We start from the raw sequence: 287,720 nt of genomic DNA on the forward strand, positions 1-287,720 counted from the left end.
CTACTTGAAAAAAACCAGTGTTTATGGATTTAGCTACGAAATTTTGGGTTTTACAGACATGAATCTTAACTACGATTTCCTGCCAAAATATTACGCGGACTTGTTTAATTTTTGGCACACAATTCCCATAAAATTGAAAAAACCTCAGAAACTTAACCAAATTTTAACATTACCAATACTATATAACCCTTTTTTTAAATTGGATTTTTACCACCCAAAGTGGAAAACCCCTGGTTATCGATTAATTCGAGATATTTTTGATATTAACACTATGAATTTTAAAAACCCCTTTATTGATAAAGGTCTAAGGGCCTCAACTGAACGTTCATTGAGTAACCAATACAAAAAAATAAAAATATTATAGAAAGATAATTTGAAATAGAAAATTATCCAAATGATTTAAATGGTGACGCAAATAGTTTAATTCCAAACTTAGAAATACTTATTTTAAACACTCTAACGCCCCTAAATAGAGTCTCAAAATCTCAATTTAATGAATATTTAATGCCAAAATCTCAAAATATACTAACCAAAATTTTTAAAACATTCACTCAAATAAACAAAATTACTCCTCGTTTAAACGCCGTTTGGCACCCAGCTCTGTTCCCTAAAGAAAACAATATTTTATGGAGAACGGTTATGGGAAACATAACCACTCCAATCTTGGCAAAAAAACTTTTTAATGTTAGTGATTGTTGTCCCTTTTGTGAAAAAGAACTTGGCGATATCCCCCATATATACTTTAATTGTGAAATTACACAAATATTTTTAAAAGAATTGGAAAATTTTGTTTCAAAATTTAATTTAAATTTTACTTTGTCAAGAAAACTATATTGGTTCCATGTTGATGAAAATGTTTTAAATTTTAAGGTCACTTTAATTTTAGTTTTAATTTCCAAATTAGCAATATATTTTAGTTATCACACACGAATGAATGTTAAAGATGTAGATGCCCTAGAAATGTTAAAATCTTATTTTAATAAGAAATTACTACTATGCTGTTTAACAGAGTATGAATTTTACAAAAAAAATGAGAAACTAAATTTTAATCAACTGCTAAATGTGGGAATTTGCAGCTTGGATGGAAAGAAAGTTGTAATCAAAATGCGATTGTAAATTGTTACCGAATTTTAATTCGTGCTTTGTAAACTTTGTTGGAAAATAAACGCTAGACTCTTGGTTTAGTCTAGCTTAAAAAAAAAACTAAATAAATAAATAAATAACTAAATAAATAACTAAATAAATAACTAAATAAATAACTAAATAAATAAATTAAAAACTAAATAAATAAATAACTAAATAAATAACTAAATAAATAACTAAATAAATAACTAAATAAATAAATTAAAAACTAAATAAATAAATAACTAAATAAAATAAAAACTAAATAAATAAATAACTAAATAAATAAATTAAAAACTAAATAAATAAATTAAAAACTAAATAAATAAATTAAAAACTAAATAAATAAATTAAAAACTAAATAAATAAATTAAAAACTAAATAAATAAATAACTAAATAAATAAATAAATAACTAAATAAATAAATAAATTGCGTCTGATATTGATTTTGGAAATGATTGGGAGTTGAAAAAGGCGTATCCAATTTGATTCAAAAATTATATCAAAAATTGGGCAGATAAAAATTGGACTTGGATCCAAAATAACAATACAGAAATGCGTTAAATTTAATCCAATTAAGATAAACGAAATTCAACTTTATTCCCATTGGATATCAGGAGTAAATCATAATTGGAGTTTTCAATTGCCGTGGTAGTGTGGAAACCGTTTCCAGTTTTCATTAGTACAAAATCATCTAGTAATCCAAAGACGTTTTTCAAAGAGAATATCTTAGTATAATAATAATAATAATAGTAATAATCAGCTAGACTAATACCCAAGACACCACCTTATTCTCAAGTCATCTAGCGACTTTTAATGCCTTTAACTCAGGTGGTTCATTCGCTTAGGAGGGTGGTGGAATATAGTAACTTAATTTAACCTAATCTAACCTAATACTGAGAAAAACTAGGCCAATGTCAGCACATTGCCGTCTAAGCATTTTATCAGTAACCTTTAAATTTAAGTAACAAACCATCGTACAGCCTAGCTCCCTCTTTATTTACATATTTATCAATTTTAACGCTTATCCTGTTTCTAAATTTTTAAACAGTCAAAAATATTTATATTTTTGAAGTTCTACGAACTACACTCCAAAACTATCTTAGCATATTTAAAAAATTAATATCTGATGTACAATATTTCAATATCAATTCCAATAATTAAAATACTTAACTAAATTATAATTACTAAAACTATTTCCATATTTTCTGCCTTATATTAATTGATTTTGTAACCATGAGTCTATAATTACGTTTCATAAAAGTGCCAGTTAATAATTTTATCTATGTGTGAAGTCCCGTATAATTAACATCATATCCAAAAAGCTAAGCGTCTCGAGCGACAAAAATACGCAACTTAAAAATACGTCTCAGTGAAAATTGAACGGAATACCGGGAATATTGATAATTATTATCTTAGGTCCTAACATATAAGAAACGCCATTCAAAGTTAATTAACAAGATTAACGTTGTAAGTATTTCGGTGGAAGGCGAATTAGGGAGGGGTGGCACTGGAGAGGTCTTAATGTAAAATGGAGACTCGCGGGCCCTTAATAGTTTTAAAACAAAGCGAACAGAAGAGGGGGGCCCGGCCCGATTGGTTTCGTTTCGAATGTACGAGAAAAGAGAGAAACGTGAGCGGAAAATGAGAATAGAGGTCGGAGTCGGCCTCTGGGGAGTAAAAGGGAAAGGTCGATCCGCGGCGTGGAAGGCGTACTTATCGGTGATTGAAGGAAGCTCAAGATGAAATAGCCAGCAGTGAAAGACGGAGAAGAATGTCGGAGGATGGAGATGGAAGCGGCCGACGGAAAGCATCGCCGCTTTTCGTATTAAGTCTTCGAGAATGCGAAGCCGTATTCATCAAGGTCCCGGGCTGGGCCCATCTCATTCCCTTCTATTTCTGTTTTAGCGCACCCTGCGCGATAATAGAGGCTGTTACCCGGGCCTCGATCTCGTTCCTACAAAACTCGGGGAATAGATTTCGTCCTTCGAAGACGGTTGTTAATCTCGGAGTCCCTTTCGCTAGAAATCCCCAGCCAACCTGACGGGACTTCCAACTAAGCCGCTTTATTACCTCAACCTACACCCTCCGTCCCTAATGCCCCAGCGCCGCCACCGCCCAAAAAGACAATTCCGTTCTATTGCCCGACTAGATCGGCCGAGAAGTCGAAACCAAATTTTACACCTTGTAATGGAAACTTTTCGAGAAACGTCAATGCTTTTAAATTAACAATAAATTGAAGGACGAAAAGCCTAATTCTTGTAAATTTAAATAATTTAAAATACAGGATTCCTCGTAACTTTTAAACTTTAAGTTATAATTACAATAAAACATTAGATCTGATATAATAAATAATTCGAAATCCCGCGTCAAATATCTCGAAATGACAATACGCGATAAAAACTAGGATTTGTTACAAAGTTTCTCGGGAACGTGGGTAAGTGCGAACGGGCTTTTTTTGGGGTAGGGCGTACTATTTTTAAGGGTCTCGGGGTACGTGGCCGTTCGCCCCTCCGCAGTTAAACGAAAGGCCAAGCCGAAAGAATTTTACAACACTTTCGGGGATCGGTGTTATGGCGTTATGGCGGTACCCAAGGCCGCTCGTTCGGCCAGTGGCTGTTAGGGGGGGGGGGCACAGGGGGCGTACCAGTAGGGGGCATATGGCCGCGGACTGATACGGGTCCGAAGAGGCCTCCGAAGGAATCTCTCGTAACTCGGCCGAGTTATGGACCTACTCTCAACGTTTTCTTTGGTTCCCGCACCTCTCTCTCGATGTGAGTGGGAGTTTCTTTATGGGCCCCGAAACGTGAACTGCTCCTAAAGAGTTCCGCCAAATTGGACGCCGGCCTGATTTACGACCGGAATCAAAGCCTCGATAAAGAAACCCCCCTCGCCGTCATCAAAGAGACGAGAATTTAGTTTCAAGTTTGTCTAATTGCTTCAAAAAGATAGAGTGAGGTACCACCATTTCAACATCGATACAATTAGTATAGCCCTCAAAATTATTATTGGATTAAGGAATAAAAATATTAAAATTATCAGAAATTGATAGCCTATTATTGTTCATGGGAAAATCGTATACAGGGCGTTTCAAAGGTTATGCAAATTGTCTTTATGGTGCCTTGGGTAGAGATCGGCGTTTGAATAAGAAATAATCCAATTATTTATTTTTATTCATAACCGAAAAATATCAGAAAAACATAATAATTTTTGCATTAAGGTTTGGGTTCGTGTGATAGGTAAAAAAGGACTTTGTAAACAAATCGAGGTAACCAGCGTAAAAAGTAAATTTAAGCAGTATTTAAAGTCCCTGCTGCTTGGTTTTGCGCTGGTTGCAACCTACTTCCATTGGCTAGTAGGCCACACTTTGAAGCTCTCTGGCGCTCTTTTACTCATCGTAGGAAAATGTGGAAAAAACAGGCGTACTTCTCAACTCACCCCCTACAACTCCTTCAAATGTTTGCATAACCTTTTGAAACACCCGGTATAGAGTGTTGTCGTCTGATACGATTTTGAAAACTTGTAACGTCACAGCTGTAGTGTTAATAGTGGCCGCCATGACAGTTACCGTTTTTTATCAATAGGCAATTACATTGGTGACGTCGCAGGGTTTCAGACGACAACACCCGGTATAAAGTAATTTTAAAGATAATTTTTGGAGATAAGACTAAAATTACAGTTTTTAGGGTAAAATCTATCGAAATATACGATTTTTTTCGGTACAATTTCCGGAAACTAGTGAAATTCATACGATTGAATTGGATATCTTAATTTTGTTTCACGTGTATCAGAGAGTTAAATGATTACTAGAATGAACATGCTGACTGAATTCAATTTTTTACGTTGGTGCTAGAAGACTTGGTCCGCTAATGTCATTTTTTTGTACAACCTAAAATAATTAAATTTTGATTCTGATTCTGATGTTTGGTGGACTTTAGTCAATAGGTCAATTTGGTGGTTCGCGTGATCAATTATTCATAAGTCGCGTGTTTCCATCGCTAGCGGCGCTTATCGGGTGTGACGTTAATTTTACGTTACTCCACACGTACTTAGCCGTAATAGCTGTTTCTATTAAATAAAATGAACAAATTGTAAAAATAAAAATAAGAGCGTTTTAGCTCGTTATATTTGCACGTGCGCTCGTGATTCGTGAGCTTGTACAACGGTAAAAGTAAGATACTGTGATGTCACAGCTCTTACCTCGACTAACTGACACATGGTACATATTTACAGACTATTAGAAAATCAGTATTTAAAATAAAAAGAGACTTAAAACGGTTTTAAAATTCACAATATATTTATTAAAAAACCGTTTTAAGTCTCTTTTCATTTAGTTTTTCACAATGTGCTTCTCTTCACTTCAGTATTTAAAACCTTCAATTAGCGCCATCTAGGGGAACTAAAAGCGTTAAAATCGAGCCCTGAATGGCGTCGCTCTAAATATATAAGCATTTTGCGAAACGGTCTGTCACTGATTATTTCGACTGACACGCTTATGAAACATAATCACAGAGGCAATCAAGAGGTTACAGGATAGACCTAGGTGTTTGTAAAATATTTAGTTACACCAAATTTTCGATCAAATATTGAAAATGTTCGCGAATATTCGTTTTTTTTCTGATCAAATAGTCAAATATTCGAAAAGGTCGGTTGAAAGTATTTGGTATTTCGAATGGTTTGCAAAACTGGACGAATAAAAATATACAAAATTATCAGTTTTATAATATATTACAGGATAGGCCTAGTGTCTAATAGTGTAAAATATTTGTCTACACCAAATAATTCGATCGAATATCCAATAGAATATTGAAAAGGTTCACAAATATTCGAAAAGAACGGTAGAAAATATTTGTTATTTTGTGTTCCAAAACTGGACGAATAAAATTGTAAAAAGTTATCAATAACAATTTGATTTTCACGTTTTCATTGTCTTAACAAACAGCTACCTATACCAACATAAGTAACATAATAAGCTAATTTTCTTACCGGACATTGACACACTTGGACTGAGTAGTATATTATCCTCTTTGGTAGTAATGTATTTCGTTCTGGGCATATTTAACCAGTAGAGGGCTCTAAACCTGGATTACGTATTAACTCTGAAAATCAGTTCGGTGATAATTTTTGTTAATTGTCATGCTTATTTATCTCAATAAAACCAGTAATAAAACTAAAAAATGGCAACTGTTTGTTTTGCCCCGGTGGAGATTGGGGCCAATTTCGATCGTTATTTAAGCGTACAAGACAATGGAAGAAGTTGGAAGTAACGCAGCTGTAGTAAAATTTCCGAAATAAAATTATTAAACGAATGACATTAAAATGTGTTCTAAGGTAAAGGATACGCAATTAACAATGGTTATCGAGACTGTCCATCGATGCCTATGCCGTTCAGAGTTAAACAAATGATGGTCATATTTCATATCAAAAACTGCCGTTGATAAAAATGAAAGCGCACCAAAACGAAATCACCGGATTTGACATTTTGTCATTAACAGGTGTTTTGCATAGCCATACCGATGATGATAATAGCATCTCTGCCGCAAAAAAGAGACCCAGTACCCCCCCCCCCTCTCGTCACCCCCGGAATAATTATTCATCCCCCCGTTTAGTAAATCCTAGCAAATGAAATATAAATATATGGCTTCATTGTCTTTCAGGGGAGGGGGGGGGGGTCTAACAGGGAGGAAAGGCCTCAGGCTCCATTTCATCCGTTTCAAAATGTCCCGAAGTTCTGTCATAAACATCTCACTTTTCTGACAAAGGTTGGCATTTTCCCCAGTACGGACGCGTCAACGCCATCTGGTGGTAACGTTTATCCCGGACGAAAACTTGTCGGATAACTAAGTTTTGACGAATGAAAGGTGAGCGTATTTTATTTGTACGTTCGCAAATTAATGCCCCCCCCCCCCATTGCCCTCTGTATAATCCGAGTTTCAACACCACCCGCCCTCTGGCGTGATAAAATTGCGAGTCATATTGGGATGAGTATATATTTAAAAAATAATATCTTAGTATATGAGATAATGGAGTCTAAAAACAGTGGATGTTAGATGGGCTATTTTTAATCGATTAAATGATTACTTTTACGCGGGATAAGGGCGTCAAAAATCGAAGGTGTCGACGGGCCTTTATTTCGAACAATTAATCAGAGCGAAACAAAAAGGCCGAAAGCTAGCTGTCAAAATCAGCCTCAGTCAACGTCGCTTTGTTTTCGAGCCTAACTGAGCCTAGAGGTGTCCAGCCTAATGCGGGTATTTGGAGGGGACTATTTTTCGTCATGCCGTTAATCAAACTATGGAAGTTTCTCTATAATAACTTAAAAGATTGTATTCAAATAATGGAAAAACTGTTTTGCTTGTTTCGGCTTGGAATTCCAAGTTCTCCATTTAAAGTTATAGAAGTTCATACGAACCAGCGATGGACTGTAAGACAATGAAATTTGAAAAACGTGAAAAGGTATATAAGTCCAATAAACGGGGGAAAAAGGCTAAAACCTAGATAAATTGGGGAACATTACAAAACGTTAACCGAAACTCTGACCAAAAGACCTTCGAGTACTAAACTCGGACCAATAGACCTTCTAGCATAAAATAAAGACGCGAATCTCGTACCAAATAGGCCTTCGAGTACTAAACTCGTATCATAGGCTCTCAAGCATAAAATAAAGACGTGAAACTCGAACCAATAGGACTTTGAGTACTAAACTCGGACCATAGGCCTTCAAGCATAAAACAAAGACGCGAAACTCGGACAAAATAGGCCTTCGAGAACTAAACTTGGACCAATAAACCTTCGAGAACTAAACTTGGACCAATAGGCCTTCGAGAACTAAACTTGGACCAATAGGCCTTCGAGCATAAAACAAAGACGCGAAACTCGGACCAAATAGGCCTTCGAGTACTAAACTCGGAATATTAGGCTTTCGAGCATAAAATAAAGACGCGAAACTCGGACCAAATAGGCCTTCGAATACTAAACTTGGACCAATAGGCCTTCGAGTACTAAACTCGGACCAATAGGCCTTCAAGTACTAAACTCGGACCAATAGACCTTCTAGCATAAAATAAAGACGCGAAACTCGGACCAAATAGGCCTTCGAATACTAAACTTGGACCAATAGGCCTTCGAGTACTAAACTCGGACCAATAGGCCTTCAAGTACTAAACTCGGACCAATAGACCTTCAAGCATAAAATAAAGACGCGAAACTCGGATGAAATAGGCCTTCGATTACTAAACTCGGAATATTAGGCCTTCGAGCATAAAATAAAGACGAGAAAAACCGGACCAAATAGGCATTCGAGTACTAAACTCGGACCAATAGACCTTCTAGCATAAAAAAAGACGCGAATCTCGTACCAAATAGGCCTTCGAGTACTAAACTTGGACCAATGGGCCTTCTAACATAAAATAAAGACGCGAAACTCGGACCAATAGGCCTTCGAGCATAAAATAAAGACTCCAGACTTTCGTTAAACGTTTTGTAATTTTTTCAATTATATCCAGGTTTTAGCTTTATTGCCCAGTTTATTGATGGACATTTATACCTTTTCACGTTTTCAAATCTCCATCTAGTAGGTTGGCTCTAGTAGTTTTTGTATCGAAAATGCGTTAGCAATTACCAGCATGCATAGACTAACTTTGCTTTGTTTTGTAATTCTGACAAGTATTTTATATATATATATATATATAAATATACTAAAATTATTCAGTCAAACCAAGAATATATTTATTTGAACTTAGGGAAAATGACTAGGTTGAGACGATATTCAACGTGGCTCCCCCCTCTATTCTTCCTAAGTATAATTAAATACATACCTAATTGTGATAAAATAATTTAACAATTGGGTGATGACGCTCTCAGCTCTCATGTACGAGAGAATAATCCTGACTTTAATATTAACGCTTTGTGGTAGTTTAATTATAATAATAATAATCAGCTAAGCTAATTCCCAAGGCACCACCTTAGGCCCAAGGCATCAAGCGACTTTTAAAGCCAATAATTCAGGTGGCCGGGTTACAATGCGTAGGAGGGTGGTGGTAAGCCCTTCATGCCCCGCGAGCCAACAGCTCACTACACTAACTATTACCGTTAACCTCGACAAGTTTTTATGGAAGGGGAAACCCAAAGAACTCGGGGGAAAACCCCTTTAACCAGTGGGGAGAGAACTTGCAAACTCAACGCGGAAGGAGTTATTCCCACTAAGGTACCCACGACATAATCATTGGTGGATGGGGACCCAACAGGTAATGGGGTCTAGGACATTTCGGCGATGGCTTTACCGGTAGTGCCGAAAATTAAAATAGAGGTTTTGGCCTATTTTTGGGTTTTAATAAAAACGTTTGGAAAAATTGTTCAACTTCGATGTTACAAGCAGACCCTCTTAGACAATTGTTAAGATTGGCAATATGTTAAGTAAAAATAAATAAATAAATAGACATCTATAAAAAAAAATTATACTCACAATTTTGCTGATGTCAAAGTTCTTACAGCAATGTTCGTCAAGGAGGCAAGACAGTTGAGGAGGAAGTTATGGAAATAAGTATTTCATGACGCATAGCTCTAACCTGTCAATGTAGGGCCTATGTTTTCATGATTTGCTAAATTTGATACTAGCCAGTAGAATACAATAGGCAATTTTGTAAAATAAAGTTTAAGTTGGTTTAAGGGGGTTTCCCCTTCCATAAAAACTTGTCGAGGTTAACGGTAATAGTGAGTGTAGGGAGCTGTTAGCTCGCGTGGCATGTATGGCTTGCTACCACCCTCCTACGCATTGTAACCCGGCCACCTGTTTTAAGGCATAATAAGTCGCTAGATGACTTGGGCCTAAGGTGGTGCCTTGGGTATTAGCCTAGCTGATTATTATTATTAAGTGTTCTTATTATCTTTGTATTGAATATTCCACCAAGGGTTATCAATAAATAACAAAAAGGAATAAAGCAAACCATATTTTACTGAACGGATTGCGGTACTTGAGTACATAGGCACGAATGCACGTACCTAAGTATCCTATTCAATAAAATAAATTTGTATCAAATCCTTTATATCCACTTCCCTTTGAAACAGCATACGTCATTCTTACCCAGGACCATCTCTTTTCAGATGATTTCAACTGCACACTTAATGGACTACGGAATCATTTCAAAATTTCAACCCAAATTTTAAAGTCAGGGCCCCACTCGAATCTTAAATTTTTTTATAGGAAAAATTGGATTATATTTCTAAAAATATAGGACTTAATAGGACTATTTTTACAAAATTATAGGATTTTATAGGACTATATATGCTATTTAATTTACTAACTTTATGCATTTAAAAAACAAAATCTATATTTAGATAAATAAATCTTTGTTTTCACTTAAAAAATAGAAACTATTTAACCATTTTATCACAAAAATATACCATGTTAACAATAACAAAAGTATAGACTAGAATGACTTTGTATAGGAATTTATCCTATAGCTAAATCTAGCAGTTTAACTGACAAGGAGAGTACCCGAGGTGTTTATTGCAGATTTTGTTCAAAGTCGGGCGTAATGTAGACCTATATGAGATATGAAATTTCCCAAAAGGAGACGTTGCACTACCTATTCGATTTGCCATGGCAAACCGAAAATGTATTTGACCACTTAACACAAGAAAATCTCCGATTAAAAAAGCATGGGATTTTCTCGGTTTCACAGGGTCCTAGCTACGAAATTTTTTGAAAATATTTGAAAATCACGAAATGGGTAATTTGGACCACTTAAGGTAAATTTCATCAAGTTTGGGTAAATTGGAACATTTTTTAGGTAAAATTGTTACCATTTTTGGGTAAAATAAGTCGTCAAAAACATTTTTGGTTTCCATGGCAAATCGAATGGGTAGTGCAACGTCTCCTTTTGGGAAATTTCATATCTCATATAGGTCTACATGACGCGCGATTTTGAACAAAATCGGCCATAAACACCTCGGGTACTCTCCTTGTGAGTGGCGGGATTTGAAATGAGCAAAATATCAAAATTATAAGATTTTATAGGACTTTTTAGGGGTTTTGCTAAAAATATAGGATGTTATAGGACATTTATGAAAATATAGGATTTTATAGGAATTATAGGACCTCTGGGGGCCCTGTAAAGTAGTTAACACGTTAAGATGGTCTTATACAATTTTATACTACAGCAGGATTAGCGATGGTGAAATAGTTAGCGTTAGTATCGTCCAAATACAATTTTTCCCAGCGTAATATTATTGATAATTAGCTAGGCTAATATCTAAGGCATCTAGCGACTTATAATGGTTTTATCCCAAGTGGCCAGGTTTAATTGCGTAGGAGGGTGGTGGCATGCCCTTCACCCCACGCGGGCCAACAGCTCCCTACACTCACTATTACGGTTAACCTGTTAAATGTTTATGGAATAACCCCTGTAACCGGTAACTTGCAATCACGATTGGAATTGCTAAATAACTAGTTAGTTATTGAGTTTTGATTATCGTGTGACTATAACACATACCTGTTAACAGAATTCCGATCACTTATCGGATTCAAATTCCCCGACTAACTAATTTACAGATATTTGACGACAAAATTTGGCTAATATTAACCTAAATTTATGAACATTTTCCCGTTAAAAACCTAAATTAAATTCCCTGGCTTATTTATTAGTTCTTAAAGTTATCCGATTTTTCCCTGTCTTTTACACCCATTATCAAATGCTCTGACTTAAAGGGAATATAACCTCAGGTTTTAGGTGTGGAACACCAAACTTCGACCATTTCCCGCTCCCTCCTATGACTTTAGATATTTTTGGCGCTGTTTAGTGACTTCCCGCCAAAATTTCTTACATAAAAAAGCATAAAAAACGACTTGTGGTTATATTCCCTTTTTTCCTGGTTCTAAGGCAACCCTGTGTTAAGAACTAGTTATTTTGTTAAATTGGACTATTTTGTGATCGCTGTAACAAAGCCGATCCATATACTATATGATAATAAATAAACAACGATAAAATATGTTGAATCCTACTTCATAATTCAAAAACGGCACTCAATTTCAATTTGGCATTTATCCACTTACGTCGTTAGTTCACACCACGAAGGATATCCAGGACGCAAAATTCCCTGATGCAACATCAAAACGTGCTCAAGGGTAACTGGGTCAACCATAACCGGGTCAAAATGCTTCTGTTAAGCCTCGGAAAGCTTGCAAAATTAGAAAATTCTAACATAAACGTCCGTAGGTTCAGCATACGTTAGCCAAACCTAATTGACAATTAAATAATATAATTTCTCAATTTATACGTAACATCTAAGATTTACCTTATTAATAAGCATTGTTGACAATTAGTCAAATAATTTAGTGAGTTTCTGATATTAGAGCAATTGGGTCTCCAAAAACCCTTGGATGCTTTTCCGCATCACACCCAAACGACCACGTAAAATATCGCCTCCAATCGTAGCTGCAACACGCAATATTTTAACAGGGTTGCCACAAAATATTCAGATTAAAATTCCCTGATCATTTTAAGAAATTTTCCCAGACTTTTTAAGACCAAAATTTTTATTTTACATTTTACTTTTATCAGAAGTTAATAAATTTAAATGGACTTATATTTCTGTAAAAATATTATTGCAATGTTGAAAAAATTACCTAAACTTTCAAGGAAATAAATGATAATCAAACAATTTGTTTAGAGTAAAAGTAACTGTCGAAAAGTGTCAAGAGAAAATCGTATTGAAATTCTTGAAATTCCGACCCATTTTTTAAAATTCCCTGGCAACACTGTTTAATTTTGTCACCCGACGACAAGCTCTGGCGATTTCTCAGTTTAAAAAGAGGATAAAAATACCCGTAATAGACGTAATTTAGGTGCCTACCTTTTCATATTTTAACTTTTTCAATCAAAAAGATGTTTGTTATAATTTACGATTAAAATTTTGTCCCTAAGCCTCGAAAAAAAATAAAAACCACAAAACCTTATCAATAATAACCAACTGCGCTTTCAACAGTCTTGCTGTGCCATTTACGAAGTTTTGAGCAGTTAATTTTTATTGCCCCGAAGACCTACTTCGAAATCGCAAAAAAAAGGCAAAAAATTGGCGCCCAGAAATTGGCCTATGTATTTACAAAATGACACTTTTTCAGAGAAGAAAAATTTAATTAATTTTATGTATGAAATTCTCGTGATATATTTATATATATAATAAATAACAATGTACAACTCTTGATTTTTTCTTTGTAATTTTTTTTCTTAGGGTCCAGTTCCTTATGGTTATTTTTTTGACACTCTTTCATCAAAACACTTTTTTGTACATTCTTTATTTCAATTTTGGATCGGGCCATAGGGAAGGGGAAAGTTGATGAGGGGTTATTTTGATAAGTTCAAAAAACGTTTCAAATAAAAACGTAGCTTTCTAAAAAAAAAGGGTCAACAGTCTTTAAACAAAAACCTGATTGGTACACATGCACATATTCATTTTCCAGTTTTCCTTTTTGGAATACAAAGAAAACACCGATTGTTCTTTTATTTTATTTTTCAAATTACCAGTTTTTACCACAATTTTATTAACTTTTTTTATTTTAATGTTCACATTTTTCTCTTCATTTTTTATATATATAAAAATCGGTATCATATTTTTTGAAGGATGTAAACAGAATTAATGACGGTGAGGGGTTTTTGTTTTGTATTATTATCGTGTTTAAAACATTATTTACAAACTTTGAAAAATGAGACGATCTATAAGTTTTGGTTAATAAATTGGATCCCAAAATGTTTTCATTTTTTATTTAAATTCGCGAGTCAAACCTGAGTTAATTTCTTTTTTTTATATTTACCTGATTATTTTTGGTGGAAGTACATAATACCAGAAATTACGTATATTATAATAACCCTTCGAAATAACCTTAATACTGATGAAATTTGCTAAGAAAATTCCTCGATTCCGGAAAGAACCTAATTCTATTATAAAAAGGCCACCATTTTTTTATTGTTTTGTTTTTAAATAAGAGACAAACGTATCGTAGGTAATTACATCGTCAACGCTACCAACCCAAAACGATACAAAATTCAAGGCTGAAATTATCGAGGTAGAATTACGCATTTTGTATTGATAGAATTTCAAAGTCGTCAAATTGTTTACTGTGGACCTACATTTCAGCAGTTGAATAATCATATGTGACCGAGTTAATAAAAATTAAATTAAATATTATAATCTCAATAGCAGAGAGAAAAACAGATCTTTTAACTTCCAAATTGCGTTATTCTTTTATTTGAACTTCTAATATCGGGTAAAATAATAAGTAAAATCATCCCGTTTTATATAAGAACGTTTTGGCCTCGCATACTGTCCATCATAAAACATTTTTTTATATAATTACATTTTGTAATAACAACTTTACAATTAATTTTTTGTTAAACTTTAGACCACCCCTTTTTTCCAACTCCATCACGCTAAATTTTTATCTTATTATTTATTTATTTATTTTCAAGATACTAATTATGTCTTTTGGAATGTATTAAAAGGATATGTTTCGAGTCCTTGATATACCATCTCTCACTTCAAAAACAAAACTTAAAAGACTTAAAAACAACGCTTTTTCTTAAAAAAAAAAACAGAAAACAATAATAAAAAAAACTGTAGTTTACTTTGTTTTACCGCGAGAGAGATCAGATCCAACTATAGGAAATACTTTGTCCAATTTGTGGGTATCTCGGCGAGCGCGTCCCGTATTCTTTGATTTAGCGCGACGCGCGTCCTCCGTCGACAGTTTCCCGAACTAATTGCCGCGCTCGCGGGTTTCAAACGTATTTGCTGGACAATTGCTTAGCCAGTTCCGTGTACTTGAGGAATTTCGAATGAGTGCTCTCGTCGTTAATGGACGAGGGCAAAGGTTGCGAGGCGTTGGTGGTCGAGTGGACCTGTCCGTCTTTGGAATCGGTGCCATTCCGGGAGCGGTCGTGGTTCCCGGAAGCGGCGTCCGTCGCGGCGGAAGAAGCGCTGGCCGAACTGGCGGCCGAAGTCGCGATCGCCCCCGAGGAACCCGCCTCTTTGACGAAATGCATCTTGCTCAAATGGTGGCGGTAAGCGCCTTTGGAGATGAAGTGAGTTTCGCAGAAAGCGCACTTCATGAGCGAGTCCGAATTCGCCGCCACGTCATTGCACGCCCAACTGAAGGCCAGAATGGAGCCGGGGCCCGCCGAGTTGTGTTGAATCGCGGCGGGGGGCCTGGACAAGTGAGCGTCCGTTTTGTCCAAGAGTTTCTGCAGCTCTCTGAGCGGATGGTCGGCGCCCAGTTGGTCCGTCGAGGAAGCGGCCGCCCCGGACTCCGAGCTTTTCTTCTTGCGCGACGCGTTCGAAGACTGGTAATTCTTTCGATGATGGTGATGGTGTCTGGAAGATTTCTTCTTCTTCGCGGTTCCCACCGAAGACTTGACCAATTCCAGAGGCTGCTCTTCGGCCGACGAGGCCGGTCTGAGACTAGCGTCGCTGTCACTTACCGGAGAAGTTCTGATTCTCGTCACGTCTTCGAAACTGGACACGCTGCTGGAGCGACTGGGCCGTTCCAGGTGGGCCGAAGCCTTGGCGGGCGGCGGCCCGGGGGTGGAGATGGGAGGGGGCGAGTTGACGGACTTCGAAGGCGAGAGGGTGGCGCGCGCGGGCGAAAGCTCCCCGCCCGCTTCTTCATCTTCGATGTCCGTTTCTTGGTCGTTAGCGTTAGCGTTCGTGTGTTCCGACGATCCTCGCGTTGTCGACTTGGGTGACCTGTAAGACCTGGCTTATTAGCTACAAAAACATTGCTAGGTTAACCAAGCCATCGACAGAATCGCGCCCAAAAGCGAAAGAAGAGCAAAATCTGACCTGGTCGACGGTTCTTCCTCTTTGAAGGTGGACAGATGGCCCGGGTTGTCGGCTTTAGGCGTTTGTTGAGTGACCGAGGACACCGACGGCGACGGGCTCAGCGGAGGACCGGAGTGCGGCGACGGGGGAGGGCTACCTCCGCTGGTCGAGCCGGTCATGCTGGAGTGGGTCCGATGAGGCGACAGGGTCAGAGATCGAGCCGGCGACAGCGTGTTCATCAAACTAACTGGGGTAGAGCCTCGACTGGTCTCGCTGCCGCAGCCGGCCATGACGTGATTGAAATTCTCGTAATGGTGGTGAGAGTGGTGTTTCCTGTCCTCGTAGATGCCTCTTCCGGACATGACTGAGTCTTGGGGATCTCCGCAGTTGATTCTCAGTGGCGAAGTGGATTTTGCTCGACCACCATCGGAACTATAAATATTACATTATGAATACATTTTTCGGTTATTTCAGTCCGAACATTTCTATAAGGAAAACAATACTCTTATGGGGCGTAGGTGTCTTAGTTATTTAAGCATTACAGTTTAATAATAATAATAAGCTAGGCTAACACCCAAGGGACCACCTAAGGCCTAAGTTATCAAGCGATTTTAAAGCCATTAATTCAGGTGGCCGGGTTACAATGCGTAGGAGGGTGGTGGCGAGCCAACAGCTCCCTACAGTCACTATTACCGTTAACCGCAACAAGTTTTTGTGGAAAAGGAAACCGAAGAGCTCAGTGGTAAACCCCTTAAACCAGTGGGGAGAGAACTTGCAAACTCAACGCGGAAGGAGTTGTTCCGAGCTTTCACCCAGTGCCACAAGCTGGGATCCAACCCGGCTCCTCTTAATGCGAGGCGAAAATGCTAACCAAGTCTATAAACTAAGACCGTGATAATTTTCAACAAAAATAACCAAAAACATTGTTCGTACTAGCCAAACTGGATATGACTTCATACAAAAAGTCAAGAAACGTGTTATTTCTATGGCGGATGAATACTAGTTTCCCGCTAGAGTTGAAGCCGACTATCGCAGGTACATACGAACTTATAGGGGGTCTGCCGTGATTAAAAAGAATTCAATGAATTTAAGTCGTAAAATTCGTGATATCTTTAAAATTAATTGTTTTTTCAATAATTCAGTTTTATTTATGATGTAAATAATTATTAGTTCAATTTGTATTTAAGAATAACAATTTTATCTCGTAATGCAATATTGGGCCAAGGCTTGACTGAACTGACTTTTTAGTTGTGTATGAAGTCATATCCACATTCGGTACTAGCAATTAAAGTATAAATTTAAGTACAAGCGGTCTTTACCTGGGTGTCATTTTCCCAGGTGAACTAGCCGGATGCCACGGCGGGTAAACTTCTTCGTCGATTCCCAAACGTTGTAAGATGCCGGTATTGGCAACGCCACGTCTGCCCTTGTGCTCGAAGCTCTTCTCGATCAAGCGTTCGATGGCGTTGAGGACCGAGCTGGACTCGGCGCTATCACAGCTGTTGTCCGTCGCTCCTTTGTCCGCTTTCGAGTCCTCGCCCGGAGAAACGGTTCTGAGCCCATCTTTGAGCTGCGTCTTCGACGGAGGCGTCTTCTTGGAGTCTGGCGAAGACGACTTGGGAGCTCCGCCCAACAAGGAGGTAGTCAGGAGGGGGGACGCGGATTCGTCGGGCGGTTCCGTCTTGACTTTGGCGGCCAGGAGATTCGCTTGATGGTTTCTCTGTCCGCTGCATTTCTTAATATGACGCACGAAATCTTTGGCATCAACTTTCTCGGCGCATTCTTCGCACGTTATTTTCCCGTCGACCGCCGGTTCGACCTTGACCCCGGCCAAAGCGGCGGCGGAGGATCCGTGCGAAGATCTTGAAGATCCTTGTCCAGCGCCGGAAGCGTTGGTCAGATCGGCGGGCGCGGCGTGGTTTTGACTGGCGCCGCTGCCACTGGCTCCTTGTTGCTTGTTCATCTCCATCCGCTCCAGCTCCAGCAGTTTCCGCACGGGCAAGGACTTTTTCCGGCGCTCTCTCGTCTGCCTGCGCCGCCCGCCGCCTTCGCTGATCGACCTGAGGATGTGTTCCTTGTAATGGGAATTCTTCACCATGTGGTAACTCAGTTCCTTGAGGCTCCCGAACGCCTGGTCGCAAACTTTACACGTCAGGACCGCGTTGACCTGAGACTGGGCGGCCACCTTGTCTTCGGGAGTCCTCCACGAGATTATTTGTTCCTGACTGATAATGTTCGTGTAATGTTGCGTCACGCGCATGTGCGTCGTCATATCGGCCAGCGTCTTGAACGACTGCCCGCACCACATGCATTTCAATATCTGCCGCGTTTGTTCGGCCCCTTTGCCCAACCAAACGTCCTGGCCACGCACCAACTTCCGGGGCAAAGGCATCGACTCTTTGACCCCTTGCTGGGAGTTGCCCGAGCCACCGCCGCCGCCCGAAGAAGAAGAGGCCATCGAAGACGACTGAGTCTTGGCGGAAACCGAACCGGAAGCGTGCGACACCGACGGTCCGGAACCGGAAGCGGAAGAATGAGCCGTCGGAGTGCTCTGAGACGATCCCGCCGACGGAACCGGCGACCGGGGAAGGCAAGAGGGAATCGCCGCCTGGATTCCAGCCGCTTTGCCGCAATTGGGAGACTTCTTCATGTGGAGAGTCATTTCCGCCAAGCTCATGCAAGGCTCTTGGCAAAAGACGCAGGTGAACACCGCTTTCGACTGCTCGCTGCTTTTGCTCATCCACTGAGTCTGCCAGGGGTTCTGGCGGCCCGGTTTCGAAGAAGAGCCACCCCGTTCGCCCGGGGACAGCCCCGCGTTCGCCGCCGCTTGCGCCAGTTGCGCCACGGAAGAAGAGTGACCCCTGCTGGGCGCGCTTTGGTTGTTGCGACTCCCGCCGAACACCGAATGCTGACCGGAGAAAGACTTCGAAGAAGACGAACTAGAAGAACGGTGGTGACCTTTGCTAACCTTGACGCCGTTCCACGAGCCGCTTAAAGGGGCGTTCATCGCTTGGGATTCGGCTTTGGGGTTCAACCCCGAATAGCCAGTCTTTGGCGGCGCGTAGTTCCACGGACTGGGGGCCTGTTTGGCCACCGGAGAAGGACAGTCTAGCTTCGACACTTTGGTCGGACGTCCGTGAGGGTCTAAGGCGGATTCTTTGCGTCTTCGAGGAACGGAGAGATCCAAGGGGGAGTCGCCGGTCGGACCGTCCGCGTGCGGCGCCGGGGAGGAGTCCGATTCCTGACTGCTAACTGAGGTCCTGGTCGAAGACTTGGACTTCATGCTGAAATCGAGCGGCGCTTCGTCGGTAGCGGCCGTTGGCGAGGCGCATGGCCCGGGAGATGAAAGATTTTTGGGAGAGATTGGATTCGACACCTGCGGAAAAACCACCGTAAGAATACCATTGGAAATCTCTTCCAACCGAGGGGCTGATCACTCCACGTAATCGGTGTACAGAGCCGTACCTTTGACTGTACTAATGGGATTACGCCATTGGCAGTGCTAATCTAAGCGTAATCCGGTGTACAGACTTTCTAAGAGTGGTTAGCCCCTCGCTTCCAACCCAGTGTACCGAGGTGGAAAATGCCAAGTGGACAATAGTGTGGACAATAGTGTGGAAAAAAGTGGAAAATACCGGCTTGGACAAAAGTGAATATAGTGACTAATCTGGCCAAAAGTAGCCAAAAACATTTTTACCACAGAAAATTATAAAATAATAAAAAACATTTCAGATTTGGGCTACTTAAGGCCAATATATACGCATATTAATGGTCAGATTCTGATTAACATTAGAATAGTCTGTTAATATTTTTGGAATAATTAACTAACATTGTAAGTTCAGTGTAAACCAAGACATTTTTACAATAAACTTCTTAAAAATTTAATTCCAATTACTTTTTTAAGTTTTGAAATTTCTCTTTATTAGCCATTATTTGCCACATTTGGTCAATTTTCCACTATTTGCCAAGAAAGGTGGCTTTTTAGGAACACTGTTTCAAGTCTGAATAAAAGCTAAATTAATGAATGGTAATCGACCTACCCTTAAGGGAGACGGCGAATGTCGCTCCATGGCGGCGAGCATTTCGGAGGCCACGTGAACGGAGCGTTGCAGCAGCAGCTCCTCCGGGATGGCCTTGTGCACGACCATGGGGGAAGGAGTCAGCCGGTTGGGGGCCACGGGCGACACGGGAACGGCGATGGCGGGCGGAGGTGGCGCCGGACTGCTGGCCACCGCTTCTTCCTCCTCATCCGCCGCTACCATCCGCCGAGGAGGATACTCCGAATCTTCGTTCTAATTACAAAGTCCACCATTAATTCGACTTCCCTAAATTTCCGTTTTCAAAGTTTAAGGAGACCCTAAGTAATAATAAGAACTTAAGTCGATGGGTAAGATATTTGCCAAAGCGATTTCGGAAATCAGAAACTGATAGGCTGATTTCAGAGCCTAATTTTCGTGTTGATTGTTAGTTGATTGAGGTTTTTGGAACTGCTTTTCGTCCAAATTTCAGGATATAAAGATTTATAAAATCATTTACCTCTAGAGTGTACGGGATTTGTAAGACCCCTCGACTTAAATTTAAATACAAACTACTTTTACTAAGTACAAAAAAGTTATTTCCGTTCTGGGTATCAATCCGCTACAGAATCCGCGCCATTTTATTCCAATACTAGACGCCGAAACTACCAAGTAAGTTTGAATATTATAAAATAGTTGTTTCCGTTTAATTCTCTACAGAATCCGCGCCATTTTATTCCAATACTAATACCCTACCCGCAGAGCCACACGGCGGAAGACGCCGAAACTATCAAGTAAGTTTGAATATTGTTTCCGTTTAATTCTCTACAGAATTTGCGCCATTTTATAACAAAACAATGGCTTATTATAATAAAATAACGTTTCATATATATGCTATTGGTTAAAATTAGGCACAATAAAACAATGGCTTATTATAATAAAATAACGTTTCATATATATGCTATTGGTTAAAATTAGGGAAATAGGAGATTTTTCAGGCTAGAAATATGGTGAAATAGGAACCAAATAGGGGCCATTTTAATAAAAAAAATTAGATCTTCATTTAAACTTAATTTATCCAAAAAATATTTTTAAAATAAGATATTTCTAAAACTGACTTAGGTTTTAACTTTTAAATAAATTTTATCACAAAAATTAAATGGTTCAACTTTACGACAGGCTCATTATGAATTATACGGAATACTTCCATTTAGCCGAGCTCGTGGCGCCACCTAATGTAGAAACTTATAGCTATAAACGTGAATCGATAAAATTCTGGTTCAATATTTGACGCCGATGGTACTTTTCACCAAATTTACTAGAAAAAGGGTGATTTAGGGAGCAAATTCCGATTTCAAGGTGGTTTAGGGACCTCGAAAAACAGTAGGGTCTTTTATATATTTAAGGGACATGGTGCGAGCCCTGAACAACTCAGCTTCCCCATGGCAAAACCTTATAACAAACAAATTTTTGAAAAAATTAATTTTTACGCATAAGTATTACTAAGGCATGTACAAAAGTACTGTAAACGTTTCAGGTAAATAGTGAAATATTTATGACTTAAAAAATGGTTTTGGATTTTATAATTTTCGCATTAAGAACCACGGTTAAAATCTTATAACTTAGGTTTTGAAAAAGTCAAATATCTCAAAATTACGATCGTGTTGGTTAAAAGGTTTTGCCAGAGGACAGCCGAACTAATTTAAATTACAAACACAAAACCAAATTGGGTACTTGCATTCTTATCAAGTACTTCGACGAATTTATTGCTGACCGAGAGAGGCGGTGGAAGAGCCGAAGGTGAAGATGGAACGTCCAACTTGGGCGTCGAAGGCGATGTCTTGGGTGAAGGCGTCGGCGGAGAGTCGGGGCCGGCCAAACCGTCGTTCGAGCGCTCGGTGTCGTTGGTCAGCAAGGAAGGCCCTTCACTCGACAAGGCCATCTCTTCATCCTTGCTGGCCATGTCGCCGCCATCTTCCCCTGCAAAATAAACAGAACGAACGTGTTACTCCAAAAACGCAAAACGGAAACCGATACATAATGAAAAAAAAACCGCGTCGCGTTCCTAGAATTAATTAATCACTCATAAAAATCGACTTAATGCGCACGTGAGGAAGCTCGTAAAAACAGCTTGGCCGGATTATTTATTTCACACGACGTATTCCCCCCCGGCGACGTATCTCTCTATATAGAAACGAGTCAATACCCTTTTGACAACTCGCTACTAATGAGGACGAAAAAACCCAGTGAACTTCATCCGTCGATTCCACAAACGGGTCTAAAAAGCCAACGACGCCATCAAAATCAAATCCATAATCTAAAGTTGCCCACGTCCGACAGAAGAGATAAGGGGAAAACGAGTTATCAAGGGGATTTAATTGAAGAATTAATTTAAACGCGTTGCCGCGTGATTTCTTAACAGTTCCGAGGGGACTATCATAAATATTCTATCTATAATAAAAGAGTCGCGTTGTAAGTGGGCTTTTTCCTAAAAGGACCAAATTGATGATGCATCGTTTCCGGACGACGATCCGCCTTTGGTTTTTGTGTCCTCCGGATTTGCCCATCGGGATAGAAAAATGTGCCCCCATACCCTCTCTTCCCTTCTTGTTCAATCTTTTCATTCGACGCGTCGCTTTTATAAAAAAAAAAATGTAGATAACGTGCTCCGGTCACAAACCGATAAATAAAATCGCGATCGCCTTTATATGGAAGAGAAAAAATTGTCTCCAAGAACCGGAATTCGCCATTCCGGTAAAAATCACTCACTCATTGAGGGTAATCAACCTATCAATAGTGTATCTAAGCGGTGTAAAGGGTGGTGGGAATCGCGTTGCGCCACTTCCTGACAATTTTAACTATTTCCGTTTGATACTTTGATTAATTCGATATCCGAGTCGCGCGTATTCGTTTCGATGGGAAACTTCAAAACTGTCTTTTAAATCACGCCTTATTAGAATTTTGTTTTTGACTTAAATGTTTAACGATCGACGTAAATCTTAAAGTGGAACTTTATTTTCTACATTGAATTCTTGTTTACAGTCTACCTTTTGGGTTGCCATAGTTTTTTCAGATTGAAATTCCCGACTTGTACATGTTTTCACTGACCATTTCTTGAGATTTTGCCTGACTTATGCCCAATTTTGGATATTTTTAAATAGATATTTTACTTAATGTTTTCTATTTTCAAATAAAAATAATACCCCGACTTTTAAACTAGTTTTAAAAATACCCCGACTTTTAAACTAGTTTTAAAAATACCCCGACTTTTAAACTAGTTTTAAAAATACCCCGACTTTTAAACTAGTTTTAAAAATAACCCGACTTTTAAACTAGTTTTAAAAATAACCCGACTTTTAAACTAGTTTTAAAAATACCCCGACTTTTAAACTAGTTTTAAAAATACCCCGACTTTTGAACTAGTTTTAAGAATTCCCCGACTTTTAAACTAGTTTTAAGAATTCCCCGACTTTTAAACTAGTTTTAAGAATTCCCCGACTTTTAAACTAGTTTTAAGAATTCCCCGACTTTTAAACTAGTTTTAAGAATTCCCCGACTTTTAAACTAGTTTTAAAAATTCCCCAACTTTTAAACTAGTTTTAAAAATTCGTTGTCAGTTTTATTTTTAAATATATACCGAATTATTTACAATTTTTTTTAGTAAAGAATACAAACTCTACTTAAATGTTATTAGAAAATTAATTACTAATGTCAAGTAGTTAGTATTTTTTTAAAGAATTAACCAAAACAATTAACGTTAAAAATAGTATTCCCGAAACAAAGATTTGACACGAGTCAAATACTTGGAAGCTAGACGAGCGTTGAGAATAAAGGAACAAATCAAGCTGGCGTGTCCGTATGGTTTCGTCGAAAGTTGCGTTTGGCCACGGCACATTTAGCAGCGGGGAGAGCTGTGGTACCGACGCAGACGCCCCCAAAATATCCTTGAAAATAATTCCCACCGTTGCGAAAATTCCCCCCGAAGTCGTTACCAAATTCGGTCCGGATCACAAGCTTTCTCCGAAATTTTATTTTCTTTCTCCCAAACCTCGACAGATCCGTTCGGATCAAAACATCGACTCAAAATCATGTTCATTCTATTTTTTTATAACTGGTTAAAATATTCGAAATAATCATAGGTAAGTCAAGGTTTTCTATAACGTTTTATAAATATCAGCTAAGCTAGGCTAGGCTGGCTAGGCTAATATACCAAGTAAACTAGCGACATTTAATGCCCTTAATTTCTTTAGAGTTACTAATTACGTTTCTATAGAATTTCCCAATTACGTTTCTATAGAATTTACCAATTATTTTTCTATAGAATTTCCCATTACATTTCTATAGAATTTCCCAATTACATTTCTATAGAATTTCCCAATTACATTTCTATAAAATTTCCCAATTACATTTCTATAAAATTTCCCAATTACATTTCTATAAAATTTCCCAATTACATTTCTATAAAATTTCCCAATTACATTTCTATAAAATTTCCCAATTACATTTCTATAAAATTTCCCAATTACGTTTCTATAGAATTCCCCAATTACATTTCTACAGAATTTCTAAGGGCAATCTCTCCATTTATTAAATTAAAACATTTTTAACACGGTGAATTTGTAACGTTCGAGGTGACAACGAAAACTGAGGTTAGGTCCAATAGTTTTTTTAGACCTTTTCTAAAATATTTTAAGCGCGTTAAAATAAAAGACGAAATGACAATGGCGGCATCCGAGTGAAAGAAGTGGGAAAGTGTCTATAGAGTAAGAGGAGGCACTACCTAAAAGAGAGGAGAGTCAATTACACGGCTGTTTATAGGGGGCATTTTTTCCGGGCAACAGCGGGGAGTATTTGCAGAAAGAGACGCTCAAGGAGGTCATGAGAAACGGGACGAACGTTTAACGAAGAAACACCGCGTAGAAAATGCTTATAAATTACAACAGGTTGCGGCGTTCATTCATCATCGCTTGACACGCCGCCATGCCGTTAAATTCGACGCACTCCAAAGCCCCACCATCGACGTCTCTTACCGAGGGGTCACCACCGCGGAGTCCCTCGAAAACCAAATACCGAAACGATCTCCGCAACATTATCTATAAATAGACTACTTTGTCCCATATTCCCGACTGTCTTATTCGAATGGGCGCTATTTGACTGGAAGGTCTCGTCGAGGTCACGCGAATACAAATCAATCAACTACAAAATAATATTTTCTACGAATGTATTTATCATTTCAGGGATTTTATATAAATTGTAAAATACAAATAAATTCTAATTCGAAGATAAGCCAAAATGGTTCGATTTTTAGTCACAAATTCCACTAAAGGGAGGAGTTAAAATTACAAAACGCGAATACCCTCCGGTGATTCAGTGAGCAATCTTACGACATTAGTAGCGGACGACGGACTTAAATCACTCCCAAAACAATAGCTACTTATCAATCCGGTAGCATTCCATTAGCATTATCGGCGTTGAAAACGAAGCCTATAAACAATCGTCGATTAAAGCGAGCCTTTTAAACGACGCGTCTGTTTGGTGAAAAGTCGCCAAGGTATTATTAACACGGCGAAAATGATTCGGGAAAGAGGGCCGCTACGCGATTTCCTGAATAAAGCGAATGGACAATCGCCTTCAACACGCGGCCACCCCGGATTTCGGACGTGCCCGAGATGAAACGAAGGAGATAGCGCGGCCAAAGGGAGCCGGTGCCCGAATAAATCATCAAACAGTAATAAACGAAATCCCCCCTCTCTCCTCTCGGAATACAATCGGAGCTGGCCGTCGAGGGATCCGGGGGGAGAGAGAGTTTTCTCCAAAATTTCGTTTCGGCGAAGCGCGGCTGGAAAAGGAGTTGGCACATCGAAAGAACGAAAAAGAATGGAAACATTAAATCATAATTAAAAGCGAGTCAGGGAAATGAGATTTGGAGACGGCGGGACAGGTAATATTCGGCTGCCAACGACGGAGGATGCGGCCCAGGAAGAAGGGGCCACGAGGATCGCGAGAGGCAGAGAGAAGGATGGATGCTAGGAGATGGCCGTATAATACGCGGGCTTCTTTTAGCGGGGTGACAGCTTTTTCCGGGCTATTGTGTTGTTTCTAATTAGTGGCCCTTCCAATTGCCAGGGCCCGACGAGCGTTTCAACGCGGGGACAGGCCGACGTCCCCCAACGGGCCGCCGAGACGCCTGTCACCTTCCTCTCCGTCAACGACGGGCCCTACCCCCTCCGCGACGCCTTATTTCGAGTTCCGAGCCGGTCGCGTCGCCGACAAACTTCACCGTCGTCTAAATCCTCAAACTCTGGGAGCCTATATAATAGTTTTAAGGCAAACAGAGTTAAGATAGAATATAATACAAAGGTTGCGGCAAAAGACGGCGTCGAGCCTCTTTCGTTCTCGCTAGCAGTTACCTTTTAATCTCATCACTCGACACGCGGACCTCTCTCTTGATAAGTAAATTAAGCGTCGGGGATAGGCGGCCCGTCAGCGACCCCTCGCGGCGCCTACAGGCCCGAATCACTCCTACTTCTCCGGCGAGGCTTTAAAGATTTTAAAAGCTTACATCGGCGGAAAGAGCGCCGTATCCTCTTCTCCATTCATCGAGAATATATTCCTTATTATCTCTCTCTACTCAGAGTCCGCTCGACATTGATAGGAAGGACTTTAAATATATATATTTTAAAGGAGAGCCTGACTTTTAATTCCCCGTCTGCCATCGCCTTCCAATCGCTCCTTTTTGATCTGCTCTCCCAAAGTTTATACGGAATAAATTAACTGGATGAAATATTCAACCTTATTTAAGAGAACGACGATATATTTAATATTGGGGAGATTATGAAATAGCGATTAAAATGGGACGGGGGGTAAGGCTCGCGTGAAGATTAAGGGTGGAAAACCCCTTTTATTAATAATAACGCTTACCAGGGTGGCCAAGCGACCCCCCCCCTCCCCCTCCTTCGACCTATCTACGGAATAATTCTTAATTGATAAAATTTTCAATGGATTTAAAACTTATCCAGAACCTTCCCGGCAGCGCATTAATTATGAATGCGCCTGGAATTTGCGCGAAAAGTATTGGTCGACGCCATTCAAACGCGGTATTGGCGAAAGACTGGCTTCTGTTATCAATATTTAGCGGAGTTTAAATATTCTTGTTTATATTAGAGATTTTTAAGACTTTTATCACGGTTTACGGAGATAATTCCGGAATACTTTTGGGATCATGCGGTACACCAATTGCATTCCTGCAAATTTTCGCTTTGAAAAATTTCGCAATCTTTCGAGATTTTCGGGCTATTGGGAATCCCAAATCGAAAGTTTCCTTAATTTTGATTTTACAAATTACTAACCGTTGGAAATTTACAGAAAATGTTGAAGGTAAATGTCGTCTATTTCAATTCTAAAATTGTCTATTACCATCGAAGCTAGTACCATAAATGAGAACCTATAGCAACGACCACTTGAACAAATTAAACCATTTTCACGAAAACAGCAAAAAGAGCATTTCTTATTAAAACAAATGATCAAATCAATTTTAAATTAGAATACAATATAATTCGAGACTAAAATTTCATGTAAGTTTAACAATTACTTACAAATAATAAATAATTTTTAAACTTTAATTATAATTTAGTCATAAATTATCCTGTCCCAATAAAACCAATACTTTTATAGAAATTAAAAGTTTCCGATTACAAGATACAGGGTCTGATTTAAATCAAGTAATTAAAAAAATTATTTATGTATCAATGTATTTATTAAAATGTACGGAAGTAGGTTCTTAAGAAATTTCAATTCAGATAACATGTAATTAAATTTCATTATTAATTAATAATTCAATTTAATGAAGGTTAATTAAAACTATAGAATACGTTATCGCTGAGCAGTCAAATTATTTATAAATTTGTCCAGATAAACAGGCATGAAACTTTATAAAAATCAAAAACCCTGACAATATAATATCTAGACCAGCGGTTCCCAATTTTTTTTGCTATGGAACCCTAAATTATCCACCCCAACTCATTTTTATTAATTATCTTAAAAGACTCTTGACACAAACAAAGACGGCCGCGCTGCGAATTCTCGGAACCCCTGTGACCCTTCCACGGAACACCAGGGTTCCGCCGAACCTTTTAGGAACCGCTGATCTAGACATCAAATCCAACCACAACCAATGCATTTTTGAAATAAAATCCAACCTGAAATCATTTCTAACGATTACATTAAAAGTTAAATTTGGCAGATGTTTAGACAAGGTGACAAAGTGCTTTCGTTAACTTAAAAATACCAAAACCAAAATAAGAACGAAAAGGAATGCAACTACCTGTGAAAGTAAACAAACGCGCGACGTCTCAAATGTCTTAAAGTGGTGGTTATAAGAAAGAATGAATTCGTCAAACACGGGTCGTATCCGCGACACTTACAATTTGTGAAATGGCGAAAACGGATTCACTCGTCCCAAACAAAATGGGTTCAAGCAAGGTGAATATTCGTGAACAATAGAGTGGGCGTGTCCGAGAAGGACTGCCAAGCGGATGAGCTCCAGTTGTCCGCGACTGTCAAAATCACTCAAACCGAAAAATGAGAACGCGAGGGGGCGCGTGGAAAAAAAACACGAAGTATGAGCGCGTTCAATTATTCTCTTCCTTCAAATGATACGCAAAAAAAAGCCGCGGCAACCAGGGAGGGTGACATTTTACGTTCTGCTTGTTGGGCAGGTAGAATGAAGGGCGAACAATAGAGTCGTAATCGATACGCGCCAACCCTAAATCAGACTCTACCTGTACCCTATTATTAAAGTTACGAATGGAAAAATAGAGAAAACCCGATGTAATTACTGGAACGAATTTCTACGTATAGATAAGTCGCGGGTTAAAAGGACGGACGTATTTACCAATTTATATAAACCCTCGTTAAGTTATTTCCACCCTTAAGTGGGCGTCGGGATCGTTAAATGCCGGGTACGGTGATGACATCTAGTTGAAATAGGCGGAACTAAAATTTACACTCAAACTCATCATTTCTATACGTGGCACAATATCAGTCAAATTATTTTACATACAAGCTAGGGCCTACGAAAATCGGTCCATTTCTACACGCAGGCGGATAAAAGTAACGCAATTTTTAGAAAGAGATTTGGAATTTGCACAAGGCATTGCTTTTCAAAAACAAGAGGACGTCAATGAATGGTAATTAATCAAATAAAGAGTAGTATCGCTCTGTAGCTTTGGGCTATGGCCGCCATTTTGAGGGCAGTTTTTATCTATAGGAAAAAACATGGGTGACGTCGACATACGTCACGCCGATATTACTTTATAGAGCCTAGAATGTTTCAATAACCTTTTTAGGTTACTGAGAACGTAGGAGTGTACCTTTCGGGGACACTGGCGTGATCTACCCACCCATAAGTTTATCTTCGACCGGAAATACCTCATGTTCTCAATTGTATAACGCCATCTAGTATCGGTTGGAAGAAGGTTTCCTTTTATTTTTCAAAGAAATTAGTATAATTAGATACTAAAAAAAAAGTTAATTTAGTTCGTTTAAAATTAAATAAAATTGAATTAATTTAATTTACCACAGATCGTAGACCATCAACTACTGTTTGGTCAAGAATATCATTTAAAAAGTTGCCGACAGATTGGGTGATTGCTCGTAGCGTCGTAGCTAAGCCCCGCCTTGAAACGGCCGCCATGACATAAGTTTCACGCCACACGATACTGCGAAATAATAACCTGGCCGCCATGGGCGTCTTATTGTCATGGCCGACCTATACGCGTTACCATGGCCAAGAACACAAGCCATCTACGAATACCGTTACTGTTCCTCTAAAGGGGGTCCCCCTCGTATGTTCTTAGTAACTTAAATACGTTCGCTAGCTTAAATCAAAACCGTGGACACAAATTGGTGGGTTTGTTGATTTAGTTTGTTCAAACTTTAATAAAACTGAATTAACTTAATTTAATATAGATGCAGTGGCGTAGCTGAGAACTCAGAGGCCCTCCCGCAAAAATCTCTATGAGGCCCCCCTTTTAATTTTTTATGGTTAGCCCCCCCCCCCCCTCCCGAAGCTCGAGGCCCCCCCGCACCGCGGGCCCTGCGGACCATCAGCTACGCCACTGTATAGATGGTAGACCATCGACTACTGTTTGGTCAAGAATAACATTTAAAAAACAAGTTCCCGACAGATACCGTTACCGTTTCTCAAAAGGGGGTCCCCTCTCGTACGTTCTCAGCAACTTAAATACGTTCCCGAGCTTAAATCAAAACCGTGAACGCAAATCGGTGGGTTGGTATTTTTTCCAGAGAATATATATAGGTGAGTATTTATCAAGACTACGGATAGGTGGCGTGGGAGAGTGTGGGGTAAGAACGTGATCATGGCGGCGATGTCTATCAATCAACGGGCGATTATTCACGGCTTTCAGGCGCTCGCCCATCCAGAATGCGCTCTTCGGTCGCTTCTCCATTATTTGAACTGGGCGATCGCAAACAATGCTCAGCGAGAGGGCTTTCAAACGCTTCCTTCGCGGCTCTGGGTAACTCCCTTGGCAAAGCGACTAAAACAAATTTCACACCGTAGCCTGTTTACGTTGGCAACTGAGAGAAACTAGTATTCACCGTAGCTGTCAAACCATTAAATTTATCCATTTGAAAATTAATCTCTAGCAACCTCCAAATCAAACACTGGGAGTATGGTGGTTTGGGGGAGTAAAAAAAACTACCTTAATTTCATTTACAGAAACCGTCTGTTTAAATTTGGTTTCGTGACTTGGTCTGGTCGTGTTAATTGAATACTTTAGTATAAATTGCTTTTAAACAGTTTGTTGGAATCTTAAGAAGCAAATAACTCAATTGATATTTATTTTTCTATTATATTGGAAATAAATATTTGACGCTAATAGTGAGTGTAGGGAGTTATTGGCTCGCGTGGCATGAAGGGTTTGTCACCACCCTCCTACTCATTATAAGCCGGCCACCTGTCACGACTTGGGCTTAAGGTGGTGCCTTGGGTGCCTAGCTAGCCGATTACTATAGTTTAAGATTGAATTCCCAGAATTATTTACTAATTATTTTTAGTGATTTTTCCTGACTTGTTATGGCCAAAATTAATTTAACAATTTTAAACTTTTTATTTTATAATTTTTTATATTTCGGAGTTCGTGAATTTACTACAAATTTTTTTTTAATATAAAGCGTAAACAATTATTAAATGTTTATTAAATTTTAGTCATGAAATATCCTATTTTCTTCTTACAAAGGAAAGGTTGTGTTGTAGCTACAAACCACAGAATGTTCAAGGAATTTGATATAATCTATAGATCTGTGATATATTATGTTATTATTATTATTTATAATTGCCTTAATAAAATTTTAAATATAAATTTAAATTCCCAGACATTTTGGGCCTATTTTAAAAATTCCTGACCCGTAAAATTCACATAATTAAATCTAAAATGTCCATATTAATGTCGTATAAAACTAGCGCGTTAAAAATAATAAAAATTGCATCAAAGGCCACAAATGTTCCCAATTTAAAATCAGAAGCGTTCTATAAATAGTTTCCTTTTTGGGAATTTAAACTCTATAGTTCTTCGCGAGGAAAGGCGGGAAAAAGAAACGACCTCGCCATATCGTTAATCAAACGTTTCATACAATATAATAGAACCTTAATAAAATCACAGCCCCTCCAAGCGGCCAGTATTCGATAGTAAATTATCTTTCAAAAAGCTTTCAAAATAACAAACGAAATACAGCTCACGAACTAATCCGATAAAATCTTTTCCACAAAAACAGATCCTTTCATAAAACGGCCCAGGGCAGCGCGGATCCGGACATTTTAAAAATGTGGGAAATATTTAAAACTTAACACGAATAAAATAAATCATTTTGTACTCGAAAGAAAAATGCAACGAAAAAAAAATAACAATTTTCGTGATTTTCTTAATCTTACGAAAACGTTAAGAAGAAAGTTCGCGGTCGCCGGTGACGTCACGGGGGCGCTGACGAGGGTGTTCGGATGGGCGCGTGCTGGGGACGCCCACGCGCGCCGACGTCACGAGGCTTAAGCGAGGCAACACCTCTTTCCCCGCGATTGATCATTTAAACGTCGGCACGTGACTGTTGCATTCGGCTCCAAATTGTTCCCGCTAACGAAGGGGGCAACGGGAAGGGCGATCTTGAAATAAACGAGGATGTAGGTTTTAAATCATTATGCTTCGTTTATAACAAGGTTGTAATTGTTGCAAAATTGAGGGTTGCAACCTTTTTTTACAACCCCGTTGCTGCATTCTTTACGGCATTATGAGGTTTTAAGGCGGGATAAAACGATTGGTTTTGCAGTATTGTATCAATTTGTTAAATTTCACGTAATACGCGTTTAAAAACGTGGTTAAGTTATTCTAGGTTAATTAATTCAACTTAATGAGTTTAAAAACGTAGTTAAGTTATTCTAGGTAAATTAATTTAACGCAATATGCGTTTAAAAACGTGGTTAAGTAATTGTAGGTTAAGTCAAATTATTTTATATAAATTAACTTAACGTAATATGCGTTTAAAAACGGGGTTAAGTAAAGTTATTTTAGGCAAATTAATTTAACGTAATATGCGTTTAAAAACGGGGTTAAGTAAAGTTATTTTAGGCAAATTAATTTAACGTAATATGCGTTTAAAAACGTGGTTAAGTAAAGTTATTCTAGGTTAAGTAAAGTTATTCTAGGTTAAGTAAAGTTATTCTAGGTTAAGTAAAGTTATTCTAGGTTAAGTAAAGTTATTCTAGGTTAAGTAAAGTTATTCTAGGTTAAGTAAAGTTATTCTAGGTTAAGTAAAGTTATTCTAGGTTAAGTAAAGTTATTCTAGGTTAAGTAAAGTTATTCTAGGTTAAGTAAAGTTATTCTAGGTTAAGTAAAGTTATTCTAGGTTAAGTAAAGTTATTCTAGGTTAAGTAAAGTTATTCTAGGTTAAGTAAAGTTATTCTAGGTTAAGTAAAGTTATTCTAAGTTAAGTAAAGTTATTCTAAGTTAAGTAAAGTTATTCTAAGTTAAGTAAAGTTATTCTAGGTTAAGTAAAGTTATTCTAGGTTAAGTAAAGTTATTCTAGGTTAAGTAAAGTTATTCTAGGTTAAGTAAAGTTATTCTAGGTTAAGTAAAGTTATTCTAGGTTAAGTAAAGTTATTCTAGGTTAAGTAAAGTTATTCTAGGTTAAGTAAAGTTATTCTAGGTTAAGTAAAGTTATTCTAGGTTAAGTAAAGTTATTCTAGGTTAAGTAAAGTTATTCTAGGTTAAGTAAAGTTATTCTAGGTTAAGTAAAGTTATTCTAGGTTAAGTAAAGTTATTCTAGGTTAAGTAAAGTTATTCTAGGTTAAGTAAAGTTATTCTAGGTTAAGTAAAGTTATTCTACGTTAAGTAAAGTTATTCTACGTTAAGTAAAGTTATTCTACGTTAAGTAAAGTTATTCTACGTTAAGTAAAGTTATTCTACGTTAAGTAAAGTTATTCTACGTTAAGTAAAGTTATTCTACGTTAAGTAAAGTTATTCTACGTTAAGTAAAGTTATTCTACGTTAAGTAAAGTTATTCTAGGTTAAGTAAAGTTATTCTAGGTTAAGTAAAGTTATTCGACGTTAAGTAAAGTTATTCTAGGTAAATTAATTTAAAGTAATATGAGTTTAAAAACCCGATTAAGCTGGTCTAGGTAAATTAGTTAATTCTTATAATTGATATAAAACAAAATTTAAAACTATGTCATTTTAAGAAAAGTATTTTCTACGTGTTAATATACTGAATGGTTTAATTGATTTAAAGGATGAAGCATTCAATTCAACATTTTCAATAGATAATCAATTTTTCGAAAATACACAAATAACCCAAATAAAACGTTTCATTTCGAAAACGTTAAATTATGTTAATTTTGGCCCAAAAAAAAGTGCTAATTCTAATCAATATCATCAAATAATTTGTTTGACATGACAATAGTCTAATACGAATAAAACCATCCGGTACTCAAACTTTCGCGCGTACAAATCAAACCCGTACGTCGCTTAACCTCGCTTAAAATAGCCCATTACGGCACAAATCAATCGAATTAATTTCTCTACGTACGCGGACCCGTACGGAAATGGGTCTATAAAAAAATCAAAAAGAAAAATATTGGAGAAGTCGCGTTCGAACTTAGGTATGAAAGAATAAATTCATTTCCATTGTTAAAAGTATCGGTAAATCAATAAAATCCGTTCAAAGATAAAGAAACGACGGGGTATATGAGAACGGAGACTTAACTAGCCCCCCCCCCCTCTGCGTATTCATTCCTCATTTCAATCCGTTTCCCATCCCCCCCTCTTTCCCAGGATTCTATTGAAAAAGGGGGAGCCTTTCACCGTTTCACGGCACGACAAGCGCAGATTGGAAGAAGAGCAAATGAAAAGGACGTCGTCATTACGATATCCTCCGTCCCCCCTACCCCCTGTAGCAGCCAGCGAAGCAGCGATTAACCGTTAAAAGAAAAAAAAAATCCGCTCGATCGAGACGCGCGAGCGTTGCCGGCGTCTTATCCAATCACCCACTCTGTCCGTCCGTTAATCGTTTAACTATTCTATCATTTTCCACGCTTCAAAAACCGACATCGTTCCACGGATGAAAGCGAAAAAAAAAACCCCAGCGCACGGACTATATAGCGACGGCCTGTGATTGGACGGACGGCTGCAGCGAAGGAAATCGAACGGGTGGGGGCTAGATGGCGCTCACAATAGAACGGCCGATGAAAAATGATGGCGGTCCTAATGAGCGAACCGGACGTGATGGATGTCCGGGAAAGCATTCTAATACGTCACCACGATACCCCCTCTCTGGCGGTACCCGTGCTATAATATTCTTCCTTCCTGCGTCGAAAGATGGCGTTGCTGAAGGGTTTAAAAATGGAGGAGAACGCCGCCAAACTGACAGCTTCGCCGATTTTTTTTAGCGCGAGAGAAAACTTTCAAATGAAATACATTAATCTCGAGGTTTTTTATTTATTCTACAAAAGAACTTTTCCCCCCTCTCGTCGAATTGAATATATAGAAGAATGGTTTTAATAGAGACGGTTATACGCTTTTTATTTTATTTTTTCGAAATAAATGATATTTAACTATTATGAAAGACTATGTTCGAAAGAGAGAGAAATAAGAAAAGAATGAAACAAAGTTTTGCCATTCAAATGTCCAAATGAGATTGATAACGAAATGTTTTATATACGTGATAGGGATTGCAAATGACGATGAAATTAAAACGTTGGAATTTTTTAAACACCCCTTCCAGCCGCTATCGCCATCTGGATGCCGGAAATGGAACTCGCGAATGGCTAGGTAATTTTTACTAGCGTCATAAATTCGTTAAATAAATTATTTTAATTAATTCGGACAATAAAAATAAAGCTAGTCTAAAAATTCCCCTGGGTAAATTTTCTAAAATGAATACTTAAATGAGAATATGAGAATGACTTATTTGTAACGTAACAAGCGCCAATCCCCTTTAGTTTCAGTTAAGCATTGGTGGCAAAAATTATTAAATTCGTTGATCCACCAGAAATACGGGTAAGTATTATCAAGAATGTATTTATTTATACCTAGGGAGAATGTCTATGTCGAGACGGTTTTTAGCCTTTCTCTCAATCCACCCGTTGGTCCCCCCAGTACGCTCCTCCGCTTAAAATAAAACGAATAGCCCCGGTATTTCATTGGCTGCTTAAAATTTACGTCACCTAACGCGATGGTAATCAAACGCCGGTGACGTTTTGTCTTTCCCCCCGCGCGAGACGGGGGAAAGGCGTTCAACGTGCCCGGCGATTGTCGCAACAATCATTCTTCCTAAATATAAATAAATACATTCTTGGTATTATCCAAATTTAATAAGTCCAACTAACGGGATAAAAATGAAGTTCTTCCGAGCAAGAAATGAATATTACGAGTAACGCGGTCAAGAGGGGGACTGACCCTAGGTTAAAGTCTAATTTCGGCGTAATCGCGAAGCCCTTAGCGGTCGGAATTCCGGTCAGAATAAGAAGTAAAAAGGCGAAGAGAGCATTTAAGGGGCTGTTACGCCAACCCGAGTGAGAGAGAGAGAGCGCTAGGGAGTGAGCTGGTGGGAAAAGTAGAGAGCGCGCGTATGGTGGGAAAGCGGCGGTGGAGGGGCTGGAGGATCGAGAAATGGTGATCCATCATCATTTGACGATGGCCAACAATGGGAAGCAGTCGCTCGCTCCATCAAGCCAAGCACATGTTGGAGCAGCCAAAGCTCAACGCGACTCTTAAAGCCTATAAACGACCAAACATATCGGCCTACAAATTCAACTTGGCTTAGAGAGAGGGGGGCGGGGAAGAGAGGGGTCGCTTTCCTCCTTAACGGTGCCGCCCCCCACGGTGTTCCTACCCCCCTCGCGTCTCTCGAGCTTCTCGCGGGATCCGGCGCGAAGGGATCTTCCGAGAGAGATTTAACCAGGGAGATCGAGTTATTTAATAGCTAAGCTTTCGTTCTCTCTCTCGTTCGCTATAATAGTTAATTCTCAAAGCGACGAAGATCGAGAGAGCGTCTAGTTCCGCCTCAAAATCCCATATACCGGCTCGCTGTGTACCGCGAGTTTAAGAGGACGATTTGTCAAGTTCGAAGGTTTCGATCGACGGAGTTTAACCACCATCTGCGTGGCGCTAATTTATACACTTTCCTTTAATAATCATTCGGATTAGTTGGCGGTACCTGCTCAAACAAAATCAGTAGTATTAATTATGGCGATTAAACTTACATAACCCACCAACTAATTTTTGTTTTAATATTAGACTTATTAGAAATTATAGGAAGCAGATCCATGTAGTTATTACAACAAATTTTAATTTTAATGTATAATTTTAATTTATTACTAAATAAATTTTTAATTTTAACGTATTTTAATAATTTTAATTTTATCGTATTATAATAATTTTAATTTTAACGTATTATAATAATTTTAATTTTAACGTATTATAATAATTTTAATTTTTAACTATAATAATTTTAATTTTAACGTATTACAATAAATTTTAATTAACTATTACAATAAATTTTTAATTTTAACGCAATTACAATAAATTTTTAATTTTAACGCAATTACAATAAATTTTTAATTTTAACGCAATTACAATAAATTTTTAATTTAACGCAATTACAATAAATTTTTAATTTAACGCAATTACAATAATTTTTTTAATTTAACGCAATTACAATAATTTTTTTAATTTAACGCAATTACAATAATTTTTTTAATTTAACGCAATTACAATAAATAAATTTTAACGCAATTACAATAAATAAATTTTAACGCAATTACAATAAATAAATTTTAACGCAATTACAATAAATACATTTTAACGCAATTACAATAAATACATTTTAACGCAATTACAATAAATACATTTTAACGCAATTACAATAAATACATTTTAACGCAATTACAATAAATAAATTTTAATTTTAACGCAATTACAATAAAAACAATTTCATTTTCACGTATTATAATTTTTATTTTATTTTAACGCAATTATTTTTTTACCTTATATAAATTTACTATTTGAATGATGCATAATGAAGAGAGATCAACGCACGTAGATTGAATTTATAATCGTTATTTCATTACGTCACGAAAACAAAGTAATTAACTAAGACCCTCGAATGACGAATAACAGGAAAATCGGAACCATCTCTAATTTCCTCAAATACATTAAAGAAATATCAAATACGTTCGAAACTAAATTCTTTAACCGATAAATATTTTAAGGACAGTAATTCTCTCACGTTCCCGAAGACTAATAACAGGGGGAGGGAAGGAGGGGGTTAGAAACGGGAACTAATTTCGTAAGAAAACTCCTAAATTACGGTCGTAGCAAAATATCAGAAGAAATTTCCTCGCCGAGTGTGAGAGGAATCAAAATTTACGAGTTCCGTCGTAATTTCTCCAAAACGTCAGTCAATCCCACCCAAGTTTACCTTTTCACTCCTCTGCCTGAGAGTTTCTCGTATAATTCGCAATGGCGCTGCTACAATCGTAAATTCGGAGTTCGTGTCCGGGGGGGTCGAAGCGGCTAAATAAAATACTGGAGAGTAGAAGCGGATACTTCTGGCCTTTGAAGTAAGCAATAACTTTGATCAGCGCGTACATAGTGGGAGGGAGGACTCGGCAGACAGCGCCTGGAGAGGCGGGCCCGCGGGTACATTCTACGCCCTTAATGGGCAGCGGAAGGTATCAACCGCGCCCGTTCGCCGATGACGTATCTGCCGAGAGGACATCTGGCAGGCCCGATATTTTGGGTCCTAACATAAAGGGGACATTCACCTGGAGACGGCGCTCGCTCTTAATCGTCATCGCCGCAATCACACACCGATCGCTCCCCTCACGAGCGCTTCTTTTTCCATACATTTCTGCGAATGTAAATCCCCCTTGGCTTAAAAAAAGCGCGGTAAATCACCAGACCTTTTCTTTAAATATTCATAGCGGATGCTACACTCAAGTGCTAACTTATAAGAAGACCTTTTCCCATCTAGTAATGGGGACATTTAGAGTCGTTTCGGGACGAATAGGTGACATTTTTAAGCGATAATGCCCGGGAATTTAGACTGGTTTTTTCTCTTTAACAATCTCAGGGCCCCTACTCAAATCGTGATATTTTTATAGGAAAAATAGGATTTTATTTTAAAAAATAGGGGTTTATAGGACTATATATTCCATTTAATTTATTAACTTAATGTATTTAAAAACCAAATCTATATTTAATGCAATAAAGCTTTGATTTTCACTAAAAAATAGAAACTATTTAACCATTTTATCACAAAACTATCCTAGTAGCTCACCATGTTAACAATAATAAAAGTATAGACAAGAATGACTTTGTATACGAATTTATCCTGTAACTAAATCCAGAAATTTCACTAAGTGGCGGGATTTGAAATGGGTCAAATATCAAAATTATAGGATTTTATAGGACTTTTTGGGGATTTTGCTAAAAATATAGGATTTTATAGGACTTTTTGGGGATTTTGCTAAAAATATAGGATGTTATAGGATTTTTGGGGATTTTGGTGACCACTTGAATTAATGGCTTTAAAAGTCGCTTGATGACTTGGGCCTAAGGTGGTGCCTTGGGTATTAGCCTAGCTTATTATAATTTTTGTTATATAGGATGTAATAAGAAATTTTAGAAAATATAGAGTCCTGATTTGTTAGGACTCTTTCGAAAATATAGGATGTTATAGGACTCTTTCGAAAATATAGGATGTTATAGGACTCTTTCGAAAATATAGGATGTTATAGGACTCTTTCGAAAATATAGGATGTTATAGGACTCTTTCGAAAATATAGGATGTTATAGGACTCTTTCGAAAATATAGGATGTTATAGGACTCTTTCGAAAATATAGGATGTTATAGGACTCTTTCGAAAATATAGGATGTTATAGGACTCTTTCGAAAATATAGGATGTTATAGGACTCTTTCGAAAATATAGGATGTTATAAGACTCTTTCGAAAATATAGGATGTTATAAGACTCTTTCGAAAATATAGGATGTTATAAGACTCTTTCGAAAATATAGGATGTTATAAGACTCTTTCGAAAATATAGGATGTTATAAGACTCTTTCGAAAATATAGGATGTTATAAGACTCTTTCGAAAATATAGGATGTTATAGGACTCTTTCGAAAATATAGGATGTTATAGGACTCTTTCGAAAATATAGGATTTTATAGGACTCTTTCGAAAATATAGGATTTTATAGGACTCTTTCGAAAATATAGGATTTTATAGGACTCTTTCGAAAATATAGGATTTTATAGGACTCTTTCGAAAATATAGGATTTTATAGGACTCTTTCGAAAATATAGGATTTTATAGGACTCTTTCGAAAATATAGGATTTTATAGGACTCTTTCGAAAATATAGGATTTTATAGGACTCTTTCGAAAATATAGGATTTTATAGGACTCTTTCGAAAATATAGGATTTTATAGGACTCTTTCGAAAATATAGGATTTTATAGGACTCTTTCGAAAATATAGGATTTTATAGGACTCTTTCGAAAATATAGGATTTTATAGGACTCTTTCGAAAATATAGGATTTTATAGGACTCTTTCGAAAATATAGGATTTTATAGGACTCTTTCGAAAATATAGGATTTTATAGGACTCTTTCGAAAATATAGGATTTTATAGGACTCTTTCGAAAATATAGGATTTTATAGGACTCTTTCGAAAATATAGGATTTTATAGGACTCTTTCGAAAATATAGGATTTTATAGGACTCTTTCGAAAATATAGGATTTTATAGGACTCTTTCGAAAATATAGGATTTTATAGGACTCTTTCGAAAATATAGGATTTTATAGGACTCTTTCGAAAATATAGGATTTTATAGGACTCTTTCGAAAATATAGGATTTTATAGGACTCTTTCGAAAATATAGGATTTTATAGGACTCTTTCGAAAATATAGGATTTTATAGGACTCTTTCGAAAATATAGGATTTTATAGGACTCTTTCGAAAATATAGGATTTTATAGTAACTCTGGGGGCGCCGCAATCTGGATTTCATTGTCACAATGTAGACATTACCTTTAATTCCAATATTGACGTGATCACGATTGTGGAGAACAGACATTAGTGGCTTTAAACGCGAATACCCAAATTGCAATATAAAGCATTTATTATCTCCAAAATTTAATAATTTAAACCGCAAACGAGATAAAACAACCGCAAATTAAGCTCCCAAATACGCGTTGGACAAATGAAAGCCATCATCATCATTATTATTGGACGTTTTCCCCAAACTTCAATCTAAATCAATTGATATTTTGACAAATATTTAAAGCGCGTGGCGAAACGTCTTCGGCGCGCGCTCGTCAAACACGACTACTCGACGGTTTTGGAGAAATTGGAGCCCTCACGCTCGTCATTATTCGCGAATTTCGGGCCCGAAAAGCGCGTCCCGTTCCATCAGGAATCGAGCCAATCTACGGCGGGATTTGATGGACGCCAGAGATAGTGGGGAAAGCGCCTACCAAATTTAGACGCGCTTAAGCAAATACTCAATCATCTCGTAATGAATCAAGTTTCGCGAATAACTATCGCGTCACCGAGCTCGGGATGACGAAGACCGTACCCTTCTAGCGGTGTTGGGCATTTTCTACCAAGAGCCGCTCAGCTCACTCAACGCTCGCACTCGCTAGTCTAATAATTGCTCACGCTCACTCCCTTTTGAGCGCTGAAATTGGCGCTACTCTCCTTTCCCTCTTTTTTGAGCGGTAAAATTGGCGCTCCTCTCTTTTCGATCTTTCTGGGCGGTAAAATCGGCACTCTTTATTTGAGCGGTAAAATAAGCTCTTCTCATTTCGGCTCTTTTTTGAGCGCTGAAATTGGCAATCCTCATTTCGTCATGCTTTAACCATTTAGATAGCCTAATAGCCCATTAAAAACTAAATTTTATGGCGAAAACCGCATAAAAAAATATTGAGTGGTTAATTTTTAATAAAATAAAGAAATTTCGGGAAATCGAAAAGCGGGCGTCCGCCGCGACACCTGCTGAGAAGTCGGTGAGACAGAAAAACAACGTAAAAGCGCGCTCTGCTGAAGACGCGTTCCAGTTATAAGAGACCTAAGCCTAAAATTGCGCGATTTTAAAAGTTAGGATAGTTCGCAAATAGCTCATACGGGGTTAGGGGCGCTGTACGTCTTGTTAATCTTTTGATACGGAAATAAGGCCATATTTGGAAAAGCTTGGCCGTTCCCCTTTAATAAAAGAAAATACCGCCCAATTTCGCTCAAAATAACCAAAGCGCTCACAAGGAGAGGAGCGATGCCCATCACTACCTTCTAGTTAGAAATTAGCGGCAATTGGAAATGAACGCGGTATAAGGAATGGCCTACTATGAATAGAAGCGTCACGGACACTTGTTTACCAGACGAGCTCTACCGCGAATCGTATTTATTTTGTAAATTTATTCGCCGCACGTAGCGTCAGATAAACTCCGGGGCTGGAAAAGCGGGTTTCCAATATGCTAATTCGCGTCAGATACGAGAGTGACAGAATTGAATTTATCGTGGCTATTGTTTCGGGGAGAAATATCAGCCCGGGTCCCTTCCTCCCGCTCTCGGACCACTGCCGGATGTGTCAATCAAACAACAACCATTTTCCCACGAAAAATATATCGAGCCTTCGCGCACTCCGCATCTCAGTCTATTGAATTGATATCAAAAAGGGTGGAAAATTGCGTCCCAATAATACAATGACAGACAAATGAAATTAACTCGGCGCTCGGTAATAGACGGGTTACGATGAAATTGCCAGAAAATGAAATAAATGTGACTGACGCCGGTTTTTTTTTAAGATAATTTTGACGTTTCGGTAAGGGGCTTTTTGAATGGGGTTAGTTTTATAATTGGGTGTATGAAATTTGTCAGTTTCTAGGTAAATTTCGTAACGACAAGTGAGCAGGTGCGCTAGCTTCTATCAACTACAAATTTCTTCGCTTTTATTCCAAGAACCAAAATTTGATGTAATTGAGTTTCAATGCGATAAAGTCAGATGCGTTAACTTTAATAAAATCAGGGTTGGCAATTTTTTGATTTTTTTTTTAAATAAATCAAATAAATCGGATTTTTATTGATTTTTATTAAAATTTCAAAGTTTTATATATTAGTACCATAATTTTACCTAAAACAAATGTTTTAATTTTTAAAGACTTAATCTATATATATGTATAATGAATTTATTAAATTTAAGCTAATAATCATATAGAAGTTTTTATTTTTTAAAACCTATTTTGGTACTTTACAAAATAAATTCGGCGGAATCTCCACTCACAGGTAGAATCCAATGCAACATTAGGAGGAAAGTAGAAGAAAGGTTATATTTAAACCTAAATTAGAGCAATTGGCAAGCTTTTTCTTTTTCAAAAATACTATATAAAAATTGATTTAAATCAGCGAACCCTGTATAAAATATTAATTTGCCGAATTTTTCCAAGAATCAAAAGTGTGTGTTACAATGTGACAAAATGAGATGCGCTAACTTTTATAAAATATTAATTTTCCGAATTTTTCCAAGAATCAAAATTGTGTATTACAAAGCGATAAAATCAGATGCGTTAACTTTTATAAAAGATTCATTTTCCGAATTTTTCCAAGAATCAAAACTGTGTGTTACAATGCAATGACATTTACCTATAGTTCTTGTAACCCAAATACGTATTAAATTATTTAAATACTAATAAATATTAATAAAGGAAATATCAAACAAACGTTAAATATTGGAAATAAATTCGAAACGCATGATAACGTCAATTTCGTAATAACCAAAAACGAACAATAAATTAATCCTATTGCAAAAATCTGCTTTTAAAATTAAGAACAACACGTGTCAAGAGGTAAAAAAGCATCGGGGATGACACGTGAATGACACTTTGCCGCACGAGCTTCGAATAGCCTGTCACCGCGATTCTCGGTAAGCGCGGAGCTCAGCGCCTAGTACGAGTATACTATGACGCCGGATTCGTTGCCATTCCGAATTTATCAACTTCAACAGTCAGCGCGACATAAAGCGGAAGAGAGATGATAAAAAGGCATTTCAAAAGGCGCGCCTGCGCATTGAACTTCGGGACGACGAACGTAACAAGGGGGGATGTAAAGCCCCCCCTCTAGTGTCATCTTCCTATTATCAGAGAAATCCCCGGATTACAACATTGACATGAAAGGAGAAAACAGGATTTCAACATTGTCAAACTCGTAACTTTCATGTTTTCTATATAAACGTGACAGGGCTGAGTTCCTTAGGGGGAGAGGACGCTATAGAATAAATCATGCGATGACCAAATAGAGCAACGAAAGGCGGCTGGGTGGGGTACAGTCTATGCTGTCATTAGTCGTCTTATATGGAAGATTATAATTATCGACGACGGTCTGTTTAGGCGTGTTGATGTTGTTATTAATTTAGTATTACTGCCTGAAGGAAATAATTGCAGTTTCTAGCTCCGCGATGATGCGTCTTATAAATGCGGACGAATAATTCCAAGGAAATTGCCTAATTTGAATAAAATAGTCATTGCATGGGTGACTTGAAAGGGGGTAAAAAAGAGAAAACACGGCTCGATTCAAGGTTAATGATAAAACTGCCTTTTACCAATTTTTCAATTACGCAGCCGGCTGTTTCGATTAGTCACACAACCCGTATCCATTTACGAAAACACAAACCCACTCGATTCCCCGAAACCACTCGGACAACTGATATTGACTTTTGATATTGGAATTCAAGCATGGTACCAGGACCAATTGTCAGCGTTAAGGTTGCCTAGCATGGTCGTATCATCATCATTAAAAATTGGGTTTGTCTGATTTAAATCAAATGTCTTATTCATTATTTTGAATTTTTTTTAAACTCCTTGAGTTAATCACTTATTCAGCGTAACGAGGTGGAAAAATCCAGGTGCAATGATATCGACGTTGAAAATATTGACTATGTATAATTTTGACGATTATTGTAGTAAAAAATATCAGAAAGATGATTCAGAGCGAAATAATAAATACATTTAATAATGACGATTAATTTAATTTTTAGTTTACATTTCCCAATCGCGTAAATTATAAATCAAATTACCAAACAAAAGATGCGATAAAAATGTTTAAAAATCAATAAAATTCCTTAAAATAAAAACGTATTTAATTAAAATAATTTTTTAGACTTTACAAGGTTGCCACAAAATTTAAAGATTCAAATTCTCTGACCATTTTAAAAGATTTTCCCTAACTTTTTCAGGCCAAAATTTTGTTTTACATTTTACTTTTATCAGAAGTTAACAAATTTAAAGGGACTTATTTCAGTAAAAAGTTTTTGCACTGTTGAAAAAATCAGCAAAATTTTCAAGGAAATAATTGATAATCATAGATTTTGTTATATATCTAGAGTAAAATTACCTTCAAAAAGTGTCAAGATAAACTTGAATTCCTAGAATTTTTACTAATTCTTAAAATTCCCTGACCTTCCCCTGACTTTTTAGGCCCATTTTTAAATTCCCCGAGTTTTCCCTCATTTCCCGTCAACCTTGATTTATAAAAAAAAAGTCAGCAAACCTGCTACAAAGCATTTACGAAGAAAAGGACTTACCAACTTCGCAAACACGATATAAAAACATTTGTATAAACACCATTATGTTAAATATAAAAATAGCAAAACCTTCTACGTCTCGCAATGTCAAAACCCTTAATTCATTTATCACAACAGCCGATTGATATGAATAGAAATAGGGGGTAACATAGTCTACGTTACGCGTGAGTATATAAAACCAGCTAAATAAATTACGAATCACTCACTAATACCACGTCAACCAACCCGTATAATAGATCACGGAATTTGAACGATGGCTTCGAAAAAAACCCGACTATCTCCATTTCGAATGTCAGTCAAATGGAAAACCAAAGCTTCGATTCAAATATGATTTGATCCATACACGCTAAATAAAAATATACCCCCCCCCCCTCCCCGCGTCCCATTGAGATGAGCGGTTTTCATTATTATCACGTTAGGCCCAATAGCTAGACGATTTTGACTGAGAGCTTAGAAAAGTTTCAGACAAAAGTTTGTTCAGTGATAACGTTCGCGTAACAAGCTGCCGCCGCAATTCCGAAAAGCCAAGCCGCCGTTTCTTCACTCGATAGTTCGGGTAATAGATGGACAGCGTTCATCGTACCCTCACCCCGCTTTCCGACGGAGCTGTAAGGTGGGACGAGGGTTTTTCGATTTCTGAGTGACGCGTGCCTCCAGGAATATCAGGATGTTAGCGTTATTAATTTAAATAGAAGAGAAATTGTAAGAAAGGAACTCGAGGCCTCCCCAAAAATGACTGACTGCTATCATTATTATATTTTACGAGTTATAAAACTAGAGAAGTATAGCTAAAAATAAATAGATATATTGGAATGTCACTCCAATTCGAGTGAAAAAATATTATCCGCAAAATCCGGTGATCTTTGCATTGTTTGCAATAAAGTTTGAATGGAGATTCTTTTTTAGGGTTATGGAGGTTTTAGCAACGAGGGAGGTCTCAATTGTGAGATTTCCTGTTTAAATTTAATTGGCATGCCCCGTGAGCAGGTATAAAAGAAAACGAGAGACGATAAAATTGCGGATCATATCTGGTTGAATTGAAATGTCAATTTTAAATTATAAAAAAATAAACCAGACTATGAAGGATTGGCTTTGCTCAAACCAGATCATATAATTCTCTGCAAGCGCGGGATTCTTTTGTTTATTTTATAGTCCGTATTAGTGCTCGGCATTCGATTAATTTTTATCCATGAATAAAATAAGCTCGGCTATATTTAAATAATATTTATTTAAATAACCAATAGTTGAATAAAAATGGTAAAATGTTTAAATAATCGCGAGTGAATAAGCCTATTATTTAAATAAAACAAACAATTATTTAAATAAATACCACTTTTATTCAAATAAATGCTTGGTTGCGTAAAAAACATAATAAGTTAAAATGATATTATTTTTCCCAACGTTTTTTAAATAAATCGGAAAATTTGTGGATATTGAATAAAAAATTACGAGCACCAGCCACCAGTCCGGATAATGCCAATTATATATATTTTTTTAACTTTACTTTCATTCGCACCATTTAAGAAACTTTTTCTCACGTGACTGGTATTCAAATTAAGCGAGTCAACCAGGGTGAAAGTTCCATTTTCACGTTCGCTGATTAGCTTAATTATTCCCCGCAAACTTTGACCTCTAATAGCCTAGACCACAGATGGTAATTTACTATTTGGGGCTGCGTAACAGACACAGCTTGGATTAATAATAGTAGTTCCTACCTGGATATATCACTTGAAGAAAACCTGACCAGCAAATGGCTTTTGCGATAGTAGCGCCGCTTCGGCGAAGTTAACGGAGAATTTCCGAAACTCCCGTAACACGTAGCCTTCTACAAGGCAGAACCCGTAACAAACACTTTGCAAACGCACGCGGTAAGCTATAGTGATATATCCAGGTAGGAACTACTATTATTTATCCAAGGACACAGTACTTCGGTAGATCAAATCACGTTAAAAATTTAACTAAAATAGTTTCACTTTTACAATGACCAAGGGTGACCTAAAACCGTAAAATCTAAACATAACTTTCAGCATGGAGATAGCTGTACATTTGAGGAGAGAAGCATACTACCTCTGTTTGCTGGCGAAAAAACGGCCAAATTAGATTGGTGGCTATAAATACGAGCAAAAACTCGTTCAAGTCTCAAATTTGAAAATAAGTAATATAAATTCAATAGTTAGTGGCTTATAATGATTTATATAGTCATTGGCGAAACAGACTATCATTGAAGAGCTTGGCGTTGTAAGAATATGAAGTGTCATACTTATTCTTATGTTACTTATGCTGTTAGTGTACAGGGAAAATCCTACATTTAATAAAGCAATGCCTATAAAGCTAATATTCAAATTAGCGTGTATTTTAAAAATAATAAGAAAAACGTTTCGCGCTTTGGACTCGGCGAAAGAGTAAAGAAATGAAATGAATAAAAAGCAATGTATGCAAAGCAGTTGTGTCAGGTGTGATAATGCTCAACCTCCGGAAAGAGCTCCCTCTCTCCGGCTTCCCCGCACAGCTCGAGGGGGGGGGGGGGAGCAGGTCGCGCGCTCGCAACGCCCCGCCAAGATTGCATTCAATTTAGGCTCTCCTGACCAGAAACCTTTTTTATTTGGGCTGGACCTTAATTGGGTTGTTGAGCCCCCTTCAACAGCTGCCTCCGCTATTTCTGACGCGCCTGCTTTCGGGGTGAAGGTCAAAACGGCGGAAACGGTACTCCTTTCCTCGCCTTCCAATTCAGTGTCGGGTTAGCGGGGGAAACCAGCTACCTTCGTAGCCTCATAATACCATAGAGGAGACATAATTAGTCTAGACAGGAGCGGCTCCTAGCGGGCTCGCCGCTAACTAGTAACGGGGAGGTAGAGACGGTGGTAAAAAGTCGTTGGTTACGAAATAAAGGGTTTAGAACCCCAGTTCATGATATAAACCTAGTTACGCTAAAAAGCCGCCGTATGAAATTATAATTTTGACTTGATTGAGTTAAGTTTTAATTCGAGCTAAGGTAAGCGTTTATTAATGACAGAAGCGTATAAGATACTTCTTACGCTATAAGTATTGAATGTCCCAAAGACGTTTCAGATGATAAAAACAACAGTGATTTAATAAATCTATTACATACGGAAAATATGGTTTATTAATTAATACATATTTATTTATTTATTAATTTATAACAAGGATTTACATTCTATTTGAATTTATAAAATAGTAAAAATAACCTTTCGTTAGATTGAGTAATTGGCGCCAACTGGAATCGAAGGTATATTTAATTTTAAATTAATCTAATTTACCATAATCTCCTGTTACTATTTATATCACGAAAAAGGTCAATATGGTTTATGAATTAATACATATATAATTGACAATTAGAATCGATGTAAATTTTAATTTAATTTACCATAATCCTATTTAATTTACCCCAATCCTATTTAATTTACCCCAATCCTATTTAATTTACCCCAATCCTATTTAATTTACCCCAATCCTATTTAATTTACCCCAATCCTATTTAATTTACCCCAATCCTATTTAATTTACCCCAATCCTATTTAATTTACCCCAATCCTATTTAATTTACCCCCAATCCTATTTAATTTACCCCAATCCTATTTAATTTACCCCAATCCTATTTAATTTACCCCAATCCTATTTAATTTACCCCAATCCTATTTAATTTACCATAATCTTCTGTTACTACTTATATTATTAAAACAGGCCAAAACACACGTAGTACACGCGTTCTACGCCCATAAACTTCATCGACGTGTTTTCGGCTGCTAAAAACGCGTGCAACACAAAACAAAGATAAGAGCTTAAAATAACCCCCACGAGATGGCACCGACGTCAGGGGCGCGCGCGCGTACCTTAACAATAGGAAATTCCGGTAAAACAAGACGAAAGGTTAATAAACGGGATCACCAAAAGCGGAGCCCAAAAAAAAGCAATCAAGAAGTTAGTTCCCACGCATTTCTATCGATATATTTAGAGCCCAAAACGGTCTCTTTAAACATTGACTTTTCTTACATAAATGTAACGATATATAAAAGACGAAGGTAAATACGGGGAAAAATAATCTTAGCTTTATCGAGCAGCACGAGAAGCAAAAACCAGAATCTGAAGGAGCATAGAGAAGAACTTCATTTTAAAACCTAATCATTTAAGGAGACGTCAAACGGAGAGACGTAAACACGAGGAAAGCCGAGAACCCTTTAACAAAATAGAAATCTACTCAGGGAGCAACATCCCCCCTCACTTCTCTCCCCCCTCTACGGCGACGACGACGATGAGAGAGAGAAAAAATCAATTATTCGGTTACATATAAAAGTATCCCCGCTCCAGCGCGCGGGAGGATGGAGATGCGAGTAAAAATGAGAAGAGAGAAATGAGAGAAAGAGATGGAGGGAGGGAGATGCTGTAACGGTGTTGAGTGACGTCGCGGGGCGGAGTCAACGTCCATCACGTGTCACTGTCAATTGCAATCCGCGAAGCGACGAGCTTCACTCTCTCTCTCTCTTCTAACCAAAAGGTTCGCCTCCCCACTACTCCTCTTAAAAAATCTCGCCCCCCTCGCCTCCCGGGTTTCGCTTCCTCCTTTGAAGCCCCCCCCCCTCTACTAATGGCTGCTGATTGTTGGCGCGTCGAATCACCTCTAGTCCTCCCCCCCATCTTTCAGTTTCCGTTCCCCCCGGGACGTCACTCTCATTGTTTTCGTTCCGATTCCCCCCCCTCCTCAGTTTTCCCAAAACAAAATGGCCGGCGCTCTTCCCTTTTTCCACTAAGCCCCCCCCCCCGCGTGCCTTGAAGAGCTCCGATTGACTGTCAAAAGCACAAACGTCTACCGCATTTACACTTCGATCAATATTATTTTATTTTCCATTCCTCCTTACTGGATCGCTCGCTGTAGACCTGGCATTGGGATGTCTAATATACCGTAATAGAACCCTCCTGTCTATGGTTAACAGTAGTTTCGGAAGTTTGTTTGCTTGGGGTACAAATTGGAATGAAACGGTAGCTACTTACAGTAGGGCGCTTAACATATTACGGCTGGGTTGCACTTATATTTATTATTACCATAATTAATTAATTGATAATATAATATAAATAACCATAATACATTTTAAAATAATTATAATCAGCTAGGCTAATACCACCTTAGGCCCAAGTCATCTAGCGACTTTTATTTCCTCTTAAATAATAATAATAATAATAATAATAATAATAATAATCAGCTAGGCTAATACCCAAGGCACCACCTTAGGCCTAAGTCATCATGCGACTTTTGAAGCCCTTAATTCAGGTGGCCGGGTTACAATGCGTAGGAGGGTCCAATTACAATTAATTGATAATAATTGAAATTAAAAGAATAATTTTATCTTTCAAATAAAAATAATTAATTCATAATATAATTTAAATAACGATAATACATTTCCTTTCCAATAACAATTAAATAATTGATAATCTTTTAATTAGAATAATTTTATGTTTTCAATAATAATTAATTGATAATATCATTTAAATAACGATAATACATTTTATCTTTCAAATAACAATTAATTAATTGATAATATCATTTAAATAACGATAATACTTTTTACCTGTCCATTAACAAATAATCGATAATAGAAATTAAATAACGATAATAAATTTGATCTTTCCATCGATTTTAAATGACCATTTCCCGTATGATTGACCAATATTTAGGCCCCTAAAAAATTTCCCAACGTCCGAATATTTACTATAGTGAAATCACACAAAAAAGGTAACACAGTATTCTATCAAAGAATCGTGGCACGATGTAACTACTCGAGTCTTTTCTCTCGGTGTATGCGGGAAAGGTAGTACGACAGGGGAGTCATATCGATTCCTCGAAACGGAGGGGGGGGGGGGTGTTAAAAACCGAGAAGAACAGGGGGGAACACGACGAGAATAAGAGAGAGCCGAGGAGATGTTGATGGAGCGAGGGAAGAGAAAACCACCCCGGTATTCTTGTTCGCGATACTCGGCCGAGCTTTGTTTACATTGCGGGCTGGATATTTGTGTATTCGCGCGCGGGAACTGCAGCCAGCTCGCTTATCACGTTGGAAGGCAGATCTATCTATCCCAACTCGAGTCGACCCCCGGACAGAGAATCGGAAATTTATGAAGTTTCCTGAGATTCGATTGATACCAGATTTACCTACGCACACACCCACGCAGGGTTGCCATAGTTTTTCCGGATTCAGATTCCATGACAATTCCAAGTATTCCCTGGCCGTTTCCGGAGATTTTCCCTGACTTATTTTCAGCCTAAATTTCGAAATACTGTATCCATATTTTTGTAACTGTTTCCTTATTTGCTAACAAAATAAGATTCCCTGACTTTTCAGATTCATTTCGAAATTCCCCGACTTTTCAGATTCATTTCGAAATTCCCCGACTTTTCAGATTCATTTCGAAATTCCCCGACTTTTCAGATTCATTTCGAAATTCCCCGACTTTTCAGATTCATTTCGAAATTCCCCGACTTTTCAGATCATTTCGAAATTCCCCGACTTTTTAGATCATTTCGAAATTCCCCGACTTTTTAGATCATTTCGAAATTAACCGACTTTTTAGATCATTTCGAAATTAACCGACTTTTTAGATCATTTCGAAATTCCCCGACTTTTTAGATCATTTCGAAATTCCCCGACTTTTTAGATCATTTCGAAATTCCCCGACTTTTCAGATCATTTCGAAATTCCCCGACTTTTCAGATCATTTCGAAATTCCCCGACTTTTCAGATCATTTCGAAATTCCCCGACTTTTCAGATCATTTCGAAATTCCCCGACTTTTCAGATCATTTCGAAATTCCCCCACTTTTCAGATCATTAGATTCATTTTCAGGTACTATGGCAATCCTGGCAGAGACCAATCTACTCCGAATTTTTAAGAGCGGAAAACAATTAGTACAGTTAAAGCTACAAGCCAAAATGGGGTAGTTCGGAAACCTCGAGTCTATGCCACTGCTTGGGGGGAAGGTTTCGAGTCCCGTAACGTTGCGAAGTTGCCACGGGATTCTGGGACTGGCTAATTCGAAATTTAAAAGGCGTTGAAATATTAATTCGAAGAAGTCTCTCGACGAATTTGTAGTATTTAAATATTTAAATTTTATAAACCGAATTAATGAATTATAAGGCTATTAACATTGTCCGACAAAGTTTATACTTTTCAAATTGGTTAACTATTAACCTAGACTAAATGTATTAATATAATAAGAATTGCTAATCTACGCCACGAAAACCAGGTTTATATTAAAATAAAAATATTTTAGAATGAAAAAAGTCGAAATGTCTTAACACAAATAGCAAACTTAGATTATTATAAAATAATTGAGCCCGGTACTAAAAAATATATAATAGCTGTCTATCCGGGAACAGACCGGGTTGCCAGCCTTTTAGATTCAAATTCCCTGACTTCTCAAGGTTTGTCCTAACCATTTGAAGTTTTTCCAAAATATTTTAAACCAAATTTTTAAAAAAATATTTTTTTTTCAAGTAAACCTTTACTATTTGCAACTAAAAATAAATTACCCGACTGTTTCTTAAACTTCCCCGACCTTTAATTTACTATTTTTTAAACTTCCCCGACCTTTAATTACTATTTCTTTAAAGTCCCCGACCTTTAATTACTATTTCTTTAAAGTCCCCGACCTTTAATTTACTATTTCTGAAACTTCCCCGACCTTTAATTTACCATTTCTTTAACTACCCCGACCTTAAATTTACTATTTCTGAAACTTCTCCGACCTTTAATTTACCATTTCTTTAACTACCCCGACCTTTAATTTACCATTTCTTAAACTTCCCCGACCTTTAATTTACCATTTCTTAAACTTCCCCGACCTTTAATTTACCATTTCTTAAACTACACCGACCTTTAATTTACCATTTCTTTAACTACACCGACGTTTAATTTTCTATTTCTTTAAATTCCCCGACCTTTAATTTACTATTTCTGAAAATTTACCGACTTTTTATTAATATTTCTTTAAAATTCCCCGACTTTTTTTTCAATTTCTTAATATTGCCTGACTTTTTTTTACTATTTATTAAAATTCCCCCATTTTTTTACTATTTCTTAAAACGATTTTCCAAATACTGTGGCAACATTGCTAAAGAAAACATTGTAACTTATCCGAATAAAAAGAAAAGTGACCCGTGAACTTTAGCGAATCGAGGTTGAAGACCTTAAAGGAAATGAGACCAAAAAAGGAATAATTATCAACGAATACGTCGAGACGCCGAAGATCGCTGCCAAGAAAGGTCAAGGTGCAAGACGCGTCTTATTAAAGGGAAAGAAAGTACAAAAAAATCCCCCCAGTGTAATAAATTAAGTCGTTTTGGCGCCTTAAATATCGCCAAAAAAACACGCCTTTACGCAGAAGGCGAGCCACCACGACTCAAACAATTATTGTTCCGTCAAAGGTACTAGGCGGAGTAAAGTCTGCGGGGAGGAATTCAAAATACGGAGAAGGTAATTTACGGCCTTCAAATTATACATTCTTTGTTTTCAATAAATAAAACTTTTGGGATAGAGAAAGAACACCCCGAAAAAAGGTGAGAGGAGTGAGGGGGGGAAGGGGTGAGAGGAGTGAGGGGGGGAAGGGGTGAGAGGAGTGAGGGGGGGAAGGGGTGCAAAGCGGTCCCATTGTTCCCACGCTGCAGAGCCGCCGAAAATGGCCCGAGCGAGGGGCGTGTTGGGACGGGGGAAGGAGGAAGGCGGAGATAAAAATGGCCATAAACTCGACAATAAATCACCGCTACGAATCCACGTCATTCCTAATTCCCAGCCCCCTCCGGCTCGCGGCCCCTCCCAATTCGCTCGCGCACCTAGACATTTCTGCTTTTCATCATGCATCTTTCAGAGCAGATGATCTACCTCTAATCGGCAAGGGATCGTACGTCACCTTCACTCGCAAAACCCTACGTTAAATAGTACGAAATTTAATCCGGATATTGCTTACAGTAGACGTGGGAAGCTATTTTTAACAGCTGATACCATAAAGTACTACAATTTGATCTTAGCCAATCGATGACGTAGTTTTATTATTAAATGAATATAAGTAATTAATTCGCGATTTAATTATTAAGGGTAGACGTATAGAGTTATTTTTTTACAGCTGAAACGATAAAGTACTACACTTTGATCTTAGTCAAACTATGATGAAGCTAGAAGCTTAATATTAAATTAAAACAAAACGTTTTTCGACGTCATACATTTAATATAAGTAATTAAGTCGCGATTTAATTATTAAGGGTAGACGTATTGAGTTGTTTTTTTTACAGCTGAAACGATAAAGTACTACACTTTGATCTTAGTCAAACTATGATGAAGCTAGAAGCTTAATATTAAATTAAAACAAAACGTTTTTCGACGTCATACATTTAATATAAGATATTAATTCGCGATTTAATTATTAAGGGTAGACGTATAGAGTTATTTTTTTACAGCTGATACGATAAAGTACTACACTTCGATCTTAATTATATGAATCTTACTATTAAATTAAAACAAAAATTGTTCGACGTCATATATTTAATATAAGATATTATCCAAGACTTATAATCTATATTTAATTCGCCCAGTTAATTATAGAAATCCATACACAACACGTGAAAAATAAATTTAAAAGAAAACCAAATATTTCAGAGTATTTTAACCCCTTAAGCGTTATAAAATCTTGAACCTTTGGATGCCATTGATTGTAATAAACGATTTACTTTCAATGAATAAAAATATCATTTAATAGCTTACTTATAACACTTAAACCAACTAATGAGAAAAATGTATACATTTCCCGATGCAATTTTCTCAGCGTATAAAACGAACTGATTTCCCTTCAGGGTAAGGCATTCGATAGTCGCTCTTGAAGGGCTGATAAAGACACATCACCTTCTCGCGGGAGACTATTATAACGCGCGCAAGTAGGGCCAGAGAGCGGGAACAGAATGATGAAGAAGATACCGAAAGATGAAGAAAAAAGGCAAAGAGAGCGAGAGAGGAACAAAGTGGAGAAATATAACGTAGCGCCCCCTTTTTCCTTAAAAGCATTAAACTCGAGAGGAGGAGGGAGCTCGCGTGAGAGGAGTCAATTTAATTGCCAATCGCCCTTCTGCCTTTCCGCTCTTATTTCGATTCCACCCCGCTCGATACAGTGTACACGTCAAAGCTGCCAAATCGATACCATTCGAATCATACCCAATTATAGAAATTGCCTTTTTTAAACATAAATTGTAAAAAGTATTAGTAGTTTTAAGCGTATATTATAAAAAATATTAATACTTTTAAGTATATATTGTAAAAAATATTAATACTTTTAAGTATACATTGTAAAATAATATTAGTACTTTTAAGTGTACATTGTAAAATAATATTAGTACTTTTAAGTGTACATTGTAAAATAATATTAGTACTTTTAAGTGTATATTGTAAAAGATATTAGTACTAAGTGTATATTGTAAAAATTATTAGTACTAAGTTTATATTGAAAAAAAATGAAAATATTAGTACTTTTAAATTTATATTGTAGAAAATAAAATATTAGTACTTTTAAATTTATATTGTATATAAAAAATTAAAATATTAGTACTTTTAAGTGTATGTTTGTTTAGAGTTGATTTTGAAATAATTTTTAGAGATAATTTGCATAGAAGAAGGCGGGTTTCCAGCTGGGCTGTCAAACCTACACGGCTTCACAGTTTGAGTGATAAAATTTTAATAACACAACGTGCTAATAGAAACTACAGGCAATATTATAAAAATTAAATTATTATTATATTATTAAATATTCACCGTATTCCAACGTGGATTTGTTTCAAAAGAAAACGGTGGTTAAGCGCCACCCAATAAACTACATTTTACTAAAATAAAACTTATTATTTCCCCTAATTATAGTAATAAAAGAGGGCTACAAACCAAGTAATAATACAACCCCGTAATAATACGTTTCAAAATGTGACAAGTTAAATCAATAGATTTAAAACTCCCGTTACCAACTTATTATATAGATAATTTAGGTAAGCCGGCAAATTAGAAAATTATATAGAAGACGAACGAAAATTAATTTCGCCCGAAGATATTTTTAATTAAAAACGTCACCTGAATCAAAAACAGGCCCGTTTCGTAATGACACGTAAGACGGGTAGGGAAAAAACGTGTAGAGGTATAAAAATAATGATAACTAAGTGGTATAGTAGTACAGAACGACAAGCGCCGAAAAGGACAAATATTAAAAAAAGAATAAAAAACCCCGAGCGAAATAGAGGCATTTTCCATTTTAGAAAATTGTTTTTATATCGTTCACATAATAGAGAGATAAAAATGGTCGGGCGTAGGTGGATATCCCTAGGAAGGCGAGAACGACGCAGACGGTACCGAATAATCAGCGTCGCCGGAGCTGTCAAGTGGAGGGGGAGGCACGCCGGAGGCTGGTAGGACCCCGTAAGAGGAAGCCCAAAGTTTCTGACATTGGCAGAACTTGTCAAAAATGAAACCCAACAGCAGGAAAAAAGCCGCTTTGCGCTCGATAGCGCCGTCTATCGGACTCTGTCGGTGACAGGAGAGGATGAGGAGGAAGAAACGGCAACACTGACGGGCGCCGAGCCAAGATGAAAGGCGGAGCCCCATCCCGCTAAACGCAACAATTCCCTATAAAATACCGCGCGTGTATAAGGTTATAATACAGCTATCCAAGGCGTCAGAAAAGGTTTGAAGCTTCGGCTGACAGGCTAGTCTTAAAGAATAGCCCCAAGATGGACTCTTTAACGTCTTTCTCTCCGGTTGGTCGTCGGGATGTTGGCCTGTCCCCCTGTCCTTTCTACCTCTAATGCCTTGAAAGGCTTCACGCTAAATTTCTTTTCATTATAATTTTTTTTTTGTTTCGGATCAAAGAGAATTCTGACACTGATAGAAATTACGTTTCCAGCCCCGGATATTCCAACGTTAAAGGGCAACGGGGGGAGGGGAATAAGTCATTTAAATAAGATCTACGTCAAACCGGAGGGGGGGGGAGGCAGCGCGGTGACAACGTGTCACATCTGCGGCCGCTTTTAAACAACCGAATTTCTGAAGTTTCCTGAACTGGCGTATAATGTTTCGTCATATTTCATTTTTTCGACAAAGAAAGTCGAAACGAACGGAGTTTTCGTACAGCCTATAATTCACAGACGGATACTGGAATCGAAAGAGTCAAATTTTAATGATTGTGCTTATTTTGTTGCCGAAATAGACCCAATGACGCGTTTCAAATTTCGTCAAGTTATAGTTCGATTATTTTTCGTCAAGTTATAGTTCGATTATTTTTCGTCAAGTTATAATTCGATTATTTTTCGTCAAGTTATAATTCGATTATTTTTCGTCAAGTTCTAATTCGATTATTTTTCGTCAAGTTCTAATTCGATTATTTTTCGTCAAGTTCTAATTCGATTATTTTTCGTCAAGTTCTAATTCGATTATTTTTCGTCAAGTTCTAATTCGATTATTTTTCGTCAAGTTCTAATTCGATTATTTTTCGTCAAGTTCTAATTCGATTATTTTTCGTCAAGTTCTAATTCGATTATTTTTCGTCAAGTTCTAATTCGATTATTTTTCGTCAAGTTCTAATTCGATTATTTTTCGTCAAGTTCTAATTCGATTATTTTTCGTCAAGTTATAATTCGATTATTTTTCGTCAAGTTATAATTCGATTATTTTTCGTCAAGTTATAATTCGATTATTTTTCGCCAAGTTATAATTCGATTATTTTTTCTTTAAAAATTATAATTGATTTTTTTATTTATAAATTATAATTCGTTTATTTTATAAATTATAATTCGATTATTCTATAAATTATAATTCGATTATTCTATAAATTATAATTCGATTATTTTATAAATTATAATTCGATTATTTTATAAATTATAATTCGATTATTTTATAAATTATAATTCGATTATTTTATAAATTATAATTCGATTATTTTATAAATTATAATTCGATTATTTTATAAATTATAATTCGATTATTTTATAAATTATAATTCGATTATTTTATAAATTATAATTCGATTATTTTATAAATTATAATTCGATTATTTTATAAATTATAATTCGATTATTTTATAAATTATAATTCGATTATTTTATAAATTATAATTCGATTATTTTATAAATTATAATTCGATTATTTTATAAATTATAATTCGATTATTTTATAAATTATAATTCGATTATTTTATAAATTATAATTCGATTATTTTATAAATTATAATTCGATTATTTTATAAATTATACTTCGATTATTTTATAAATTATACTTCGATTATTTTATAAATTATACTTCGATTATTTTATAAATTATACTTCGATTATTTCATAAATTATACTTCGATTATTTCATAAATTATACTTCGATTATTTTATAAATTATAATTCTATAATGGTGTACGATAATATATCTTCATTACATTATTCATTCCCGTAGTGTTAGTAACCAAATTAGCTAACTACATCAAAGTGCGTGACATATTTATTAATCTATCTTATCAAACAGAACTAGCTGTAAATTTAAATTGCAAACTGGTAAGGAGTCTCCGCGCTCTAGTCATTAAGAGAGAAAAAAAAGCAATGGATGAAAAAAAAATGCGAAAGGCTAATAAAAAAAAAGCTTTGGGAAAACGTTAAAAAATTTAATATAAAGAGACATAAGCGGAGGCAAATGATAACGAGCCTGCAGCCTCCGAATATTTGCTCGCAGCTAGAGAAAGAGAATGCCATATTCTCCCGGAAGAGAGAAGATACGCTTTTCCATTGACTTAGAAGACACCGAAGTGGAAGGCCAGAATAGGGTCTAGTCTGCTCCCTTTCGACGCGCCTTTGACTTAACTGTCGATTAGCCTAGTGTAGGGAAAAAAGCCCTAGCAAATTTTCACTACGTAAAAGAAATGAAAAGAGTGGGAGGGGGCGTAAAAAAATCAATGGCGTACGCCCCATTAGCCTATCTCGGTTTTTAGTTTAGCAATTTACGATTACAAGAGTGAGCTGCTTGTTACGCTTAACAAAAGGCTGCATGATTTCTGATAGGGTAGGAAAGGGTTATTTTTTGCTGATATCGTTGATGCCGATATTTAACATTTAAATCACACCCTCACGCGTAGAAGGAAATATTTAATATTATACAATGGAAAATATTTCATGTAAATTTAAAATTTATTTCAATGTTTTTCTATTTCACACCTATAGTAAAGTGGAATTCCAAAAATAGCAAAAATATTCTACAATAAGTGTTATAAATAATAATCAGCTAGGCTAATACCCAAGGCATCACCTTTAGGTGGGGCCTAAGTCACCAAGCGACTTTTGACGCCCTTAATTCAGGTGGCCGGGTTGCAATGCGTAGGCGACGAAGATAGTCAAGTTGGATGTTAAATCTCTTATTTACAAACTTAAATTAATCGATCTACATTACAGCTAACCCATGCCAAAGGCAAGTAAAGGCGAATTTTTAAAATCACGAGTTAGAAGTAAATGCTAGTATAAATGCACGCGCTATAATCAATGCGAACTGTTAAATTTCCTATTCCATAGAAACATTCCTCGATGAGATATACCAATAAATTAATTAATTAATACCATAAGAAGTTACGTAAATAAAAACTTAAATATATCGAATATTTAAAAATAGCGTTTACTATGGTTTGTCACGGGGACAGCCGATTAGAGATATTACACATTTCAATAAATTTCAATTTAACAAAAAAATGTGAACTTGATTAAGTTGTTTTTCAAATCAAAACGGACGAGAGGGGGATAACACCCATGTGACTCCTAAAATTTTATCAATTCTCCAGATTAGATTTTTTGATTTCTAAAACGCGTAAGACTATTAAATTACCCAATCATTAAAATTTCCCCATTTTACACACGTATCGAGGGGGGGGGGGCGTGAAAAGGTTTAAAAAAAATCCGTGGGTTTCGTCACTTTGTCTAATAAATTAAAACAAGTATTCGAAGGACTGTGGGTGTTCGAAATAACTCCCCAAAATACTCCGTAATAAAGGCTCGTATTTTAGGCTTAGCGAGATAAATCCTATTAACAGCTATGTTGTAAAATAATAAATAACCATATTATGTCTAGGCGAAGGGCTCACGGCCAGACGAAATTCAGCGTAAGAATATATTAATTATAAGTGACAGGTGATGTCCTAAAGAAGCGTTGGGCGTCGACGGATATTCCCCGAAATTTACACCGATCGTAGTCACCCGTTGTAAGTCATATTACCACGAAATCAAGCCCTTCTTAAGATTCTCCAACAGCTTGATTAGCATCAATTGACGCGTGGCAACAACGACCCGGGGTGAAAACCCAATGATTAGCTAATTCGGTTGCGAAAGAGGTAAGGGTATTTTTTGTTTTCACCAAAATAACATCGATTAGGTCCGTACGTCTATCAAAGGCATAATGTTGAAACGACGTCAATAGAGAAGGGAGATTTGAAATAGGTGATATACGAGCTAAGGAATTAGGGGTTCTAAATCACAGTCAAAAAAGGGAACGTTTTATCTACGTTCCGCGTCTCTTTCTCTACCTATTCGTATCGAATAAATGTTGAAAAAATGTTTAAGGCTCGCTTGATTGGGTTCTGATGTATGGTGGCTGACATGGCAAAAATAGGACGGGAGACTATCACTACACATCAATCACCCACGACACACGATGAAATCGGGGACGTAGCCTCGACGGTTGTTTAAAAAAAACGCGTATTTTTACCCAAAAACCATAAATTTGAGAAGCCAAACTCGTACTTACATGGCGTTAGTGATTAATAAACACGTCGCAGTTTCGGTAGATCGACGGAATCGGGATGAACTTCGACCCGAAAGTTCCGCGTTTACGTAAAAGCGTGGATGACAATTGGCTAGCGGCCGAGGCTTAACGAGTACGGTATCGTTCTTGTATTTAATCCCGGACTTCGGGAGGTAAACGCAGCGCGAGGTTTCCGCCGCGACTCGTTTTCTTCGGAGATCTGGTTCGGTTCGACGCGTGCTTCGCGAAGGGAGCCGTCCTAGGACGCGGACGATCCGTTCTGATCCGGCGACCGTGTAACACTGCGCCCAGACGAACTATTTTCTCCGATTCGTCGGCGCGTAGTTCTACCCCCGCGTCGAAGGGTGAGAAGGCTCCCCGGTCCGCGACGAGCGGGGGATGAGACAGAGAGGGCAATTCGGGGAAGGAAGCCGTACACACGCGCTAAATTCAACTTGATGGACTGCCGCGTCAGGGGCGTAGTTCTTATATTCTCTCCCTTCATTGCCAATTTCGCCAAAAATGAGCGCCGCTAAATCACAAATGGACATTTTTCTATTGATGGTAACTATACGGGATTTCAAATTCCATATCCTTTTGATTATAATTTTTCAAATTTTAATTTAATAATATTAAATTTTTTTCATAAAACATTTTTCTGTAGGGCGAAGAAGTAATAAAAATAGAAATGTACAACGGCGGCGTACGTGATTTTAATTTTATTAATTAAAATTTCTTTTATAGTGTACCGGTAATCGTTGTAAATTTTTATTTTTATTACTTAGTTTACACTAGTTAAGAGTATTGTTTACGTCAGAGGGGGGAGAAGCTTATCGTCCATGAGGGCAGGGTTGCCGAGAGCGGGCCCGGGCCCCCAAGAGAGGCGTTACTATTGAAGATAGCCATACTTTTTTCGGAGAGAAACCTGGTGTAAGTACACCTCGATTGTTCAAACCCGGGCCCTTAAGCTGCACGGGCCCCGGGTATTTGTATCGGATTCCCCCCTCTCTTATCGGGCCTGCATGAGAAGGAATTGGGAGCAAATAGAGGTCGGGGATGGTTAACCTTTATTCAATAGTTAAAGCTCTCAAAATTATTCGAAAAATGTTTTGATCAAGTAATTTATATTTCTGTATTATCCGATTAATTTTTTGATACATTTTCAAAACTAATCGGAAAACGACGTTTTTTTCGATAAAAAGCTAAAAATTTCCGTATAATACATGTTTTTTAATCATTTCCCGAAATATTAACCGATAATTTTCTTTGTTTACATTTTTTTATCGAAAAAATCAATTTAAACATGGATAATGATGAACCGTCCCCGACCTCTAGGAGCAAAGCTAGCAATCGTATCAACATAGTAATTATCCCGTAGTATCAGTAAATTACTGTTAAAACTAGTAGTCATTGCAATTTTGTAATTAAATTAGATAAATAAAAGTACCAAAAAATAGTTGAAATTATGGTGAAAAACTGTGATAAATTTGGGTAAATTACTATGCAAGTTTTGAAATCGGGTAAATTACTGTACAAAGGAAAAAAAATATTTTTTCAAACTATCTTAGAATATATTTATAATGACGAAATAATATCCAAGTTAATATTTCCCTAAATTGCTTTTCCAGTTTTGGGCCAAAAATCTTGTAGACAGTTAAACGAATAAGAGCTAATAAAACACCAAATTACCAGTTGTTTCACCTCCAACTGGCTTAGTAAATCATCGTAATTTACAAAGTCGTTAAAGCGAATTTAATTCTACGGATGATGTCCCTTATCAATGTAAGGCGTCAACCGACATACTTAATAACTAATTAAGTGAGAATGCGCATTAAATACGAAAACCCTTAAATATTAAAAATAGTAAGATGGCGGCAATGTAAGTGGTTTTAAAAATCGCGAAGATTTGAGGTGGTCTCCCTTTGAGGCTCTGACATATCGAACTTGAAGCGAGCCAAAATCGTGATGGCGGCGCTGTTTAGAATGAGAGGATAGAGCGAGAGACGTGCGCGGGGGGAACACGTCCGTCCGTAGCGACATCGTACGGTGGGTGCCGTAATTAAAGCAAGATTGATTACTAGGGTCGAGCTGTTTGTTTTCGGTTCCCAACAGCTGGTAGACGCGCTCTTCGTTGCTGCTGATTATGACAGCTATTTTGGCTAAACTCCATTACGAGCCTGTTCAGCGTGTTTCATCGTTTGAACCAATACGGAAATATCAGACGACCACGATACCTACAAGCTTCGCCAGTTACCCGATACTGTGAGCTAATTTATCATATCCTAACCGACTATTACACAAGTTCGCCACTGAAATTGTCTTGAAATAACGTCGAAATTTAGGAAGCGAAATTAGAAATAAACTATAGTTCATGATGGACGGATAACGTCAAATGTACATACGCAATATTACTTAGAAATAAACTATAGTTCATTAAAGTAAATGGACGGATTCGCCCAAGTTATTTGCCGATGGACGGATTAATCCAAGTTATTTGTCGATGTACCGATTCGTCGAAGTTGTTTGTCGATGGACGGATTCGTCGAAGTTATTTGTCGATGGACGGATTCGTCGATGGACAGATTCTGACGTCGAATTTACGCAATACTACTTAGAAATAAACTATAGTTCATACAAGTAAATTGGCGGATAATCGACTAATTATTTGTTGATGGACAGATTTTAGGGTCGAATGTACCCAATATTACTTAGAAATAAACTATTCGCGACCAAAAACTACCGCTACGCCTCCTTAAGTTCGCCATAGAAACCTAGATAGGTGGGGCCAAAGCAGGCGCTATTAGTTATTCCTCATCGTTATTAGGACAATTTTACTTTATAATAATGATACTTACAATTTAATATTATTTTTGCATCGTTTGCTTATATTTTGATAATTTTGTTTAAGAAAAAACGTTCTTATGACTTCTTAATTTGTCGTTAGCAGACGCTAGATCATAAGCGCTACCTCTGAGAAGCTAGCGCCGTTACGCCACCTAGACTCGTTGTGGTCACGAATAATTCATAAAATTAAACGGATGGTCGTTGGCAAATAATTTATCACTGTATTAATTAAAAATTAACTATTGTTCATAAAATTAAAAGAACAGATATTTGTATTAGGCCTAACGGCAATTTTTTGCGTCGACTCAAAAAAAAAGTATTAGGCCTAACGGGAATTTATTGCGTCGCCGCAACAAAAAAAGAATTAGGCCTAACGAGAATTTTTTGCGTCGACGATCACCGTCACGACGTTTCTTTCCCTAGGGAAAACCAGTCTTTATCGACGGCCGTATTCTAACGTCGAACATACGATAGATTAGTTAAATATTTCGTAAATAAACTATAGTTCATTTCCAGGGTATAGAGTATACGCGTGGATTCTCTTTTAAAGTTTCAAAAATGTATTCGGAAACCTTATTTTGACGGAGCATAAATATGGGTTGGCGTAAAAACAAGGGAAAGAGAGAGATAGGAGGAGAAACGATGGACGACTGGCGCTGCCATCTGTCTGCCGACGAATTTATATCTGACAGAAATGAGTCGAAAGGCCGCTTATGAAATGGGTCGACGGGATTCTATTCCAAACGGCGAAAACAACCAAGTTCTCCCCCCCAACTATAGTCGCCGCTCATCCCTAAAACCGTACATTTCGCCCGAAGCGCAGTCAACTTCTCAACTTCAACTTAACTGTCTTTTGAGTCTCGACCCGGACTATAGGTGAAGGGTGAACGCCAGAAAAGAGGGAAGAGTAATCCCGTACCAGCCCACCTCCCTTTGAGTATCGTCTCCCAAGCATTCACCGGTGGTAAAGTGGAGGTCGTGATTTATTGTCAGTCATTTCAACGACAGTTCCGACGTCACGTGACGCCGAAATATAGAGTGGAAACCCCCATCCCATCCTCCTACACTTTCCTTCCCGCCGCCCGAGCGCGCGCGGTCGCTGGCAAGGAGAGAAAAGGCGAAATGACTGCGGATAATGGTTCGAAACGGGCGGAGGGGAGTTAAAGGATTCTTCCCCCGAGCTATTACCCGCCCTAGTGTGCGCTGGGGCGCTCCCAGTCAGTGTCCCGAGCTCCGCGAAGAGATGTGGCCTGTCACCGAAGAGACACTTTTACGCCAATCTTTCCTTCTCTCTCTTCTCCGGCCGGGTTTACTTCCGGTTTTCATTGCGCGCGCTCGCTTCTGACGTTTGGAAATATTTCGCTGACGCCGCTGTCTTCCCGCGCTTCCAAAGAGCCTCGGCCCGCGCGGCTCTTGAAAAATGACTTCGGGAAATATCGAGCCTTTATACTCTCTTTCCTTTGATTTATTACCCCCGCGAAGAATCTTAAACAACACCTAAATAAAGTCGGGGAAACATTCCGGCATATTGGGTTACCGGTATAATACGCTCATTTCGGAGAACATTCCCACATCTTGCATTTACTAAATAGCGTAAAAGCTGGTTTTCACTAAGGCGATGCTGAACGACGACGCAAAAAATTCTCGTTAGGCCTAATATTTTTTGCGTCTATTTCTCACCGTCGAGGCGTTTTTGTACTGATCATAATTAGAAATCTTATTTCCCACTACCCATGGCGGTTAGATTTCCGTGATCTACGATCAGTACCGGATTTACTGAAGGTGGGGCCCTAGGCAGATTTTGGTGGGGCCTATATAAGGAAAGCATAAAAACGCAAAACTCGCGTATCCCGAAGCTGAGCTTATGCCACGAGAATAATGATTTTTCAAATAATTAAGTAACAAGCCTGATATGTTTTTCTCTTCAACCGAATCAGTGAAAAATCCATTGATTTCATCAGTGGTGGGGGCCCATAGGCCAGTGCCTAACAGGCCTAGTCCTTAATCCGGCACTGTCTACCATTAACAACTCTAGAAAACTCGTAGGGCGAACCACCAGGTGGCTCCCAAACGCTCTAAGCTCTAGCAGTAAACTCCTTCCCGCCCAAAACAATCAGGGGTACGTCAAGTTGATAAGATTTCTTGCAAGAAATTTAAGATTTCTTGTAATCTCACAAACTTGACGGTTTTTAAAACCGGAAGTAAGAGCGATTGACGTCAGAGATCTTACAAGATTAGTAAGATCACTTTAGAGGTAGTTTTAAATAAGAATTCAAGATGGCGTCGAATGGCGGTGAATAATTTAACATGGACCTCAAAGAATAATTTATAAATTTTAAGTTCCTGCCGAAGAATTTCAGAGAATTTTGAATGGTAAATATATCTTAATTGTTCTTCGAGGCTTTTATAATATGAAAGCAACATTTCGGCGTACTATTTATGAAATAGAATTTGATCATTTTGATGACAAGGCTTAATGAATTACTTTCTACATCCATGCTCTGACACAGCCGACATTTTGTTTGGGACTTCGCGATCTTTACAACTTGACGCAAAAATCGCGAAATCTTATAATAAGAATTTTTCTCGCTCGAACGTTTTTTATAATAAGGAAAATATCTTCTCCACTTGATGTACCCCTGATCAGCCATCATCAGCGCGGCATCTCATTGGTTCCCTAAATCGTACGTTCTCCGACGCGATTTGAACGCGCGCGAGTGACGTAATTTCCTCGACTACGGGTGTCGGGGGAAATTCGGACCTGATGCCCGCGAATCGTCATAAATAAATACTTCTTGAATGCAGGTCGACATTTCGAAACTTTTTGTAACATTTGTACGTCGTCTGCTATTACGGTCAATCCCGTTAAATAAGCAGACGACGTCAATTGAAAACCAGTTTCAACGAAATATCCCTTGAACGAGGCCATTTTTACGATAAACATCTAACGAATAAATTCCATAACATTCTCTGATTCCATTAAAACATCGACATTTTATCTGGAAGGTAATTTAATAACGACTATATCAAATTACGTCCGATTATTCGGCATAATAGAATCGACTTTAAAAATGGCCACTCCAATCGGCGGGCGGGGGGGTGGGGGCGCCTCCACTCGTCAAACTCGGGCGCGCGCGCGGGAAGAAGCCCGAGGAGTCGCTGACAAACCTGTCGTCAAGCACGAGCTAAGCCTTCCCCCCCCCCCCCCCGACACAAAGGCTAAACAAAGCGACACCCCCCCCTTTCATTTTTACTTCCCTAAATCGATGCTAGAGGTCGTGGGCGGCGGCGGCGGGAGGGAAGAGAACGGCGAGGGGGGCCACCATGTTTGCCTCCCCGTCATGTCATAAAAATGACTTGTTTATCGAGACGACGCGAAATAAGCCTTTATCCCGAGCAAATGATGAAATACACCTGCCCGTCTTCTATTTACAATCAAACAGCGCCACCGAGCGGCTATATACGGCGTCAGCTTCGTGTCGAGACACAATGGTTGGCAACGCGAAACGGACGGGTGCGTAAACAATTTTGGAGGGCTTTAGATAAATTTTATGATGATTAATTTCGGGAGAGAAGGCCCATTTTTCAAAATTTGAAAACTAGTCTCCGAGAATTAATACTATACGAAACAACAAGCACGGACTAGGTTGGATTAATAACGCGGCGCTCTCTGCCGAGATAAAAGAGAACTACGAGGATAAAAAAAATTCTAGTGGGGAATTGTTTGTTCAAAAGATTTACCTCGAGCGCTCTCCGGCCCCAAAATTTGCTTAAAACATTATCCTCGCTTCGAATAATATTAATAACAATAAAAAATATTGGGACAAAAAAAAACCTCCCAAAACCGCTAGTCAAAAAGAAATATTAGTAAACTATAAAAAGCTAGAGATTAAAAGAGGTGGTTTGAACGGAAACACGACTGATTGAGGGGTATAAAAATGACAATTTCTGAAATGGAAATCCTTATTTTTTTACTAGCTTTATCAGAAAGGAAATGGACTTAGATTGACGTCTAGAGGTAAATTACAATCCGTGTCCGATTTGGGGGTACTGACGGCAATTACTCCATCCATTTCCTGTAATCTACCTTCGTCCAAATGGTAAGAAATTTTCGGCACAACGCCACCTAGGTCGGAAATCCATATGGTAACAATGGGTTATACTGTTTGTAGAGTCCAAGTGCTAACAATTACACTTTCTTTCTCATCCCCAGGATGGCGCCATTTCGTCAAACTGTCACTGCAGTGATTTATGACAGTTAAAAGCGGTTATTTACAAAAAAAATATTCCCATCTACTATCTAGGCTATTTTAAAAAAAAGCAATTTAAAGTGTGAAGGTTGCCAATTAGGACAAAATCTAGCAGAAAATGCCGAAGTAGACTTAACGACTATAGGAGATTCGCGAAAGCTTTCCTCCATCAAGCGGGGAAAAACGTGAAAGCGTTTGTCGCTTTGCACAGAGGGAACACGGAACGAACAAAAACTTCATTTCGGGCATCGCTTTCTTTATCGCACTATTGGGAATGGGGGTGTAGGAGTGCCCCCTCTTCCAAATGTTCCGAAACCCCGAGCGCCTACTTTGCGAGCGCAGGAGGTGGGGCCGCCGTTATGAGCCATCCGAGATCCGCATCATTTCAGGATGGATGGACGGGGGAGACAGAGAGAGATGGCGCCTCTGTAGTCCATCACCTTCGAGGTATTCATCTGGCCACGCGCAAACTCCGCCTCTTCTTTGGTCATTAACTCAAGAGAGAGAGTAGGGTATCATACGCCGACAGTGTTGCCAGATGGACGGCTTTCCCGCCTGATTGCGCTTCCCTTAGAAGAAGTTGGGGGAAATGATTGGGTGAATACATTTTGTTGGCCTTGTTTAGGAAGATTTTAAATAAATTCATTCTCTCTCTTAGGCTGGATAAAATTTCTCGGATTTGTTTAGAGGGATTTAGATCAATTTTTTTAATAAATTCATTCACTCTCCTAAATTATTTAAAGTAACTTAAAATGTAGTTTTTAATTATTAATAACCATGCTAATAAAATCGTTTTATCTTTCTTATTTCTAGGTAAAAAATTACAATATTTTATATATCGTTACGTTAGTTTAAAAATATTGTAACTTGGATTATATTAAAGCTAGTTACCAATTTTTTGAAGTCGATTTAAAAAAAAAGTTTTTGTTATTGATATTTTCAAATTATTCTTCTTTATAAAAATCCATACTCCATATTTTTATTATTGAGCCAAATATTTATGAACATTTTTGGCTATTTTTAATAATATAATTTCAAACGGCAATCAACCTTTTAGGCTAGTTTTATTTAAATTAGAGCTGAGAGACGTGGCTTATTTCTGGCAACTCCGCATCCGCGAGAGCAAAAGCAAAATAAAATATTCCCAATATATAATCAACTTTTAGATTAATTCGGGTTTGACAAGCGACTATGAGCGAACGTAACTTGGCGTGAAATGGATAAAAATATACCCTATCAGTCAAAAGATAATAACCGCGGTTTTAAATACGACGCTCGTTTTTATCCTCATCGTAGAAAGATGAAATTACCTTACAACTTAAGCTTTGAAAAACAAGCCTTTTATATCATACTTAAAATAATTGTTTCTCGTGAAAAGTAAAAATGCAGCGACTACAAAAATACGCGAATGTTATTGATCATTAATTCTGTTCATTCCCGGGCCATCAATTTTGTAGGTTACGACGTGAAACTATCTATCAAAAATGCTTTCATTTCTAATTGTACGATTTCAAAATTTTTGGGGGTCCTGGAAAGTTATAATTGGTGTCAATTTGGTCCGTGGGCAGGTTAGTGACTTGTTCAAACTCGGGGGATTGGTAGACCTTCATGTAACTTGAAAAATCCTAAAGGGAATTTATTCAATGGGCAACGGTTTTACTATGGCAACGAAAAATGTTTTGACAACATGTAACGGATTTTACTCTCCCACACCTATATTAAAAATTGTTACGAACATAAAATGGAAATTTACACATCGAAAATAACATGGGATTTGGACCGATTCCAAGGGTCCCCCCCCCCCCTGTGAAAGATTTTAAAAAATTGACGAAAAAAAATCAAAATTGATCACATTTTGATCAATTTGAACCAAATGGGTGAAAACGAACCGATATGGCTTAAATAGGAAAAATTTCAATTTTATGTTGTCAAAAACATTTTTCGTTGCCATGACAAAACCGTTACCTATTGAATAAATTCCCTTTAGGATTTTTCAAGTTACATGAAGGTCTACCAATCCCCCGAGTTTGAACGAAATCGGTGTGTAACACCTCGGGTCGTCTCCTTGTTAGTGTATCTGTAAGCGCTAGTTGCCAAGGCGTTATGGCGTGTGAAATAACGAAATTACTGAAATTATACCAAGATAGATTAGCGAATCAAGAGTTCATTGTTAACGTTATAGTATCAGTTACCGAGATGTCTTTATTTTCAGGTTGAAATACTACACCTGAGAGACAGCGTCGTGATCTCATTTGAAATTTAATTTTATGAAAAGGTAGACTAATTTCTAGGGATTCAGTTTTATCTTTTCGTCGAGGAGATAATCATGAAGGTATTTAAGTGGTAGAGTTTAACTAGGGTTTTCAAAGAAGGCATTTAACTAGGGCAGGGTTGCCACAAAATTTTCAGATTCAAATTCCCTGACCATTTCCAAAAATTTTATTTAACCTTTATCAGAAGTTAATAAATTTAAATAGACTTATATTTCAGTAAAAAGGTTATTGCAATGTTGAAAAAAGTAGCTAAACTTGCAAGGAAATAAATGATAATCATAGAATTTGTCATAGATCTAGAGTAAAATTACCTTCAAAAAGTGACCAGAAATTGAATTCCCTGACTTTTCCCTGATTCTTAAAAATCCCTGTCCTTTCCCTGATTCTTAAAATTCCCTGACCTTTCCCTGATTCTTAAAATTCCCTGACCTTTCTCTGATTCTTAAAATTCCCTGACCTTTCTCTGATTCTTAAAATTCCCTGACCTTTCTCTGATTCTTAAAATTCCCTGATTCTTAAAATTCCCTGATTCTTAAAATTCCTTGAGCTTTCCCTGATTCTTAAAATTCCCTGACCTTTCCCTGATTCTTAAAATTCCCTGACCTTTCCCTGATTCTTAAAATTCCTTGACCTTTCCCTGATTCTTAAAATTTCCTGACCTTTGCCTGATTCTTAAAATTCCCTGACCTTTGCCTGATTCTTAAAATTCCCTGACCTATCCCTGATTCTCAAAATTCCCTGACCTATCCCTGATTCTCAAAATTCCCTGACCTATCCCTGATTCCTAAAATTCCCTGATTCTCAAAATTTTTTAAGCTTTCCCTGATTCTTAAAATTCCTTGAGCTTTGCCTGATTCTTAAAATTCCCTGACCTATCCCTGATTCTCAAAATTCCCTGACCTATCCCCGATTCTTCAAATTCCTTGAGCTTTCCCTGATTCTTAAATTCCCTGATTCTTAAAATTCCCTGATTCTCAAAATTCCCTGATTCTCAAAATTCCCTGACCTATCCCTGATTCCTAAAATTACCTGACCGTTCCCCGATTCCTAAAATTACCTGACTCTTAAAATTCCTTGACCTTTCCCTGATTCTTAAAATTCCTTGAGCTTTCCCTGATTCTTAAAATTCCCCGACCTTTTAGGCCCATTTTTTAATTCCCCGACTTTTCCCTCTCTATAGGGTTTTCCGGGGTTTTCAGTTCCAGGATCGGAAATCTTAGGTGATCTTTCCAGAACCAGGATGCTAATAATTGAAAACTCGTTTCATATTTATAGGAAGCTTCCAAATTTGTTAAAATTGTTCAATTATAGAAATTAGGAACTTCGCGAAGCTGACAATTATGCAAAACCACAAAGCGACGCGCGGGGCATAGATGAAAAATGTCGTTCAAACGTCGTTGGTCGTTTCAAGCGTGATTCATGGGCCGTTCACTTTTATGGACGGCGACGCTAACCGAGTGAAGAGGCCCCGAAAAAAGTAGTCGCGTGAAAAGGCGGGACATCAAAATATCGCCAGTGTCGAGGCGGAAGAAAAATAGACGAGGCTGGCGGGTGGACGTTTTAAAAAATAGCGCCACCACCGAAGCCACCGCCAACTACCACCCACTTTCGGCCCGTTTAAAGGAATTACGCGCTCGGAATAAACGGCTTTTTGGCGGGCGCCCACCCTAAAAAGAGCAGCCCGTTCGTACTCGTCAGGGAAGCCATTATAAGTCTTCGAAATTTCTGGGAGCTCGAAAATTAATAGCCGTTATAATGGGCGAAAGCGGACTGCATAATTTTAAATATTTGAAAGAGACCCGGCCTTTTCTCCGCGAATGTTTAGCCCGATGAGTAATGGCGCGCGCTTCCGATAGGCAATATCACCGAAGCCGACTAGCAGGCGTCGACCTAATTTTTTACTACCCCTCTTCACCCCCCCCCCCGTAGTTCCCTCTTTACCTACGACGGCGGAATGTTTGCGAGCGCGAAAACACATAAAAAAGTTTTTGGTTTCTTTTACCAACAAGCTCCGTTTTTGTAGGGGGATGGGGTCCCACAGGCAGCGGAGGAGGCTCTCCCCTTAATCCTTCCCTCATAAATATCTAGTCAATAAATTCTCGCTTTATCCATTTATACAGATTAGTTAAATATACGGGTCGTTCAAATACATTTGGAAGTAAAATGACGCGTCAAAGACATGGCTCGCTCGGGGATTGCCAGCGACTGACTCTCTCTCTGGCGGACCAGCCGGATCTGGGAGCCGCAGTCGGTGGTATTGCTGGGGGAGGTAATATATTTGAAGAGAGATGGCGCTAGTGTCAGCCAGTCCCCTTAGCCCGGAGTATCGGATACGGCGCGGGACTAAGTACAGTCGATAGTCCGCGGATGAGAGGGAAGTGGTAGGGCGAAGTAGGAAGCCGCGAATGGCTAGCGACCGTTTATAAATCTTGAGGAACGCGGGCCCGATTTCCATCGAGGACTCCTGGGGGATCTCTCGGACGGGACGAATTTCTAGGACCTAAAATGAGTAAACTTGGCAAATCCCCGATGAGTAAAGAGATTGAAGAGACGCGCTATCCGATGTTTGATGGCTCGCAAAATGACAAGGCGAAAATCGCGGGCTCTAGTCGGAAAGGCGTCAATCCCGGGAAGCAGCGACAGTCGACGCCAAACAGTCCCCATCTCTCCACTCTCGACGTCAAAAGAGAAACTCTCTCTCGGCATCCTTCCACTTTTAGGTCCGTCAACGTTACTCCATTGGCCGGCGACAGTTTTCATAATTCATAGTCTTAAGGGGGTCGTCCCGGGAGTCGTGATTGATACCCGGCGCGGAGGACCGTCGAAAGAGACAGTGTCGTTGAACCGCGCCATCGACGTGACTCTCCGCCTCAGTCGATTCGGATATGAGGGTCTCTCTCTTCCGATTCAGGGCGGTTTCCCCCTTTTGGCCCCGATAAACTTTCCCAGGACCTTACGCGTACGTAATTAGGGCAAGCGACGTCACCTATCACGCCCTTAGCCGAGACACCCCTTTATAGAGAGACCTGAACGATTAATTTCGGAAAAAGACGTACCCTCGTAATTACCCCGCATAAGTTGCTGATAAATGGATAAAATATTAAAATTCCGAAAAGGGTTTTTACGAATTTTTTAGACCGGGTTGCCCCTTTAAGCTGGTACTATAATTACGAACCAAATTCGTATAGGAAAGACCTATTAAAATACATATCATAGTCGAAATGTCGAACGGGGCCGCGAAGGGTCCTGAAGAAACGACCCCCATCCTCGTCGAAGAACGCATCGAGCCGTGTCGCGGGTTGCCGCCACCCCCGAGGTTAGCGTGGCCGAGAGCGGACGACCCTGGCGTCAGTCGTCTTGACGGATGGACGCCGTACACGACTGACAGAGTCGAGATGGATGGACGCCGCTCTTCTCCAGAATCCCTATTCCTTCTTGACATAACTCCCCCCCCCCCCCCGCGCTTCTGGCTGGATCTTTCGTTGGCCATGGCAACTACCTTCCTTCTCTGGCGCTGCTGTCGGAGAGGACTGCTACTCAACCAGTCTTCATCCTCATTCAATCTCTCTCTCTCTCTCTCTCTCTCTCTCTCTCTCTTCTGACAGCCATACCACCATCCACCACTGCACACGCGTATACACTGCTTGGCGTCCGTCACTTTGCGCCACTTCACCAGTTGGCAGCGGGGAAGGAAGACCTACGCTACGTTTTCCGATACGATCCCGTTCGCACTATATTCAACGTCTTGACTCGTTGTCAAGGTAACCGATATTTGGTGATAAAATCGAAATAAAGACTTTATAAATGGGGATTATCTTGTATTTATACCAATAGGTGATTCTGGAATATAATATTGACAAATATATGTATAAAAGAGTGATTTTTAGGAGCGTGCTTTTGATATATTAGTAGCTTTGGCTTGCAATGAAAATAAAAAAAAATGCGCGTTCAAATACTTTAACGATACGATAAAAAGTAACCAATTCATGTGACCACCAATCTTTTTCGTCATTTTTTTCGGGATCATCTATTAGTTTCAAAATTTTGCTGGATTTTTTTGGTTATGTCATATAAAACGTTAATTGATTTAGTGGCTGTCAATTCCAAGGTATGGGACACTCGCAAATGTTTGGTAGGGGTTTTGTTAATCTTTCCATATTGAATTTGTAAATATGAAACTGATTTTGATAATTTAAAGTATTATTTTAGCGTTTATACGCTGATTTTGAGATTTTTAGGACTGATTTTCACGCAGATTATGTGATTTTCAAGATTATTTCCAGATTTTTAAGTTTCATGTTCAGTAGGGTGTACATTGTTTTTGACAACTGTAGGACCCCTCCAAGTCATTTTTTTAATTTTTTTTTTATATTATTTAAATATCTATACGTGGCCCAATCAGCCGATTCCACCCAGTTGTAGAGTCTAACATTTAACAGCGGCAAACGTGGTGCTATCTTTAGATCTTTTATTGAACTATAAATTAGCAACACTGTCGTGAATTCTAGTAACTATCTTCTGCTAAATTGTGGTTCAACAATGAATCAAGGTAGTGTTATAATGAAAATTGCATCTGCTCAGGCCTGTCAAGAGACAGGGGAAGCCTAGGAGCCCGGGTTTCCAAAAACGAGATATTCCTTTCCCGGGTTTCAAAAAACGAGGTATACTTTTCCAGGGATTCAAAAAAACGAGACAGGGTTTCAACAAACGAGATATACTTTTCCAGGGATTCAAAAAAATGAGACAGGGTTTCAACAAACGAGATATACTTTTCCAGGGATTAAAAAAACGAGATATACTTTTCCAGGGATTAAAAAAACGAGATATACTTTTCCAGGGATTAAAAAAACGAGATATACTTTTCCAGGGATTAAAAAAACGAGATATACTTTTCCAGGGATTCAAAAAACGAGACAAGGTTTCAACAAATGAGACATACTTTTCCAGGGATTCAAAAAAACGAGACAGGGTTTCAACAAACGAGATATACTTTTCCAGGGATTAAAAAAACGAGATATACTTTTCCAGGGATTCAAAAAAACGAGACAGGGTTTCAACAAACGAGATATACTTTTCCAGGGATTAAAAAAACGAGATATACTTTTCCAGGGATTAAAAAAACGAGATATACTTTTCCAGGGATTCAAAAAACGAGACAAGGTTTCAACAAACGAGACATACTTTTTCCGGGTTACTCTCCGAAAAATTCTAGCTATCTCCGATAGTAACGGCAATCGCGGGGCCCGGAATTTATATTTTACAGGGGCCCGGGCCACGACTTGCATCTGCTATGACATGAATTGAAAGGTATAGGTCGAATACGTAAAAAAGACGACGTTGCAATGCGAACGCGTCCCGGTTCGTTAAGTACCCGAGGGAAGAAAGATAAGTCAGGAATAAATCCAAATGAAAGGCGCGCAATAATAGTGAGACAGCTTGCCTACACATAAATTGTACCGGCAAAGGGGGGGATCTCAGGGTTTTTGAATACTGGCGCGCGCTTCAAAAATCCTTCATAAGTCCTCGTCTCCCCCCACTAGGCCGTCTTTCGTTCAAAACCGTCAAGACAGTCCGGAGGAGATCTTTGCGCGGTTCTCCATCAAGCTCTAACATCGCGTTGGAATAAAAAAAATAACATGGTCCAAAGAACAAAATGCCGTATAAGCTGAAACTCGACTTCTCTTCTTAATACGAAGATATTGACGCTCTTGTAAAGAATTCTCGATATAAATCCTACAAGCGATGGCCGATTTTGACGTGGCTGCAAAACATAAATTAAAGGATGCCACGGAACCATCCCTTCAATCGGAGACCCGAATAAAAGGCGTCGACTTCACCCCCCTTCCCCCTTCTAGGCTATATATCAACTAGCCTGAGTAAGGAGAAATTTTTGTGACAGATAAATAACATCATAAATTTGAGGAGAGCATGATTACAGGTAGATTTTTCACTATTCCCGCGCTGAGGAAAAAGGAGAAACATCTACTTATATATATAGCATTGATTAGACAGTTGGGTCTGATATTTATGGTTATTAGGAGAAAAGAGTACGGTTTTCGGTTACTATATTTTATATTCCCCCTTTTTTCCCAGGAACCTCGAGCATTTGGGTTTCCCTTGGTTGGCGAACTTGGCGTTGAATGGCCAATAGGCAGGCGTGAGCTATATAAGGTTAGCTCATGGTCGACTGATAAGCTTTTATACGACTCAAACTGAAGGGTTAGACATTCGTCGAAATACCGTACATTCTACGGCAGTAGTTTTCAAACAAAATACAAGGAACCCTTGAAATTTTAAGAATTAAATAATATCCAGGTAAAACCCCCAGCGTTTGAAAAACCAATTTTTTAAAACCAAAACGCGTCAAATTTCAAATATATAATTAAAAATATATATATTATTTATAATTATATTTGTTTTTAAAAAGTACTATTTATAATTATAATTTATTTATAAAAAATACTATTTATAATTATAATTTATTTATAAAAAATACTATTTATAATTATAATTTATTTATAAAAAAAATACTATTTATAATTATAATTTATTTATAAAAAAAATACTATTTATAATTATAATTTATTTATAAAAAATACTATTTATAATTATAATTTATTTATAAAAAATACTATTTATAATTATAAATTATTTATAAACTAATTATTTATAATTATAATTTATTTATAAAAAAATATTTATAATTATAATTTGTTTATAAAACATTAATTAAATTATAATTTGTTTATAAAACATTAATTAAATTATAATTTGTTTATAAAACATTAATTAAATTATAATTTGTTTATAAAACATTAATTAAATTATAATTTGTTTATAAAACATTAATTAAATTATAATTTGTTTATAAAACATTAATTAAATTATAATTTGTTTATAAAACATTAATTAAATTATAATTTGTTTATAAAACATTAATTAAATTATAATTTGTTTATAAAACATTAATTAAATTATAATTTGTTTATAAAACATTAATTAAATTATAATTTGTTTATAAAACATTAATTAAATTATAATTTGTTTATAAAACATTAATTAAATTATAATTTGTTTATAAAAAAATTATAATTATAATTTGTTTATAAAAATAAATTATAATAATATTTATAAACAAAACTGCAGAATTATCATTTATTAATCATAAAAACAGAAATAAGAAGTAGAATAGACTAGATTATAAATTTGTTATTTTGGAGTTTTTAACCTATTTATATATTTGAAATAGTCCGCGGTACACAAGTTGAAAACCACTGCTCTACAGAAACTAATAATTTATAAATCTAAATATTGACCAAAATCTTACTTAAAAATCCCGAAATGAGCATCAAAATCCCAAAATAATCTTCCCATTTTCGAAATTCAAAAAATAAATAAATGTCCACCCCTGTCGAATCAAACTTGATCGCCCCCGTGCGGAATGTGGCGAAACTAACGGCTCCTTAGAAGTTAGAACAAATAAGGAGTGATGCCGTCAAAAGGCGGATATATAAATACAGGAATATCAAAACCATAATGTCGCGCATCAACATTCGCGGTTCCTCTAGATTTAAAAAGGTTAATTGAACGCCAATCAAAATTTTAAGCGTCTAAAACCCACGGTAAACAAGTTTTGGTTTCTACGTAACCTTCGGAAGAAAAACTTACTAAAAAAATACTTGTCATATACTGTTAGAATGTTAATAAAAAATGATTTAGCTCGTTCGTGCATTCGCGTTAAACTACAGATCGAACACAATGTTCGTATTTAAAATTCCGCGGTTACTTGGAAGGACTGGGTTTGAATCAAAATGAGACACTCTAACACGTGAAGATAATAATTAAAAACTGAATGTAAACCCACCCTAAAATTATTTATTAAACGTTTAATCACGATCAACTATTTAATCTATCGCAGCTACAAAATTTAATATTTAAAATAGCTCTTGCTAATTAGTATACTCAGAACCACCACGTTTAGGATAGCGTTATAAATATTAATAGTTAGCAAATTACAATTTGATGATTTTCTATTCCTGGGATAGGAAACGGGTGCTGCTTCCTAAAAACTTTGTAAAATTTAAATAACAAGAATGTTTCCAATATTTCGTCTCCGGGGTACCCCACTATATGTGGTACTGTGTAGCAGCAATTGGATAAATGTGTATTGAAAATTTGGAAGATTGACAGATTCAAAAATTTATGTTATTATTGAAAATTTTCAAAATTTCGATTTTTTTTAAATTGTCAGTCTCGAACTTTTTAAATTGTCAGAACGACCAATTAAAAAAATTGTCAGAATCCATTTCTTTTAATTTTCAGACCAGAACTTTTAAGATTATCAGTATCTTAATTGTTTAATTATTAGTATCCGAAATTTAAAAATATCAAATATCAAATGGTCAGATCCTAATTTTTTTTAAATTGTCAAAACCAATTTTTTTTAAATCGTCAAATCGTAATTTTATTTTAAATCGTCAAATCGTAATTTAATTTTAAATCGTCAAATCGTAATTTTATTTTAAATCGTCAAATCGTAATTTTATTTTAAATCGTCAAATCGTAATTTTATTTTAAATCTTCAAATCGTAATTTTATTTTAAATCGTCAAATCGTAATTTAATTTTAAATCGTCAAATCGTAATTTAATTTTAAATCGTCCAATCGTAATTTTATTTTAAATCGTCCAATCGTAATTTTATTTTAAATAGTCAAATCGTAATTTTATTTTAAATCGTCCAATCGTAATTTTATTTTAAATAGTCAAATCGTAATTTTATTTTCAATCGTCAAATCGTAATTTTATTTTCAATCGTCCAATCGTAATTTTATTTTCAATCGTCTAATCGTAATTTTATTTTAAATTGTCAGACCCGAATTTTTAAAATGGTCAGACCCGAATTTTTTTCAAATGATGATACTCAGAAATTTTTAAAACTATCAGACTCGGCAATGTTTTAGTTATCATATTCTAATAATTTTTATTGTCAAACTAAAACAATTCTTAAAATTACGACTATGGGGGTATTTAAGGGGACAGTCCTGTACAGAATGACATCACATTACTCGTGTATCGACTAGATATCCTTGGCAAAACATCGTATATATATCATAGGCGACAATGACTGCGTAGATCAATAAAAAATGACGACGTACCTGCCATTAATTATGTAGGTCCACGTTCGTAAAAAAACAAAACCAGGCGTCAGGGGCACAATAGTCTCATTTCTCACCCCCAAACACGAAACGTGGCCGAACCGTCAAGGAGTTTCAATTCATTTTTTAAAACTAAAATTGAGCTGATAAGAAACGCATTTTCACTGACAACGGAAAAGTCAATCAAAAAATGAAACGTTAAAAACCGTGCGTGAAGGGAAAAAAACAGAATTACGTGATGTCAAATACAAAGACAATCTCATTGGAGAAGTCGCGGTAGATTTTAAATAGCTAAAAATGTTTCATTATTACTTTTACAAAAAAAGAACGTTGGATGAAATTTGGGTATTCTCCTCACGTATATTTATTGTTCGACGCGGAAACAATAATTTATCCGTCAAATTTCACCGCTATTAATCATTCTCATAATACACGTAGAAATTATTACCAACCCCCCCTGGTGGATGAAAAAAATATCTACCTCGAGCACGACTATCGATAATTTTTGACCCGGTACGGAAACAGCTTGCGTCGCTGACACGGGAGATCCCGTTTATAACGAGATATCCTACAGAAATGACCCCGAAGAGTGATTAAAATAATTTCGGACCATGACAGTATAATGAAGGCAGATATATATATATATATATAATTGTACGCGCTCCACTCGCAACCTAACTTTAATTGCTTTAGCACATAAAAATCGAAAAATAAACCTATTGTTTTTCTTTCTCTAAAGGTCGCTTTAATTATAGAGACAAATGTACAAATTTCGCAAGACGCTATTTAAAATGAAATTAATTGAACCACTATCGCCATCTATGTTCCGTGTAACGAAACTGATTATTGGCGGTAAATTTGAATTTGTAAAAGTCACGTGTTGGGTAATAGACCAATATTATAATCAAAATTAAAATAAAAGTTAGTAAGGCTTCGTATCTTTAAATATTCTGATTTAGGCGGTAAATTTGAATTTGTAAAAGTCGCGTGTTGGGTAATAGACCAACACTACAATCAAAATTAAAATGAAAGTTAGTAAGGCTTCTTTTCTTTAAATATTCTGATCATTGGCGGTAAATTTGAATTTGTAAAAGTCACGTGTTTGGTAATAGACCAAAACTATAATAAAAAAAAATAGAAAAATAAAAATGAAATAAATAGTTTATGTTTGGTTAGTAAGGTTTCGTTTCTTTAAATATAAATCATACATTATATTTTTAAATGGTGTCCTTTATTTTAAAAAGAAGGTTAGCGAGGCGTTGTAGAACGCTTTCAGGTACATTTGCGCTAAAAATACGTCTAGTCTATTTCCGGTAGTCTAATGCTCCGCCAAAAGTGTAAAGTTTAAAAAATATTTGGACGGATCTGTGGTTGCCATACTCCTTCAAATGGTGTTGGCATCACTCTCGTCAATATAAAATAACCCCCCCTCCCGAGACGAACTACGGAAAAGCATCTTACGTATATAAAAATAAAGGGTATAAAACGAGATATACGAGCGCCGGGGGGCGCTGGAATAAAACGACACTGTTGGAACTGCGCATGTCAAGCGTTGACGTACGCATTTGTCAAGCATATTTTTATGGAGTGGAACGAGAAAGACTTCCTCCCGTAGAGAATATATAGACTCCGACGTTTAGAAAAGAAAAGACAGACAAAAGGGACTTTATAGAGGTCTCCGTCAGCGTCGCTCTCCGCTTGACTCTGGGGCGGACGCTGCCATCTACCTTCCACTCGAGAGTGTAAACGTCGCCGAGTCCCGTCGAGAGGCGCTGACAACGCTACCCGATATTTGGTATAGGAATAAAGATTTATAAGAAGGGGGAAGGAACGGCAACAAACGCGGTTTGAGAGATCGGTTTTCCATCCTTACGGCGAAGCTGGAATTACAGGCGGGACGCGGCGATATCGGAGGAGGGTCGTCCTAAGCCTGGCTTCGCCTTTCGCGCTCGCTACCAAGTTAAGGCGTCGCGGTTCGTCTGGGGAGCGAATTCGCGAGGAGTTGGAATTGAGGAGATATTTCGTCGGAGGCGAATCCGCATAAACCATCGCTGGGTCCGCGGCCAGAGCCGGATGAAAAGAGTAGTTTATCCAATAGGGGGAGAAAACAGCCAGTCAGTGAAGGGGGGTGACGTATTGCCGTCTACCGAAACTTCACCGTTAAAACAAGACGGGAACAGGGCCAACACATAGTCTACTCCCTTCCGCAAACGGTGAGCAGTCAATGATGGGCACGCTCCTCTCATTTTGAGCGGTTTTTGTAATTTTGAGCGAAATTTAGGGGTGAAATATCTTTATAAAACCGAATTGAGAAAAGCGAAAATTTTACCGCTCAAAAGAGCTAAAAGAGAGGAGCAAAAATTGTACGGCTCATAAAAGAGCTAAAAGAGAGGAGCAAAAATCTTACGGCTCATAAAAGAGCTAAAATAGAGGAGCGAAAATTTTACCGGCCATAACAGAGCTAAAAGAGAGGAGAGAAAATTTTACCGCCCGAACGCGAGCGGATATCACTCGAGCGAGCACGAGCTGAGCGGTTCTTTAACAAATGTGCCCATCACTGTTCGCAGTATTGCATGTCTACTAGCAGCGTACGACATGTACGAAAACTAGGACGATGATATTCCGGTTGTGGAAGGCGGTTTTTGACGGAGCCAAATCGAGTTTTTCTTTTACCCATTTTTACAAATTCGTAAACAAATCACCGAGGTGACAGTTGCTCTTACAGTCGAGCTCCGGAACACGTTCAATCAATACTTTTTATCCCCATCTAGTGGTTTTTCTCGATAGATAAAATTTCATATATATAAATATATATATTCGTACGGGTATAATAATGTCACGGAATACGCAAGGATGACGTCAATATAAATCACCCATTTTTACGATTTTGTTTCTTCAATATCGTGCAAACTTTAGTCGCATCACGTGATAGTAAAGACGAGGGTATTTCGACCGCTTATAGTCTCTCTATGTGAAACCAGGTAACGCGATTAGTGGCAAAACGTATTTATTTATATTTATGTTGGGATGATCTGTTGATATCAGGGTCTAGTTTTCCCCACGTACGAGAGGAGGGGAATAAATTACGTCACCGGTAAGTTTTAGGGAACCAATCAGATACCGGTCTGATTTTATTTTAAGGAGCTTATTCTTCGATGCATGAAATGTGATTGTAAGCTAGGAGCAACAAAAACAAGGAGAACGCAGCTAGCCTTTAAACACGAATTTTCCCCTTCCGACGGCAGCAGGTGCTAAAGCGTCTAACCAATAAAAACTGTACGCAAGAAAATGCACGACTTTTGACGGGTTGCGTTCTCCTTGTGTGAGGTGCTGCGTTTGTTGCTCCTAGGTGTAAGCGACACAAAACATCGTCTCGACATTAGAGGGCTGATAAAAAATAGCTCAAAAACGTGTAGGAAAAACTTGTAGAAGGTGCAGGCTGTACACACAAAGGTACGTCTACATTCCTACAAGTTCCCCCTCCACGTTTTCGTGCGCTGGCTTAACCTCTCTAGTCGAAATCAATATAAATAAATACATTCTTGAATCTAGAACAAATATAAAATATTTAGTAAAAGTCCGCTAAAAAAAGTCTATGGGCAATAAATTATTGATGTTATAGGCAAATTAATCAGTGCTTTCCCCTCCCGGAGAGCCGCTGTCAGAAAGCCAACAAACGATTATTCCAGATATTTCCACCCCCCGCGACTTCCACCCCCCTCCATACCGACTCAACACAATGGGTTCCAATGACAAATTGTCAATCGCAGTTTTTTCTTATATATTATCGCGCTCTCTAGGTAGCCATTCCGGTAGGGGAGAGCTAGGTCCTATATTTTGCAAGATTTGCCAAAATCTCTCGAAACAATAGTTGCAAAATCCGGCTCGCCAATGTTAAGCCTTTTATTTATTATATCCAGTTTCTCGGTTGTACGGGGTGTCCGAATTGATAAATTTTCCGCTAATCTCGACTGCTATAGAAGTCAAAGAGGCGCTTACAGTTTAGGAACACCTTTTGATTGGTTGAAAATGTAATGACGTAATATTCTTTTTAGGTTATTGGTTCGAATTGACCTCGAGAGGGACTACTTTCGTAACAATTCATAACGCCATATTAGTTACTATACGGTTGATCTAATATGTAAAAAAAACCAACAGGGTTGCCACTATGTTTTTCGTATTCAAATGTTTAAGGCCATAATTTGATAATTTTTAACTTAATACTTTACTTTTATAAGAAGTTTATGAATTTACTGCAGCTTATATTTTAATATAAATGTTACTGTTTTAACTAAAGAGGTTTTATTGCAAAGTTTACAAAGACAGATTTTTAGATCATTTTCTTAAAAGTTTTAAGATAAATATAAATGTCTTTTACCAATATTAAATTCCCTGACCTTTCCCTAAATTTTTAGGCCCATTTTTGAATTCCCTAAATTTTAAAGCCCCTTTTTGAATTCGCAAATTTAAAGCTAGTTTTTAAATTCGCAAAATTTTAAATGTCTTTTACCAATTTTAAAATTCCCTGACCTTTCCCAGACTTTTAAAGTCTATTTTAAAATTCCCTAACCTTTCCCAGACTTTAGAGTCTATTTTTAAATTCTCGTTATTTTCAAACCGGTTTTGGAATTCGCAAAATTTTAAAGCCAATATTTAAATTGGCAAAATTTTAAAGGCCATTTTTAAATTCCCAAAATTTAAAGCCAATTTTTAAATTCGCCAAATTTTAATTGTCTTTTACCAATTTTTAAATTCGCCAAATTTTAATTGTCTTTTACCAATTTTTAAATTCGCCAAATTTTAATTGTCTTTTACCAATTTTAAAATTCCCTGACCTTCCCCAGACTTTAAGTCTATTTTTAAATTCGCAAAATTTTAAAACCCATTTTTAAATTCGCAAAATTTTAAAACCCATTTTTAAATTCGCAAAATTTTAAAACCCATTTTTAAATTCGCAAAATTTTAAAGGCCATTTTTAAATTCGCAAAATTTTAAAGCCCATATTTAAATTGGCAAAAGTTTAAATCCCATATTTAAATTGGCAAAAGTTTAAAGCCCATATTTAAATTGGCAAAAGTTTAAATCCCATTATTTATTTCAAAAAAATTTTAAAGCCATTTTTAAATTCCCAAAATTTTAAAGCCCATTTATAATTCGCCAAATTTTCCTAGGACCATGGCAAACTCGAATCAAACCATTTTGATTAAATTTCCAGTCTGGAAAAACATAACTCTACGCTTGAAGCGACGATAATGTAGCCTAAGGCGAGAACGGTGTGAAGTTTCCATTCAATAAGTGAAGGAAATGATAAATTTTTTAATTGGCCATTGTAAGTCGAGCCGCAGACAGACGTCAAACGTCACGGGAAAACAGAAGCGCCTATTTCTTCGTCCTCTATACGCTCGATATTGGCTGGTTTTGTCGCGATTAATATAATAGCGCCCGGACACTTATATAGGCGCTTGTTAATCACGGAATGAATAGACTAGCGTATAATTGCGGCCCAAGGCGAAGCGCGTCCCTGCCCACCACCGCAGACATTCCAACGATAATATCGCGCTTATAAAATGACATTAATTAAAAAATATACGGAACCGGAAACGGATAATTTATAATTTTCAAGAGCAATAAACCCTGAAAAAAAAAACTATACTTATTAGTTATTACTCGGGCTTGGAGGGATCAAAAATAATAATTATCTTCTTGTTAGTTTGAATATTTAGCGAAGACAAAGAACATTTTATTACAATATTAAAACGTTCCCAACGACGACTTTGAATTTTACTGGCTTACAGCCAATGTTCAAATTTAAAAATTCAAGTCGACTATTAGATATTGCGTGAATATTGAAGATTGAAGAGTTGCTAGAAATTTAATAAATAGTTTCAAACGACACTGCGAATCTTTATATGAAATATATTACGTTACTAATTTGAATTTTTAAATGTCACCAATTTGAATTTTTAAATGTCACCAATTTGAATTTTTAAATGTCACCAATTTAAATTTTTAAATGTCACCAATTTGAATTTTTAAATGTCACCAATTTGAATTTTTAAATGTCTCCCATTTTATTTTTTAAATGTCACCAACTTTAATTTTTAAATGTCACTAACTTTAATTTTTAAATGTCACTAACTTTAATTTTTAAATGTCACTAACTTTAATTTTTAAATGTCGTCAATTTGAATTTTAAATGTTGTCAATTTGAATTTTTGAATGTCGTCAATTTGAATTTTTAATGTCACCAATTTGAATTTTTAAATGTCACCAATTTGAATTTGAACTGTCACCAACTTAAATTTGAATTGTCACTAATTTGAATTTGAAATGCTAAATTGTTAAAGATTTATATTTTAAATGTTAATGGTTTCATTTTCAAATATAATGATTTATTTTTTATATGTTAATGATTTCATTTTCAAATATAATGATTTATTTTTTATGTGTTAATGATTTCATTTTCAAATGTTAAAAATAAAAATAAAAATTATATACGTTAAAAATTTAAATTCTAAATGATACTAATTTCAATTTCAAATGATACTTATTTCAATTAGAAATGATACACAATTCAATTCTCACACGTTAAAAATTTTGAATTTAAATATTAATAATTCCAATTTAAAAAATGTTTGATATTTAACAAACAATGCAAAAGTCGTAACAGCGAGATAAACATTTTTTTAGTACCATATTTAAAAAAAATAGTTTAAGGAAAATAAAATTATTTCCACGCTGCCATCAAAAAAACAAAGCCACGGATGGAAAGAGAGAGGTAAAATTTCAACATCAGTCCGTGTCGATACCGCGCTGTGGCGGCGCCAAATCAAACGGGAGAAGGAAGCCACCTGGACGAACGGGAGCCAAATTATCTTTCGCGGGTCGACCACACGGTGGCGTTGCTAGCCGTCCCAACACCCCCCCTTACATTATATAATATTACTCCGAGTGGGGAGCTGGAAGGGGGGCGGGGAAGGCGCATGGAATAATAATAAAAAAAGATGAGCTCGAGACGTGAGCGTGACGTAATGATGGAAGGATTCGTGGCGAATTAGGATCGAGAAGCCTCGAGATAAAAGGCATTTTTTTCTCTCTATTCTCTTTTTTATTTAAAGAAAGGTCCTATCTCTATCTATAATGTTAAATATAAAATAAAAAACAAGAGAAGCTTCCTGTGAGAAAATAAGCCGCTGGTGAAAAAGACCATTTAAAAGGACTAAGCACGAGTGCATCCAAATAGGCGTGCACAAACACTCCGAAAAAGATGTTTGGTTGAGGCCAAATACTACCCGGGGATTCTCTCGGTCATTACCGTGTCGTGTATAAAACCTTTATAGTTATTTAGTTTTTAAAGTTGTCGCGGTTTCAAATAATAGACGCTTTCCCAACTACCAACGTCACATTCTCGAGGGGATCCGAGCGACCTTACACGGATTTCAATTTCTTGGTTTTCTACTCTTTTAAGTATTTTACAAATTTTTGTTTGTCAATGGTGGAGCACGAGATAAATTTTGTATTGTAACAAATCTTAATTTTTTTTAGGAAAAATAGGATTATATTTTTAAAAATATAGGACTTTATAGGACTATATATACTATTTAATTTACTAACTTTATGCATTTAAAACTAAATCTATACACAGTGAAATATTTGATTTTCACTTAAAAAATAGAAACTATTTAACCTTTTATCAGAAAAATATACTACAAGTTAACAACAACTAAAGTATACACTAAAATGACTTTGTATATGAATTTATTCTATAGCTAAATCTAGCAATTTCACTGACAAGGAGGTGATTATCCCCGATTTTGTTCAAAGTCGGGTATAATGTACATCTCTATGTAACTTGAAAAACCTGCAAGGGAAAAGTTGCGACGGGCTTTCGTTTTGCCATGGCAACCGAAAATGTTTTGACAACATTATTTGGAATTATTTCCATTGAAAATAACATGGGAATCTGAAGGATTTTAAGGGTCCCCCAATTGACCAAATTGCATTTAAACTTGATTAAATTTAATTTTTAAAATCAATTTAAATGTATTTTTAGCGTTTTTGAAATTTTAAAAGGTTTCACAGGGGCCCTTAAAATCCTTCAGATTCCCATGTTATTTTCAATGGAAAAATTCCGAATCATGTTGTCAAAAACGTTTTCGGTCGCCATGGCAAAACGAAAGCCCGTCGCAACTTTTTCCTTGCAGGTTTTTTAAGGTACTTGGAGGTGTACACTATACCCGAGTTTGAACAAAATCGGTGATTATCCTTGTGAGTGGCGGGATTTGAAATGGGAAAAATATCAAATTATAGGATTTTAAAGGACTTTTTGGGGATTTTGCTAAAATATTGGAGCTATAGAACGTTTTTGAAAATATAGGAATTATAGAACCTCTGTGGGCCCTGTTTTAATTTCTTGTCGTCGAACTTCCCTCAAATAATATCGAAGGTAGAGCTTTAAAAATTGACGTTATTTAAGTTTTGCTCCATCCAAAATCGTTTCAAAAATAAAGTTCCAGGGGGCTCCCAGGCGTTTGCGTGGCTATGCCCTTACAAACTCCGAAAAGTTACTACACTACTGGAATAGGTGAAATTCTACGAGTGGTTTGTTCAGTCGGAATATGCGACTTCAAAACTACTCTTTATGGTAGACGTTTTGTAAATGCCTTCCCCTAAAAAATCAAAGCAACCCGGTTTTAGTATCATTTCAAATGGAAATTAGTATCATTTCAAAAGGAAATTAGTACCGTTTCAAATTGAAATTAGCATCGTTTCAAATGGAAATTAGCATCGTTTCAAATGGAAATTAGCATCGTTTCAAATGGAAATTAGCATCGTTTCAAATGGAAATTAGCATCGTTTCAAATGGAAATTAGCTTCGTTTCAAATTGAAATTAGCATCGTTTCAAATTTAAATTAGCATCGTTTCAAATGAAAATTAGTATCATTTCAAAAGGAAATTAGTACCGTTTCAAATGGAAATTAGCATCGTTTCAAATTTAAATTAGCATGGTTTCAAATTTAAATTAGCATGGTTTCAAAAGTAAATTAGTACCGTTTCAAATGGAAATTAGCATCGTTTCAAATGGAAATTAGTATCGTTTCAAATTGAAATTAGCATCGTTTCAAATGGAAATTAGTACCGTTTCAAATGGAAATTAGTACCGTTTCAAATGGAAATTAGCATCGTTTCAAATTGAAATTAGCATCGTTTCAAATTGAAATTAGCATCGTTTCAAATGGAAATTAGTATCGTTTCAAATGGAAATTAGTATCGTTTCAAATGGAAATTAGTACCGTTTCAAATAGAAATTAGAATCGTTTCAAATAGAAATTAGCATCGTTTCAAATTGAAATTAGCATCGTTTCAAATGGAAATTAGTATCGTTTCAAATGGAAATTAGTACCGTTTCAAATAGAAATTAGTACCGTTTCAAATAGAAATTAGAATCGTTTCAAATGGAAATTAGTATCGTTTCGAATTGAAAATGAAATATGAATTAATATTAACCAAATATAAAATGCATCTTGATAGCAACAGCCCCTGGTAACCAACGAATTCATAGCGGCAAAGTACAAAGCGGAATTAGAGGGTCCGGAATCAGAATGAAAACCAACGGAGGAAGGCTTATTAAATCCTGGCGTTATTAGATGTTTAACAATGGTTCGAATCACGCGCAGACGCGTATAACAGAGGGAGATAGAGAGCTAATTTCAGTTTCATGGAACCAAGGCAGGTAGTCACATATCGGCGGGGCTTGTTGAACAGGGATCAAGACCCGGCGCGTCCCCGTTGTCATAGCAATTGCCTCCCTACCTCGGCTCTCTCTTCTCTTCTCCGTCGTCGGCGCGCGCTAAAATCTCGTACTTATAATAAACCGATTCCCGGTATCAAGCGCCCTTTGAAAGGTATAGCCTTTCTATTTTATACAGAAAAGGATAATTTTCGTTCCCGCGTTGCCATATATTAGCGAGGTTAAGTTAAGCATCCGAAGTTTGAACGGGAAGATGGCGCTGACGAATTATCTCGACCAAACGTCAGCGTAGACGTTACCGTCGGGTGACTTAACCTCCGTATGGCGAGACATCAAACTTTTATTTCGCGACGTGATCTGTCCAGGCTTTTCGGTTTCCGCTCGAAATCTACCGTCGAAAGTCAAACTTAATGGAAATACCGTCGGTAACAAAGGGACGGGTATAGTTTGTAGGGGGGTGAACGGTGGCGAAATGTAAGGTAAGGCGTGATGGGATGGTCGGAGAATAGTCATTTTTAAAGCGAGGCGACCGGCGTCCACGTAATAACACTAATAAATCTTTAGCGGGGAGTTTTTGACTTTGCTCGCGAATGATTAAAATTGGCGGCGGCCTGTTCTGCTTCGCGAATCATTCTGAATTAAACAGGATGGTAAAAAAGGGGGTATTCCGTATCATCCTGACCCGAACAGGCCCGCGGCGGAATTGATTGACTTTACCGATAATTTTTCTCGCTCCGAATAATGTCATAAGAAAAATAAATTACGTTTTAAGTTTCGACTTTAACATTTTTAGGATGCGATTGACAGTTGATGGTTTTCCGTGAGAACAGCTCTTTTACGATTGTCACTGCATTTTATAAATACAATTTCATTCAATATTTTAGGAGAAAAATTATTTTTTTAAGAAAAAAACGTGTTTATTTTAGAAAAAAAGAGTATTTATTTCAGAAAAAAAATGTATTTATTGTAGAAAAAATAATTATTGTAGAAAAAATAATTATTTTAGAAGAAATAATTATTTTAGAAAAAATAATTATTTTACAAAAAATAATTATTTGAGAAAAAACCATTTTAGAAAAAAGTTATTTTAGAAAAAAAAATGCATTTATTTGAAAAAAAGTATTTATTTTTTGGAAAAAAAATTTAGGTATTGTAGAAAAAATGTATTTATTGTAGAAAAAAAAATTATTTTTTGTAAAAAAAATTATTTATTGTAGAAAAAATGTATTAGTTAATTTCAGAGTACTTTAAATAAAGTGGTTTTTTCCCTCACTCTTCGGTTTCTCCTTTCCATAAAACCTTGATGATGTACCGTTAGTGGTAATAGTGAGTGTAGGGAGCTGTTGGCTCGCGTGGCATGAAGAGCTTGCCACCACCCTCCTACGCGTTGTAGCCCGGCCACCTGAATTAAAAGCCTTAAAAGTCGCTTGATGACACTTAGCCCTAAGGTGGTGCCTGGGGTATTAGCCTAGCCTCGAGCCTAGCTGATTATTGTTATTACTAATAAGACCTTCTACGGTCTATAGGATCTGTTGAATATTTGGCATTTTAATTTTGCTTTTTAAATAAAATAATAATTTAATATAGAAATTGTTGGCACGCAACAAAATTAAATTTATCGACATTTTTGTGATGTGTTTCAAATGACAATACATGTATAATCATAATTAAATCATTTGCTTTGAGGAATTTTAACGTTATCCATGGCGTTTTGAAGTGCGGAATTAATATCATTATTATTAGCTTTAACTAAACGTAAATAACATAATGTGCTGTATTAATGACACTGAACGATATCTGTAAATGATTGATTGGTATTTAGTACGTTCCGGAACCGGAAACTAGTCACCTTTTTGTTGGCATCAACGCGGGTTAGTTCGCGTTTAGGTTTCAAATTCAAAATTCATCATTATAATCGTTATTTTCAAGAAGCCGTAAAATAGGCCATTAGCGCCAGAGAGTGGTCATTCTTTAGACACGTTATGATTTATGATGTTATTGGCGTAACACTATCATTAAGAAATTTCGTTAATTATAATTACTAACTTTGTTGTTATTACAGTTGAAAAAATACCGCCAATTTGAAAATATTTTTTTAATAAATATATTATATTGCATAAGGTAATAAGTAAAATAAGTCAAAACAACTTTATTTACGAATAAATATAATAAATAAATAGTTACATAAATAAAGTGGTTTGACTTAAATCAAAATTGTTTAAAATTACATCGAGTATGAAGTTCCGTATTTAATTGGGTCTATTAAATTTAGTAATTTTAACATTTCTAATTATAATAATAATCAGCTAGACTAATACCCAAGGCAGAACCTTAGGCCCAAGTCAGCGCTAGCTACCTACACTCACCAACTTGGAACTACTCCTTCCGCGTTGAGTTCGCAAGTTCTCTCCCCACTGGTTTAAGGGGTTTTCCTCCGAGCTCTTCGGTTTCCCCTTCCCTAAAAACTTGTAGAGGTTAACGGTAATAGTTAGTGTAGGGAGCTGATGGCTCACGTGGCTTGCAGGGCTGGCCACCACCCTCCTACGCATTGTAACCCGGCCACCTGAATTAAAGGCTTTAAAAGTTGCTCGATGACTTAGGCCTAAGGTGGTGCCTTGGGTATTAGCCTAACTGATTATTATTATTATTATTATTACGGTTAATCCCAACAAGTATTTTAACCAGGTTAAAAGGTAAACCGTTAATTACCTTAAAAACCAAAACAAAAAATCGATTTAGAATATAAAAACCAAAATAGATCTAAAATATAATCGTTTCTAAGTACTATCTTTAAAACTAGATAGCGCTAGTATCCTTAACCTTTGAGCAGCGGTACAAAAGTGAGTCATACCACGACAGTCACGAGTATTTAAATATTTCTCTCTCGAAGCGGTCACATTGGGCAAAACGCGAAATACGCATCACTTAAAATAATTCGAAACGGTAGGAAACAATGGCCGCGGTGGCAGGCGATAAGCGAGGTTAAAATACTCATTGTTTGGAAAAAGAAGTCGCATTTTCTAGCAACGAGGATCAATCATCCTAAATAAGATTTTTTCTCTCTTTCGCAGCGAGCGACAATAAATGTCGTTGGGCCTGACTTATTTCCCAACAAAGTGAGCCTCTCACCTGGTAGCGCCGTTCCAAATCGCGACAGGGTAGAGTCTGCGGATAGTCACCAGGGTGGTGGGTAATGGTTGAAGAAAGACAGGGCGGGGGGAAAAAGTCAATTTTCGCGTGATCTCGTCAATGTCACGTATATTAGACAGAAAAATAAACGAGCTTTTCGTTTTATTTCTCTCTAATTCCTTCTTTTGGCGGGACGACGCTTTTCGCATATCAATTCGAAAGTTTCGTCGAGCGACAGGATGAAAGCGTTGTTCCTTTTTTGCGCCGACAAAGGCCTAATGACGGCGGAGAATTGTGTCAATTAAACCCGCGCGCCAGTGTCAATGTTTCCCGCGCTATAAACCGGTGAACAAACACCGACCCCGACTGATTATACGTCATTCCTTTAATTTCGTTCAATGGCGGAGGAATACTAATTTTAAAGCGACATCCAGCGGAGATTGTTCGTAACTACAGTTTATTTTTTGGGTGAAATTGGCATTTAAAGATATTACGATGTATCAGAAGGATATAATATATTTATTAGAGATGAGTCTCAGAGTTGGCTTATTAAAATTAAGTGATTTTTTAAAATCATTGATTTAAGTCACATTTAATAGAGGAATACAAAATTAAAATACATTATTAATTGTATTACATAATTAATTATAATTTAAATATATTAAAGTAATTAAATTTATTTAAGATTTAATTTAATTCAAGATTAGCTAACTGGTAAAATTAAAATTATAGAGGAAAAAAGCCATTAATTGTATAAAAATCAGTAATTTCGATAAAATCAAAAAATTCCGATTTAAATAACAAAAAATATTAATTTGATTTTTATTAAAAAAAATAAAAAAAAGTATCTCTTTATACTATTTATGTTATTTCAAAATTCAAATTATTTTTAATTACTTTTGAGGGCCAAGTCTTCGCAGGATCTTTAAGCAGCATAATTTGTAAATTTTAAATCCTTATACAGCATTTCACTTAAATAATTATAATTTCATAGCATCTTCAGTATTTAAATAAATTGTGTAAGACTTTAATATTTTACAAATTCAAGCGTTAGTGTTATGGCTATTACAAAAGCCCCACTGGTACTACAATTTACGAAAATCGCGTAAAAAAGTAAATCTTCGACGACAAATTTAATATAAAAAGTTAATCTTTAAAAAAAAACTTTATATTCCTCACGGGTATATTTCGCGACATTTTTTTTAAGAAAAAAAAAATCGAAATTTAATTTTTATATAGTTTTCTCTTTAATATAAAATCTTTATTAGTTTAACAGAAAATTCAGAATCGAAGTTTATACGGTTGCTTGAAAGGATATTAAATACCGGTACGGTGATCCGCCTCAGGCCAGGAGCGCCAAAGATTAAAAAAAACACTACAGCAGCGCCATACGTGGGTATAATTCCTAACGCGTACGTCGAGAAAAAATAGGCAAATCAAAAGCCGCGGATACGTTACAAAATTTCACGAGACCGGTATCGCCTAAAGACGGGGGAGGATGAGGATGGGGATGAGGATGGAGATGGAGAGAAGCGCAGGATGAAAAAGATGGTTGCCATGGCGACCGCTATCACGAGCCAGGTCCACGGGCCAGCTGATAATGAGCCTCGGCGTGTAGATTGAGAAGATATATAGACAGCGTCTATAAATCACGCCTTTCTTTTCCCGTTCTCCCGCATCAAAGTGAGTCCGCGCGCCCCGAGCATCCCTCTCCTCCTCCGCATCCCTCCAACCTATTCCTCTCCCTTTTTATTTTATTCGTATATCGGCTTGTACGGAGCTGTTTCGGTAGATCAGAGCGCCTTCTCTCTCGTTTCGCGCGTCGGACTGTTGTCGGACAACACTGGCTTCGATATCACCCCTTTGGGAAAAGGCACACCTCCCGCCGAGCCCGGGATATCGACGAAAAACCCGCGAATAAGAGGATCGTCCATACAGACAAAAAGTGCTTCCTTCGCGATACGATCAAATCCCTACACTCTCGTGTTGATCTCATTTCTACTATACGTATAGCGGGATGTAGTGGATCATTGTAAATATATTTGCAGAATTTAAGCTATCTTTTTGGAATGTAGAATTTGAGAATAAGGAATTTAACAATCTTTTTGGAATGTAGAATTTTACAATAAGGAATTTAACCATCTTTCAGAATTTATAATTTTACAATAAGGAATTTAACAACCTTTCTTATTCTACAATTTCTAATGCAGAATTTAAGAATAAAGAATCTTAAAATGTAAACGTAGAATTTAAGAATCAAGAATCTTAAAATGTAAACGTAGAATTTAAGAATCAAGAATCTTAAAATGTAAACGTAGAATTTAAGAATAAAGAATCTTAAAATGTAAACGTAGAATTTAAGAATCAAGAATCTTAAAATGTAAACGTAGAATTTAAGAATAAAGAATCTTAAAATGTAAACGTAGAATTTAAGAATAAAGAATCTTAAAATGTAAACGTAGAATTTAAGAATAAAGAATCTTAAAATGTAAACGTAGAATTTAAGAATCAAGAATCTTAAAATCTAAACGTAGAATTTCTAAAAAATAATCTTAAAATCTAAACGTAGAATTTCTGAAAAATAATCTTAAAATCTAAACGTAGAATTTCTAAAAAATCTTTAAATGTAAACGTAGAATTTCTAAAAAATAATCTTCCAATCATCCTAAATAGCAATTATTCGAGAGGGGCAGGTCATCCCGAAAAGTCGCTTAGTAATGTAAAGCCGAGTGTAGCGAACCAAAAACACGAATTAACGACGAAGAGTTGTGTATCTTTGAAATTGCTCAATATAAACAACCTCTGGAATAACAAAGAGAGGGATTCTTTATGGAAACTCCCGATGATCGTTTCTGGCCATAACGGTCGAATCTCATTCGACCAAAGGCAGTTAGAAGGAAGCCATCAATTGCAGACACTTTACCTCCCTTTTTTGCTATATCGTCTCCATCCAAGCTTCCCGGGATATATAGATCAACCCCAGGCTCCCGGCCCAAAACGCGCTACGCACTCGGAGCGCCAGAGGGGGGAGGGCCAGAGGGGGGCGAAAACCGTCAAATCTCTCGAAAAGCTTAAACCAATAGAAAAAGAATCAAAAAAGGCAACTTGATCTTTTCGGTAACAGCCAAGGAAATTATCTCCGGCCGATGTTTGTGACACAAATCGTTTTCGTTCGTATCACCGCCGCCGGAAAACGACCGGCGCCACCGTCGCCCCGTGTCGCGATCAAAAACGACCCAATTGTTGTTACGGCAAAAAGACCCGGGAAAAATATATAATACTAACGAAGCTAATTTCCGACTTTATCAGCCGCCACCCCTCGCTACCTTAACGAGACCGGTGGCTCCATCCAGCGCGAGTTAGTCGCGATTTAAAATGAAATACGCGCTGGTAGTTAAGAGTTTTAAACTATAACCATTCCGCTGTGAAAAAATAATTAACGTTAATTTATAATTATCGACTAAGTGACTTCGCGTGTGGGTAAGTGTGGTGGCTTGGCGGGGGGGTTAGAGTTAATGTATATATATAAATTGCGGGCAAAGTAGGGCCGGACCGGCCCATAAACAAAGGTGCGGTTAGCGGCAAAAATTAAATTTAAGATTAGGGAAAACATTTTGAAACGCGCGGCGGTGGTAAAAAGACGAGGCTTTGGACGGAAATTTATGTTTCGGGGGGCCGCGGCGAAACCCTCGCGTCGCTCCGAAACAATATCACGGGCCATAAAACCGTCTCACGTGACCGAAGACGCGTCTCCCTCCGCGCTTCTTTCTCCGTCTCCGGCCCATAAATATCCTTCCGCCGCCGCTTCAGAAACGTGCGCTATCAGTTTTTGGGGAGCGCGCCCATAAGCGAAGAAGGCTATTTATTGGTAGAGAGCCGAGCGCACGTGCTCGGGAAAACGACGGGGGGGGGGGGGGAGGAAGAGAGTCCAAACGACTGCAGCGACACATACAGGCAAAAATGAGAAGGAGAGCGGAGAGGATGGAGAACTGTAAGGATGACACTCGAGCACGATTTCGATGTAAGCCGTGACGATGGCCGAAGAGTCGCGAGAGGGGACCGTTCGTACGGTACCCTTTCATCCGTTACGCGCAATTTTGGGACAATATCGCGGATTAAAAACACTTACGGAAACATACTTAACTTAAGTAAATAAATAATTCTTTAATTTAAATTATAAAATTATATTTCCTAAGTTGTGTCGGGATGAAATTCAACAGATAGAATACAGTGGTGTCTTAGAAGACGTTCCCTTCGAATCCATCGGGTAGGTGGCGTGGAGGGTGGTGAGGACAAGGGGACGGTGAAGGCGGCACTTGGAATAGAGAGCGTATAGCGGTGGCCATTCAAAGGCCATTGAGAATGTATATTTTCGCCCGGGCTTTCTCTATCGCTGAGTCAGCCGCGTAAATTTTCTCATCCAACAACGAATATTACTAGCTCTTATAAATCAGGGGGCCGCTCTACCCCGTCGCGAACCGAGACGCGTTCGAGAGGAGATGGGGATCTGGCCGCTGTTGTATCTGGCGTGGCGTACTTTCTTCCAAATTGACTCCAAAGCACCTCAGTCTCATTTTGACACCTCTCTAAACACGAGGCCCAACTACACGCGCCAATCTATACGGAAAATTGCTCTATATAACCGCGAAGGGAAATCATATTTGAATAATCAATGAGAAGTGCTTTTAAAATTTCACGTTTCACTGACTTCAAAAAGGTGCCACCAACTCCAATATCTAAACGATGTTTCATTGAAAATATTACCTCCGTATATAAACTCATTTTTACGTCTGATTAAGTTCTCTATTTGAGATAATCCTAAGGATACCAAAATTATACGTTACAATTAGAGTTCTGGCTATACAGGGTGATTCAGCAGATTATGATAAAATTTTAAGGAGTTGTAGGGGTGAGTTTGAGAAGTCGGCTTGTTTTTTCCCGTTTAGAAAGCTTCTAAGTGTGACCTACTAGTCCCTGAAAATAGGCTGCAACAAGCGCAAAACCAAGCTTCAATCACCTGGTTCAATTTTCTTTAATGTCGAGTTGTATTTTTAATTTAATATTTTAAGTAATTATACCAATTATTTTTAATTTGTGATTATTCAAGAATTATTAATTTGAACATTTAAAATAAAATAATTTTAAACAAAGTTATCCGTGAAATGACAATAATTTGGTTGTAGGATTGAGGCATATTTTCAATTTCCCTGACTTTTGGAGGTTTTCCTGACTTATTTTGATAAATATTTTGTATTTTTTAACCTATATTTTACTAAAAGTGTCCTATTTGTAACCGAAATTTCCCGGATTTTTAGACTCCTATTCAAATTCCCTGACTTTTCCAGGAAAATAAATACATTAGCTAACGTCCACCATTTCCCCAGATGACGATCTAATTGGTTGAGAAGAGGTTTAAGGCTTAACCACGTTCAACAAAGAACAAATTACTTCAAATAATTTAGCAATTTATTTTTTCCCAAATATAATGGAATATTATCAATTAGAATTTCTGACATGTGATTGCCAAAACAAATTGGTTACAAGTGGTGGTAGTAGCCAGTTTAAATAATCTCCATCCCACATCCGTAACTTAGGACTACCTTGATTTAGCAATTTTTGAAAAACTACTACTTTCGAGTTACAAATATCAGAGATGTTATCTTTAGAGTGCATTTTAGTGTTCCCTGAGTGCCTGTACGTAATCTAAGAAAAATGAAAGCACATTTTTCAATTGCAAGTCTAAGAGTATAGCAAAATACATGCTTTTATTAAACGTGTTTTCCATTATTTTTAAATTTAATTCCGTTGTTATTCTCTGTTATTATATTTATAAATACCAAAATGTTCAAGATCTCGGATGAAATTATAGTTGTAATCGTGAGCTTCTTATTTTAAAGATTATTTATTTTGTGCACCAACCTATATGTTTCATTATCGGGGTTGGGAAAAAACCCGTTTTTTTAAACTGCTTTATTTTTATTTTAATCTATTTTTCGCTTTTGTTTAACCGTGCATACATATTACCAATCAACTAAAAACTAATGAGTATTATTACAAGTCTCACGTGACCAGATCAAAGTTTTAGTTTCGTTTTTTACAAGTCTCAACAGAACGAAGTTTCAGTTTCTTTCATTTTTGATTTTGTACAAATGCAGGGTGACCAGGAAAATGCTTCGAAAATTTTATAGAAAATATAGGAAAAATCATAAGCAAAAATAAGGATTCTTGTCGAAAAACCGTAGCTAAAAAAAGGGGAATATAAGATGAACAAGGGTACACGACGACGGAATATTTTCGGATTACGTACTACATGAGAAAACCCAAGGAATTTATAGGAAGGTGTTGAAAATATAGGAAATGTGGTCACCTTGTAAATGTTTTAGAAATATAATCATTTCGGTAAGAAAATGTACACACATTTTGGAATAATTTTTAGTTACTTAAAAAAACCATTGTTTTAAAAAATAACTTGGTTATGGTTTAAACCAGCGACCCCTGTTTATTATGTACAATGTGATTTTAATATTTCTCGACCTCGGAGAGAGTTTAATTACGAAGCCCGTATCTTGAAAACTTTAAAGAATAAGAAGCAATATATAAAATGTTTGATTAAATTCAACCTCGGGGATTGTTTCAAAATTTGGGTGATTTGACACGAAGTAACTTCTAAAATCACAATTTGTCACGTTTTATTGCGGATATACTGAAATTATCCGAGACCCTCCCAGCAACAATAATTTTTAAAAACGCTAAAATTTAACGATTTATATAAGATTTTCAATCCATTTCAACATCAGCGCCAATCGATGGACGAGCTTCAAAAAGTGACGCCACGTCAAGCCCCGAAAACAAATCGCCGAAGACAAAAGCGGGAAATGTTCTATTCGTTCCATCGAGGGCGGCGGGGAACGAAATGGAATAAGCGAGCCGAAATGCGAGGGCGTGGAAAGTCTTACAAAACCAAACGATCCGACACCACGGGGGAATTTCACTGATGGAGGGACTCCAGAAAGAGAGAGCGAGAAAGCGGGGAAAAGAACTTATAGGATATTTTAGCATATCTCCCACGCGAGACTTCAACAACAGTTTCGTCAAAATTCTCGCAAAAATCCCGCAAAACATTCTCCAAAATAGTCACCCGTAAAGAATAGTTTCTCGCCGAGTTCCCATTGACACGCAAATGAAGACGAAAGGAGCTTCCGGCGATACAGCACGTACCCCGACCCCTGACTACGATTGTAACGTCGACTATACGCCGCCGTATCGTTTTCCAATAGGATAAAGTCGGCCCCTTCGGGAGATTTGAAAACGTCCCGCGGCGTCTCATCGGGAAAAAGCGGGAAGCCCGAGATGAGGGAAAGATGATAAATATGTCCGCGGATTTCTCCCCCTCGCCACTCCGCCTTTATTCTAATTCTCGGTCGGTTTTCGGTCGGGGGATTCGAAACAACGGACGCCTATTTCTCTTATAGCTGATTAAATAACGCTCCCGGTTGGAATTTCAACTCTATCTTTGGACTTTTAAGTTTTGAAAGGAACCCGAAATTAAGTCAAATTCCATCGCCGACGGACATTTTACGAAGGTAAATAATAACTTTCTCCGTCGTTCATTTTCAATTAAACGAAATATCTAGTGTTGTTAATTTTCCGGAAAAATAAAAAAATTAAACCAATTACTTTTTAAGGATTTTTAATATTTTTAACATTTTATCGATATAAAATGTCTAATATCAGTAAACATACTACAAAACATTAATAGTGTTACATTGTTAATCAGTTTAAACTAGTCTAGAGGTTTAGTTTTACTTTTAGATTCGAAAAAATGAGGCGAAAATACCGCTTTATTTAAATTTGCAAATAATATATTAGACTAATCATGGAATGAAAACGTTTTTATTTTTTTCTACAACACTAGAAATATCTTTCACAATAATAAATAATTGTCAGGGATACTTGAAACCAATCTCTAATATTTCGCCGCAATCTTAAGCCCACTCGCTAAAAAGGTAGTTAATCCATCTTAAACGCAATAATATATTTGATTAAAAAACAGTTAAAAAAACCGGCTTGAACTGCGAAAAATTAATAATAGCGTGAAAAAAAATATAATTTTTTTTTACTATTTCTTCCTTAAAAAAAATGAAATGTATTTCAGTCAATTTAAACCAGGTGCGCGGTACGGTTCCGACTGCTTCGATGACGACTTTTGGTCGAGAGAAAAACTGCCCTTCTTGCAAATTAGGTTCCCGAGAAATATATTAAAAAGAGGGGAGGAGGGGGGTGAAACCCGCTACTAATAAAATATTTCAAAACGGAAATCGTAAAAAACCTACCGTCGTCTGGTAATCTAGCACTTAAAGAAGAAGAAGAAGAAAAAAAAAGCAAAACCAAAGTCAAGCTCAATATTCGAGTCGAGAGGTGGTAAAGATATCGCGTTGCGGGAAGGAAGGGCCCGGGTACGGTCTGCGAGGGGAGGAGAGCGTCAATCTCATCTTTTCTTACAGTGGCCGAGTTTAACCCTCATTCGTATGCAAACGACTTTGTAGCCCTCACCTGAGTATACAAAACGCCATCCCCCCCCCCCCGCCCGAAATCCTCACCGCGCATTCCAGCCCAATTACTGCCCTCCAGGGCCCGTCCATAAATCAATCGATAAATTCGGTAAGATACTCGCTATTGTTTCGCTTTTACGCGAGAGTGGAAATTTCACAGCGGCTACCATATTCATCGCGCAACCTTTGTTGATTTTTGGCATACGCTTTTAAAAATTGTCACTAGGTGGCGGTGTATTACCGCTATTTCAAACACTTTATACAGAGCAGTATCTTGATTCGTAGACCAAGAATCTAAGGGGACTCACTGTTCCCGATATTTTGACACGGTAGGCGTGGCCTAAACCGGAAGGCTTACCGAGGTACACCAGCCGCTTAGAAGCGATTCAAAAATTCTGTTCCACTATCACTACGACAGTGACAGTAAGTGCGAGAAAGTTAGGGTTAGTTCATTAAATTTTTTAAGTTTAGAAATGAAATTCCAGTTAAACCTCAGCCATAAGCGGCTTACTGGTTATTTTTTCCCTAACACTTGAGGCCTACTTTCAAAATTCCGGAATATTTCCCTGACATATGAGGCCTGGTTTCATATTTCGCGACTTTTCCCTGACATATGAGGCCTACTTACATATTTCATGACTTTTCCCTATGATTTGAGGCCTACTTTGAAAATCCCGGACTTTTCCCTACGATTTGAGGCCTACTTTGAAAATCTCGGACTTTTCCCTACGATTTGAGGTCTACTTTGAAAATCCCGGACTTTTCCCTACGATTTGAGGCCTACTTTGAAAATCCCAGACTTTTCCCTACGATTTGAGGCCTACTTTGAAAATCCCGGACTTTTCCCTACGATTTGAGGCCTACTTTGAAAATCTCGGACTTTTCCCTACGATTTGAGGTCTACTTTGAAAATCCCGGACTTTTCCTTACGATTTGAGGCCTACTTTGAAAATCCCGGACTTTTCCTTACGATTTGAGGCCTACTTTGAAAATCCCGGACTTTTCCTTACGATTTGAGGCCTACTTTGAAAATCCCGGACTTTTCCCTACGATTTGAGGCCTACTTTGAAAATCCCGGACTTTTCCTTACGATTTGAGGTCTACTTTGAAAATCCCGGACTTTTCCTTACGATTTGAGGTCTACTTTGAAAATCCCGGACTTTTCCTTACGATTTGAGGTCTACTTTGAAAATCCCGGACTTTTCCCTACGATTTGAGGCCTACTTTGAAAATCTCGGACTTTTCCCTACGATTTGAGGTCTACTTTGAAAATCCCGGACTTTTCCTTACGATTTGAGGCCTACTTTGAAAATCCCGGACTTTTCCTTACGATTTGAGGCCTACTTTGAAAATCCCGGACTTTTCCTTACGATTTGAGGTCTACTTTGAAAATCCCGGACTTTTCCTTACGATTTGAGGCCTACTTTGAAAATCCCGGACTTTTCCTTACGATTTGAGGCCTACTTTGAAAATCCCGGACTTTTCCCTACGATTTGAGGCCTACTTTGAAAATCCCGGACTTTTCCTTACGATTTGAGGTCTACTTTGAAAATCCCGGACTTTTCCTTACGATTTGAGGTCTACTTTGAAAATCCCGGACTTTTCCTTACGATTTGAGGCCTACTTTGAAAATCCCGGACTTTTCCTTACGATTTGAGGCCTACTTTGAAAATCCCGGACTTTTCCTTACGATTTGAGGCCTACTTTGAAAATCCCGGACTTTTCCCTACGATTTGAGGCCTACTTTGAAAATCCCAGACTTTTCCCTACGATTTGAGGCCTACTTTGAAAATCCCGGACTTTTCCCTACGATTTGAGGCCTACTTTGAAAATCTCGGACTTTTCCCTACGATTTGAGGTCTACTTTGAAAATCCCGGACTTTTCCTTACGATTTGAGGCCTACTTTGAAAATCCCGGACTTTTCCCTACGATTTGAGGTCTACTTTCAAATACCCTTACTCTCCACTGAAACTAGATTATCCATGCATGAAAATTTCGGTATAGTTTATTTCTTCAACCTTTCTAGTTCCTCATATGGTGGATGGATGGCGTTACGGGTCTCTTCGTGGATTGACTTTTTTTTAAACATATTTAAACGACTACATGGGACGAACATCAGCCATTCCTGGTAGCGAAACAGCTATTTATTTAATAGAGTTACTTGCAATGAAATACATCTTCAGTTTTATAATTACTTACATTATGGACATTTCTACCTTCCTTGTCTTAGCAGTTTTTGATTTACAGTCCAAAGGTGGTTCTCATTACCTGTACCATTTGCCTTTCTTTATTTGCAACTATTTCAACTCGGACACTTGACCCGAACTATTTCCGCTTGGCTACCCTAAAATATACGCAATACTAGATAATATGCTTAATACGTATGACAGTTTTTACAGATTCAAATTCCCTGACTTTTCCAGGTTTTCCCTGACCATTTATTTTGTTCCACAATTTGATATTTTTTATCCTATATTTTAGTAAAGATTTCCTATTTGCATTCGAAATTAAATTCGTTAACATTTCCCTGATTTTTAGACTTATTTTTAAAATTCCCTGGCATTTCTTTGATTTTTAGACTAATTTTTAGAATTCCCTGGCATTTCTTTGATTTTTAGACTAATTTTTAGAATTCCCTGGCATTTCTTTGATTTTTAGACTAATTTTTAAAATTCCCTGGCATTTCTTTGATTTTTAGACTAATTTTTAAAATTCCCTGATTTTTAGACGATTTTTTAGAATTCCCTGGCATTTCCTTGATTTTTAGACTATTTATTAAAACTCCCTAGCATTTCCTTGATTTTTAGACTAATTTTTAAAATTCCCTGACATTTCCCTGATTTTTAGACTATTTATTAAAATTCCCTAGCATTTCCTTGATTTTTAAACTAATTTTTAAAATTCCCTGACATTTCCCTGATTTTTAGACTATTTATTAAAATTCCCTAGCATTTCCTTGATTTTTAGACTATTTATTAAAATTCCCTGTCATTTCCCTGATTTTTAGACCCATATTCAAATTCCCTGACTTTTCCAGGTACCGTGGCAATCGTGGTATGAACTACCCCCGTACAGTTTAAGGCCAATTTCTGGTTACACTTTAGATACAACTAAAAATATAAAATATTTGTATTGGTGTAGAAATAGTCAGCTTATGGAAGACAAATAGTTTATTATGGCACCATTTACGTCAGTTTTTCGATACCAGATACTATTTACGTTTGTAAGAAACAGTAGAAACGAAATTACATACAAATAATTTATATTTAATAATAATAATAATAATAATCAGCTAGGCTAATACCCTAGGTTTTTTTCTGCCAGTCCCCCTTTAAAATTAAATTAACTTAGTGGAGCACAAATAACCTAGTGGTAGGCCCCTAATTTAAAGGGGGACAGGCAGAAGAAAACCTAGGCCTTTAAGCCTAAGTCATCTGGTGGCAAACCCTGCGAGCCAACAGCTCCCTACACTAACTATTACCTCAACAAGTTTTTAAGGAAGGGGAAACCGAAGATCTCGGGGGGAAACCCTTAAACCAGTATGGAGAGAACTTGCAAACTCAACGCGGAAGGAGTTGTTCCGAGTTTTCACCCAGTGCCACAAGCTAGGATCGAACCCGGCTCCTCTTGCTGCGAGGTGAAAGTGCTAACCACTCCGCCACCCCACTGCTAACAGAGAGTCCATTATTAAATTAAAAATTTAAAAAATTTTAAATCAAATTAAAACTAACGAACGACTGAAGAAGAGCCTCGGCTCGAAACGTCTTGTATAAAATAAGTTTTATCTTCTAATACCATGCCGTTTTCTCTGAATTAAACATAATTTCTACTAAAAATATACCGTTGAAATCGAATTAACATATCAATCGATTAAATAGCGTACAATCACAATAAAACAGTCAACATACTAACACAGCCGTTACCCTTCGCGAGATTAATAAAATCCAGGGGGGGAAATAATAACTAGTCTCACGCTAAAATAATTAAGATTATACGAACTCCACCCATTCAATTGAAGGTATACCGGAGAAAAATTATAACACACAAATTGACATATTTCAAACGTCCCAACAGCGGATAATTAGAATTTTTTTAAAAAGTCGTAAATTTAGCGCGGAAAAGAAATAACGATTAAAAGAAAGGTTTACGATAGCCGGCTCTCACAGACGCCATTTTAATGGTTTCTGAACCGTTGTAGACTCGGTAATAAGCGCTTTACAATGAAGCGTATTATACAGTTTTACGCGTTGAGACCAGCTGTCTTATTTATGGTCTCGTCCCTTTTAGATCACTCGCCAATTCAACGAGATAAATCGTCCAAAATATAAAGAAGCCAGTAGGGTAGTTAACGGCCAACCATGCGCAAAATACGCGGGAAATTGGTCGTGGATCCCAAAACAGTAGACTCTCTTTTATTTGCTTGAATCGTAATTGCTGGATTCATAAAAAAAAAATACGGTCGACCTTGAAGTCACCGCTTTTATTAAAAAAAACCTGTTATTAACAGTAAAGTTTAGCGGGATTATTGAAATAAGGTAGCTAGAAAAATTGAGTTTTTTATGGCGAAATACAGCAAAAAATCATACAAAAACCTATCAATTCAAAATCAAAATTAGAGGTCGGGGACGGTTAATCATTATCCATGATTAAATTGATATTTTTCGGGGGGAAAATGTAAACCAAGAGATTTGCCGGTTAATATTTCGGAAAATGATTAAAAAACATGTATTATTCGGAAAATTTGAGCTTTTTATCGAAAAAAAACGTCGTTTTTCCGATTAATTTTTCAAATTTATCAAAAAATTAATCGGATAATACAGAAATATAAATTACTTGATCAAAATGTTTTACGAATAATTTTGAGAGCTTTATCTATTGAATAAAAGTTAACCATCCCCGACCACTAAGCAAAATACTTTTTGCAACTGGTCCATCGATCCAGTGATCTGTCAAAATTTATGAAATAAATTTGATATCCCAGGGACCACCCAAATTTTGAATTGAAAAACTCGTTTATTAATTAACAAAATAGTTCTTAGTCATCAGACCAAGACTGACCACAAGTTAACAAAAGCCAAGGGTGTTTGCCGCTAGCTAAGTTCAGTGGTGGCACCAGGATTTCGACGGTGGTAGGATAATATGCTTGTATAAAAACTTGTAGAGGTTAACGGTAATAGTTAGTGTAGGGCGCTGTTGGCTCGCGTGGCATGAAGGGCTCGCCACCACCCTCCTACGCATTGTAACCCGGCTACCTGAATTAATGGCATTAAAAGTCGCTTGATGACTTAGGCCTATGGTGTTGCCTTGTGTATTAGCCTAGCTGATTAATATTATTATAAATTATACAAAAATGCGAAAACACTTAAGACTGAAATAGTAAAGCAAAATACAGTATTTTAAATGTATTTAATATAAATAGTTACATTTCTGATCATTTCAAGCTTTAACAAACTCCCAAATAATATCTAATTTAATTTAATTTTTAACTAACTAATTGTAGTACTTCTCGAGATACTTAGATAATTCCAATTCTCCAATTAATGAAACAGGGTTCGTACCAAATTTCCGGAATTAAATTCCCTGACATTTCTAGGTTTTCCCTGACCAAATTGCCAAATTTTCCCTGACCATTTTTGTAGAATAAATGAATGGTTTGATTAAAAATCTTGAAAAATATACATCTTACAAAAACTTTATTTGTCTGATTTTTTTTGGGGTCATTTAAAAATTCCCTTACTTTTTTGGACCATTTTAAAATTCCCTGATTATTCCCCGACCATTTGGGATCATTTAAAAATTCCCCAACTTTTATCTAAACATTTGGAATCATTTAAAAATTCCCCGACTTTTATCTAACCATTTGGAATTATTTTAACATTCCCCGACTTGTATCTAACCATTTGGAATCATTTAAAAATTCCCCGACTTTTATCTATTCATTTGGAATCATTTAAAAATTCCCCGACTTTTATCTAACCATTTGGAATCATTTAAAAATTCCCCGACTTTTATCTAACCATTTGGAATCATTTAAAAATTCCCTGACCCTTTGGAATCATTTAAAAATTCCCTGACCCTTTGGAATCATTTTGAAATTCCCTGACCCTTTGGAATCATTTTGAAATTCCCTGACCCTTGAAATCATTTTGAAATTCCCTGACCCTTTGGAATCATTTTGAAATTCCCTGACCCTTTGGAATCATTTTGAAATTCCCTGACCCTTGAAATCATTTTGAAATTCCCTGACCCTTTGGAATCATTTTGAAATTCCCTGACCCTTTGGAATCATTTTGAAATTCCCTGACCCTTTGGAATCATTTTGAAATTCCCTGACCCTTTGGAATCATTTTGAAATTCCCTGACCCTTTGGAATCATTTTGAAATTCCCTGACCCTTTGGAATCATTTTGAAATTCCCTGACCCTTTGGAATCATTTTGAAATTCCCTGACCCTTTGGAATCATTTTGAAATTCCCTGACCCTTTGGAATCATTTTGAAATTCCCTGACCCTTTGGAATCATTTTGAAATTCCCTGACCCTTTGGAATCATTTTGAAATTCCCTGACCCTTTGGAATCATTTTGAAATTCCCTGACCCTTTGGAATCATTTTGAAATTCCCTGACCCTTTGGAATCATTTTGAAATTCCCTGACCCTTTGGAATCATTTTGAAATTCCCTGACCCTTTGGAATCATTTTGAAATTCCCTGACCCTTTGGAATCATTTTGAAATTCCCTGACCCTTTGGAATCATTTTGAAATTCCCTGACCCTTTGGAATCATTTTGAAATTCCCTGACCCTTTGGAATCATTTTGAAATTCCCTGACCCTTTGGAATCATTTTGAAATTCCCTGACCCTTTGGAATCATTTTGAAATTCCCTGACCCTTTGGAATCATTTTGAAATTCCCTGACCCTTTGGAATCATTTTGAAATTCCCTGACCCTTTGGAATCATTTTGAAATTCCCTGACCCTTTGGAATCATTTTGAAATTCCCTGACCCTTTGGAATCATTTTGAAATTCCCTGACCCTTTGGAATCATTTTGAAATTCCCTGACCCTTTGGAATCATTTTGAAATTCCCTGACCCTTTGGAATCATTTTGAAATTCCCTGACCCTTTGGAATCATTTTGAAATTCCCTGACCCTTTGGAATCATTTTGAAATTCCCTGACCCTTTGGAATCATTTTGAAATTCCCTGACCCTTTGGAATCATTTTGAAATTCCCTGACCCTTTGGAATCATTTTGAAATTCCCTGACCCTTTGGAATCATTTTCAAATTACCCGACTTTTCCAGGTTTTCCAGGTCATGAACGAACCCTGTTAATATTGTAATACTTCGGCTTTATTACGGTCCTTAGACTTTTGGAAAAACTACAAATAGATTATCTTTCGCAAAAGTTTCTACTCCATTTAAATAACCCCCGCACCGACACACGAACAAGGCATGATTTCAACACCTCCGTAAAAGTATCAATCCCGAGCCAAAAGGAGGGGCCGCGAAAGCCAAGAAACAAAAGTTTCTATTCAAAGATAGCCTATACTCTTCTCCTTGACTGATATCGAGTATATTTTTCAGTCTTTTTTTATGATCAAAGAGAGGAGGAAGACTCGAGAAGAGAGGTTATATAAGTATTTGGGATCACGCGATGCTCCGCTCGCCGCTCTTTGATATGTTTATGCGTCGAGGAACACAGTCGCCAACCATCGCCGTATAAGCGCAGTCAAGCCGCGCCTCTCAAAGACACTTTGTTATACTCCAGAGGGGGTTGGAAGTCGTAAAAATCCCCCCTTCTCCGAACGAGGTGGGAGGGGGGGCAACCGAAGTTATATACCTTTTATCATAACTTATCAGAACCGAGAAAAAGTTCTCATCGAAATATTTTCAAATTTATAGTAATAAAAAAATATCCACGACTGACAGCTTTTAAATTATTGTTTACATTTTCGGAATACTAATTAAAATTCGTTGCGGTACATTGATGATAAATACTAACGAAAACATCAATTACGATTTGGAAATAAGTCAGTTGTCGCGATTAAAAAACATTGATTTATATTTCCGTTCGATTTGTTTTGCAATTTCGACAGCGAATTAAATTTTGTATGCGGTACATAATGTTTTGAAATACTACGTAATTAAAAGAAATATTAAATATTATTGCACATCTATCGGTAATTTTAACTATTGGCGTTATCAGAAGTTATTACGCTATAAGAAATGAACGGAGTAACTTCGTAGTCTCGATGTAGTTTCTAACGGGTCAAACCGAGGATAGGTATTACTTTGAATACCAAATGTAAAATGTTAAAATTTCAGTTTATATATTTATTTAAAAACCATATTTTCCCCATCGCAATAGTATTCAAAAAGTTACGTTATGACGTATTATTCCTCGCACTATTTTTTCAGTTAGAAAATAAGCTAGATCCTGCCAAGGTACATATTTAATCACTTATGACGTATTATTCCTCGCACTATTTTTTCAGTTAGAAAATAAGCTAGAGCCTGCCAAGGTACATATTTAATCACTTATGACGTATTATTCCTCGCACTATTTTTTCAGTTAGAAAATAAGCTAGATCCTACCAATGTACAAATTTAATCGCTTATGAGGTATTATTAATACCCCTATTTCTTCCTCTAGAAAATAAGCTAGAGCCTACCAAGGTAGGTATTTAATCACTTATGATGTATTATTCCTCGCACTATTTTTTCAGTTAGAAAATAAGCTAGAGCCTGCCAAGGTACATATTTAATCACTTATGACGTATTATTCCTCGCACTATTTTTTCGGTTAGAAAATAAGCTAGAGCCTGCCAAGGTACATATTTAATCACTTATGACGTATTATTCCTCGCACTATTTTTTCAGTTATAAAATAAGCTAGAGCCTGCCAAGGTACATATTTAATCACTTATGACGTATTATTCCTCGCACTATTTTTTCAGTTAGAAAATAAGCTAGAGCCTGCCAAGGTACACATTTAATCACTTATGACGTATTATTCCTCGCACTATTTTTTCAGTTAGAAAATAAGCTAGATCCTACCAATGTACAAATTTAATCGCTTATGACGTATTATTAATACCCCTATTTCTTCCTCTAGAAAATAAGCTAGAGCCTACCAAGGTAGGTATTTAATCACTTATGACGTATTATTCCTCGCACTATTTCTTCCCTTAAAAAATAAGCTAGAGCCTACCAAGGTACAAATTTAATCACTTATGACGTGTTATTCCTCGCACTATTTCTTCCCTTGGAAAATAAGCTAGAGCCTACCAAGGTACAAATTTAATCACTTATGACGTATTATTCCTAGCACTATTTCTTCCCTTAAAAAATAAGCTAGAGCCTACCAAGGTAGGTATTTAATCACTTATGACGTATTATTCCTAGCACTATTTCTTCCCTTAAAAAATAAGCTAGAGCCTACCAAGTTACATAATTAATCACTTATGACGTATTATTCAAGGTACATAATCACTTATGACGTGTTATTCCTCGCACTATTTTTCATACAAGAATATGGTTACTTCTCCACAAGATAATATATTATTAACTTCCGACGTTATTTAAAAATGCGAGTACTATTAATACAGTGGCGCGTATATCGTGGTAACCACCAATTAAATTTATAACAAAGAAAGTATTTTGGTGGCTATAAAAACTAGGATGCATAATTCAGAAATAATACGGTAGGAGGGCTGAAGTTTCCACCCACCCCGGGGCGACAGGCGCCCAATTTATGTCCCCCAAAATTGCGAGGATTTTTTCCGTTAACTAATAAGAATTATATTTAAAGGCTGGAATAAAGTGAAGTCCTCCTATACACTTTACCCTCTCGCTGCCTTGTACGGTACCGTGGTTTTTTTAGGGTTACGCAAAGGGGAGTGGAATTGGAAGATCGTCACGTCTTATTAGAGGCGCGTAAACATTTCAACCGCTTTGAAAAGTATCCGAAGCAGGAACCCTAAATCACGTGTATACGATTTCTTTGAATACGTAACGAGTTCTGGCCGGATTCCCCCCCCCCCCGTTTCTTACGTATTAACAACAAGTTTCTTGATATAATAGAATTGCAACACGACGAATCAACAACTTTCACAATAAAATAAATTCGACTTTTTATAAGTTTTTACTTTTTATCAATTTAATTGTACCATTTTCTCTATCACCCGAAGTGTAACCCTCCGATTTTGTTAAAACTCGGGGGATTGGTAGACCTTCATATAACTTGAAAAATCCTAAAGGGATTTTATTCAATGGGCAACCGTTTTGCCATGGCAATGAAAAATGTTTTGACAAAAACAAATGGAAATTTTCCCATTGAAAATAACATAGGATGCTGACCGATTCCTAGGACCCCCCCACTTGTTAAAAATTTTGACAAATTTCAAAATTTCGAAAATGCCGAAAATAGATAAAAGTTGACAAAAAAAACATCAAAATGTATCAACTTTCGGTCAATTTGAGGTCGAAATCCCATGTTATTTGCAATGGGAAAATTTTTTATTTTGTGTTGTCAAAAACATTTTTCGTTGCCATGGCAAAACGGTTGCCCATTCAATAAATTCCCTTTAGGATTTTTCTATCAATCCCCCGAGTTTGAACAAAAACGGTTGGTTACACTTCGGAATGTCTCCTTGTCAGTGCTGATACTCAGAGTTAGCCTAAATGTTAGTGTAAATAATGACTAGAAACTTTGAAAATAGTGACCAAAAAGTTACTAAAAAGTGATCAAAACGTCACTAAATATAAACAGTTTATTAAAGTAAAAATCACTGTATTTGTAATAGTAACTTTCTATTTCTTAAAAGTAGTGTTTTCGTATATTTTTTTAAACATATTAGTAATTAAATTATAAGATAATCGACCTTGAAGGAAAAAAATCCTATTGGAAAATAGAGTTATGATATATCCGAGTTAAATTAACAATTTTTGCTAGATTATTTGTAACGTTCCCTATGAAATTCCACTCTGAAAAATATTTTTGTAGAGAAAACCTATCAAATTGAAAAAAAAAAAAAAATACTTTTAGTGACCAAATTTGACTTAGTATCAGCCCTGCACATTCGATATACCGGAACACCGTTTTCCATATTAATGGAACCCGCTGCTGACCGGAAGTAGCGTCCATGATTGACCTCTGCGCCATGGATGACGTCTCAACCAAAGAATGTAACGCCATCTGGATGTGGCAAAACTAAGATATTTCTGTAGCGTTCCTGATTGACCGCTGCGCCATGGATTGTCTCAACCAAGAGCGTATTTAGGTACCTATGAAGCATGCAACGCCATCTGGAGGCTTTCAAAACTACGATATTTCTTTTATTGAATGAATCAGGTTAGAAGCAAGGATCCCACCAGGTAAATCGTTTTTGAAATAATTTTTTGAAGTATTACATTTCGATACCTACAGCGTTAAACTGTATATTCGATAGTTAAGCTATTGAAAATATTATATTAACAATATTAATATTATTTAATATTATTATATTAATATTTTATGCAAAGATAAGTTATTATATTTACTATATGGATAATAAGTATAATTATTTTAAAGGGAATATAACCTGCAAAATAATCTTTATGGAAGACCCCTTCAATTTTTCAAATATGCCTGTACAGTGGCGCCAAACATTTTTAAAGCCAAAGGCAAGAGCGGCCAGAGCTGCTCACGTTGGTGTTCCACACCAAATACCTGAGGTTATATTCCCTTTAATTATTATTCAAAACACTTTACTGGGGTGCTTCGGGATCTAAACCTGGGTTACTCAATAACCAAACTATCCTTTTTCCAGTCTCCAGATGGCGCTGCGTGTAAATTTTAGGGCGTAGTTATTCGGCAGCAGAAGCCAATATTACATTTCAACGTTATTAGGCCACGTAAAAGTAAAATTCCAGCTGGTCAAGTGGCGCCATCTGGATTCAACCCCAAACGTTACTTTATAAGAAATAACGCTTAAAATAACGTCTATAATTTTTATACCCATATTAGTGGATGTGGCGACATCTGGATACAAAACGGAAGAGTAAAAAATCCGAAATTTACCGATGTTTGCAGTTAGTGTCAAACAACTGGACCACAGCGTGGCACCTCTTTCTAAAAAGTACGGATAGAGTTTGTTACAAACCAGTTCCATCGCGTGACATTGTCAGCCTTGAGGCTTCCCCGTTGGAAGGACTCTCTCCTGGCCAGACTGAACTGTGATCGCTTACCTACCAATGAAAGACTATTCCTTATCAACTTAAACAGTCGAATGCTTGTACTAGTTGTAACACTCAGGAGGTCCAGACAGTGGAGCATATTCTGTTCTCCTGTGTTCGTGGTCAACCAGTTAGGCCAAGACTTTTTCATGCCCTAAACACAGGCAGATATGATACAACTCTACAAGGGGTGAAAACCGCGGTCCAAAACGGAGACATGGCAATCATTTCTGATATCTGTGCTATTTTTCGCGCGGCCAGTATTTTTTAAAGCGCAAGTAGAATACAAAGCAGACATAAATAGTCATTTTTTTTGTTAAAAACACAGAAGAGAAAACAGTAGAAAGGACTGCCAACTTTTATCTTTCTGTATATATATTTTTTCTTTTTCTTTTGTTTTTGAGTATCTGTATCAGGGTGTGTATGGTGCGAAGGCCTAGTTGTCATGTGCACCAAAATAAAGTTTATTATTTTTGAAAAAAAAATCCGAAATTTGAGAAATTACAAAGCCTGGGTTCATCGTTATAGACGAACAAGATTTAAATTGAGCAAAAAGAATACAATAGAAAACCAATTTGAGTTTATAATTCCGCGAAGGGTTATAAAGTTAACTCAGGGTTGCCACAATATTCTCAGATTCAAATTCCCTGACTATTCCCTGACCATTTTAAGAGATTTTTAGGGCTAAATTTTTTATACTTTATTTTATTTTATTAGAAGTTAATAAATGTAAACTGACTTGTATTTCAGTAACAAGGTTTTTGCAGTGTTGAAAACATTAGCCAAACTTTCAAGGAAATAAATGATAATCATAGAATTTGTCACAGGTCTAGAGTAAAACAGTGCTCGGAATTATTTATTCATTATCCACAAATTTTCCGATTTATTTAAAAAACGTTGGTAAAAAGAATATCATGTTAACTTATTTAATTATGTTTGTTACGCAACCAAGCATTTATTTGAATAAAAGTGGTATTTATTTAAATAATTGTTTGTTTTATTTAAATAATAGGCTTATTCACTTTCGATTATTTAAACATTTTACAATTTTTATTCAACTATTGGTTATTTAAATAAATATTATTTAAATATCGCCGAGCTTCTTTTATCCATGGATAAAAATTAATCGAATGCCGAGCACTAGAGTAAAAGTGTCGAAAGAAAATTGAATTCCCCGACCTTTCCCTGACGTTTTACAAATTCTTAAAATTCCCAGACTTTTTAGGCCCATTTTTAAATTCCCAGACTTTTTAGGCCCATTTTTAAATTCCCAGACTTTTTAGGCCCATTTTTAAATTCCCTGACTTTTCCCTGTTTACCCCGTAATAAATAAATAAAAGGGGTGGGGGAAAGAAACAAATAAATAAATTACATAAAAATTGATGAAATGGGCCCCAAAGGGGTTAAACGAAGATGGCAAGCTGAACGGATCGTGAGAAAAGCGTCCAAAGTCTCGATACACGCGTCGAAAAGCCTTTCGTAGAAACCATTATTATCATTACTACCCTTGACTCGGATGGCATCTCCTCCCCTCTTATGGTTATATATATATGTGCGTAAGGACATTAGAAGAAACCATTTGAAAATAATAATAACAGTAGCCGAGAGATTTATGGTTCAAGTTGAGCTTCGAAGAATTGAAGAAAGAGCGACCGGAGTAGAGAGAGACAGATGAGGACGTTTTTTGCATCCTCGCGTTTAAACCAACGCTCAACGATCACCGTATTGCAGCGTTAAAGGGCGGGGGGGAGGTACATTCTGCGTTAAGTGTCGCGAACCGGGGGTCGTTGTGAAAGGCCTCGTTGGCCATGACAAAGATTTTCAACATTTCTTATAACATTTTCTCTTTCTATTATACGAAGTTGGCGGCGATTTAAACAGTCACCTACACCAAAACCGATTCCAAGAGGTCGTGTTCACACTACTCATATGCAAATTAAAATTATTCAAATAAATCTTCCAATTTCATATTGTACATTACAGGCCTAATACTAACATACTCAATAAAATTTGGTGAGTTAAGTGACAAAAATTGTAACTAAAAAGTGATTAAAAAGTAACTAAATCAGTGCCAATATGACAGGGCCCCCATTCAATTTTTCAATAGGAAAAATAGGATTATATTTCTAAAAATATAGAACTTTATAATACAATTTTATCAAAATTATAGGATTTTATAGGACTATATAGGCTATTTCATTTACTGACTTTATGCATTTAAAAACAAAATCTACATTTAGTGAAATAAATCTTTGATTTTCACTTAAAAAATAGAAACTATTTAACCATTTTATCAAAAAATATACTAGTAGCTAACCATGTTAACAATAACAAAGTATAGACTATAATGACTTTGTATAGGAATTTATCCTATAGCTAAATATAGCAATTTCACTGACGTCGTGAGTGGCGGGATTTGAAATGGAGAAAATATCAAAATTATAGGATTTTAAAGAACTTTTTGGGGATTTTAATAAAAATATAGAATGTTATAGGACATTTTGTGAAATATAGAATTTTATAGGTATTATAGAACATCTGAGGGCCCTGTATGAGAAGACTAAGGTACTAACTGGTGGGCTTTTCAAAAAATAAAATTAAAATTTTCGAATAACACACGGTATTTTATTCGGTTCACTTTAAATACATCTTTAAAGATAGTTTTCTAAAGAAAAAACTACAAAACTGAATTTGAAAAAGGTGATTTAAAATAATAATTTAAACCCATATTTTGTATGTAATGTTAAAAGTGTATAATATGTCTCACTTACGGTAGTGCCTTGGGTATTAGCCTAGCTGATTATCATTATTTACCGACGATATGGATTTAGAAATTTACTAAATGATTAGTTTTCGTCCACATTATATTGAAGAATCAGAGGGAAATTGCCAAGGTACAGATTTCGAGCAAATAATAATGTAAGGATAGGAAGATGCACACTTATTTTCTAAAAATAAATTTATATACTTTTGATAATATTTCCAGAATGGCCATAGAATATTTTGAAATTCTTTAAAGGAATTATAGGAAATTTATCAGTGAAATATAGGTAAATATAGGAAGAAAATTAATTATACAATAAGACAAAACGGTTGTCAACATTGTTTAAAGGGAGTATAATCTTCAAAATAAAGTTGATATCCGAAAAAAAATAATAATAATAAAAGTAAGAACCATCTTTATTATTACATTATTGATTAAAAATATCCCTTTTTCGAAAAAAAGAAAATATCTAAGGGTAAAATATCAACTATTTTAATTTATTCAGACTTTTGAGTTAAAATATAGGGTATTACAGGAAATTTAATAAAATGAGGAAATATCAATTATTCAATTTCCATTTATTTTATTGATAAAATTTTGGAGTACATGTTTGTATTTATTATAGGGCCAAGTCAGCTTGCGACTTATAGGAACTATATTCATCCTGTATTTATATTCCACGCTATACGAACAGTCTTAAATTTACGCACGAAATATCATGTAGCTACTAAGTACATCCGTACAAGTTTGGAAATGTTACATTGGGATTAGTGTTCCTAAAGAAAAATTGCATTTCAAAGCTTAAAAAAGTAATTGGAATTTAAGTTTTAAGAAGCTTAATGTAAAAATTTCTTAGTTTACACTGAGCTTAAAATGTCAGAATTAATTATTCCAAACAAATTAACCGACTATTCTAATGTAAATCAGAATCTTGACCATTCATATGCATATATGCCCCAATCTGAAATTTCTTTGTTAAAATATTTTTTTATTATTTTATAATTTTGTGTTAAAAATATTTATTGGCCACTAAATTCAGTTTTTTCCAGACTAGAATTTTCCACTATTTTCAACCTCGGAGCCCTGATTAGGATTAAGATGACTCCAGAAACAACTAATCCGAACAAATCTAGCGCAAATCGCGTAAGTTTCCAGAAGGTTCTCCCCCTTTTTTGCAATATATTTCCAGCCCCCAATTCCCTTTCGGTATCTCTCTGGGAAATGGTTGATCCGGGGAGTTGAAAGATGGATTCCAAGAACTAACAAACAGAGAAGATAGGATGCCAAAGCCGAAAGAGAGAACTGGCCAACAGACCAGACGTTTATAATAGCTGGTGGCGGCCTCTATCAAAAGCGCCGAGAAATAGAAAAAACTCTATCATACTTAAGACGCGCGGGGGCAAAAAACACATCAATGTATAACCTTAGAAGGCACTCATTGCTAAATCTTTCCAAAATTGAGAAGGGGAGATAGGTATGAAATATGAGAATGCCCCCCTGCTTTATTTGACGCAGCCCTTCACTCGAAGTTACGTTTTCTTAAAGAATATATCTCTTTATCGTGGATATATCTCAAGATTGCATTTATTCAGAGTTATTTTTTTTTGAAAAAACCCCTAAGGTTTTAAATCGCGTATATTATCATAAAATGTGTTATGATAATTCTTGCTTCGTTACTTAGCGTGCAATTTGTGATTTTTTCTAAATAAATTATTCTTATTAAAAAAAGTTTTTTCCTAACTAGTATTTGTAAGGAATTAAACAAACGTTCCACGAATTTTAAATTTTAAATAAGCGTGATTTTTTTAAAATAAATTATCTCTGAATCAAATGATTTCTTAGAAATATTAATATGGAATTTTAAAACCGTTCCATGCATTTTTAATTTTTTTTAAGTATATTCAATTAAGTCATACGTTAGTATTTTTAAATATTAGTTTTCGGCCATTTTCAATAATTCCCAAATGAAAAGAAGCTACATTTACGAAAACTAGTTGCGTATTTAATAACAGAAACTAATCACTTAAGCGCGTATTATAAATATTGGTAATTATTTAATTAAGAAATTTATAGTAACACCAAAAATATATTTATTTATTAAAAATCATCAATATAATTTTTCTGCCTAAAAATAAATAAATTTTTGGTGACGCTAGTTAATTAAAATACATAAAGCATCATAACAAACTTAAAAATTAAGTTACCTAAAAATTAAATAGTTAACACAATATTATTAAGAATATCAACAAATAATCTAATCGAAGATCAATCAATTTGACATTTAAACGCAACTTAATATTCTAACTAGTTTATTATTTAACGTCAAACCTAAATAGGTAACGAATATCAAAATTCAAATTAACTCAACAACCTACGCGCGCCTTTAAAATAAATAACCAAAGTCAAAATCGGGAAACTAACACCTATATTACGAAACAGATTAAATTTCGAGCGGTACATATTAAAAAAATAAAAAAAGGTCAAAATATTTCAGACGATTTCAAATCGAAATTTGGAGAAAATAGACGAAAAGAAAACCGGTTACGGCGAACGAAGGAGGCGCATTACGCCGAGAGAGTATTAAATGTTCGGGAGGAAACGGACTATAGAAACGTTTCCATGTTAAATGACCTGTCATCATTTTTTCGCCGTCCCCTTCCGCGTGATGCCAGGTAAAAATGTCGGCCTCCCATCAAGAAAGCGCCGATCTTGACTGGATGGAGAGACAGCGCGGCCGGAGTTGGCGCTAGAAAGAGGGGGTCGGCAAGCCGGGGGGGATAACGACAGGTAAATACGAAGGCGATTATGCACCCTTTCTACTTATGTGAGAAAGAGTAGGAATCGCGCATGCGCGTTGCCATAAAAACTTCCCCTCAGCCTATATAGACGCGTTTAATGTTCCTATATTTTTTCTCTCCTCTTGCCAGCGCATTTTGAGCCATTGAATGGCGAAGGAGAACTCAGCCCTTGGCCGCTGAGCGAGAGAGAGAGGGGTCAAGATTTATTACTGCCTCCTAATCTAGCAGTCATTATGTGAGGGTTTTTGCTCGGCGCAATACGAAAGAGTCGACATCTGGCTGACGATGCCTCTCGCTCTCCTTCCAACAACTCTGCCATCTTTACCGCCCAGCTCGCGTAAAAATACATTTCTATACTCTTATTATATATATTACGTCATCGTCTTCGAGGGGGTCGCCTAAAAAGTTCATTCATTTGTATCATTTGTTTTTTCAGGGTTCGTATCAAATTTACGGAATTAAATTCCCCGACATTTACAGGTTTTCCCTGACCAAATTGCCTAATTTTCGCCGACCATTTTTGTAGAATAAATTAATGGTTTGAGGTAAAATCTTGAAAAATATTTATTATGTATTTTTAATATATCTTTAAATAATTTATTTGACTGAATTTTTTGGGGTCATTTTAAAATTCCCTTACTTTTTAGGACCATTTTCAAATTTCTTGACTTTTCCCTGACCTTAATTTTGGAATATTTTAAAAGTCCCTAACTTTTCCCTGACCTTTTGGAATAATTTTCAAATTCCCTGACTTTTCCCTGAAACATTTTCTAATTCACTGACTTTTCCAGGTTTTCCAGGTCGTGTACGAACCCTGTTTTTTTAATAACATTTACCACGGTTTTAATATAATGAAAAATAATATAGGACGTGAAAATGAAACATGTTCTTTGCCAGAATCGAGGTACTATGTAAAAATTACACTCCAATTTAAATATTTACCAATTTATAAACCAATTTTCCCCGTGAAATAATTTTATAAAATAACAATTTTTTCTTACGAAACGTATTTTGAAAAAACATTATATACTTCTGATATAACTAATTATCTTTGAAACATAATTATTTCCTGCGTGGAAAGCTTTTAATATTAAACCCTGTAAATTAACTTCCCTTTGAACACCGGTGCGCTGCGCTTACAACACTTCTACAGGCGCAATAGACCGTAAGTAAACAAAACATTTGAAAATAAACCGTAGACATACATTTATGTTCGACCCCCGTAATAGTTTTGATACACAGCGGGTGTGTGTATACCCAGCGGCCTTTTTCAAAGACAAATTTAGTATTTGTTATTTCCAAAGGGGGTAGTCTTTATCCGTCGCAATGGAGACTGAAAAAATTTATTCGCAGAAAAATAATACGAAGCTTAAAACACGGCGAAAAAACCTAATTAAAATTTCTAAAGATTGATTTGGGAATAAAATAACGATTACTATTTGATTTTTCGTATATACAGGGTGTTTCAAAAGGCGTTCTTTTCACTCGTCGTATCTCAACTCACCCCCTACAACTCCCTAAAATATTTGCATAAACTTTTGAAACACCCTGTATTAACGGCGGAAGGCCGTTAAACGGTGGATCAGGTAGCCAAATACGTCTTGATATGCCTACCTTTCAAGAAATAAAAAATCTATAAAACGGACACACCCTAAATTAAAAGTAAATCTACAGGAAATATCCCGGGCTAGTTTTATTTATAGGGAGCGGAATTTCAAAGGATATCCCTTCAGGGCGGACCTCATAAGCCCTTAGTTATCTTGTCAATTAACTATACACTCGATGGTTTTGTATTAATGAAGTTTTAACATCCCCTTTCTAATTTCTCGAAATACCGGCTTATTTAAAAAATCCCCTTTTAAGAAATACGCAATATTTATATTGAGTTGTTATAATCATTTATTAACCAACGAATTCGGGTAAAAAACTAGTCCTTACAACTAAACGTTACAATAAAAAAGTGTTAAAAGTTTAAAATGGTAGACAAGATTAAGTTCCCATTCAGGTTGTTGATTCATAGCCTTTTCCGGTGAATGCTAATTTTGTATGACACAAGCCATATTCCGATTATGTAACGTAGTTGAATTTTATCTTACACACGCTATTTACATATTATCGTAAGTAACATAATAAGTATGACAATTAGCTAAAATTATCACCGTACTGATTTTCAGAGTAATTTCTAGCCCTCTGTTGTCAGTGTCGAAATAAGGTTCGCATATAAAATTAGCTTTAAAACAATAGGAAATGTCATACTTATTTTTAGTATGTTACTTATAATAATAACTTTACACGTTACAGCGCATTTCTTTTAACTGATAAATATAAGTTTCTAGGTGTTCGTAACAAAATTATGAAATATGCTCAGAAGTGCATAATATAGCTCTTACGAGAGAAGTAATTAGCTCCCTATCCTGCTAGTGTTAATTGCTCGAAACATGTTCCCGCTGCTTTCCAAAACACTATTCATAATAATCATAAAACTATTCCAAACCAAAAGAAAAAAATTAAAAAATGTTAATCCTCCCGTACTTGAAAACCAAGAGACAACTAAAAAATATAAATGTAAAATTAAAAAAAACTTAAACTTTAGCCTCAATTCTAATTAAAAACAAACCAAAAATAATAAAACGAATTGTGTACAAAATAAATAGCGAATGTAATAAATCATATATTGGTCAATCTAAAAGATAATTATAATAATGGTATTGCAAACCATGTATGAAGTACAAAGGGTCATAATATAGATTTTGAAAATGGGGACATTGTAACTATAGAATTGCATTATTTTAAACGAGATTTTAAAGAAGCAGTGGCTATAAACAAAACATAGGTGAACTTAATCTAGGCAGGGGTAAAATATGTGTACAAAATTGAATTTCAAAGGTCTGTATAAAAATAATTAACGATAAGAGAAATGTAAACTGTATACGAACCATTTTAAAATAACTACAAACCCGGACTACAGGGCCCCCACTCAAATCTTCAATTTTTTTATAGGAAAAATAGGATTATATTTCTATAAGTATAGGACTTTATAGGACTATTTTTACAAAATTATAGGATTTTATAGGAATATCTATGCTATTTAATTTAGTAACTTTATGCATTTAAAAACAAAATCTACATTTAGTGAAATAAATCTTTGATTTTCACTTAAAAAATAGAAACTATTTAACCATTTTATCACAAAAATATACTAGCAGCTAACCGTGTTAACAATAACAAAAGTATAGACTAGAATGACTCGGTATAGCAATTTAACTGAGTGGCGGGTTTTGAAATGGGCGAAATATCAAAATTATAGAATTTTATAGGGCTTTTGGGGGATTTTTCTAAAAATATAGGATGTTATAGGACATTTTCGGAAATATAGGATTTTATAGGAATTATAGGACCTCTGGGGGGCCCTGGGACTATCCGCTTGAAAAGGGACTACGGGTCGAAAGCTTACGCTATTTAAAAGGTTTTTAAATAAAAGCAATTTATGATGTATATAGTTCTTGTAAGATAAATATTCCTCTACCAGTATTTACATTATACTGGATAATATTTTCAATTTTAAAAACTTAAGTTTGTCTTTAAAATGATAAAATTCTACAGTTCATTTTAAATTTGAAAATCATCCATGCGTAATAAAAATAATTATTTAATCGTTTATTTTAAAACCATTGACAATAGTAATTTTAATATTTATGGATCATATTTAATTAAAAATTAAATTTAAAAGATAAATTATACTAAACTTCGTAAAATAAGCTGTGGAAAAATTGCAAACATTTATCATCAAAGCCATAAAAATTTACAAGTTTCAATTTAAGTTAATTGACAATATTAAAAGTTATATACTTTTCGTAAACGATTAACTTTTATTTAAAGTCTTTAATTAAGATGTTAAAGATATTAAAAAAAGTGTAATCCCTTTAAGTATACTCCCAGAAAATAAAAGTTAATTTTTTAATCTGTGCGTATAATTTAGGTACTTTAATTTTTTATCTCAAATTAAATTTCAGTTAATTAAGAACAGTGTGTACAGTTAAAAAAATTAACACGAGCGAAAAAAATAATTTAAAAGTAATATAAACAAGTGTTTAAAAAAACTGGTTTAAACAAAAGAGGTTATTTTTTATTTAAAAAAAATTTCCCCAACCCCGATAAGCTTCTACCATACTGTGAAAAAAATCGCAAACATTAACCATAAACAATTATGTAAAATTAAGGAAAAAAATCGCCGTTAGATGGAAGCAGCATATGGAGACGAGTTTGGAAGCGAGCCAGGATGTGGCCGATTATAAAATGAAATTAGTCGAAAATTCACGGTTGAAACCGTTCGTTTTGAGAATTGGTACCTCCACAAAATCGTAGCGCGCGGTTTCTCACGATTTTGGGCACGGGGCATTTTCGGTCTGGCTTACTCCACCCCGGCCGAAAAATGCTAAGATCGTTCGGGGCAGGATGGTATAATGGCTAGGAAGGAAGATTCATGGATCCCCCAACACGCATCTCGCGCAGATGCCAATCTCTCTCTCTTTTTTGATTATCGCCGGTGCGCCGTCTGAAAGTCAATTCATCATAGATTCGAGGCGCGCAATTCGAACCGCCCAGCTTCGTCCCTGGCCGACCAAACATGATCATGAGCCGCTCATGTCAAAAAAGGAGAAACGAAATGGTTAATGATCGCCAAAATCATGACCCGACTCTCTCTCTCGCTTTTCATTCGGACACAACGGCTGTTCCACTACGGAGTACGTGTGGGGTCGGGAAAAAGGATAAAGTTAGAGATAAAAGCGACATCTATCGCGGAGGACGGGAAACTGGACCATATTTTTAGAGGATATTTTACGTTACATACATCGAAGCGTTACGGGTAAGTACGATTTAAGGGGCAAACTAAATTACTCGAAATTGTAAATAATTAATTTTAACTGACTAACAATTTGTGCATAATATTAAAAAGTTATTATTATTCAAAATAAATAGTTTAAATTGTTATTTAAAAACGAGAAATTAAAATCAAGAATTTTGTATGTCACGAGGAAGTATGAGGTAAAGGGGATAAATAACAAAATAGTTAGTTTTAACTAAGTTATTTGTGGCTATAATAACCATGAAAATTTTAAACAACGTTACTTATTTAACACAATATTAAAAAGTTAATAGTGCCAAATAAATAATTTAAATTGTTATTTTGTTAGTTTAAAACTAATAATAATAGAATCACAGAAACCACGAGTTTTCTTAAATATTACACTTTAGTAAATACGCTAGTTTCAATAACCGCACCATCATCTATCGGCTTTGAAAAAAAACTATTAGTATGGCACTTGTCACAACAACGCGTTTTGAAATTTATAATGTTTAGGCTTAGTTTCTCTTTTCGATATAACAGTCGCCAGCCAGATTTCCCGCACGGTACTGATGAGTTCCAAATAGAACGAAACCGGTCTACCGTTGGAATTTCTGGCTATTTTATTTAATTTTAATTTATTTTATTACTCGAAGATCTATCGGATCCGAGTTTCGCGTTTTTTGCTCGAAGACCTATTGGTACGAGTTATTGGTAAGTTTTTTGATTTCTTCAAATTTGTTTAGGATTTAGCTATATTATCCCTTTTAATTATGGACTAATCTACTTTTTCGCGTATTTTAACAACAAAGGGAAGCCTAAGCTAACGTCACCATGGTCCCACTGAGGTATGACTTCAAAGTAGATCCTAGCGCCGCCAATCCAACTTTTTGTTTCTTCAAAAATATTTTGAATTTTTCCCCCCAAAATTTCATAAGAAGAGAGAAAGTTTGTCTTTTTGCAAAATAAATATTATTATTATTATTATTACTTATAAACGAAGAGGAAAGAGAACAGTTTTTTAAAGATGTCTTTAGCTTAATTAGTGTGGGGGGGGGACGAATAGAACCGTCAGAGGAACGCGGAGAAGGGGGGGGGGATTATGACTCCGACAGAAAGGGGAAGAATAAACGGATGATGAAAACAACAGCGTTCAACATGATGAGGGAATAGTGGCGTACCCAAAACGTCGCGCGGGCGGGTCGGAGGAAACAACAGGCAGGCTACGGCTTGTAGTGGCCAACCGATTCGGACAAGCCATCCATCTTGCCATCCACTGGCTAAGATGAACGACCCGGGTGGACCCATTCGGATAGTTACCATACGAGAGACAGAGAGAGCGGCCTTAGTAATATTATTATCCTCTATTTATTTGAAACGACTAGGTTTCCGTCCGCCACTCGTCGGCCTCGATCAGTGTTTATATCGTTGTTTTCGTGTCGATAACGACCGCTAGATGCCACCACCTCCGGCGTCGTTCTATCCATTTTGTCGGTGACACCACTTGCGTGGTGGATTTTTTTTTACTTTTTAACGGAATGTTTTTCTTTTAACATTTCTTAAAAGGGGGTTTGTCGTTAAACGCGAGGTTACGGTGATGAATTAAGGGGTTATTAATGTGTCAAAAAGCGAGGTACTTACGGATTGTATCGAGTGGGTAGTTGATACTTAAGTCTGGCTATAGGTACAGTTTGAACGTACACTTTAAAGAATGAACTGTCGATTAACCGCGATTTACAAAGTACGTAAAAATTCCGAAGGCGGAAACGTGTCCCAAAGTCACAGATACCTCGAAACAATAGCTCGCCATGATTTCGAAGTTTAACAATGAACAAATACCCGTATTTAAGCCCTTTCTCGAGTATCATTTGAAAAAAGGCTACAGGGTAAAAGTCAAATTGGTTCGAAGGAAGGCGCTATTAAATTTAATCCCATTAATTCCCATCATGTCCAGAATTCAAAACAAATTAAACGCTAAACGAGTTAAACCCGTCACATAACACCTATACCCACATACGAGTTCTAAATTTATTTTTTCAAAAAAGGAAATAATTTAATTTCGTGGCGTGTAGATGAGAAAATCGAATTGCACTTCGGATATTATTCATAATTATCCAACTGATCCCGGTAGTTGAGTCAAAGGGGGGGGGGGGGGATAGGGAAAAATGTTGCGCCATTGGACCGGGGGGGGGGTAAACGTTACAATTTATGAAGGTACTGCTCCCCCCCCCCCGTCAGCCGGTGAGCCTGTATTATGATTATAAGCTTCATTATCCGAGTACGGAAAATAAATGCGTGGAAGGGGGGGGGTTGGAAATTTATGACTTTTTCGCAGTCATTTCGGGCTCTTTCTTCCCTTTTATCTGGCTGGGTCACGTGACATCACGTACTGAGACGGGCCGGCGCGAAAGGCCTTCTGGGAACTGTCAGCCATCACGTGAGGACAAGGGCTATCAATCACGTCAATTACGGAACATCTCGCGTGACTGCCTAAGGCGCATGCGCAGGCGACCCTCCGACGAAATAGCTACCCTTCGAATACGGCTCGTATTCCCCGCCAATATGGAGGAACCTTTTTAAAAGTTTATTTGAACTAATTTTTTTTAATTAATAGGCTAACATGCCACTGCGCGACTGAATCGTTTTATATTAAACGGTTCTTATTCGCAGAATGGCTTGGGGGAGGGAGAGCAAAATGTGTTTCTATTTGGATTATAATGACATTCATTCAGTCATTTCTTCTATACTCGTTCGGACTAGAGGTCGGTAACGGTTAATCATTATCCATGATTAAATTGATTTTTTTTGGGGGAAAAATGTAAACAAAGAAATTTACCGGTTAATATTTCGGAAAATGATTAAAAAACATGTATTATTCGTAAAATTTTAGCTTTTTATCGAAAAAACGTCGTTTTTCCGATTAATTTTACAAATGTATCAAAAAATTAATCGTATAATACAGAAATATAAATTACTTGATCAAAACGTTTTACGAATAATTTTTAGAGCTTTATCTATTGAATAAAAGTGAACTATCCCCGACCTCTAGTTCGGACTTCCATTTGAACATTTCACGCGTGGCTACGCAGTCTACTTTTACTCTAGACGCAATGAGCCAATCGAAAACCATAAGTCTGTAAATACTTTCCATAGGTTTGTCAGTTAGTCGAATTAAAAATACTTTTTATAAAGTCACGTGGTCTTCTTGTTTAATTGTGGCTCTTACGTCACCGTCTCTTACTTTTACAAGCCTACGAGCGCGCGCTACAGTCGCCAGAGGAATATAGCTTTCTCTAGAGCGCGTGCAATGGATATACACTAATAAAGCTGGGTTTTGTGACGTAAGAGCAACATTTTAACAAGTTGGGTAAGACCACTTTTTATTTCATAAAATCAACTATTACGGATAGTTTTGTGTGGAGTGATGTAGATTTCTGTAGAATTGACTTAACATCCAACAGTGATGGCCACTTTTGTTAAAAACCCGCTCAGTTCGAGCTTAATCGTGTGATATCCGCTTGCACTCGCGAAATTTTCGCTCTTTTTTTGAGCGGCGAAATTTCGCTCCTCTCTTTTCGCTCTTTTTTTTTGAGCGGCGAAATTTCGCTCCTCTCTTTTCACTCTTTTTTTTTGAGCGGCGAAATTTTCGCTCCTCTCTTTTCGCTCTTTTTTTTTGAGCGGCGAAATTTCGCTCCTCTCTTTTCGCTCTTTTTTTTGAGCGGCGAAATTTCGCTCCTCTCTTTTCGCTCTTTTTTTTTGAGCGGCGAAATTTCGCTCCTCTCTTTTCACTCTTTTTTTTTGAGCGGCGAAATTTTCGCTCCTCTCTTTTCGCTCTTTTTTTTTAACGGCGGAATTTCGCTCCTCTCTTTTCACTTTTTTTTGAGCGGCGAAATTTCGCTCCTCTCTTTTCGCTCTTTTTTTTTGAGCGGCGAAATTTCGCTCCTCTCTTTTCACTCTTTTTTTTTGAGCGGCGAAATTTCGCTCCTCTCTTTTCGCTCTTTTTTTTTGAGCGGCGAAATTTCGCTCCTCTCTTTTCACTCTTTTTTTTTGAGCGGCGAAATTTTCGCTCCTCTCTTTTCGCTCTTTTTTTTTAACGGCGGAATTTCGCTCCTCTCTTTTCACTTTTTTTTGAGCGGCGAAATTTCGCTCCTCTCTTTTCACTCTTTTTTTTTGAGCGGCGAAATTTTCGCTCCTCTCTTTTCACTCTTTTTTTTTGAGCGGCGAAATTTTCGCTCCTCTCTTTTCACTCTTTTTTTTTGAGCGGCGAAATTTTCGCTCCTCTCTTTTCACTCTTTTTTTTTGAGCGGCGAAATTTTCGCTCCTCTCTTTTCACTCTTTTTTTTTGAGCGGCGAAATTTCGCTCCTCTCTTTTCACTCTTTTTTTTTGAGCGGCGAAATTTTCGCTCCTCTCTTTTCGCTCTTTTTTTTTAACGGCGGAATTTCGCTCCTCTCTTTTCACTCTTTTTTTTTGAGCGGCGAAATTTCGCTCCTCTCTTTTCGCTCTTTTTTTTTGAGCGGCGAAATTTCGCTCCTCTCTTTTCGCTCTTTTTTTTTTGAGCGGCGAAATTTCGCTCCTCTCTTTTCGCTCTTTTTTTTTGAGCGGCGAAATTTCGCTCCTCTCTTTTCGCTCTTTTTTTTTGAGCGGCGAAATTTCGCTCCTCTCTTTTCACTCTTTTTTTTTGAGCGGCGAAATTTTCGCTCCTCTCTTTTCGCTCTTTTTTTTTGAGCGGCGAAATTTTCGCTCCTCTCTTTTCACTCTTTTTTTTTGAGCGGCGAAATTTCGCTCCTCTCTTTTCGCTCTTTTTTTTGAGCGGCGAAATTTTCGCTCCTCTCTTTTCACTCTTTTTTTTGAGCGGCGAAATTTCGCTCCTCTCTTTTCGCTCTTTTTTTTTTGAGCGGCGAAATTTCGCTCCTCTCTTTTCACTCTTTTTTTTTGAGCGGCGAAATTTTCGCTCCTCTCTTTTCACTCTTTTTTTTTGAGCGGCGAAATTTTCGCTCCTCTCTTTTCACTCTTTTTTTTTGAGCGGCGAAATTTTCGCTCCTCTCTTTTCACTCTTTTTTTTTGAGCGGCGAAATTTTCGCTCCTCTCTTTTCACTCTTTTTTTTTGAGCGGCGAAATTTCGCTCCTCTCTTTTCACTCTTTTTTTTTGAGCGGCGAAATTTTCGCTCCTCTCTTTTCGCTCTTTTTTTTTAACGGCGAATTTTCGCTCCTCTCTTTTCACTCTTTTTTTGAGCGGCAAAAATTTCGCTCCTCTCTTTTCGCTCTTTTACCATCGATGCTACTCCTTGGTAACAAACATCACTCCAGAAATGAACCACTTACGTGAAACATTATTATTAACTCACGATGTTGGTAGTTGGCAAATATTTTAGATTTGATACGCAACAGTGACACTTACGCGAAACGTGATTATAAACTCGTGACAATACGGAATAAAGTGAAGAGCATACTAATTGTATCTTCAACGATGACGTCAGTAACCGGAAGCTGTTTGGGGCGCTTTGCCTTTGTCGAAGTAACGGAAGGGTCAATAACGTTTTAGGAAGCTGGAGGATTTTTAGCGGCGGCTCTTTGGTAACGAGTGAATGTCGTCGAATAGTAATTGTAGATGTAATTAGGAGACTCGGTTCTCTCTTCCTTCCGATTGAAGCGCCATCAACATCGCTTAAGGTAGCGACTCTCCATATCTCGTTTTGACGGTATCTCAACCTAGATTAGCTCCAATCATCCCACTTCTCGAACGAAGGAGGCAGCCTTAGCCGCCTAGTTGGCGCACTCATTTCTCAATCTATCGGAAAGGCGCGCGGCGGTGGCCAACCGCGTTTCAAAATCGATAATATTAACCACCGCACACTCGTATTAAAGCTAACTCTATTAATTCTCGTTGGATGGGGTTGGCCGCTGGCTTTCCATCCACGCCAATAGCGAGGTGAGACGCCGCTAGTTTAAAGAGAGCATTACGCTATAGTGTTTCGCCGCATCTCGTAGTCCATTAGTCTCTAATCCGGGGTAATAGATGGAACGACCTACCGCAAACTGTCCGGAGTACGTATAACTCGCGCTAAATAGATCTGGCGGCAATAGGCGACGCAGCTCATCAACTTCCTATTGAAATCTCCCCCGCATTGGCGACACACCCGCGACCGGTATACGCGGCCGCGACAATTTGCGGAGAGAGAATCGTCTTTAATTTATAGGCCTGGCCTTTTGATAGTCGAGAGTTCTCGTACGTATCTTTGACGGATGTATCCGTGGATTTATAAATACCCTTATCCACTAGTTCGGTTAGTTTAATGGCTTTACGCTCAAAGTCGTACAATGCTTAATTAATTTAAAGAGGCTTTTAAACACTGTCCGACGCGTCTTCGCGTAGCTCAACGAGTATTGTTTTGGGAAAGCGCGTCCCTATTCGCAATTTCATTGTTAAATCCGCTGTTTTGCGGGGCCGATTGTATTGAGCGCGATTTCGTCCTGTCGTTAATCCCCATCCGTAAATCATCCCGCCACACGCTTCCAACAGACCCTTCCTTTATTTTCGCTTTAACCGGAGAGTTTCACTATTTTATCCTCGGCTCGCGACTAATCTAAACTACGATTCGCGATGTCATTAAGCCTTAATTTTTAATTGGCCTGCAAAACCTCTTTAAATATTTATCCGGTATGAAGTTACGCTTGTAATGAAAATTAAGGCTGGGATGAACCTTCATTTATGGAAAAAGTGGCGCCATCTGGTTGTCCGATTTAAAAATATTCTTCTTATATTAGAATCAAATTGGTAAGATTAAGAATTTAAATACTAGATTAAATATTTATTAGAGTATTATCTCGTAAACCAGTGGTGTAGCTAAGTTTCTCGGGCCCTCTGCGAAATACGTTTTGTGACCCTTTATAATCATAGGGCCTTTACTTTTAGACCCTTATTTACGCCTCTTTTGGGAAACATAAAATTCAATATAGATATTTGGCAATTTAAATTTAATTACTTACATACTAACCATGTATAAATAACTTATTCACCATCAGGGTCTATTCTAACATATTTGGGTAGTTCTTAAATCGAGTATTACCCAAAATATTGCATTCTGGAAGTAATTTGGGGTAGAGGTAAAATTGGTTCTGACAACAACGTTTTAGCAAAAGTGACAGAACCAACCTTATCCAAATTTTGATCAGTTTTGGGTAGTTCTAAAATTGTAATTTAATATTATTATATTATTTGATTATCATATTATATTATTTGATTACCATATTATTATATTATTTGATTACCATATTATTATATTATTTGATTACCATATTATTATATTATTTGATTACCATATTATTATATTATTTGATTACCATATTATTATATTATTTGATTACCATATTATTATATTATTTGATTACCATATTATTATATTATTTGATTACCATATTATTATATTATTTGATTACCATATTATTATATTATTTGATTACCATATTATTATATTATTTGATTACCATATTATTATATTATTTGATTACCATATTATTATATTATTTGATTACCATATTATTATATTATTTGATTACCATATTATTATATTATTTGATTACCATATTATTATATTATTTGATTACCATATTATTATATTATTTGATTACCATATTATTATATTATTTGATTACCATATTATTATATTATTTGATTACCATATTATTATATTATTTGATTACCATATTATTATATTATTTGATTACCATATTATTATATTATTTGATTACCGTATTATATTTGATTACCGTATTATATTTGATTACCGTATTATATTTGATTACCGTATTATATTTGATTACCGTATTATATTTGATTACCATATTATATTTGATTACCATATTATATTTGATTACCATATTATATTTGATTACCATATTATATTTGATTACCATATTATATTTTATTACCATATTATTATATTATTTGATTACTATATTACTATAATATATTTGATTATTATAATATAATATTATATTATTAATATATATTATTTTAAAATTGCTTAAAGTAGGCACAGTTCACAATGACCACATATTATTATTATATATTATATTATTTTATTAGTATACTACTATTTTACCCATAACCCAAAATTCTATCAGTGTATTTTTTTAAATTTTAATCCAAAAAAATCCGCCATTTCGAAAAAGGAAAATTCTTTAGTATCAACAAACAGGACGCATCAAAATTCTCTCCTCATCCCCAGCACCTAGTATCGCGAAAATAAATTCTAAGCAGTCGATGGTGTGCCGAAAGATTCACCCAACAAGATAAAATAAATAAAAAAACACGCCTAGACCAAAGCCAGAAAAGGGGACCCCGGGTGGAAAGTGCCAGAGTAGATTTCCTGCGGAAACTGGTTAAGAATTATCTCTCCCAGAATAAATTAAAGCGATTGAACTGCATTCAATAAAATGATATCGCCCGGAAATTTTACTAGGAGGGGGGAGGGACACGACTAAAAGCAGGAGGGGGGGCGGCGATGAGGGTTCCAAAAAGGGGGAATGAAAAAATATCCCAAAAAGAATAACTCTCGAAAAGCTGCGGAGGCTTTGGATCAAAACCAAAAACGAAGACTTTTCGGTTCTCTCTGTGTTCCAAATGGATCGAACTGTAGGAGGAGGTATATAAGAGTTGGAAACGAAGCCCCCGTCACTAGGAAGCGTCTCTCCGTTCAATCACGAGCAGACTTTACCGCGTCCGTGGTCCAACGCGAACAGTCCGGTTAGAGAGGCGAGTAAAAGCGAGAACGGGGAGGGAAGAGATTATGATTTATTTCCGTGACGTGTAGATTAGTCTTTGTCACCGCTAACGGCATCGAGCATGCGCGGACGCGACGTCGGGGGGAAGGGGGAAGGCAGGAATGAGCGATGTTTTAGTCGGCTAAATATCCGAATCGTGTCTATCATTAACGAAATAAGCGACCGTGAGGGGCGCGCGGATAGCAACACTTATACGCGACCGGTCGACGAATTGAAAAGGAAAACAGCGATATTATATCTCGAATAGAAGCCGAGAAAAATTATATTAGGCGGTCTGTGTGTGTGAAAAGGGGGGTTGATACGCCTTTTAAGTAATATAAATGTATAACGATTTGTTTCTTTAATAAAAATTAAATTTAATGGGAAACAACAAACCGAGAGCATTTTCTATAATTAAACACATTCTAAAGCACTTACGGCCGAGCAAATAGTGAACAAGATGGCCACCGACTAAATTTATTTTCACACTGGATGTTATCAAATTTCAAATTTATTTATTTATTTTGGTTGTTAAGGGCCAAGTCGTCTTGCGACTTTTAGCTAGAAGGCTTATGCAAACATTAAAATGGAGGTATAAAATCCAATTAATGAATTTATATAATGGGTGACCTAAACATGAACTCAGTGACCCATAGCGTCTGCTTAGCTTTTACTTTGTTGAGAAAAGTACTACCATTCTAACAGTTATTATGCAAGTTGATAGATGGCGGTGCGATTATGGGAAACGTTTAGTTGGAAATATTCTACTATAATAATATTACCCCTACAAAACGGAAGGATTTGGGGGGTTTTATGGGAGGTTCCTTCTAACTTGATTTTCTTTTTGGTATTTCTAAGAATTATGGAAAACGTATTGCAGCCTTTCTTATTTAGCGAAAATTGAAACCATAGTAATTATTTTAATCCGATAGATGGCGGTACGATTGAGAAAACGTTTATTGGAAAACGCCCATTAAAATACTATTACCCCTACAAATGGGATACTTTTGGGTGAATTTTGTTATATACTTTAAGTTCTAAATGGGAGAATTGCGGTGTATTATTTAGTAGATTCCTTCTAATTCGGAGGATTTTGGATGGATTTTACGGTAGATTCCTTCTAAAGGGATAATTGTGGTGGATTATATATTAGATTCTTTCTTATTGATATAATGTTTTGGGATTTTATGGTAGATTCCTTCTAATCGGAATAATTTTGCATGGATTTAATGGCATAGATTCCTTCTAATTGGGATAATTTTGGATACATTTTACGGTAGATTCCTTCTAATTAGGATAATTTTTGGATGAATTTTACGGTAGATTCCTTCTAATGGAGATAATTTTGGATGGCTTTTTCGGTAGATTCCTTCTAATGGGGAGAATTTTGATTGGATTTTATGGTAGATTCCTTATAATTGGGATAATTTGATATAGATTTTATGGTAGATTCCTTCTAATGGGGATAATTTTAGATGGATTTTAAGGTAGATTCCTTCTAATGGGGATAATTTTGGATGGATTTTAAGGTAGATTCCTTCTTATGGGGATAATTTTGGATGGATTTTACGGTAGATTCCTTCTAATGGAGATAATTTTGGATGGATTTTACGGGAAATTCCTTCTAAATGAGAGAACTTTAAAAAATAATAGCAAAATTTATCAATAGCACGTATACATCAAACAACGTGTCGAAAGAAACATCGCAGACGACAAAAAAACTTGGTAGACGACCGTTCTCGATACGAATGGATTGTCGCGGGCCATAAAAAAGGGGGTTAATTAGTGAGTAATAAAAGTATAGTACGAGGAGTCGGCTTCGAAACAAGGCCGCCGAATCGAAGCGACAGAAGCCATAAATCTGAAAATTCAAAGATAGGTTTCGATCGGATTGGAACGAGGGGGGCACTTCTCCAAAGTATCCGAGAGAGGGGCAAAAAAATCTTCTACGGACAGATGTAATTATCGTTCAATTATCTGGGAAAAAATGTCGAGGCGCGGAGCGAGTCGGGAGTGCGTCACGGCGCAGGCAGCCAGCAAATTAGAGTGAAAAGGGGACACGTCAAAGCGAGAGGGTCGAGCGCTTGATGAATTGTCGGCGCTGCAAAAAACGTGCCACTCAGGCCCGGAGACGTGCCGCTGCCGGGGTTCCGAAGCGAGCGGCCAGAAATCATGTAGAGTCGCAAAAATACGCTTTCTTTTTGACGTACGCGCAACCGCGACTTTTCAAGAGAGTTGATAATAGTACAAATTCCCTTTCCCAGGTGGAGCTCACCTTTTCGCTTAAGATTAACGACTTCAACGGGCTATTTTGTCAGCTTATACTTTTGACCAGAGAGAAATTTCTGATCTCCTCTCAGTATTAAGGACACGGCGACGCGCGAGATTATACGAAAATAAAATAAAAAAATACTTTCAAATGTATCATATATTTTCCAAGCTTAACAAAAAATAATAAGGAAGTACGTAGGTGTCATAAATAGTATTAAGTCAATTAAATATCTCGGCCCGAAACGTAAATTTAATTTTAGTGCTATTGTGAAAGTGGATTACTATAAAAAAATGCTTTATCAAGAATACATCAGGTACCTCAGAATATGGGGCGTCAGAGAACTTATATTCAGCTCAGTGGCGTAGCCAGGGGGGAGGCACAGGTGACACGTGCCCCCCTTGAAACGTATAAACAATTGTTTTTTATCAATAGGCGCTAGCAAAAATTTTTTACGTCTTGTTCAACTTGTTAAGAAGTTCCTTAAAAGGCTCGCGCAATTTTTATATTTTAATTTTTTATAATTTAAGTTTTTAAATGGAACATTTAGTAGGCTTCCCTACATTTCTTTTGCTAACGTAATTTGTCGTTAGATGTTTATATTTGTTTTTAATAAGTGTCAAATAGTGTTAATTTTATCGCTATATTATAAATCCCACGTTAGTTCACGTGCGAACAGACCCTTTAACCAACTGTAGGTGTACATAAAAGTTGCGAATATATCGTTTTATACTGTACACGTATCAGTCCACTGTGGTCATATCGTATTTTGACTATCCGACCCGTTTTTATTCAACCCTACCGGATAAAGTAACCTACCATAAATTCGCGTTTGAAATATCATCCATTTCATTACCGAATAAAAGTAAAAATTACAAGCCCAGTTCGAACTACACAAACAACACCCTTGTTAAACAACTACAAAATATTACCAGTCGCTTAACCAAGCTAGTCATGGCGGGTTTGTTCGAACAGTAGATAAAATCCGATGGGGTAGTCACTCGTAAATATTTTGTACTTCTGATTTCCAGTGATTACTAAAATATTCGGTGATTTCCAGTGATAACCGACAATTTATCGGTGATTTCCAGTACTTACTCACAATTTTTCAGTGATTTCCAGTACTTACTCACAATTTCTCAGTGACTACCAGTGCTTTCTGAATTTCTCAGTGACTACCAGTGCTTTCTAACAATATCTCGGTGATTAACAGTAATTTCTAACAATTTGTCGGTGATTTCCAGTGAGTACTCACAATTTTCCGGTTAATTTTATCAGTCATTACTCACAATTTTTCGGTTAATTTTATCAGTGATTATTCACAATTTTTCGGTGATTACCAGTGATTACTGAATTTTTCAGCGATTTCCAGTGAGTACTCATAATTTTTCGGTGATTTCCCGTGATTATTTTAAGTGAATACCCGTGATTACCTTGGATTTGTACACCTGATTACTTAAGTGACTACCCCCTCGATAAAATCAGTCCAATATACTATATATATATATATATATATATATATATGAGATCGAAGATGGGAAATACAAACTGAATAAAGAACAAGAAAATAGTGGGGGAAGGGGGTGTGTGTAAAAGTGGACTTGGAAAATAGAAACGTATAATAAATGGAGAAACGAGCGTCCGGGCAAAAATAATCCGAGATTGGAGTCGAAGCACGGAAGACGTCATTTCTCTCCCGTCTTTGACGTCCGCCGCGCTTTTTATTTCGCCGTGACATAAATGCCAAATCAAACGCGAGCTCGGAGACTAAAGAAGGTCACGTGATACCCCTTTCTCTCCCTCTCTCTACGTCCCATTTTTTACCCTACCACCTTACAGGCGCCGAGACGAAACTACTACGATCGAGACGCGAGTCGTAGCCGCGATCAATGTAACTGATAGGCGAGGCGAGGCGATGTGACGGCGTGGTTACGAATAAACCATCAACTTCATCAACTTGTTATAGCGGCTTTTCTTCCGCCCTGTCCCGCGCCGCCGGACTTCGGGAGAGTTTGAGTGATTGACATTTTGGATCTGTGACAGGCTTCCTCTTCAAGATCCGATAGAAAAGGAGAAGAAACCGGTTGGCTGTCTATCTAAAGAGGGTGCCCCCCACGCGTCATTCCTAACCGTACATTATTCGCCGATAAATGGACGCTTCAGTCAATACTCATCGGACGGGTATAGTTTACGCTTTATCACCCGAGTCAAAGTATTAGATAAAGTAGTAGGTATAAACGCAACTTCCACACAATCCATAGTAAGAGGATGGGGGGGGGGGGTGGAAGTTGCGCATCTTATGACGAAAAAGGAGGAAGCCACGAGCGGGGGGGGGGGGGGCTTTGTTCTCCTTCAATATAGCGCGGCTCTCTTTTCTTTGATTGATCCGGCCGGACACGAACACAAAGGAAAAGACGATTTCGAAGGGGCAACCGCCGCATGCAGAGAGCGGAAAAATATATATATAACTCGACCTTAGAACTCTCTCTCTCTCTCTCTCTCTCTCTCCACCTTTAATACCGTCTTCTCTCTCCAGTATATTGGCCATTTTTTTTTCTCTTCTTAAAACAAGGGTTACAACGGAATAGACTGGGACGGATAATAATCGTACGTCATACTGATACTATAAACCCCCCAGCAACATTTATTATTTAAAATATGACATGGGTTTCGTTAATGGAAATATTGCCGGGACGCGGTCCAAATCGAGGTTGTCAATAACGGGACCATCTTCCTTACACGTTGATAGTCAAATAACGCGGATGATATTGACAACTACCAAATAGACCGGAATTTTATGACGCTGATGGACGGAATGGTATCAATCAGTCAGCGTTTTGTAAAGAGATTTTTTGGCCTAGTCTATACGTACTATTGATTATTCTATAGATTAAATAACAAAATGTAGAGTTGTAAGTCGGAAAAATTTCCGGAAAATTATCGAGGCCTTTTCTTCCGGATTTTTCAGGAAACAAAAGTTTTTCATTGCATGATTAGCCTAAAATTGTTCGCAAATTTAAAGATCGCGGCATTTTCGGGTCATTTTGTCCAAAAATACCCACTATGAAACCCACTTAAAAAAGTGGGTTGTTTTTTAATATAATAATGACTCAGTTCACACTTATTTTAGTTTTAACACATGTTTATTCAAAAAATTTAAATCTTTGGTTCGTAGATTTACTATAGTAATGTCTTAAATTTGATTAATATCGCGAGTCGAAATACGTCGATTTTTGTAATGTTAACTTGTTAGCCTAAATCTAAAAATAAAATCCCGAATAAAACCCGATGAGTCTGGGTTATCCCGCGCCAATTTGTGGCAATATCCCTGGTCATTTTCATGTTTTGGTACCAGGCATAATACTTAATTTTTCGCCAACTATATTGGGAATATTCTCCGCGATGCAAAGTTTGTTGACTGATAAAATACCTGACTTTTTACGATATTATTTGAATCCCTGACTTATCCCTGACTTTTTCCCCAATTTAGAAATCCCTGACTTATCCAGGTTATCCAGGTTCCATACGAACCCTGTTAAAAAGTTATTTGTTTCAATTTTTCTGAAAATTAACAACTCTAACAAAATATAAGAAAATTTTGCAACATATTTCTCATATGAAAACAAGATCATCTACAATGTTATTTGGGAAGCTGACCAATACAAAAGTTATATCTCAAATCATCAATCATACCAAACGGTAAAAGAAACGTAACTACAATCTGTTATAAACCCCCTAAAAATCAGAACCTATAAACAACAAAAAAGCGGTAGGGTTTCTTCCGTATAGAAAAACACTCATTAAACCCTTTAATCCGTAATAAAAATTCCAAAAATTTAGGAGCCTAGCTTTTTTTTAAGGGCACGTACTAAATGGGGGTAGAAAAAAGGGCGTACGATAGCCCCCCTTTCATATATATATCTTTTAAAAAATATAAAAAATCCGAAAAAAAGAAGGTTATACGGGATAGGAGGGCGCTTAGGCCCGACTCAAATCTAGCGAAAATATGAAGACCAATATATGGAATGGACGGAGAAGAGAGAGTAGTGTATCCAGGCATCACGTGATGGCGAGCTTTCTAATACCGGTTCTTCATAAAAGCCGGGCTCTTCCGAGACAAGAAGAGAATGAGTGGCATGCGCCTCACACACAGAAATATACTTCCCAGGGCAGACGTGCCTTGAAAGCTCAAAGGATGCCCGTTGAAAAGGGAAGAGCCCGCTTCCATTCCTTCACCTACTTGCCAACTGAAAATGTACTCAATCCGCCGATAGAGGGGGCGGCTTACGGTAAATAAAGCCTATACGGTTTTTACGCCCTATATATACTGGGAATGTTTATAAAGGAGAAAGAGAGATTGTGTGTACGGCCAGATTATATGTCCTAGGCGCAAGAGGGGGGAGGGCGGAATGGGGGAAGGTGCACTAGGTGGTGGCGCCGCGTCGCGGTTTCGATTCGAGATGCGTTCATTTCGTGACATCGCTTGATCTCCGAGGATCAGATTGGCCTAAAATAGTCCTTAACGCTATTGGATTACAAGAGGGTTTTTCCCGCATTTCCCCGCTAACGGCGCTCCGATCGCGACGCGTGCCACGGAATACGCTATTGACCAATATCCTTTTTTCTCTGTTTTTCTCTCCTTTTTTAACGCTCCGATAGATGGGGCTTTGGAAAGCGAAACGTCCCGCTTCGAGCGAACCCTGACTCGCAATTCCCCAATGCCCCCCCACCCTCCCCTCGTCTTTCTCGGAATCGAATTGTTATTGGATTATGATATTGTTTGCTTTATTGCGCTAGACTATGGGAAAACATCCCCTTTGTATACCAACTAAGGAGGTTAGGTTTCGCCCGCGTGTACTGTTATCATTTATTTATAATTGTCGTAATTAGATCATTAAATTTATACGTTATATTGATCTATTTTTAGCCTACTTGCCCCTGTAGAAGTGTTCAACCCGCTTAGCGTCCGTGTTCGGGGAGAAGTTAGTTTCCAGGATTTGCCCAACTAACGCCATCTCTACGGTGCGCCTGTAGAAGTGTTACAATCGCAATACACCGATGTAGAAAAGTTTATAAATCACGCATTAACAATTATAAATTACATTCTAATATACCTAATTCAGGCTCCCCACTCAAAACTTCAACTTTTTATAGGATAAATAGGATTACATTTATAAAAATATAGGACTTTATAGGACTATTTTTTCAAAATTATAGGACTTAATATGCTATTTCATTTACTAACTTTATGAATTTAAAAACCAAATTATATTAAGTGAAATAAATCTTTTGATTTTCACTTAAAAATAGAAACTATTTAACCATTTTATCATTAAAATATACTAGTACAATTACAAAATCATAGGTTGCCACAGTTTTTTCTCAGTCAAATTCCCTGACTTTTCCAGGTTTTCCCTGACCATCTCCTAACATTTTCCTTGACTTATTTTGTGATAAGATTTTGTATTTGTTTACCAATATTTTAGTAAAATATTTCCTATTTGCCACCGAAATTAAATTCCCTGACATTTCCCTGATTTGTAGACTAATTTTAAAAATTCCCTGACTTGTCCCTGATTTTTAAACCCATATTCAAATTCCAGGTTTTTCAGCAACCGTGGCCACCCTGTTAGAGGAATTTATCCTATAGCTAAACTGGGTGCCGGGATTTGAGATGGGCAAAATATCAAAATTATAGGATTTGATTACACTTTTTGGAGATTTTGCTGAAAATATGGGATGTTATACACTCTTTTACGAAGTCGGCCATTTCATTACAGGCCTAATTTAAAATAGTACAGGCAAGGGCGCCTGCACGTGCTCATCAGCTCGAGACGTCTAGTGCACTTGACCGCGTGAAGCGACCTCGCATGCACTATTTGAAATCAGACCTGTAATAAAATGGCAGCTATCACAAATAAGGATATAAAAGAGTGTATAATAATAAAGGATTTTATAGGTATCATAGAACCTCTGGGGGCCCTGCTAATAGGGTTAAAAATAAGTACAAATTTAATATTAACCAAATTAATAAATTAATCATTTAAATAAATTTAAATTTCAGTAAATAACAATTCCGCGTCGTAAATATTGAGCGTATCGTTACTGAGAAATACGCGTTTTAGGAAAAATTAAAACCGGAAAAAGCTCCAAGATGGCGCTCAATTACGATTCTAGTTCCTCCGCGCAAGATAGAACTAAGATCACTCGAACGTAAAAACATTCGCGTATCCAAAACACTTGAAAATATCCGCGGAAATCTGTTGGAAGTGAGGCTAGGATTATTTTCGTTAATTAATACGACAGAAGTCCCGGCTCCTCCTGGTGGCCGGGGCAAGAAACAGAAGGCGAAAGCGCGAGCAATCGAAATTTGAAGCGCGTTCAATTAAAAGAAATGGCGCTGCGGATCCCGGGCGAGGCTCGTTTCGTCTCTTCGCGGTGTCGAGAAAGAAGGGAGGGGGGGGCGGGAAGACTGAGAGAGAACGACAAGACGTGGAACCGTCAGCAGCCATCACTGTCGAAAACTCTTCACGGCGTGACGTGGAGAATCTGGAGGCGCATGCGTCGTAACCTCTTACGGAATTGAACCGAGGCCTCACTGACAGCTGGGTGCCGGTAATTGGCACCGCGGACTGTACCCCGTGACTAGGCCTTCGACGACAGTGTCACGTGAGAGGCTCCCACCCGTACCATCTCTACGGAAGAAGACCCGAAGGGGAGGGGGGGAAATGAATGGGGGGTTCGCAATAAGAGAAAGGGAATGGAAGCAAGACGAACTAAACGCATCTCGACATGGATCAATCAAAAAGACCCGAAGCCCCAGATAAGGGGCATTCTCAGCCCCCCGTCATTTTGCAGCCCTTCCTTCGCAGTTGAGGGGTCAACAGCCCCCTTCCCGGCCCCCATTGCCATTTTCACTATCTCCCTACGACCTCAGCCGTACGGGGGAGAGACTATATAAGTCGAAGCGGGGGGGGGGGGGGTCGGAAGAGTGGTCTGGAAAAGAATCTACCTTTCGGCCCCTGTAGGTTTTGCTTCCCCGTCGGATTGGCGTGGTGCTATCTCGCTGCTGCAGCTGATAGCCTTGGTTTCGCCGGTGAAGCGGCTGTCTCTGAAAGCTATCTAATTACCGGAGAGAGAGAGAGGGGCCGCCACCAGCGTAACCAACCGAACACTTGTATCTTCTATCAACGGCTGTAGACTTTTAAAGATTCCCTAGCTCGAGGATCAAAGGCAAACGGGGGTTCCACCTAAAGGTACTACCAATTACATTTCCCTCTCCTCCTCCAGGGTAATTATACGGATATCGAAAGGAGTATAAATAATTTGACCAAATGTTTCACTAAAACATTTCTAAGTTCTTTTATTCCGGAACATTGCATTGAATTTATATTTATTTAAGTTCTTTATTTTTTTTAAATTCGGTAATTCGTATTTTTTTTCAAATTCTGTAATCCTCATTTTTTTTTCAAATTCTGTAATTCTCATTTTTTTTTCAAATTCTGTAATTCTCATTTTTTTTCAAATTCTGTAATTCTCATTTTTTTTCAAATTCTGTAATTCTCATTTTTTTTCAAATTCTGTAATTCTCATTTTTTTTCAAATTCTGTAATTCTCATTTTTTTCAAATTCTGTAATTCTCATTTTTTTCAAATTCTGTAATTCTCATTTTTTTCAAATTCTGTAATTCTCATTTTTTTTTCAAATTCTGTAATTCTCATTTTTTTCAAATTCTGTAATTCTCATTTTTTTTCAAATTCTGTAATTCTCATTTTTTTTCAAATTCTGTAATTCTCATTTTTTTTCAAATTCTGTAATTCTCATTTTTTTTCAAATTCTGTAATTCTCATTTTTTTTCAAATTCTGTAATTCTCATTTTTCTTAAATTCTGTAATTCTCATTTTTCTTAAATTCTGTAATTCTCATTTTTCTTAAATTCTGTAATTCTCATTTTTCTTAAATTCTGTAATTCTAATTTTTCTTAAATTCTGTAATTCTTATTTTTTTTAAATTCTTAAATAGCTAAATTATTTCTAGTTAGTATATGTATAAGCTTGGTAACCATCCATAATATATTTTTCATCAACGCAAACATTATTATTATAAATCTTTTTGTTCCAATTAAAATTAATATTTAAATTAGTTCACCAAACGGCAAAGGTAACAATTTAAAAAATCTCCGTATCATTTAAATTATAAGCGACAGGAAAATCAAATTAAATATATAATATAAAATTAAAATAATAAAAGAAGAGTCCTAAATGAAATAGCAAACGTTCGATTTTCCAGAGTCGTTGAACAAAAAGCATCCCCTCTCGAAAATCACGATATAGGGTAGAAAATAAGTGGCTACTTTTTAGGCCGCTGTTCTACAAGCGACGCGTAGTAGCGTATCAACGTTGTATAAGTCACTAAAAACATATCGAAGTAAAGGAGCCACTTAAGCTATTTTTTAAGGCAAAACAGTATTTAAGGCGTAGTCGGTTCTTTTAGTCGGGAGTTGAGCCGGGGAATCCAGCGGGCTCAGGCCCGGAGAGGGACGCCGCAGCCCGCCACCGCGCCGCTGACAGCTAGACAATGTGCCGTGATCGATGAAGTCAAGCGTTGGATCCCGCAACCAACGCGGAAAAGGCTTACGACCGGAGGGCCATCCATACAGAAACCCTCGGCTCCTCCGACTCGCATCCGACGATAAAAGACTACTTTAACAAAGATCCCTCATAAAACGCGTAGTTTGTTTAAGAAGCGGAGAAAAAATATTTACATTAATAGTACATCCACATTTAAACATCCAATTTGACAAGAGGAACCGGAGTAATTTTACATTTGTAATATCTCGTATTAACCATTTTTTTTTCAGCCGCAAAAAAAAACCCCCGAAGAGTGTATGAAAAGAAACAAGATTTTTTTAGGAATAGGGAAGAAAATCTAGTGTCCGATCTATCAGAGGGAAAGATCGATGAGGGGGAGAATGTCTGTCTTCGAGAGTGGAGCCGGCAGAAATATGAAGAGGATGGAGGGATTCTAAGAGGCTGGGTGGATGGGGATCACGCGGAGACAAGCCGAATCTCTCACGGCGATGACAGCTCGTCACGGAACCAATACGGAGGAGCCGATCAGCCCAGAGACAGCTGCAGGACACCGATGCCAGGGTCAAATAGCGAAAGAGCCCCGAGCTAAACGAGAAGGATCGCTTCTTAAAGGGTAAATAGCTCTTAGGGTGCAATCGCGCGTTTTCTTACTGGAAATCGACATTTTGGGACATTATTTACAATAGAAGTTAATATATTTTTTGACAATAATAAAAATAATCAACTAGGCTAATACCCAAGGCATCACCTTAAATCCATTAGTTCAGGTGGCCGGGTTACAATGCGTAGGAGGGTGGTGGCAAGCCCTTCATGCCACGCGAGCCAACAGCTCCCTACACTCACTATTACCGTTAACCTCTACAAGTTTTTATGGAAGGGGAAACCGAAGAGCTCGGGGGAAAACCCCTTAAATCAGTGGGGAGAGAGAACTTGCAAACTCCACGCGGAAGGATAATTTTTTACTTCAAAGTTTACAATTTTTGTAAATCAAATACGTATTATCATAAGTGTTTAATATCGTTACATAAGTGTGAGGCTTCCTATTGTTCACATGCAAAAGCTTTACTTAGAGCTAATCACAAGACAGACTGCATTGCGTCCGCTTGCTAACGCGTCACACGTAGCCTTCGACAGCGCCTCGCTCGGTGGAGATTTTCTTCGGGTGATGACGTCATTTCGTTACTAGCTCTCAGTAAAATATTCCCCAAAGTGGCAAACTTATGGAACAATGTAATACACTTATGGTATTATCTATAAATCGGGATATTTAACTTTTAAGTTTTAACTAACTATTTGTAGTACTTCTCGAGATTCCTAGTTAATTCCAATTCTCCAATTAATGAAACAGGGTTCGTACAAAATTTCCGGATTTAAATTCCCTGACATTTCCAGGTTTTCCCTGACCAAATTGCCAAATATTCCCTGACCATTTTTGTAGAATAAATGAATGGTTTGAGGTAAAAATCTTGAAAAAATTATTGGTCTGATTTCCCGACTTTTCCCTGTCCTTTTGGAAACCTTTTAAAATTCCCCGACTTTTCCCGGTCCTTTTGGAAACCTTTTAAAATTCCCCGACTTTTCCCGGTCCTTTTGGAAACCTTTTAAAATTCCCCGACTTTTCCCGGTCCTTTTGGAAACCTTTTAAAATTCCCCGACTTTTCCCGGTCCTTTTGGAAACCTTTTAAAATTCCCCGACTTTTCCCGGTCCTTTTGGAAACCTTTTAAAATTCCCCGACTTTTCCCGGTCCTTTTGGAAACCTTTTAAAATTCCCCGACTTTTCCCGGTCCTTTTGGAAACCTTTTAAAATTCCCCGACTTTTCCCGGTCCTTTTGGAAACCTTTTAAAATTCCCCGACTTTTCCCGGTCCTTTTGGAAACCTTTTAAAATTCCCCGACTTTTCCCGGTCCTTTTGGAAACCTTTTAAAATTCCCCGACTTTTCCCGGTCCTTTTGGAAACCTTTTAAAATTCCCCGACTTTTCCCGGTCCTTTTGGAAACCTTTTAAAATTCCCCGACTTTTCCCTGTCCTTTTGGAAACCTTTTAAAATTCCCCGACTTTTCCCGGTCCTTTTGGAAACCTTTTAAAATTCCCCGACTTTTCCCGGTCCTTTTGGAAACCTTTTAAAATTCCCCGACTTTTCCCGGTCCTTTTGCAAACCTTTTAAAATTCCCCGACTTTTCCCGGTCCTTTTGGAAACCTTTTAAAATTCCCCGACTTTTCCCTGTCCTTTTGGAAACCTTTTAAAATTCCCCGACTTTTCCAGGTTGCGTACGAACCCTGTTAAAAAAATCCCCATAATTAGAAATCTAACCGAATTTAATTTTAACCAATTTCCAAAATTGGCCATTAAAAAACCCTATAGACCAACTAACGAAGGATCCTCATTAAAAATCTCCGATATAATAAAATTGGCCGCGAAACAAAACCGGGACCGACCATTAATCCCAGCTTACAAAAACATCCCCGCCAAAACGCCACGAAGAAGCGGATATCTCCGTTCATTTTCATCTGAGTGGAAAACCCCTTGACCGCCGGTCGAAAGAGAAATAAAAATGGTACCGCGGAAGCAAAGAATTCGTCGAAAGAAAATCTACAAGAAATGAAAGGCGCGGGGGGACAAGGGGGGCCACAAGAAAAACCGCCGGGAGGATTTAGCGCGCGCGCAAAAGATATAGAACTTTTTAAAGAGAGAAGAGCAGAACACGATGGAGAGAGAGCGAGAAAAAGTATCTGTGTCGTAAGGTGGGGAGGACGGCGGAGAAGGAAGCTGCCTCCCGTTGAGTTTCAGATTGGCAACTTCTTGAGCAAACAGGGCCCCGCTCTTGACAGAATCGGCTACTATCGGCCGCCATCTTTAAAAGGAATAACACGGTGGCGGGGGGTTCAATATTAAAAGAGAGGTTCATTGTTATTTAATTATCGTAAAGGTGAGACGTATCTGTAAAGTGTCTTTGAATTATTTTAAGATTCAATACGTTAAATTTTTAATTATAAATTAAATTTTAACAGGGTTCGTTCAAAATTTCCGGAATTAAATTCCCTGAAATTTCCAGGTTTTCCCTGACTAAATTTCCAAATTTCCCTGACCATTTTTGTAGAACAAATTTATGTTTTGAGGTAAAATCTTGAAAAATGTTTATTATGTATTTTTAATAAATTTAAAAATATTTATTTTCCGGATTCGTTTTTGGGGTCATTTTAAAATTCCCTTACTATTTCGGACAATTTTAAATTTCCCTGACTATTCCCTGACCATTGGGAATCATTTTCAAATTCCCTGACTTTTCCCTGACCTTTTGGAAACATTTTCCAATTCCCTGACTTTTCCAGGTTTTCCAAGTATTCCAGGTCATGTACGAACCTTGTTTAAAAAATAATTTATACATACATAATAGGCGATAATATGTAAAATAAAGATAACTACTTTAATTTTTAATTAACAGTCAAATATTAAATCAACTTAACTTTTAAAATGTAAATACCAAATATTAAATAGACTTTACTTTTAAAATGTAAATTAAGTTAAAGGATGATTTTTATATCGACTACACTAAAGATGGCGCTGATACATATTAGGCGATAACATGTAAAATGAAGATAGCTACTTTAATTTTTAATTAACAGTCAAATATTAAATCAACTCCACTTTTAAAGTGTAAATAGCAAATATTAAAAAAAAAACTTTTTAAAGTGTAAATAGCAAATATTAAAAAAAAACACTTTAAAGTGTAAATAGCAAATATTAAATAAACTTAACCTTTAAAATGTAAATAAAATTTAAGGATGTTTTTTATACCGATTACGATAAAGATGGCGCTGCCTAACATTAGGGGGCTTTCTCACTTCTTTTAATAACGGCGCGCGACGCACGCTCCGTGTCACGTGTGAATGTGCCACTTAGCGTGCGTCGCGGGCCGTTATTAAATAATAGCGCCATCTTCAGCATAGTCGGTGTAAAACATTAAGTAGTTTAGTTTTATCCGGATTTTTCAAAATCATACATTTGCCTTGTTATTAAATAAAATCGTGTTATTTTCCGTCCTCCACTATGATGCCCACCCGCTGTTCGCATCCAACACCAGCCTTGGAAATAAGTTTTTTTTTAAACTGGTCCTTATAACCAGTGACCCCCTGGCTTATGAATTATAATAACAGTAAATTACTGTTATTACACTTAATTACAGCAAATTTGGGATAGTTCCATAGACTAAACTGTATGTTTCCACTAATAAAAAGCTCTTTTTGGGCTAAGTATAGAAACGTTTCTTAGTGATTTTTTTAAAACAATGAGTTTTTGAAAAGTCCGTATTTTTTCATGCATTTTTTTAACGTGGATTAATCCGGTTTAAACCACGTGGATAAAACCGGACTGGTTACCACCGTGCCAACCCTGGTTTACAAAGGTTCTAGGGCTAAGTCAACACTTTGACTTGTACGCCCTTGATAATGTCTAATTGACAGCTAGATAACGCTGTATATAAAGAATGTCTATAAAACATTAGGTGTAAAAACATACGCAAATTAAATAACTCCATCGGCCCCATTTAGAATAATTTAAATTCCCGCCATCTTAAATAGGCGACTAACGTAGATTTAACTTTATTTTACGTATTAAAAAAACATTCCCTCGATATATTTGAAATCTTACATATCTTGTCCACTAAAAAAGGTTCTATACTGTTTATAGTAGGTCTATCCAACAATTTATTGTCCAAAAAAAGTAAAAGAAACAGTTGCGGGCAACCTAATTACTACCACTTTCCAAATCCCCAGAGCTCCGAAGTCCAGTCAAAAAAAGTTTTGTTATGTAGCGTAGAAACAAATTAATCTACAACCTACGTAAAAACACAGAAAAAACAGGCAACGATTAACTTTATACGCGTACTTTCAAACCTTCGAAAATTAATACCACTTGTATACAGGGTGTTTCAAAATGTTACGAAAAAATTTGAAGGAGTTGTAGGGGTGAGTTGAGAAGTACGCCTGTTTTTTCCCCATTTTCCTACGATGAGTAAAAGTGCGCTAGAGAGCTTCAAAGTGTGGCCTACTAGCCCCTAGAAGTAGGCTGCAACAAGCACGGGGATGCGCCGGTTCGGGTACCTTTCCTGGTAGAGACGTTGAGCAGCCAAAGCATTGCCATCCGCTAGTCCATACGCGAAATGAATAGCCGCAAGTTCTTCCGAAGTGAACTCCATTGTTGCAGTTTAAAAGTGATGAGAAATCGCGGTCCATCACGACTTTAAATACTGTTTACATTTTTACGCTGGCTACCTCGATTTGTTTACAAAGTCCTTTTGACCTATCACACGAACCCAAACCTCAATGTTCGCGTTTCCTTGCTGCTTGGTTTGGCGCTTCTTGCAGTCTACTTCCAGGGTCTAGTAGGCCACACTTTGAAGCTCTCTGGCGCTCTTAACTCATCGTAGGAAAATGGGGGGAAAAACAGGAATACTTCTCAATTCACCCCCTACAACTCCTTCAAATTTTTGCATCACCTTTTGAAACACCCTGTATATCCAAAATATATTATATTGTAGAAAGCGTAGCCTTGAAAATTGGCCTATTCGGTAACTTAGTACAAAAACAGGATAGCAAGTATTCAAAGCAAAAGCAAGTCTATTTTTTTCTTTTTGTTAAAGGTCTACATAGTTAAAAAAAAATCCGGGAATGGTGTAGAAAATGTGAAGGGCGAGAAAGGAGGGGGGATAGAAAGGACTTAGGTGTTTTATTCCCGTATTTGGCGCGGGGCCCTATCTCGAATCTGCAGCGCTGCTTTGGGGAGAGCATCGCGATGAATACTGACGAGGGGAGGATGAAAAAGAAGCTCAAGATGCGGGGAGCGAGGCGAGAGAGAGACGCTGGAGAGGAGAGGAAAAAACGGCGTCGTCATGGAAACAGAGGGCACGAACCACTTGCACGCTTAATGAGTGGTTAGTGGATGTCAATAGCGCGTCACGTGAGACGCGTTCCCGACTAGCGAAGGCGGGGGGGGGCGACAACGAGAGGGGAGGATCCCGCGGAAGATGGAGGCGAAGGAACGCTGACGGCGGAGCGGCCCGTCAAGTGTTGAGGGAAGCTGCCTCTCTCCCGCTGATCATTTAGACATATTGATTTAGCCACTTTTAAAATCTCGTAAGGACTAAGAAGAAATTAAAACTGTAATAATAGACATTATTATTATTAATTTTAGCGAAAATACAAGTTTGTTACAATATTTTCAGATAAGAATTCTCCGATTTACCCTTATTTTTGTTGACCATTTTTATAGATTTTTCTGGTGTTGTTAATTTTCCGGAAAAAAAAATGCGGATAAATTTCCGGAAAATTTGCGGAAAACTAAAAAATTGAAGCATAAATTACTTTAAGGGTTTTTAATGTTTTTAACTTTTTATCGATGTAAATGTCTAATAACAGTAAACATATTACAAAACATTAATAGTGTTACATTAATCAGTTTAAAGCTAGTCTAGAGGTTTAATTAGTTTTACTTTTAGATTCGAAAAAATTAGCCGCTTTATTTAAATTTGGAAACAATTTTGTATTAATTAAAACTTATTATTTTTTCCGGAAAAACACGGAAAATTTTCAGGAAAAAAGGCCTCGGTCATTTAGCGGAAATTTTTCCGACTTACAATACTAGATTTTTCCTGACCTTTTCAAAGGCCAAATATCAGACAATTTTTAACTTTAAATTTAATTTTTTTCAGGAATTAATGAATTTACTTTAATTCAGTTTAAATTAATAATAATATTAATAATAAAAATCAGCTAGGCTAATATTAACCCAAGGCACCACCTTAGGCCCAAGTCATCTAGCGACTTTTATTTTAGTATAACAGTGAATCATCAAGTTATGTTTTGACTAAAGATGTATTTAAGCTTCTACAATCCTTACATCATCATCAAATGAAATTCCCGACTTTTTACAAATTCTTAAAATTTCCTTTAATCTATTTTAAAAATTTACCAACATTTCCCTGACCCTTTTAATCTATTTTTAAAATTCCCAACATTTCCCTTATTTCCCTTATTTCCCTGACATGTGAAAACCCGTCACGAAGAGGGTTAATTTACAAATAAGACAAAATATAATTAATATTAATTAATAATTTAGAATTACGCTGTTCAAAAATTGATATAAATTGAAAAGAATTGAGTGATAAATTAAAACCGCGACTAAGGGGGAAAATATTCGCGGGCTCGAGGAGATTGAGTGCCGTTAAGTGTTAAAGGAAAAGCGGGCTCTCCCGCGCGACCGGGGAGCTATGCGGAGAAGAAATCGGGGGCGCACCTCGAAAAAAAAATTAATCCATCGGTAAAAATGAGAGTCGCCTTTTTAGCCTTTCATTATTGAATTATTGATTCAAGGGATTTGCAAATAAAAAGGGGGCGCTAGAGAACGACATATTTTTAAGGGCTGTAAGAAAACACTACTTTTTTACAAAACTTTTCTACGGGAGTGGGAGGAGCTAATTATGACGTCAATTATTGATTCAAGTGGGCTTCACTTTTACATATTTATATAAAATGAAGGAAATATAGTTTCGTTATAAAAAAGCGGATTTTTGTTGACTTCAATCGACGTATATTTGTAACTTGGAAGTAGCATTTAAGGCAATTTGATGGTAAGGTTTACGTCACGTATTCTACAATGGGAACTGTCAATTTGAGCAGATGGACTTGACAGTAAGGACAAAGACGGATTGGTAATGCTTGGAAAACGTAAAACAACGCTCATTCCAACACGATACGCTTTAGCACGAATTTTTGAAACGCAAACTTGTTCGCACTGTAATCTCAAATAATGGTAATATCACTTCAATCGCGTCGGGACTGATTTTATTTTAGGGGGAAGGAGCTTAACAAGATGTCACGGACATTTAGGTACACACAATCCCCGCCGTTGTATTAACTATATTTTAAATATTGAATTTAAATTTGAACAAATTTCCAATCATCTTGTATATTAACTTAATAAATCCAAGAGGAATTTTATCGAAAATTAATTTTTCGAGTTACCTGGTTTTGGAAATAAAGCAGCGAAACGCAAACACTTTAATTGCAAATAATTTTTAGACAAACCCAATTTTTCGAGTTACCTGGTTTTGCAAATAAGGTAGCGACACGCGTTAATTTCAATTGATTTCTTTATTAAAACCGAATTTTTCGAGTTACCTGGTTTTGGAAATAAAGCAGCGAAACGCAAACACTTTAATTGCCCTTAATTTTTAGTAAAACCGAATTTTTCGAGTTACCTGGTTTTGCAAATAAGGTAGCGAAACGCGTTAATTTCAATTAATTTCTTCATTAAAACCGAATTTTCGAGTTACCTGGTTTTGGAAATAAGGTAGCGGAAACGCAAATGTTTTTTTTTTAGTTAGATGGCGCCTGTATCAATTGGTACGAAATTTCTTAATGCAACCGAAATGATCAGTACTAACTAAAAATATAATTTTCAACCAAGTCGGTCTTAAAGGCCTAGGTTTTTTTCTGCCTGTCCCCCCTTTAAATTAACTTAGTGGAGCACAAATACCCTGGTGGTAGGCCAACCGCTGAACATGTTGGCCTAATTTAAAGGGGGACAGGCAGAAGAACATTATGTACATTTAAAATTCGAAAATCGTCGAAAATCCCTAAAATGGGCAAATGCTCCAATCTCACAAATGTTAACAATGCCGGCGAGGGCATGATACTTCGAATCGATTGACGTATCATGCGTGTTCATACCTCTAACGTACCGCGACAAATAGTGCAAAGACGATGTCGGCGGCGGCGGACGCAGTAAATTATGAAATATAGGAAATGTGGTCATTTCAGATGTCATTTAATCGGTACATTTATTAGCAAATAATATTGGGAAAAAAACCGGTCATACCTTTCAAATTGCGCGAGTAGTTGAATATTAATTACAATAAGATTAGTTATAATAATAATCAATTCGGTGGATATTTTGGGAACCCAAATTTAATATTCAAGCCTATATACGAGGTTCTCCCTGACGCAGTGGGCGAATTTTAAGGCCATAAAAATAGTTTTTAATACGAGCGGGGAAATCTCTGGGTTTCAATCTCCTAAAGCATACTAATCAGAAGGCAATCATCCAAAGCGATTAAAAAAATATATAGCCCATGGAGAAAAAAACGCTCCTGTCAAAAATTCATCATTTATCACGGATCCTTCAAAAAGTTCTTTGAAAAAATTTATATTCTCAAATTACACAGTTCGTGGGGCCTCTTCTCTCCGCCAGGGTGAGAGAGTCGAAGCCATTTCGGAGAGCGGACGCGGGATGTAAAACGCTAATTAAAGCTCTTAATGATTGAACCTTTTTGATGGGGCAGAGATGGAGTCGCGGGAATGTCGTCCCGAGCTTACGACTATCTATCAAGGACTCGACTGACAGCTGGCGTTGACTATTCGAAGAAACCACGCGTACCCCCCCCCCCTCCCTCCAACACGGATAAATCGATAACCCATAACAATCATAAAGTATATTTTCTAATATCAATAACATGTTTAACGCATAATGTGCATTATAGAGTTTACTAGCAAGATCATTTTAAATAAATACTGCGGTAATATCAAAAGTAAATGAACCGAAGATATCAGACTGCTATACTCCCCATGTTAGAGGCGTTTTCCTTATGAAATTACAATTTGACCTCGAATTTCAAGTTAAAATATCAATAAATGTTTAAAGTATAATGCACATTGTTGAGATTAATAGCAAGATCATTTTAAATAAATACTGCAGTAATATCAAAAGTAAATGAACCGAAGTTATCAGACTGATATACTATCCATGTTGGAGGCGTTTTCCTTATGAAGTTACATTTTGACCTCGAATTTGAAATTTCGCTCGAACCTAGGCCGAAAACAAAACGTTTTAGTTTTTATGAAACCATTTTTATTCATAGAAATAGCTATACCCACAATTGCCAAGTGCAATTGATCCCGTCGGGGATGGAAATAACTAAGCTTTTATTTGACTCGATTTGCTCATCATTTTCATAAGGAAAACGCCCACCGATTATGAGCGCTATTTCGATAACTTCGGTTCATTTACTTCGGGTAATATTGGAACACACTTTCTACTTATTTATTATTTAAATAGTAATTGAGTTTCATCTCTTTTATTAAATTTCCATATCATTACCCACGAAAGGGTTTCTGTTTCTTTATCCCTTCAAGAATATAAGATAGGGTAAAACCACAATCATTGTTCTACAAAAACAGCTCTATCTACATGTTTTGTTAAATTTTGCGGTTTCACTGTTAGTTTTACATTACCGTTTCCAGACCTTAATATTTATTATTGTAACCCTAATTAACAGATGAAATAAGTTATTTCCTATTTTAGTTGTTGAAATATTTTCGGGCTTCTAACATTGTAATCGTACGATTAAGTGTGATAGGGTTGCCACAATATTTTCAGATTAAAATTCCCCGACTATTCCCAGACCATTTCCAGACATTTTCTCTGACTTTTTAAGGCCGAAATTAGACAATTTTTTACTTTATATTTTACTTTTATCAGACGTTAATAATCTGAAATCAATTTATGTTTCAGTACAAAAGTTATAGCAACTTTAAAAAAATTAGCAAACCTTTAAATTCCCTGACAATTCCCTGAAATGTGGCAGCCCTCTGTGGAAAACCGATTATCCCATATTTCCAGGTATTTTCACAATTTTTTCGGTGCTATTTACAGGTAGAAAATCATTGGATGTTTATCACGGGTTGTTATAAATTTAAATACGAAATCTAAAATTCGGAAAATCAAGTGTGATGTCCGTTCATAATCTATCAGTTAAACCTGGTCGATACAGATGACCAATAACCATCCCGTCACCAATAACTGGACACGTCAGTACAAAGCCCGAAGATTGTCGCCTTAAGGCTAATATAAACTGGGTCTTCACCCAAATTGTTTAAAATTCACGTAAAATATAAAGTTTATATTTGGTTGAATTCCACGGGTTCTGTTTATGGATTTCCTAAAAATAATTTCAAATTGAAGCTAATTAAACACACGATACAATGACGTTTAAAAGATCTAGGAACTAAGTATCATAATTTAAATATAACTTGACAAACTTTAATTGAAATGAACAGCATTTTAAGTTTTATGCACAATGTATTATTCTGAGAATCTTGAAACTTTAAATATTTACGTTTAACAACGTTGTCTATCCATTGTTTTTCGAATTTTCTTCATATCTTAATTAGTTTTAAAGATATTAAGTATAATGTTAATTTAAATTAATTAAATACAACCTGCAAAGCAATCTTTATGCAAAACCCCTTAAATTTTTCAAATTTCCCTGCACAGTGGCGGAAAACATTTCTAAAGCCAAAGGCAAGAGCGGCCGGAGCTGCAAACGTTGGTGTTCCACGCCAAATACCTGAGGGTATATTCCCTTTAACGAGAAACGTTAGCGACTCGCGAAACCCCAGAGATCAGCGAACAAAAGTGTTTTTCCGTGGATAACCAGAACCTCATGAACTTTCATTATCCCTCCCCCTCCACTTAGAGCATCAGGATAAAAGCCACTCAAATGTACACAAAACGCTTTCCAAGAAGTCCCGGATCTTCCACCTTAAGGCTGCAAGAATATTTAAAATGGGTTTCTCTTATGTCGCATATTCTTATGACTTTTCTTCCAGCGATTGAGTATTCAAAGGTTCACAAAATTTTCTAAAATATCCCGGTCGAATTTCATTTAGCTCTTCCCATTCCGTCACGTGACTTAAGCATACCTTGCCGCTTCTTAAACTAAATAAATATTTACGCATAGTTTGACTAATATTTACGAAAAGTTAACTAAATAATGTTTATGAAGTTTAATTCACTAAATAATGTTTATGAAGTTTAATTCACTAAATAATCTTTATGAAGTTTAATTCACTAAATAATCTTTATGAAGTTTAATTCACTAAATAATCTTTATGAAGTTTAATTCACTAAATAATCTTTATGAAGTTTAAATCACTAAATAATCTTTATGAAGTTTAATTCACTAAATAATCTTTATGATGTTTAATTCACTAAATAATCTTTATGATGTTTAATTCACTAAATAATCTTTATGAAGTTTAATTCACTAAATAATCTTTATGAAGTTTAATTCACTAAATAAAAATTTTTAAATTTAATTATTTAACTAAATAATTTTACGCAGATCAATTCATTCTTTAACTAAATAATTTTACGCAGATCAATTCATTCTTTAACTAAATAATTTTACGCATTTTAATTCTTTAACTAAATAATTTTACGCATTTTAATTCTTTAACTAAATAATTTTACGCATTTTAATTCTTTAACTAAATAATTTTACGCATTTTAATACTTTAACTAAATAATTTTACATAGTTTAATTCTTTATCTAAATAATCTTTACGTTATTTATTTCTTTATCTAAATAATCTTTACGTTATTTATTTCTTTATCTAAATAATCTTTACGTTATTTATTTCTTCGACTAAATAATTGTTTCACGAAATAACAAATTCAAAAAATTAAATAAAAATAATAATTTAAAAGTTAAGAGTCCTATAAAAATGTCTATATTTCAAAAGAAAAATACCAAAAACAAAAAGCGAATCGTGCAATTATGTCTTATTCAATTTTATAGTTAAACTATTATTATGGGTGACGGCGAGTATAAGTTACTCCCGGTGGGGGTTAAAAGGGGATAGTGCCTGTGTAGAGAGGAAAGAGACGGGGGGGGGGGGATAGAGCGTATCTTTGCGCGGAGAATGGCAATAAGTTTTGGAGAAGGTTGTCGGGTGGTTTTCGTGTTCGGGAAAAGACTCGTCCTTCACAACGATCATCAATCAGTTAAGAAAGAATTTAAATTAGCGGGTTTACGCCATGAGAAAATGGACAGCCAAAGGAAGGGGAAACACTGAAGGGGGGTAGAAAAAGTCCGCCTATTTACCGCCACCGAAAGCGCTTTTTTTTCGCGATCCTTAAAGAAAAACCACGCCATTTATACCCGATTTATTTTATACCTCGGAGATCCGAAAGAGCCGAAAGAGAAGTAATATTTCAATACGAAAACTTGGAAGAAAAATATGAATTCAATACCATTACCGTCAAAATGATAAAAAAATAATTAAATTCTACTTTTTTTTTCCCGGGGAAACGTGAGGCTATATATAACGTTGGAATTTTCCACCTTAACGACACAATATTCTAGGTAGGGTTGTAATTAGGAGCAATTTGAAAGCAATTTCATTGATTAATGGTAACGCGCCAGAGTTGACATTAACCGGAACAATTTAACGAACTTATTAAATGTTTTCACGATTAACAAGTAATTTAATGAAGCTACAGATAAATATTTTTTGCAGGTAAACGGGCTTTTAAAATCAAACAAATCGATTACTTATATTACATACCGATTACTACCAAGTCGAACTTTATTTCATTATTGAATCAATTTGTGTTGATTATTCAATCGATTTATTTTCAATTATACTAGCGACTCACTCGAAAATAGTTATTAGTTCAACTTTATGATTTCGAATACATTACATATCGGTTACTACAAAGTCGCATTCGATTTCATTATTTAATCGGTTTATGTTCGATTAAAAATTTCGTTTACACGAGCGGCTCTTTCGAAATTAGTTAAAATCTATAATTTCGAATAAGTATATTACATATCGGTTGCTACAAAGTCGTATTCGATTTCATTATTTAATCGATTTATGTTCGATTAAAAATTTCGTTTACACGAGCGGTTCTTTCGAAATTAGTTAAAATCTATAATTTCGAATAAGTATATTACATATCGGTTACTACAAAGTCATATTCGATTTCATTATTTAATCGATTTGTGTTCGATTAAAAATTTCGTTTACACGAGCGGCTCACTCGAAATAAGTTAAAATCAATCGAAACGATTAGCTATATAACATACCAATTATTCTATTTCATTATTTAATCTATTTAAGTTCAATTACCGATTCCTCAAGCCGAAGTAACGCGGTTTCGAATAGATGTTGATAACTTTTAATTGGCTTTATTTCCCAGAGTTCATCGCGGGCTATCCCTCCCTCCCGCTGGGCCAAGCGCGTCCATTTGGCGCCGTAAATAGCGTGACCCGTTGGATCCATCTTTTTCTCATTTTTCTTTATCCAAACTGCCAAAGGTCATAAATCTTTTTTAAATTGGGCTTCGGTCGTTTTCCGTATAATTGCTTGTTTCGGACGTTTCACGTGATTTTAGGCGAGCGCGCTTGATCATAAATGATGAGATGCTATCTTTCAGAAGGTCGTATATCTTCCTACGAATGCGAGTGACGCGCGTCCAGTTGAGGCTACGACTGTTATCCACGGAGAAGGTACCACTTAGCTCAGCGGGTTCGGCGGCCAATATCACAAGGATCAGCTATAATCCTTTCCAGCCTGAAATGGTTCGTGGGAAAGATGCTCAGTTATCCATCAAAATGACCAACGACGTAAATTTCAAACCCCGAAGTTACAGTAGGTTTTCAAAGCCTGAAGTAAATAAGACTATAAACCACCAACTAACTGAAGGTTTTCAAGCCACGAAGTTACGATCGGTTTTCAAGCCACGAAGTTACGATAGGTTTTAAAAACCCCGAAGTTACGATAGGTTTTAAAAACCCCGAAGTTACGATCGGTTTTAAAAACCCCGAAGTTACGATCGGTTTTAAAAACCCCGAAGTTACGATAGGTTTTAAAAACCCCGAAGTTACGATAGGTTTTAAAAACCCCGAAGTTACGATAGGTTTTAAAAACCCCGAAGTTACGATAGGTTTTAAAAACCCCGAAGTTACGATAGGTTTTAAAAACCCCGAAGTTACGATAAGTTTTAAAAACCCCGAAGTTACGATAGGTTTTAAAAACCCCGAAGTTACGATAGGTTTTAAAAACCCCGAAGTTACGATCGGTTTTAAAAACCCCGAAGTTACGATAGGTTTTAAAAACCCCGAAGTTACGATAGGTTTTAAAAACCCCGAAGTTACGATAGGTTTTAAAAACCCCGAAGTTACGATAGGTTTTAAAAACCCCGAAGTTACGATAAGTTTTAAAAACCCCGAAGTTACGATAGGTTTTAAAAACCCCGAAGTTACGATAGGTTTTAAAAACCCCGAAGTTACGATAGGTTTTAAAAACCCCGAAGTTACGATAGGTTTTAAAAACCCCGAAGTTACGATAGGTTTTAAAAACCCCGAAGTTACGATCGGTTTTAAAAACCCCGAAGTTACGATCGGTTTTAAAAACCCCGAAGTTACGATAGGTTTTAAAAACCCCGAAGTTACGATAGGTTTTAAAAACCCCGAAGTTACGATCGGTTTTAAAAACCCCGAAGTTACGATAGGTTTTAAAAACCCCGAAGTTACGATAGGTTTTAAAAACCCCGAAGTTACGATAGGTTTTAAAAACCCCGAAGTTACGATAGGTTTTAAAAACCCCGAAGTTACGATCGGTTTTAAAAACCCCGAAGTTACGATCGGTTTTAAAAACCCCGAAGTTACGATAGGTTTTAAAAACCCCGAAGTTACGATAGGTTTTAAAAACCCCGAAGTTACGATAGGTTTTAAAAACCCCGAAGTTACGATAAGTTTTAAAAACCCCGAAGTTACGATAGGTTTTAAAAACCCCGAAGTTACGATAGGTTTTAAAAACCCCGAAGTTACGATAAGTTTTAAAAACCCCGAAGTTACGATAGGTTTTAAAAACCCCGAAGTTACGATAGGTTTTAAAAACCCCGAAGTTACGATAAGTTTTAAAAACCCCGAAGTTACGATAGGTTTTAAAAACCCCGAAGTTACGATCGGTTTTAAAAACCCCGAAGTTACGATCGGTTTTAAAAACCCCGAAGTTACGATAGGTTTTAAAAACCCCGAAGTTACGATCGGTTTTAAAAACCCCGAAGTTACGATAGGTTTTAAAAACCCCGAAGTTACGATAGGTTTTAAAAACCCCGAAGTTACGATAGGTTTTAAAAACCCCGAAGTTACGATAGGTTTTAAAAACCCCGAAGTTACGATCGGTTTTAAAAACCCCGAAGTTACGATCGGTTTTAAAAACCCCGAAGTTACGATAGGTTTTAAAAACCCCGAAGTTACGATAGGTTTTAAAAACCCCGAAGTTACGATCGGTTTTAAAAACCCCGAAGTTACGATAGGTTTTAAAAACCCCGAAGTTACGATAGGTTTTAAAAACCCCGAAGTTACGATAGGTTTTAAAAACCCCGAAGTTACGATAGGTTTTAAAAACCCCGAAGTTACGATCGGTTTTAAAAACCCCGAAGTTACGATCGGTTTTAAAAACCCCGAAGTTACGATAGGTTTTAAAAACCCCGAAGTTACGATAGGTTTTAAAAACCCCGAAGTTACGATCGGTTTTAAAAACCCCGAAGTTACGATAGGTTTTAAAAACCCCGAAGTTACGATAGGTTTTAAAAACCCCGAAGTTACGATAGGTTTTAAAAACCCCGAAGTTACGATAGGTTTTAAAAACCCCGAAGTTACGATCGGTTTTAAAAACCCCGAAGTTACGATAAGTTTTAAAAACCCCGAAGTTACGATAAGTTTTAAAAACCCCGAAGTTACGATAGGTTTTAAAAACCCCGAAGTTACGATAGGTTTTAAAAACCCCGAAGTTACGATAGGTTTTAAAAACCCCGAAGTTACGATAGGTTTTAAAAACCCCGAAGTTACGATAGGTTTTAAAAACCCCGAAGTTACGATAGGTTTTAAAAACCCCGAAGTTACGATAAGTTTTAAAAACCCCGAAGTTACGATCGGTTTTAAAAACCCCGAAGTTACGATCGGTTTTAAAAACCCCGAAGTTACGATAGGTTTTAAAAACCCCGAAGTTACGATCGGTTTTAAAAACCCCGAAGTTACGATAGGTTTTAAAAACCCCGAAGTTACGATAGGTTTTAAAAACCCCGAAGTTACGATAGGTTTTAAAAACCCCGAAGTTACGATAGGTTTTAAAAACCCCGAAGTTACGATCGGTTTTAAAAACCCCGAAGTTACGATCGGTTTTAAAAACCCCGAAGTTACGATAGGTTTTAAAAACCCCGAAGTTACGATAGGTTTTAAAAACCCCGAAGTTACGATCGGTTTTAAAAACCCCGAAGTTACGATAGGTTTTAAAAACCCCGAAGTTACGATAGGTTTTAAAAACCCCGAAGTTACGATAGGTTTTAAAAACCCCGAAGTTACGATAGGTTTTAAAAACCCCGAAGTTACGATCGGTTTTAAAAACCCCGAAGTTACGATAAGTTTTAAAAACCCCGAAGTTACGATAAGTTTTAAAAACCCCGAAGTTACGATAGGTTTTAAAAACCCCGAAGTTACGATAGGTTTTAAAAACCCCGAAGTTACGATAGGTTTTAAAAACCCCGAAGTTACGATAGGTTTTAAAAACCCCGAAGTTACGATAGGTTTTAAAAACCCCGAAGTTACGATAGGTTTTAAAAACCCCGAAGTTACGATAAGTTTTAAAAACCCCGAAGTTACGATAGGTTTTAAAAACCCCGAAGTTACGATCGGTTTTAAAAACCCCGAAGTTACGATAGGTTTTAAAAACCCCGAAGTTACGATAAGTTTTAAAAACCCCGAAGTTACGATAGGTTTTAAAAACCCCGAAGTTACGATAGGTTTTAAAAACCCCGAAGTTACGATAGGTTTTCAAACCCCGAAGTTACGATAGGTTTTCAAACCCCGAATAATAAAATATTTACCCAAATAATAAAATATTTACCCAAATAATAAAATATTTACCCAAATAATAAAATATTTACCCAAATAATAAAATATTTACCCAAATAATAAAATATTTACCCAAATAATAAAATATTTACCCAAATAATAAAATATTTACCCAAATAATAAAATATTTACCCAAATAATAAAATATTTACCCAAATAATAAAATATTTACCGAAATAATAACGTAGGTAGATGTGCGCCACCCGAAATGAATTAAAATATGTTCATACTATGAACATATTTTAATATTATTATTTATAATCCCCCCCCCCTAAAACCAAAAACACGGCATAATTATAAATTTGTAAAAATATTAATTCAGGCATTGACTCGATAATCATTCAAAATAAATAAATAAAAAACTAAGGTTAAAAGGTCACGAGATTGTCATTACTTTAAAAAAATGAGAAAGCAAAAGTAATGATATACAATCCGAGCAACCGAAGTCCGGGTTATGAAAATTTATGAAGCATTTGATCAAGTTAATAAAGGCAAAGAGCGGCCGGGCAAGCCCGGTAATTTATCGGTCCATATCGTCCGACAAAGAGACATTAGAAAATGGACAAATACCATTTATTTCGGAGGACACCGGCGTCACCTTGGATATAGTAGATCATCGGGACCCGCGAAACAAAAGCTCGCGGAGTTATTTAGATTTCTGGGCGCTGGATGAACTATCGAAGTCCCTGGCGCCCCGGGATGCAAAATAATACGATTTCCCCAGTCCCGATGTCATTTCGTTCGTCCTCGCATTAAACATTCTCGGGCGCGTCGTTAATCTCCGCGTCTTCCCGCAGACAACAATGAGACCGAAGTTTTGAATCATTACCTATAACCCAGCCCTTCCGCCCGCGAAACTAATTCATCCATCTCCAACCTCCTCCCACGTATACCCCCGAACCATCCTAGCTTTTAATTTCGTTGTTTCAGATTTAAATTTTATTTGTTTTGAAAAAACGGGGGTGAAAATCAGCTTCATTCAATCCATTAGTCTCGCAACTTCTTCTCGGTTAGGCTAGGCTAGGCACCACTGTGACACTTTAGGTCTATTTTCAATATTTCAATAAAACCTTTAACGTTAATGTTTTTGAAATAAATTTTTATATGGGTTACATTGTGAATAATAGTTTAAGATTATAATTGTTTTAGATTTTTCACCATATCTGGCCAATATTTCTTTCTGGAAATTTTTTTAGTGTGTTCCTGAAAAATTAAATTTTTAAGTGTAAAATTCCATTTAATAATAGCGTTATATTTTTCAAAATAATCGAATATCTTCGTTCTAATATGTCCAATATTTCAAGATTTTTTTCTAGAAAACGTTTAATATTATATTTCTGAAAAATTTAAATTGGGACCCTGCATGGTAATCATTTAAGTTAATTTCTCTACATAACCTCTTCATTCGAATAAACCTCCATACAACAATATTTTTCCTAAAAAATTTATAATATCAAATTCCTTAAAATAGCTAACTTGGTAATAATTTAAGTTAATTTCTCGACTTAACCTCTTCATTCGAATATTACAATATTTTTCCTAAAAATGTCTAATATCAAATTCCTTAAAATAGCTAACGTTGTAACCATTTAAGTAAATAACATTGTTATATTTTTCCGCCATGACCTCTTCATTCCAATATTCCAATATTTGTTTCTAATATAAAACATATAATATCAAATTCCTCCAAAAAATGCATTTAAAATAGCTAACATTCTAATAATTTAACTTAACAACATTGTTATGTTAATTTTTGCAATGAAAAAAGTTCTATTTTAGACCAATTTCTAAAATTTGAAATACGGAAAATATTTAGATTAAGACCAACATTAGCGAACGGTAGTTGACTATTCGTAGAACATTAAAGAGTTAGAAACTGTTAATCTTAGACGAAACAGCGCGGTCTTTGGTTAAAGCAGCGACTAACTCGAAACCCTCTCCTCGTAAGTCGGAGAATCACCATTTACTTATTGTAATCGCCTACACGCGAAAGAGGCCGAAGGGGATAGAGAGAAATTACGCTTAAGCTTACCCGAAATAGTGCTCCCCCCCCCCCCCGGCGCATACGCGGCTCTAAACGAGAGAAACGCCAATTTGGAGGCGCTCGCGAGACGATTAAGCAAATGTTAGGTCGTTTATAGCGAAGGCCCCCGCGGATTTCTGCAGCTTGCAAATGGCACTCCAGCGACCTCTCTGGAGCGCCAAACGGAAAAACGGATCATTTGATCCCTAAAAAATCAGCTTCATCCCTTCGACACCTGCCATTTTTTAAGCCAGCCCGCCCCTCCCCTCTCCGTAACTCAGTCCGCTGGCTGGGCTGGACCCCTTCTCGAAATCCCGCCGGAGATTGCGAGAAACAGTACACTCATTCCTCCGCCAAGACTATCAACCAAATTTCTCATCGCCTCCTTTCAACCCGAAATCGCTTCATTATAAACGTGGCCGTGGTCCAAATAATAGTTGCCCTACATCATTTAACAGAATGGCCGTATTTGTCGGTTGTCTCTTACCAAAATACTATATTAATTTAATTGGAATTCTATAGAATAATTCCGCAAATTTTAAAAAAATCCATAGAAATGCTATATAAATGTTATTGGAATTCTATAGAATAATTCCGCAAATTTAAAAAAAATCCATAGAAATGCTACATAAATGTCATTGGAATTTAATATATAGAATAATTACTCAAATGTCTAAAAAGAACTATAGAATTTCTATATAAATTTCATGGGAATACTATAGAATAATTACTCAAATGTCTAAAAATAACTATGGAATTTATAAATAAATGTCGTTGGAATTCTATAGAATAATTACTCAAATGTCTAAAAATAACTATAGAATTTATAAATAAATGTCATTGGAATTCTATAGAATAATTACGGAAATGTCTAAAACGAACTATGGAATTTATAAATAAATGTCATTGGAATTCTATAGAATAATTACGGAAATGTCTAAAACGAACTATGGAATTTATAAATAAATGTCGTTGGAATTCTATAGCATAATTGCCTAACGTCTAAAAGGAACCATAGAAGTTCGATATAAATGTCATTGGAATTCTGTAAAATTCAACGAACCTATAATTTTTTTACGCCCATTTATTTCTTTTAATTCCGAGAGGTTCCTTTTAAAGAAAACAATTAGAACATTTTCTGCCTTTAGTAATTTTTTCTTTGTTAAATTAATTTGTGGAGGGGAGATTAAAAAATGTTAAAAAAAATTAACGAAGAAAGATTCGGGATTTTAGTCTGGAAGGTTTTTAACAATAGCTCGAACAAACCCACTCTTTCTTAATTCACCACCCAGCAACGAGAGAGAGAGTGAGGGTTTCACCAGTTGATACACACACACCAACCACCACTAGTAAGAGGAAGTACGACGAAACTCCGTAACGTATCTATTTGAAAGTCGGGAAAAGGCTGGTGGACGTCCCGGAGTCGAGGTTGAAGCGAGGGAATGAAAAGAGTGTCCGCTAATCCGCCCCTCATTAATTCGAGGCGCTCGTAACGCCCTCCGTCGGCAGGAAATGGAGTCGGGACATGCGAAAAAGCGACATGTCACGGAATAGCCACAAATTTCGCCCTTTTCGCCACATTTTAGACGCCAGGAAAACCTTCCCTTCTTCTCCGCTACACGCATTAGACATTATACTCCTGGTACCTGGATACATAATAGCAACTGATTATTATCTCTCTCTCTCTCCCTTCGTGCGCGCGGATATTTTACGCTCCTTGAAATCCTTATTTTTATCCCGGGGCACCTAGACGGATAAATAACTTTAAAATATTAAAAGTGGAGGTTCCACTCCTTTGTCTATTCACGGACACGAATTATTTATAGTCGCTTATTATAGACTCGTGAGGAAATTCCAGACAGAGAAACTAACGTTATAGGGGAGGGTTGACCATTAAGAGTAACTTCCTCTACGTCATTTCCGTCCGCGGACGGCTGAGAAAATAGAAGTAGCCTTCAACAGAAACAATTTCTTCAAGACCTAACATTCCCATTTACATTTTATATAATAAGTTAGCCCAGATGTAATATAAGTTTTACGTGGATTGTGTTTGAGTATTTGCCCTAACTCAACAACAATAGATGAATTATATCATCGAGATATAGCAAATGATCGATTTGTAAGCCCCTTTTGTAACATAGCTAATCTTAATGAAAGTTTTAACAGTATCACCGTATACATTTCAGTTAGGAAATTGAAATTAAAACCGGGTTGCCACAGTTTTTTCACATTCAAATTCCCTGACTTTTCCAGGTTTTCCCTGACCTTCTCCGGGCATTTTCCCTGACTTATTTCGTGCGAATTTTTTACCCTAAATTTTAGTAAAGGTTTTCTACTTGCCACTTAAATTAAATTCCCTGACATTTCCCTGATTTTTAGACCCATACTAAAATTCCCTGACTTCTCCAGGAATTCCAGGTTTTTCAGGTAAAGTGGCAACCCTGAACTAATGCGAACTGGGAGGCTATTCTGTAAAAATCAAAAATTGTAAATAAATCATGATTCGTAATAAAAAAATGGCAGTGCACGTGTGCAGAAGATGCTGCTATCGAAATATCAAACTATCGGTAGTATTGGTCAAATTCAAAATCGTGGCGGTCTGTAATGCCGACGTCAGGGATTTTAACGAAATGCTTCGACATACGTTGCACCAAAAATAAACAGGTATTTGAAGTCCGTTTGAAGTCCGCTAAAGCATTTAGTTTATGATTTGACTAAAATACCGGATATAGCGTAACATACTGCCACTACTTAAAATTGAACTAACACAATCGATAGTTGGATTTTTCGATATTCACCCCTTCTTGGACGGATCGAAATTGTTTGGGTGAAAAGCTATAACGTTTTACCATTCATGTAAACTAACGACGTAAGTGTTGATAAATTATGACAACTCAAAAATGGCCACCGAAATGGACCCCTTTTTCGGGATAACTTCGAATAGCTACTGACCATTTTAAGGCCAAAATTAGATTTTTTTAACTTTATATTTACTTTTATCAGAAGTTAATAAATTTATATCGACTTATATTTCAGTACCAAGGTTATTGCAACGTTAAAAAACCTTTCAATTAAATAAATAATAACATAATTTGTCATAAAATTACCTTCAAAAAGTGTCTGACTGCAATTCACGTGCGCCATGCAGTCAGCCGACTTCCAGTGAAAGACAGAGTAAACCGAAGATTTATGTAGTCGGCCTTTAATACCAATTCTTAAAATTCCCTGACTTTTTAGGCTGATTTTTAAATTTCCCGACTTTTCCCTGATATCCCTGACGTGTGGCAACCATGGTTGGGACAATTATTAGCGTTATTTGCAATCCCCCTCACGCCCAAAAGTAAACTTCTCCCCCCTAAAAAATCAAATCGGTCCAGTATCAAGAACATCATCTTGAGCTTGTACGGAAAAATAACGAGCCACAAAATCCCTTAAAATTGCGAGAATATTTAAAATCCTTTAAAAAAAAAGGTGGTACGCTGCTTGTCTAACCTAACAAAAAAAAACCTAAAACGTTTTCCCCTGTCGTAAAGCGGCGATTTAAAGCGGGGGTTTATACTTGAAAAAAAGGGTGGCCACAAATTGATCAAGCAATCAGGGTCTCGTTTACACGAATGCCCCCTTTACGGGGGCCGGCGTCGGGAGAGAGAAATACGAAGCCCGCACGCGTTCCGAGTTCCTCTTCCCTGTCCCGGCGCCATCCCCTCCGCTGCCGGCCGTGGCGGGGACCCTCTTGATAACTTTTAAGAGCCCCTAATAACGCGTTAAGAGCGACGGTTTTCACGCCCCCGACGCGAACCACTCGATAGCACCACGACGATTTACAAATTTATGAAGAAAAGACTGATTTTGTTCTATAGATACATTTTTTCGATTATATAAACTTAGCCTTGGTCGTACCAATAATATATTTATTTATAATACATGAATTTTAAAGGAAAAAACTTCGTTAGATTTGCATATATAGTTTTAATATTTATAGTGGTATATATTTAAAAAAAATAACCTTTGTAATCCTGGAATTACCGATTTGTTTTTTGTTTGTTTTTAACGGGAACCGACCGAGGTTTGATGTTAACCTCGGTAATTTTATTGTTACTTTGTCTTTGATGATGATCTGCAAAGCGGTTCGAAACATGTCAGACCCTAGTACCACTAGGTATATATATATATTTCCTTTAAAATTCATAAATTACAACTAGACTGCAAAACCACACTTTCTTTAAATTATATATTTATTTATATTTAGGAAGAAAGACTATAGGTGGTTTCTATTCGCCTGTTCTCGGACTGAAAGTGTATTCTTTTTACCCTAAAACGTTTTATTCACCTGTTCCGGGGACGATAATTACTCCGGTCCAGAAACTATTCTTTTGTTCCGGAGTATTAGGGCTACACTTTTCACTCCTTCCGAAAAGGAGGTTTAAAGAGAGTAAATCGGATTTGGTCGTCTGCTAGCCAGAATTTATCTGCTAAAAAGGCCACAGGCAGCCATTTTGGAAAAATGTTTTTACTCCGACTCGAACTATTCGCTACCACAGAATCGGAGTAAAATGACGAATGATATACCGAACTGATTTGATGTTTTTACGAGTAAGGAACTTACTGTTAGAACATGAGATAGTTGATTTTATAAAATAACAAGATGCCACGGACATTTCAGTACACACAATCCCCCGATGTATTAACTATTTATTAAATATTAAATTTAAATTTGAACAAATTTTCAATCATCTTGTACATTAACTTAATAAACCCAAGAGAAATTTTATCGAAAATAATTTTTTCGAGTTACGTGGTTGTTAGAAATAATTCGGGGAATCTCGAATACTTTAATTTATTTTATTGTTAAGATAAACCGAATTTTTCGAGTTACAAGGTTTTGGAAATAAGGTAGCGAAACGCGAACGGGTTAGATGGCGCCTGTATCAATTGGCACGAAATTCAAATCTGACAAAATTGCGTACGTGGGTTGTATGGTCCCGCGAATTGGCCAGAAATCTCATTTAAAATTGAAATTTCTTAATGCAACCGAAAATGTAGTTAAAAAATGATCAGTACTAACTAAAAATTAAATTTTCAACCAAGTCGATGTTAATTTAAAAAACGTATGGAAAATGTTAAGTCGAATATCGCCATATAGCACTAAAATAATAATAATAATAATAATAATTGGTTTATTGGAAACTAGTGGAGACTACATTGTTATATGGCCAAGTTGTGAGACAACTTTTAGGCCACGCTAAGGCGTTTTTATACAAAGTTACAGCTTTCATACATGGTTTTCACAGAAAAAGGGGGAAAAATAACTATTTACATTCAAAAAAATAAAATAAATCTACAAACTGGACAAATAAGTTCGGACATTTTTTTTAAAGAACGGCAAACCTTGTGATGTGGGTATATTAAGGGTGTTAAATAAAACGGTTGATTTACAGAAGATTGAGTTTTGTTTTAATTTGGTATTGGCAAAGGGAACTTCTAAGATGTAATTATTTCGCGTGAAATATTTCGATAGAGCACTGAATTTAAAAGGGTTATACATGTTTATTACTAGTGATTTATACATAAAAATTAAACAACAGTAATTAAAAATTTGGTATACTGTAAGAAGGTTTAATGATTTGAATAGTGGAGAAGTATGATCGCGGCTATTTTTATTTTCGATAATTCGGATACTCCGCTTTTGAAGCTTAAATAAGCGATTTAGATTCATATCTGATGTGTTTCCCCAAATAAAAAAGCAAAAATAAATATGAGGGTATACAAGACTATAGTACAATTGTAATAGATATTTCTTGGTCAAAATAGCTCGGTTACGATTCATTAGGTATATATTGAAGGAAAGTTTTTTTGCTACGCTATCAGTGTGCGTATTCCATGAGAGTCGGGGGTCGAACCAAAGACCTAAGTATTTATATGAGTTAACTTCTTTTAACAAATTATCTCCTATTTTAATCTCGTATTCGTTATCCCTGGGTTTGTTTTTATTTAAAAATATAATATAGACAGATTTATCTTCGTTTAGTTTTAGGAAATTATTCATTAACCAAGTTTTAATTTTGTCTAGTTGCTGATTTATTTTATAGGCTATTTCGTTGAGATTCGGACCCCCGAGTAATACCAGGGTATCATCCGCGTAAAGCGTAATGGATTTGGATAGATCAGTCGACGTTATATCATTTATATATATATTAAACAGAAGGGGGGATAGAATTGAACCTTGGGGTACGCCTTGTGTAGTTAATTTATTAGAGGAGATCAATCCATTTAATTTTGTTTGACAGGTTCTATTTTTTAAATAAGACTTTAGCCAATCATAGGCTCTACCTCTAATTCCCATTATTGCCAATTTCGCCAGAAGTCGTTGATGGTTCACAAAATCAAAGGCCTTTTTTAAATCAAGGAATACCCCGATCGCGTAATTATGAGTGTCTAGCCAGTTCAGGATATTTTTATATACATTTGAGAGAGCCGAATCAACGCTTGAATTATTTCGAAAACCGAACTGTTTATCCGAAAGAGGATTAAATTTATCAATATATTTTTTGAGCCTTAAGAAAAACAGTTTGTCGAAAATTTTAGCGAATATTGATAGTAAGCATATCGGTCTATAGCTGTTGGGGGAAAGTTTGTCACCCTTCTTAAAAACTGGAATAATAATGCCCTTTTTGAGGGCATCGGGATATACGCCATTTGTGAGAGAAAGATTAACAAGATATAGCAATGGTTTAGTGATTAGGTTCATTGGGCAAATAACCAACTTGTGAGCCCCCGATCTCCAAAATTAATAGCGGGCTACCGAGGGCATGATATTTCCTTCTGATTAAGATATCCCTGGCCCTCTTAAGCCTAATTCTTGGAGAGTTATATAGAATACGGCGGCATCGGCTACATTTTACGTGGTCCCAATACCCACAAATCATTTAGGGATTGTGTGTAAAAAGTGGTCTTGCCCAACTTGTTAAAATGTTGCTCTTAAGCCGGGTTTTCATGGACGCTTGTAGTTTGAAAAAGAAAAGATTGAGATTTTTCCATTTTTCGGGAAGCGTATACTTTATTTTATATTTCGAGCTCAAGCTGCAAGGAAAGCTCTTCTCGTTTTCATGATGCAAGATATTTCTAGCGTGCCGCGTGAGCTGGCGGCTGCCGCGTTTATTTTTTGCCGAAATAAATATGGCGGTTTTGAATCGCAGACGTCTTTTGATTAAAAAAAATGTTATTACTTAAACTTTTAGTAATTATCAAAGCCAAAAACAATTAAAGAAGGAATAAAAACAAACGATGGTGGGTGCATCCTAATTGCATAATTTTGCTCAACTCTATCCATGCAACATTTACTGCATCTCTGTCTGGCTGTTCTTTTAATTTTCGGTTCCAAATTATTGGGTTATCCTTTACTTGGCTTATAAAATTGTTTTTCACTTCTATTTCCCTTTGGTTTTTTCTCTTCTTTCTCTTTTCTTTCTATTTATTTTTGTTGCTTTTTCGTTAATTTGGTTATGGTTGAACTCATTGTTATTTGTTTCGAACAGCGTACAATAGTGTGATAAGCCTCGGTACCAACACTAGCACATACTACATACCCATTGGCTAGCTGAAGTCACATGGACCGACGTCACTCGCGAAATTTTCACTTGGGCGTAAAAATATCTAGTTGGATTTGATCGGCGCTAGAAGCGTGTTCCAATCTATTTTCACAAGCGCACACTCCAAGCGCAAAATACAAGCGTTCTTGAAAACAGAAGCGATAGCAGCGTGAGCGCGAACTTAAAACTATTTCTAGCTCAAGCCAAATTTTTTCAAGCTACAAGCGTCCATGAAAACCCGGCTTTACGTCTCCAGATCCAGCTAGAAAAAGCTACATTCCTCTGGCGACTGTAGCCGCGATCGTATGCTTGTACAAATTAAGAGACTGTGACCATAGGTAATATAGAACTCCGAACCCTAGATTCAAACTCCGATAGCTTTCTGATTGACGGATTAGTTTACCCACTTCGGCACGTGACCTCCGAAAACTCGACCTCCATCGGTCGCCGCATTGTCCTATCCACGGCCAACTTTGATGACGCGCTGTTGCGCGAACAGTTCGTCATCAAAGTTGGCCGTAGTCTTGTCTATAGTTCGTTACCATGGTAACTACGGAGCTAATGTTTTCGGAGTTCCGGCTAGAAGTGGATAAAAGCTATTGACATTCATAAAAACGCTAAAAATCTTCATAATATTCATTAATAAATAAATAAATACATTTATCAATAAATACATTGCAGTCCGTTACAATGTTAAAAGTAAAAAAAATGCGTAATTGCCACAAAAAAATACTACGAAATAAAATTACAAAAAGTCAGATATTCTTTTGCAAAGCTAACAGGCGCCTTTTCGAGTTATTTATGTAAAAAGAGATAAAAATAAAACTTCAAAAAAAAAATATATAATGGCGGAAAAATATTTACAAAGTTGATATCGCAAAACAACTCGGGGTAAAAAAAATAAGGTTTAAACTAGAGGCGTCGGGGGGGGGGGGGTATTATTTATCATCCTTCAATAAGCCCCCCCCCCCTGCACGGTGTATTTTAAAGCGTATAAGAGGAATGGAAGGGGGGGAGACGTTTTATTAGTTACAGCTTTAAGAAATGGGGCTTCATATTGGAAGTCTCTCCTTCATAAGGGGACCCACCACCATGTTCGTTTCCAACGGCGTCCGCTAGAAGGCGCCGTTTCTGGCTCGTTCTTTCTTACGCGCGCTAGACGATTTATGAAGTTTGCGAGGCAGCGCCATTTTTAGTGCGCCGCAGCACGTGATCCGGACGTCAAACGTCCTCCGAGTGGATCCCTCGCAAGCGCCTCACGTCCACTCGTATAAAGGTCCAAAGAGCCACTGCCCCAAACCACCATCGTCCACCGTTAAATTTAACACTCTCCACGCCGACTGAAGGTTCAACAGACTCCGAATGCCTCTTTTCCATTGCGCGGTTTTTAGATAGTTTCAATCGTAACTCACACCAGAAGTTTATCATCTCTTTCTTACGAAGAAAGTATCCAACTATAGGACGTTAAAGGCCTAGGTTTTCTTCCGCCTGTCCCCCTTTAGATTAGACCAACATGTTCAGCGGTTGGCCTACCACCAGGGTATTTGTGCTCCACTAACAACGTTAATTTAAAGGGGGACTGGCAGAAAAAAACCTAGGCCTTTTAAGCCTAATTCCCACTTGGCGCGAAATTCAGTTTTCGCGAGACGAATTGACGCTTGCGAATAAAATTTACTAAAGAGCAAAGCTACGGCGAAAATTAAATTCGTCGCGAAACTACCGAAAATTCGGCAAGTGGGAACTAGGCTTAAAGAGAAACATTATCTTCGTAGGATGAAAATAGTTTTCAATGGGCGCTATTTTCTCGCCAAACCGCGTATGCGTACAGCTCATCTCGGCTTGTATTACTCCGCCTAAAGACGTAATAAGTAATAGTTAGTTTTAATTGGCTGTGGCACGAAGGGCTTGCCACCACCCTCCTACGCATTGTAACCCGGCCACCTGAATGAATGGCTTTAAAAGTCGCTGGATGACTTGGGCCTAAGATGTTGCCAATTTTATTAGCCTAGCAGATTATTATTATTATTATCAAGAATGTATTGAAGTTACTAAGAATATTTCAGCATAGCATTAACCCCTGGTACCATCCTCACAGATTTTGTGGAGAAAGTTCGTCTGCATTTAAGGGGCGTTCAAGGTCATACCATATAGCAAACTTGAATGAGAAAGCAGACGAATTTATGCTACAAAGGCTGCGAGGACGGGCTTTAGTTTTTCCATGGCAACCAAAAATGGTTAGGATAACTTAAAACCATATTTTCCCTATGGAAATTAACATGGATAACTCGCCCCTTTAAAAAAAAACTTACTAAAGAAATAAATATTAAAAAAAGTATACATTAGGTAAATGGGTGAAAATTTGGGAAAACATAAGCAATATTATGTAATAATAATATTATATATTATTTAATATAGGTAAAAATATAGTGCGGAAAGCAATTTTATGAACCTTGGGTAAAAATGGCTAAATAAAATATTAGTAAAATGTGTAAATTAGGTAAATGCTAGTAAATGGATAAACATTTGGTAATGAAAGTAAAATTGATAAATGAAAAATATTTTAAATTTATGAAAAAAGGGGGGGGGACCCTTAATATCCGCGATTTCTCCACATTAATTTCCATAAGTAAAAGTAGGTTTAAAGTTCTCCAAAACATTTTTGATTGCCATGGAAAAACTAAAGCTCGTCGCCCAAATTGAAACAAAATCGTTGAAAATAATCTCGGGTCGTCTCCTTGCGTAGAGGTCGGGGATCGTTAATCATTATCCATGTTTAAATTGATTTTTTTGGGGAAAAAATGTAAACAAAGAAATTTATCGGTTAATATTTCGGAAAATGATTAAAAAACATGTATTATTCGTAAAATTTGAGCTTTTTATCGAAAAAAACGTCGTTTTTCCGATTAATTTTACAAATGTATCAAACAATTAATCGGATAATACAGAAATATAAATTACTTGATCAGAAGGTTTTACGAATAATTTTGAGAGCTTTATCTATTGAATAAAAGTTAAGCATCCCCGACCTCTATCCTTGCGAGTGCTCAAGATGAAAATATAAAATAAACTTCTGCTACAAGAAGCAACCTTTTTACCTCTCCGAGGGGACTTTGTACCCTAGGAGGGGTTATACAACCACCGTGTCTGTCTGTCTGTCTGTCTGTGGGTCTGTCTGTCAGGCCTGCGAACGCGTTCGCATTTTTGGGGCAAAGGGTAATCACTGCGTACCCAGTTTCTTAGAATCAGGGAAAAGGTTTTTCCAAAAGCGCCCTCTTTTTGTCATTGGGTGTAGTATAATTTTTTAATCGGCCGGGATTCGAACCCGAGCCCTCTTGCACGACAGGTGAGCGTTCTACTGCAGAACCACGGATACAGTTACGCTTCTCTGAAAATTAAAAACTCTTCCGAGGAGAGGTATATTTTGGCTTGCCAACTTGTTTCTAATACGTGTAGTATTTAATAGGAAAGATAGCGATAACGGATATCTTAATTTGGACGTAATGGCGTTGGCCCGTTTAACACCTAGTTATATCTACGAGCCACCCGAGTGGTACCAGCAGTTTCCAATGGTGGGGCGGCTCCAGACGTAAAATCCGGGTAGAAGCGCTCTTGAGGAAAGAGCCTTGAAAGACAGATCGCTCATCTGCAGAAACTGACAAAGAATTTCGCATTTAATTCCACCTCAATCCTCCGGCTGCCTCATTAAATATTCTCGCAACGTGAACACACCGCCTTGTTTGGAAAATTGATAAAATATGGCGTCATTTTGAAAAACAAACTTTTTTATTCCCGTTTATGCGGAGTCGAATGTCATCCCCCCCCCCCCCCCCGGGTGTCTCGATTAAAATATTAATAAACATGTCTCAACACAGAAATATACGAATCACGAAGTGGCAGTTTATGGGTTAAATTATCTTTTTCCTTAAAGCTGATTTAGTCGAGTGTCACTCTGAGTTTGGGCTATGGATATATTTTCGCCATTAAATTGAAGTAAATTTTCTCTAGATTAAAGATTTAAAGGGCACTTAGTTTGTCCACGAAATATGACCTAGTAATTGCGAGGGGTCGGACATTTGGCCAAATCCCGTACAAAATTTGGAAAAAAATCCAAAAATCCAAAATCCAAGAATTTTGTTCCCATAGACTTTGTATGACAAATCCACATTAAAAAATCCTGGATTTTTAAAAAAATCCAAAATCTCGTACACAAAACAGGCAAATGTCCGACCCCTCGAGTAATTGGCAAATTTTGAGTTAATTTATTTCAAAAATCATAAACCTATTTTAGAGCATGATTTTCCTGTTGATATCTGGTTTTTTAGGCTCTGATTTTAAGATTTTGGAGCTTATTTTCGCCAAGATTTCAAGATTTCTAAAATCATTTATCTCTAGAGTGTATGGCATTTTTACGAATGTCGGACCCTTAGGGGTGAACTTTTTAAACCCCATTAGAGGACGACCAATCGTTCGCTCTCGTAGGGGATCATGGACAATTGCGTACCAGGGTTGTCTGATTTCATTCAATGATATAAATCGCGATTTAAGTCGTAATTTAAAAAAATCATTGATTTAAATCGTATAAAATACTTCAATTTATCAAAATGTACAAAAGCGGGTTCTTTAAAAAATTCAATTCAGAGAAAATTCAATTAAATTTTATTATTAATTATTAATTCAATTTAATAAAAATTAATTTAAACTATAGTTTAATTAATCGCTGCACTGAAATTATTTATCAGTGTCCAGAAAAACAGGCATAAAACCTTAAAAAAATCAATAACAATCCGATTTAAATCAAATCCTTTTTTTTAAATTTTGGTTTACGTTTTTTTATTTATTAATTTGTCCAGAAAAACAGTCATAACCTTAAAAACATTTATTAAAACTAATAAAACTCCCGTTTTAAATCAAATCGATTTTTTTAATTCAAATCGATTTTTTTTAAATCAAATAAATCGATTTTTTTACAAACAAATAAACCGATGTTTTAACAAACAAATAAACCGATGTTTTAACAAACAAATAAACCGATGTTTTAACAAACAAATAAACCGATGTTTTAACAAACAAATAAACCGATGTTTTAACAAACAAATAAACCGATGTTTTAACAAACAAATAAACCGATGTTTTAACAAACAAATAAACCGATGTTTTAACAAACAAATAAACCGATGTTTTAACAAACAAATATACCGATGTTTTAGCAAACAAATAAACAAAAACAAATAAACCGATGTTTTAACAAACAAATAAATCAATTTAAATCCAATCGGTTTTTTAACAAACAAATAAATCGATTTAAATGCAATCGGTTTTTTAAAAATCAAATATATCGATTTTAGTTTACGTTATCGCTGCACTCAAATTATTTATCAATTTGTCCAGAAAAACAGGCATAAAACCTTAAAAAATCAAACCTGTTTTTTAAAGCAAATAAATCGATTTATTTGTTTAAATAAAATCAACAATACAGCATAGGAGGACCAATTAATCGGTGTATCCAGCTATGAACAACTACTTTGACTCCAATAAAATTAAATAGTCTGAACTCTGAAGTTTTCAACGGTTCTTCATATTACCGGCTAAATTAATCCCTAAAATCGTTAAAAAAAGCTCTCCACGCCTCAATCCCGCCATCTATCGCCGACGACAACAATCACGCAAACTGGCGCTCATTTCATTCCTACCCAAAACGAAAAACGCCAAGCCTCGCGCAGCCATTATCGCTACCTCAAACCTCAAATGACAATTCTATCGAAGCTACGAAATAGCCAATCTCCGGCGAATCTATACGAACAACACCGCGGCCGTTATCTAAGCTATCAAGTAACCCCGGTGTTGAACAACCCTTACAACAGGCTCACAGTCGTAGATATAAACGCGACTAGCCCGGGCGTAAAAACTGACGAAAAAGAAGATAAATTAACAACATTTGTATTCAGTTTGTGTGTATTATGGCGTCGGGGGGGCGTAAAACAGAGTGGGGGGAGGGCACGCGCGTTTTTGAAGGCCGACAGACATTATTAACGATTGGAAATTCGGTGGATTCTAGGGATCACTTCGGACAATTCCCAATGGCAACGTAATCGTAGACGCGACCTAATGCGAAGAATAGTAACGACTGGGGCCAAGTTAAAGTGACCGGCGTAAGTGCATTGCTACAGAAGCGAAACAACGATTGGTACGTGAAGTGGAAAGGCAAAGATTTAAAAGAGAGAGATAGAAAAAAATGCCTATAATTACTCGAAAACGATTTGGTAGACAAAAATTAAGGGAAATGTAAGCTCATTTATTTTAGATGCTGGGAATGAGTTTCGTCATTTATTATATTCGGGTGGGAATTATGACTGCCACTAGAGGGGGTATGCTATTTTATTTTACCCCTATGGAATATAGCGTCCCACCTGTTTTTTTTTATCGTTCTCGTAATTGAAATAATAAAAATCGAATTTTTAAGTCACGTAATTTTTTCTTCTTTTATAAATATATAATGTTTTAAGGATAATATAAAAAAAATTCGGGTATTTTTCTAATTGATAAAAAAGAACCTTTTATTGAAATAAGGGAGAAGAATACGAGATCAAACGAATGCCGTTTTTTTATAGAAGAAAACGTTTTCTTCCAATTAATTGTTTGTATAGATTAATTTGGCGGAAAAAAATGTTTCTAATCGGACTATTAAATTTGCCGCTTTTGTAAGCCGATCAAATTAATTGCTCTCGCTCTTTGGGTGGCGCGATCGAGCCATGAACGTAAAATAATTTTAATTAAGAACAAAATGTATTGAAAGTATTTAATAAATCGTTTGATTGATATTATTTTTTGAAGGTATGAACCATGTCCCAATCGACAATTTTTATTTAATAAGTGTGTCATGATTACTGCAATAATGATTCAAAGTAGGTTAAAGTCGAGTTTTCTACCAAATTAAACCGTTCGATTCTTCGCTATTTTATTTGATAGTCTCTATCCCACGGAATCCAGTCAAAATGTTTAATCCCTAATAAGAAAAATTGCAATTTATAGGATTATACAAGACAGAAAATTTTATTATACAGGACTCTTGCCCAAAAAAATTCAGATTTAAATTTAAAAGATTTTTCCTGCTATTTAAGGTCAAAATTTAATATGTTCTACTTTTATCGGAAGTTAATAAATTTAAATGGACTATTATTTCAGTGAAAAGGTTATTGAAATGTAGAAAAGATTAGCCAAACTTGCAATGACTTATATTTTAGTAAAATGTAGAAAAAATTAGCCAAACCAAGGAAATAAATGATAATCATAGAATTCGTCATAGATCTGGAGTTAAATTACCTTCAAAAATTGTGAAGATAAAATTGAATTCCCTGACTTTTTACAAATTCTTAAAATTCCCGGACCTTTCGCTGACTTTTTAAGCCCATTTTTAAATTCCCTGGCTTTTCCCTGATTTCCTTGACATGTGGCAACCCTGTAGAATAATAAAGGACTCAAAAAATTGTAATAATTTAAAAAAATAAAAATAAACAATTAGAATAAATATATAATTAAATTAACTTTTATTAATATAATTTTAAATAAATATATATAAATTATTTAAAAAAATAACGGATATAGGTGGCGCTGAGGAGCCAACATTCAATTGCCGACAAGTATTTCGGAAACAGTCTAACTCGAATGTATAGGAAGAAATTACTTTTTTTTAAAATAGAATTTATGCGAATTATAGGATTGCCTATAAAAACCTAGTACATACAAAAATCAAATCCTTAAACAATATTTCTTTCCACGAAATTATCCACATCTTTTCCAATAAGTCAACGTCCGATAAACCCGAATTGCTTATATCAGAAACGAATTCATTATATGCTGGCGGAACGAACTATAGCAATTTTGATTAGCTATGTCGAGAACGTACGCAACTAAAGCCACTATTTTCATGATCACCGGAAGATGCTAATGCCATTCGCTTGAGACATGTATCTAAGCATGCTTCCGTTGATTTTTCGGGAAACGTTTGGGAAGATAAATTTTTTTTATTGTTTTCTTTTATTAACTATTTCATCTAAAAAATATGATTTATCAATAGGTAAATATCACTACGTAGTGTAATATTTATATTTTACATCTTTAAACGAAGTAACAGACTGGGATAAATTAATAACAATAATAATCAGTTAGGCTAAATACCTAAGGCACTTTTTAATGCCATTAAACAGGTGTCCGGGTTACAATGCGTAGGAGGGTGGTGGCAAGCCCTTCATGCCACGCGAGCCAACAGCTCCCTACACTAACTATTACCGTTAACCGTTTGAGGGGACAGCCATTTGCAAATTTTGCGTAGGGGATTTTGCATCTCAAAATGATTTAAGAAATCAGAAACCGAGTTTGAGATTTCAGAGCAAATTTCTTTCATTTAGCTAAATGATCAGTTTAGTCTTTTATCTTGAATTTATATAGCTAGAGGGTTTAATAAGAAGTAGGCGAAGTATGCGATTGTGAAAATTTTACCTAAATTGAGATAGGATTCTTCAATTGGGGAGGCTCCAATTCATGTTAGGATAATAATTAGTTTAAGGATTAGACTCTTTTGAGAAGTTGAAGTATTGTGAAAAATTTACTGTTTAATCCCCCCCTCTCCTGTTTATTAAACTGTGAATTATTTTAAATCGTGATCCGCAATTTCGCGGGTGATGGATACTTCTCTTCGTAAGAGGTATTTTATCAACTTCTGATATTAGCGAAGGGTTGGAAAACTAAGATATGCCGATACAGAAGGTCGAGGTTGATTGGACATAAGTTTCTTCTCTTCAAAGGCAAATTGTCCGCTTCTCATCGGCCGTAAACGGTGTCATTTCGCCGAAGCTGATTTTATTTTGTCATTTGTTTAAAATGAATCGCTTCCGGTGCGCCTTTTGGCAGCGCCTCAAACGACTGACTCGGGAGTCATCGATTACGCCCGATTGCGATCTCCGAGGTGTTTGGAAGACTATAGCGACCATTATCAATATTCCATTGTGAATTATATACATATAAAAGCACTACACTTTTTCTCTATACACGAATATGGTGAGGGTAATATATTATTTATAAGGAGGTTATAATGGTTATTGAAATCGGCTTCCGTTTGATATCGAGTATAGCCGATTTCGATTAGTATATTTAGTTTCGAATTTTGGATTACACCCGAGGTGCGTAATAATAGTGTCGAGTTTCAAGAATGACGTCATTTCTTGCAAATTTAATAATTAATTTTATTTTAGATATTCCCAATATAGATATATCAAATATGAAATAAAAAAGATTAAAAATTCCCAGAATATAATTCAACGTTTCTAAACTTATTTTAAAATTCAAATTTTGAAATCTTTAAATTAAAAGTTAAAATCTAAAAAAAAGTAGAAACTTATCGATAATCAGGTATAGTAACTAGTCTTAGATTTTCAATGATAGATACTGGTTTAACTGTCCAACCATGTAAACGTTTGGCGTATAAAATTTTCTAAATTATTTCCTCATTTCTAAAACTATATTTTTCAAGTTAAAATTTTGGAAATCCGATACATAAAATAAATCCTAAAAAACCAGGTACCAAAATCTAGAAAACCAGGTACTAAAATCTAGAAAACCAGGTACCAAAATCTAGAAACAAGGTACCAAAATCTAGAAGCAAGGTACCAAAATCTAGAAGCAAGGTACCAAAATTTAGAAGCAAGGTACCAAAATCTAGAAGCAAGGTACCAAAATCTAGAAGCAAGGTACCAAAATCTAGAAACAAGGTACCAAAATCTAGAAACAAGGTACCAAAATCTTAAACTTAATACTTTAAAATTTGCTTTAAAACACAAACAATTAAAAATACTATATTCAAAACACGCCTAAATCCAACCGTATAAAACATTTCAATTACAGAATTATCAACCAATTCAATTGAAAAAGTTACGTGTAGTATTTTATTAATCTTTTCAAAATCCGTGTACACGGCAAATTTCTCATTTTCCGGCAATTTATTTTTGCGATAGATTCCAAAGAGCGTCCGTAGATAGTGTTGGTATAAAAGCATGGGCGTTGATCGGTCATGATCTTCTCGGCCCAAGTAAGAGCATTTGAAAAAGATGGATTAAATTAAAACTTGCCGCGGTTGGCGTGCGCGATTAGCAGTTCTTAGTTTTTCTTTTCGAATCGTTTTTCTTTTAATTTTCAAACGAATTTCGGGTTCTTTTCTCCGACTCTGAAATCGTTTTGCCTTTTTTTTTACTCTCCCTTTTCGACCCCCCCCCCCCTCCCCCGCCTCGGTGCGAAACAATTTCAAGTCAACGCCTTATACGTGTAAAAGAAGCCAAAAGCTAATAAAAAACGCACGCATTGGTAGATACGTGTATTGTGTGTATAGCGGGAGACGGCAGGGAAAGAGTGCTTTACGGGGTAGGATAATCCGAAATAAATCGCTACAGCTTCTCCGTAGCGCCGTAGTCGCGTTCCCACTCGCGTACGCGGGGTAATATAGTCGACTCTCGCCCCCGCCTGTTAACTGCCTTAACTAGGTAGCCCCGTAAGGCTAACTTGGCATCGCCGCGGAGGGCAACGCAGAGCGATGGCGAAGAGAAGGAGAGTTGGCAGCTTGATTTGCGAGGCCGAGAGTTCCTTCTTCTAATGCCGCCTTTAAAATGCGACAGGTTATCTTCTCGCGCGCCCCGAACGTAAGCCACCCGCGCGTATAAAGAGAGACTATTCAAACGGACCACCCTCCCGCCTTTCTATAGCCGTCGTTACCACAAGCTCCGTTCGCAGTTCAAAAATCAAATTCAAATTATATTAATATTCAGATAAACGTAGTCAAGCTCTCCGATATTGATACCATAATTTTATTATTCATTTACTTAATTTTATCAGAATGACCACACATTTTTAATGGACTTCAGACTGACGAGGAGACTACCCGAGGTGATAATCACCGATTTGGTTGAAACTAGGTGGGTATGTAGACCTTATGGTTACCTGAAATTTCAGCAAGGGAAAAGTTGCAATGGGCATTAGTTTTGCCATGGCAACCGAAAATGTTTTTGACAACACAGTGTGTATATTTTCCCATTGAAAATAACATCGTAATCTTCTAAAAAACAAAAAAAATAGATCAAAATTGACAAATAAAATTAATTTTATGATATTTTAATGAATTTTGGTAAAAAGGTTGTATTTGCTAACTAATCGCCGAATCGACGATAATAAATGAATTTTATCGAAATTAATAAAATTGAATTAAGTTGTTTGAATTTGATCAAAATTAACAATTTTAATTAGAATTATTATCATTATTGTTTACAGGGGGGACCCTTAGAAGTGCTCAGATTCCCATGTTATTTTCAATGGGAAAATATACATACTGTGTTGTCAAAAACATTTTCGGTTGCCATGGCAAAAATAATGCCCATTGCAACTTTTCCCTTGGTATAATTTCATGTTACCATAAGGTCTACATACCCACCTAGTTTCAACAAAATCGGTGATTATCACCTCGGGTAGTCTCCTTGTAAGTTATTAGTATAGTAATGGAACGGATAATTGGATTATTTAATCGGTTATGACGTTAATTCTACGTCATTACATTCATAGCTATAAACAGTGGCGGATTAACCAAAATGCTGAGTAGGCATAGAGTTTGCATGTTCTCTCCCCACTGATTAGAGTAGTTTTCCCTTCCCATAACGGTTAACGGTAATAGTTAGTGTAGGGAGCTGTTGGCTCGCGTCGCATGAAGGGCTTGCCATCACCCTCCTACGCGTTGTAACCCGGCCACCTGTTTAAAGGGATTCAAAGTCGCTAGATGACTTGGGCCTAAGGTGGTGTCTTAGGTATTATTAGCCTATAGCTGATAATTATTAAGCCTCGAGCGCCGTAGCTGGCCAAAATGTAGGAAGGCCCGCCAAGGTCAAAAGGGGCCCAAGGTAGTAGTTAATCCACCACTGCCTTTATGTAATTATATATACCTATTTAATCAATTTAAACTAAAGCCCAGAAAAAATAAAAATTAGTTTGACATTTCTATTCTAATCATCTCCTATAGCTGATACATTTTAAATCAAGCAATATAATATCCCCCAAAGAGACAATAGGTGGTTTCTATTCGCCTGTTCTCGGACTAAAAGTGTATTCTTTTTACGATAAAAAGTTTCATTCGCCTGTACTCTTTTTACTCCTTCTGAAAAGGAGGTTTAAAGAGAGTAAATCAAATTTTGTCGTCTGCTATCCAGAATCTATCCGCTAAAAATGCCACAGGCAGGCATTATGGAAAACGTTTTTACTCCTACTCAAACTAATCGCCACCACAGAATCGGAATAAAATGACGCCATAGCGTTACTCTTCTCCGAAATCCCGGAACAAGGGAAAAGAAAGCCCCCAATGCGAACGGGTCCCTTTCTTAAGACTAGAAGAAGCTCTTTCGGCAGTAGCAGCCACACCGAAACAATAACCTAACTTGGGAGTAAAACGAAAAGCGAGCTATCCAGAAGTAGGGAAGAACCGCGAGAGTACGTTAAACGTATAAACCGCTTTAAGCTTCCAGTGACAAGTTGATTTGTCGAGGAAAAAGTTGAAAGGCAGGAAGAGGGTGACCACCGTGGGCACACTTTTTGAAATACAGCGCGAGGGGCAAGACGGGCATAAAAACGAACTAGCCACGGCGAAACAGAGCCGACCAAAAATGTATATAGGCTTATAATAATAATAATAATAAAAAAGGTTGGCGAGCGGGGTCTCCCAAAGTTATGGCCGAAAGACGTGGAAATATTATGGAGCGGGCTCCCCGTCCGCGGGTTTCAACTTTTCTCGCCAGAACGGATAAATCATCGGGCGCGCTCTCGCCGAGAAGGCCCGACCATTCCGGGTAGCCGCAATAAAAGCCGCGAGAAGTCGAATCGTCCCCCGCCGTTACGGATCAAACCTTTCAAAGTTACGTTTCCTTCGCCGTGGTCAGTAGTCACTCACCGATAAATAATACCAAGAATAGATTCGGCTAACGGAGAATACGCGAATAGCCTACTGATTTCCGGAAGATAAACTACGCCCCCCCCCCCCCGTCCCAGAAAAGGGTGGGGCTTTGGGTATTAGCCTATCTGATTATTGACTACGAATAATATCTGGGAACCCACTCAAATATTCAAATTTTTTATACGAAAAATAGGATTATAATTCTAAAGTAATAGGACTTTTTTTCAAAATAATAGGATATTTTAGGATTATAATTCTAAAATTATAGGATATTGTAGGATTATAGTTCTAAAATTATAGCACTATTTTTTTTAAAATAATAGGATATTTTAGGATTATAATTCTAAAATTATAGGACTATTTTTTCAAAATAATAAGATATTTTAAGATTATAATTCTAAAATTATAGGACTTTTTTCAAAATTATAGGATTTTTAGGACTATAATTCAAAAATTATATGACTATTTTTATAGGACTTTTTCAAAGTTATAGGACTTTTTTAGGACTATATAGGCCATTTAATTAACTAATCTATACATAGTGAAATAAATCTTTGATTTGCACTTAAAAATAGAAACTATTTAACCATTTTATCACCAAAATATACTAGTAGCTAACCATGTTAACAAATAACAAAATTATAGACTAGAATGACTTTGTATAGGATTTTATTCTATAGCTAAATCTAGCAATTTACCTGAGTGGTGGGATTTCAAATGGCCAAATATCAAAATTATAGGATTTTATAGGACTTTTGGGGATTGTATAGCATATTTTTGAAAATATAGGATTGTATAGGATATTTTTGAAAATATAGGATTGTATAGGATATTTCTGAAAATATAGGATTGTATAGGATATTTTTTGAAAATATAGGATTTTATATGATATTTTTGAAAATATAGGATTGTATAGGATATTTTTGAAAATATAGGATTGTATAGGATATTTTCGAAAATATGGGATTGTATAGGATATTTTCGAAAATATGGGATTGTATAGGATATTTTCGAAAATATGGGAATGTATAGGATATTTTTGAAAATATGGGAATGTATAGGATATTTTTGAAAATATAGGATTGTATAGGATATTTTTAAAAATATAGGATTGTATAGGATATTTTTAAAAATATAGGATTGTATAGGATATTTTTAAAAATATAGGATTGTATAGGATATTTTTAAAAATATAGGATTGTATAGGAATAATAGGACCTCTGGGGGGCCTGCCCTCGTGATTTCCCTAAAATAAACCACGCCCTTCAGCCTTTAGTCGTATAAAATTCCCTTCCCATTCTCCGAGTAAGGTGAGAGGATACTTCGATATCATCCCAAGCCCTCCCTCCGTGTGGGCGGGGTTAATATTTTTAGGAAATCATGAAAACAGAGATTATAGTTGTAGCTCGAAATTCCATCAACTTAAATACATTTTTTATTATACAACGACGACTACGGCGTTGGTCAAATGCATAAATATTATCCCCTTTTCTTATTTAAGGGTAAAAACGTTGACCGGCCCCGTAACTCTTTATTCGGAATTTATACTAGGGGTTCAAAAATTACCGCGTAATAAATAAGGAGCCCTCAAAATTAGGAATAATAGTGGCTCTTAAATAACGACTACCGTACGGGAAGAGGTACTTACAGAAAAAAAAAGTTCTTTTAAATTTCTTTTAAGCGACAGGGTAAAAATAACTTCAAAGAGCACCCGCTCGCTTTCTTATAAAATATATATATATTTATAAAGAAATATGGTGAATTTGCATAAATTGCTGGGTTACGTTTTACGTGGACGAAAATAAGATATTAATCGAAAATTGAAAATTAAGCATTATATTTTATATTTTATCGATAATTAGTACATTGTACCGGAAGTTGATGCGGCATTTTCTAAAATATCCGTTTCCGGCGTTGACACTGGTGTAGACTGATTAATTCACGATCAAAAGAAATCGGAAAATCTTGTCGTAAAGAGGCAATGCCCGGACAATGGACAGGGTTGCCACCATATTTTCGGATTCGAATTTCCTGACTTTTCCCGGACCCTTTAAGGAAAATATTATGAAATTTTTAACTTTATATTTTACTTTATCAGAAGCTAATAAATTTAATTGAACTTATGTTTCAGAAATAAAGTATCCGAATAAAAATGATTTAATGCTACGTTCAAAAATGGCCAGAACAAGGACAAACATTTAAAATTCCATGACTTTTATACTAATTTTTAAAATTATCTGACTTTTCCATGACTTTTTACAAATTCTTAAATTCCCTGACATCTTCATGACTTTTAGAAATATTTAAATTCCCTGACTTTTTACAAAATTATTCGCATTCCCTAACCTTTCCCTGACTTTTTACAAAACTATTTAAATTCCCAGAACTTTCCCTGACTTTTAGCAAAACTATTTAAATTCCCAGACCTTTCCCTGACTTTTAGCAAAACTATTTAAATTCCCAGACCTTTCCCTGACTTTTAGCAAAACTATTTAAATTCCCAGACCTTTCCCTGACTTTTAGCAAAACTATTTTAAATTCCAAGACCTTTCCCTGACTTTTAGCAAAACTATTTAAATTCCCAGACCTTCCCTTGACTTTGTTTAAAAAAATTACATTCCCAGACCTTTCCCTGACTTTTTACAAAATTATTTACATTCTCTTACCTTTCCTTAACTTACAAATTCTTAAAAATCCCTGACCGTCCTTTACACCATTGAAATAATTTTTTTCCAAGACGAAAAATGTATCCCATCGCCACGAACGACATTTAAAACGCTTCCACTCCCTTTCCATTTTCCGCTCAAAAGATGGCGACTAAATCGTTATCCCCGCGGGTGGGGGGACGGTTTCACTCGAGAGGTTTCGATTAAGAGGCCTTACAGCATTCTCCGCAACCAATATAACTTTTAACGCTTCAATAAGGGCTAAATCGGCTTCAGTTTTGGAAGTTACAAACAAACCCGGACCGAAGTAAACCAAATGCAGTTTCTCGAAGGAGTCTTATACAATCATACAAATTTAAGTACGATTCTTGTCGAGAATAAACCGCGGTAGGAAATGAGAGGCGGTGTTGAGGGGGTTGGGGGTTGGTAAGAGCCCCATCAAGTCGGACTGAAAGTATCCGGGTATTATTCCCAGTAGGGCAAAACCGTGATAGAATAGAGAAAGCCAGCTATTACGCAAAAGGGAAAAAGTCTTTTGGAAAGCGGAGTAAAAAGAGAGAGAAACAGGAATAAGTTTCTGGGAGTGGATCAACTCCGAAGAAGAGGCTGGAAATATCAGGGGCGCCGCTGGGGTGTCATTACCTGGCCAGCCTGACCCCATTTAGGAGAGGCGGCGCGCGGAGGTGAGAACTGAGGGGATCACGGCCGGTAATGAAATCCCATCTGCCCTGGTCGCCGCAGACGCCAGCAGCGCGCTCGCCATAGAAAGAACTTCTGGATGTTTCTTCTATCTCATCTCGCTCGAGATGGAATAGGAAGGGGAACTGCCTCCTTAGACAACATTTTTTTACGGGACTTTCTATCGGACTACTCTTATCCCGAATCCGAGTTCAAAATAAAGTTCAGTTTGTTCAACTACATTTTACACTTTACGCTCGGATTGACATCGAATGGTCCCGATCATAGTTGCCGGAGGACTAAGAGTTTCAATAACATCTGACGCATGCGCTGTTTAAAGGGACTAGGCTGTCGCGCCACGAGTGAGTATTTTCTCCGCTAGGGAGCCTAGGGCTATACCGGGTTCGTACCAAATTCCCGGAAAGAATTTTCCTGACTTTTCCCTGACCAATTTGCCAAATTTTCCCTAACTATTAACGTTGTGGGACCATTTAAAAATTGCCTGACTTTTCCCTAACGTTGTGGGACCATTTAAAAATTGCCTGACTTTTCCCTAACGTTTAGGGACCATTTAAACATTACCTGACTTTTACCTAACGTTTTGGGTCCATTTAAAAATTCACTGACTTTTCCGTAACGTTTTGGAACCATTTAAACATTACCTGACTTTTCCCTAACGTTTTGGGACCATTTAAAAATTCACTGACTTTAGGGAAAAGTTTTGACAAATGAAAATTGTGAGAATCCTAATAGATATTTTAAAGCCGATAGATGACGATGCGGTTATTGAAACTAGCTAATTTGGAAGTTTTCTTTTGAACTATATGAAGTTAAGACTAAAATTTAATTATTTTTATTTAACTCTGTCATATTTAAAATAAAATTAACAAAATGAATATTGCATAAAAACTCTTAAATAGTTAAGTATTAAAATTACAAAAAAAAGGTCGTAATTCGTACAAACCCGTTGCCAACTACGAACCTGACCATTCAAAGCCGGCAAAATAAAATAAGACCGGAAATCGTGAATAATCCGATTGGTATAAAAAAAGATCGGTAATATAAATCTGTAGTGGAGGGGAGAAGTCAGTGAAGAATTGATAGAATAGATTCGTAGAATTCCGCCACTATTGGTGAAAATGCGAAAACATGAAAAGGGGGGAGAGGGGGGGGGGAAAGGTGGCGAAATTGAATATTAAACCAAAGAGAGATAAAAAAAATTCCCAAACCACCAGTTTCGGGATTCCAAATCGCACCCATTAAAGAATTTTCATAAGCCCTCTCTTAAAGGTAAAAAAAAAGATATATATACAATAGAATAAAAAAGTAATAGAATAAATTTGGACTGAAAAACTGGCGGTCGCTCTAAGTGCAGCGCCTTCAAATTCCCCGCGAACACACTCTTATTGCTCACAATAAAGATCCGAGGTGAGAATGAAAATACCGCAGCCTGTACCACTTTCCCGCCCTCTATAGCTACGGAATAAGCTACAGACGCGATCCCACCGAATATTCCTATCTTCAAACTAACATTTTCTGCTAAAATTTACAAACGATTCCAGTTTAAACCTATTAGCCATTCAACGCGCGTATAGTTTCGGAGAAGAGTCGCCGTATAAACAAGACGTCCCTTACTAACGAGGAGACTACCCGAGGTGATAATCAAAGATTTGGTTGAAACTAGGTGGGTATGTAGACCTTATGGTAACATGAAATTTCACCAAGGGAAAAATTGCAATGGGCATTTGTTTTGCCCTGGCAACCGAAAATGTTTTTGACAACACAGTATGTATATTTTCTCATTGAAAATAACATGGGAATCTGAGCATTTCTAAGGGACCCTGTGAAAAATTTCAAAAAAATTTCAAATTTCAAAACCAAAAAAAATAGATCAAAATTGACAAATGAAATGAATTTTAAGATATTTTGATGAATTTTGGTCAATTTGATCAAAATATGTAAAAATTGATCAATTATTATTTTCAATGGGACAATATACAGACTTGTGTTGTCAAAAACATTTTCGGTTGCCATGGCAAAACTAATGCCCATTGCAACTTTTCCCTTGGTGAAAATTCATGTTACCCCAAGGTCTACATAACCCCCGAGTTTCATCAAAATCGGTGATTTACACCTCGGGTACACTCCTCGTAAGTTAAAAACGTAAATAAAACAACTCCAAAACATTGTCAATAAAGTGACAAAGACACCGTCATCAATAAGCCAGTAGCAATTGCGATATTTCCTCGTACAAAAAAGGGTGAGTGGAACCTTATTAGAACACCCCCTCTTATCTAAGTGTATGTATATACATAGTATTGGCTTTTGCGAGGCTGGCGTTATCATCGGCCTGTTCAGACATACACGATACACAGTCTAGCCACTTTGCCGGAGAGGAGCGCGTATCAAAATGAAAGGGAGAGTGCGGCGGGGGAGCCGGCAACAGGGGGCAAATGAGTGTATTTTGCCGAGGCTCCGAGCGTGCTAAGTTTTCGCCGCAGCCGATCTGGGAAACACCGGTAGTAGAGAGCGGCGATTTGCCAGAGAGAGTCGCCGGCGCCTACAACACCCTTCCCCCCAGCCGCGCGGTTCGCTTTGTACCAAGAAGAGAGCCCGACCCCGCGGGTTTTTTTTGTTTTATTTTACCCTCTCCGCTTCTTTAGCGTCGGTTAAAAATAGGACTTTTCGCCTTTTTTGCGCGCGCCCTCTCTGGGAGAGTGAATACACTGCGTGTAATTTGATGGCGGTTTTTCGAATGGGAGTGAAAATAATCCAATTTTCTATTCCACTCTCTCCTACTTCGGGGTTGCCACATATTTTTCAGATTCAAATTCCACGTTTCCCCCGACCATTTCCGGAGATTTCCTCCGACTGATTTTAAGCCTAACTTGGGCAAATTTTTACCTTTCTTTTTATTAAACGATTTCTATTTGCAACCAAAATTTAATTCGCTTACTTTTTGTTTACGCTGATATTTTTACTAGTTCTTAAAATTCCATGACATTTATATGACATTTCCCTGACATTTACTAGTTCGCAAAATTCCATGACTTTTCCCTGACATTTACTAGTTCTCAAAATTCCCTTACTATTTCCTCGCGTGTTTAGTAACTTTCAAAATTCCATGACTTTTCCCTGACATTTACTAGTTCTCAAAATTCCCTTACTATTTCCTCGCGTGTTTAGTAACTCTCAAAATTCCATGACTTTTCCCTGACATTTACTAGTTCTCAAAATTCCCTTACTATTTCCTCGCGTGTTTAGTAACTCTCAAAATTCCATGACTTTTCCTGACATTTACTAGTTCTCAAAATTCCCTTACTATTTCCTCGCGTGTTTAGTAACTCTCAAAATTCCATGACTTTTCCCTGACATTTACTAGTTCTCAAAATTCCCTTACTATTTCCTCGCGTGTTTAGTAACTCTCAAAATTCCATGACTTTTCCTGACATTTACTAGTTCTCAAAATTCCCTTACTATTTCCTCGCGTGTTTAGTAACTCTCAAAATTCCATGACTTTTCCTGACATTTACTAGTTCTCAAAATTCCCTTACTATTTCCTCGCGTGTTTAGTAACTCTCAAAATTCCATGACTTTTCCCTGACATTTACTAGTTCTCAAAATTCCCTTACTATTTCCTCGCGTGTTTAGTAACTCTCAAAATTCCATGACTTTTCCCTGACATTTACTAGTTCTCAAAATTCCCTTACTATTTCCTCGCGTGTTTAGTAACTCTCAAAATTCCATGACTTTTCCCTGACATTTTTACTAGTTCTCAAAATTCCCTTACTATTCCCTGGCGTTTTTAGTAACTCAAAATTCCCTGACTTTTCCCTGGAGTTTTTACTAATTCAAAATTCCCTGACTTTTCCCTGGAGTTTTTAGTAACTCTCAAAATTCCCTGACTATTCACTGGCCTTTTTACAAGTTCTTAAAATCCCCTGACTTTTCCCTGGCGTTTTTACTAGTTCTCTTCATATAACGTGGCTGGGTCACGTGGTTCGCGATGGCGCGAACTTTCACCCCAATCAACGGACTCGAGACCAATCATCAAAGGGTCAGCCGTCGAGTCTCCAATAAATCACTGGCTAAAGTCATATCAAACCTGGCGCCACCAAGTCGCCAGTCATGCAAACAATCAAATATTGAAACTCGTAAAAATATACAACAACGGAGAATTTCTTTGAACACGATAATTGGCAACCCTCAATTCGGACTGACAACATACTTAAAGGGTGAAAGAGGACCCCTGGACTCGCGACGGCATGGTACAAAGAAGTAGGGGACTCGCTAACCCCCCCCCCCCCTCACGTGACCTTCGACAGGAGAACAAGCGGTTCACTTTCAAAACGGCTAAAAATACTTTTTCCAAAACCACCTCTGCCGCGACGACCAAGGTTGCCGTGGATGTCGCCAAATGGTTTTGGTTTGAAGAGGGGTACATCCGAAGTATGTAAAATCTAGGAGGATTCAAGTGTACCTGGAGAAGAAATTTGTATTCCCCCAACCAATACCTCGCGGTTCGTCTACGGCTGTCAAACACTTGGACAGAACGTTTTTAGCGCCACCTACAAAGCTTCAGAGTAACCTAGGAGTTACCAAAAAATTCGTCTGCTAGACAGTATTTCGAACTTTAACGGTTTTTAGTTTAGGCCAAGTCGAAGAAAGTTGCCAGAAAACTATATAATTTCAAAGAAAGTTGCAATGAATGTTAAGTTTTAAATTTAATTATGTGGAAATATTGTTGCTTCGACAACTGTCGTAGCGATTCTAGGTGCCATAAAAATATAACTTTTTATCCGGTTCCTATATACCGGGCAGAAATGGCAAAAACTAACCGCTATAATTCAAACTAGAAATAGAAGAAAAAAAAACCTCAACATGTGGTCATACATGTAGTTCACTAGATGGCTCCGTTGTAGTTTTATGTCCAAAGGTTTGAGGCTTTGAGCAGCCTCTCCCGTGGCCCCGCAAATTCTTCTCCAGGTACACTTGAATTCTCCTAGGTAAAATATATCTTACGACAGGGTTGCCACACGTCAGGGAAATCAGGGAAAAGTCGGGGAATTTAAAAGTAATCCAAAAAATGCAGGGAAAGGTCAAGGAATTTTAAGAATTTGTAAAACGTCAGGGAATTCAACTTTATCTTGACACTTCTTGAAGGTAATTTAACTCTAGATCTATGACGAATTCTATGACTATCATTTATTTCCTTGAAAGTTTGGCTAATTTTCTCAACATTGCCATAACCTTTTTACTGAAATATAAGTCCATTTCCATTTATTAACTTCCGATAAAAGTAAAATATAAAATAAAACGAACACAAACGCGGGAAAGATTAAGTTTGAAAAATTCAAAAGAATTGGGATAATTAATAAAAATAAATTGATTTCTACAAATACACAAGTAACACAAAATTTCTCGATACCATCCGTAAGTAACTTTTGAGTCGTGATCAAGTTTAACAGAAACATCATACTAATTAAAAACGTTTTAGACCCTCTAAAGTTGCTCCGTTTCATTGTATTTGTCTAGATTAATACTTATCACGTACAGGGTTGCCACAATATGTTTAGATTCAAATTCCCTTACTATTCCATTTTCCCTGACTTTTATTATATTATTTTATATTTTACTTTTATCGGAAGTTAATAAATTTAAATGGACTTCAGTTAAAAGGTTATTGCAATGTTGAAAAAAATTAGCTAAACTTTCAAGGAAATAAATGATAATCATAGAATTTGTCATAGATCTAGAGTAAAATTACCTTAAAAAAATGTCCAGATAAAATGGAATTCCCTGAATCTTTACAAATTCTTAAAATTTCCAGACCTTTCCCTGACTTTTTAGGCCCATTTTTAAACTCCCCGACTTTTCCCTGATGTGTGGCAACCCTGAAATAAGACATATGTACCCCTCTCCAAACCAAAATCTTTGGCGACATCCACGGCAACCGTATAGGACATAACAGCTAATAAGCTTAGCAAGTAAACTAGTAAAAATTAAACAAACCCTTTGAAGTTTCCAGCGCTAAAAACGGAACTACCAATTCCATTATATGTTATCCGATATATATTGGAAAGTATACATATATATAAAGAGAGAGATGGGAAGAATATATATACATGTATATAGGACGGAGAGAGTGGGAGTGTAAAAGTGTCACGATACACGTGGCTCCATCTAGAGACGATGAAAGGGGGCGTCTTGGAGCGTGCATAAAATTGCCTTTAATCCGGGTTACTCTCCCGTTCGAAGGATTACCACTCAATTCCGACTAAGCCCGGCGCCCGCGACGAGTCCTTACCCGAAACTCTCTTCCTCACGCGCGACGTTCCAAAGCTCGATACTTTTCGCCGAAACAACAGACACCGTCGACGGAAGCCCGCGCGGAGGGTGAAGTCGGCGGGCGTCGAGCTCCGTCGAGAGAGCCGGTGGCAACGCGGCGAAGAGGGGATCCGGGGGAGCCGGCTTGATTCCGATAGAGTTAGCCGTAGCTGTCGATAAGCGTTTATAGTCTAAACGGGAGAGCGAAAAGACTCGATATCTCATTACCATAGCTTTCAATTAACGCGGCTCTCTTAGAAAAATAGCTTAAATCGCAGGTGGTCACCGCTTTTATATCAACAAATTCTAAGGACAACTTCGACTTCCTTTTTGTAGTGTTCGCGTTTTTGGGGACTCCGAAATTGAATTATAAAGGGGGGTTCTTGTTACTTATTAATTGGGAGGAATTACCCAAATTCCCAGGGTCCCTTCTCCTCGCTTTTGTACCAGAAAGGGTTTATTAGCTTAAAGGGGTTCCATTCCCGTTTGTGACGAGGAAAAACGGTATTTCCCCCTGTTAATAGGTAGATTTATACCGCATTTCCTACTACTACTACGGAAGAGGAAAAGTTTCGAGTATGTTCGCGACTTATTGGGAGGAAAAACTACAAAGTCAATTAAGGTTTTGGTCCGGGATTTATTGAAAAATTAGCTCGAGACGCGCCCGGAACAATTTTTAATTACAATCTCGCTACCCAATTCACGATTTAAGTCGTTGAATTTAAATACAATTTGAACGCTTTATCCTTTTGTCAAATTAGAGTTAAATTTCGACGTATGAACGTGGAAGTATTTTAATGGGTAAAAATTTTATTTGGTCAAAACACTGTCGCCATCTGTGTCGAAATATCTTAAAGGCCTAGGTTTTCTTCTGCCTGCCCCCCTTTAAATTAGGCCAACATGTTCAGCGGTTGGCCTACCACCAGGGTATTTGTGCTCTACTAAGTTAATTTAAAGGGGGACAGGCAGAAAAAAACCTAGGCCTTTAAATAACGTGGTAAGGATGTTTAAACATTTACAATTTGATCCCCAAATCCGTTATCGTAAGTGTTACTCGCGTTTTAAAAGTGTTTTAACTCTGCTACAAAATCTTTCTTTACTATACACCGTGTCTTTTAGATTATTGTTAATTTTCTTCAGATGGTGATTCACCCGTCGAGTGGTCTGGTAAGAAGCAAGTTATATTTTTAATGCGCAACCCAATCAAGCATTCAAAAGATCTTTGGGCACAGTAAATAGCGAAACATTGTCTACGACCAGAAACACCACGGTCCGAATCCGTCTTAGGACTTTAAATAATCGATGGACAGGATATCAAAAAACTGTCAGAAACTAATCCCAAATTGCCAGACTTACAGAAACAGTTATACAATTGTAATCCGTACGTATACGAGCCACCCACGACGTTAAGTCACGACCTTTACGACACCGTCTGTGTCTCTTGCTTGAACCCATCTCGAAACAGATGGAAGACGTTCGAGTGGTAGTGAACGCTCTTCCAATCCAAAACCGATTACGACGCTCCATTCCTTTTCAAGAGTTCAGAAGGGACAACCCACATTCGTTGTTGATATAAAGCTTGTTTTCCACGACACGGCTACATCGACCACGAAACGAGTGTCAAACGTCGGTAAGCCAAATACAGTTGACTTTATGGACCAACTAACAAGGAGACGACCCGAGGTGTTACACACCGATTTGGTTCAAACTCGGGGGATTGGTAGACCTTCATGTAACTTGAAAAATCCTAAGGGGATTTTATTCAATGGGCAACGGGTTTGCCATGGCAACGAAAAATGTTTTTGAAAACACAAAATAACATGGGATTTTGACCGATTTCCCTGTGAAAAGAATTTTAAAAAATGATCAAAATATGACCAATTTTGATTTTTTTCGTCAATTTTTAACAATTTTTTTTTATAATTTTGGTATTTTCATTTTTTTTTCAATTTTGTAAAATATTTCACAGGGGGGACCCTTGGAATCGGTCCAATCCCATGTTATTTTCAATGGGAAAATTTCCATTTTATGTTGCCAAAAACATTTTTCGTTGCCATGGCAAAACCGTTGCCCATTGAATAAAATCACTTTAGGATTTTTCTATGTACATGAAGGTCTACCAATTCCCCGAGTTTGAACAAAATCGGTGTGTAACACCTCGGGTAGTCTCCTTGTAAGATAAACATTCTAAGAGTAGGGCTGTGCGATTAGTGGTTTTGGGCAATCGAGTCGATTATCGAGTATCAATTTTTTTCATCGAGTATTCGAGTCGAGTATAATTGAAGACGAGTTGAGTAATCGAGTACTTGATTAAGGGGAAACTTTCTCTTATTCAAATCGAGTAACTAAAAAAAACCTCGAGTAATATTTTTAACTAGTCGGTTATCGAGTACTTGATTAGGAGCGTGTTTTATTCAAGTAATTATGAGATTAAATTTTAAAATGAGTATAAAGCAACTTTCCACGCTGAAAAATATTCCTTTAATTTAAATGAACCGCAGTTTCCACAACTTTGTAGGTACCGTTTATTGCCCCAAAAAGTTGTAAAAACCCCTCTTTGAGCTTTGAAGCAACGAGGATAGAAAAAAACAAATACTCGACGAGTTTAGAGAGCAGCTTTGTAATTATATACTTAACGGATCACAAAAAGTACTTAATGTTTAGTTATCACTATCAATTTTTAAGCTGGACCATTAGTAAATTACACTTGAAGAGATTAAAATAAAAATATTGAAATCCGACAGTGCTTTACCACGTTTTAATAAAAATAGATTTTACGGTGGTTTAGCTGGGACCTTAAAGGGGAATTGTCACCACCCTAAAATTGGTTAAAACCATTTAAATGGCTAGAGGACGTCCGAAAATGGTTATACTAAAAATGTCATATTAATTATTCCAGTATGTGATTTATTATTAGCAACCAAATTTCGAGTTTTATCCCCCCCCCCCCGACTCGAGAATCTAGGAACCGCTTGGTTGAACCTACCTGCAGCGCCATCTCGTGAACGAAATATTATCTTCCCCGGTTTTATCATTTTTCAGTCGGAACTGTCGTCTGCTACGACATTCTCCTTGGCTTTTCAACCGAGTTATACTCGTAGATTGTAGTTTATCGTGTTTTGAAAATGCCTTACACGCCGCACTTTCTCAAATTTTTGCCGCTTCATTCTTTTGGCGCTGCACGTAGGTTCAACCGCGATTTCTGAAATTTTTGGAGCCGTTTGATGTCGGTTGCCGTAAAAGTAGCGTAACTTTTTAAATACTTCTCCAATAACTATAAAATTTCAGGGACATAATCATTAATATATTTTCTATCATTCTGTTAAAAATCCTCGGAAATTTTGGTGACAATTCCCCTTTAAACAAAAATACCCTCTTTTGGGAGGAACCTGCCCGATAGTCATCAAGTAATCTTTCAAATAAATGTAGGTATCCATTGGTTTTTATAAAATGGTTCTTCGATACCATAACTGGCACGAGTTATCAAATAAATATACATTTTAAATAAGTTATTTTAAGATTTAAAAGCGTTATAAAATAATTATATCCGTATACGTATAATTACATTAAAATTAATTCTAAACATAAAACAAAAAAGAAGCCTATATCCCCTTAATTTTCACGATAAAACATTAACAGCATCGGTGAATAAAATTCCATTATTAAACATAGAACTTTTCATTATTCGTTATCTCCACAGAGTTAGTTCTTACTTGGAATTGGCTAGGGTGAGAGTTGAAGCAGGGGGGGGGGGGCAGACTGAATGGCTAAGAATTAGAAAAGACTGGGAGGGGGGTAAAGACAGATGTTGGCCCTGGTGGCGGTGTTGCGCGCGCGCTAGTTATAGGGGAGGTCTTCTAATGGTTTTCCTATGCAAATGAAGCAGTTTTCCCCCCCTCGCCAAAAGAAACACGTGTAATTGCCGACTCGAAGCTCGTTCTATTTGCCGTAGTTCGCGTTGCTTAAGGGAGGCCATATTTCGGGACTTAAAAATAAACTTTTAACATCGGTAAGCGGAATATTACATGACTATAAAAAGAGCCGTTGTCGGCTAAACTACCACCCCGAAAACCGTCGCTTGCCAACTGTCAAAAGGGCTAGTTTCGTATACGATTCTATTTGGAATGAAGTTGATTTTTAATATTTTCTATAATTACCTTGGCGTCATGTTTCGTTAACAATCGTCGGTAATGGATTTTAGATGTATAATGAACATTTCGAAATGAGCTATATCAACCAACATTGTCAGGTTCTGAACCAAGACCAGAAAATTGTCAGGTTCTGAACCAAGACCAGAAAATTGTCAGATCAAAATTATCGTACTCTTGAAAATACTCGGAAAATTTGATTTTTGTCGAAATAATGGCGTTTAAATAGGAAAAAATTAAATATGATAAATAAATAACAATTGAGCCTATCGAAAAAAAATTTGATTAATACCAAAAAAATTTAATATTTACTTATACAATTTTAACAGCTTTATCTCTAAATTTGCATATTATTGAGCATTATCTTACCCTCGTAAATAGTACACTATTAAAATTATCATGACTGGCAACGCTGATATCAACGCAAACTTTATCTTGTTACAATTGCAAGGGCCCCACTCAAATCTTAACATTTTTTATAGGAAAAACAGGATTATACTTCTAAAAATATATGACTTTATAGGATTATTTATTTCCAAATTATAGGACTTTAAAGGATTTTTTTCCAAATTATAAGATTTTATAGGTCTAAATATGACATTTCATTTACTTACTTTATGCATTTAAAAACCAAAACTTTATTTAGTGAAATAAATCTTTGATTTTCACTTAAAAATTTAATTTAACCATTTTATCACCAAAATATAATAGTAGCATGTTTAAAAAGAACAAAATTATAGACTAGAATAACTTTGTATAGGAATTTATTCTATAGCTAAATCTAGAAATTGAACTGAGTGGCGGAATATGAAATGGGCAAAATATCAAATTTATAGGACTTTTTTGGGGATTTTGCTAAAAATATAGAATTTTATAACAAATTTTGGAAAATATAGAATTTTATAACAAATTTTGGAAAATATAGAATTTTATAACAAATTTTGGAAAATATAGAATTTTATAACAAATTTTGGAAAATATAGAATTTTATAACAAATTTTGGAAAATATAGAATTTTATAACAAATTTTGGAAAATATAGAATTTTATAACAAATTTTGGAAAATATAGAATTTTATAACAAATTTTGGAAAATATAGAATTTTATAACAAATTTTGGAAAATATAGAATTTTATAACAAATTTTGGAAAATATAGAATTTTATAACAAATTTTGGAAAATATAGAACTTTATAACAAATTTTGGAAAATATAGAATTTTATACGAATTATAGGACCTCTGGGGACCCTGCAATCGCGAGTAGATATTAATGGACTTTGAAAACAAATGTTCAATTAAGAGCCTTAGTAGACGAAAATCCAGTAGCTATGGTAACCGGAAAAGGGTTAATTAGTAACTGAATTATTAATAATAATAGATATTTAAAATAAAATCTAGACGTTCAAGAAAGCACTACCCCCAAAAGCACTTAAGTCTCGAATTTCCCAATACACGCAAAAAGGTGTAGGCCCGCGAATTTCATCCAAGTTGGGCAATCCAGGCATCAGTTCAAATGAAGAGTCGAATTTCGAAACGTTCCTAAAAACTCCCGCCGAGAAATAAAATCCGCCGTAAAGAAAAGGTCTATAATTTGGCATCTTTAAAAAATATTATATTCTATAAGGAATTACACGGTTGCTCTTGAAAAGTTATATATCAAATGAAAACTTTAATTTTGGGTATTGAGAAATGGACCCCCGGGGGAAGGGGGGGTTAAGTTTGTTCTGGGCCGCCTGGAGCACGATTTCATCAGGATGCAGGTTTCATCTTTTCCTCCGGAGCCGAAATAAAATAATCAATCAAAGGATCCCGTAAAAAGTGCATCTCGTGGTTATTCGTTTGCAGATCAATCACGAGATGGCGCCAAGAAATGATTCCCCAGCGGAAGCCTACACGTATCTAATACACCGTGAAAAAATATGTGAAATCAGAGAGAGACGGCCCAAAACATTCTTTCCGGACGGCCAGAAAAAAAATAGAAAATTATTATGCAAGACGAATAGCATTCGGACTTTCAAAGATATAAAAATATATAAAGTTTTTTTTTAAAAACAAGCGTGGTCTACACCCATACATAAATGTAGTTTAATTTGTAGAATTAATTATTATATAATATTGCAATAGCTTGATATTTTATGTACATTTTTAAGTTGGAAAGTTCAGGGCCCGCAATCAAATCTTCAATTTTTTTTAAAGGAAAAATAGGATTACTTTTCTAAAAATATAGGACTTTATAGGACTATTTTTACAAAATTCTAGGATTTTATAGGACTATATATGCTATTTAATTTACTAACTTTATGCATTTAAAAACAAAATCTATATTTAGAGAAATAAATCTTTGATTTTCACTTAAAAATAGAAACTATTTAACCATTTTATCACAAAATATACTAGTAGCTAACCGTGTTAACAATAACAAAAGTATAGACTAGAATGACTTTGTATAGGAATTTATCCTATAGATAAATCCAGAAATTTCACTGAGTGGCGGGATTTGAAATGGACAAAATATCAAAATTATAGAATTTTATAGGACTTTTGGGGGATTTTGCTAAAAATATAGGATGTTATAGAAACATTTTTTGAAAATATAGGAATTTATAGGAATTGTAGGACCTCTGGAGGCTCTGAAAGTTTAATAAAAATAAAATAAAACTTTTACAATATACAATTTAATAGCATAGTTACAGTATGTATTAAAATCGTCAAATATACATTGATTAAAAATTCGCCGATAAAAGACATAGCATTTCTACGGATTTATTATAAACTTATTTTGTTTTGTTTTCATTTTCGATTTATTAAATAAAAAATTAAAATAATATAAAAAATAAAAAACAGGTTTTGTCGGGACATGTGGAAAAAAACAGGTAAAAACTCTTTTCAGGCTAAATTAATCATTGATATATCTATTAAGTTACAAATTTGGTCATTGCAAATAGGAGATATGAAAAAAGGCAGAAGAAGAGTGAATAGAATAGAAGAATATCACTTTTATTATTTATTTTTTATTGAATTTTGCCACTAAGGGTGAAAAAAACCATGGAAGTACGATTTCCACACGGTTTTTAACAGGAAAACAATAAGTGAAAAAAACCGCGGAAAAAGCTAGTTTTTTTCACCCTTGGCAAAATTGTGCCAACCCTGCGTCGAAAGGGATTAGACTCAGGGTTCGTACGAAAATTTCTGATCTAAAATCCCTGACTTTTCCAGGTTATCCCTGACCACTTTTTGGCAATATTCCTGACCTTTTGGTAATATTTTTGGACATTTTTTTTAAATTATTTTAGGTCAAAAATTCTTTGTTAATGTGTGGTTTGGTTGACTAACTAAAATCCCTGACTTATCGCTGACTTTCTAGGAAATTATTTAAATCCCTGACTTATCGCTGACTTTCTAGGAAATTATTTAAATCCCTGACTTATCCCTGACATTTTCCCTCCATTTTACAGATCCCTGACATTTTCCCTCCATTTTCCAGATCCCTGACATTTTTCCTCCATTTTCCAGATCCCTGACATTTTCCCTCCATTTTACAGATCCCTGACATTTTCCCTCCATTTTACAGATCCCTGACATTTTCCCTCCATTTTACAGATCCCTGACTTATCCAGGTTTTCCAGGATATCCAGGTTCTGTACGAACCCTGAGACTAAACCAACTGCAATAGGGTCGATTTCAATAGCTCCTAAAACAGAAGAAATTGTAGTGGGCAAAAGTACAAAACGAACAAAGCGTAGTATATTTGACCCTAATTTGACCCCTGGGTAGGCAGACATTAATATAATTATGTATATGGCGAGAGACTGAGAGCGAACGTCCCTCCTACAATTATCAGCGAGACCAGACTGCTCACGTCCGCTTCAAAGTGAAGACCAAAGATTTATTAACAGTCGCGAAGGACAGTACATTATTATTTTTTCCCCCGATCCCAACTATTTCCAAACGGCATGCTCGCCATGAATGACGAGACCCTACACACACGGTGGGCGGGGATTTCGAATTAATGATTATACCCCCATTAAAAATATTCGGTAAATTGTTAAGTCCGAATGTCTCGTCGATTGCAGTTGGCGGCGCGAAGAAAGTAAAACAGGGAGGTTAAGTAATCACGGAATATTCTTACACTTAGTGTAAGTATTTATACTTAGGGCGTTAAATAGGAGTGATATCAGAAGTGGATAATATATTAAGTTCGGAAAGTAAATGAACCGAAGTTATCAGTTTCCTTACGCGCTCAATCTAAAATTGCAATTTTGCGTTTCGCGTATCCCACTTTACTCCAAATTGACCAAAATGTAGTAAATCGTATTTGGTTAGGCCATCCACAATTTCTTACGTATTCTATTATTAAAACTAGCCGAGTCAGCTAATGTATTACAGGGCTCCCAACGATTTTTTAAAAAATATTATAGGAATTATAGAAAATTTCATAGAAAATATAGGAATTTATAGGAACATCTTTAGCCAAAAAAATAGGGAATTTATAGGAACATTTTAGCTAAAAATAGAAATTTATACGAACAATTTTGAAAAAAAAAAGAAATTATAGGAGTATATTGAAATTATAGGAAAATATAAGAGTATATTGAAACTATGGGAATTGATAGGAACTCTGCCAGCCCAACCGTTGATGTTTTCGGGAACACCGGACCTAAGCCAGAGCTAAGCTCTACTTAGAAGGCAAGTGTTTCCCAAACGTTAAGGCTGTTTTGTAATACATTATTTTAAAAATTATAGGAATTTCTGGATATAGCTATAGAAAAACCTAGAAAATTAAAAAAAAAAATAGGAATTTATAGGAACAATTTTGAGAAAATAGGAAATTATAGGAGCATATTTAAATTATAGGAACTCTGGGAGCTCTGGTTAAATTTACCCATAATTCCGTAGTAGTTTTTTACGCGTGACACGATAGCACTGGACATAAACTAAACGATTAAGAGAAATCCATAAAGAAAATGCCTTCCATTTTTCACGCTCGGTTTGATAACTTCGGTTCATTTACTTCTGATAATATATTAAGTTCGGAAAACTAAATGTTATGTAAATGACTATAGGCAGGTGCTAGCAATGATATTAACTGTCGAGTTTCGATTTATTAGAAGAAAATGATACACAGACATGGGTGGAGTTTGCCCGATGTCTTAAATATTTATCGCGCGAACTTTTTCCGAGGCTAGATTCGGTCGCGCGTGGTTGCTTTGAAAATCTCTTTGGCTTCCTAGCCCGGAGCTTTTCTATATCTACTTAAGGTCGCGATGGAAAACGCCGCGCCATGGCTACCGAATTCATTAATTTTATGGTTTTATTAAATCGAGATTGATTTCGGAGACGCGGCCCGCGAAAAAACAACAACACAGCACTCGTTTAAAATGATAATTATTAACGTCATTTAAAATATCAACAGAAATGTGGTTTGATATGTAGAATAATTTTTAATTAGTTTGATTATGAAACCCACAAAGGACGATTTATAATAAAATATTTTAAAAGAAGGAACTCGTGGAATTTTAATAAAACTTTTTATTACTAAAAAGCCACAGCAAGCTTTAAAAAGTTTTAAATATTTTATTATAAATTTATTTACCATGGTATCAATATGTTTTAAAGTTTTAAGGAAGATTTAATTGAAGTATATTCTAAATTGAATAGAACGTCTGCTAACACGTGATACTGACTTGTTTTTAACGTAACTAGCTCCAGTTACCCCTAACGTCAGAAATATCTAGTAGTAGAAACGTGAAATTACATAATTAACTAAATATATGGAACTTATTCCCTTAAAAATTTACAACTTCACTGAAACTTTAAACAAAATCCTCCTTCAATGGTAGCATTCTTACTAACTTAACCGTAGAATTTCTAGTAGAAATCCCGCTATTTCTCGAGTAGAGTTCTATTTCTAAATGCCACATATACGATTCAGCCCTGGGCTTTTTAAATTTTGAGACTATAGATCCCCGAAGCGAAATTATGAAGAAAAATCCTCCTTCAATAGTCGTATTCTTACTAACTAAACAGTAGCATTCTTAGTAGAAATCCTACCGTAATTCCGATAAGTAGAAATGTTTGATCCCAATTGCATTCAACAGATCCAATTCAAGAAATTGAAGAAAAATCATCCATCAATAGTTGCATTCTTACTAACTTAACAATAGCATTTCCAGTAGAAATCCTACTGCAATTCGAGTAGAACCCAACAAATCAAGACACGAGACAATCATTCAATCAGATTATCAGACGCGTCTCAAATTTAGATAAATTAAAACCCCGAAGCCAAGTTATTATCGACATCGAGGCGATACCCTTTTCAACAAAATTATGAGTTTGGTCATCGCGTAAAATTCTCGATAATCAAGTTGGAAAGACGGCGAATCGGACAATTTTATCCTACGCCAGTTTTCTAAATATACCGGTCCTGAAGGGATCAACGCGAAAACGTGGGCCTCCCCCTTATTTCGGGGCTACATAAATGGGCAAAAAAACTGATTAGTAAACATGTCTAGCGTCGGGGTCCTTGTCTCACGCGAGCCGACTCACGCTGGGGTCAGCGATGTCGTCCGATTGGAATTAGCGTAGTCCCGGACACGTCAACCCAACCAGAGGAAGTCCAAGAATCATCATTAATCAAAATGGCGGCCAATTTTTTTACTTCCACCTCTCTTCAATTCGTGGCATTTACACCCCCCGAATCCCCCCCTCAGAGGGGTATTTTTACCTGACTTCGTAAGGCCTAAGAAAATGGCGGTTCGCAACCCCTAGGCTGGCCCTGGCGGAAAAATCCATTTTTCAAGAAATATGTCTATACGATGCCGGGAGAGAGAGAGAGAAATCTTATTTTTTCTTGTAAAGTTCGTCCATCTTTTGAAAAGATAAATAACCCTGACCAATTTTAATAGGTTGAAATTTACGCGGATAATATTATATAGATATCTTTTTTTTTTTACCCCAAAAAAGATAGAAGATGAACTCTAGCGGTAATTGGAATCGCTTATTCTGTATATAGGATTCTATTCACCCACCTTTTCCAAAATTCCGCCATGTCAAAAGGTCATATTTTATTTTCGGATTTATCTTCTCCACGTTTGCGTTAACACTTATTAATGCGGATATTAACGTTGTGTCTAACAGTTTTAACCCCTCCAAAAATAATTAAGTAATATATAATTATTGTAAAAACAATAATATATTTTACAGGAAAGTTTAAAGGTTTATTATATACGATGAAAAAGTTAAATGTTTAAAATTATTTTAAAATGCTGATACTATTAAAAAAATCTATATTTATCCAATTTGTTAAGAGGTTAAAAATAAACAATTAACAACTGATGTACAATACATATTATAGCCAAGTTTAGAAGATTAATAGAAATTAAAATTATTGTTATATATGATAAAACCAATTTAAATCTTAAAATTTCGATACCAATAAAACAATCTATATTTAACCAATTTGTTAAGAGGTTAAACATAAACAATTAATTAAAATCTGCATTTTATGATACTGTATAAATAAATTTAGAGGTCGGGGATGGTTAACTTTTATTCAATAGATAAAGCTCTCAAAATTATTCGTAAAACATTTTGATCAAGTAATTTATATTTCTGTATTATACGATTTTTTGATAAATTTGTAAAATTAATCAGAAAAACGATGTTTTTTTCGATAAAAAGCTCAAATTTTACGAATAATACATGTTTTTTAATCATTTTCCGAAATATTAACCGGTAAATTTCTTTGTTTACTTTTCCCCCCCGAAAAAATCAATTTAATCATGGATAATGATTAACCGTCCCCGACCTCTAAATAAATTTAACAGCAGATGGTTAACAGAAATTAAAATTATTACTATCATATATGATGAAACAAATGTAAATTGTTTTATGGGTATCGGCCTTTTATAATAATCTATACTTAATTCATTTGTTGATAGGTTAACAATTATTATAACACTAATAACATAATTGTTAGAACAATTATTATAACACTAATAACATTATTGTTAGAACAATTATTATAACACTAATAACATTATTGTTAGAACAATTATTATAACACTAATAACATTATTGTTAGAACAATTATTATAACACTAATAACATTATTGTTAGAACAATTATTATAACACTAATAACATTATTGTTAGAACAATTATTAAAATACTAATAGCATTATTGTTAAAACAAATATTAAAATACTAATAGCATTATTGTTAAAACAAATATTAAAATACTAATAGCATTATTGTTAAAACAAATATTAAAATACTAATAGCATTATTGTTAAAACAAATATTAAAATACTAATAGCATTATTGTTAAAACAATTATTAAAATACTAATAGCATTATTGTTAAAACAATTATTATAATACTAATAGCATTATTGTTAAAACAATTATTATAATACTAATAGCATTATTGTTAAAACAATTATTATAATACTAATAGCATTATTGTTAAAACAATTATTATAATACTAATAGCATTATTGTTAAAACAATTATTATAATACTAATAGCATTATTGTTAGAACAATTATTATATTAAAAATAACATTAGGATATTAGAAAAATAGCATATTTATTAGAACAATTATAATAATAAAAATAGCATATTTATTAAAACAATTTTTATAATAAAATTAGCATATTTATTAAAACAATTTTTATAATAAAATTAGCATATTTATTAGAACAATTATTATAATAAAAATAACATTAAGATGTTAGAACAATTATAACAATAAATAAAATTAAGATGTTAGAACAATTATAACAAGAAATAACATTAAGATGTTAGAACAATTATAACAAGAAATAACATTAAGATGTTAGAACTATTATAACAAGAAATAACATTAAGATGTTAGAACAATTATAACAAGAAATTAAATTATAACATAAATAAAATGAATTTAAATTTTCAATTTGGTTTTCTAAACTGATAATATTCAACAGCATCAATATAAACAAAAAAACAAGCTCCAACTAATAACCGCCGCCATCTATCGGAGGATAAGATTTATTATTTATAGTTCCAGAACGTGAAATTCCCAAAAGTAAAAATACACGCTTTGCTGGAGAGATAAGGATAAAATAAAAATGCATAAAAATACGGCGGACACTTCAATGGAATAACTAGTAAATGTTGATCCGCGCGTCGAACAAGACTTATTATATAACGAGAAAATCTTGCAGCTTGGGACAGGTATCGCGGGTCTGAGGGGGGGAGGCAACACAATATAATGAATCATTATAATTAACACCCCTATACGTGAAAAATTACCTAAGAATACTAAACAGCCATGTCATGAAACGTTCGTAGAAGCCAAGAGAACTTTCTTGGTTGATTTATGAAATCGGGCTCGAGTTTATTATATTCACGCCGAGTTAAAAATTGAACGAAACATTTTTTCTACGCGCCTGAGAACTATTCAATGTTCTTTTGTTCGAAACGAGCCAAAAGGTGCTTATTTCAATTTAAAACTCGCGAAAGGATGTTGGGAGAAAAATGTTAATATAAATAAGCGAACGCTTGATTTATTTGACCTAAGATTTTTCTTCATTTAGGACTTGCAGGGCCCCTACCCAAATCTTCAATTCCTTTATAGGAAAAATAGGATTATATTTCTAAAAATATAGGACTTTATATTACTAATTTGTTTCAAAATTATAGCATATATAGTCCTATAAAATCCTATTTCATTTACTTACTTTATGCATATAAAATAAAATTTAAATTTAGTGAAATAAATCTTTGATTTTCACTTAAAAAATAGAAACTATTTAACCATTTATCACAAAAATATACTAGTAGCTAACTCAAGTATAGACATTATATAGGAATTTATCCTATAGCTAAATCTAGCAATTTCACTAACAATTAGAGTACCCGAAGTGTTTATTGCCGATTTAGTTCAATGAATATCTAATTTCCCAAAAGGAGATGTTACACTACCAATTCAATTTGCCATGGTAACCGAAAATGTTTGACTGGCGAGATTTGAAATGGGCAAAATATCCAAATTATAGGATTTTATAGGGCTTTTTGGTTATTTTGCTTTAAATATAGGGTATTATAGGACATTTTTGAAAATATAGGATTTAATACGAATCATAGGCCCTCTGGGCGCCCTGGACCTGTACCGCATAGTGGATTGGTCTAGCCTTCTATATTGTATACTCAAGAACATATGAGGTTACGCTGGTTCGTTGGTTTAAAAGGATACTAACATACTGATGTTTATTTTTTAATATTTACATTTTCAGGGTTTCTAGTTTTTTAGAATAAAATTCCCTGTGTTTATCAGGTTTTCAATGAACATTTCTAGAGAATTTCCCTCACTTTTTGAGGCCAAAATTTTAAAATATTTAACTTATGTAAGCGTTTTCCATTTTCAAAACCAAAATAAATTCCCCGACTTTTGTACTATTTCTTAAGATTCCCTGACTTTTAGATTCATTTCCAAATTCCCTGACTATTAGATTCATTTCCAAGATCCCTGACTATTAGATTCATTTCCAAGATCCCTGACTATTAGATTCATTTCCAAATTCCCTGACTATTAGATTCATTTCCAAGATCCCTGACTATTAGATTCATTTCCAAGATCCCTGACTATTAGATTCATTTCCAAGATCCCTGACTATTAGATTCATTTCCAAGATCCCTGACTATTAGATTCATTTCCAAGATCCCTGACTATTAGATTCATTTCCAAGATCCCTGACTATTAGATTCATTTCCAAATTCCCTGACTATTAGATTCATTTCCAAGATCCCTGACTATTAGATTCATTTCCAAGATCCCTGACTATTAGATTCATTTCCAAATTCCCTGACTATTAGATTCATTTCCAAGATCCCTGACTATTAGATTCATTTCCAAGATCCCTGACTATTAGATTCATTTCCAAGATCCCTGACTTTTAGATTCATTTCCAAATTCCCTGACTATTAGATTCATTTCCAAGATCCCTGACTATTAGATTCATTTCCAAGATCCCTGACTTTTAGATTCATTTCCAAGATCCCTGACTATTAGATTCATTTCCAAGATCCCTGACTATTAGATTCATTTCCAAATTCCCTGACTATTAGATTCATTTCCAAGATCCCTGACTATTAGATTCATTTCCAAGATCCCTGACTATTAGATTCATTTCCAAATTCCCTGACTATTAGATTCATTTCCAAGATCCCTGACTATTAGATTCATTTCCAAATTCCCTGACTATTAGATTCATTTCCAAGATCCCTGACTATTAGATTCATTTCCAAGATCCCTGACTATTAGATTCATTTCCAAGATCCCTGACTATTAGATTCATTTCCAAGATCCCTGACTATTAGATTCATTTCCAAGATCCCTGACTTTTAGATTCATTTCCAAATTCCCTGACTATTAGATTCATTTCCAAGATCCCTGACTATTAGATTCATTTCCAAGATCCCTGACTTTTAGATTCATTTCCAAATTCCCTGACTATTAGATTCATTTCCAAGATCCCTGACTATTAGATTCATTTCCAAGATCCCTGACTTTTAGATTCATTTCCAAATTCCCTGACTATTAGATTCATTTCCAAGATCCCTGACTATTAGATTCATTTCCAAATTCCATGATTTTTAGATTCATTTCCAAGATCCCTGACTATTAGATTCATTTCCAAATTCCATGATTTTTAGATTCATTTCCAAGATCCCTGACTTTTAGAGTCATTTCCAAGATCCCTGACTTTTAGAGTCATTTCCAAGATCCCTGACTATTAGATTCATTTCCAAGTTCCCTGACTTTTAGAGTCATTTCCAAGTTCCCTGACTTTTAGAGTCATTTCCAAGATCCCTGACTATTAGATTCATTTTCAAATACCCTGACTTTTAGGCCCCTTTCAAAATACCCTGACTTTCTCAGGTACTCTGGCAACCCTTATTATCAATGCATCATCAATGGCTGCCGTACGTTTAGTTCCGCTTTTACACGACAGATAGCGCCACGTTAAAGAATACATTTTTAATTAAATTTTAGCTTAACACGAATTGCAACAGATTTCGCTTCGAATTCCGGTAAATAATGACATGCGACATTAACAAGTTATTCAGATATTCCTTCACTTTAGGAGTGAAAAGAGCAAATTGAAGGTTTGTCAAGTATTTGTATAGGCGTGGAAACAGTATGTTCTCATTTCACCCAAAATAATTTACTCCAATGATCTTTTCTCCCAAAACAAACAAAAAAGGCCTCCCAAAAAGAGATAAAATGAATTTTAATATTTCCGAGGGGAGGGGATATTTTTTAAAGTATAAAATGAAGGGTATGATATAGGTTAGGTTTTAATTACCTTATCTAATTGTTATTCGAATCATTATTTTAGATAAACCAAGAATATTCAATATAGACAAAATAAAAAATTAATTTCAGTCATATTTAACTCGTTATGGGCGAAATGATAATTGGGAGAACGTTTTTGGGCGAAATGGAGGGAAACACCTGTCTTTTGTTTGATTGAAAACAGAGCATTGCATCACTTTAATTCGTATTCATTTCCCCGCATTTAAAATTAAAAAGAGTGGAAGGATGATTATTTTCTCGAAAAAAAGATGGTGCTTAAAGATTACACGCGTAGAGCAGAACGAGCGGGTTCGATAACAAACATCCCCCCAAAAATTTCACGACCTTTCTTTTTCTTTAGAAAGTGCGCGCGGTAAATCATCAAACTGGCCTTCCAAAAGCCCCTATAAATCAAGAGTTATTTTATGTTAAATTTTCATGGAATGAGTAACACATAGAAGACCCTGTAGCGATACGATTATCACGAATTTGTTCATAAAAGACTCTACAGACGGTCAGTGTTCAAATATTTTTATATCTATTTTTAAAATCGAAAAAAAAACCGTCTATTTAAATCAGATTAGTGTTTTATTTTATAGATTTTTAAAAATTATTTTTATTTGTCTGAAAATTTTTAAATGATTTTGAGTGCATTGGTACATTTAATTATAACTGAAATTTAGTTTGCCCAAAATGGGAATTGCTACAGGAATGATTTTCTTACATTTTAATAAATACACATAGGTTTAAAAGGTAATTTAAATCGATTATTTTCTTTATCGACGCCTTTAAAAGCCTTAAAACTTAATATTTTTCCCAAGAGTACTATTAAAAATTAACTGAATAGATAGATTATGGTATAATTTCTACAGATTCTAAAAACTAGTATTTATCGACGCCTTTAGAAGCCTTAAAACTTAATATTTTTCCCAAGAGCACGATTAATAATTAACTTAATAGATAGATTATGGTATGATTCCAACAGATTCTAAAAACTAGTATTTATCGACGCCTTTACAAGTCTTAAAACTTAATATTTTTTCCCAAGTACGATTAAAAATTAACTGAATAGATAGATTATGGTATAATTTCTACAGATTCTAAAAACTAGTATTTATCGACGCCTTTAGAAGCCTTAAAACTTAATATTTTTCCCAAGAGCACGATTAATAATTAACTTAATAGATAGATTATGGTATGATTCCAACAGATTCTAAAAACTAGTATTTATCGACGCCTTTACAAGCCTTAAAACTTAATATTTCTCCGAACAGTACGATTAAAAATTAACTGAATAGATAGATTATGGTATAATTTCTACAGATTCTAAAAACTAGTATTTATCGACGCCTTTAGACGCCTTAAAACTTAATATTTCTCCGAAGAGTACGATTAATAATTAACTTAATAGATAGATTATGGTTGGATTCCAACAGATTCTAAAAACTAGTATTTATCGACGCCTTTAGACGCCTTAAAACTTAATATTTCTCCGAACAGTACGATTAAAAATTAACTGAATAGATAGATTATGGTATAATTTCTACAGATTCTAAAAACTAGTATTTATCGACGCCTTTAGACGCCTTAAAACTTAATATTTCTCCGAACAGTACGATTAAAAATTAACTGAATAGATAGATTATGGTATAATTTCTACAGATTCTAAAAACTAGTATTTATCAACGCCTTTAGACGCCTTAAAACTTAATATTTCTCCGAAGAGTACGATTAATAATTAACTTAATAGATAGATTATGGTATGATTCCTACAGATTCTAAAAACTAGTATTTATCGACGCCTTTACAAGTCTTAAAACTTAATATTTTTCCCAATAGTACGATTAAAAATTAACTGAATAGATAGATTATGGTATAATTTCTACAGATTCTAAAAACTAGTATTTATCGACGCCTTTAGACGCCTTAAAACTTAATATTTCTCCGAACAGTACGATTAAAAATTAACTGAATAGATAGATTATGGTATGATTCCTACAGATTCTAAAAACTAGTATTTATCGACGCCTTTACAAGTCTTAAAACTTAATATTTTTCGCAAGAGTACGATTAAAAATTAACTGAATAGATAGATTATGGTACGATTCCTACAGATTCTAAAAACTAGTATTTATCGACGCCTTTACAAGTCTTAAAACTTAATATTTTTCCCAAGAGTACGATTAAAAATTATAAAATTATAAAAGGAATTTTAACTCGCGTAATTTCGTGAAAAACTGACATCGGTAAGCGAGAGAGACTACAATGCTTTACATTTAGGTAAGCAAAATAACATCGGGAATAAAAGCGAATTTTGGGACAAAGTATTGGACGAAACGGGAAGGGGAGTCCCGGTAAGTCATATATATCTTCCGAGAGATTAAGCCAGGTCTATTTGAGAAAATGTCGGTCAATTCTTGGTGTCAAAAACTCGATCCCAGCCCGTAGTAATAAATATCGAAGAATTTTTCCCTTCAATATATACAAAAACCGGACCCGACGCTCAATCTAAACCCAACGCTGAGAAATAATAAAAAAAAGTGTCTTATAAAACTGGGAGCTAGACAGAAGAGAAACTGATATAGAAAGGATAAAAAATGGCTCTGGGGAGTCCGGGTCAGAGAAAAAACGGACGTCGGACCAGAGTGTAAGTCGGACCCAAATTGACACTACGACCACGGTCGCGAAGCGGGGTACGGTCGACGGGGTACGGCGTCGAGCCGAGTCTCAGCGCTCCTGTCCAAACTCGAGGTGACATATCGACGGCGGGAAAAATATAACATTCGCGGTTCAAAATCTGGCTAGATTGACAATTGTTCTCTACGGGGATAATTTATGACCATATAGAATCTCCCGCGTACAGGGGAGGGGAGTAATACAGCGTACAACGGCGAGCGGGGCATAGTAGGGAAGCCCCGAGTTTAGCTTTTTGCCCCTCGACAAGCCAAACTTTTATGATTTTTCTACTCCCAAGTCTTAAATCACCTTTCGGTTCCGAACGACACTCGGCATTTCCGCCCCCCCCCCCCCCCACGTGACACCCTGTCCAATTCCCTTCTCAGATACCAACACCTATCTTTAACCCCTGGGTTGTCCCTCTCAGAGCCTGCTAGTATTAAGGGGTACCCCGCTTTTAACAGTAGACACCGAAACTAGATTTGAAGAAAAAAAAACGTGATAAAACCACACTTCTTGAAACGGAATTTTGGGAATCAAACTAAACTTTTTTCAACCGCACCAACCATCTATAAGAAATTGAAAAAAATATGGATATAATTTTACCGGCTTGATATAAAAGGGGAAACAATTTTTTTAACGATCTATATAATGAAGGTTTTATACGTGAATAAATAATTCATAGTAGAGAGTCTAAGGGGACCTCAAATGTTGAATTATTCGAGCACATTTTTTGGGAGAGAGTAATAAAGGTGGATAAAATTATTTAAAGGTAGAACGCCCGAAGAATACAAATTAACTTTGGACGAGAAAGTTTTTTCTACCAATCCTCTAAAGATTTTGGTATTTTTACCTATAAGTGGAGTTGATTTTATCGTAGCAACATCCGTAAACAAATCGAAATATTTTATAAACAAAGGTAAATTAATTATGTGAAGGAATTTAAACCAGCTAATGATATAGCAAAGATGGTAAAGAATTTATAGCTAATGCCCTATTTATAAAATAGTTTCGACAGCTTTCATTCGCGAAGACAACTTTAATACTAACTTTACAAATCTACGGTAAAAGTTACGTGGATGTTCGTCGAAAAAGTGACGCGGAAAGAATGATTGTTTTGGCGGGTACCGTTTGGTTCGAAACGCGTTGAAGTTCGTAAGGCAAAACTCACGCGTCGTGTATTCGCGATTTGTATAATAACCCCGAAGTTTCTTGATGGATTGACCGTGTAAGATAGATTATAGAGCGGCGAGCGAAACTCCGTCGACGTTTGACTGACGGAGACAGCCGCTTTGATGGATAGAAATGAATAAACAACGGATGCCAACTCTTCGTTGTCCCTAATTCTATCTTTACCTGGCTCGCGGAATCGCGGCGATTAGCGTAGTACGACTCTCCCCGCGGAGATCCGACCGAGATCATCATTCGGTTCGCGACCAATTTTTTATCTCTTTCTAATTATAGAGGCGAAAACCTTAAATCGTACAATCCGGAGCATTGTTATTACGAAGCGTAACGACTAATGAAATTCGCGCGACAAGACAAAATTTGTCGGAGGCAAAGAGCGGGAATTAAAATCGAAGAAAACGTCTGCGGAGACATTTTACGAGCAATGGCGAGAAGCGGCGTCCCCGCGGCCCGACGCAAAAAGCTGAGGCCGGCCCGAAAGCGCCAACTGAGTGACGGACAGATTTCTGTCATCTTGAAAAGTAGGCCTAAGCGAAGCGAGAGGAAAACCGTGGAAAGCTTCCCCTTTTCCGAGTTCGCCGCGATTCCATTAAGCCTAGGTCGCTGCAGACGATCGTTCGCCGTCGTCTGTCGACCGAAATTCCCGCGTTCTTCCGCGTCAAAATATCGATGCAACGGGTAATAACGGTAGCGGTTTCCGTTGAATTTTTCCCATTAAAAATAAGCGAAAAAATGCCGTCGTAATGGAAAATGGACTTACATTTCATCTTTTTCGGCTTGTCCTGCTTTCGCCTAGGCATGCTGTAAGGTCCCACACGTCTACTCCGAGAAGGGGCGGCAGCCTTTCACGCCTAAAACGCGTTCCGAAACCGGAGAAGATCGCGGACCGCTTCCCGCAGCTGACCATCCATTCAGTGCACTGTGGAATAGAAAGGGAGTGGTGACGTCAGGAAGATAGACAAGCCGTCGCGCGCTCGGGATCATGGGAGGGATTTTGGCGAAGAGAAAATTGGCGACGGACGGGATGCTAGCGCCATCTCTCAACGACTGTCCAAACTTACCCCGCTTAATGACGAGGTTTAAAAAAATTACGAACCCAATATAATTTTAATATTGTTACGTTACCTTTGATTCGACGTCTCGTCCCATAATTACGAAAATACCGCTATCTTATAATCAATACGGTAGTTTTTATTCATAAACCTTAAAATTCGATTGAATTTTTGGATAGCCTTAAAATAAAAATAACAAACGTTCGTAGCCGGTTGTAAAATATAAATGGCGCAAATTATAATGTGCATTAGAAATAATTTCCCGATAGGTGACTCTGTATTAGTGACGCGTTCAAAACACGGTGAAAGGTCGAACGTTTTTATACGTGGTGGTGATTCTTAAAATTAATTTACAGAAATGTTAAGAGAAGACGTCGTAGACGATGATGTTCATTATTGCCTTCGTTGTAAAACGGCAATATCGGGGCTTGAAAATTATATCGCTCACCGGCAGCAAAACTGTCAAAAAGCCAAAAAAACTTTGCATGATAGTACCCAGCAAACGACTTGTGACACCCAGAATGATATAAGTTACGCGTGTAATAACGATGTGGATCTTCATAACGCCTCTGATTTCTTCTCCTCATTAGAACTCAAATGTAACGTATCTGATAGTTACAATGTGTCTTCCAAAAAACTTTCAACAGACCTATTTCCCATGACCTTTGAATATGATTCTGACAATTATACGGAAACTGAAAATGGCTTTTACCCACCTCAGAGTCACACAGGAGGAAAATGGGGCCCATCCAATTCCTTAATGTTGTTATCACCTAGTCCCAACCCGTTTGTACCTTCCAGATATACCTCATTAACTTCCGAGCTGAATAGTGAACCAACATCTTTAACAACGGAGTTAAACAATGAATCTATGACACCCGAGTTGAACAATGGCCAAACATCTTTGCGCCCCGCACTTGAAACGGTTTCTAAGTGCGCAAAGTTGAATGATGTGAATTTTGAAGATAAAGAACCACATAATGAAAAATTGGTCGATCATTTTTGCAACGTCGAAGAGCCACAAACTATAGAAGTGGTTGTGGAGTCGGAAAAAGAAAAGAAGAAATCGGATAAAACTAACAGTGATTCTTTCTGTGATCTATGCAGTTTGGATCTACTTAATGAAAAAGACTTGTTGGTACATTTATTCAGCGAAGACCATAAAAGAAAAAGCTCGGACATGGGGCTATGGAACAAGGAAGTATTGGCGCACGAATACAAATCAACGAAAGTTTTTCCTTTCCAATGTTGCATTTGCCATTTTTTCTGCGTTGAAAAGAGTGATTTAATAACTCATTTAGAGTCTGAAGATCACCTTAAGAAGGCTACCCACCTTCGCCATAGCCTTTATTGTTTGACTTGCAAATTTGAAACCTTTGACAATAAGGATATGCTAGAACATCTGTTAATGGAAGATCACTCTCGTGATTCAACCTTAAATGCAAGTGATTACCATCCAGTTATGGTTATTGAAAAAACCAACAGATTTTACTGCAAATATTGTAATGGAAAATGCACCCTGATGAATGACGAGAGTTTACGTATCATTCCATCAAAGAAGACCGTTTTCCATTGCCCACATTGCGATTTTAGCTGTAAATCCAACTCGATTTTGAAATGCCACATTTGCAAGGCACACCAGGGTAGTAACAGAGAAGAATCGTGCATTAAAAAGAACACAATTGAAACCAAAATTAAGAAAAGCAAAAATTGTAGAAACATTTGTTTTTCTTGCAACCAGTTTTTTAAAACCCTCGCAGAGCTCAAACAGCATTTCAAATCAAAGCACTCTGAGCAAACTTTAAATTGCGATAAATGTAATCGTTTATTTGTCTCGGATGACGAATTGCAAATCCACTATCAATCGAAAATGCATCAAACAAACCTAACAAAGCACGTTTTAAAAGACGAATACAACCCTCCATCCAACACAGATGAAACTTTTCAATGTGATAGGTGTTCATTCACAACCAAATCTAAAGGGTTTATGTGTTTACACTCTATTCAACACGATGGTCCTATTCGAGACACGAAGAATGAAGAGAATGGAAAACCGCTCAATATTTATCTCTGCCCATTTTGTTCCAAAGAATTTACTCAATTGCTGACATTGGAAAGTCACATCTACACCCATACGGGTGAGAAACCTTACGTATGTCGCGTGTGCCATAAAGGATTTACTCAAAAATCAGCTAAAAATGTTCATGAAAATCTACATCCCAATCCAGACACCATTTGGAACTGCAAAAACTGCCCATTTCAAACATCGAAAAAAACCATACTTGACCGGCACAAATTAACCCACACTAAAAACAGAAGAGTCTACATATGTGATGTTTGTGGGGCTAATTTTTCAAATTTAAATGTGTTAGTGCTGCATACTAAGAGACATGTCAACAAGAAAAAGTACGAATGTCAACACGAAGGGTGTGACCTGTCATTTTGGACATCTGAGGAAATGCAATGGCATTCAAAATCACACATTGAGAAAGAATTTCTGTGTGAAGTTTGCGCTTACTCCTCCAAATCAAGAAGTCTTCTGAACCGTCACCAGAGGACGCACAGTGGGGAAAAACCCTATCATTGTGATGTTTGTCCCTATCTCACAGCCAGTTTGTCGAATCTAATGCGTCACAGTAGGATACATTCTGGAGTCAAAAGTTACAGTTGCCCCTACTGCAACTATACATGCAACACAGCAGAAAATATTAAAAAGCATATCACCAAAACTAAAAAACACAATGGCCTTAAAATGTATCCTTGTTTATTTTGCAACTACTCCACAAATGAAACTGCAGAATTTAAACTACATATGGCCAAATCCCATAGTCAAGAAATAGCTGATGATGACAGGGACGAGGATATTATTACTTTCTTATATTGCCCCCCAGGCCAAACTAACACCCCTAAAGAGTTTAAAATCTTGCCAAAACCATCAAATGAGAAGCCACTAACGATAGCTAATGAAAATGGATTAGTTTTCATAGAGCCACCGCACATTTTTACAACTACAACCATACCAGGTTCTTCTCAGCCTAACCTGGTTTTATTACCAAATTGCGTACCAGGTCCTTCAATTTTGGTTGGCCTACCTGCTAAGAATGCAAACGTTGCACATTCGCTTTTAATTCCAAACCCAAAATTTAGGTTAGATGAGACACGTTTCAGTAACCCAAATCAGACTATTAAAGATGCAAATACCACTAAATTTGTTCCATTAAGACCCAAAGGGCCTATCCCTGAGCAAAATAAAATTTATCCTAGAAATTCCCAACCATTACTGTTTGGTTCAAATCAAATTATTTTCACCCTGAATAATAACCAATCTATTCCTCCAAAAATGAAAATTCCAGCGTCTAGAAAACGTAAAACACCAACACCTAAAGCACTCCCGACTCTGCAAGATACCAAGATGGTTGGTTCTTGTACAATTACTTCTACCCGTATTAATGGGCAAATTAAGCCACAAAAATTGCCAGCTGAACACAAGATAGAGAAGCCCATTAATGTAATTATAATTGACAGTGACGAAGAAGTAACGGAAAAGCGGAAGATGGTTGTGCACGCAGATACTACTTTGACTACAAATAATATTACATTAACTAGCGAAACTTTGTTATCAGCCATGAAGGCGACCTTAGGTGCTGAAGTTATGCAAATGGCGACTTTGCCTAGTGGTGAATATGAAGTTGAAGGTATAAATAATTTAATTGCACCAACCCAGCCGAATTCGGAAGCAGAGGTCTTTGTTCAACCTTTAGCTGAAAATGAAAAACTTTTAAATCAAGCAGTAACCGCTTGTGACCAAAAGCAGGAACAACCCCATAAACAAGTGAATACACATTGTACAGCGTTAAAGGAAGAAAATGGAATTTGTATTTACTTTGATAAATGACTTTAGTTGTATATAAAATTCCACTTCCATGAATTATTCTACAATTTTGAAAAAACCCTTCTAGAACCCATTACAAACTTAAAAAATGCGAACTTTTAATAACATCTTTTATCTGTTTAAATTATTCACACTGCTATGTTTATTTCATGAAAGTTAGGGAATATAACCTGCAAAACAATCTTTATGGAAAACCCCTTCAATTTTTCAAATATGCCTGTACAGTGGCGCCAAACATTTTTAAAGGCAAGAGCGGCTAGAGCTGCTGAGGTTAGTGTTCCACACCAAACACCTGAGGTTATATTCCCTTTAAAGGAACAAGCACACAATTTTATAAAAACAGTTAATTGGGAATTATAACACTTGAGTTTCGTAAAAGAACTTTATAAAATTTTTGGGCAACCTACACTTTATTTTGGAAAAGTGAAAGAAATTAAACACCAACATTAATATTTATTATATAAATACATAAGCTTTGTTTTATTGGTAAAACTTTCGTTTGGAAGGGATTGTGTATACATAAAATTTATAATAGTCAATCATGTAACTGATCTACCAAAAATCTAACATCTTCTTGAACAAGGTGTAAATAAATAAAAGTTTGCATTTTCAAAACAAAACTATCATTAAATAAAAGTTATATACAAGTGGCAAGTCCCAAAAGTAAAATGCAATTCATTCAAAACAGATGCAGTCTTTTGATAAATTGCTTTTATATTTGGGATTCTATTTAACCTCTATGTTAATTGCTACTACCTGAAGGAATGAATGCGTTTTTGGTGAGTTCGCAAGTTTCCTTTCTGACTAAAAGCCATTTCACAATGTTCGCAAATGTAGGGTTTTTCACCCGTGTGTTTCTTGAGATGAATTTGGAGTGTGATCTTCTGAGTAAATGCCTTGTTACACAAATTACACTGAAATGGTTTCTCTCCTGTGTGTATGCGTTTGTGCCTTAAAAATTCCAAAGATATAGGTATAACTTTAGGACAAATATGTTCACTATAATTTCGGGTAGATACACAATACTGATACGGAGCCACTTTTCTCAGTTACTATTTAACACTTTTTTTTAATTTTAAGTTTTTCCTATACCTTTAGCCAAAATTAGAGCAAACTGATTCAAATTTAGAAAAAATAAATTAGTCTAATTTTACCTTTTTAGAAAAAAAAAAGTTGTATAATTTCCTATGGTTATTTAGTTATTATTTCTATACGTAACTACTAACTAGTCACAACGTGTGATAATTCAAGAAAACCAGAACCACTGTTGGTCTAAAGATAACATTGAACATGGTTGAATAGGTAAAAAAGACCAACGTTTGGGGAAAATAAAATATATTTATTTATTAAATTAAACCGACACGCTGTACTTCAGCCGATAGGCCTTCAAGGCGAAGTTACAAGTTAAGACTAATTAATGGAATGTTTAAAAAAAAACGCTACTTGAAAAATGCAAAAACAAGCACCCAACACAAAAATAAACCTAGCATGTTTTTATTTTTAAAACATTCCATTGGTTAGTCTTAACTCTTAACTTCGTCTTGAAGGCCTATTGGCCGAAGTACCGCGTATCGGTTTCATTTAATAAATAAATATATTTTAGTTTCCCCAAACGTTAGTCTTTTTTACCTCTTTGAGTGTTTACAACGTGCGATAACATATTACAACTGCTATAAAACAGTATAATTTTACTCATTAAAAAGTTGGGTTTTCCTAATTAATTTAACCCACATTTTGGTTACTAATTAGGAAATTTGAGTTACCTAACTCACTAAAATTTACTGTGTGAGTATCAGGTCTGTATGCCTTGTATAGTGCAGTACCATAAGTATATAATATATCTCCTAGAGATAAGTATTCAACATCCTATTCTGATAATATTATTTGCTTGAAACATGTACCTTCACAAGCTCCTACAGTTTTTTCAAATGCTTTTCCGAAGAAAAAATACTGTGTGAGAAATTAATATTTATATTTTACATGTGGTAAATTTTGAGTGAGTGCGATGTGGAGCCCTCTTTTCGGCTTTCCATTGAGTTTATCTCGCGAATATTTTGGGGTTGTACGGCTTACACTCTGTTGGCATCTCCCGAAATTACAGTAAATAAGGTAGCTATTTCGTACTAAAGCGCCATTGACATACCTTTCCATTATGGTTTTATTTTGAAATCGTTTGGTGCATATATCGCATTGGTGATTGAGCTTGACATTTCGAGGTCGCATGCGAATCTCCCTCAACATGCTGTCTAATAATTCCCCTTCCGCAGTTTGTCTCCCATCGTTGGAATCTTCTTCAATATGCTTATTCATTCGAACATTTCGTACTGGATTTTATCCCAAATAAAAATTTATGTCATTGTTAAGTTGGTTCAGGCTTAAAGGTGCAAATTACCATTGGGTGATGTAGAGGAGTGCAATGCAAAATGTTTTTGACAACTCTGTGATTTTAAATGGCAGTTAAGAGATGATTTCAATGAAAACCTCTTGTTGCAAAAGTAACAAGGAAAGGGTTTTTCCCCTAAGAAAGAAAGAGTAAAACATTTTAAGATGAACTTATTTTAATTTAAGTTTAAAATTAAAACCTGTATGCGTTCTGATGTGCCTCACAAGATCTGACTGTTTCTTAAAAGCTTTCTGGCAATGATCACATTGGTGAGGAAATTTTGGCAGTACTGGGAGTTGTAATTCTTCAGTTTAAAAATAAAAATTATTTAGCGAAAAGAAAACGTACCAGGAGAGAATTAATTACCGTCATCAATCTGATCTTTCCCGTCCAATGCAGGTAGTAATTCTGCAGGACTTTCTAGGGGAGTTAGTTTTTCAATTTCATCAGTTTGCACTGACAACAGTTTTTCCTTGTCTTTAAACAAAACAAAACACAAAATTTTTGCGTACATTTTAGAGGTGTACGAGCACTGAAATCGAGTTCAAGTTCGAGTACTGGAATCAAGTTCAGATTAGAGTACTCGGCTCAAAACTCGCCAAACTTTCGAGTTTAAAATTTGTCAGAGGTTAAACTCGATAAAAACTCGATCAAAAATGTAAAAACTCGCCGAGCTTCCATTCTTCTTATGGAGTTTCAAAAATATTACGTCACAACTCTCCACCAATTAGGGCTCACAAAAAATACCATCATACTCCTTACACATTGGGCTTTCATCTAAAAATAAAGAAAAAGGTGGGGGGGGGGGGGGGGGGCTGTTCTTCACTTTTGCCAAAGGAGTTATTTAAATATTCGTAAACTCTCTAGGTTTGTCAAACTCGAACTTGATAAGAACATTTTTGAAAACTTAAACTCGACACAGTAGTCAAAAGTTTGATACTCGCACACCCCAAGTAAATTTCTACTTAAGAATATGCAGAATTACCAAATGTGTCCGAAACATCTCCCCTGATATGTCCTTTCAAATGTTGATAATAATGAAATTTATTTCCAAATGCTTCTCCACATTTTGGACAAGAATAAGATGTGCTGATGTTGCTGTGATTTTGTAAATGGCGCTCTAAGGCTTTGCCGCTTTTAAACGCTTTGGCACACCTTTGACATTCATGATTTTTAGTGAAATGTTGTTTCTTTTTATGCGTACTCAGAAACTTTGTGGTAGAGAACCTTTTAAAGCAAATATCGCAAGCAAAAGGTCTTTCTGTAATCAGACAAAAATTATTCCCATTTTAATCTTCTTTGAGTTACGTTGTGTTGAAAACACCAACCTTTCTTTGCTGGTTTCGAATTAGTTGGCAAAGGGTCACTCTTATCTCGATTTGATATTGTCGGTAAAATATATTCCATATCAGCGGAAACTATAGTGGAATTATCCATTGGGAAGCTATTATCAATTTGATTCGACTACAATCATTAAAAATTTCAATTAATACTCATTAAACTGTCCATAAAGTCACGTAACACTAACAACATACTGAAGCATTGTCCCCTAGAAATGGGGGAATAAACTGGTCATTTTTCTCAAAATGTTCCTCAAAGCCGTTACTCAGAGCCTGTAAAAATAGAATAAATTCCTTAGAAGGATAAAAAATATTATCATACAATAACTAATTTACCTGAGTAAGAATTTGCCCAACCTCAAAATCTACACTTTCAATATTTGTTTCTTTGGAATTCTCAACATCCCCGAGATGATCTCCCGCACCCACATCACCGCTACTAATTTCACCAAAATTTTTGTAATGACCAACATCTTGATTAGGTTCTACAATAATTAGAGTAGCAAATATTACTATTACAAATTATTATTTGACCACAAGAAAGTGATGAAGCACCAGTTGAAATAGTTAACTTTGATCTATGAGTTTTTTCGTGTTTCTTGCGAGCCATGGCAGTCTTGAATGTTTTTTCGCAAAGACTACAAGAGAAAGGTCTCGCTGAGCTATGGGTAGTTAAGTGCCTTTTCAATGACCTAAAAATTAATATTCCATTGTTGGTTATTTCATTATATGCACGTTAAAGCTGTTTGGTTTACCCATTAGTGGAGAATTTAGCGTGACAAATTCGGCATTTGTAGTTTTTGACACCAGTGTGGGTAAGAGTGTGGGCCTTTAAGACGCAAGATGAAATAAATTGTCGTTGGCATTGCTTACATTGAAACGGTTTCACACCTTAATAAATAAGTTATATTAACAGTACTTAAGACTATAAGAAGGGAATTTATCGTCATACCCATATGAGCCCGAATGTGCTGTTGCAAATGGGAAGATTTCTTGAATCCTCTAGGGCATAGAGTGCACATGTATTTATTTGCTTTCCCATTATATCTCAAACTTTTAGAATCCTCTTGTACCAATTCTGCATTAGTGAGAATAATAGGATGTTCCAGGGGAAGACTTGCTTTCGGTAAAGAAATTTCATCCATTCCTACGTGTTATTGCGTTTAAAAGCACTATGGTAAATATAGTTTTCAATCAGGACATAGCTAATCAAGGCTTGAACGTAGGAAAGGGGGTATCCAGCGTTGCCAGAAGCCTCAAAATGAATTATCGTACGAACTTTGTAAAAATATCGTACATAATGAAAAATTATCGTACACTAGGTATATGGCGTAGCTCGCAACCGAAACGGTTCTAGGTGGCGCTGAAGGTTTCATATCACTTCTTGGGTGTGTAGCGTCTGCTAGAATGGAAAATGCGTAAATCGGGTAGTGAATGCTTTTCTTTATTGTATTGTAATAATAAAGTAAGTTATTTCAACGGATAAAAATATATTTTCATATATTTCCACGAAAGTTTTAAAACTTTGATTGTCAGTAACGTCTGCTTATACGCTAGCTCTTACTGTAGCTAAAAGAGGGCGTATGCGTAGTAAAATCGTGCAGGCCAGGGTGAGAAATATCGATTTTTTTAAAACTGGACCTGTGGCCAGTTACCACTTTTAACCTTGCAAAATCAGCCTTTCATAATTTATGGTCAAATTACCTATTCTTGACAATATGTGATATAGACCCGACCCGAACAAGCCTACTGAGAGAGAGACTGTTTATATTTCTTTTTGCTTACTGCTACATTCGCTTCTTCTATAATGTAGAGTAGACAGACTCCCCTAGTCAACCATGCATACACACAATTGACATAAGGCCAAGCACACAGCATAGAAGCAAAGACCAAACAATTTTAGGGATTAATATAGAATTTTTATAATGAACTAAAATCTTGAAGGGAAAAAAACTTTGAATTAATAAAGTGGTCAGCAGGGCGATTGGCCTGTGATAGTGCCTTATTTCTCACACTGGTGCAGGCACCCACTGACCGGTGTTTGAAAAATTCACCCAGAAAATCAGGTAGCAGACGACGTGTCGAAGCTTTCCCTATGTCCGTAATTCGCGGGAAACTGACGAAATACAAACGCCGGTGGAGCCCTTTAAGCTTGGCCTATTCGAAAGTGTCCAAATTAAGTTTATAGTGTGAACTGGGCTTTAAATTAACCTATAATATGTGGTCGACGTTCAACATTGTTAAAAGGAAAGGCACTACCAGGAGTTTCGATTGGTGCTCTAAGTGTTCAAAGAGGCTGGCCACGTTGACGCCACTCCATAGGTTTGCCCATACAGGACCATCATGACTGTATTTTTTTCATTAAGAAAAAGTAATCGCTACGTTCTCTGACGACCTCATGCCAAGTAAAAATTACGGAAAATATTTAGAAGAGGTTCCCTCTCGAATATTAGATAATAGAACTGGAGTTTCGATTCCATCTAGACCAGATTTGTATGAAAGTTTCAAACTCACGACCAGTGGAATTATACGAAAAAAAATTGAAAATTAGTAGGTGCGAAATTTTTGGGGTGACATTTTTAAATTTTTCATTCGCCCAACTAATCGGATCGTGTAAAAAATATTCATAGCTTAAAATGTCAATAGAAACCGACAAAGGGAAGTTACACGCTTTTAGACATTTCAATTGAATAATTAATTTCATGGTTAAAAACATTACACAAATGTTTTATTTTTGGTGTGATAAAATACACTGTATTTTATCACACAAAAAATAAAACTTTCTACCTCTATAGGGTAACTTGCACGTGGCCTAGCGAACACTAAAGCCGGCCTAACGTTCTAGGCGTAGCCTCGTCGAGATTTGCATTGTAAATGTATATTTTAATGTTATTGTTAAAATAACTAATAATATACAATTTATCTTATTGGTTTAATTATCTAAATAAATGTTTTACTTCTTAAACGGCTTCTATGACGTTATATATGATTAACTTACCGTTGCTCAAATAAAATAGTCCGGATAAAGATCCAAGCATGGAAGTTGGGGAATTTGGTGGGGTGATGTGTAAGCCAAAACATTACCCATAAGCCTTTGGTATCCGGTAGGCGCGTGTAAGTGGCGCCACGTTTCGGAAATATCCGTACATTACCGTTTCATAGGGGTCAGCTAAAGCGCTAGGTATTCTGGGAGTTCTTCGGCATTCGGCTTCTAGATGGGGAAAGAGTTCGCGATAGACATATGGAATTTTCCCCTCCAGGCTCCATCCTTCACTGCGCGCGTAGAAAATAACGGCAACGGCAGAAGAAACACGATTATATGCCCAAGCCTTTTCTACTCCTAATTTTATCATATGTGGTGTTGTAACAGCGTAAAAATAATTTGGAAAATATAGACAAAATTATCGTACTTTCGCGTACGATAATACATTTTACATCGTACATCGTACCTGAAACGGAATTCGCGTACGTGTACGATAATTATCGTACGTCTGGCATCGCTGGGGGTATCTTTACACTCTCTGGGGGTATCAAGAAGCAAAATAGCAAATGCGAATTTGGACTTCTCGCTAGATGTCACCTATACCTATTTGGGAGTTTCTAATCGTGGGAAATTTGAATTTTCTGATAACAGATTTATTTATTTTATTTATTTATTTATTTATTTATTTATTTATTTATTTATTTATTAACAGAAAAATATCTACCAAGCCAGCAAGGCTTTTGTGTAGATTTCAAATACATATGCGTGAAACAGATACAATAGGATAAACTATACAGAAGGTGAGATCATAACGCGCGGTTAAAATGCTCATTTAAAAGTGCACGGAATTTAGGGAGGGAGGGTTCGGATACAATAGATTGGGGAAGGGCATTCCAGTCATTGATTACAGAATTAGAGAATGAGTTTAAACGACCAGTTGTGCTTGCCCTGGGTTTTGATAATTTATAAGAGTGGCCTCTAGTACGAGAACCCTCATTTAAAACAAAAAAATCAGAAAAGTTGTGCACGAGACTTTTATGGAAAAAATTGTGTAAAAGGCATAAGTTAGTTATTTTGTGGCGAATAATGACTGGAAGAATGGACAGGGATTGTAAGCGCGACGGGGCTGGTAGCTTATCAATTTTAGTAGCTAATTTGGTAAAACGGTTTTGAGCCTTTTGCAATGCCAATTGGTCAGAAGCTAAATGAGGGGTCCAAATTGGGGAACAAAAATCGAAAATAGGTAGAACAAGGGCATTATACAAAGTTTTAATTATTTTTGGGGAACGGAAGTTTAGATTACGGCGGACACATCCCGCAATTGAACGGACACGCTTAGTGACTTTATTGGAGTGGCTGGAGAATTTCAGGGTGGGGTCCACAATAATACCGAGGTCACGCTCCGAAAGGGTGGTCTTAAGGGGGTTGCCAGTGATGGAGTAGATAAAAATAGGGTTCTTGGGACCTAAGTGAAGCTTGGAGGAATAAAACAAGTATACAGGAGTTGCGGAGAGCTGCGAAATCGGTTTCGTCAGTGACCGTGAACCCGCGCGAGACGGAGGGGTTCAAACGCGACTAGCGCCAACTGCATACGGAATTTTGCAACTATTATCGTTTTATATCATTGTTTTCGCGTCGTCTGGTTTGTTTTATTCCTCCAAACAAATAAGAGTCATTTTGGAAAAAAGCGCAAAGAATTTAGAAATGTTTCAAAACAAACCAGACGACGTGAAAACAATGCTATAAAATGATAATAGTTTCAAAATTCCGAATGCAGTTGGCGCTAGTCGCGTTTGAACCCCTCCGTCTCGCTTGAGTTCACGGTCACTGACGTAACCGATTTCTCAGCTCTCCGCAACTCCTGTATACTTGTTTTATTCCTCCAAGAGTTAAGAACCGCACACTTAGCATCGTTAAAAGAAAGGCCATGATCACCAGCCCAAACCACAACAGCGTCCAAATCCGCCTGAAGCTCCCGGCAATTAGCTTGAGAACCAATCTTATGAAAGAGCTTAGAATCATCCGCAAACAACAGAACAACCGCGACAAGGACAGACTCAGGCATAGAGTTGATGAGAACATTGAAAAGGAGCGGCCCCAGGACTGAGCCCTGAGGCACACCCCTGTCCACATCAGCCCAGCCAGACTGCTGCCCGCCGACGACCACCAAGATTAAGATTTATTGGTAAAATCATACAAAGTACAACCACTTGAAATCGGGGTGGCGTCACCAAATTAAAGGGAGCACGGTTTAAAAACAATACACAACATTAAACCAAAGTAACAAATAACACGATTCGGTCTGTGGCTTCTGTTTCACTTGGTAGAGCTTCAGACAAGGTTCAAGGTTTTATTTTTACTTGTACAAGAGTACACCCCTTTAAAACGGGGCGGCATCACCAAATTGGGAGCACAGTCGGAGAAAAAAACAAAAAACACACAGAACAATTCTTAACTTTACAGAGTTAATATATAATAAAATAATAATAAAAATAATAAAAATAGTAAGTAGTGTTTGTAGCTTACATTTCCTGGATTTTGACTATACACTCTTTTACGAAGTCGGCCATTTCATTACAGGCCTTATTTAAAAAAGTACAGGCAAGGGCGCCTGCACGTGCTCAGCCTCATTAGCTCGAGACGTCGCGTGCACTTGACCGCGTGAAGCGACCATAGAAATAGAAATTAGACTAGAAGCACGATTGGATTGGGCGGGGACGTACCAGCTAGAAGGCTGCCATCAGAGTGGAATCGCTATAGTTGCGCCCTCTCATAGAAACAGTTTAAACTAAATAAGTAAATATGGTCACGTGCAATAACATAAAACAGATCGTAGGCAACGTATTAAAATCTTTTTTATTTATCTGACAATATATTAAGTTATTTAAACAGCTTTAGGAAAATCATAAAAATCTCAAGAATCTACTATATCTACCGTGTCACCCTTAAAGTCACACGTTAACTTTGCGCAATCATTGTAAGTCTGAAATACCACAAATCATCACAGTTTAACTAAATTTTAATTATTTCAGTGTGGTTTAAAATATGCCTACATGAGATTCCAAAATCTTGGTTTCAGTGTCTTTTAAACTATCATCAGTATTAGACCAAAGTCAAGTCAAATTGAATGGTTTCCGGTAGTTCACTACCGTAAGTTTTCTGAAATAACCTCTGATAAATAGGGAAACTAAATAACAATTACTAAAATCAATATATTGGCATACTCTAGAAGATGTAAATATCCTTTGTTCTGGAATAGATATTTTTGGGAGCTCTTTCAAATTCTTGTTTTAATAAAGAAATTATTCATATTTCAGTTAGTTTTTTATTTCAGAATGTATAGGGTAATTTATAGTTGTGTAGGTACAGCATTTGCTTTCAAATGGTGCCTTCCATTTTGAAAGTAAATTTCATCCGGCAGAAAATGTTTACTACACACAAAGTCATATGAAGTAATTGTCTCCCCCCCCCCCCGCCCGTAAAATGTTCAGTGTAAAGGTTTGCCCAATGAAATTTGTACACAATATTGCGTTAGGGTGTTTAATGGCTAGCTGCGTTCTCCTTGTGTTTGTTGCTACTAGGTGGAACGATGGTTTAATTTCATAAAATGAATAAAAGTGGTTTAGTTCGCGAACCATCTTATAGATGACAGCGGCTTCGGATCAGTTCAGTATCAAAAACGCCAACACACCGAACAAAGGCCGGGATTTTCATTTTTATATAGAGTAATGACACTTTGACGTCCTAGTACGTCACCCATGTTCTTTCTTAAAGATAAAAAATTAGCGACCAAAATGGCGGCCATGGCTAAAGCTACGGAGTGCTACTACTCTATAGTCGTTTTAAGACACACTGATAACAAGAAAATATTTTACAACCTAGCCAGAGAATCAGGGGCGGCCAATATTTTTTTATCCAAAAATTCATATACTTAAAAGAAAATGTACAGCTCTAAATCTGATCCGTCAATGAATACATTGATAACAAAATTTAAGTCGATATCTTCAGAAAATATCTGTGTAGTGTGTACATGGCTACATAATTAAGCTATTTTTACCGCGGCGGAGTACATCGATACACCTAATGTTCCTGAAAAGTGGCGGGGGGAAAAGCATCACCAAAGCCAAGAATTTTTTACCCCTCAAATAAGATGTCGCAGGTCGAGGCGATAGTATTAGACTTTATCTCAATATTTACTTTTGGTTATATCCGACAAGTGCCCACTTTGTTAATTAGTTTTGATTCAACAGAAAACGTCAAGCTAAAAGGTGAATTTATTTTGGTCAAAATTCGACTCACTACGGCTTTCTATCGAAATTTCTTAAAACCCTCCACCAATCTAGCCCCAATCGACTAGAGTAAAACCGCAAATGGAACATCACATTAGCATATTCCTGTGCTTTGATGTTTTGCGACTGCTAGTAATTTGAATTTTCGCGTCTTGATCTGACATTTTGCCAAAAAACCTAAAAATAACACGCAGAATTTTGCACTGATCTCTATCTCGATCCGTTGATCTGTCGAAATCGGCAGATCGGTTTTGGAGCGATCTCGGAGCAGCCGAGAGCGGGAAATAGAACACGCGAAACTTGATCGGAGCAGATCCAAGCCTGCAAATGGAACATAAAATGTTGATCAGAGTGCTCGAGAGCAGTCAAATGGAAAACGCTATTACTGTTATAGAGAACTAGCCGAAAAGCCCGCCCTACGGGCAGGCCCTCAGCTAGTTGTGTATTTGGAGATGCATTAATTAATCACATAAAGTGGTGCCGGCTTAAGCGAATCCGACATAATACCAAGAATGTATTGATGTTACTAAGAATATTTCAGCATAGCATTAACCCCTGGTACCATCCTCGCAGCTTTTGTGGAGAAAGTTCGTCTGCATTTAAGGCGCGTGCAAGGTCATACTATATAGCAAACTTGAATGGGAAAGCAGACGAATTTAAGCTCCAAAGGCTGCGAGGATGGGAATCAGAATCTTGTAGTCCAATATTCTTAGTCACTTCAATACATTCTTGCCGAAACTAATGAAATGTGCTATGATGATAGTAGCTGAAAACTATTCGTGAGTTCTGAACCGTTCAACCAGTCCCCATGCGCACTATTCGGCAAAAAAATTCTAGAACTACCCAAATGCAAACTATTCGCAGACAAGAACCTCTTGTTGAACCGTTCGGAACCGTTCTAAATGGTACCTGCTCAAGAGCAAGTACTGGCCGGAACTCAAGGTTGAAATCTCTAAAATTCGTCTGCACATCGGGCTGCGTACGTCAAATCGTACGAATCACAACTATTCGTCCAAAAGTTCTGAACTATCCAGAACTTTTGCGTGACGTCACAGCTTAGTCCTAAGCCGTTCTCTTAACGGTTCAGAACTCACGAATAGTTTTCAGCTATTCTAAAAACTATGAACACACGAGGTAAATGCCCAACTTTTTTTAGAATGTCTACACCCACCTATGACCACCTTGTTATTTTTAATGACCTCATTATCAAACCAACTTCATTTGTACGTTTTCAAGTATGCTCTAAAACTTTATCTTGAAAGTTTTCATCTATCACCTATCGGCCAAGACATACAATTTTGAGAAACATGAAAATCGTTTTCAATATTCTAAAATTTTGAAATAAGATAGATCCATTCTTCAAACATGTACTCCGAAAATCCTTTCCAAAGTATTCAGACACCGAGTATAAATTTAAATAAAAAAACAATTATAATAGTGTTTTTGTACAAATATTTTAAAGATTTTTCGCAAATTTGACATAACATAAAAAAAAAATACGCATAAAGTGGGTTCAACAACAATTGAACGCAATTTTTAAGCCCATTTAATTCAAATAAACTGTTATCAAAAAGTCCAAATGTGGTTCCAGCAAGTAACTTCCTTAATATTATGAGCGTATTTAATTATAAATTAAAAAATTTTATACAATAAATTTAGAAATTTTCACACCCCGTGAAAGCAGCAAGTTGGCTACGTCCACACCCCCGTGAAACTCGGAGATTTATCATTAAATGGTGATATTTAACATTTAACGCCCAATGTTTTACATGTTATGAACGAAATTTTGTTTGTATGGTTCCAACAAGCATTATCTTTAAATATTTACGCTCATTAAATTAAATAAAAAAATTAAATTAATTTGGGCGTTGAGGTACGCGTAAAAAAGAAATCAAATAGATTCCACACCCCGTCAACGCAACAAGTTGGCTACGTCCACACCCCCCGTGAAACTCGGAATTTTGTCATTTATTGGCGATAATAAACATTTAACGCGTAATGTTTTTCATGTAATGTGGGAAATTTTATTAGTTGGGTCCAACAAGTATGTTCTTTAAATATTTACGTTCATTTAATGCAATTAAATATTTAATGCCGAAATCACCATTTTCAAGGTGTTTCATTATAAAATATAAGTATTTTCTCTAGATGAACATATTGGAGGTAGAGATTACTTTTTAATAAAATCGGAAATTGTGGGCCCCTGATTTAAACATTTATTAAGACCTGTTAAAACATAATTTTCTATTGGTAATTTACCAGTGGAATTTCGTTTAAAATAAGAAAACCCGTTCGCGGCTAAATTGTTTTATTATATTATGGCTCGGCAAATTAATTAAGAATTCTTGTAATTAAGAGCAAAGTATCTTCGTTTTATTGAAATAACAGAATTTTAAAAGTGGCCTGAAACCGTTTCTCTATCAACTATCTCATATCACTCAGATTTGTCTAGTTTTAAAATACTTTAGTTTTATGCGAGTTACTTTTAGGCGTTTTTGTTTTAGATAAGATTGGGTTATGTTTAAGTTTAGGCGAAGTCTTGGTTTATCACTACCTATTAATTTCGCGAAATTAGTACAACTTTTAATTTCCTTTTTTTTTTAAGAACTATAGAACCAGTTTGCTCTGAAACCGTTTAGGCAAAGATTTGTAAATGGGCGAAAAAATCAATTTGTTCAAGAAATGTTGAAGATCTTAAAACGATGGGAAATATCGATCGCAATATCAATTTTTGATGCAATCGGGGGCCGTAATAATTGGGCGTTTCATTTCTCTCAAACCATTTGGGCAAAATTTGTATATGAATATGATGAATCCACTTAAGTGATTGCGGATTTCCTAAGTCGTTGCTCTTAACAGGCAACGGGGGCTTTTATTCATTTCAATTCGGTGATTTTTCGTGATATGTGCGGTATTTGCTTATTTAATCACAGGTTGTGGCCGCCAATTAGTAGCAGGCTTCCAATCCGGTACATATACAGGGTGTTACGGATAAGAGTACCGAAACTTTTATAATGTGTTCTATGGGTCAATAGGAGTTGAAAATGTCTAAGGAACCATGGTCCTAAAATGTACCGTTTAGGAGATACAAGCTTTCAAAATTGGACCTAAAAAACACCGAAATTCACGCAAATGTGAAATCCTTATTATGCCTTGATCACAATTGTTGTCTTAAAATGATCGGTTGTTTTTTAGAGATAAAGTGATAAAAGGATCGCCGAATATCAAAAGAGCATTACAACATCGTCCGGAAGTATGCACCTCCAGATTGTGCTTTAAAAACAAGACTTGTAATAATTTTCGACGTTTAACTGTAACCTAGTCGTGTTTGATAGTACAAAAACCAGCAGCACATAATTAATGGTATGTTTTTATTTATCAAACAGAACAATTATTGACATTGTTACAGGCACCGTTCACATTATTTACAAGAGTTGTTCGAAATGCCCACCTTGAACTCTAATGCACAAACGACAATGTCGTACAAATGATTGACGAACGTTTTCCCAGATGTCTGGTGTGTTTCGAATTGTCTCACATGCATCGATAATACGCTGGCGCAAGTCGTCGACATCTCGGACCTCTGTTTTATAAACTACGTCTTTCAGATGTCCCCAAAGATAGAAGTCACAAGCGTTCAAATCGGGAGATCGTGCTGGTCATGGAATAGTTCCTCCTCGTCCTATCCACCTTAAAGGAAATGTCGCATCGAGGTGGTCTCTCACGGTACGGCTGAAATGTGGTGGCGCCCCATCGTGCAAGAACCACATTGAAAACGTTTCGTAGTAATGTTTTAAATTTTGAATAGGTTTTTCAGTAACCATTTGATTCAGGAGAGAGTTCCAATGGTTTATTACACTATGAAGAAAGGAATTAAGTCGAATGGCATTTTTCGACCTAGGTTTGTTCAATATGACCACGGGTTGTGGACCACACATTTAAGGAAAAATAATCGTTAAAGTTAATGTCTAAGCCATTATAGAAATTTTGTGGAGTAAACATAAATTTTGATTTGTGGCGAATATGGATGGGCTGTATAGAGAGGGATTTTAAACGAAAGGGGGCTTTTCGAACTTACTAACGAGTTTGGAAAATTGGTTGGCGCTTTTTGCAAAGAAGCAAGATCGGTAAATAAATGCAGAGTCCAGTTGCAAGAACAATAATCGTTGATGGGAAGGGCCAGCAAATGATAGTTGTTTTACAAGTGTAAGAGACCGAAAATTAAGGTTACAGCGTATCAACCCATTTTGCGACTCTTAATTTGAGCAGATAATTTTAGGCGAGTGTCTACAATAACTGCAAGGCCACGTTCGGAGAGAGTGGATGTAAGTGGGGTACCATTAATGGTATAAACGAAATGATTGTTCTGACGGCATAGATGCAGAACTGAACATTTGCTAGTGTTAAAGGCCAACCCGTGGGAATCAGCCCAGAGAACCGCAGCATCTAAGCCAGCCTGAAGCGCGAGGTTGTCAGAGGACACTTTCATTTTATGTGAAAGCTTAGAGTTATCCGCAAATATAGTAAAAGCAATTAATTAAGGAGAGGGCGAGGAATTTATTAAAATATTGAAGAGAAGACAGACCCCTGGGGGACTCCCCTGTCAACTTTACTCCAGGCAGACGCGTCACCCTGAAGGACTACCCTCTGCATGCTTACGATCTTTTAAATAACTTTCGAGGCACCACAGTGCGTCCTCGACAAGAAGAATAGAATGAGGAATAGAGTCGAAGGCCTTGGAAAAAATTCAGAAAATTACATCAATAGTAGCAAAAGTAAATATTAATATTTACTTTTGATAGTAGGTGGTTTCTTTTCGCCAGTTCTCGGACTAAAAGTTTACTCTTTTTAACCTAAAACTTTTTATTCGCCCCATAAACTATAGGGCTACTCTTTTTACTCGTTCTGAAAATGATGTTTAAAGAGAGTAGATCGTCGTCTGCTTGCCCGAATTTATCGGCTAAAAAGCCACAGGCAGCCATTTTGGAAAACTTTTTACTTCTACTCGAACTATTCACCACCACAGAATACGAGTGAAATGACGTCATGTAGCGTTACTCTTTTTTATTATTATTAGATTAGTATCGCACGAAGGCTTGGAAAAAAAACCTTGCTGAGAAGGAGAAAAATATTAGTGCCATGTAGGAAGGGTTTAATTTGGTCATTGGCAATAATTACACTAAATTTTGGGGTCTGATTCCGATTACTAATCGGGTGGTAGGTAGTAGGATCACCCCGAGAGCCCTTTTTATGAATGGGGGTAATATGATCTTCTTTCCAGCCAAGATAATATAAACCTCGTACCCTATAGATTCGAATTCTGGGAGCTTTCCGATTGCCGGTTTTGTAACTAAACGTTTACCCACTTCCGGCACTTGAACTCACAAGGAGACTACCCGAGGTGGTTATCTCCGATTTTGTTGAAACTCGTGGGTTATGTAGTCCTTAAGGTGGCATGAAAATTTCCAAAGGGCTTTAGTTTTCCCATGGTAACCGAAAACGTTTTTGCTCTCTCAACACAAAAAATCTCCATTTAAAGGGAATAGAACCTCCAACGCGTTCTTTATGGAAGACCCCATCAATTTTCTTTATTCCCTTCACAATCAGCGATTATCAGCGCCGCAAGTGTGAAAAGCCATGGTAGGCAGCGGACAATATTGGAACCCTCGGAGGGTGACAGAAATACCAGAGGTTATATTCCCTTTAACAAAATTTGGGTAACCGAGAAAATCCTATGCTTTTTTAAATGGAGAGGTTAAAAAACATTTTCGGTTGCCATAGGAAAACTACTTTTCCCTTTGGCAATTTTCATACTACCATAAGGTCTACCTAACCCCCGAGTTTCAACAAAATCGGTGATAACCACCTCGGGTAGTCTGCTTGTCAGAAAAACCCATAGAAATCTCATAGGTAACTAGAATGCTGCTGAATACGGCCGAGCTTGTCCAGTAGCGGCGCTAAGGTTTTTTCACAGGTGGGCTAATTATTTTGTGGCCCCTAAGAATTTGGTGGCCCTTACAACCATGGAGTGTAGCTACACTCCATTTTACAAATTTAGTGACCCCTTATAAAATTTTCAGGAAGCGAGAAGAGCAAGGTCGTTTTCTTGGTGCGGCTCTCGTCGCGTTTACTGGACCTTGTATCCGACCTAGAGGGGACACGTGCACGCCCGGGGTATTTCCCTAAATTCCCTTTCTTTTCTTCCTATTGTCCATTCAACTTTCTCTCAATTTCCGCTCCATTCCTCCCTAATCTATCTGTTTATGGTCTTATTGAGTAAACAAATTGATTTTGAAAGTTTTTTTTTAGAAAAACTTTTCTTGGCAATAAAACAAATTTCTAGAGATAAAGAAAATTCATAAATTGAAATATGTGGCCCTTTTAATATAAATATGTGGCCCCTCTCAGAAATGCAGGGGGGCTAAAGCCCACTTCAGCCCACCCTTAGCGTGGCTACTGAGCTTGTCGCCAGTTCGTTTTGAACCTTCAGCCAATGAGAGGCCGTAGAGTGGTTCCGCCAAGGAGGATAATAATCCTACTTGGTTCCGCTACTATCGCGGGAGCTAGGTGACGTCATTCTCTCTGGTGACATTAAATTCTTGGCAGAACCACTCTTTGAGCTCTGATTGGCTGAGATCTGGCTATCGTCTGCCACGGCGCTTGGCCCATTTGCCAGTTACACGGCAGCATTCTAGTTACCTATGAGATTTCTATGGAAAAACCGGCCTCCATGCATCGGTCGCTGGTTTGTTCCATCACCGCCAACTTTGATGAGTTGATTACCATGGTAACTATGGAGCTAATCTTTTCGGAGTTCCGGCCGGAAGTGGGTAATCACTATTGACTACGCGCGAAGCAGCTATTTTGAATTTAGGGTACGAGGTTTATATTATCTTGGCTTCCAGGAAGGGGAAGCCCACAGAGAGTGAAAGAGCGAGAAATAAGAAGGTACAGAGGAACGGATTTAAGTAAGTGAGGGTGAAGACCATCCGGACCCAGAGATTTAGAAGCAATTAATTTACGCAATAAGATGACAATATCCGCATGTTCACACGAGTAATTGGAAAGAATAGGGGATGCCACAGTAACATTAAAGGGATGTGGCAATGGCGGAAGAGCTGATGTAGCTTCAGGCAAAGAAGTAGTAATAGAAACATCTGGTTTCTTAAGCTCAGATATAATAGGTACACGAGAAGAGCGGAATTCGTTAACATGGGCCCAGAAGGACTTCGGGTTATCACGAATAAGATTAGTTAAATCTGCCTTATATTTACGACAAGCATTCCGAACATGGGAAGTAAACGCGTTACGAGTTGTACGGTATTGGCTATGAAGGGTGTCCAAAACACTTGGAGATACTAGACGCCTATTAGAGTTCTCTTAGGAACCGAGAACAGGCAGCAGCTTTAAATTCTCTAGTACGATGGTTAGGCTTAGGCTCAGGAGGGGGGTTTGCGAAGGGGAATAAAATGGGCAATACCAGCAGATAATAAATACTTTAAGAAAGTAAGACCCCGACTCTGAGATATTGGTAGACCGTAAGAAAATTGACCAGTCAACAGAGGACAGTCTGACAGAAAGACGTTAAAGGACTCATAGTCACCTTTAAAGAAATTAGGTCTATGGACAAAGGTGGGACGAGACCCACATATCTACACTTGGTATAGAACAACACCGTAATCGCTTCTGCCCAAGGCCGCCAAGATCTCGGGTCGATAGCAAGAGAAAGGTCTGAGGACAGGACTAAATCAAGTTAATTGTCTTTACAGAAAAGGCCACCATTTCTGGTGGGGAAATTAATAATCTGAGTAAGTAAATTGCACAATATACAGTCGAGAAAGGATTTAGTGACCCGACAAGAATGTGTTGTGGGACTGAGGGACTGCCAGCAAATAGCGGGGTAATTAAAATCTCCGACGATTGTTGAAGAAAGTTTACGTCGTCTACAGTAGGTATTAATGGCTAAAATAAAAGTGCATAACATGTTGTGGTTTACGTACCTGCGGATACCAGAACGATATACAACTGCAATTATGGTGACGGTAGAGGGGGGACTACAATGAGTGAGATAAACTATTAAGATATCCAGGCCCTGCGTACTTGGAATAAAATTAGCGGTGAAAGAGTAATCAAAATAAAGGACGACTCCCCCATAATTACTCAGTCCTCTGTCCTGTCTGAAAAGGGAATAACCTGGAAAGTTACGTTCACCATCCAAATGATCGTATGACCAGTGAGTTTCAGCAAAAAACTGCAATTAAGGAAGTGAGCGAGTTCATTATGTTTCTATACCGAGGTGAGTCCTTGAGCATTTGTAAGGAGGGCAGGTGTGGGAACTTGAGACACTTCACATATAATTCTAAGTTCAGGCGGAAGGGAACAGCGTAGGTACTGAGACTGGGAGGACTAGGTCCGAAAAGGCTGGCTTAACAGCCAAGGATGAGTTGAACCGTTTTGAGGTGCAGGGAACTGAGGAACGCAATTAGGAGAAGGGTGTCTTCCCCAATAAGGGGACTGGAATATAGCGAAAATACTACCAGGATTGGGATAAATAACACTAGGGACTTGAATGCTCGAGCAAATTGGCTGACCGGAAGGAGGCACTGAAATATTGAGAGAACTAGGGAAACCATAGAAATCTCATAGGTAACTAGAATGCTGCCGTGTAACTGGCAAATGGGCCAAACGCCGTGGCAGACGATAGCCAGATCTCAGCCAATCAGAGCTCAAAGAGTGGTTCTGCCAAGAATTTAATGTCACCAGAGAGAATGACGTCACCTATCTCCCGCTATAGTAGCGGATCCAAGGAGGATTATTATCCTCCTTGGCGGAACCACTCTACGGCCTCTCATTGGCTGAAGGTTCAAAACGAACTGGCGACAAGCTCGGCCGTAGGCGGCAGCATTCTAGTTACCTATGAGATTTCTATGAGGGAAACAATCGTTTGTGTTTGTGTGAGTAGCAATTCAGGTAGAGAAGAATCCCACACAAGTGCCAACGTCAACGAATGCAGGAAAAGTGTTGCCCGGCCAAGGGTGAATGAGTGAGTCACCAGTTTCATGTGTAGAAGGGTATCCTTTCACTGTATATGGGATAAAATCGTGAAGTGTAGGCCAAGAATGAGGTGGAGAACCTTGAAATTTCAAATGACCCAGTCATTAGAACCGTCCTTTTGACACTCGGCTAACTGGGCCCTAGCCTTAGCATACCTCCCTCTTTAAAGGGGTGTGAAGTCATTGAGGGCAGAAAAAGGGTAACTTGGGTCTTCATCGCGGCGTGGACGAATGAAAGCGAATTTTTCCTTGCGGTGAGGAGCACGAAGAACAACCTTGATAGGTCTTGGTCGTCTAGAAAGGAAGAAAGGCCTTCTTATTAAGCATCCAAAAGTTTACTCACATCCGGGTGGTGGAAATTTATTTTCCCAGGGTGTAATTTTCCCTTTAAAGGGAGTAAAAACTTAACCGAAAAATTGTCTGCTAAAACACGCTACGGCTTGATTTTCACGTAATAAGGGCCAATCACTCCTAGTTTCTGCTTGCATAAATGTTAAATTTGTTGATCCAGTAGGTGAAAACTATTCTTAAGTCCGGAACCGTTCAAAGAACTGATTCGGACTAAGCTAACACGTCACCAAAACGTCCCGGACAGTTCAGAACTAGCGGTACGAATAGTCTGAAATTCCATCGTAAAAGCACGTAAGACTCGGCTAAAAACTACTGCGGACGAAACTCAGCCTTGGGTTCTTACCGTTCTTGATGGTACCTGTTGTCGAGCAGCTATTGCTTGAACAGTTCCGAAAAGTCCGAACACCGGTTACCGCGAGCGAATAATTGGCGTTACAACGGTTCGATAATTTTGTTTCGGCGAATAGTTTCCGTGAGGACTAATCGAACAGTTCCGTACTAGCGAATAGTTTTCACCTAGTAATTACCTAAGTAATTATCCTTTTAATGATCCAATCAATCTACAGAAAATTGAATTATGTTGCCACGTGGTTATGGAAAAACAGATACAGTGTTTACCATAGCACCTCACCTGAAAATCATTGTTTCTAGTTGGAGAACCAACTACAATAGCTTTACCTGAAATTTGACAACCTAATGCAAACCAAAAAAATTTCAACTCAAATTATTATTTAAATATTTGAGCTATTTTATTATTTACACGCAAAAAAAGGCTCTTTGTAAGTGTGCTAATTTGTACATTTTGTTGAAAGTCCAAAAAAATATGTAGTAGTACAAAATCTTCACCACTCTCTCCTCTTTCATATCTGATATAAATAAACTAAACTTTAAATATTCCATAAATAACTTTTACTTACATAAAAAAAGTATAAATTTTGGATAGGAAACTAGCAAATGTTAGATTGCCAGACTTTAACAAAGCATCCGACTCGTTGAAATCAAATCAGCCATCTTGAGGGGCTGAGAATGGCTTATACCGTGGCGAACTAGGATGTATTATCGTATTATGAGCAGACTCAGTCAGTTGCTATCCTATAAAGTTCCGTACTGCCAGGATGAGCACGTTTTTGGTGAGTTCGTAAGTTTCCCTTTTGACTAAATTGCATTTCGCAATATCCACAAATATAGGGTTTTTCGCCCGTGTGCTTCTTCATGTGAATTTGCAATGTGTTCTTTTGATTGAAGGCTTTCTCGCACACCGTACATTGGAATGGTCTTTCACCTGTGTGTATTCGTTCGTGGCGTTCCAACAAACTTCTCCGTTGGAAACCTTTTCCACAACTGGCGCATTGATGATTAGCTTCCTTTTCCCGACGGGGTGGCATTTGAATGTCCTTGAGCATATTATCAATCAGTTCCCCTTCTCCGATAGGTACGCCATCATCCAAATCAAGTTCCACATCTTCATTGACCACAGATTCTTCATTATCATTGACATCTTGGCTTTCAACCAAAGTTTTATCACCATTATCTATGGTAATGTGGAAAGGTACGTTAGTTGCATTTGGGACGGAACCTTCGTTTATACTGGCTATCAGCTGAGCCTGATCCAATGATAAGCCTAAAGAGTTTAGCTGTTGTATAAGTGAGGCATTAAGGCTCACAAGTGACGTTCCACCTGATAAAGTTTGTAGGAACTGGCTGCCATTGTCTATTGCCGCTGAGGCCTCATTATCTTCGGCATTGGTTTCCGCGATAATGCTAGGACTGATTGTTATGTTTATGTTGCCACCCTGAAACTGTTGCAAGAATTTTGGCTCTAGTTGGAACAGACTAGGGTCAATTCCAGTAATTTGAATATTTTGTCCCAACAACGATGGTGGTATTTGAAGCTGCAGTCCATCAACACTTTGAACAATAGGTAGCATTTCTGAAGAATCTGCGGCATCTTCTGCCGATACATTCTTTACAGTGGTGGTCCTACATAGTGCACTTGGTAAATCATCATCTTCCACACTACTGTCAAATAATGTTGTTCCTATAGGTGGTTTCAGGGACGAAGAACTTTGCTCCAAAGCAGTTTCTAGTTTTCTTTGAACCATTACCCTTTTACGGTAATTTTGACGGAAATGCGAAGAAATGTGGCTTTTACGGTGGCCAGAAGTTCTAAAACGTAGGTCACAGTAGGAACACTGGAATGGTTTGGCGCCTTAAAAACAAAAAAAAAAGTTTTCATTATATTTGAAAGAATTCATTCATTTCACGCCCATTTTAAAGGTATATTTTTGTTGTGAGGATATTTGTTTTGAGACTGTTACATTACCTGTGTGTAGCCTCATGTGAACTTTGAGACTTCCCTTCGTAGCAAAGAAAGTATTGCAAACGTGACAGGCAAAGTTTTTCTCTCCACTATGAGTTTTCAAGTGACAGTCGAGAGTTGATTTAACAGTGAAACTCTTTTTGCAAACTTCACAACGATATGGTTTTTCACCTGAATTCCCCAAAAATTTTTTAATAACAATGCAAACAAAATGAATAAAATTTTACGCCTACCCGTATGCGTTCTAACGTGTCTAACAAGATCTGAAGGCTTTTTAAAACTTTTTGGGCATCTACTACATTGATGAGCAAACTGTGGTAATTTTTGCAGTTCCAAAAATTTATCCTTAACTTGGCTAATGCGGTCCTTTTCCGCTGCTGATGCAATTAAGACCTTTTCAGACACTGATGCACTTTCTGATGGGGTTAATTTAGCAATTTCATCAGCTTGCTCCGACGAAAGTTTTAAAAGGTTTACTTTCTTCTTTTTATCTGAGTGGGAGAAATGTTAACATTTTGCGAAAAGGCACTCTAACTTTTGAATGTTATAGAATACCAACCAGATGTTTCTCCATCAGCCGATTTTTTGTGAATTTTCCTATGCCTATAATAGTGAACTTTATTTCTAAAAGCTTCCCCACAGTCTGAGCAGGCATAATTACAGACGCTGCTATGAATTTGTTGATGTCTTGTCAATGAGGCATTGGTTGTGAAAGCTTTTGGGTAAAAATGGTTGGTTAAGCATAATACGGAGGCAACTTATGAAAGTAAATACATTTTTAACAGTAATTAAATTGATTTTGAATACCCTGGTTGCACTGCTGACAGACAAAATCTTTAATTCCCGTGTGTGTTTTAAGATGGGCATTCAAAACACTAGTTGTACTGAATCTTTTCCCACAAATTTGGCAGCCGTAAGGTTTTTCCCCTACAATAGAATATTGTACCATCAATGAAGATGATAATTCTGTATGAAGTATCAAAACCCACCAGAATGAACTCTCAAATGTTGTTGCAAATGCGACCTTTTCTTCATGCACTTTCCACAAATATCACATCTGTACTTGATTGATCTAACTTCCATTTTTGGTGGCGTATGCTCCAAATGACCAACTTCCTCTTCAGTTTTGGAATTTCCATCATTCAGATCTTCTACCGCATTTTCGAGAAAGGTTTGCACATCACTTTCACCACCTTTAGTTGGCAGTATGGATTCCATATTAGCAGTAGTCAACATTGGGTGGTTTATGGTAAAACTGTTACCAAGGTGCATTCCGTTCACATCAATTTGTTCAGACTGAAATGAAATAGTGCGTGTAAAGTTTAAAGCCATTCAAAAGTGAGTCGAAAAATTTAAACATACTGGAACTATAGTAAAATTTCCAGCAGCAAATTGGGCTATAAATTGATTTTGATCAAGTTCAGGAGAGTCAACATTCTCCTCACTGTCGTCAAACTGTTCCGGAAAACTGTTTCTTATAGCCTTGAACATTAAAACAAATACTCATAAGAAAAGCTAATGCCGGTAGTTGTTTCCTCTTCAAACGCATACCTGAGTTATAATGTGTTGATTAGCAAAAGACTGCGTGCCAAGTGTGACAGTTCCTTCTGGAGCTAGGTTAACCAAAGGCATTGGGTCTCCATTCTCCGCATTGACAATAGCTTCGAAACCGCCTTCAATTTCCGTAATTTCCACATAGGATTCTTTCGAATTTTCCGCATCCATTTGAGGTTCACCACTGCTTTCAGCGCCTTCTTCACCATTTTCCTTCATGTCAGTTTGGTCTTTAGATTGTTCAACTTCTTCCTCATCAGGCTGAATAGCGATGCTGCTCATATTATCTAGCAGAAATTAACAAGGGTTAAAAAATAGGCCAATGCTTTGAATTGAGAAACTATGCATTTTCTCCCATTTTTGGGAACAAAAGTAAGAGTTGTGAAACCAAGGAAACAAAAGATACTTATTATAAGTTCAAACTAAAAATTAACACTTTGAGAGATTAATTCTTGTCATATTGTTTTTCTTTACATACCTGTGGAAATAGTCAACTTTGGTCTGTGTGTTTTCATGTGCTTTTTGCAATCCAGTTTTGTTTTAAACGTTTTTTCGCAATACGGACAAAGAAATGGTCTTGCTGAGCTGTGGGTAGTCATGTGCCTTTTCAAAGACCTAAGAAATTGGTTGAAATCAGTGTAAATATTAGCTAATCTCAACTGAATAAAGTAATTTATTTACCCATTTGTTGAGAAAGTAGCATTGCAGATGTTGCATTTGAACTTTTTAACTCCAGTGTGTGTGATCACGTGAGCCTTTAGAGCGCCTGATGAAACGAAATTGCGTTGACATTGCAAACATTGAAACGGTTTTTCACCTTTAGGAAAAAATAAAATGCGCTTAACAAAATAATTAAATAATATGGATACAACAAAATATGCTCGCATACCTGTATGAGATCGTATGTGTTGTTTCAAATGAGAAGATTTCCTAAATGCTCGCGCGCACGATGGGCACTGATAACGCCTATCTCCCTTATAGCCGTCTTTGTTTTTGGTGGAATCTAATGTTTTGGCCACTGGTTGAACCATGCCAGCATCTGTAATTAGAATCGGTTCTTGCAGAGGAAGGCTCGAATAACTACGTCTATCTTTAGTGGTTATTAAGGCTTTCTCCTTTTTCATTTTTCTCGCAACACTTTTCTCACTATGAGACAACATGTGGCTTTTACGGTGGCCAGATGTTCTAAAAGTTTTACTGCAAACTGTGCAAGTGAAAGGTTTTGCACCAGTATGAAGTCTGTTATGTACCTAAATTTTGTAAAATAAAATTTGGCATTAAAAATGAAGGAATTTACACTTGGAACTTTTCAAAATAAAGAAATACCTTCAAACTACCATGCGTGGAAAAGAATTTCTTGCAAATTTCACAAAAGAAATCCTTAATTCCCATGTGAACTTTTACATGAGCCCGGAGGGTGCTGGCAACAGCGAAAGCTCGAAAGCAATTTTCACATTTATATGGTCGTTCATGCGTCTGAAATTAAAAGTATTAGAATATTACCTACAATTCTTATTACTAGGGATGTGCAGATAATGTATTTTGCTGCCCGTTCGGATATTGAATAACAGCTAAATTATTTCAAATTATAGTTACGTTTGGTCGGCTTTAATTTTAATTAAGTTTTTTTTTCAAATACAAATTGATTAATCATTTCTATTAGAATACTATTAACTATTAACCTAATTATCAGCTGAGACTTCATCTGAAATCATAACCTAAAGACTAAAAAATATTTTTCGCCAAAGAAATAGGCATTAGCTTCTGTCTTATCGGCTAGCTTTTTTCCAAAGTGGCCGGTCAACGTGTTTTCTAAAAACCTCTGACCTCACTTTGGATGGGCTCCTTCTCTACCACTCAGCTCCCCCTATCCCACTCCTATTTTCAGTTGAAAATCAGCTTCAGATATTAAATTAACTTCGATACTCTATATTTATTTTTTATTCGGATTTTTATTAAGAAATTCAAATAATCAGTAAAAAAACTGTGAAATAGATTAACCAATTAAAAAAAAAATCAGAGTAATAAACCAATAACCGAAATTATTGAATACTTTATGAGCCCCCAAAACTAATTTTGAACCAATAACTGTTTTTAAAAAAAAATGGTATCCGAAAATTCAGTTTGATTAACCAAACCGATAACCCTTGGTAAACGGTTATCCGCACATCCCTACTTAATACTATTAATAAAATACTCACATGAATACGTATATGTCTCACCTACAAAAAATTAATTTAACACTTAAAAAGTTTTCATACTTTTAAAGTTAATGCACTTTTGTCATGCCATAAAATACGTACCAAATCAGAAGGTTTTCGAAAAGATTTAGTGCAATAAAGGCAAACGTGAAAGAGCACTCCGCCAACTTTTTTGATTATATGCTTTTTCATAATACCAGTTGCGTAGTCTGCAACTTGCATGATCATTGGCCCAGAAGAATTCTCCAGTTTAGAGTCTACAGTTATCTCAGAATGAACATCTCCATCGGTAATAGCATCAGCTTTGGAGCTTTCCATGGCAGTTTTTGTTTCCGAGGTAAGGCCACTATTTTCGAGAGCTTGTCGTAGAATATCAGAATTTTCCGTCTGCAATGCAAATAAACATTAAAAGATGTTTTTGACTGAAAAAACAACTGAAAGATTACAATTACTCTAGATTCATTTTCCTTGTTCTTATCGTCTTTACTCGTTGTAAATTGAGATAAATCCATCAACTGCTTAATAACCTGTTCACCTTCCTCAACAACATTTCTGGCATCAATGCTAAAAAACAATTTCAAAAGTAACTACAATAATTCTTATAATTGACGCTGTAAAACAATATATACATTGGGGCATATGTCGAGTGCATTTTGCTCATGTGAGCGTTAAGGTTTCCAACTTTCCTAAAGACGCAGGAACATTCAACACACTGGAATCGAGTTTGATTGGGTTCCAAAGACAGAGTGTGAACCCTCTGGATGTGGTTACGAAGATTTCCCCTAAAAATAATAGGAAAGTTAGTTGTTTTAACTTGTTCCAGACTGGATTATTTTTTTACAAATCATCACCTCTGAGAAAATGTTGCCGGGCAAAATTCGCAGACAAATGGCTTTTCTCCACTGTGCTTTGTGCTGTGAATTTGCAAAGCTCCTTTTTGATTGAAAGCTTTGTCACATACATCGCATTTAAATGGTCTTTCTCCGGTGTGAATCCGTTTATGTCTAACAAGCTGCGAGGGTTTTTGAAAAACTTTCCCACAATCATGGCATTTATGGGGGAAACTAGATCGGTCAATGTTTTTCTTATGAGCTCTATGATGTAGGGAGGCCCTATAACAAAATGAAAGTTGAAAAAAAATTAAAAAAGTAAGTTAATAATAAATAAGAAAAGTATACCTTATTCTAACATGTATTTTCATGTGGTCTCTCAAAGCTATGGGTTTAGAAAACTTGAGCGGGCAATGTCGACAAGGGTAAAACCGACCAGTAGCTGCCTCTTCTTGATGTTGTTTTTTATGCTTATCCATGTGGCGCTGAAAATTTTCAGGTTTTGTAGTTGTTCAAAGGGAGTATATGAAATCAATAGAAATACCTGGGTACTGAACTCTTCTCCACATTCTAAGCAAATAATATTCTCTTCCTTCTCGTGAAGCATAATATGAGCCTTCAAACTGGCCATACGGTTGAACTTTTTGCCACATTCTGGGCAAACAGGATTATCTTTAACATGTGTAGCAGCATGGAGAACGAGATTCGATTCAACATTAAAACAAGTATCACATTCTTTGCAACGAAATGGTTTATCATCCAAATGCAGCTTCTGATGCCTCAGATATTGCCCATATTTTGCAAACTCTTGGATATTACAAAGATCACATTTAAAAGGCCCCTAAGTGAAGGAAATAGAATTGTTGTGAATAAATATTTATAAAAGGTGTTTTAGCTTAAGGTTATACAAGTACCTTTTTAATCGGAGGTTGGATTTCATCCACAATACCTCCAGGCAAGATGTTATTCTTTTTAAGCAAAGAATTGGATTTATTCTCTCGAGGTACAGGCACTTCACTCGCAAGTATTGAAACATGTGGCTCTGATTGCTTAATAAACTCAGTGGAAGCTGCTTCATCATGATTTAAAACTTCAGCACTTTGCAGAAATGAATCAGAATTTTGAAAGAGTGATAACTGGCTTGCATCTATTATAAAGCTGCTTGTTCCATCGGTAGCTAACACTACCAAGTTTTGGGTTCCGCCATTTGAAAGACTTCCATTCAAATTTAATCCAGTCAAAGAAACCAATGAACTTTCTGTAGTTGGTGCAATAATGTTTATGGCAGATTCCATTATTTACACTGTAAAAAAAAACACCAAAAATCTTACTGTATGCAAATTTAGTAATACTCTGTTTCAGAAATCATCCAAATTCACTAATTGGATCAATATAACTAGGTCATGCTAGAAGTTCAAAGATTATGAAAAAATATACATTATTAGAGTCCAAACGTCCATTATTCTGCTCGAAAAAAACTAAGATGGTTCGAAAAATCACAAATTGACATTGAATTTTGGATCCTAACGCTATTGAACTTGGAAGATAACTCTCTAACAAGTATACGTGCCATTGAACGCAAAAGGCTTACGTATCACTCCGCCTCAGTAATTTACGAAAACTTCCCTTGTTGGGGCACTAACGATCCTATCTTTCAAAAAGTTTAATTTACCCCATAATTAAAAGTAAATGAATTAAAACTTTACTTACTTAATAACGCAATCATGATAAAAAATACTCTAAGAACGGGGATTTTCTTTTGGTCGGTAACACAAAATGGCGGCGAATGGCGAAAAAAGAACGGAAGTGGAAATGACGTTTAATGTTCAGTGGAGTGAGAAGGAAAAGGCGCCAGAATTTCAAATCAACAAAACGCACGTGCTTACAAAAAATGTATTTTTCTCAGTTCATACGTAGGATATTTTAACATAAATTATATTTTTGATTGTTTTATAACCATATTTTCACAACTTTTGATATTTTTTTTTTTATAAAACCTGAATAAAATTATAAAACAATTGGCATTACATGCAAATTGTGGCTATTCATACTATTTAACAATGGATAGTTAATTTGGCTATAACATTAACTAGATACAACCGCTAAAAGAGTTTGCTGTCCATCTGATGGGAGTGAAGAAACTAGAGCTTCAAACTGAGCTTGATAGTCTCTATGCGATACCCTCACAATCTCAATCAGCTGAGATTTGGACTCTAATAATAAAAAAGATTAAATCTTAAAAAAAAAATAACAATTAGAAAAATATTTACCTTCTTTCAATTTAGATATTTCAGACGGTTGTAATACTAACGATATTATTTTGAGGATCTGGTGCAAACTTTCCAAAATCTAAGTGGCACCATAAAAATAACAATAAAAAATCCAAAAAGGTAATATTAAAATTATAGAAAAATACCTCTTCTCTTTTATTAAAAAATAGGCCAAATATGCAACCATAAACTGAAACATTCTCTTCAAAGTCTGCTTGAAGTGGAAGACATCTTAACAATACTGGAACTACCTAAAAATTGTGTTGATCTTAGTGGAATGTAGAAAGCAGCTTGAGATAACAAGTTAACCTGTTTCAAAGGCACGGCATTTGGGTTAGCCATAATGAGTCTGGCAACAGCACTGCAAATATTATCCCTTGCTCTGGGATCACTTTCTTTGACTAGCATAGTTGACAAAGCTTGAAGAAGACTTGGAAACTTACTAGAAATAAAAAACTATTTAAGTAGTGCAAGCAAACATTACACCATAAGTCTGTAATATTGAACCATAAGTATGATACTTCCTATTTTTAATATTCAAACTATTTAGAATAACTATTAAGCTTTCTTAACATTTCGCATTCTCTCACTTTAATACCTCAGTCTTTGACAGTGCCTCGCTAAAGGTCATTATTCTTCCAGTGATGGAATCTTTCCATGTATATGTCTTAGTAAAATAATTCCCAAAGTGACATACTTGAGGAAAGATTTAGACTTATGGTAATACATTAAATATGCTGAACCTTACGATATAAGCATATCTCCTGCGTTCTCGACTAGAACTCCCAATCCAAATACACCGTTACTTCGTACCTGTTGGTTTGTACCCACTTATCAATTATATTCAAATATAATACATAGCATCACATCAGTAAAACATATTGGCAACTCAATAGCCAGATAGCTCCCAACTCCTAGCGACCTCCATACCATAGTGGTACCTATCTTAACTATAGATTAAGCACATAACATCACCTCTTCATCTTCGTCTTTCATAGCATCCAAAAACAATGGTAAAAAAGCTGGAACTAACGAATTAACACCATTTTTTCCAAGAGCTAGAACAGTTTCCGCCAATGTACCTACTGAAAAGGATCTTTCAGACACACTGCATTTGGGACCCTAAGGAGAAATATGTGGTTTTAAGATACAATCAACAGGTCTATTCTAAGCTCAACGGGTAATGTTCAAGAGTACAGTACAAAAAAGTACCGTTTTTGCAATTAAGCATGGGAATATTTTTTCCAAATAAGGTGTGCAGTGGCCAGGTGGAAGTGCCTTTGCCATAGACGGCACAAGCTCACCAGCAAATTCTGCAAAAAATGGAAAGAAAAAAAGAGACCTAGTCATTCCTAAGTTAATTTCAAAGTATAACAAAAAATTAACTTTCACCTAGTAACATGCCATCATATTCTGCCTCTTGATCATCATCTTCATCTCCAAAATCACTATTGTCTTGGCATGCCAACTGGAGAATTGCCACAATTTAGAGTTCCTAATTACTGATGCAAGTGTATAATCATAAACATTACTTTGTGTTTGAAAGTGTCATTAACTAGATCCACGACTGCCTCCAGCGTAGCGTGATCCAACATTAACAGTTTAAGCTCTTTAAATAAATCTCCGAGAGTTTCAAATGCAGACAACACTACGTATCTCTCTTCATCTTCTCGACAGACTGCTAGAAGTTTAGGAACCAAGATTGCCAGAGTTTGATTTAAAGCTGAAATTTAAAAAATATACATTATCCAAGAAAACACTCAACCAAGTAGAAGTTCTTACCATTTTGTTGATCAGATAAGTTTGATTCTTGAACAGTTTTATTCAAGGTAATTGTAAATTGACCCAGCGCAACTACTGCAGGTTTCCTGACGTCAGCAGCCGGATGATCAATAAGTTTCAATACTTCTTGAAAACATCTCTCGAAATATGGCAAGAAAACGTGACTGAAGGGCAAAAATTGAAAAATTTCCTATCAGAGTACTCGTTGATTAACTAAGAACCTAAGTACAAACCCAGTTTTTGCTGCAAGCTCTCTCAGAGCGCAGCATGTGTCTTCCTTCTCCTCCAAGTAGGAATTTTCAACGCTATGACTAGATGAAGGTTGGTGTGTAAGTATTAAAAAATAAAAAAATAAAAAAACATTTACCCAATAACTTCTTCATCATCATCATCCTCATCATTTTCAATATTCTCATCATCTTCTAAATCATCAAAGACAGTAAATGCAGAGTTAGATTCATCATAATGCGGCTAAAGAAGGGTCATATGTGATGTATACAGCATTATTGTTCAGCATTTCATTCATAATCTTACGACAATTCCTTCAGTAGACATCAATGAATCCAGCATATGATCAATAATCGTTGGCATAAATGGCTCCATTCCAGATTCTAAAACAGTCGCAACTGAAGCGAACAAACTGTACACGCCTCTTCGTAAATCAGGATCATGAACTTTATCTACCAGCTCCATACCCAACTGAATACATTCTTGAGCCATAGGTCGAAACGTTTCAGTTCCAATAGTTCGTGCCAAAACACCCAATGTATCTTTAAAACAATAACATCTTAGAAATGCCTTAAACATTAACTGTTTTTCACTGACCAATAGCTTGAACTTGAATTGGAAGAGCAGTTCCACCAGGTTGTATTGCTAAGTATTGCTTAAGATGCTCAATTATTTGGGGAAAATAAGGAACCATTGATTCTTTGGCAGCATTAGCTGCGGCCCCGATTGCGCTTATAGCAAGTTCTTTGGCTTCCAATGAATTGGTGGATAAGAACATCATAAGACTCTCCAACAAAGAATTTAAATAGGGTAACAATCTTTCATCTAAAATAGGAAAAGTTGGTAGAATGTGGAAAATCAAGCGATTTAAAAAAAAAACCAATACCCAAATTTTCACAGAAAATTTCCAAAGCAAAAAACACTCCAGTCAAATTAGGAGGACTGCGAACTCCTTGTTGCAACTGATTACATAAATTTCCCAAATAGTCGAATAGGACTGGCATCAATTCAGAGTGGAATTCGCTAATCTCAGGCTATTAAGAAACAACTTCGTCACTTAACAAAATGATTTTGAGTGCGATAAACTTTGTACCTGCAAATATTCCGCAAACTGACCCAAAGCAAACAAAGCAGAGTTCCTAACCAATGAACTTTGGTCCGTCATTCCGCAACAGATTAATTTCAAAAAGGTATGCAAGTGTCTGCGTTCAATTTGAGATTAATAAAAGTTGATATCTAAACATAAGGACAAATATAGCAAGACCATACTTGTGTCTAATATACTCGGAACAACCCTCTGCTAACACGGCTAAGGCAGTATACCCGGCTTTACGAGGATAAATATTGGTGTCACATAAAGCTGGTTCCAAATATTTCATCTAGACGTATAAATCAAGTTCAGTTAAATTATGTTACTTCTTAATAAAGCAAAGATAGAAATTAAGCTTTTAACAAACATACAAGGGTGGGGAAAAGTTTTTCAGGGGGCAAATGAAGAGCCATAATGTCCAAGACTTGAGGTGCAAACGAGTCTACAGACTGAGTATCATCGTCTTCATCATCTGACTGGTCTTCATCAGCAAGATCTTTATTCAAAGGATTGCACATGATAGGAAAAATTGTGTCCAAAATTGAGGGAATGAGATTGTTCTTTAAAACGACCTAAAAATTCAACATTTTTTTTCATTTCAATCTGAAGGAATATTAAAGAGTAAAATTTACTTTTTTCTTTAACTTGATAACTTTAGAAACTACAGATAAAGATTTAACCCTGATATTTTCTGATAAACTCGAATTGGATGAGATCTACAAAGCAGTAAAAGCTCCTATTACATTTGAAATTATTAAATCCTTAAGCAAATATATAAAACTATATATATATATATATATATATATATATTTATATATATATATTACCTCTAGACACATTAGTATAACAGGTTTGATATGTGGAACTACAATAGAAACTTCAATTTCTATCAATTCCTCAAAAATATCCATAGAGAGCACTGCTTCTTCCTCATCAGCGGATATTAAGTTTCTAATGACATTCATAACTTGAGGAATTAAGGCTTGAAATTTATTCTGAAATAAATATTTTTTTTAAACTTTTTTTTAAAACTTTATTTAATTCAACTAAAAAATCCACCAGTTCATTTGATCCAATGTAGGGCACTAAATTAGTTAAAGTCCTGTGAAAAAAAGAGAAGGATTTTGAATATTAAATACAAGTTCAGCAGGATTTAGCTTATTTACTGGACAGTTAGGGATGCTACAGATGGGCTAGAGTCCTGTAACGTTTTTGAAAAAAGAATAATGAGGCCTTGCAAGTGAGGCTTGAGCTGTTCCGCAGCAACAGATGTGACAATATTGAAGGTAAACAAACCAATCTATAGAAAATAGGATTTATATATAAATTTCAGTTTAATTTACACCATAAATCTCAACTTACTTCTCTTTCAAGAACGTTATTGCTATTGGTAGATTGATTCAAAAAGAAAAGCAAGTCCGGCCATTGGTTTTGAGCCAAATCGTGTTTTGCGATGGATCCTATCACTTGAGCTATTGAATTCTTAACCACTTTTCTACAATCAAATTGAAGAGCATGAATTGCCAAGTATATAAGAGATATAGGAAAAAAAAAGGTGGCTCACTCAGGTTCTGATAAAAGTATTTTTAGCAGTTCTTGTTTTACTCTTTCTTTAGTTTCCTTATCAATTTGTGACCAATGGCTGGCTTTCGATATTTTTCGCCTTATAAGAATGGCAGCGTATTGACGTACCTAAGGTAACATAAGCTACATACATAATGCAAGTGACTAGTAATGCAAGCAGTTTTACCTGAACATTAGAAGAATTTGTCAACGTTGAAATTAAAGCTACAATTATTGCAGGGTTTTTAAATGCCTCTTTCAATTCGTTAGTAGCCTAAAAACGCGGTATCATTCAAGATTAATTTTAAAATATATTAATATGTAACATTAAGCATTCAGGGTCCAGGGATGGGATTTAGCACATTGAAATTCCATAGGGGTGCGTCACGTGGTAGTGACACTTCATCGACCAAGGCTGGGACTTAAAGGTTTACCTTCTAAGCAATTACCTGTATTAAGACATTGTTATCCGGAACTAGAAGCCTCAAGAGAATGTTTTCCAATGGATTATCCATTTAAACTTTTTTAAAACCAACACAGCAATACCCTTTAATAACTCAAATACGTCGCACCGGATTCCACGTACAACCGGTTCTGATATTTTAATGTAGACGACGCAAAGCAGCGTTGCCAGATTCCAAGCGGGGCATGGACATTGAGTTGGGAATTCCAATCAAAACTGCTCCCCGCGAAACAAGTTTTTTAAAATTACGAATGTGCCGTCCATGATAGACATAATAAAGAAATAGACACCTTACGCGGAATTTGATTTGCCAAAAATATACGGGAGCGATAACTAGCAGACAACCGCGGCAGTTGTTCCGTATTCCTGGCTTAGCTAATCTATATATGTATATACTTTTTCTACGTTAGGCCTAGCATATTTATTTATTTATTTATATATTTCTTTAATTAAAGTTAGGGTTAGGGTATTTTGTTTGTGATAATTATATGAATTGATGGGAACTCCAATCGCTTAGCAAAAGTGACAAAAGTTAATAATTTTTTGGAAGACTAATTCTTTTGGTGATCTTCGCCATGGTCAAGGACAAAGACAGTGGAGTCCTGGCGGACTCTGCTTCCAAGAGCTTCCAAACTCCATACATTCGACGTGATGTTATCGACAGTAGTATTGACTGGGTTAGTTGTAAAGCTTGTCGTCGATGGGTACTCTTAGAGAATACGCCGCTATTCAACCAAATCAAGCTCGAGGATATAAACGACTCGACTCCGTTTACCTGTAAATTTTGTACCATCGAGCATACTCAATCTACGCTCCAGAAAGAATTCGATCTCCTCAAATCGGATAACGCATCCCTGCGCCACTCAGAACAATCTGCTAATAGCAGGCTCCTCGCACTAGAAACTACGTTGTGCGGCACTAGTGATGAAATCTCCCGATGTAACTCCTCGGTGGTTGATCTCCAATTTAAATTTACTGCATTTGAAATTTCCAACAAGACTGAAATCAATAACCTATCTGTCTTGATCTCTGCAGCACATGGCTGACAACTCGTATCCCTTCTCTGCCCGCTCCGATTTTACCCCGATTCAGCGTCGACATTTCATCAAGGCCAAAGATGAACTAAACGCGAAGATCAACGCCGGCGAGCAGGGCTGGACTATTCGTAACTTCAATGCTGTAAAGTGGAGCCATCCCTCTCTTCCCTTACGTCCTCTTTCCACTCTTGCCAACGGTGCTGTCCCAAAGGCATCATTTTCTCATCATCCGCCGCACTCTCATGGAATTTCGTCGCCTCTTCGTGTTAGCTCCCAGAATTTCACGTTCCCTAATCTGCAGCCGGCACTTTTACAACGTTTTCAGCCACCACCTCTCCAGAACTCGCCAGGATCATTTCCTTACTACGGTGCCTCTTCATGCAGTGCATGAAGTTCCCCATCTCTCGTTGCTCCCGGAACTCAAGACAACTCAACTTTGAACTATCCCCATGTTGCCTTTCGTCCTTCTCGACCCACCTACGTTAGATGTTTAACGGACCAACTGTCCACTTTATACCATCGGACCTCCGACGCTGTTTTAGATTTGCCCCCTGATACTTCCCCTAGAGTCTCTAATGCTCTTATTTGTAATGCTGGTGGTTTATCGGGTTATAAAATTGATGAACTGAACTCGCTGGTCCTAAAATTTTGAATAACTCTTGTCGCTATTACCGAAACTTGGTGGAACAAAGACATTTCTCGCACTGAACTAAACATACCAGGTTTCTCACTGTTTCGCCACGATCGTGTTAAAGACCCCATTGGGGGTGTTCGTCGCCCTCATGGGGGTGTTGCCCTGTTTATCCAAGAAACTCTATTGGTTCGGCCTTTTAACTTTCATGATGTAGCTATTGACTGTTCAATGGGCACTGATGTTGTCGAATCTGTCGCAGTCCAGGTCGTAACCTCCGATCTAACTATTGTTATTTGCGTTATACATCGTTCGAATAATGCTCATTATCACAACCACGCGTATGTTATTTCTTTAATATCTGCTCTTTGTTCTCATTGTGATGCGAAGCGTTATAGTTTATTGAGCGGAGCGAACGAGCGAAGCGAGTGAGTGGAGCTCTCACCGTGGTGACTTCAATGGGAAAGTTGGCTGTGTGTGTGTGTGTGTATGAGTGTGGGTATGTTGGTGTGTCGCACTTGGGGGAGAAGAGAAAGGGACTCTGAACGAGACGGAGAAGAGAGAGGGAAATTCGCTGTAATGTCCGGAAGAGAGGGAGACCTTCGCCGCGAGAGAGGGGGGGGACAAGAAAAGAGAGGGGGGGGAAAAGGCCTGCCGTTCAGGATATAATTTAAGCGAAAAAAAAAGAGTGGACTTATTACAAAATATAAAAAAGATTGGACTAATAAACTGCTTGTTTTTAAGTTGGTTCAAAAAATACACTTCTTATTGCTTTTACGCTAATTACGTTTTATTATCAAGACATTATTTACAAATTAAAAGTAAACAATAAGAGCGGCTTATCCGCCAAAAAAAGAACTAGAAAGACTTAAATGACTAATGTTGTAATTGTACTATTTGTACTAATAAACTGTTTGTAGCTTAATAAAATTCGTTTAGTTTTCTTTTGGTATTAATGTTCAATTAACATAAATACGACATTACTAAAGTTATACAACTCTTCGACAACTCCGTAATTCACGATTATCGTAGCGCCCACCCTCCGCTCAAGTCTTTGTCGAGAATGCCGGCTCCGGGTTTTGAGACGTCCTAGTTACTCTTAGGAGACTTTAACTATCCCTCTATAGACTGGCTTAATAATATTCCGCGTATAGGTGCCTGTGCCCAAACGAAACTCTTTCTTGATTGTATAACTGATTCCTCCCTCTCCCAGTTTGTTAATTTCCCAACTAGATCTGGCGGTGCACTGTGTCGCGACAATATTCTTGATTTAATTTTTTCCTCTGACCCCCGTCTGGTTTCGAACATTTCTCTTTTCCCTTCTTTGGGTGCCAGTGACCACGGTATTATTTTCTTCAATTTTGCCTCGCTTTGTATGGCTCCCATTTTAGACCTAAACCTAATTTCTACAAAGGGAACTATGACGCTTTTAATGACTTTCTTTTACGTATTGATTGGTGTCTGACGCTTTCCCGTGATTCCCTCGCTGACTCTTGGGTTGCCTTTCATACCCTCTTAACTGCCGGCATTTCGTCCTTTTAGTAATTCAAAGCATCGTAATAATAACTCTAACCGCCGCTCTGCCTTAAGCAGAAAAGCTAAATCTATTGCCTGGTGTCGCCTAATTCAATCTAAACAAGTCGACCCAGGCCGTAATATTAGTTCCACATCAGTGTATTCGAGTGGGCAAACCCATAAACCCTTAGTAGACACAGGTAGGCAAACTAATACAAAACCTGTTGAGGCTACGTGATTTCTTATCGTTTGATTTATAAATTGCTATCCTAAGTTAAAGAGTGGGTGCCGCCCACCCTCAGGATACCCGGGTGGGCAAACCAATTTAAAAGCTGTTGAGGCCATGGGATTTCCTATCGTTTGATATATAATTTACCATCCTACGTTAAAGAGTGGCCACCGCCCGCCCTCAGGATACGTGGGTGGGCAAACCAATACAAAAGCTGTTGTAGCCATATTATTTCCTAGCGTTTGATATATAATTTACCATCCTATGTTAAAGAGTGGCCACCGCCCGCCCTCAGGATACCCGGGTGGGCAAACCAATACAAAAGCTGTTCAGGCCATGTGATTTTATATTATCTCGGTGATTAAATTAGTATTTTCTTAGAGCAGATATTTAAGATGGATTATTAACAACTGCATAAATCATATTATTGCAAGAATGTATTTATGTACTAAGAATATGGCAAGACGGAGATTCTGTCCCCATGGTCGCATACTTTTCAGCTTAAGGGCCTCTAGCCAAAGTGCTAGCCCATTGAACTTAACATGTTTGATTCTAGCAAAGCAGACTTTTGCAACACGCCCTAAGTTCGACTGCTTTGGATTTTTTGGTCTCACTCTTTCAAGTAGACGCTAGCGTAGACGATCCAATCTTTTACTTTTATTGTTCTATGAGACCAAATTGTTTTTTTCGATCACTCTCCCTTTAAGAGGGTTGTTCAGAGGGGGCGGAAATTAACGGCACTGCGTGCGCGTCAAAGAGCTCTATCGAATGGACCAACTTGTTTTTTTCGGTCACTTTCCCTTTAAGGAGGTTGTTCGGAGGGGGCGGAAATTAACGGCACTGCGTGCGCGTCAAAGAGTTCTATCAAATGAGACCAAATCTCTGGACCAACTATACAAACTATACAAGTTCGCCAAGAAGGCTATATTTTTATTTCGTGCCACACATAAACGACTTCGATAAGAAAGTGCCACACTTATTACTTCTGACCACACACGACTTCGATAAGAAAGTGCCACACTTATTACTTCTGACCACACACGGTTTCGATAAGAAAGTGCCACACTTATTTGTTACTTCTGACCATACACGGTTTCGATAAGAAAGTGCCACCCTTATTTGTTACTTCTGACCATACACGGTTTCGATAAGAAAGTGCCACCCTTATTTGTTACTTCTGACCATACACTGTTTCGATAAGAAAGTGCCACACTTATTACTTCTGACCATACACGGTTTCGATAAGAAAGTGCCACACTTATTTGTTACTTCTAACCATACACGGTTTCGATAAGAAAGTGCCACACTTATTTATTACTTCTGACCCTACACGGTTTCGATAAGAAAGTGCCACAATTATTTGTTACTTCTGACCATACACCGTTTCGATAAGAAAGTGCCACACTTATTTGTTACTTCTAACCACACACGACTTCGATAAGAAAGTGCCATACTTATTTGTTACTTCTGACCATACACGGTTTCGATAAGAAAGTGCCACACTTATTTATTACTTCTGACCCTACACGGTTTCGATAAGAAAGTGCCACAATTATTTGTTACTTCTGACCATACACCGTTTCGATAAGAAAGTGCCACACTTATTTGTTACTTCTAACCACACACGACTTCGATAAGAAAGTGCCATACTTATTTGTTACTTCTGACCATACACGGTTTCGATAAGAAAGTGCCACACTTATTTATTACTTCTGACCCTACACGGTTTCGATAAGAGTGCCACAATTATTTGTTACTTCTGACCATACACCGTTTCGATAAGAAAGTGCCACACTTATTTGTTACGTCTAACCACACACCGTTTCGATAAGAAAGTGCCACACTTATTTGTTACTTCTAACCACACACGGTTTCGATAAGAAAGTGCCACCCTAATTTGTTACTTCTGACCATACACGGTTTCGCTAAGAAAGTGCCACCCTTATTTGTTACTTCTGACCATACACTGTTTCGATAAGAAAGTGCCACCCTTATTTGTTACTTCTAACCACACACGGTTTCGATAAGAAAGTGCCACAATTATTTGTTACTTCTGACCATACACCGTTTCGATAAGAAAGTGCCACACTTATTTGTTACTTCTAACCACACACGGTTTCGATAAGAAAGTGCCACCCTTATTTGTTACTTCTGACCATACACGGTTTCGATAAGAAAGTGCCACCCTTATTTGTTACTTCTGACCATACACTGTTTCGATAAGAAAGTGCCACCCTTATTTGTTACTTCTAACCACACACGGTTTCGATAAGAAAGTGCCACACTTATTTGTTACTTCTAACCACACACGACTTTGATAAGAAAGTGCCACCCTTATTTGTTACTTCTAACCACACACGGTTTCGATAAGAAAGTGCCACACTTATTTATTACTTCTGACCATACACGGTTTCGATAAGAAAGTGCCCCCCTTATTTGTTAATCCTGACCATACACGGTTTCGATAAGAAAGTGCCACCCTTATTTGTTACTTCTGACCATACACTGTTTCGATAAGAAAGTGCCACACTTATTTATTACTTCTGACCATACACGGTTTTGATAAGAAAGGGCCACCCTTATTTGTTACTTCTAACCACACACGGTTTCGATAAGAAAGTGCCACCCTTATTTGTTACTTCTGACCATACACGGTTTCGATAAGAAAGTGCCACCCTTATTTGTTACTTCTAACCACACACGACTTCGATAAGAAAGTGCCACACTTATTTGTTACTTCTAACCATACACGGTTTCGATAAGAAAGTGCCACACTTATTTATTACTTCTGACCATACACGGTTTTGATAAGAAAGTGCCACCCTTATTTGTTACTTCTAACCACACACGGTTTCGATAAGAAAGTGCCACCCTTATTTGTTACTTCTGACCATACACGGTTTCGATAAGAAAGTGCCACTCTTATTTGTTACTTCTGACCATACACGGTTTCGATAAGAAAGTGCCACACTTATTTATTTCTTCTGACCATACACGGTTTCGATAATAAAGTGCCACCCTTATTTGTTACTTCTGACCATACACGGTTTCGATAAGAAAGTGCCACCCTTATTTGTTACTTCTAACCACACACGGTTTCTATAAGAAAGTGCCACACTTATTTGTTACTTCTAACCACACACGACTTCTATAAGAAAGTGCCACCCTTATTTGTTACTTCTAACCACACACGACTTCGATAAGAAAGTGCCACCCTTATTTGTTACTTCTGACCATACACGGTTTCGATAAGAAAGTGCCATCCTTATTTGTGACTTCTCACCATACACGGTTTCGATAAGAAATTTCCATCCTTATTTGTTACTTTTCACAATACACGGTTTCGATAAGAAAGTGCCACACTTATTTATTACTTCTGACCCTACACGGTTTCGATAAGAAAGTGCCACACTTATTTATTACTTCTGACCACAGACGGTTTCGATAAGAAAGTGCCACACTTATTTGTTACTTCTGACCCTACACGGTTTCGATAAGAAAGTGCCACACTTATTTATTACTTCTGACCACACACGGTTTCGATAAGAAAGTGCCACACTTATTTGTTACTTCTAACCACACACGGTTTCGATAAGAAAGTGCCACCCTTATTTGTTCCTTCTGACCATACACGGTTTCGATAAGAAAGTGCCACCCTTATTTGTTACTTCTGACCATACACTATTTCGATAAGAAAGTGCCACCCTTATTTGTTACTTCTAACCACACACGGTTTCGATAAGAAAGTGCCACCCTTATTTGTTACTTCTGACCATACACGGTTTCGATAAGAAAGTGCCACCCTTATTTGTTACTTCTGACCATACACTGTTTCGATAAGAAAGTGCCACACTTATTTGTTACTTTTGACCATACACGGTTTCATAAGAAAGTGCCACACTTATTTATTACTTCTGACCCTACACGGTTTCGATAAGAAAGTGCCACACTTATTTATTACTTCTGACCATACATGGTTTTGATAAGAAAGTGCCACCCTTATTTGTTACTTCTAACCACACACGACTTCGATAAGAAAGTGCCACACTTATTTGTTACTTCTAACCACACACGACTTCGATAAGAAAGTGCCACCCTTATTTGTTACTTCTAACCACACACGGTTTCGATAAGAAAGTGCCACCCTTATTTGTTACTTCTGACCATACACGGTTTCGATAAGAAAGTGCCACTCTTATTTGTTACTTCTGACCATACACGGTTTCGATAAGAAAGTGCCACACTTATTTATTACTTCTGACCATACACGGTTTCGATAATAAAGTGCCACCCTTATTTGTTACTTCTGACCATACACCGTTTCGATAAGAAAGTGCCACCCTTATTTGTTACTTCTAACCACACACGGTTCTATAAGAAAGTGCCACCCTTATTTGTTACTTCTGACCATACACGGTTTCGATAAGAAAGTGCCACCCTTATTTGTTACTTCTTACCATACACGGTTTCGATAAGAAAGTGCCACACTTATTTATTACTTCTGACCATACACGGTTTCGATAAGAAAGTGCCACTCTTATTTATTACTTCTGACCACACACGGTTTCGATAAGAAAGTGCCACCCTTATTTGTTACTTCTGACCATACACCGTTTCGATAAGAAAGTGCCACCCTTATTTGTTACTTCTGACCATACACTGTTTCGATAAGAAAGTGCCACACTTATTTATTACTTCTAACCATACACGGTTTCGATAAGAAAGTGCCACCCTTATTTGTTACTTCTGACCATACACGGTTTCGATAAGAAAGTGCCACACTTATTTATTACTTCTGACCATACACGGTTTCGATAAGGGGGGTCGAAATTGTGCCCCCTGTTTACCTGACAGACCTGAAACTGGCCATCGGGAAAATTTGTGTAGCCCCACACTGTAATTCAAACTTCCCGCCACGCCCATGTCACCCTTCGTGAAATTCCACTGGGTTGGGGGCTGGGGGAGGCGAAGTTTGAGGTTAACTTGACCCTAAAACTCCGTAAATATACGTAAAATAACCCGGAAAAAGGAACGAGAATTGCGACAACTTAACTAGACAAATCCACCCGCGTCGCTAAAAACGACTAGAAGTTCCGAGTAAAATTTTAACAGAGCGGTGTGGCTCGGTTGGTAAATTCGTCGGTATTAGAGAAAACGCGGCCAGCGGCTATCTGGGTTTGAGTCCCGGCGCCACCAATAATATAAATTATACAAAAAATTATTTATCGCAGCTCCATCTACCGTGTCGTCGCTTTTCCACGCCAAACAAACAAAGAAACTACAACACTTAACGACAATCCATCCATAGCAATAGTCCCACTTCGATATATATATATCTCGATGTGGAACTAAAAACGACACGCTTTCCAGTCAATTATCTTTGGACATGTTGCCTCTTATCGTAAGGCTTGCAACAGCCACACTAATCACTTGCGTAATTTGAGGAGAAAATCTGAGGCAGCTCTTTCCAGTCTCGTAAAGGTAAACCCTAAAGCTTTCTATTCTGACGTCAATCGGTTTCGCGTTTCTCGCCATAAAATAATTGAAATTTAAAAATCTGATGGCTCCTCTACGACTTCTTCCTTGGAGGCTGCCAATGTTTTTAATCAGTATTTTCCCTCTGCTATTCAACCTCTGCCCTTTGTCCCGTCTCCTTCTTGCGCTGCCCCTTTCTCTACTTTTGACAAATTTACCTGTACGCCAGCTGATATTAGTTGCCTACTTGGGAAACTAAAAATTGACAAGTCTCCGGGCACCGACGGTATTCATCCACTCTTATTACGCAATTGTGCCGCTTCCCTTGTTTTTCCCCTTTACCTTCTTATTTCTTCTCCTTCTCGAATTGTTCGTTGCCTCCTTCTTGGAAGGAGGCAAATGTCACTCCAATTCACAAAAAGGGTCCCCGCGATCCTCCATCTAACTTTCGCCCCATCTGCGTTTTAAACCAGATTCCTAAATTGTCTGAAACTTTTGAACAGCTGCTTAGCTTCCTCTCTTCCTCAAAATTTTTCAGTAATGCCCAACATGGCTTTCTACCTAAACGATCCTGTCTCTCTAACCTCCTCTTCTAATCGTTGGTCAAGTTGGCTTGATCAGGGCTTCGCCGTCGACGTAATGCTTCTGGATTTTAGAAAGGCGTTCGACTCCCTTCCCCACGCCGCTATTCTTTCCGCCCTACAAGACGCCGGTGTTTGTGGTGATGCGCTTGCTTGGCTCGCGGAATACCTTTCTTCTCGTAAACAGCGTGTTGTGATTCACGGTGAAGTCTCTGATTGGGCTGATGTCCATTGTGGTGTCCCCCAGGGTTCTGTCCTTGATCCCCTTCTGTTTAATGTCTTAATTAACTCACTCCCTGATGTTGTCCATGATGCGCTCATTGAGCTCTTTGCGGATGACACTAAATTATTTCATTGTATCAAATCCTCTCCCGATTATCCGTGTCTTCAATTTAACCTTAACGCTGTTGTTCTCTGGGCTGACTCGAAGGGGTTATCTTTTAACACCGACAAACGCTCCGTCTTACACTTAGGAAGGAATAACCCCAATCACACATATTTTATTAGGGATGCCCCAATTAACACCACTCTCTCTGAACGCGATTTAGGTATTATTGTGGATCCTTCTCTGAAATTCTCGAGTCACGCTAACAAAATTTCTAAGAAAATTCGCTCTCTTACTGGTGTTGTCCGTCGCTATATTTTCTTCCGCTCTCCTAGGCTAATTCGTACCCTATATAATTCCCTAATTCTTCCCCACTTGGATTTCTGTTCCCCAATCTGGCGCCCTCGTCTCCAATCGGATATCTTTGCTCTCCAAAAAGCTCAAAATGCCTTCGCTAAGCTTCCCCACAAAATTTCGTCTCTCCCTGCCGCCTCTCGCTTGCAGTACCTTCGCATCGATCTGCTACATCTTCGACACCGTGTTAATGATCTCTGTTTGCTTCACGATTTTTTCTATAATAACTTAAATCTAAATTTTGACTATTTCTTCTCTCTTAGTTCCTCCCAAACTCGGGGCCATTCCCTCAAACTCTCCAAGCCCCTAGTTCATACCGCTCAGCGTCTAAATCATTTTTCTTGTAGTGTGATTAATGAGATTGTTTCTATCCCGAATCGCCACATGTTTCGCCGCCTCGTCTCTGCCTTTTTTATTTCGTTGCCCCAGCGTGTCCGTCTGTGGGTGGGTGTGTGTGTATGTGTGTGTGGCCTGCGAACGCGTTCGGATTTTCGGGGCAAAGGGTAATCACTGCGTACGCAGTCGAACAACAGTTTTAGCAGTTTAAAGGTTGGCCAAACCACCGTGTGACGGTAAGCGTTAACGGATTGATATGCGGTTGGGTTTGGTTTGGATGGTCTTTTTCGTCAATGCTCACCGTCGCGACAGTTTTTATTCAGTCAGTTTGATTGGATATTTCGTTATTGTAAGGTTTATGTGTAGGTTGTGAATGTTGAGTTCGTGTTGTGGATGTTGTAGGTGTGGAGTTGGATGTGTTTGTGTTATGATGGTTGTGGACGTTGAGTCTGTTGAGTTTGTATGGGCGTTATCTCTCCAACTTCTTCTTAATGGCTTTGTGACGGACCGAGTGCTGAGTGTAATGCTACCTCTCAACGTCCATTGGCAGGGTTTCCACCATATGTACACGGTATTCGTCTTAGTATCAATTTGCGATTTTTTTGGCGCCGGCCGAGAATCGAACCCGGGTCTGCCTCGTGCAAGAGATGTACTCTAATCACTCAGCCACCAACGCTGGTTAATTTACGGTGTTTTTCTAAAAAACAGCTTTGGCGAATGTCCTTTACAAAGTTATAACGTTAGGTACTATAATTTATTCTACATCATTTTAAATATTTATAAATTAAATTAATCTTATATTTAATTAAATATTTATAAATTATATTAATCTTATATTTAATTAAATATTTATAAATTATATTAATCTTAAATTTAATTAAATATTTATAAATTATATTAATCTTATATTTAATTAAATATTTATAAATGATATTAATCTTATATTTAATTAAATATTTATAAATGATATTAATCTTATATTTAATTAAATATTTTAGTATTTTAATTGTTACAATGCTGATAGTTCACCGCCTAGCCATTGACTTCCTTAGGGAAAATATTCAAGTAAAGGAACAATTATGATTATGAACTAAACGGATTAATACAATATAAGTATATTTTGTTTATTGAATGATAATTATTCAAAACCCCCGCGGAAACTATATCAAAGTAATAATATAGCGCCACCGTGTGGAGAACTATCAATCAAACCGGGTAAAAAATATAATCTCTTAAATTTTTCTAAAAAACGCCAAATAAACGTATATAAAGCCGTTGCCGTCAATGAAGAAGATTTAGTCTTTCTTAGTTCTTGGCTGTCAGACGAACTACTACAGGACGGGGTCCTGGTGTCGGTCAAAAGTTATGAGGTAACTTTGCGGTTTTAATTAGCATGTTCGGTCTTCGGTCAAGAGTTAAATTGTGTTTCGCGTTTGGAACGTGAGTGAATGGACTTAAATGTATGAACAGTGCGTGTTTCAGACTGAAAGTGTTAAAGTAATTGTGAACTAACTCAAGTCAGCTGTAAGATAAAATTGATTGTTATTTTTTTGAATTGGAATAACCTAATTATACCCTTGAAATTGTCAACTCAACCTGTGAGGCTAATTAAGTAGATTTGAAGTAATTACTACCGAACAGCTCTCAGCTGTTAATTAAGACGGAGTTTATAGTTAGATTGTTTGAATTTAGTTAAAATTACTCAGTATAATTTATAATATTTACTTAAGTGTAAGTGTGTTTTGGTTTTTTTCAATCACGATGAACTAAGACAAATCTAGTCTTAGACACTTGAGTACCAGTTCTGTACAATTACGTAGAAGGGATATATATTGTTGGGCTATTGATGAAAGTTAAATCAAGAACGTTCCATAGACTGTTCTGAATAAAAATAAACATTTATAATTTTGTATAATTCTGGTTGCCATTTTATTTTCTAATCACTCGCCCACAACATTACAGTTCTGGCAATCTCGAATCAAATAAATTTTCGATATAACGGCGACGGGAAATTATTCTCGTAAATTTATCGCGCGGCCTTAGGGAATATTCTTTTAACAAAATTTCGATAAACTATCGTTTAATTAAAATCAGCCCGATTCCGTTAAAATTATAAACCAAAAAGCGAACGGTCGTTATAATACCCTCTGTTGATATTTCTTTCATTAAAATTTGCTTCGTATTATACATGTATTCAACTTATAAACTTGTACTGTAAAAAAGGGTTAAATTCAATTGTGCAGTGTTATAGTACTTCTAACTCACTGTTGTAACAACTAACTTATGATATTCTGAATAAATTAAAATTGGTCGTTTCGTCTCAATTATTTTAATTATAATTAAAATTTTATACCGGGCGGGACAGAACTGGGATAACATTTTTAACAAATAACTCTAAATTGCGAAGATTTATCTTAAAGAGTTATCTCGAGAAATTAATACCACTAGGGACTATTCTTCCGAGGAGAGGTATATTTTGGCTGGCCAACTTGTTTCTGACCAGCGACGACGCTTTTATCTTTATAAATCTGAAGCGGGTTCAAGCGGACAATTTCTGTGAGGTGAGCGAGCCGCTTCCGTTGTTTTGTATGCACTTCACCATAGACAGTATATATCCCTAAGGGGACGAGAAATCGCCTACCTTCCACTGCGTTAACGTCGCTGTTTCTCTCACTGACGCTCTGTTATTGAAAGAGGGGGGGGGGGGGAACACGTAAGCTTCTAAGCACTTCAAATGACCTTGAAAGTTCCCGTTTTTAAAGTACGGCCGTCTTTATTCAGTTGGGGCCCTAGCATCGACACGAACTCTTGCAGCTGGCCGCAAAGCGACTGTGATGGGGGTCTAAAAATCAGAGCGTATTCTCGTCCCCTTAGGGATATATAATGGCCTCACTATGTCGTCGATTTTCCTGGGCCTGAACCTTTCCAACGAATTCGGCTGATATTCGTAGCGCCTATTTCTCAGAATTTAGTAACTCCGGAAACCGTTGGCACGTTCGTTTTCTGCACCGATTTGACAACACACAGCTATTTCGATTTTCTGGTGCTCTAATCACGATATAATCTTTAATCATGATTAAATCGGATTTAATCAATATAATCATGATTAAAACGAATTTAATCGATATAATCATGAATAAATCGGATTTAATCATCTGAGGGGTGCGTTGTTAATCAATAAAGTGACCTGCCCTGGAACAATTATTAGTATAATTAAAATCACCTTTTTATGTCCTCGTGACACATTTGTACTTAAACTAAAATGAAAAGTGTTGAAGTGGGCTTTTCCTTTGGTTTTTTCAGTATTTCCCAATATTTTAAAAAAATAAGGTACCATAAAGCGTTCGCACGCGCATATGTTCTCGAAACTGGACTTCCCGTAATCCGTCAATTGTTCGCACCGAAGAAAATTATTAGTATATCACCCGGGTTTTATTCACCCCCTTAGGTGATAACAAAACCGGAGGCGAACATCTTCGAGGTCCGCCTCCGCTTTTTTGGTCCGTCTTTTCGCCGAGCGTTCGGACTGTAAAAATGTTCACCTAGGAGGGTTATTGGACCCTCCTAGGTTACCCTAGCTTTTCCGTGCGAACAGGGTATGTATTCAATTAGTAAACAAAACCGAATTCCGACTGAGACAGATTAACGGGAAATATTTCTTTGTTTAGCTTTCCCTCCGACGCCCAACTTTAATAACTAAATTTTCGATAGGTTAATTCTAACAGATTTTTACGAAGAGTTTCTGAAAAAAAAACACAATAATTTGGCGAATGAAACCCAATAGAATTTTTTATACGATTTTTGTAACAACTGACCTTTCTTAAGAAAGGCTCGATAACTTCGGTTCGTTTAAATCTGATAACATAGGCAACGAAATAATATTATCACCCTTGGCGAACTTGTTCATTTTAAAGATTCCTCTCGCGTTACTTGATTTTTAACCTCTATTTCCAAATTTACTCATTTGTTTTCGTCTCTCCCTTTACTTTATTTTTTATATTATTTTTTGTTTTGCGTCTTTCTGTAGCGATGCTCAAACAAAAGCCCACCTGAGGCTTATTGAGCAATTATTTTTGTCATAAATAAAGAAATAAATAAATAAATACTACGTGTAAAGCGCCACTTAAGTTCAGTGGCGCTCTAGACTAGGCGCCCACTGGCTCTCTGTTTCATATCCGTCGGATTCCGTCCTGCCTTCCACAAGGCATTGTCTCCGTTACGAAGCAAAGGCTTGTGGAAGCTAGGACGGAGACGTTACGAGGAGCAGTGGGCGCTTGGCCTAGGCCACGTAGCAATGTTGCCACACCTTGGAATTTTCCCCAAGATCTTGGCATTTTGAGATCGATCTTGGCATCTGGGTATTTTTTTTCAACACCTTGGTATTTTACCTAGGGTTTTTCGGTTCTAGGATCTTTTATTATCCCTAGGATTTTCTTTGTGAAAAAGTTTTTTTTTTCATATTGAACAAGTCATCTTTTTGACTTAGCCCTTCTCCTTTTTGTATTGTCTATTTAAAACTCAAATAAATGGAAATTGAATTGAAATGAAAAAACAATAAGGGGAAATAAAAAAAAACAATTGAGCTACCTTATTTTCAAAATTACGTATCTTCTTAAGATTTGTGCACAAAGTTACGTGGTTTTCGAAATAAGGCCATAGAGATATGATTTATATGATGTCTTTATAACTAACGTCATCGTTGTTGATAGGTGGCACTGACCACTGTCGACTGTAACTTCCAACCAATATTAGTTGAGCTTCTACGTCACTTACGTCATTCAGTCATAGCATTGCTGCTATACCTGCTACAGTGCTACTTGCAAGAAAAAAAAATAATCGAGACCGAAGACTATGGCTAAGATCTCTTTCGAACGTAGACGAAATCAGTAAGAGGTAGGGCATTGCCCCAGGGCTTCAGGGGGCCCTAAATTCTTCTCAAATAATATGCTAAATGCCGACTAAAACCCCGAAAAGACTTTCTCTGAGGGGCTCAGCGTCTTAGCTTCGCCACTGTTTTCAGACTTGTCTTACAAATAAAGTTTTAAAACCGACGCGTACATTTATGAAAAAGTATTGTTTTCCTTTGGATTACACGCTTTATTGTTTCAATGCACCACAGAACGGAAACGACTCCAAAATTAACCCACTTTGCGCACTGGTAGACGCTACATATACAATAAGTGGCAAAAAAACGTCGGCACCGCAATATATATATATATATTTTGTTAAATGATTTTTAGTCAATTTGAGTCCACTCTTTTATTTATAAAACACGACGACCTGTATAAAACAAAATTTCCCCTCTTAATTTTCGTTTCTGCTTTCAAATTTCGCGCTTGGTATTGCTTGGCATTTTTTCGAGCTCGATCTTGGCATTTTGTAAATCACAGAGTGGCAACACTGCCACGAAGTACCTAACCACGGCCAACTTCGATCGTGCGTACCGCACTTTAGCGGCCCCGTAAATCGCCTGAATTAACCGTGTATATATTATATTTTCCCACCAGGCTTTCGCTACGACCAAAATTTAACGTTAGTCAGATAGGAAAAATCCACAAAAAACAATTATTTTTAAATAAATTATAAAAAACATTGAATTAAACCGAATGTAGGTTAATATTTAACTAATAGTATAATATTTTTTTCATGATTCAAATTTTTTCACGGTGTTTATAAATAATAAAAGAGTTAAACAGAAACCAAGAACATCCTCTAGATGCTGCCAGAAACATAGTGTTATTGTTTAATACTTGAAACACATGTAAATAAATAAATAAAACAAAAAGTGAAAAGAAGATTCACTGTAACTTCAGGGTAAATATATTATTTTAACATTTTTTATTAAATAATATTAAGTTAAAATATATTATAAGCGCAATAAATTATAATTTTAGGTTTCAACAAGTTTTAAGCTTTCGTCTTTTTAAACCTAGAATAATATTGTATATTTAGAAAGGGCCGGTTTGTAAATTTATCTGACTGAAAAAAATTTCCATAATAAAGGTACAAACCTGAACAGTAATCATCCTCCTTGAAATGGAGGCTGCAGACCATCTATCTTTTACCTATTTAGTTCCAAAGATTACCTAAGCATCTTTTATCTTAAATTATATTAGTTTTAAGATTCTTACTCTTAAAACTAATTAGATTTGCAGAAAATACTACCTAAGAACGGTTATAAACTCGTGAATTTGCTATATATATACTATTAATAAAGATTTGTTATTATTAAAGATTTATAAATTTTAAGAGAGACATTATTTACGCGTCAAAACGCTCTAAGCACCTCTACAGCCTTCAAAACTATGTATTCTAATATGGCACCTTCGCGTAAAAAACGCGTCTCTTTTTCTTCATTTAATATTTATAAGGTAATATTTTTTTTAAATTATGAATTATAGAAGTGAAGAGAAGCACATTGTGAAAAACTAAATGAAAAGAGACTTAAAACGGTTTTAAAATTCACAATTTATTTATTTAAAAAATCCAACGTTTCGGAGGAACTGTTCCTCCTTCTTCAGGGACTTGTAAAAATCCCTGAAGAAGGAGGAATAGTTTAACTAACTATACCTTGTTATTTCTAAATAGGAAAGTGGAAAACCGAAGAAAAAACATTTTTCCGCGATTTCGCTTGTATTCCCCGCCTTTGGTGATAGTAGGTTTTTGATCGTATGTAGCGCCCCTATCGGGATTATTCATACACGCAAATTAACATTAGATGCGAGGCGATTTACGGGGCCGCTAAAGCGCGGTACGCGTGATCGAAGTTAGCCGTGACTGTAACGTAAATGTGCCGCTTGCAGTGGTGGCAGGCCGACGTGAAACAAAATTTCCTAACCGGCCGTTAAAATTTTACTGGTTATAATTGTTCGCACCAATACGCACGTGCGCATGATACAGATAAAAATATTTTAATAACGTATATGATTTAAAAGCGTTTAGTCCGCTTTAAACTTTTATAAGTTCTACGAATTTTCCGCTAAATTTAATTTCCCCTTTTTTATTAGAAATTGCTTTTAAGTGTGAAATATTCCTCTACATTGTTTAAAAGGGCTGTACATACAAGTTGTTTTGGAATTCTATTTTTTACAAAAAATAAAATGTATTGCGTGTTTGATGATTATTGATAATTTTTTATATATTTTACATCAAACCTTTACAGATATATCATATTATTCAAATTATGAATTAAGCTGAATTGAGAAATTATTGTACTCTCAACCAATGGCCTTTTCTGTTGAGCAGACACAAGAGCAGACGACTATGTACTCTCTCTAAATGCTTGGTTTCTGGCAGGGTGGGAAATAAGGATTTTTTTTTAAAGTGGACAGGTGACCAGTGACCATAGATATAGGAAACGTATATAAAGGTCTAGATAAAATATTTCAAAGGGAGTGAATACGGAGGTGACAGCTAGCAGAAACGCGTAATTTCTGCAGGCCATCCTTATAAGGCGCTATCTATCGGTAAGAAAGCTCGTGCTATCGTCGCGAGAGCCATTGTCTCCTGCTTAAAAATGATACTAAAAGTCACCAACAGATGGTGTCTAAAGACTACGGCCTGCGGAAAGGTCAAGCACTTAGTACTAAAATGCTAAGAGAGCTCGCGCTCTTGGTCACGTGCCTTCCTCGGTGTCTGCTAGGTGTCAATTCCGTATTTTATGTTAGGCTTAGACGCCCCGAAATTTATCTAGACCTTTATATACATTTCTTATATCTATGCCAGTGACCCCACTAGCCTATAATTAATAAACTAGACCATGACTAGTGTACGTCGCTTGCTACATTAGAATGGCGTGTTTTAGCTTTTAACCGTTTTAATAGGGTCAATTCTAGGGCTGTGCGAGTCATAGAAATAGAAATGAGACTAGTACCACTGCGCTATCCGGTAATCTCAAGGGAAACGATAAGCTAGAAGGCTTCCATGAGAGTGGAGTAGTGTAGTTTTTATACGGTAATAATAAAAAAGCTTCATATATTATTCATAAGAATGTTGTATAAAATCTAAGTGATTTATACAAGTACCTCGTAAAAATTCTATCGTAAATTTTGAAGAAAATCGCTGTAGAGCTTCTATGGAAAATATACACAGCTTTATACAGAACTTTCTTTTTCTACAGAGCCCCATTTGTACCCTGCAGAATTCTAAACGTTTTCATAGAATTTCTACTAAAAATTTCTGTACGGGCATGCTTCCACGTAGCGGCCAACGTGAGAAGTTTATAAGCTGCTTTATTTTCGTCTGCTAAAAGAACTTTCAAATTAAAAAGGTGCCATTTAAATCATTTAGTTTGGAAAACAGTTAATTAAGAATAAGCTTCGTGCGTAGTCTAAACTTTGGTCAGAAGTATCGCCGCCTATCGACTGAGTTTTAAATCGAATGTGGGAAAGCTGTCTGCTCATTCAAAATGAGCTCGATATAAAAGCTGAACGTTTCAGTTAAAGAACATTTATATTGAAAAGTCGTCCGCTATTTCTTCACACATTTAGTTGACATTTAGTAAAGTAGATGGCGCTTCCTTTTCTAAGCTTTAAGCCTATAGGGGTTGTGAACAATACAATAATAACAATTTTAAATCAATTACAATAAATAACTCGTTCCTTAAACCCAATTGAAGCACTCGTTTGGGAAATGAATTTCAAAGCTCACGTGATCTCCTTCGCAAGACGAAAGTCACTTTTGAATCTGGACTCCATGAAACGTGATCTTCTTCAAAACCTTCCTTCGAAAATCCACTTCTTTCTTGAAAGATTTGTCTCGGTGCCAGCTAGGAGCAACAAACACAAGGGGAACGCAGCTAGCCTTTAAACACGCTAACGCAGTGTTATGTACAAATTTCAGTGGATGAGCCTTATAAGCTGAACGTTTTATGGGCGGTGGGGAAGACAATTTCCGAATTTTCCCCTTCCGACGGCAGCAGGCGCTAAAGCGGCTAACCAATGAGAAATGTACACATTAAAATTCACGACTTTTGACGGGTTGAGTTCTCCTTGCTGTGTTTGTGGCTCCTAGGTGCCAGCGGGTTTCTCTGGACAATGTCTTCAAACCTTCCCTGACCATAGCGTCAAATATGCCGACACTGACAACCTGATCATCTTCGCTTCCATAACTGCAAAAATGGTCGTCCTTCTTTGCTAGTTTCCGCAATCGAATCCAGCCCGAGATTTTCGCGATCGGAGCAATCCAACACTGAATTCGAGAGAGACATCCTATTGTCTTCGAGACCGTTCACTGTACTTAAATTGCGAAGGATAGTTATATTTCTTTATGGGATATAACATTTTTAACATCTTTGATTTACGAGGATGAGATATTGAATTCAATATGACTGAAAAAAAAAGTCAAATTTATTGGTTAATAAAATATGGAAATTTTATTATTCTTTATGTCAAAGTTTTTAATACCATAGACAATATACCACATTATAATTAAACAAAAACCAGTTCTGCGAACTGAAAAAACCGTGTTTATTCTTGTTAATGTTACGGCTAAGGGTCAGATATTATAATAGACGTGTCTTTATGAAACACCATGAAACATAATCGTTGGCAAAATACACCAAGAAAAAGCTCTAAGCGTGAAGCGATTGTGTGAAAACTGAAAAGGGAAACGTGCTTTTCGTCCTCGGAACTCATCTTATCTACGTCACTCTCAGGCTCTAACAATCAAGTGTGAATGTTTTTTTTACGACTTCCTTTTATCACCAATGACAAATCAGTAAAACCAAACGGCTATCAACTTTGTAACCCAGAAGTTAACCCTCTTTGGGATTTGAATTTTTCTATTGGTCATTCCAAAAGAGCTCAAACTCAACCAATCATAAAGTACTCCAAAATAATTTAGTCTGTTGCGTAACCATAGCCTAAAAATGGTGGTATTAAAAAAATCTCGCCAAATTCCCGGAATATCACGTTAACGGAGGTTGGGTGCTATTTAGAACAAGTCGGCCCAGGCCATAATATTAGTTCCACATCAGTGTATTCGAATGGGCAAAGCCATACACCCTTAGTAGACACAGGTAGGCAAACTAATACAAAGCTTTTGAGGCTTTGTGATTTCTTATCGTTGGATATATAAATTGCCACCCTAAGTGAAAGAGTGGATGCCGCCCACCACCAGGAGACCCGGGTGGGCAAACTAATATAAAAACTGCTGAGCCCATGTGATTTCCTACAGTTAGATATACTATTTACCATCCTATGTTAAAGAGAGGCCACCGCCCACCCTCGAACATTTAAAATTTTCGAGCTCGTTTATTCGAGTACTCACTTTCGAGCGAGGCATCTTAAGCGAGTGTGCCCACCTACCACTGCTCACCACCCGAACATTTAAAATTTTCGAGCTCGTTTATTCGAGTACTCACTTTCGAGCGAGGCATCTTAAGCGAGTGTGCCCACCTACCACTGCTCACCACCCGAACATTTAAAATTTTCGAGCTCGTTTATCCGAGTACTCACTTTCCAGCGAGGCATCTTAAGCGAGTGTGCCCACCACCCACCGCCCACCACCCGACGCGAAGTTTGAGGTTCACTTGACCTTAAATTTCGGAAAATGCCGGGAGTAGTGGCTCACTCCTGTAATCCCAGGCGTCCGGGAAGCAGAGTTTGTGGAAGGCCGTGTGAGGACGACTACCAATCCCCCAACGGGTGGTCGGGATACTTCCGCCACGGGTGTCCCCACCCCTGTCCCCACGTATCCCCCCGTTGGCGTGGCCGTTACACATATCTCACCCTGATTAATCAGTTATTGTGTGTGTTCTGGTGTCTAAGGCCTCGGGTCGACACCGATGTTTGTGTATCTCAAAAAAAAAAAAAAATTCGGAAAATATACGTAAAATAAGGCGTAAAAACGGACGAGAATTTCGACAACTTAACTAGCCAACTCCCCCCGTGCCGCTAAAACTGACGAGAATACAGTAGAAGTTCCGAACTAATTTTGGGAAGCTTCCAGTGGCCGAGAGCGTAAAGGCGTCATTGTTCGGATTTTTGACTGTGAGTTCGAATCCCGGTTTTCGCAGCGCCATCTGCCGTGTCGTTGCTTTCCACACCAAACAAACAAACAAACAAACAAACACACACACAACACTTAACGACAATCCGTCCATAGCAATAGTCCCACTTCGATATATATATATCTCGATGTGGAACTAAAAATGCTTGGCGTCAGTGTTGGATAAAGTACTTCGTTATCAGTATCAGTATCAGTATCTATATTATAAGGAGCGCTTGGTACGTTGGTCGTCGTCGGTCGTACGTCCGAGCTTTCAGGAATGTTTGCTTAGTCTGTCAGGAAGCCAAAGGCGGGGCGGCGAGGAAAAAGCGACCCGCGGAACAGAGGGAAACCGAGACTGCCTTTCGCTTCATTACTGAGGTGGTTTGACTATCTATTTTCTCAAAATCTGTTGCCCCTGAGAGTTGGGCCGTGTTTGTCGCAACACGCAATACACCCGAAATTATCTCTCTGTTTCCGCCGCGAATTTCGGAGGGGGAGGGGGGGTTCGAATGGGGTAGTTTCGGAAACGGGGAGGTGGGAGGGGGGGTTTCGGGGTCGTTCCGATTTGAAAGTCCCGTGGCCTTGATGCATCAGCCATTGGATACAGAAGGTTTAAAGGCTTACAGGGTTAGTTATTTTTGCTGGGGAAAGGGTACCACGGAAATTCTCGCGTTGGAAAGGGGGAGGGGAGTACTACGGAAATTCTCGCATGGATAAAAGGGGGAGAGGGCACCACGGTAATTATCACATGGGAAAAGCGGAGAGGTGGTACCATGGTAATTATCACTTGGGCAAAAGGGGGAGGGGTACCCCGGTAATTATCACATGGGAAAAAGGGGGAGGAACGGCCTTACTGGGGTGGTTCTACTATGGGGAAAAGGGTACCACGATAATTATCACATGGGAAAAATGGGGAGGGGGTACCCCGGTAATTATCACATGGGAAAAATGACGAGGAAGGGCCTTACTGGGGGTACCCCGGTAATTATCACATGGAAAAAAGGGAGGGGGTCTTACTGCGGTGGTTCGACTATGAGAAAAAGGGTGGCACGGAAATTATCCTATGGGAAAAAGGGGTGGGGGGGGGCGTACTGGGGTGGAGTGTGTCGAAACACAACTAGCTGAGGGCCCGCCTGTCCCTATCTAGTTTCCCACTGTCCCTATCTAGTGGTGTGATGGGGTCATTTGATCGGGGCGCTGGGTCACTGGAACCTCATGGGTGTTCCACACTCGTCATTCTGTAACCTACTAAGGAGGGTAGTTTGCAGTGGAAGTGGAAGTCACTCTAGTCCTCAGCTGTGCGAGGGTGGGTCTCGGGCAGCCCATGGTGTCGCCTTTTGTTGGACCATGATGAGGGCGTTTGTTTGCCATATGGGAGGCAGTCAAGATGGCTGTCTCACTGGCCGAACGTTGTTTCGCAAAGCGCACTTTTGTCCAGGGCTGGTTGTTTAAGGTGGCCGCTGTAGTGCTTAAAGCGGAGCAGCGGGGTACAAATACATATACTTATGTAAGGCGGGCTTCTCGGCTAGTTCACAATAAAATCCTAGATACTTGCTAGAATAAGTATTTAAAATGAAATCCTAGATACTTGCTAGAATAAGTATTTAAAATGAAATCCTAGATACTTGCTAGAATAAGTATTTAAAATGAAATACTAGATACTTGCTAGAATAAGTATTTAAAATGAAATACTAGATACTTGCTAGAATAAGTATTTAAAATGAAATACTAGATACTTGCTAGAATAAGTATTTAAAATGAAATACTAGATACTTGCTAGAATAAGTATTTAAAATGAAATACTAGATACTTGCTAGAATAAGTATTTAAAATGAAATACTAGATACTTGCTAGAATAAGTATTTAAAATAAAATACTAGATACTTGCTCGAACAAGTATTTAAAATAAAATACTAGATACTTGCTCGAACAAGTATTTAAAATAAAATGCTAGATCCTTGCTCGAACAAGTATTTAAAATAAAATACTAGATACTTGCTAGAATAAGTATTTAAAATAAAATACTAGATACTTGCTAGAACTAGTATTTAAAATAAAATACTAGATACTGGCTAGAATAAGTATTTAAAATAAAATACTAGATACTTGCTAGAACAAGTATTTAAAATAAAATACTAGATACTTGCTAGAATAAGTATCTAAAATATACTACTAGATACTTTTATATTAAAAAAAATACTAAATACTCTTTGGAAAAAGAATTTAAAATAGATATTTTTTTATGTTTAAAAAGGTGGCTTCAGATCGCGGCATACGTGCACTATACATGCTACGACGTTCATTCTCTCACTTCAGTGAAAATTCGTTCAAAATGTTATACCGTACGTACGTTAGGCCTCACCTAGACTATTGCTCTAGTATTTGGTCACCCCATATGGGGAAAGATATTGAGAACTTGGAACGTGTGCAGCGTAAGGCCACAAAACTCGTTGCTTGGCTGCGTAACGTCCCTTACCCTGATCGCCTCAAGGGCCTTCACCTCCTGACTCTTCAAAATAGGCGTCTTCAAAATTATTTTTTCCCACTATGATGTACCTGCTGGGCAATTTTTTGATATTAAATGGACCGGGCGCAAAGCCCCCACCATTGTTAAACGGCGTTGCCTTACTACGGTTCGGCGTACCTTCTTTACCCAACGGGTGATTAACGACTAGAATGGTCTTCCCTTTGCCGTGAAAATAAATTCTTCCGTGTCTGCCTTTAAGGCCCGTTTGGACAAGTGTCGTGGTTGGTGCTAACACGGTCACATAGAGAAAGAAAAAAAAAACAATTTATAACAGTGCTCATTTCTATTCGATTGTATTCGCGTAGTCAGGGCTCAATAAGTGTATAGCTTTCTTTACCTGATGAATAAAACTATTATTATTATTTTTATAATTTCGCAATCCCTCCTAGAGGTCGTGGGGATTAGAGATACGTACGTGGTCGACCTGTTGCCTTTCTTCTTCCAAAAAATTCCAGGATTCGCCGGGCCACGTATTCACTGATTTCACTCTCCCCGTTGAAAGGAGGGGTTTGTCTGAATGGTAAAAAATCCCTGTTAGAACTAAAATTGAGGTAGTCAGAAAAAGCTTTCGGAGCATGCAGTTGTAACTCTTCCAAAGCAGGAATAGTCGGTCGTTTCCAAAAGAAACAGTGGTAATCATCAAATAATAAAGTAGTTATTGTAACTAGAGTAATTCTCAGAAAATTTACTTCGTCCAGCAAGGTTTCAGTCCAGTAGGAATCTTTTTAATGAGCTCTCCCTTGAGCCAAAAACGGCTAACATTGCCTGATAATTTCTTCAGGGCTGTTTATCGCGGAGTACTGGCACCCAGCATGATGAGGAATGTACAAGACTGACAAATAACATTTGCGTAGGCTACAACTCTCACCTAAGATGGTACACTTAACTGTACATATCACGAAGAGAGAAAAACAAGAGGCTGAAGGATAAAAATCACTCCAAAGAAGTGCTTCTAGATATGTTAATAGAATCAAAAAGGAATGAGAGAAATATCTAAAAAACTTAGTCCTTTAGAATAAATGGAGAATATGTAAAAGGATAATATGTAAAAGGAGAGGAACACCAGAAATTCTGTCGAACTGTATCTCACAGGGAATGTCAAGTAAGTAACTTTATCTTACATTGTGAGTGGTTTTTACACACAATCCTAAGGATTTGTGTGTATTAGTCTCACGTACAGTGTAGCCGTTGCCGATGCCGATGCCGCCGTGTCGCGCATATCTCTTCAACGGTTAGGGCTAGAAGAGTAAATGATATCTCGTTCGAGTGTACATGCATCGCCATTGATAGCCTTTCATAAATTTTTGAAATCGAAGCCCAAGAAGTTGGGCATTTGCCCAATTTACCGTTTCCGTATAGTTTGGCTTTGTGTTGTTGATATTTCCTTTAACGTTAAAAAAATATTATGGGATCGGTTAGGATTCAGCGGACCTACAACTTCGGTTATATCAGTAAATATTAAATTTAAGTATAGTTTTCAGGGTATTTTACAGGACCCCAATTTTCGTGGTTTTATATTTTCGCCTTAACTTAAGTCCGATTTTCATGAAAGTTATATTTTTGAATAGCTGTGGTTTACATATAAACTAGAATTGCAAATACGTTCCTTACACTGTTAAAAAAAATGTTATAATTTGAACAAATCGCCGTTCAGAAGGTTGTCCCTGTAACAGAAAGTCCATTTTGTTCTAATATGAACAACAAATATTCGTTCAATAAAGAACGATGGTTGATGGTTCAATATTGAACTTGGATGTTCTATATTGAACAAACCGTCTTTGTTCAAATTAGAACGTTTTGTCGTTCGCCGTGGATCATTTTCTCGTTCGCCGCGGAACGCTTTGTTGTTCGCGGTAGAAAGCTTTGTCGTTCGCCGTGGATCATTTTCTCGTTCGACTTGGAATGCTTTATCGTTATCCATTTCAAAGAGTACATAAAGTTGTGGCTTTCAAAATTATAGTTCATGTCTCCTGCCGGCGGTTCGTCATGCTATATTAATAAAAATAACCTAGATTATTTGAATTTAGTTCCAACCTCAACTACAACCATCTTATTAAGCTTAAAACATCTACCACGAAAGTGATATGCTTAAAATAAATAAAACCTTTTCATAGCGCATATGATATTACATTCTATTCTCAGCCGAGAGGCCGAGTACTGGTAGAATTTATTTCTATGCTGAAAACGTCAAACCAAATTGCAGTTTATTACGAAATATTTTCTGTAAATTTTAATTCTGGAACTTGGGCAATTACATTTCCGAACGAATTTCGTCTACCTTGCCAATCAAATAAAAATATAAAAATTCGAACCTTTCACAACCCTTTTTCGTTTTCCACTTCGTTTGGCAGTGGCTTAACTAGGGACCCGCAGAGCCCGAGACCGCGGGGAGGGGGGGGGGGCATGACATTTTCACAAAATAGGGGGCCCTTTCGTCTTAAGAATTAATTTATTTTGCTACAAAAATTGTACTAATGCTTAATAGCCAATAAAAAAGTTTTTTTTATAAAGGGTCCTTTTGATATCCTGCGTGGGGGCCCAAACGTGGTCGTTACGCCACTGTCATTAGGACACGGAGGTTATTTATATCGTTATTTGTGTGAAGTTTCTTTTCAATAGGTGGGGTAGTTTCTGAGAAACAGCGTTACAGACCTAACGACATTTGAGTCGCTAGTGAAGGAGCTACGCTCCAACAATGAAATTGAATCTTCGGTAAATTTCCAAACACACTGTACATACAACTACCAAAACAACTTCATTACAACATGTTCTAACTCACGCTGTAAATAAATTACTACGAGTAATAGTTTAATCAACCAGTACAATAACTTAAAACAACATAATATTGTACGAAAAAACTACCTATAACAAAGCGCACTCTAAACCACCCATTTATTACTTTATGGATATTAAACTTGTTTGTTACTTTTGGCCATACGAAGTTTTCCGCAAAATAGTGTCACACTAAATTGTTACTTTTTGTCATACGTTGAAAGTGTCACGCTTATACACTCTTTTTCACGGTCTTTTCGACCCCACTTTTTGGCCGCCCGCTAGTCGGCCATTACCTGGAACCACCGTGCACCGGTGGGGGGTCTAGGCTCGGGTCTTTGGTCCCAGGATATGGAGAACTAGCCGAGACGCCCGCCTTACAGGCGGGCCCTCAGCTAGTTGTGTGTTTCCAGGTACTCCACCCCAGTACGGCCCCCAACCCCTTTTTTCCATGTGATTATTACCGTGGTATTCTTTTCCCCATAGTAGAACCACCCCAGTAAGGCCCTTCCTCCCCCTTTTTCTCATGTGATAATTACCGGGGTACCCCTCCCCCTTTTGCCCATGTGATAATTACAGTGGTACCCCCTCTCCGCTTTTCCCATGTGATAATTACCGTGGTACCCTCTCCCCCTTTTCTCCATGCGAGAATTTCCGTAGTACTCCCCTTCCTTTCCAATGCGAGAATTTCCGTGGTACCCTTTTCCCAGCAAAAATAACTCAACCCTGTACCCCTTTAAACCCCTTGTACCCACGGACTGTAAATTTTAGAGGACCGGTATTCAAGAGGTATTTTACGCCCCGTTCACCGATCAGGCTGACGGAAGTCGCTCAAGGTCATTAACTAAAGCGCTCGTCTTTCGGTCGGCCAGATTTCCAGATAACATGCGTGGGGGGGGGGGGGGGACTAGCTCTATGCCTGGTACCATGGACTGTATTATAGCTAAAGGGACGGGTTATCTTGTAGCTTCCACCATATTCGTCCAAGGATATATGGCATGCCATCGAGGACAAAATTCTCAAATTAACAATTTTATATGTCGAAACGGCGAATCGCATTTATTTTTACATCTAAACCGCGAATCGCATTTATTTTTACATCGAAACCGCGAATTGTATTTTTTTTTACATCGAAACCGCGAATCGCATTTATTTTTACATCGAAACGCCAAATTGATTTTTTTTACACCGAAACCGCGAATTGCATTTATTTTTACATCGAAACGCCAAATTGATTTTTTTACACCGAAACCGCGAATTGCATTTATTTTTACATCGAAACGCAGAATTGATTTTTTTACATCGAAACCGTGAATCGCATTAATTTTTACATCGAAACGTCAACGAATATAATTCTTTTTTCGAAGTTTACACTCGCTTTACTCGAAGTTTACACTCGCGTTACTCGAAGTTTACACTCGCTTTACTCGAAGTTTACTCTGGCTCTACTCCATTATTTTCCCTATACAAGGTCTGCATACACTATCGATGGACTGCAAAATTTAAACTTCTTATGATGGATGGATGGATGAAAGGTTTATGTTTGAAATCAATTTTATGTGGTCAATTTTATTGGAATACCGTGCTTGACCAGGGGTGGGCCCGGCTGATTGAACATTCAAATATAACCTGCCAAAAACCGGCTCATTTAAAAGACCTCATCGGCGTTTTGAAAAACTCAGGCCGAGCTGTTACTAGGTAGCTCGAGCCATGCATGACCTCCTTTCCGATATTACAATGAGCGCGTGTGGAAGCTCGCGCTGTAGCATAGCCAACGCGCACTTATGCTGGTGGGTGACCTTTTTTCAGAAGACATTAAACTTTATTTAACGAAAAGATTTGTATTACTATAATACTACGATCAACATCATACTGAGTGGTATTTGACAAGGGCGTATCCAGGATCTTATTTCGAGTGGGATTTAAACTTTCAGCCCCATTTGAGACTTAAAAGTAAAATCAGCGGCGGCGATCGGAAAACATTTCTGTGGGGGCACGGGCCATTATTTTTTTACCCAAAAATGCAAATACTTAAAACTTAAGTAAGAAATGTGCAGTTCTGAATTTTTATTACTATATAATTTAGAAAAATATCTGTGTACATGGCTAGATAAATAAGCCTTTCTTGGCCTTTTTACGAAGGTATTTTAGGTAAAATAGGGTTAATATTTTCGCTCTTATTTTTCCGTTCTTTTTGGAGCGGTAAAATTTTCACTCTTATTTTTCCGCACTTTTTTAGCGGTAAAATTTTCGCTCTTATTTTTCCGCACTTTTTTGAGCGGTAAAACTTTCGCTCCTCTCATTTTTGTTTTGCGCTCTTTTAAAAAGATATTTTACCGCTCATTTTCGCTCATAATAACAAATCCGCTCACAATGAGTGCCCAACACTGGTTGCTCCTAGCTGGCACCGAGACAAATCTTTCAAGAAAGAAGTGGATTTTCGAAGGAAGGTTTTGAAGAAGATCACGTTTCATGGAGTCCAGATTCAAAAGTGACTTTCGTCTTGCGAAGGAGATCACGTGAGCTTTGAAATTCATTTCCCAAACGAGTGCTTTAATTGGGTTTAAGGAACGAGTTATTTATTGTAATTGATTTAAAGCGTGTCATTTTGTTATTATTGTATTGTTCACAACCCCTATAGGCTTCGAGCTTAGAAAAGATAGCGCCATCTACTTTAATAAATGTCAACTAAATGTGTGAAGAAATAGCAGACGACTTTTCAATATGAATGTTCTTTAAGTGAAACGTTTAGCTTTTATATCGAGATCATTTTGAATGAGCAGACAGCTTTAACACATTCTATTTAAAACTCAGTCGGTAGGTGGCGATACTTCTGACCAAAATTTGAACTACGCACGAAGCTTATTCTTAATTAACTGTTTTCCAAACTAGGTGATTTAAACGGCACAATTTTAATTAGAAAGTTCTTTTAACAGACGAAAATCCAGCAGCTTATAAACTTCTAACGTTGGCCGCTAAGTGGAAGCAGAGGCGGATTAATCCGATTGGAGACCCTTGGCGGTAAAAATTTCGAGATCCTTTTGGTTTTAGCGTTTACAATGTTGTGGCACTTTTTAAATAGGAATCTCGAGTTCAGGGCCCTTTGTAGATTTCGGACCCCAGCGTGGAAGCAGACATACAATCACGACTCAAAATATTGTTAGTAGCTAAAAATTTATAAAGTTTACTACGTAGAAAATATAGAAGAGGAATAGCAACTCGTCGGGGTAGCTCAGGCCTATTAACTTCCGGCAGGAATCCATACTTATACTTGAAATGCTTGTCCCGGCATAATTAGTGTCTCGATGTGGCTGACAGTCTTTTTGACGTCACTACAAACAACAACGTGAGAAGGAAGCGCGTGCAAAAGGGCAAAAGGAATTTTTTCTCTCGTAGGCGGGGCTAAAGCCGTCAGAGTGATCTACCATACGTGATACGGCAGGATAAGCATTCCAAGTAGAGGTATGGATTCCTGCTTCCGGTAATGCTATTGTTATTACGTACAAGCGTAACTAAATACAGCGGAAATGCTACGTCACATACCATAATTCTATACCGTCAGCTAAAAGTAAGAAATATTTTAAGGTACACTAACAATTCAATACTAGTTTTTCTATTTTTTAGTAGTATGATTGGTTTTCTAAAGATAAAACAATAAATGAGTAATTTATGAACAGTCCCTTCGACAGTTTCGGTTGTAAATGTATTGACATGTTTATAAATTTGAGTCTTGTAATTATCCTAGTGATTTTTAAACCATAATTTCCCAGAGAGTTTGCGGAGCACGTGTGATTTGCCAATGCGGAATATGGTACGATTCATAGCAAGCTATATGAATGACACTATAAGTAACATTGGGAAAATGTTTTACTACACCCTTTCTTCCCAGTGCCTCTAAATAAAATTCGAAATAGGCCTAATATTTTATCCAAAAATTTCAACATCGCTCCAAATTTAACGCCACCAAAGATGCCAGAAAAAAAAGACCATTAACGCCCTGGTCAAAAGAAACGAGGAGGACAGCAACCAGATCCGAAATGATATAAGAAATTGCTGGAAGCCTCTAGTGGAACTGGTCGAAACGAAAGGGTCAACATCCAAGCACTGCCAGGGTTAGAAGGGCCCAAGAACCGTACCCAAAGCTATCCACCTTATTACACGAAGTCAAGGAAGATCTCGATTTCATCTGGAGTAAGAATTGGGTGTTGGTTGGGGAACGTTTGAAAGCCTACTGTTCCAATCCCGCTTTGTTGCAAACGTCACTCCAGTTAGCCCAAAATTTCAATCTATTCGATAACGCCCTGGAGAGAGCGACGAATGATCGGAGATCCAGGGTCCGGCCAAAGGCAAAAGCTCCTAGCAGACCACTAAAACTCGGACACGCCGGACCATCTTTCCAAGTAACGGCGTCCTACGATGGCCCTTTCTCAGACTCAGAAATGGACAGCGATTACGACCCTTTGGAGGACAACACTGACCCTTTTGGACCGACATGTCTCGGACGTTGTAAAACGCTATCTCGACGGAAGAATTTGTCGATCGAAAGTGTGCTGGACCCGAGAAGAAAAGCTCTCAAAGGTATTTTGCTCCGACGAATTCGAAGTGTCCTTAGATATCCCTTCGACATGGTGCGACAGCAAATCGACACCATGGTGACTGTGCGGCTCTCCGCTCCCGATCAGTCTGAGAACTAAAAGAGCAACCAAGATGCTATCCACACCTCCCATTGGTTGAGGTAAAAGTTCGAGCAGGCTTTGGATGAAGTAATTATGTGTTTTTATATCCGAATTGGGTCAAAAGCGAATGTGATGAATGAATTTTGTTATTTTATATCCGAATTGGGTCAAAAGCGAATGTGATGAATGAATTTTGTGATTTTATATCCGATTTGGGTCAAAAGCGAATGTGATGAATGAATTTTGTGATTTTATATCCGAATAGGGCCAAAAGCGAATGTGATGAATGAATTTTGTGATTTTATATCCGATTTGGGTCAAAAGTGAATGTGATGAATGCATTTTGTGATTTTATATCCGATTTGGGTCAAAAGTGAATGTGACGAATGAATTTTGTGATTTTATATCCGATTTGGGTCAAAAGCGAATGTGATGAATGAATTTTGTGATTTTATATCCGAATTGGGTCAAAAGCGAATGTGATGAATGAATTTTGTGATTTTATATCCGATTTGGGTCAAAAGCGAATGTGATGAATGAATTTTGTGATTTTATATCCGATTTGGGTCAAAAGCGAATGTGATGAATGAATTTTGTGATTTTATATCCGAATTGGGTCAAAAGCGAATGTGATGAATGAATTGTGTGATTTTATATCCGAATTGGGTCAAAAGCGAATGTCATGAATGAATTTTGTGATTTTATATCCGAATTGGGTCAAAAGCGAATGTGATGAATGAATTGTGTGATTTTATATCCGAATTGGGTCAAAAGCGAATGTGATGAATGAATTGTGTGATTTTATATCCGAATTGGGTCAAAAGCGAATGTGATGAATGAATTTTGTGATTTTATATCCGAATTGGGTCAAAAGCGAATGTGATGAATGAACTTTGTTATTTTATATCCGAATTGGGCAAAAAGAGAATGTGATAAAGTAATTTTGTGCTTTTATATCTGAATAGGGCCAAAAGAGAATGTTATCAAGTAATTTTGTGCTTTTATATCTGAATAGGGCCAAAAGAGAATGTTATCAAGTAATTTTGTGCTTTTATATCTGAATAGGGCCAAAAGAGAATATGATAAAGTATTTTTGTGCTTTTATATCCAATGTCGTTAAAAATAATTTTAGAGTGTTTTATTGGTTTTCTAATAACGCGCCAAGATATAAAATAACGATAGCAGAAAACCAAAGTAAAATCACATGATAAAGGTTTAGTGTTCCTTTCGTTGATGTAGACGAACTGGTTGTTATAGTCGAATGAGAGCTCTCACTGTGGCTTGAGCTGCAAATTGTGTCCATACAAGAGCTAAGACCTTGAGGAATTGATTCTGTGCTCGAGTAAGTTGTAGGTGAGTTTGTGGAAGCCGAGTCATTTGGAGGTGAGTTGGTGGTAGCATAGCAGAAAAACGACGGAAGATTCGAGTCGTTCAAGTTATCTAAGAAATAAACCATTAATAATCTTTTATTTAATTGCTGATTGTTACGATAACTTTCCCTGGGGATAGAGCATGGTGAAAAACATAGATTGTCCAAGTCATTAGCTGCATTTGAAGAAGAAGCCAGCGTGGTTGTGATGCCGGAACTAAATGTTCGGTCTTTAGTCTTTTGGGTGAAGTACCATTTCCATCTGTATTTGATCTTTTTAAAGCACGTTTGGCCATTTTCTGTTCAGGTGGACCTTCCGATGTAGTGTGCTTAGAACGGCCCTTTCCGACAATGGTTGATGGCTTTGAAGGACTGGGAGAATTCCACCTGGACTTCTTACTAGAGGAAATCGGTGAGAAAACTTACCGATTATTTTTAAAGACTTCAAATTCAATACCTACTTTAGTTTAAGATTAAACAAGACAGTTAAGAATTTCAAAGAGACACTTCAATTATTGTTAAGCCTAGTTGAACCTATATCAAAGACTGTCTATCGCTGAACCGTTGCGAAATTTTTTAAAAAGGAATTGAATATATTCAACCTTTCCTAAGCTAAGATAACGTACGCGTAGAGAGTATATTTTGAAATATAACAATATTATAAATGGAATACTTACACAACCCTAGAGGTATCGTTATTTCACTATTTTCAAAGATTTGGTGAAATTATAAACTTGGCCAGTTGACGATATCCTCCTAAACATTTCGGAGTTATGGTTCCGGTCACGGCCGCCGGCACGAGCTCGCGAGCAGCGTGAGCTCGTGCAGGGGGCCGTTTTCCGGTTATTCGCGTTAGGCCCGTAAGGCTTAAGTAGTTGAATTAAAATCTTCAATGGAAGCGACGAATGGGCACGTCAAAATTCTAAGAATTATTCCCTTGATAGTGAGAATTCTCGCTTCTCAAAATTTTGACGGTCCTTCTCACAGAAGGTGACGTCATCTCTTCTCACGAGTTCTCTTGAGAAGAGTGAGAATGCCTCCGAGCGTTCTCACTCGGTCAAATAAAGGTTTAAAGGTTTTATTTTTGGCCGTATATAGGATACACCATTTTGTATCAGGGCGGCTCCTCTCGGAGCACAGCAGGTAAAAAATACATAAAATAGTCTGAGAGAAAATACAGAAATTGAAAGATTTACAAAAATTGCTCATAAAACTGTCATTGAGCCATTATGCTGACATCATCACCAGTCTTGCTTTTATATTTTATATTGTTTATATTGCGAGTCCTTATTTTGCTAGAGTTCACATATCACCAGCATTGCTTTTAGACTATTTAGGAACCATTTTACTTTTTAACTTATTTTTTATATATATATATATTTTAAGCAATAATAATGATTTACAATACTTAAAGGGGCATTTTACCTTTTTCAAGTTTAATTTACATTCGGGCCCTCTACGCTTACATATCAGCAAACCTTACTTATCAATTTAAAATTTGTTTAAATTCCAAACTCATATTTTACCAAGATTTCACATATCACTAACATTGCTTTTACACTATTTAGGAAATATTTAGCATTTTTACGTTTGACCCTTATTTCACTAGGGATCTACACATCACACATATTGCTTTGAAACTGCTTAAGGGGTCGTTTTCCATTTTACATTAGATTTGCATTTGAGCCCTTATTTTACACTTTTCTTTTGTCCATTTCAAGTATACTCTGGATAATCTCCGGGCTCCAATTCTGGGATGTAAAACCCAGAATTTCCTCCAATGGAATGTTT

The 287,720-nt window shown here is 36.8% G+C and overlaps 5 protein-coding genes and 1 long non-coding RNA gene across 14 annotated transcripts; 2 read left to right on the forward strand and 4 right to left on the reverse strand.

The window, feature by feature from the left end:
• Nucleotides 1-13,280: 13,280 nt before the first annotated feature.
• Nucleotides 13,281-214,723, reverse strand: LOC149926465 (protein tiptop-like). Of its 4 annotated transcripts, XR_016474084.1 has the most exons (8): nt 214,592-214,723; nt 214,227-214,385; nt 21,691-21,932; nt 19,977-20,228; nt 17,256-19,312; nt 15,958-16,368; nt 14,745-15,861; nt 13,281-14,678 (listed from the first exon to the last, which is right to left on the reverse strand). XR_016474084.1 is itself a non-coding variant. In XM_090159371.1 (7 exons), the coding sequence occupies exons 2-7, from the start codon at nt 214,264-214,266 to the stop codon at nt 14,898-14,900; spliced, it is 3,966 nt and encodes a 1,321-aa protein (XP_090015497.1). In that variant the 5' UTR covers nt 214,267-214,385; nt 214,592-214,723; the 3' UTR covers nt 13,281-14,897. The 4 variants fall into 4 exon arrangements, 3 of the variants coding, with proteins under 3 accessions (XP_090015497.1, XP_090015499.1, XP_090015498.1); XM_090159371.1 differs by having other exon boundaries at nt 13,281-15,861; XM_090159373.1 differs by lacking the exons at nt 214,227-214,385; nt 214,592-214,723 and adding an exon at nt 62,584-62,689 and having other exon boundaries at nt 13,281-15,861.
• LOC149926466 (uncharacterized) lies at nt 61,012-68,683 on the forward strand. Of its 2 annotated transcripts, none has more exons than XR_016474086.1 (3): nt 61,012-61,458; nt 67,717-67,838; nt 67,952-68,683. It is a non-coding gene; the product is annotated as an uncharacterized LOC149926466 (long non-coding RNA). The 2 variants fall into 2 exon arrangements; XR_016474087.1 differs by lacking the exon at nt 61,012-61,458 and adding an exon at nt 67,177-67,252.
• Nucleotides 214,724-214,767: 44 nt separating the features above from the next.
• On the forward strand, nt 214,768-218,939 carry LOC149926467 (uncharacterized). The gene has a single exon (XM_090159374.1). It carries the CDS (start codon nt 214,877-214,879, stop codon nt 218,411-218,413), a length of 3,537 nt encoding a protein of 1,178 aa, XP_090015500.1. The 5' UTR covers nt 214,768-214,876; the 3' UTR covers nt 218,414-218,939.
• On the reverse strand, nt 218,820-223,362 carry LOC149926468 (uncharacterized). Its single transcript, XM_090159376.1, has 12 exons — nt 223,086-223,362; nt 222,889-223,024; nt 222,689-222,825; nt 222,470-222,618; nt 222,329-222,406; nt 222,122-222,257; nt 221,779-222,054; nt 221,160-221,270; nt 220,993-221,097; nt 220,803-220,928; nt 220,554-220,734; nt 218,820-219,361 (listed from the first exon to the last, which is right to left on the reverse strand). Exons 1-12 carry the CDS (start codon nt 223,276-223,278, stop codon nt 219,163-219,165), a joined length of 1,827 nt encoding a protein of 608 aa, XP_090015502.1. The 5' UTR covers nt 223,279-223,362; the 3' UTR covers nt 218,820-219,162.
• A 16,203-nt stretch (nt 223,363-239,565) lies between these two features.
• On the reverse strand, nt 239,566-247,490 carry LOC149926469 (zinc finger protein 236-like). 5 transcript variants are annotated; one of them, XM_090159370.1, is made up of 22 exons: nt 247,425-247,490; nt 246,629-247,017; nt 246,259-246,555; nt 246,063-246,199; nt 245,736-245,996; nt 245,514-245,666; nt 245,331-245,448; nt 244,987-245,271; nt 244,885-244,905; nt 244,010-244,159; nt 243,573-243,933; nt 243,365-243,500; nt 243,162-243,298; nt 242,681-242,970; nt 242,492-242,611; nt 242,392-242,425; nt 242,119-242,322; nt 241,937-242,056; nt 241,689-241,844; nt 241,363-241,620; nt 241,133-241,300; nt 239,566-241,018 (listed from the first exon to the last, which is right to left on the reverse strand). In XM_090159370.1, exons 2-22 carry the CDS (start codon nt 247,007-247,009, stop codon nt 239,886-239,888), a joined length of 4,920 nt encoding a protein of 1,639 aa, XP_090015496.1. In that variant the 5' UTR covers nt 247,010-247,017; nt 247,425-247,490; the 3' UTR covers nt 239,566-239,885. The 5 variants fall into 5 exon arrangements, with proteins under 5 accessions (XP_090015496.1, XP_090015495.1, XP_090015492.1 ...); XM_090159369.1 differs by having other exon boundaries at nt 242,119-242,425; nt 245,337-245,448; XM_090159366.1 differs by having other exon boundaries at nt 242,119-242,425.
• Nucleotides 247,491-247,606: 116 nt separating this feature from the next.
• On the reverse strand, nt 247,607-253,292 carry LOC149926470 (importin-4-like). The gene is made up of 26 exons (XM_090159375.1): nt 253,097-253,292; nt 252,835-252,921; nt 252,649-252,776; nt 252,447-252,579; nt 252,251-252,384; nt 252,144-252,186; nt 251,912-252,079; nt 251,717-251,800; nt 251,456-251,656; nt 251,264-251,373; nt 251,088-251,196; nt 250,881-251,028; nt 250,592-250,819; nt 250,301-250,536; nt 250,134-250,237; nt 250,000-250,077; nt 249,767-249,930; nt 249,517-249,707; nt 249,377-249,452; nt 249,197-249,297; nt 248,960-249,106; nt 248,733-248,797; nt 248,294-248,426; nt 248,131-248,235; nt 247,985-248,063; nt 247,607-247,927 (listed from the first exon to the last, which is right to left on the reverse strand). The coding sequence occupies exons 1-26, from the start codon at nt 253,160-253,162 to the stop codon at nt 247,800-247,802; spliced, it is 3,246 nt and encodes a 1,081-aa protein (XP_090015501.1). The 5' UTR covers nt 253,163-253,292; the 3' UTR covers nt 247,607-247,799.
• Nucleotides 253,293-287,720: the final 34,428 nt, after the last annotated feature.

Source organism: Leiobunum rupestre, chromosome 9 (genome assembly GCF_980474605.1).
Source record: "Leiobunum rupestre chromosome 9, qqLeiRupe1.1.hap1, whole genome shotgun sequence".
NCBI classification, from domain to species: Eukaryota; Metazoa; Arthropoda; class Arachnida; order Opiliones; family Sclerosomatidae; genus Leiobunum; species Leiobunum rupestre.

What these genes read in the sequence shown, in the direction of transcription:
- LOC149926465 (XM_090159371.1), bottom strand. Translation starts at nt 214,266, where the DNA reads ATGCCTAGGCGAAAGCAGGACAAGCCGAAAAAGATGAAAT. An exon ending in ATTCGCCGTCTCCCTTAAGG is followed by an intron (nt 19,313 to 19,976) that starts GTAGGTCGATTA and finishes GTTTTTCCGCAG; the next exon opens with GTGTCGAATCCAATCTCTCC. An exon ending in CCTGGGAAAATGACACCCAG is followed by an intron (nt 16,369 to 17,255) that starts GTAAAGACCGCT and finishes TAATATTTATAG; the next exon opens with TTCCGATGGTGGTCGAGCAA.
- LOC149926467 (XM_090159374.1), top strand. Translation starts at nt 214,877, where the DNA reads ATGTTAAGAGAAGACGTCGTAGACGATGATGTTCATTATTGCCTTCGT.
- LOC149926468 (XM_090159376.1), bottom strand. Translation starts at nt 223,278, where the DNA reads ATGGATGAAATTTCTTTACCGAAAGCAAGTCTTCCCCTGGAACATCCT. An exon ending in TTCTAGGGGACAATGCTTCA is followed by an intron (nt 222,258 to 222,328) that starts GTATGTTGTTAG and finishes TAATGATTGTAG; the next exon opens with TCGAATCAAATTGATAATAG. An exon ending in GCACATCAGAACGCATACAG is followed by an intron (nt 220,929 to 220,992) that starts GTTTTAATTTTA and finishes TTTCTTTCTTAG; the next exon opens with GGGAAAAACCCTTTCCTTGT.
- LOC149926469 (XM_090159366.1), bottom strand. Translation starts at nt 247,009, where the DNA reads ATGGAATCTGCCATAAACATTATTGCACCAACTACAGAAAGTTCATTG. An exon ending in TCCAACCTCCGATTAAAAAG is followed by an intron (nt 246,556 to 246,628) that starts GTACTTGTATAA and finishes TCCTTCACTTAG; the next exon opens with GGGCCTTTTAAATGTGATCT. An exon ending in TTCGAAAACCTTCTGATTTG is followed by an intron (nt 244,906 to 244,986) that starts GTACGTATTTTA and finishes AATTTTTTGTAG; the next exon opens with GTGAGACATATACGTATTCA.
- LOC149926470 (XM_090159375.1), bottom strand. Translation starts at nt 253,162, where the DNA reads ATGGATAATCCATTGGAAAACATTCTCTTGAGGCTTCTAGTTCCGGAT. An exon ending in ACATTGGATCAAATGAACTG is followed by an intron (nt 252,080 to 252,143) that starts GTGGATTTTTTA and finishes TATTTATTTCAG; the next exon opens with AATAAATTTCAAGCCTTAAT. An exon ending in TCCGAGTATATTAGACACAA is followed by an intron (nt 251,197 to 251,263) that starts GTATGGTCTTGC and finishes AATTGAACGCAG; the next exon opens with ACACTTGCATACCTTTTTGA.